Source organism: Emydura macquarii, unplaced genomic scaffold (genome assembly GCF_026122565.2).
Source record: "Emydura macquarii macquarii isolate MOO-44397 ecotype Brisbane River unplaced genomic scaffold, CSIRO-AGI_Emac_v2 contig_2897, whole genome shotgun sequence".
Lineage (NCBI taxonomy): Eukaryota > Metazoa > Chordata > Testudines > Chelidae > Emydura > Emydura macquarii.
The window spans coordinates 11,145,792-11,389,642 of record NW_027133034.1 but is presented as its reverse complement, the minus strand read 5'-3'; the positions used below and the strand labels follow the sequence as shown (position 1 = coordinate 11,389,642).

The following is a 243,851-nucleotide window of genomic DNA, read 5'->3' as shown; positions in this document are numbered from 1 at the left end:
AGCCTGAGCTGTTGAGCCATATTCACAGTGGTATGTAAAGACTGTGTAAGTTACACATAGTAACATGGATGCAAGGGAGTTTAAACAGGTTATAAGTTATATATATAACAATAATATATTATAGTTATATATATATATATATATATATATATATATATATACACACACACACACATATATATATTATGTTATAGTTATAGTTATATTATAAATTATATAACATATATGTGGAAGGACTGCAAGAAATGGCAATACACCAGGAAAAGCTGCTAATAGGAGGTTGTACAAAGCTGTAAGTTAAAGGACCTCTCTCTATACATGGTCTGGCTATGCTAGTTGTTTGTAAGTTACCCTTTGGTAACTTAGTAGTTACCAAGATTAATGGTAGTTAATAGGAGATTAATAGTGGTTTTGAGATATGGAAAAGCCTTTACTAGAGTCTCAGGCTTGGGTTACACTTAAAAAGTTTGCTGGTATAGGTACGTCAGTCAGGAGTGTGGAAAAATATCACAGACTTAACTGACATAGCTTTGCCAGCAAAACCCTAGAGTAGATGCAGTTATACTGGCAAAAAAATCCATTTGCCAGTATAAGTTGTCTCTCCAGGGATGGTGGCAATGGGGTTTATGGTATAGCTCTATAGCTAAGCATATCTGTACTTGCAAACCCTTTTCAGTGAGAATGACAAGGCTGAAGATGGTTCATCAGTAATTTACCTGTGACACAATTCTATAGCTCAACTCATATCTCCAGGCAGAAGACTACCATGCACTACCCCACTGTGTCACCTGTGGAGGAAACTGGGTTAAACATCTTACATTATACACAACGTTAAGCTTCCAAGCTCTATGTTTGTGGGTAATACAGAACTTCATAAAAAATAAATCTATATTGCAAAGATAGAGAAAAAAGTACAAACATTTACATATTTTTAAAGTCCTGGAGCTTTCTAATTCACCCAATGATGCAAAGTGGATTTAGAAAAACTGCTCTCATTAACAAAAAGGAAAGTCAACTAGTGTTTGTTTCCTCCTGCTTGCCAATTAGAGGATAATAAATAAGATTGGGATTCTTTTTCTTGATGATGACTTGTACTTTCTGTTTTATTCTCTAGTATGCAAACAAAAAGGAGACAAAAGGAAAAGTTGCTTTGCTTGTTGTTTTTCAAAAGAAAAGCAGAACTAATGTATTTCATTGAAGCTGCAATTAAAACCAAAATCCCCTTCCCAGAGTGCTGGTATTTTAAGGCATGATCTTGCAAGGTGCTGAAAGCCCTCAGCTCCCATTGAAATCAAACTGAAGGTCCCCAGAATCTCATAGGAGAAGCACAGCTCCTTGTAGGATTAAGCCTTTAAATACATTTTTTTTCATCAACTTGAGTGCAACCAGGAAATAAAAAGTGAAAAGGATTCAATAGGCAACAGTTTATTTGTTAAAAAAATCCTTTAAAATTTTACTAAGTCTTAAAGGTTAAGGAAAAAATAATACTATTAATATATATACATACAGTATATATGTATATATACACATATATTGTAACATTAAAATTACATGCTTTTCAGAACAAAAGAACGAGTCATGTTCCCTCACATCAATTTTAAATTTCTCATCGCAAGAAACTGTGTTTCCTATTTTTAAAACCTTCAAGTACAAGAAATAAGCAACTAGGATTTAAAAGTGGAAAACCATTTGTTATGCACAAATGACAACTGACAGCTCTACAATGATTATTCTGCCGCACTGAACATTTTATGCATGTCTTGGCGAAATCTACAACTCTGAAGTTTTACCTGAGATGTGTGGAAATAATGAAGCATGACGGTAGGCTTAATAGAATTTTTCACATTATGGTTCGATTGAAATAAAAGATGAGTAAGTATTACGCATTTATATACACAGTAACAACACGAGAACTCTTTGTAAAATAATTAATTTCTCTTTACCAAATGTCTTAAAACTGCAGGTAAAACAAAAAAGCAAGCACCACTTGCAATGATCAGCATGCAGACAGTGAAACAGAGGTAGCATTTTCTTATAACTTCAGCAGGATCACTCAATTCAACCACACTATCTTCTCCAAAAGGCACTCACTTTTTTTCCATTTATAAATAATATGGTGTTAAATTCCAGCAAATTGACCGTAAATGTTGTTGTTTTTCCCCCCCTACAAATGTAAAAAAGTTAAGCGAAGGACATTGTGGAAAGACAAAACAGGGCATAAGAATTTTGGATCAATGTGCAACTTTTTTTCCCTTTTAGGAAAACTGAATTTCTTTTAAAAAAACAGTTATAGTACATCACCCAAAAGTTAGACTTCCCAGTTAAAATGGCAATATTAAGCAGCACATTGTATATAAGAACAGAACTGTAAAACACCAGAAGTACACCAGCCTTTTAATAGCTAAAATAAAAAGCAACAGTTCACAGTTAAAAGTAGAAAGGTTATTCACATAAAAGGTGGTGATAGGGAGGATAAAGACCCTTCAATAGAGAAGCTTATAAATTAATGTTTAGAAACTCATATTGTACCTTTTACACTTTCTGCAGTTTGAAAAGATACTGTCCATGCAAAACTTCTGTTCTTACCGTGACACTACTGAGCTAATTGAATTATAAGATGTCCCACTGTTACAACTTGGAGCATAGGCCTCTTGGCCATTAGCATCTAAATTTATTTTGAATACAGAAGATGCCTTCAATAAAAAGTCTGCTGCATCTCTGCGGCCTAATTCCCTCAGTTTAGACATTAGGATACCTACAGTGCTCTCAGGGACATTGCTCCATTCCTGCAAAAGGGCATGGACTGGGCTTGGGAGAAAATCATTTTGAGTTCCATTGTTTGTATTGTATTTTGCAACAAGATCAGGAAGGCCCAGGTTCATAGCCAGAAGGCACCAGTCCTTGCCCATGGGATCAGGTGGATCCAAAAGTCGACCTAGTTTCCTCTTTGTAAGAAGATTCAGATCCGAAGCATGAATATCCATTCCAAGACTTCCCTGTGAGTAGACATCCAGACATCCAAAACACAATATACTGCTAAAGCTTTCTTTATAACCACCCATGGTGTTAGTCAATGATGTCTCCTTTTGGCTTTGTGCCCGGAAAAAGTCTCTAGGCTGGTAGACCATTATTGGTTCATGATGTTCCCTCAGCTGCTGAGGGCTCAGGTAATGTTTTACAGTCAGCAAGCCTGGTAATGTTGTGGCCATTAAATTATCAATGGTGCTACATACAGAATCCAGAAGCAAGCAGCACTTGATCTTCTCTGTTTCCAGTCCTCTAACTTGAACCTCAATACCCTGACCATGGTTGACCAGCAACACTAAAAGCTCAGCCCCGCGATTCACAATCTTTGATCCATTTACCCAGAGACGTATATCTGCATCTCCCTCTGCATTTTGTTGGTGAATCCACCTACAAAGATTCACTTGAACTTTATGGAAAATTCCACAAGGGAATGGGGTAAGGTGTTCCACAGGAACAATTCTAACACCACCATAAATCAGAACCTCATCTTCCTCATCTGTCCAAGACCTGTGAAGATTGTCAGTTTTGATCAATGCCGGAATATCCACCATTGCTCCACTGCTAAGATCTCTAGCGCAGATATCCATGGCATCCAAAATCTGTATCAGTTCTTCCACATCACTGTCTGATACCAGGCGCTGGATGTCCTCTACAGTATACCGACCTCTGTAATGATGTAGGGCTTTAGGGTTCTCCACTGACAGGATTTTTCCAAGGACATTAGAACAGAGCCAACGAGGATCCAGAAGCACAACATCTTGGACAGTTTCACTCTGCATGATGTTTATCTGCTCAGAAAGAGGAAAGTTACAAATTATATTTTGTGAAGTACAAGTCAATAGTAGAGCTGCTCTTATGGCCTGTTGACTCACCCGTCACACAATTGAATCACTGACTGTGGAAAGATAACAGTGCATTTGATTCCTCTCATATTCGCAAAACAAAAACAGGATCCGGCTCTTGACTTGTTTTATTGACAAAGCCATCTGAGCACAGGGGGAAACATGGCTCACTGAGATTTTTCAAGCTATTTTAACTGAAATCGTCTGCACTGACAACAATTTTCAGTGGACACACAGAAAATATTGTAGTCTAAATGCAGTTTTTCCTCATTTGCCCTGATAGCAGCTGAAAATGGAACAGCATTTTTGGCACTGTTTCATAGCTTCTCACATTCGACTCATAAGCCACCAAATGTATAAGAGTCATGTTAATTCACCAGATGTCACACCAAAAGTTGCATACCTGCACCTATCTGCATTACTCATTTGATAAGATTACATTGAATTTAATGTTTGCAGACAACAAAAATCTACAGAGAACGGAGAACAGAAAATATAGGCTAGGAGGCATAACTGAAATGAGTAGAAAATGACATGACAAGAAAGGAAAGCATCACAGGCCTCCTTAACAGCTATGCAACTTTGAGCAACTGAATGCTTTGCCATATCACTACATGTTATAATGATATAGCTTCAGCAAAGTAAGCCTCTGAGTAATTGTATTAGCTATTATCTTATTTTAAGGTCAGCATTTTACTTCATCCCTTTCCTGAATATTTATTTTATTTGCTTCTATCATGAATATAATCGAAGAATTTTTCCTCTTTTAAAGAAAAAAATGTTCAGTGAAACAAATACACAGGAGTCATAAAACAACAAAGGTAACTGAAGTCTGTATTGTACTGAGTATGTTGTCTTGGAATGGGAGGTTGAAGAAAGAACAATTAAGGAATTTTGCTGAGGACACAGCAAGATTCTGTCAAAACAGAATCTTCTGAACTACCACCTGGAAATCTCAGGTTTAAAAAGTTAAATATTTGGTTGTGTAACATTTTCCTGTTGCTTATTCATTTACTTAAACAACAATCTTATCTAGAAATAATCTTCTGATTCAGATTTCTCATTTCAGAAACAAAATCTGATAGTGCAGTCTGTGCTTCACTCTGCTGTTGTGAGAGTTGGCCCATCATTTTTTATATTACAACCCCCTTTTATTCTAGGAGTATCTGTCTGTACACATTTGGCATAGATGACTTCAGAGAATGCTTTTCTTTCATCAAATCCGAAATTAATTTATTCAACCATTTAAACTCACATTTCTGACTGAAATTGCACTAAGGGTTTATCCACACATGGGGGTTATTCTAGAATTAGATATGGTGTGAGTTTAAACTGCAATAGCAATTCCGGAATAGCTCCCTTTGCGGACACTCTTATTTCATAATAAGAGTGCCTTTTTCTTATCTAGCTGAATCCACTTCGGCTTTCTAGACTAGGACAGTCGGTTAATTTTTCTTTTTTCTCCTCCACAAGATTTCCATTCGTGCCCCACCTGCCCCTGCCTCCAAGAAGCTTGATGCATTTTCCATTTAGCATCTCGATCCTGAAAACCACTCCCAGTTGTTCATACACTTGTTAGCTGGTTAGGATTTTCTTCATTTTTTCGCTGAATTAAAGAAAAAAGTAATTTAAAAAGTGCACAGTCTAAACTCTGTTCCAGATGGGTGAAACCCAGTTGGACACTGCATAGAATCAACAATCTGAGTTTATGTTAAAGCCAGAATGTAAGTAAAGTCACTACATAGTTATGCAGGTTGAATAAAAATTACTTACTTCTCCTATGCTGTGCAACTGCTGGGCTATATGCCGTAGATCATCTTCACTTGCTAATGGATTAAGCTGATCCTGTACGTCATAGACAAACTGCTGCAATGACATCAGCTGGTTGGGTCCATTCATTTTTCTCCAAGAAGGGAGGGTGGAGATAATTTTCTCACACAGGTGAGTAATAGGTGGACAAATCTAACAAAAGTACAATGGACGTCAATTTGTAGTTCTACATCTACTGTGCTGATAAAACTAGAATTACGTTTTTTTTAGAAAAAGAGCTACTGTCAAAGACTTGTGTGTTCTGCAGCTGCAGAATTTGCCACAGAATCCACCCTGGATGAAAAACTGTACTCCAGAATCTAAATTTTCATTTAAAAACCAATTTCTAGCCACCATAGTTACAAAGACAATCTTAATGTGAACCAATTCAGTGCTGTCTCACCTAATTGGCGCACAATCTGAAATAATGGTTTTGAGTGGTGCCAATTGCCCCATTCACCTGGGCATTAACTCTGAAACCAAAAAAAATGTTTAAAATATCAACAGTTAATTCTTTCACTCCTGATCATTTTAGCAGAAACTCATTTTTTAAATATCAAGGAAGTTGTTGCAGAATTCCGAACCTGTTGCATCAGACTGCCACAGAAACTGATACGGCCACATCTATACTACAGGGATTATAAACAGAATCGTTACGGTGCCATAGCTATGCCGGCATAATCCTGAAGCACAGAGGCAGCTTACACCGACAGAAAGGATTTTCCGTCGCTGTAGCATCATCATCTTCGCCAGCATTCTTCTGTCAACCTAGCTGCGTCTACCCCAAGGGCTAGTCCAGCATAGCTATAGTTCTCAGGGTGGTAGATTTTTCATATCCCTGAGTGCTATAGTTATATTGACCTAAATTTTAAGAACAGACTAGGTCTCTCTAAGGTAACACTGCTGTTTCTTTCAGATCTGTTAAGTAATCATTTTGGCATCTTGTAAATTGTATTAACTTCTCTCACACCCTGCCCAAAAAATCACCAATATAGTGTTAGATTCACTGATTGTCCCTTTTAAATACAGGAGAAGATTTATGGTAGATCTTCATCTGTCTCCTATGACTCTTCTCGGGGTCTTCATTCAGGCCACAAGCTTTTCATAAATAGCTGTTGGCCCACTATAATTGAAAATTGTCCAGCTGTCCTAGCTGTGATATCACACAGACTACCGTATTAGTCACTACACATCATCAATCATTACATGAACAAGCATACAAGCTTTATGGTTCACTACTTTGAATTGGTGGATCAGGATCTCTTGGCTCTCATGGAATGCACGTTAGCAGCAGTAGGAGCTGCGAATCCAGATCTACACTGAGGATATTTATGATTATTTTCCCTTTGGTTAAGCTGAACTGGTGCTAGCACTACGGGGAATCTGGCAACTAGACCTTTTTCATCACCAGGTCTGTTAAGTCTGCTGTACGCAAATCTAAATGATGCAGTGGTAAAATAGGTCCAGCCTCCAGAGACTTGCCTACTTTATAGCTCCCACCAGAGCTAACACTAGTTCAACTGAACTGGTGTTAGCAACATTGGGAATTCTTTAGCAAAATCCTCTGTGCAGACAAAGACAGACTTATTTCAGGGATAAGAGGCTGTGAAGCTGTTTTGTAATTGAATTGCAAGCTTTACAGACATTATCAAATAAGAAAGCCTGGCACTGAGCTGTTAGGACTGAGGTAATGTAAAGACCGTGAAGCTTATCAGAAACCTGCGGTTAATAAAGAAATGTAACCATTAAAAAGCCAATAAATAGGAGGGTTACAGAACTTTAATGATTATAATAAACCCCTGTCTGTTCAATGCTGGACTTGGTCCAAAGTACCTTTTAAAGCCACACATAAGGTAGAAAAAGGCATTTCAATGGGGATACTGTCAAATTAAAATATTTAACAAACAAAGTATCCTTCAACTTACAATACCCACCTCTGATCATATAAACCAAAGATATAACTTATTCTCTATTTATACTGCTTGTTGACTTTTTGCATTTCTCTCACCGACAATAAGAACAGAATCAATAGTTTCTAGCCAATTAGACTATCTGATTCAAATGAACTGATAATTTTGCAATGTTTGGGTTGAAACACAACAGGGGCATATTTTAAAAAAAGAAAAAGCATTTCCATTGGAATTTTAAAAAGTCATGAAGATACTTTTATTAACCTTAGCTTTTATAAAAACTGATTTTTATAACTGTATTTTCAGCCTAGTTTGACCTAATAGTGTCCCTTTGAGAGGAGGGGGGAAAAAAAAGCCTTTCTTCCTGTTCCCTTCAAACCAGAGTGTCTGCAGGTTCATCATCAACTGAAAGTGCCTCTGAACTAGCCATCAGGTAGTGTTCAAATAAAGAAAACTGCACCTGTTCTCCCTGAACTCCATGATGTACCAGCCTCTTATGCCCAAGAAACAAGAGGCCTGCAATACCTGCCCCACCCAAGTTTCCTTCAAAATCAGAGTTTCACCTGGAGCTAACTCAGCATAGGCTTTTAGTGCACTACTCACAGAAATGATCTGGCTTCTTAATTCTTGTAGGTGATTTCGAAGAAGCTTCATATCTTTAGAGCCAGATGCTCCGGCATCCAAAACAAATAACTTGTCCAAAATGTGAAGATCATTTCCAAACCTAAGAGAGAAACAGACAGTATTTATTTATTAATTTCTAATCCCAAACCAAATTTTATTTAAATTTACCCAACTGTAAATTTATTTGAAATTGTGTAACAATTTTTTCTTAGTTTTAAAGGGAATCATGAAAAATGGAAAGAACAAGAATAGTAAAAAGTTAAATACTGGACATGATGCATCATATTAAAAGCAAAAATTAGTATATTAGTAACTAATATTTTATTCAAGATAAACAGAGTGGTTGACAGTAAAAATGACTTTCATGTAAGCACCGGAAAAGAGGGCTACACATATATTATACAAAAGGAATTACAGCAGAGTCAAGAGATAGCAAGTAGACATACTGTCTATATGTACTGCTGTGGGTTACAGCAAGTTCTGTGATTTGTTTTTAACGAGTTCAGCCCACTTGATTCTTATCTGAAATAATTCAGTTATTGAACTAATGCAAAACAATAGCTTTTTTTAATTTTGGCCAGTTTAAAATTATTGAGAAATCACATTTATATTTGTTTTTACAAGCATAGCAATGAGATATATTTATTGACTGAAACTCCAAGGATTATACATAGATATCTTCAGTTCAATTTCAGTTCAATCTTTAGTTCAATCAGGAAATTGCCCTAATACAATAATATTAGAAATCTGGAGGATATAGCCCTCAACTAATTCTCCTTACATCCTTTTCCTAACAATAGACCCTACTCAGAAGATCTGAATAGTTCCCCATGCCATGGTATTACTGTGAATTGTGTGTAGTTTGTCTTGAAAGATTAGTTTGTGACAATAGCTAATTCTGAAAATCAGTGGTATTCTCTCTGCAATTCACAGTGGTTGGCTCTGCAATTCACAGAGGCTGTTAGGACTTTCCAACATCTAGAGACACTTGTTGGTTCATTTTCTTTTTCATCAATATTGCCATGCAGCTCTTTAGAAAATTGTGTATACAATATATCTGTTTGATTTATTTTTGTATTCTAGATTATCTTAATCAGAATTTAAAGAAAAGGATGAAACTCCATTGTGTCTAGGTTTAAAGCATTGAATAATGAAGTCATCCATTTTTCTAAGATTGCTATAATACTTAAACATTAAGTTGTGAGGCCACCTACTGGTTCTGGTCATTAGGGCCTAGCCTAGCCTAATGTCAGGTAGGTGCAGCTGACTGAGAAAAGGCATCTTGTTCATGTTAAAATCATCAAGTATTTTCCACTTTGGCACATAGCTATATTGGCTAGACCATTTTCAATATAAAGCAGCAACCAAAGCAAAGCACTGGATTTTCTTTGCTCACCTATAGATCAATGAACGTTTTGTAAATAGTATTAAACACCTCAAATCAACAGCCATCTTTGGCGTTTCCACTTTTTAATAAATTTACCTTAATTCAAATACTGAATTTATATTTTAAAAAAATACACTGCTCCTCTTCTCACCTGTTTCTGATTTCTTTCAGCAACGACATGTCTTTGTCATATCCAAATTCTCCTCCAGCAGGGCGAGGAAGGTTCACAATATCTGCATGGGTGGCCACCAGGACAACATGCAATGGATTTTTCAGCCTTCCACCAAATGCTTCATGAGAAGGAAAAATACACACCCAGAGAAACAATTTAAGAAAAAATGCTCTTACTGTACCATTAAGGCAGAGATGAATTTTATGTTCCTGACACACTGGTCGCTTGTGAGAGTACACTTGTCAACTTAAAAACACAATCTACACACGTGTGTCTGTCATTTAAGAACTGTTTTGTTGATGTGATTTTATCTATAGCCATAAAAGATGGATGGCTTGCCCTTTCAAAATAAATGTTAGAAATACTGATACTATATGGCTTCATTTATGTTTTTTAACATGATAAATATCACTAACAACACTAACAATTCAGCTACAAACTATAAAACCGTTTTGGGAATGACACTTAAATCAGTAATAGTAATTTCTTGCACAGATTCTTGATAATTCTTTGGATGGTCTTTAGTACTACAGGATGCAAGTTAGATGATTGTAAGCAGAACACAAATGATCTACAACATTCATACTGTGGTATGAATGCAATTGTACAGTACTTACACAAACAATGAACTCTCATTTAGGTGAGAGTTAAGTAGGAAAGCCTGGGAGATACCATGAAAAAGAATGAGAAAAAGAGAAAGATACAAATGGCACATGAATGAGGTGATAGTACGGAACACACATTTATACAGCCTGTTCTCCAATACATATCCCAAAAAGAATAGTCTATTGGCCAAGTTTTACAAAAAGTTGGGTCAAATACTAGCATCTTCACGTCATCCTCATCCTGGCAAAGCCTCAATTAACTTCAACAGTTTTGCCTGAGTGAAGACTGAATAAAGTCTCCAGAATTTGATCCGTTATCCGTAAGCCACACAAAAATACACTTTTATATGTCTAGTGATACAAAATTAGTGTCCAGTGACATGTGAAGCAATGTACTATAATGCAGCAAGCACTCTCTTTTCTGGCTTTTTCTGAAGGACCAATTGGCTAGGAAACTATTCCAAAGCCTTAAGATTTCTGCTAATACACACTATTACATTTTGTTAGGATAGTTGAAGGATTTCTTATCAACTGATTAGCAGCAAGTTGAACTACTTCGTTAGTTACTATAGTTTAACTAACATGACTATTTAAATATAGATAATCATTTTGCAAGAATTGACAGTTCAGTTCTATTAATTCAAATTCAGAGTCCAGCAACTGTAGAAATATTAAAGTAATGATTTAAGCTTCAGTATTAATTTTCTGAAAACTCCTGAGCCTCTTATCTTCATTACACAACTATTTGCACACCAGCAGGATCTGGACATTGCTTATTTTTAACTCAAAATGAAAATGAAAGGCATATATGGTAGGCCTGTACTGCGTTCATAAATAAGGAATATAGAATATCGCTTGGGCTCTAAGATAATGCATTTAATATTAGCCAGAATATCAGGAGGACATAGGGAGTTTTCAGCTCTAAATGAATATTTTGATATGCCTGCCTGGTGATTACATAGTGATTTTATCACTTAAATGGGTTTTCTTTTTCCATACATGTCTAATCAGATCCACTGGCTTGAACAGTTCTGATTGATGAAGCCAAGACAGATCCCTGGGCTTGGTTCTTCCATCAAACTGTCAGGGTATGTGGATGAATGCTCCATTGCAATAAAAAGCTAAATAAATTGGTATAAATCAAGATATGTTTTAAAAATATAGTGATTAAGTCAATTGGTTTGACTTACAAGTAATTCCAAGCAGCATAATCAGCTAAAGTATTAAACCAGAGATCTCATTTAAAAACAGAACAAAGCCTTAGCAGATGTCAAGCAAAATTTACTACAAATATTGGGCTCCGTCCACATCAATGCTCAAAAGGAGTTAAGCTCATTTAAAATCTAAATATAATTCCACATAGACAGGTTTGAGCAGCACATGCAGAAGGTCAACACAGTTTTAAAACACAATTCTAACATGATTTAGACCCATCCACACTGGCCAACCCAGCAAGTTGCTGGAAACCAATTTAGCTGGGGTTGGATTTAAGCTTAATTTACGCAATGTTTCCAAACTTGGTTCAAAGACCCAGTGCACTTGGAGCTTATATGTAGATAGACAGCAAACAAGAATTTCAAAGAACTACTTTGACATGAAAACTTCAGTCTAATGGGCTAGGGGGAAATTCAGGAAACAAACATGGTTCTCCACACTATTTCAATATCACCTAAACCTAAGCTGAGAGAGAGAAATTCACTTCTGTACAGAACTTTGCTTAAAGCTGACTTCAGTAAGAAACAGAAAGATGAACACACAACAGGACTCAACAAAGTTACAGTGACACACAAAGAGCTTTTTTCTTTCATCCACTGAAGGCATATAGAAGACACACAGTGTGGCATACCTATGGGTTCCTCAACTGGGACCAATGATTTCAGGAAATTAAGCCAAAAGGTCACTTGGTTTAACTGGATTTCATAAGGTTCTTCGAGACTGAAAAGCACGATGTGAATTGCGGTGGGATCATTTACAGCAAAATAATCATAACAGCAGAAATATACAGGATTCCCAGAGAATTCCCACACGCTGAAATCGCCAATTCCTGCAAAAGGGGACAGATTGAGAAACAGGTCAAAATTATTTAGAGAGTTCCGTTCCTTTAATAATGGAGGCAAAGTTTTTCCAAAGCCAACAACCGGAAGCCAAAAAAAGTGTTCAGGAGTCATAGACACTATGCATTACAGATTAAATGAACCCTCGCTTTGTATAGAAATGATGGATATTAAACCCTTCAGAAAACAAAATAGAGCACCAAACAGCATTAGAGAAATAACAGCTCCTGTTCGCTCTCTTGCCCCTGAAAATGCAACTAATCATTTCTCCGATTACTTCTTTGTGATGTACGCTATCTGGTGTCAAAAAACATACGATAAAAAGTTATTCAGAAAACAGTCCATTTTGGTACATAAAATTGAAACGGTTACCAAATCAAAGTTGGCTTTAAGAATTACATCTTGCTGCTAATTACCAGTTAAGAACACCAGCAGTGCTCTGCTGTTTTCTGACATCTATTTTTGCTGTAGATAAAAGAAGCGTTTGCTTCTTACACAGTCTTCTGTTGATCTGGCTGAAAGCATCTGCACTTGTACCATCTTTATTTAGTGGTAATTTTATAAGGTAATAAAATGATTTTATAAATACTCTAGAAAAAAATTTAAAAATTTGAAACATCAAAACAATATGAATCTTTATAATGGAATAGTTTCTACTGACAGTCTACAACACAGCTTTAATACATTTGAGAAACTAAATCTGTTACATGATTGTGCTGAAATAATAATTTTGGACAAACAACAAGTGTTAACTACATGCCAAGTTGCTCACCACGCATGGCAAATGTTTTACAATATATGTGTTTGTTTGTATGTATGTTGTTTGTATGTTCCCTCACCCAAGAGAAAAAAGCTTAAGCCCCAAATGACCCTGGAACAACTGATATAGTATGTAAAACATTATCCCTGTTCTGAATTTCACTTGAGGGAGAATCAGGTCATCTACAATAGGACAAGACGATGAATAAAAATAGTTTCATGTGTAAAGTCTTTGTGGCAAGGACCAGTCTATAACTATGTGCCCATAAAGCATCATGAACACCTAAGACAACATACAAGTAATAAAAGTTCACTCGTGGTCCAAGAACTTTTTTTTTTTTTTTTAAACCATTCGGCACAAGAGTACCTATAAATGATACATAAACCAGTCAAATGTATATGGTGCCTTTATAATGTATTTAACTTCACAGGGCTTTATGTAGGTTAAATCTCTACTTTAAAAAGACTGAACTACTGGATGTAGTTCAGGATAAGGCTTAAAGTGGATTTCAAATTCAAATATTTAAAACAAGTAAAGCCACTGTCAGGCACACAGAATTCACATACATTAATTCAATTAATTCATTACCATTCAAGTAAGCATTCTGAATGTCGATACCCTTCGTAGACTGGTCATCTGCAGAGCAGTGAGAATGGTGAGACGGTGAAACGAATACTTCTAGCATCCCTTTGGTCAGGCCTGGCTCAAACATCATGCTTCGACTTCTCACGCTAACGTTTTCACAGCCAGGGTAAAGATTTGTAATGCTCACTGAAACTGGGTCATGAAAAAGAAGATTACAAGCCATGAAGAGTTTATAAACTGATCATTTAAAAATAATGTGCTGGGCATAAAATTTGATTTTAAAATGTCTGTTCTTCAAACAGAGGCACCCAAGATTCAGAACCAGAAAATACCTCTCACTAGAGCTGTAGTTTAGAATACCCTCACTTGGCAAAATGGCTCTTTCTGAGATATCTAATTAGGCATAAAAGGCCTTAAAAGAAAAGAAGAGGATGATAGAGGCAGAAAGAGGAGAGAAAAGGAAAAGGAAGTTCCACAGAAGTGTATGAAAGAAAGCACATAGGGAAGTGGGAATAAGGAAGACAGAAAGGAAGAGAACAGGGGTGAAGTATCATGTGTCTGATTAAAATAATTCAATAGATCTTCCCCAGTTTCTCCCTCTCTGCTGAGATTTCCCCCCAAATTAGAGAGGCATGTTCAGGTTTCAATAACTGTTAGACTATTTCTAATGTGCTTGGTCTCAAGAATACCCACAGGCTGGGCAGGTACTTTCATTTCTATATTACCCAGTGATAAAGTAATGATGTGCTAGATGTAAGGTTGAGTAGTACGAAAGGGCAAATTCTAGGTTCCCCTTATAGTGCTGTTGGCCCCTAAAAGACACACAGGTGGGGTCAAAATCATGGAAATAGCAGAACACTGTTTGTGAAAGAGAGAGTTCATCCATTAGAGCGTGTCTACACACAAAAGTTGTATTGCTTTAATTTGGCATAATTGAAGCACTACAACTCCCTCATGTGGACATATTTATAGCTGTATAAATATATATATGCTTTATATTTATACAGCTATTCCTGTTCAGGGAGTGGAATAAGCTATACCTGTATAACTTTTATATCAATATAACTGCATCTACAGTAGGGATTGTATGGATGCAACTATTTTGATTAAAAAAACCAATCCCCTCCCTTACTGATATAGTTATATTGGTACAAAATCTCTGTGTAAACCAGACCTAAGTTAGATTCTCAAAGATCAGCCCAGAAAGAGAAATGCAATCACAGAGTAGACTTTATTATCAGTCAGCCCCCTCTAGTAGACAAAGCAAAGAATTCTTCATCCCTCCACCAGATACTGAAGTTACCATTATGATATAGAGATTTTAATATGGAAACAAGGTGTGTGTGTGTGTGTGTGTGTGTGTGTGTGTGTGTGTGTGTGTGAGAGAGAGAGAGAGAGAGAGAGAGAGAGAAAACGCAGCTGTATAAATATCACTATACATCTGCTACTTATATATAGTTAGATTTTCATACTGTTCCATGTAAATGCTTGATAAATACAAGCTTTTAATGAGCTACATAAGAAATGCATAATCAGGTGTACATTATATATGTACATTATGCATTATGCATAATCAGGTGTACATTATAGTGTTATACTACTTTTAAGCGTCCATCTGTTCATGAGGCTTTTTTCCTACCTAAAATATTAGCAGTAATAACAATGTACATTTATATAATGCTTTTCAAAACAAACCAACCAACCAAACAGTCCTGTCCTCTCTCCCCCCCCCCCCCCCCCCAAAAAAAATCCACCCAAAACAAAACAACCCAGGAATCTAAAAGTGTTTAAAAACTGAGCATAGATTAAAATGAAACTATGTTAGCACGATATTTTAGTTTTAAATTTCGTGTCTAAGTCAGGAAATTCATATTTATGTTTTTTACAATAATAAGCTTGCTTCTTTTTGTATACAGTATTATGTACTGCTATAAGTGGTGCTCATCTAATGACTCACACAATGTGTGTATGTATATATATTATGCGCGCACACGCACACAGAGAATTAGACATCAAAGGGCAGCACTTAATGAATTAAGTGACCATAATGTAATTAAATTTAACATTCTTGTAGGGGGGGAAATATTAAAGAAACCATTTAACTTCAAAAAGTTGAACGACACAAAAATGAGGAAGCTAGTTAAACAGAAATTAAAAGGAACAATCACAAGAGTGAAATGCCTGCAAGTTGCATGGAAACTATTTTAAAACACCAAAATAGAGGCCCAAACTAAATGTATACACCAAATAAAAAAAACCAAACAAACAAACAAACAAAACCCGAGTAAGATGACCAAAAAATGCCACCATGGCTAAACAGCAGAGTAAAAGAGGTGATTAAAAGCAGAAAGACATCCTTTAAAATCTGGAAGTCAAATCCTACTGAGGAAAATTGAAAGGAGCATGGACTCTGGCAGATGACAGAACAAGGAGCAACGGTCTCAAGTTGCAGGGCGGGAGGTCTAGGTTGGACATTAGGAAAAAGTTTTTTACTAGGAGGGTGGTGAAGCACTGGAATGGGTTACCTAGGGAGGTGGTGGAATCTCCATCCTTAGAGGTTTTTAAGCTGAGGCTTGACAAAGCCCTGGTTGGGATAATATAGCTGAGGTTAGTCCTGCTTTGAGCAGGGGGTTGGACTAGATGACCTCCTGAGGTCCCTTCCAACTCTAATATTCTATGATTCTAAGTGAAGTGTAAGAGTATAATTAGGCAGGCCAAAAAGGAATTTGAAGAGCAACTAGCAAAAGACATAAAAACTAACAGCAAAATTGTTTTTTAAGTATATGAGAAACAGGAAGCCTGCTAAATAACCAGTGGGGCCACTGGATGATCTAGATGTTAAAGGAGCACATAAGGAAGATAAGGCCATTGTGGAGAAACTAAATTAATTATTTGCATTGGTCTTTGCGGCTGAGGATGTGAGGGAGATCCCCAACCTGAGCCATTCTTTTTAGATGACAAATCTTAGGAACTGTCCCAGATTGAAGTGTCATTAGATGAGATTTTGGAACAAACTGAACAGTAATAAGTCACCAGGAGCAGATGGTGTTCACCCAAGAGTTCTGAAGAAACTCAAATATGAAATTAAAGAACTACTAATTGTGATAGGTAACCTACTGCTTAAATCAGCCTCGGTATCATATGACTGAAGGATAGCTAATGTAACATCTATTTTTCAAACAAAAGTCTCAAGAGGCAATACTGGCAATTACATGCCAGTAAACCTAATTTCAGTTCCAGGCAAACTGGTTGAAACTATAGTAAAGAACAGAATTATCAGATAAATGGATGAACACGATATGTTGGGGAAGAATCAACACAGCTTTTGTAAAGGGAAATCTACTAGAACTCTTTGAGGGGGTCAACAAACATGTGGACAAAGGTGATCCATTTGATATCGTATACTTGGACTTCAGAAAGCTTTTAACAAAGTCCCACACCAAGGCTCTTAAGAAAAGTAAGCAGTAACTCTTTAAAAGACAGGAAACAAAGAGTAAGAATAAATCGTCAATTTTCACAATGGAGAGAGGTAAATAGCAGGATCCCCCAAAGATCTGTACTGGGACCAGTGCTGTTCAACATATTCATAAATGATCTGGAAAAGCGGGTGAACAGTGAGGTGGCAAAGTTTTTAGACAATACAAAATTACTCAAGACAGTTAAGTCCAAACTCTGACTGGGTAGAGTTACAAAGGGATCTCACAAAACTGGGTCTCTGGGCAACAAAATGGTAGATGAAATTCAGTGTTGAGAAATGCAAAGTAATGCATATTGGAAAACATTCCAACTATACATACACAATAACAGAGTCTCAATTAGCTGTTATCACTCAAGAAAGAGATCTTGGAGTCATTGTGTATAGTTCTCTGAAAACATCCACTCGGTATACTGCAGCAGTAAAAAAAAAAAAAGTGCTAATGCTAACAGACTGTTAAGGAACCATTAGGAAGGAGATAAATGATAAGATAGAAAATATCATAATGCCACTATATTAATCCATAGTATGCCCACACCTTGAATTCTGTATGCAGTTCTGCTCACCCCATCTCAAAAAAGGTATATTAGAATTGGAAAAAGTACAGAGAAGGTCAACAAAATGATTGCGGTATGCAACGGCTTCCATATGAGGAGAATTTAAAAAAGACTAGGACTGTTTAGCTTAGAAAAGAGATGACTAAGGGGTGACATGATAGAGGTCTATAAAATCACGAATCGTGTGAGTGAAGTGTTACTCAACCCTTCTCATAACACAAAAACTAGGGGGTCATTCAATTAAATTAACAGGCGATAGGTTTAAAACAAACAAAGAAGTACTTCTCAACACAATGCACAGTCAACTTGTGGAACTTGTTCCCAGTAGATATTGTGAAAGCCGAAAGCGTAACTGGGTTCAAAAACGAATTAGATAAGTTCCTGTAGGATAGGACAATTGATGGCTATTAAACAAGACGGTCAGGGATGCAACGCCATGCTTTGTGTGTCCCTTAACTGCTGACTGCCAGAAGCTGGGATTTGACAAGAGGGGATGGATAACTCGATAATTGCCCTGTTCTGTTCATTCCCTCTGAAGCACCATGCACTGTCCATTGTCAGAAGATAGGATACTGGGCTAGATGAACCACTGGGATGGCCATCTAGCTAGATGGTCTGACCCAGTATGGCCATTTTTACTTATAGCAATACTGTGTACATAATACCGTATATAAAATGAAGCAATTTCTTCCAGAACTGAAGTGGTTAATAATTTTTTTTCCCCTTGCTTCATGGGACTGAGTTTTTGTATGCATAATCTGTGGTGATATGTACAAAAAAAATCTAGCCCTGTATCCCCTCCTTCTTATGCTAGCTTCAGTAGATATGTGCCGTGTTTCTTGACAGATAGTTTAACTTCCTGGTGCAAGGGCCTATAAATTGAGGTTAATGGAACAGAAAATTTCTCATCTATTTCAACTCTACTCTCATTAAGTAATTCCTGTGTAATATGTGAAAGCCTCCGTCAGTGATTCATTGATCGTTCATATATTGTATCTTTGTGCCAGAAACCTTTTGGCCTGTTCTTTCACCAGAGTTTTATTCTCCTTCCTATCCTCTGCATAAACTGACTGAAGGTGAAGCATCAATGAAAGCTGTTACTATATAACTTTTCCTAACATGATCAGGTATTTCCTAACAATTATGATCAGTGATAAACATGTAAGTATGAGTGGTTCTTTTTAATAAAACCATAAAAACAAAGTTTATCTAATAACTAAAATAACATTCTTTTACAGCAACTTTCATTTAAGGACCTAAAAAAGCTTTCAACCCCAACAACCCCCTCCCTCCCTGACACCTCTGTTTTAGACAAGAGATATAAATGGATTAATTCACTTATTACTTTAGTACAGCCACATCTAGGGTAGAATGAAAAAGCAGTTGCTGAATATCACACAAACAGTTTAGGACTGGAAGTAGCGATTATCATATTCTAATTAAAATGCTTTTTGGACAGAGATGACTAATTATATTTTGCCTACATTGGAATTTGGTCAAGATACGGATGTAACACCTTTACATTTACAAAAAAGTTCCAGAATACTTGTGACAAGTGGTCAGGTCCTCTGCTTTCCATCTCATCTGAAAGCTCATATGATAACAAAAGTTTCTCTGGCTCATCTTATATCTTTCACACCCACTGTTTCATCCTCCTGTCCAGGCACCAAGAATAAAAACCATTTCCCTTCTTTGGTTTCCTACAGACACATTCTCCTTATCTTTACTTTTAGAAATCAAGGCAACAGTGCTTCACACAAGGTTCTAAGGATTAAAATAAAAGTAATTATTCTCTTACTTCAAATGCTATAAAATCAGAAGTCTTAAAGTGATACCTGATGGTTTGGTAGACAAGGGTGAAGGTGGAAATCTGGTTGAGTTTGTGGAGGAAAGCCTTGGTCTCCGTCTTCTAAAAAAGCTCCTTATTAGACCACACTTGAGAGACTCCACAAGAGTCGTTTTCCCAGATCCCGAGTGTCCAAACAGCTTAAGTTTTATTCGTGGCTGTGGGTTTTGAGTAGGTCTGAGTTGTTGGATAAAAAGTCCTCTATGTGTATCCTAGAATTGAACACAATACAGAAATTAGATCCATTACCAGGCAGAAAAATATCTCAATAAAGGAGGCTAAAAGCTGCATTTTCAGTTTAAACACAGTTTGAAAACACATTGGATACATTGTCCAAAACAAAGTGTATGAAAGGGGTTTAGCAGTGTGCCTCTATGTTCCGGATCAATTTATTTGCTGTCCTTAAAATGGACATAAATAGAAGAGATCCAACATACTTGTTCAGCACCAACTTCAGCTGTTCTAGAACAAGCAGAATTATTTTTGAGCATTATTGAAAAATACAAACTTGCAATAATTTAATTAAAATAAAATTGGGTGAAAGGCACTTGAAAGTTTTTATTTATGTCACATAATTCTGATAGCATTGTTAATAGAGATCAACAGTGAAAAGAACTGTGTTACTTTCTGGAGAGAGAAGCAAGTTTTAAAGTACCGCATTCTGTTGAAACTTCATTACCCACATTCTTTTTTTTTTTTTTTTTTTTTTTTTTTTTTTTTTTTTTTTTTTTTTTTTTTTTTTTTTTTTTTTGGGGGGGGGGGGGGGGCAAAGAAAGATATAAAATACATATTCACTTTGTTATACAGATAGGGGGCAGTAGGAGGCAAAGAAAAAGAGAAATATGAAACACTGCACTTTGTTCCTGCTGCATCAAAATAAATCCCAGGAACTGGCAGTAAAATGTGGTTTAGCTATTACATGAAGAGAGGAAATGAAAAAAAACGAGGCCGTCAACCAGGATTTACAAGTCAGGGTTGAAACTGAGAAATCTGGGATTTCTTCAATTTAACAGCCCTAGGACTGTTCAGAGGAGAACAGATTCTAATAAACACTGATTATGTCTGTAGTTTTTGATACAACATCACAGCAATTGAATGATTTTGCCCCAAAGATTGAGAGGAGGGGTGGAGGGGAAACCAAGAACCACAGGCCATATCTCTCCTACAGGGACTGTAGTGCCACAGCTACGGCACTATAGCTATGCCGGCATAATCCTGCAGTGTAGTCAGCCTATAGCGATGAAAGGTTTTTCCCATCGCAGTAGGAACACCACCTCCCCAAGCAATGGAAGCATTCTTCCTTCGACCTATCTCCCCCTACACCAGGATTTAGGCTGGCATAGCTATGTCGTTCAAGAGTGGATTTTCACACGTGAGTACCGGAGCGATGTTGACCTAAATTTTATATGTAAACTAGCAGTGTAGATGTTCCTACTCAGGCTGGAGTTCAGATTCTGAAACCTGGAGACGGGAATGGGTTTCAGAGCCTAAACTCCAGCTTGAGAGGAAACATCTACATTGCTAGTTTTAGTGCTGTTGCACAAACATGAGTCTGCAGAACAGGTCTCAGACCTGCTGCCACAGGAATTTCTATTTTTTCCCCCTTCAGGATAAAGCCAGTGTCATTGATCCTTCACCCACAAGGCTCGGTAGCAGTACTGACACCTGCATAGACTCTTTATGTATGTATATTTGCAATACAATACAATTGTGTGTATGAGCTATATGTAAAACAGACACACAATATTGAAACATTTTGTGGTTACAGCCATCATAGTTACTTTAGCACAATATTTCTCCATCATAGTTTTAAGCTTGTTTTTGTTTCCCTTTCTCCACCTTCAATCAACTTTTTTCTGTGCTTCTACTGTGCACCTTGGAGAACCTTTTCTTATATAATGTTTAGTTTGTTACCTCCCAAATTATTTGCTATACATTTAAGTATTATTTCTCCAAGACTGTTCTTATCTCTCCCTTCTTTTACTTTTCTCTCATTTTGCATTTCCTCTTTCAGTATCTTGATTTCTTTCCTGTACCCCCGACTCCAAATCCTCTCAAATCCAATTTATTCTCATTCTTTTCTTCCCCTTCCAAGATATGATTGAGTTTAGCAGGATTCAGAAAACAACTGGAGCTTTACACAGGTAATGAAACCATCCACAACAACTTTGGAAAGGATCTAAATCCTCATGTTTCAGGGTATTGGTCAACCTCTAACATACATGGTTTATTTAGGAAAATCTTTGTGCTTTACGCTAGTTATTACTTAATTGCCTATTTTGGGGTTTCTGTTACAAAGCAGCTGGTACTGGCTGCTATCAAAAGCAGGATACTGGACCATTAATCTGATCTAGGATGGCATTCCTATATTAATATCTATATGGAGATATAGATGTCTCCTTAATTAATAAGATAATTTTATATCTATTTATTTACTGAGGGGTTTTGTAATACTGGGTTTTGCTTTTTGACTAATGCTTTTGATGCAGGTCTTATTTTCTCACAATTTGTGTTCAAAATACTATCCTCAAACTTTAAAACACCAATAACTTCAGTCAACTCTTCCCCCTACTCACCCCCGCACAAAAAACCCCACCTTCATGCATCCAAATAGATACCCATGCATTCCCACCTTTTTGAGCCTGGCAAGAAGACTGGCGACATGTTCATGCTGCTCTGCTCTAGCGAGGTCTTCTGCTGTTTTTCCATCCTGTTAAAGACAAATTATTAAGTGCAATCACTTCCTTTTGTCTGCAATCAAAAACCATGTGCAGTGTAGCTCCCTTTTTCTCAAGGCAGTAACAGTATAACTGCTGTCTGAAGCAAATGGATTAGAAAAAACAGCTAGGATTACCCCTGAAACTGCAATCCACCTAGTCTGTTTAATCATGCAAAAAAGGATATGATAAAATATAGAAGAGCAGCCTCGCTTTTGCAAAGTGGTATCTTGACAATACAGTAACAGGATGCTTTGGATTCAGAGGCTTAGAGCAATGCCAGTACTCCCCTCGAAATGATCATTCTTCCCTTCCCAGTTAAATAAACACAATGTTAGTGGATGCTAGGAATATCTATATACACTACATATTACATACCACATACAATTCTAACACTTTTAAAAGGCCACCAGAAGGATATGCATCAGTGTATTTATTATCATGTAAAGCGGGTAAATTATGTTTATTAACATGTAAGTGGTGACAATGGTGAATTAGCTACTGGACCTAGGTTTTCAAAAAAAAAAAAAAAAAAAAATTGTATGGCTTGCGATTTAAATAGCTTCAGCAAGTTTTAAAGGAGAAGCAAAGCTGTCTTCAGCATTCTGCTCTGGACACTTAATTACCCATGTTTCATAGGTCAACAGTTTAACATGAACTGAGTTCTAAGAAAAATTACTTCCTTTACTCTCTTATGCTTTGGTGCTGTGTTTGATGGCAAAACAATTTTTTATTTATGATTCGATTTAACTTGTCTTTTCTTTTTTTAAAAACGAAAGACAATAACTTTGCTGTGTTTAGAAAAATTGCTGGTAAATTACATCTTCTTCTGGTGGTTCACTCTTTGTTACCATCACATCCAATTTTTCATGCCAAATCTCCATTGTCATAAGTAGCACCTAGGCTGATTAAGAAGTTATGGCTTTCACATTCTTAAATCTAAAATAAAGTTCATTCTATATGTGCATTTTATGATTAAAGACTTCTTCTTTGTTGAAATAAAATGTTCTCGTCTATGAAAAGTCAAGGTCTGCTAACAGGAGACATTTTCAGGCTCCCATAAAATTCAGTTTGAATACCACAACTCTAATAACTTCAGACAAGCTTGTTAGAGATTCAGGAATTGCAATGTATCACTAGCAGGAAAGAGCAGGAATTGAAATTGACAGTAAATGCATAAATTTAAATTACCATTTTCTTTGTAAATCTCTTCCTCAGTTGCTTAGTTAGCTTCTACTTTATCTAAACAAATATTTGAATTTCTAATACTTTCATTTTCCTCTGTCAGCTTTTTTCTCTAGGGAAACCTACTTTCTCTCTTCTGACCATGCTACACCCTTCCATCTGCTGTTTTGGGTTTTACATTCCTGTTTGAGAAAAAAAGCTGGTGTAATGGTTAGGGTGCTTCTGGGATTCAGGAGACCTGGGTTCAACTCCTGGCTTTGCCACAGATTTCTGGACTTTGGGAAAATCATGTCTTCTGTGCCTCTGCTCTCCAACTATGTAATGGGGAAAATAGCAGGGATGCTGTGAGGATAACAGCATTAAAGATTAGGAGGTGCTCAAATACTCTGGTAACGGGGGCATATAAATAGCTTAGACAGATAATTAATCCATTAGCCAATCCACACAACACCTCTGTGAGTAATTCTCTTGCTTTTATACCTGGGCAAACTGAGGCAGCAAAGTCGAGTGATTTTCACAAGTGTTTTATGGATGGAAGCGATGCATAAGCAACCCAGTACCTCAGCCAGCCTCCCCTTTGCTCTGGAAAACACTTATGCATGTGGACTGAAAACCTAGGAGCCATGGAAGGATCATAATGTTGTTGAATCAGTGTGACTGGGACTCAGAGGGACTGCACAGGGACGCAGCAAGCTTTTTTGCTCCACAGAGCCAAGCTAAAGTAGCCCTCACAACCCAAGTCATCTGTGCAACCCACATCAGGGACTGTGGAGAGGTGGCTGCTATAAACCACATTAATGGTGACAGAGCCACACCCAGCCCAAATGACTGGAGTTTGAAACTCACAATTTAGCCCTCTCCAGCATTTGGGGCAGTGTGTTTAGAGATGCTATGTACAGTATAAAGTTGCACTGTGATTTATCAAAACATAAAATAAAACCAATGGAAAATATTATAAGGTAACCATAAAAAGAGAAAATAAGAAATTAAACCTTGTGCAAACAATCCATGAGAGCGTTTGGGGGGGATTTGTGACTTTTAACTCAGAGATAATAAATTGTCTTAAATTCTGGTCACTTCACTTCAAAACTACAATTTAAACAACTGTGAACTATGAAGAGGATCATGTCAGCAGAAAAGGATTATTATGAGCAACTGAAGTTTAATTAGCAGAGAATATGCTGTTTGTGGGGTAGGTATCACCGGCTGAAGGAGGCATCTAATTCCATGAAGGGAAATATACTGGACAGCATTACTCTTCCCTTATGTCAAATGCTATGAACACAAAGAAGCTGCAAAATTTTCTGGATGCCAAATACAGCATGTATTTGTATATTTGTAGCATGGTATTTGAAAATATACACATGCAGCTGAAACAGAATGATTTTTGATAAATGGCTTTTCTACTCAAGATAACTTTACACATGCTTTACAAAGTAGTGAGCTAGATACTGGAAGAGCAGTGGCTAAGCAAAATTGGCACTCAAAAAAGGCCTCATTTTCCTAAGTGTGAAAAAGTATTTAATAAGTGCATGAAGATTATGCACAATTACTTCAAAGTTTGATGCAAACTGGGTAATTGTACATGCAAACAACTAGTTACATGTTTGCACGTACAGTGATTCAAATTAAACACTTTCGGCATTTTAAATTTGGTACAATTCCAGAAGATACCAGATGTGATGGCACAATGAGATGCCAAACTGCACGTGTGTATGCAGCACACTATTATTTTTGAATATCAGAACAGGTTGCATGTTCCAGGAGCACAAATAGTTTTCTCAAACCACTAAAAATATTTATACACTCAAATTTCAAAATTAAATAAAAAGTTCTAATTTGCAAAAAATTACCATGCTCCAGTCCAAAGTTAGAGTTTTAGGTATTAATGAACCCTGAAAAATGATACACAGAAAAGAAGTGAGGAAAAGAATTTAACAGAAAGGTTCAAAGAGAACCATCATTAGGACCTTCCACATCAGCTTAACATCAGACTCCAGTAAACTTAAAAAAATTGGAAACTTCATTAAATCACCATGTACTAACTCACTCTCTCCCACTTCCCTCTTTCCACCAACACGCTAATTGCCCTTATATCTGTGCATAAACAGGAGAAAGTCCTGTTTAATCAGCCTGCTTTTCCTGAGAGATTTAGGTCTGGTCTACATTAGGATTTTACATCCACACCCCTGAAATATGTAGCTATAACCGACCTAACCCCTGGCATAGATGGGGCAAGGTCAATGGAAGAATCCTTCTGTTGACCTAGCTACCACCTCGTGGGGAGGTGCATTAACCTACCATCAGTGTAGAAAGTGTCTACACTGAAGTGCTACAGCAGCACCACTGTACTGTTTTAAGAACAGACATACCTTTCATGTCATCACAATTCACTTTGTCATTACTTTCAAAGAGATCTAAACTAAAATTGGAAAAAGGAATTCCTCTTCTGGAATAAGCATATACTGCCCACACAGATAGTTATACCACTGTAACGACAACGGTATAGTTCCATTGGTAATTTTCCACATATAGATAAACTTTTTGTCACATCACAATCATTTCTATGGTGTTTAATGGTGATGTTACAAATACTGAATCAAGTACATCAGAAAATAGTAGAATGAGGATAAGCTGAAAGGAAACAGCTTTAGTTTATGCATTTATTTTGGTAATTAGAAATAATGAAACAAGGAAAAACAAGGGAAACTGGAAACTTAAAATGTAGTCAATTAAAAAAAATGTAATTTATTTTCAGGTACTAATTATACGTCTGAAATGCCAAATTTTGTGGTTTTACAACTGCATTCACCCTTTCTCTCTCTTTTTTTTTTTTAAATGTTTCTCTCTCCCATGTCACTTTGTGAAAGACCCCTACAAACTGGAGGTACCAAGAAGCTAGATGAATATAGAGGGAAACAGTGAAACTCAACTACCACACCAATTGTTCTCACATTCACAAAACAAACAAGCAGATACATTTTTTGTTTAATCTCATTTATCATAAACTGAGGTGTAATTTCTATAGAGGGGAGCTTTGAAAAAATATTGGGCTCTGGGCTACACACGAATTATGACTTGACTTTCACCAATATGGACTTCAACAGGAGTTTTGCCTGAATAAGACGTGCTGGATAGGGCACATGATATTTTAGGATGATCCAGCTATATTTCTTTTGCAGATGAATATTTGTTTGTTAAATATATGGGCAATGGTGTGTGTGATACCCCTGTTGTTCTTCATAACTCCCTTGGATATGCTAATCAAGGGAACACTTCTCAACTCTTCTGAGAATGAAAAATACCTTAGGTGATGCTGATGAAAGCAGTGGTGCAGATCAACATGACCGACAGTAATTGCTTTACAAGTACACCTGAATGCTAATTCACCCATTCACTCACCCATACATGCATGCCATGAAGTATTATTTTGAAGTATTAAGATGAAACCCTTTTGAAAAATAATATCTTTAAAAGATTTAAAAATGTGTTTATACAGATATATGACTTGCAGGGAAAATGGCTAACTTGTGCTTAATGGATAGAACAGCACAAGTAACTCTCAGTTAAGGTTCTGTGAAATGGATAAGATTCTGTACCTTAATTTGTTTAAAATTTATTATTTACTAGGTCAGGCTGCATTTGTGCATGGGCCACTGAGATTATTTGTCAAGTGAGAGTGATGTATTGTAGTGTAACAAAAAATATTACTGTTCCAAAACACAATTGTAATAGACCATCACTTTTTGTTTGTAAATTGTTTTAAATTGTTTCCTATTGCCATAAGTAAAACAAGCAAGCAACATAGCATTTGTCATACTTACAGAGGTTAAAGCTTCTACGTTGGCACCAGTGAGACAGAGGTACCTGACAACATCAAGGATTCCATTATTTGCTGCCAGATGTAAAGGTGTTCGTCCATACTGAGGGGGAGAAGAATTAGGTTAACTTTCTGTTGATGATGCGCAGAGAGCCTGACTTTCAGGCATGTTTATTCTGTGCTAGAGAGATACCACCTGGCTACTGTAAACATGCACCTACACAATTAAGAACTGGAAAAAAAATCAGGATAATTTGATTAATTGTATACACTATGTTTAAAAATTAAGCACAACTAATTTAACGTCTGATTTAATCAAAAATAAGATTTGAATATAGGACACTTAATTAAATAAGTTAGATCAACAACATTTATGTGAAATGCCCCCAAATTTTCAGTCATGAGTGAGGATTTCTCTCTGACTCCCAGGAACGTTACATGGGAGTCTGCAACATTGGCTCTGTAAGCTTGGCAGCTGTGGATTCTCCTCTACAGCCACATGTTGATGAAAGTGAACATAAGAGGAGAGGAGTTAAGGGAATGCCTGCTCTGCAAGCCCAAAAGATCATTGCTCCCTGACAGCACCAATGATAGGAAACATCTACAGGCAAGAACATCACGGCCTAGGGTAACATAGTACTTATAAACTTGCAAGAGAGCAGGGTACACTGAAGAGTATTATGAACCAAAACTTCTCCGAAAACACTAAAAGGACTAGGGCAGAGGAAATCAGGAAAGAGTTTGAAAACTGGAAAACAAATGGACAATGTAAGGATATGGAAGTAAAAGAGTCTTGATAGTAATTTAGGATCTAGACTGTACAGGGATTATGTTTAAAAATATGAAAGATATAGAAAGATGGGATTTACTAATAAGAGTGGTACCATCCTGCTGTCAGGAGGCCGGTGACCACTGAATAAATAATTGTCATCCTGACCAAGACACTGTGCCAGCTTGTCTTCTGTCATCTTTACCTTCTATAGTATTAAATTATTATTTTCTAAGGCTGTCACATGTCTTAGTTGTTCCTGAATCTCTCCCACTAATACAACGCTCCTCATATTATCCACTTCCTGCCTCTTTTTTGTTCACATCAATAGACCTGTTTTTGCAACATTCTCTGTATCTCCTCTCTACATCTACTCAGGTGTCATCGTCTTTCTCCCTTCTATAATCTCTCTTCTGTACCCTAAATGCTTCTTCTCACAAGTAAACATTTTCAAATGCTCTTTTATTGTAGTAATAGGATCCCAGGATATGACTTTCAAAGTCTCCAACATAATAAAAAATATTAACTGGAAAGATCCACCCTCCCTGGCAAATAAATGTATATGAAGCTCTATGGCACATGCCAGCAAGACATCATCTTGCATTTATTCTTGTAGATGTCATTTGTGGACACAAGATAAAAGCTTCATTAAGTTAAATGGTTCACATGGAAGGGCTTGTTTTCAAGATAATGGCACTATCTCCATATCTTTTGTGAAGAGAGCTCTTCTCTTCCAAACACCCAGAATCCAAAATCCATTCCACTTGCACAGTCTACTACAGCCTTAAAAAATAACAAGACAAAAATCCTTATCCATATTCGGAAGGCTTCCTGGTCCATTTAATTTTAGGTGTTTATTCCCCCCTGCTCTCTCCATACACACTCACTACTCTGAGGTCAGGCCACTGAGCCCAACTAAAAATTCTCAGTCATGAAAAGAGGTGTTAATCCCGCTTTTGGCTGCATTAACTCACCTTCAGAAAAATGTGTTGTCAACCATGGATTTGCATTTAACTGCCCAATCAGTCACGCTTAAGCTAACACAAGGGGGTAGAGAGCTCATTATAATAAGTTTTCCACTTGGCAGCTGCTGATCTTTAGATTTAAAAGATATTGATTGCACTGGGCCAGACTTTTAAGCTAAAAATCCACAACCTTCCACAGCTTTCTGTAGCACAGAAGATCACAGAGCTTTTGTAATGAATGGAAACATTAATTAGTAATATATTGTATTACAAGAATACTTTTATATTTTTCTAAAAAGAACTAGAACACCTTTTAAAATAAATGAATCACAAACAGCAGCACAAAGACCCCCTACAATTAACGGTTTTAAAAACTTAGTGGCACATAAAAACTGCATGATATTGCAGTATTCTTCCACCTCCGCATAATTAAACATTCAAAGCGAAATACTGAGCACTAGCCACACAGCATGTCAGCAAAGTCTAATGGCTGACATTAAAGTTATTCAAACTAGTAATATTAAAAATTCCTGAAGCAGCTTACTATAATTTAATGATCCTAGGCAGAAAGCTAAAATGTTAAACCTGTTAAGAATTACAGTTGGTTTTCATACATCCCATTCAGCTCTATCACAATAAGAGAGGCCAACAAAGCACTAATAACTTGACTATCTGAGACACAGGCTATTAAATGTCACATCAGAAAGGGTTTTCTACAATTTTATGAAAATTTTTCACCTCTTAATTAATTAGCAATAAACCTCTAATTAACACTAGAATAAACGTTGTTTGAAGGGGCATAATTAATTAACCAGTTCTGTGATTAAGTGTAGTTCCTACATGATACAAAGTTGGTGAAAGGGTATAGTATTTGGTCTAAGGTCCTCAACTCTGGACAACACTACTAAGTTCAATAACATTTTTATTATCTGCTTTAAAGTATCACTGATGTTTAACTTTCTAAAAATTGGTTTAAAACATGAATGTCACATGAATCCACTACCAGAGCACTTGTCTTTAATTGGTGGTGGAATCTGCAGTTGATTTATATCACTTAATAGCTGTAAATGAGGATCTTTCCTCACAATTCAAAAGTATTTTTAATATATAGAAGTACTTGTTATTGGTTCTATAATTATTATTAATCATGTTTATTAATTTAATACTTCTTTAGACTATCAATAGCGTATGACGTACACAGCACTCTATCCATTTCCTGTTGCCTAAATATCACCTTCATGAAGTAAACCATACTACCAGACAAGCACATTGGCATGTATATTAACATTAGAAAAGACAGAAAAGTTTACCGATGCAATCAATTCACTTTGGCTCCTTCCTCATAGATCTTCAATTAGATCTCAACTGCTCTAAAGTTAACCTCAGCCCTGAATTTTTAAGTTCTTTAAAGATGTTGCCTATTTGCACTTTGAAAAAAAAAAAAAAAAAAAGATTTTTGTACAATAATGGTTATAAATTAAGAGAAGCTCAGCCACCCAAGGATGTAAGATATTTAACAGAGAAATTCTAGACCAGTATTGTTTTTTGTTTACCTTATTTGTAACATCCAAATTACAACTTGCTTCACAGAGTGCCATCACAATGGGAACATTCCCATCTTTGCAGGCCACATGCAGAGGGGTGTTACCATGTCTGTCTTGGAAATCTACAAAACATCCCTGACTGATGAGAGTTTTAACTACTTCCATTTGACATCTTCTCACTGCAAGATGCAGGGCTATATGTCCGTCCTGAAATCACAAGACTCCAGGTCAGTCACATTTAAAAAAACCCAAAACATTATGAAGTGATTAACACAAATTCAAGTGATTTCAATAGATATGTGGTAATTTCACGGTGGTAGTATATATCTTCCTGCCTTATGGATAAGCCATAACAATTTTCTTCTCCTGGCACATGTCTCTGTCAGGACAAATCAACAGTTTTCCATTAAAGTGGTTAAGACAAACTAGCACAAGTATTTATTGCCAGAAGGTGGCCAATGTAGAAGTCACACCATCTGCTTAGAGAATGGTAGCTTCAGAGTGGTGTAGCATTTTCTGTATCTGACACAACTTGGGAGTTGGAGAGTGGCGGGACTGAAAAGTGATTCCATATAATTCTCTTATAAGCAAAATGTCTTTGCTGCATTCAGCAGACCTTTGTGATCAGCACTGTTTAAATGCAATAGAAACTCCAGAAATAATAGCATATTGGTCATGGTGGTTATTACTAATATAAACAATGACACTCAAGGTTCCTTCAATAGCAAATGTGAGAGGAAAAAAATAGTGATTCAGAATTAGTGCTATTTTAAAAAAGTTGTAGTTTAGACTGTTGAAAAACAGATGATTATACTCTTTATTTGATATGCAGGTATTGAAGGCAAGTGATAAATCCATTGCATTTCTTCCTTTAAAAATGAATAGCTTGTTGCCAATTACAAGAGTCAATATACCAGTTATTTTCTGTATAAAAAATGTGTGTCAGCCATGAAGTGTGATGAACAAATAAACAGATTGCATTCATGTAATACCACCTTCTTCAGACATAATAATGGAATGGTTATTTACAATTCAAATGAACAAATCAGTCAGCAACTCTTAGAAGTGGCCATCAATTTTCTCTTTATAATCCATTAGAGAGCTTATGTTTTAAAAAAAAATAATGGCTTGAAGTATTCAAATGAAGCATTTGAAGGAAAGTAATTTAGAGGTATAAATAGTACTGTATCACTCATGTCCTCTGCATATAATTCCTGACTAAATGTGACTCATTCACCCATAACTAACCTTGTCTGTTGCATCAAGGTCAGCTCCATGTTCTGCCAAGCATTCCACAATATCATGGTAACCTCTAGCTGATGCTGTCAGTAGTGGAGTTTCCCCTTCTTTGTTTTTAATGTTCACATTACAACCTGCCTCACAAAGTGCTTTGGCAACAGAGTAATAGCCATGCCAAGAAGCACAGTGCAAAGGAGTTTCTTCTTCCTAGCAATATTGACAAGTCAAAATAAAAAACAGTTGAAATTATGTGTTAGCAGTGATCATTCCCCAGTTTGTACTGTAAGACCAGAAGAAGGTGAAAGAAAAGAAAGCTGTGTATTAAATTAGGTTCTATAAAATGATTTAGCAGTACTGTAATTTATTAAGCTAACTTTCTCAAACGGGGTGTAATTCACCCTGCCACATTCAATGATTGTGATAACTCAGTAACTTCTCTTAATCATCTGGATTCTAGAAGCACAGATTTCTCAGTACAAAACATAACAGTAATACCTGACTCGCCTGCAAATACTGGTACCGTTGTCTTGCTGTTTCCATGCAACTGAAGCTAATTATTTATCTAGGTTCTCTCATTCGAAAACATGTCCTCATTCATATGGAACTATTTCACTTATTTAAGGATTAGTCAAGTGATTGTACCAAAAGACTTGGAATCAGAACTCCAGTATTCAATTTCCAGCTCTGATACTGACTTGTAGAAGGCAAATCACTAAGGTTAATACATTTAAAGTATACCTAAATGACTTAGAAGCATAAGCTGTATTTTCAAAAAAGCAATTAAAGAACCTAAGACATGTATTAAAAATGTTTATCCTTAAGCTTTCTGTGCCAAAGCTGTGAATAAGGTTTATCAGAGACATCCAAACATTCTACAAAAGATGCTGTTCTAAGTGCAATGGGCTGTAACAGCAGCAAAGCAGTTAAGATTAAAAGGGAAGAAGGGTCCTTCTGTCAAAAAACAAGAGCAATGAGACTGTAGGTTGTAACCTCTTCGCCCCTCCACTGAGCTGTAAGGGAAAGGACTTGGCAGATACTCAAAGCTCATACTAGAGCAATCTTGCTCAGTAGAGAGGACTCAAGCTTTCCATGGCAACTGGAGGAGTAACAGTCAGTCAGCTGAAGCCTTTACATACATGTGTAAGAGGCTGGCCTCAGCTGACAGACTGAGAAAGGATTGGCTTGGGGTTTTTTTAAATGGTTTTCTTGCCACTTACACCTGCTGCCCTGCTTCTACAGCTGCCCAAGTCAGTTCCAGATTCTCCAACTGCAGACAGCATTTTGAAAGACTTGCAACAGTCTGTAGGAAGAAGAATTCCCAAGGACTGACAGACACTGGAGCTTGGAAATTATTTGTGTTTTTTTGGATGATATGTTTCCCTTTTTCTCCTCCCTCCCACAATCGACTCCAGTTAATAGCTGAAGCAACATGTTATATCGATATATACGAAGGAGTTTATCACTTTGGCTCATCATTTTTATCAGTCAATTTTAGAAGGATCTGCTCCATAGTTGATGCAATAGCTAGTCTAGGTGCTAGCTGAACCCAGCAAGGTTGCGCACAACCTGCACTTCTGCTGTGTAAGCAGTGGTGCAGTTCTCTCTATCCTTAAGCTTCTGTTATTCATTTCAAGATACCTTGGTGTTCTATAAGGATAAAGATAGCTTTCTCATGCACATAGTTTGTGAACAGTCTCCGTTTATTAGGAGGTAATAAACCAAAGTCATTTCAATTTCAAACATGCCAGGGGGCTGTAAGGCAAGACCAGGAGTTATGGCTACTTATGCTGAATGAACTCAGCAGTAAGAGGAAGAAGAGCTGATACTACCCACCTTGTCTTGAAAATTGGGATTGGACCCCAGGGTGCAGAGATATTGAACCACATCTACATGGCCATACCGAGCTGCCACATGGAGTGCTGTCTCTCCAGACTGCAAATATAGAGCAAGCACATTGAAGTGTTATTTCATACGTCACACTCCCATGAACGGAACACTAGCGCTCTGTAAGCTCCACTGGCTGCCTGTGAGTTTCTAACATTTAATATCCTAGATGGTTTTTGGCCCAATTACCTGGGAGACCACCTCTTCCCGTGCCATGCTGCCACAACTGCCGTCAGTGGAGACATTCAAGCTATGGCTATCGTGTTATAAATGGGGGCAGCAAATGGCAGTATGTGTTATCTGTGAAGGCCTTCCTTTCCTGGCCTTTATTTCCCCACTCCGTTTGCCATAGGCCCTATTGGTCAACATTTGGGACATGCTCTAGGATCCATCTTTTCTCCCAGGTACTTAAGGAGGGGTGTGTGTCTGAGGAGACACAATTTTTCTTGGGTTGCTGCAGGTAGGGAGTGCTGTAATTATCTGAAGCTTGATGAGAAGCTTCTTATGTTGTCAAATGAAACGAAAAAGATAGTACAAGGTTTAAAAATGTTGTAAAGGCTCCTGGAGCATAAACCAGAATTTTTATTCAGAAATTAACATCTTCCATAAATCAAAATAAATAGGTTATTTAGGCCAGGCATACACTAGAAAAGGCTTGGCCAACACAAACCTGATATGGCTTATACAGCCAAAGTTTTTGCCAGTACAGCTTGTAACAGTTCTCTGAGCAAAATTAGCTATACTGGCAAAAACACTTTTATGCTGGTATAACTGTCTATACAAGGACTTTTGTTGGCATAAAAATGTTAAAAAAAATAAAATCACATCCCTAACTGAACTTACTATAATAGCAAAAATTTCTAGTATAGACTTGGCCTTAGTGACACTAGTGGAGATAAGGTAACTTTTTATTAGCTATGAAGTACACTAAGCTTTGCTACATTCAACTTCAAGACAAAATTATTTTCATTCAGGATAAATGAAAACAGAATCCTGACCTTATGTTGGACATCAATATGGGATCCTCTTTATGAGAAATGGAAGCATTTTCATTAAGGAGAGTGGAAAGTGCATATATATACTTACCACATGCATATGCATGGTTTATTTTCCCAGTAAAAAGAAAATCCCGACAAGATTACAAAACTATTTACAAGCTATATTGTCGTCACTTGACTTACAAAGGTTAGCCTTTGATACAGAGCATAGCCGAGGACTACTTCCTCATCAACTAGATCTGTCTCACTGATAAAGGATTTATCTAGGTACTCAGGGATCTAGGAAGTAGGCCTGCCCAGGCTAGAGCTCGGTTTGTGAGAGATAGGCCTTCCCCAGCTAGGGTTAGGGTTGTAGGAGGTAGGACTCTCCAGGCTAAGGTTAGAGTTGAAGGAGGTTAGTTTCCCTGCCATAGGGTTAGTGTTCTAGAAAAGAGGTCTCCGGAGGCTAAGGTCAGGGTTCTAGGAGGTAGGTATCCACACGTTAGGGTTAAAGTTCTAAGAGATAGGGTTGGGGTTCTAGAACTAAGTACTCTGCAGGGTAGGTTTATTTTCCAGGAAGTACATGTCACCAAGATAGGGTTAGGGCTGCAGGGTGTGGGCCTCCCCGGGCAAGGGTTAGAGCTGCAGAGGGGTTGCCCTTCGGGTTAAGGTAAGTTTCTAGGCGTTAGCTCTCCCGCAGCTAGGGTTAGGGTTGTAGGAGGCAATCTAGCTAGCATGGCTAAAAGAAACAGTAAGCTGCCATGTCACATCCTAAAATACAGTTAATTGTTTATAAAAACATGTTCTCAGCATTTAAATTGAGAATGAAAAGGTTTTTTTCCTTACCTTATCCTTAACATCCAACGGGCATTTACTCTCACAAAGAAATTTCAGAGTTTGTACATGACCATGTCGAGAAGCCCAGTAGACTGCATTAGATCCAGCCTGCTCAAAATATTTTATTATAAAAGTAATTAATAAAAACATCACATTTCAGGGTATTAACTAGGATATAATTGTGTGTGCACGCACACGAGCGCACACAGAGAAATATGTGCTGAACAGCAGTAGTCTCATCCACAGCCAAAATAAACCAATGAAACAATAAGACCAAAAAAACCTCTACAAGCTTTACAGACAAGCCAGACTACAGCTTTCATCCAATCCTTGACATTTTGTTACTTCATGTCAGTAGAACAAGAGGGGGAAGAGGGGAAGGAACCACCGAACACCACTTCATGGAGAAAATATTTTTCCAAATATTTTAAGTCAATAGTCATTTTAACAAGTTAGTGGCTCAGCCAATTTACATTATTTGAGCCAAAGCCACCACGTAACACTTTTAAAAAAAGTATAAATGTTTCTCACAGAGTATCCCCATTGCAGCCTTTGAATTTTAATAAGGATGACAGCTCATCAGTACATTTATCATTCTGTAATGATTTGTTAAAAGCACTCTGGCTAATTTGGTGTAAGATAAATATGAGACTAGTATGATGATGACACTTTCTAAAAGTACAAACAACCTTTTAAGATTAATAGTTGATAATTTTAAGATTAATAGTTAAGATTTTAAGATTAATAGTTAATAATCTGAAATAAAATCCACTAATATGAGAGGAAACTAACTAGTACCAACTTGAGCTGTTAACAAAAGGAGAAAAATTATTTTTGCCTTTACCTTTCAGCCATAGCAGAGACTGAATAACTGTATTAGCTAATAGATTTTTTTCTTTATTTCCATAAAAGATCTGGCATGACCAGCTTGTCTCCTGCTAAAATGTACTGGAACTAAAGAGCACTTAAATAATTAATTATGACAAAACAGAATCCTGACCTTATCCTGAATATCAATACGGGATCCTCGCTTTATGAGTAACTGAAGCATCTGAATGTTTCCACAGCCAGCAGCAATTAGCAGCGGAGGTGTTCCATGCTGAATACAAAGAATAGAAACAAGAACAATAATTACTTTTGAAAGACTTGGAGGTGGAGGGTGGATAGTGCTGAAATGGCAACTTGGACTTACAAATTTACAGAGGAACTTGCTGCACACTGATTTTTTGTATTATTGAGAGAAAGTCACATTTAGATTAATGATCTACAGGAAACAGTCTAAACACATGGGTCAGAGTTTTCAAATTAGGGTATCTAAAATTAGGCTCCAAATCTGTATTTTTGCACCTAAATAAACAGCTTCATTTTCAAATCAGTTTGGCACCTGAAGTTCTCTTATTTAGGCTCCTAAATAAGGATTTAGAAGTCTGAATCTAAGCACTCTAGTTTAAAAGTGCTGGCCACAATATTTTAGAAACGTGTGCCATCATCCTCCCTCCTTGATCTGGCAATTTCATGCCACTGCATTTCAAAAACAGAATACAGAGAGAAATGATTTTCAAGATTTTTTGGTAATGAAATCATGTAAAAATCATTCCATCTAAAAAAAACAGCTGAACAGTACAGCTCATCTAACACTACCTCTCTCATATTTTCAGTTTCCTCTTTCTGTAGCCTGGTCTAATCACATTTTTTTTAATAGTCTTACAAAGCCAATTTTGGCCAATGAACTACCCAAACATACGTAGTTTTTAAAATGCTATTCAAAGGGGAGGGACTGATGCCCAGAAGCTGGGATTCAAATGGAACATTTTAAATGCAGGTATCCTAACCTGCCCTAAGAAGCAGTTCCTAGCAAAAACAAAAGTTGATTCCAAGAATAATATGTGCTAGGAAAGCATCTGCTCCAACTGTGTACTGGAAACATGAATGCAAGTAAATATATTACATTATATGGCTGTTAAAATACACAGTTCCAAAAGTTTTCTTGTTTCAATTTATTCTGATGTGTACTAAGCCATCTTTAATATTGCCCCCAATCCCACAATCCTTTACTATAGTCTTAAATAAATCAATCAAGTTATTAGTTGGATTTCACCCCCCCACACAAATCCTTTTGCATGTTCCTGACTAATATATGCTCCCTCACCTTCAAACACATCTCCTCCATCCCAACACACACATTAATGCCACTGGTAGCCAGGCTGTCTCCTTCCCCATCCACACCACACCAAGGATACATGATACATGTCCCGCCCTGCCCCTCCCCACTTTGTAGGACCATAAACATATAGGACTGGAAGGGACCTTGAGTCCCTGAGGCAGGACTAAATATTATACAGACCATCCTTGACAGATGTTTATCTAACTTGTTCTTAAAAGCCTCCACAACCTCCCTAGGTAATTTGTTCCAGTGCTTTACCTTTACAGTGCTACCTTTACAGTTATGCAGTTTTTCCTAACGTTTAACCTAAATCTCCCTTGCTGCAATTTAAACCCATTATTTCTTGTCCTGTCTTTAGCAGTTAAGGAGAACTATTTATCACTCTCCTCTTTATAACAACTTATTATGTACTTGAAGACTTATGTCCTCCCCACCATCTTCTCTTCTCCACACTAAACAACCTAATTTTTTCAGTCTTTTTTCCCCCCATAGGTCATGTTTTCTAGACCTATAAACATTTTTGTTGCTCTTCTTTGGACTTTCTCCAATTTGTCCACAGCTTTCCAGAAGCATGGTGCCCAGAACTGGACACAGTACCCCCAGTGATGCCTTATCAGTGCTAAGTAGAGTGGGAGAATTACTTCTTGTGTCTTGCTGGCTCATTCCTATAATACATCCTAGAATGAAGTTCAATTTTTGCAACAGTACTACACAGTTGCAAAACAGCATTAAATGGTATTTTTTGCAACAATATTATATTGTTGACTGATATTTAGTTTGTGATTTATTATAACCCCTAGTTCCTTTTCTATAGCACTGCTTCTCAGGCAGCAGTCACTTATTCCTTCCTAAGTATTTTGCATTTGTCCTTATATAATTTTATCCTATTTAATTCTGACCATTTCTCCAGTTCCTCAAGATCATTTTGAATTCTAATCCTGTCCATCAAAACGCTTGCAACTCCTCCCAGTTTGCAAACTTTTAAGTGTACTCCCCATTCCATTATCCAAATAATTTATGAAGATACTGAATAGAACCAGGACAGACTTCTGCAGGACCCCACTCGATATTGCACTTCTAATTCAATTGGGAACGGATAACTATTCTCTGAGTACAGCACTCCAACCAGTTGTGCACCCACCTTATAGTAGGTTATATTTTTCTAGTTTGTTTATGAAAAGGTCATGCGATACAGTATCAAAAGTTTTATTAGAGTCAAGCTATATCACATTTATTGCTTCCTTCCTATCCACAAGGCTTGTTACCATGTTAAAGAAGGATATTACATTTGTTTGACATGGTTTGTTCCTGACAAATCCATGTTCACTTATTTTTTACCTTATTTTCTTCTAGGAGCTTACAAATTGATTGAGTGATTGATCATTTGGTCCATTATTTTTCTGGATATCTAAGTTAAGATAACCGGTCTAAAATTCCTTGGGTTGTCCTTATTCCCCTTTTCATAGATAGGTGCTATATTTGCCCTTTTCCAGTTCTCTGGTATCTCTTCTGTCCTCTATAAATTCTCAGAGACAATCACTTGGCTCAGAAAGCTCTTGAGCCAGTTTCCTTAAGTATTCTAGGATGTGTTTCATCAGGCCCTACTGCGTTTAAGACATCTAGCTTATCTAAGTAATTCTTAACTTGTTCTTTTCCTATTTTAGTCTCAGCCCATTTACACTGATGTTCACTATGTTAGTAGTCTAATCACGCCTAACTTTTTTGGTGAAAACTGAAACAAAAAGGACATTTAACACTTTGGCCATTGCTGTGTTTACTCAAGGAGGGAAAGAAATCAGCCTACCCTGTCTTTGGTCTTCCTCTTGCGCCTCATGTATTTGTAAAATATTTTCTTGTTACGCTTTATGTCCCTAGCTAGTTTAATCTCATTTTGTGCCTTGGCCTTTCTAATTTTATCCCTGCATGTTTGTGGGTTGTTTTTTTTTTTTTTTTAATTCCATCCCCTGCAATTTGACCTAGCTTCCACTTTTTGTATGATTCTTATTTTGCATTCCAGGTCATTGAAGATCTCTTGGTTAAGCCAGTGTGGACTCTTATTATACGCCTATCTTTCCTACACATTGCAGCACTTGCTCTGGCCAAAGCACACATGCCTGCTGGAAAGGTACAGCAGGAGCCCTTCTCCCATCTTGTAGCCCATTGCATTCACAAAGTGCAGCTCCTGCAGATGTTCTGGGCACATCCTGCACACAGGTTCATGCACACCTACATGTTCTCTTGGAGATGTTTGCAATCCATGCAAACACTGCAAGGGAGGGTTCTGATTGGAAGATGAAGTAAACAACTCTCCTTTCCCTGAATCCAGCCTTCACCTCCCCAATTTCCATCATAATTTAAAATATTTGTGGATATATTTAATTGTAAATTTTAGGGATTTTTCTTTTTATTATCAAAACGTAAGTTTTGTGCTGATTTCAAGCGATAGTACTACTTTACTTTTCAGAGGCCTAGGAAAAATATTATAGCCTCCATATTCAGACAATTGGAGAAGAATGAACAATTAACCCCGAACATAACTTTCCCTAGGGCAGCTTAAAAGCGATTTGACTGTTAGTCTTATTACAAGTATCACATTTCTGTTTTATAGCCACATGACTCACTATAACAAGCAGATATCTTGCCCCCCTACTCGTTCCAGAAGAGCCACACCATACCTTGTTGGGTTGATTGACATCATAATTAGTCAGAGATCCCAGAAGATGCTGTAGTCCAGGAACATTGTCATCGTTGATGGCATGAATGATGGCTTTCATCACAAACGAATCTTCCTCATCCTCATAGTTAACAAGGAAAGACAAAAAACCATTAGCTTTTAACACAATAATAGAAGTGGAAAAAAAAAAAAACCCCAAAAAACCAGCACCTGTCAGGATAAGGAATGAAAATTACATTTCCAAGGCACTGTACAGCCATTTAGCTGCAAGATTGGAAATCTTGTTAACAAAAGTCATGCTGCTAAAATGTCAGACCTGGAGAATCTACCCTAATAAGATGTGCATTTTTCCCCACATATGCACACTTTATTCACTGCAGGAAATTCCAAGGAAGTCTTTTTCTCCCACATTGTTTCCTTACTGGGATTTTCTGTGTATCATCTAAATGGAGAGTTGTATAAAGTAAAGCTGAAGACAGATGCACAGCGTGTGATAGGAAATTGTTTAAAAAAAAAAAAAAAAAAAAAGCAACTAAGCAACAATATAAGATGCGGGAACAAACCTTGTACTTCCCAGGGATGATCTGTGTTCCCATGAGGAAGTCAGCAAAAAGTTACAGAAAAGAAAATCATGATGCTTAATTTTTGAACCACTATAATGCTCCTTATCCTGAGTTTATTAATGTTTTAAACAACACTGGCACTAGCCTGCAATCTTCCTTCCTACTAAAAAGTTAGTGTGACATACCTTAAATGCTGATTTCAGTGTTAAAAAGTTCAGTGATAGGAGCAGGAGAAGGAGTAAGAGAACAAATAGCACAAAAGTAGACTTAGGATAGGAAAGTGGAAGTCAGAACATGACTTGCACATGAGGGGCCACTGGGAGGATAAAATGGAGAACAAAAATCTCTGCAGAATTTTTGGTGTTTAAGACTATTAATGCTCAGAAAAAAAATAAGTTTACTCCATTCTAATATATTAATGTTTAAGCTTAGCTGATCACAGGATATTTCCTAAAGACAGCATTAAAACCTGAAGAGCAAGCTAAAATCAGAAAGGTTCTGGGTTTACAAGCTTATAACTATAGCTCTCCAGGGCTTAAACCCAAAAGGCATACATCTGCCTAAACTGAAAGGAAGATTATTCGGCACAGGGTTTAGTGTACTCTCTGGGCCCATCCTGCAAGGTCAGTGGCAGTGGAGGGTGCTCAACATCTCTCGAGTAGGTCTACTCTGAAAACAGGAGGTGTGACTGCAGCTTGTGCAGACGTACCAGAGCTAGCTTTGATCTAGCTAGCTAGTTCAAGTAACAATAGCACGATAGCTGCAGCAACAAGGGTGGTGGCTTGGGCTAGCTTCCTGAGTAGAACCCTGCCTAGGACTCTGGGTACCTACTTGAGTAGCTAGCCTGTGCCCCCACAACTACACTGCTATTGTCATCCAAGCTACCTTTAATCTAGCTAGATCAAAGATAGCTCAGGTATGTTTACATGTGCTGCAACGACACCTCTTGATTTCAGTGTAGACATACCCAGACTTACGCTTTGGAGACACTTGGATCCTTGCAGATTGACCTTTATGTCTTTAGACAATCCCTATCACATTCAAACAGAGTATAAAAATTGATTTTACCATAACTTCATTAAAAATGCCATCCTGTCTGCATTTCACTTACTGACACTGCTGCCAACCATGAAATTTGTGTGTAACTAAAAATTTGACCTTTCTGAATCATCCTGTTCTTCCTGACTAATTGAGAAGGTCAAGCACACCAGTCCAGGGAGAGATGGTGAGGCACAGTTGCTAGGGTGATGAATCAGAATGTTGCAAACACTGGATTAGGGCATCATAAGCATGTTTGTTTGTATTTCTATATCTGTTTGTTTCTGTCATCTTGAACTCCTTCAACAGTTATATGGACACACTGCCGATATGGAGCTGCTAGCTACATCTGAAGATGGAGTGCAGGAATCAGGTACTGCGGCAAAACACAAGGCGGTTCCTAACAATGTTAGCTTTTTTGACTGCTGCTGCACACTGAGTGGATGTGTTCAGAGAACTATCCATAATGACCCCAAGATCTTTCTTGAGTGGTAACAGCTAATTTCGACTCCATAATTTTATATGTATAGTTGGGATTATGTTTTCCAACATGCATTACTTTGCATTTATCAACACTGAATTTCATCTGCCATTTTGTTGCTCTGTCAGCCAGTTTTGAGAGATCCCTTGTAACTCTTTGCAGTCAGCTCTGGACTTAACTACACTGAGTAATTTGTAACATATGGAAATTTTGCCACCTCATTGTTTACCCCCCTCTTCCACATCATTTATGAATATGTTGAACAGCACAGGTCCCAGTACAGATTCTTGTGCAACCCTGTTATTTACCTCTCTCTAATGTGAAAACTCACCATTTATTCTACCCTGTTTCCTATCTTTTCACCATTTACTGAACCATAAGAGGCCCTCTTACTCCACAACTACTTGGTTTGCTTAAGAGCCTTTGGTGAGAGACCTTGCCAAAGGTTTTCTGAAAAATCCAAGTACGCTGTATCGATTGGATTATATTTATCCATATGCTTGTTGACTCCCCAAAAGAACTCTAGTAGATTGATGAGGCGTGATTTCCTTTTAGAGAGCCATGTTGACTCTTCCCCTATATATCATGTTTATCTGCGTGTCTGATAATTCTGTCTTTACTATAGTTTCAATCAATTTGCCTGATACTGAAGTTGGGTTTACCAGTCTGTAATTGCTATGACTGCCTCTGGATCCTTTTAAAAAAATTGGCATTACATTAGCTATCCTTCAGTCATCTGGTACAGAGGCTGATTTAAGCGATCGATTACAAAACACTTAGTAGTTCTGGAAGTTTTTATGTCTATATAACTTTCTTATATCCAGGAGGTCAGATTATGGTCTCTTCAGGGCTTAAAAATTTATCAAATCTATTGATTTAGTTGGTATTGGTCTTACTTTGAGCAAAAAGTTGGAGTAAATGATCTCCTGAGGTCCTCTCCAGCCCTAATCTTCTATAATTCTATGATCAATATATGAAATTTCATTGATTCAATGGATTTGCATGTGCACACTGATGAATTTTGGGAACGATCGAGGAGGAATTAAGAATGTACATTGCCTCTAACATAACAGCAGACAGCAGAGTTCTGTGCGGAGCGCGGGGGGATTCCTCATGGGTTATCTTACAGTGAGCCATGGGGAGACTAAATATGATCCAAGGGAGCATGGAAGATGAGAATTAACATACTAGTCCCACCAGTCTAATATCCTCTTTCTGGCAGTAACTAGTATTAGATAAAAGAGCAAGAGTTCTGTGGCACCTTATTTATTTATTTAACACATTTATTTGGGCATAAGCTTTTGTGGGCAGAAACCCACTTCGTCAGATACATGAAGTGAAAACTTCAGTTTGGTAGGTATATATACATATGCAAGGATGGCTGAGTTGCATCACAGTGAGGAGGGCAAGTGTTAACAAGGTTAAGACAATCAGGGTGGATGAGGTCATTCACAACAGTTGATGAGAAGGAGTGAATGTCAAAAGAGGGAACATTATTTTTTGTAGTGGGCTAGCCCAATCTCTATTCAGACCTAGTCTGACAGTGTTAAGTTTGCATATGAGCTCCAGCTCAGCAGTTTCGGGCTGGAGTTTGTTTTTGAAGTTTTTTTTTTTGTTGAAGTATGGCAACTTTCAAGTCTGTTGCTGAGTGCTCAGGGAGATTGAAGTGCTCGCCTACTAGTTTTTGAATGTTACCATTCCTGATGTCTGATTTGTGTCCATTTATTCTTTTTCGTAGAGACAGTCCAGTTTGGCCAATGTATATGGCAGAGGGGCATTATTGGCACATGATGGCATATATCACATTAGTAGATGTGCAGGTGAACGAGCTCCTGATGGTGTGGCTGATGTGGTTAGGACCTATGATGGTGTCACTACAGTCAATGTGCGGGCAAAGCTGGCAATGGGGTTGGTTGCAGGAATAGGTTCCTGAGTTAGTGTTTCTGTTATATGGTGTACAGTTGCTGGGGAGTATTTACTTCAGGTTGGGGGGCTGTCTGTAAGCGAGGACTGGCCTGCCACCCAGGGTTTGTGAGAGCAAGGGATCGTCTTCCAGGGCAGGTTGTAGATCCTTGATGATGTGTTGGAGAGGTTTTAGATGGGGGCTGAAGGTGATGGCCAGTGGCGTTCTGTTGTCCTCCTTGTTGGATCTGTCCTGTAGCAGGGGTACTTCTGGGTCCTATCTGGCTCTGTCAATCCATTTCTTCACTTTCCTAGGTGGGTACTGTAGTTTTAAGAATGCCTGATAGAGATCCTGTAGGTGTTTGTCTCTGTCTAAGGGATTGGAGCAAATGAGATTGTATCTTAGGGCTTGGCTGTAGACAATTGATTGTGTGGTGTGTCTTGAGTGGAAGCTGGAGGCATGTAGGTAAGTATAGTGGTCGGTGGGTTTTCGGTATAAGGTGGTGTTTATGTGGCCATCATTTATTTGCACTGTAGTGTCCCAGAAGTGGATTTCTTGTGTGGACTGGTCCAGGCTAAGGTTTTTGGTGGGGTGAAAATTGTTGAAATCCCAGTGGAATTCTTCAAGAGACTCTTTTCCATGGGTCCAGATGATGAAAATGTCATCAATGTAGCGTAGGTAAAGGAGGGGCGCTTTGGTACGAGAGTTGAGGAAGCGGTGTTCTAAGTCAGCCGTGAAAACGTTGGCATACTGTGGAGCCATGTGGGTATCCACAGCTGTGTGATTGACTAGTATTAGATATTTCACAGAAGAAGGTGCCAGAAACTTTCAAGATTGGACTGTCTTACTGTGCAGTTACACCCTGCCTAGCCCCATTATGCTAACTTCAGTTGAGGCCTCTTGGCCCTATCACTATCACTAATTAATAATGCAAGAACTGGTGCACACAAGTTTTGGGGTTTTTTTTTATACCCGTCAATTAACAGCTGTGCTACGTCTTGAAGCTCATGAGTATGTGTATCGTACATTTTTCCATTCTATTTGCTGTAACACATACATGGCATTCCACAACTGTATTACTACAAGGGACAATTCCTTCTGACACCTGGAAAACCTCATGAACCCTACAGATGTCTGTGATTTCCTGACTGAGAGATACAGCTCTCCTAAGGCATGCTAAGCAATTGTGCCTTTACTGCTGTGAGCCCTACGGCGTGCAACTCCTTAACACCCATCTCAATTCAGCTTTCCCCCACTTTTACATCTGAATGCTGCCTCAACTTCAGAGTTGTAGAGTAGGCTGCGGAAGATGTTGTGACGCGTTCGAGATAGTGATGCAGTAGGTCTGGTCAGGACCGTCTGAGTAGTAAATAGGTTATGTAACCTGTTTTGCAATTTGTTATCTAATTGTGTTTTGTGCCAAGGAAAGTGAAAGTGTTAGCCAAGCCACCTGCTGTAAATAAGCCAATCCCTGCTAGTCCATAGAGAAAATATGTTATGCTGTATAAAAGCTTGAAATGCAAGCTACGCCATGAGACCCTGCCATGAACTCACCCTGGAGGGTCTGGCATTCCCCTGCAGCCGCTTCACAGAGCCCTAGGGTCTCCCTCTGCTGTTTGGAGCGTAAAGCGTATTAAAGAGAAGTGTACCTAATTGGAGTGGGCGTGTTTTTATTCCTTACCTGGTATCCAAAACCTGCAGGCAGCAGTGCCTGGCATAACAAGAGTCTACTTATTTAAATTTGGCTACTGCTTGCTAATAGTCATTACCTCTCCCTCACATGTTCTTCTGTGACATTTGCACTGTAGCACCACACCTGATTTTTTTAAATTTGTTTTAAATATTCTAAGTTTTTTTTTGCTAAAAATGATGTTTTATATTGTACCCTGTACAGTACCCTGAGCAACTCCGATGCATTGAGCATTTGCAAGTTATATTATAATTACTATGGTACTAAAGTTTCTCATAAATCAAACTACAATGATATCATTAATTAATTTCAACCTCAAGTTATTGGGCTCAGTGCAGAAATTAGTGAATATAATTCTATAGCCTATTATGCAGGAGGTCAGACTAAATGATCATAATAGACCTTCTGGCCTTAAACTTTATGAATCTATTTCTTGCCATATAAGAAACAAACAATCTACTCTATATATTTTAAAATATTTCAATATTCATCTTATACATCAGAAGATGTTAAAGTCTGGAAGTATTATTTAATGCATTCTACCAATAAAAACATATGCTTACCAGGGTATCATCACTCCTAGCAACACTCATGTTACTTCTGGACAAGAAGGATCTTGATAATCTTTGGCACAATGAAATTAAGCGTACAGATTGCTTTTTAAAAAATAAGAAAAGAAAAGCTATAAGTAAAAATATTGACTAGAACACTTGTGATACGAAGATTTTTTTTTTAAAGTAAACATGTTAACACAGTACAGGAAATGTGTGGTTTTAAACACGTTAAAGTAAAAAGAATTTTTGAAAAAAATCAAATTTTTCACTGTTTATGCTGTTTACTCCTTGAGTTTCACTCTGTATTGGTAGTAAAAATAGACTAGTCAGTTGCAGTGGAACACTAATGGGTGGCAAACACTGGATTTAAACATTTTTCTATGCAAATGAACAAAAAGTTACTTTTCCAAAATTCCCCTTTCCCAAGCCCTACATTTCATGAAAATATTTCTATGAATAGGGTTTCATATTTTAAAATGTGCACACATACACATAATCTAATTTGGGCCTAAATTATCTGACAGTTTACCTTTAAATGTTACATTATACAAAAGGATGAAAATGTCTATACACTGCTTCTTCTTGGATACCAGAAAAGATTGACATTTCTCATGCAATTTAAGCTTTACAAGCAGTTGATCCCACCTAAACTAGATACTGACAAAAACACTGGCAAACACTGTTTTACTGGCAAAAAGATTTTTGAGGTGAGATATTTAGTATGTTTTTTTTCTAATGCTTAAGCCACAGAAAAAAAATCTTATTTCTTGATCTCTATTCCAAACTTCTTTTTTATATTAATGCATCCCATTGCTGGCTCTCAGTTAACTCTGGCTGTTCATGGATTTCTTATGCTATGTCCCTTCCTTCCTTTGCTTCAGTGCAGGTCTCTCAGTACATGTGGTGAAGGAGAGAAGTTCTCTCCTTCCCTGATTTTACTAATTACACCCCTAATTACATGCTCTCTGCCAACTCCACACCCAGTTTTGATCCACAAGCTAGGCACATATAAGTCTTTCAGGGTGTAAAACATTAGATTGTAAACTCTTTGGGGCAGGAACCAAGTTTTGCTTCTCTCCCACCCGCACTTTTGATCAACTCCAGTTGTTTCATTTTCATATTTTAGACTAGCTTCGTTGCATATTTACACTGCCTTGCACATTTATAACATTGACATGACATTAGAGTCATAAAAACACATACCATCAAATACACATTTCAAATTATAAAAACATGCACTCCCTTGTTCTTTGACTGTCTTGATAATATATAAAAAAGCTTATATAAAATGAACACAGCTCAATGCACAATAATAATTTAAGTATTCATACGCTCAGCTCTGTAATGAATAGAATTTCTCTATAGCTTTTTTACACTACATCTCCACAACCATAGTACCTGAGTGTCTACAAATGTACTCCAAGTGAACACAAGAGGTTTCTCCTTCTGCTTCCCTCATTCAGTAAAGACTTCGATTTATTACTAAAATATATTTTCTATTATTAATGAAGTTTCAGACTGTAAACTTTATTTGAGCAAAAAAGCAATAAAATTAACAATATTTCACATGTTTATTCTGAGAAGAGAATGCCATCATATTCATCATCAGCTTTGCAAAGACTTGCTGAATAACTTACTTTCCATTTTCTTCGTGCTGCAAACTTTTTGAATTTCTCCATATTTACTGCAGATGCTTTTCTGCTAAGTGCTTGTTGAGTATCTTTAGGCTATGAGGAAAAAGGCACAAAAAGACATTTTGAAGTATTTTCCAAGTATGCCACTGCTTTCACAAAATCAATTTCCTGCTGTACAATTCTAACTCCCAAGTATACAATTATTTGAGGTTGCAAAGATAGTACAGTGCACTGTAGTAAAGCATGCAGAAAGGCACCATTCTAATATGCAAGATCTAGCAGAGTGTGCAGTCAGAATCCATGAGGAACGCAGTAGGCATTCCAGAAAGCCACATCTGAAGAAATTTCATGTGTTCCAAAGAGTTAGGTCTCTATGAACATTTATCATCCCTCTTTTTTCCTTAAACTGTAGTTTAAAAAAAGCAAACCCAAAACCAAACAAACCGAAATCTAAGTTCCAACTCACTGTGTCATAAAGACAGTTTATGAAGACAGTACTGATTAGAGGCATAGACACAAACAATTGTACCACCATATTCATAGCAGAGAGGAACTGAATTGTCAACTCTAAACATATAAGTATCAGTATAGTTAACTATTTCACTGCTGACTGCCTTAGCAGATATATCCAGCTAATGAGCTTAGTCAGAATGGTTGACTGCTCTTTTCATTTGAAAGGTTTTTCCAGAGTAATAAGGTTGCAAGTGTCAAAAGAAATTTTAATGTTTTGTAAACTTTTTTTTTTTTGTCCTTAACCTAGGGCTTCTGTCTCTCAGGCAGAGAGACTCTACACATTTTGCTGTACCAGTGAAGAGATGTTTGTTTCCTGGCTGATTATAAATGAGCCCAGGTTCTGTGCTGCTTTTGGTATAATCAGCTTAGTATCCAACATCTCCCATCTCATTTCACTAGTTTACAAGTTAAGTCCAAGTTGCAGCTGTGATGGGCTCTACTGCTGCATGTCACCAGTCAGGGCTTATCTATAGGATGATATAATGTGCAGCAAGCTGGTCTGTGGATCTAGAGCACTCTTGCAGGCAGTGCACTGACCGACCAAGTGGACCCTAATGCTGTGAACTGGAAGTTTCATAGGGCACCTTTGGTCAAAGTGTATGGCAGAACTTTTAGTGTTTGACAGCTGGGTCCACCTAGCCATTTAGCGTGCAGCAGGCTGGTGTGCTGTAGATTTACACTCGTGCTAGCCACTCCATATAGACAAGCCCTCAGAGCTAACACTGAGCACCACCCCTCAGATGAGTGCACTCTTGTGTTACGTGATTGGGCATGCTCTGTGATTTGGAAGGCCCCAAAAGCCAATGTACAATCTTTGCTTAACAGGAAGGTGCAGCTGGAGGCTAATATGAATCAGGAGTGCTGGATTTATTTATTTTTTTAAAACGGGGCAAATGGTGGCAGGAGGACAAGGTATCTAGAAAATCAGGGTGTTCAGGCTATCAAACTGACTTCTTCTCTTGTGCCAGGAGCTGGAGGTTTCAGACTAGCCTACATAAGAAAACTTGAAGTAGAGTAACTAAATCACTTAAATAAGCACAATCTAAGTTTGTACACATACTACTGAAGCGTGTGTACATTTAGAATTCATACTAGTATAACTAAACTGATTTAATTACTCTAGCTAGAACAGGGAGAAATTTTTCAGCAAAAGCTTTTTTCACTGAAAAAAATGCAGATTTGGGTTGACAATCATTTTGCAAATTCATATAGATTTTGGCTGTTTTGGTCAAAACTCCCCGCCTCCACTCCCAAGAGATGTCAAAATGAAATGTTTCGGTTTTCTGGGTTATAAGTCATAAGGAGATTTAAGTGCTGCTCACAGAACAGTGGTGGTATAGAGGAGGCCTCTTATACTCAATATCCCATGGTTGGAACACTCACCCAATATGTGGGAGATTTAGGTTTGAATCCCCACTCTGGAGCAACCACCTGGGAAGGGTGAAACCTGAATTCAAGTCCCTGTACCAGAACAGGGATCCAAACCCGCATCTTCCACATCCCAGGTGAGTGCCCTAGGTATAAGAGGGGTACCACCACTACCGTCCTTTTGTGAATCTAGGCCTTTATTTCCAAATTTCCTTTGATTTATTAAATAAAAGGGTTCAAATGCCCAAAATGGAAACAAAATGTTTCGTTTCAGGATGAACAAAAGTTTTGTTCAATTCCAAACTTTTTTTTTTGAACTGCCAGCAACCTGAAGAAAAAAAAAAGGTTATTCGCACAGCTTTAACTTTAGTGCAAAAAATCGATACTAGTCCAACTGCTTAAGTATAGTTATACTCTGAAGAGACTTTGTGCAAACATCTCAGAGAGCTCCATGATCTTGTCTCAATGATTTCTGGATGAAAGAAAAGTTCTGCAATCCAGAATATGTTCTCAGTGACATTTCTACTACTCCACTGCCTTTACTAGATTTGCCCTCCTTAGCTCTGTCATCATTTAGTCTCACTTAAATAGGGATTTGAGAAGAAGGCAAAGCAGAGGGGGAAACGGAATTTGATTCAGAAAATATATATTTTTGGTACACTGTTTCCTGAACATTATGCTTCTCCCCGCCCAAGCTTGACTGTCATCTGAATAATGGGCTACGGTGCTTGCCCATCACTACTACGTAGGGAATATACCTTAATTAAGTCCATAGCCAATACGCAGCAGCCTTCAATTTGCAAAACTAAACAGCAACATGCTTTCTAGTTTTCATGAAGTAGTTGAAAAAACACAAGTATAAATACAACAGAATGATAAACAAAAGAGCACAACTGAGAGAAAAAAAGTGAATTCCTTACACACTAACCTTAATCCAAGGGTGCTGCAAGCTGTCTAGAATTGTCATTCTCTTCCTTTAAATGGGAGAAAAAGAATACTCCAATTACTTAGTTGATTCTAATAGATATTTAATTAATGAACACCTAAACACAGAATGCAAATTAAATTACTATATATAATTCAGGATACCACAACAAACACACAGGAAGAGAAGTAACTCACTTTGGATCCTTAACCAGAAGTCTTCTTATAAAATCTTTAGCTAGGGCACTGGTATTACTGAAGAATTCTTCCTCAAACTCATAATTCACAGCAGATACGTTTGCTAATGTTTCTTGTTTTGTTTCTCCAAGAAATGGTGATGCACCACTTAGGCTGTTAAAATTAAGATTGGACACATTACATATTACATGCTACATTCCATTTCATCCCTGCAAGATCTGATGAAAAAGTGCAAAAAAAGAGGCTTTCTGCTTTTAGAGTTCAGACATATCTTAAAGATGACTTGATCTTACAAAGACAAAAGCTTTGATTTAACTTCAGAGATTTAAGATTAAAGTCACTTCGAAACACTGCCTAATCATCTAAACAAGGCTTCCATCCCACTATCTCAGCACTGACTCTTAGCTATTCTCTTAACAACTATGTTAAAACTTTTTTGATAATTCAACTTGAATTAGGTGAAAATCATGCATAATCAGTAAAGATTAGTTATGTAGTCATATGCTATATATCTTATTGACATAAAAATAAACCACATAACTGAAAGTCAAGAGGACTGAATCAGAATACAAGGTTATAAAAAAATAAAATGTTCCCAAATAAAGATTTATGGATTTTGATACTTACAGAATGTAAGTTATTACCCCGATGCTCCTGGAGAAAGAGAGGGAAAGAGTCAGAACAGTAGTATAATATAGGATAATGACAACTACCATCTCAAAATGGTTCAACTAACTTACCACATATCTGCCTCAAGACCAAGAGGTTCGTAGTTTACTATTTCAGGAGCTAAGAGAGAATAAACAGCATGTGAAATACGTAAAAGCAAGCAAAGAGCAGTTTTATTTAATTCTGACACCTTAAAAACACTGATTTATAATGTGCAATAGAAATATAAGAGAAAATCTTTTACAATGATACAACCAAGTTACTGCTGAGGAATATGGTATACTTTACAAAATCTAAAAATGTTATTTACTACATCCATATTCTGTAAATCATAGCTAAATTCAGACATACCATACACAGTTTCATAGGCTAAAGGCAAAGAATATATAAGGCATAACCTGTACTCACCAACAAACTCTGGTGTTCCAAAGATATTTTTAAACTCATTTCCAAAATCAATTTTGTGTGCTAAGCCAAAGTCAATAATTTTGATACGAGGCTTTAGTACATGTCTATCCAGCAGCATTATGTTTTCAGGCTTTTAAAATAAAAAGAATAATTTTAGAATATATATGTACAGGCTACTAGCACAAAATAGTGCCCTAATCCACAGAGATATCCCCTATTTAGGAAGGCACTTAAGTATGTGTTTCATTCTCTTTGTCTTGTCTTGAAAATATACATGCTCCCTAGAGAAACCACGTTAGCTAAAACATGCTAACCATGTTAAAATCTTAAGGTGAAATCCTGGCTCCACTGAAGTCAATGACAAAATGCTCACTGATTTCTGTGCTGACACGATTTCACCTGTAGTATAGGCACCACAGATGGAGGTTAAAAAAAAGTGTTAGCTGGTTGAGGTGAACTTTAGCTTTCTCTAGGGTTTACCTGGGACAGCTAATATGTTAAAACTGCAACTTTCTTTAATAGACTGGGATTTTAACAGTATTACCTAGCACATGTTAAAAATTCACCTTTGTTTCCATAGTGTAGACATAACCATTGACTTCAGAAGGACTTTAGCACCTCTTTAAATACCTTCCCTGAATTCAGATGCCTTCCTGATTTGGGGCCAATATACCTCCATAACCCAAAACCAAGAAGAAATATCAAAATGCTCAAGCCATGATGGCTATGAAAAGAGCAAACTAGTAAAAAGATATTCAAAAGAATTAAAAATATTAACGGAGCTTTGATGTGCAAAATTACATAGACATTTCTCACATAATATTACATTTCTCTTTTCACTGACAAATTGATACAAATTCATTTGAAACTGTCCTTTCATTTTTTGAAAATTGCTAGCTGCTTCACAACCATCCCAGAGAGTAAACAACTTTGTTGTCTTGTTTCAGTTTAAGGTAATGCAGGTCTTTTGTGTGAGAGCATGAAATGTATGGAATGGAAAAACAGACAGAAGAATTATCCAATTCAGAGTGCTGCATCAAAATTTTTTGTCTGAAACTTTTTTTTGGGGGGGCAAAAATGCAAATTTGACAACACCAAAATGTTAACTTTTATCTGTCCAACATACCTTAAGATCAAAGTGGGCAATTTGCAGAGAGTGGAGATAATAAACACCATTAAGGATTTGTTTGAGAAATTCTGTGGCCTCCTCCTCAGTCAGAGATTCCTTTTCAGCTAAAAAATCAAAGAGCTCCCCACCTGCAACACTGAGAGAACAGGGGCAGGTGTTATTGACAAGAACACTTTAATTTACTGATTTTTGTAGCTTAATTGTTCTCACAGCCATCTTTTAAAGCATCCAGAGCTCTTAATGCCATTCATACAAAAACAGAAATGACAGTTTGCATAATTCAATACCTACAAAATGAGTAAGACTTTTTTCCTCCCTCGGGGACCAGCATTTCAAAGGAGTACAGTGGATGGTTTTAACAAGAACTGTGCGGTCATATATTTTAAATTAAAATACCCCATACATTTGTATGCATCTTCACAGGTATTAAAATTCAATTTTAAGTTAAACGAATATAAATGAGCACAGATAACTGCTGGAATAGATAGGAAACTAAAATATATTTTAGCAAATGCTAGCAGCAAAATGCTATGGAGAACAATAGAGGATATTTAGGATTAGAAGGTATCGAGATCAGGGTTTACTCAAACCATAGTTAGCAGCAGCCCCACCATGCTTTATTTGTGCCCAGAGCATTCCAACTCCTTGAAAACACATTCCAATCTCTGATTCAAACTAGTACCTTGGTCATTCATATTAAAACTGCACCCAAAACATGCCAAGCACTTTCTACAAACAGAAGAAGATAGAGTCACTGCTCTCAAGGGCATACCATCTGAAGGTGTGTGGGCAGAAAGACGACAAAGGTCAGAAGGGTTGTGTAGGAAGCAGCAGCAAGATCTGGACACAGTCTGAATTTGAGGGCAGAGGGAAAGTAAGGAGCTGAAGATGATTCCCTTGTCATTTGAAGTAGGAGCCTAATCAGCAGGGATTATGGTAATGTGCTCAGTGATTGAGAACGGGGAGAAGGACTTGAATTCTGATTTCTTCTTACTAATGTATCTGAATACCATTTTAAAAACATTTCCAAACTTCTTGCAGTTTTGGAGATTCAAATTGAAACCACTGGTTGATTTGGTCACCTCTTGCTGATCTTAAAAATCATGTCATTAACTAGAAATATACTGGAACCCTCAAAAGTTCATTTTTCATTCCTTCATATTGGGATTTTCAACAACAGTCCAAAATTCAAAATTACAGCTTAAGGACATTTTTTGGAGCTGCACAGAATCATTGGTATTGAATCTGCCCACTAGCAAGATTTTAAAATTTGATCAAGATTTGATGTTTTCATAATTAAAAATAAGATTAATATGTAACAATGGCTTTATAATCGGTGCAAGTTTTTGAAAATATTATTTGACTTGCTCTATTAGGTCTGTTTTTCATCACACAACTTTCAGCATTATACTTTGTATGAAATTTGCATTATATTTTAATGAGTCTTACTGCTTGCATCAAGATGGGTGGAAAATAAGGGTTTTTTTAAGAGACATTTTCTTCCCAATAACCATTATTATAATCAAGAATAAAGATAATAATGATGAAATACAAAAATTAGAGACTGTGGGAAGGAGATCAGTTTTAACTCCCTTTGTTAGTACAGTACAGTAGAACTTCAGCGATATGAATACCAACTAGTCAACTGCACACCTCATTTGGAACCGGAAGTACGCAATCAGGCAGCAGAAGAGACCAAACCAAAACCAAAATATAATACCGTACTATGTTAAACATAAACTACTAAAAAATAAAGGGAAAGCAACATTTTTCTTCTACGTAGTGAAGTTTCAAAGCTATATTAAGTCAATCTCCATTCCTGAGATGTTCGTAACTGAAGTTCTACTGTAATATAAAAATGAAATACCTACAAATTAAACATGCCTCATTATTTTGCCAGACATCAGTTGAGAAGACCTTACAAGCATCTGTACACACACATACATACACTCTGTCATCCAATATTTCAGAGAGATCTCCAAGCTATGGTCCATAGTCCACCACCACAGCTCTTTCCTGTGGTCCATGGAAAGGTGGTTGGTCACATGCAGCTGACTTTCCTCCTCATCTCCAGTTACTGATTTGTACGAAGAGACAGCTAAAAACAGATAAACTTATTTCCCAATATTACTTGTCAGTGTGAGTGTTTGCTTAATATCCCTCTAGCAAGCACAGCAATGAGGATCCCTCAGAGCTAGACCACATCTTTAGAGAGAAAAAGAGTTTAAGAACCCCTGGGCTGTTTTCACATAACTTCTTTAGCTCATGTCTACACTGTAACTGGGACGGTGATTTCCAGTAGGGGAAGACAGACATGTGTAAGTTCTGTTTGAGGTAGTACGCTAAAACAGCAGTGTGTCTGCAGCAGACTGGGCTTGAGCTAGCCGTCTGAGTACAATCTGACCCTGACCCCCTGGGCACATACTCAGGTGGCTAGCCTGAGCCGCTGCATGTGCTGCTGCAGTCACACTGCTATTTTTAGTGTGCTAGCTTGAGCACAGCTAGCACGTGTTTGTCTCCTCAAGCACAGAAGCACCCTCCCAGCTGTAATGGAGATGCACTCATAGTCTTCTGTCACAAAAATCAGGGAAATGTTCAGGAGAACACTAACGACTTCCACCAATGTTCGCTTGCAATGGAATTCCTCTTGGTCTCCTCTACAGTCTCAGCTTATTCCCCCTGACAACACAAGATAAACAAGCCTCTTTTACATAGTCACATACTTCCTACTTATTTCAACGGATATTTTAATGATACCTACATCTGCATAAAACTTACTGTTGTTCCTATAAAAGGCTATGAAACTGATCCATTTCCCAGTTTCATTTAGGCTGATAGGTAACATAAGATGCCAACCCTTAAGTGTACTTCTCTTCAAGATTCCAGATATTTACAGGCGTTATTACGAGAGCTGGGAGAAGCTGGAAAACTGTAAAATTTCACGGCAAAACTTTTCTCCAGTGTACAATTTCACACACCCAAAATTTAGACTGTGTGAAATTTCAGGAGACTGGGTTTTCTTTAGGGGACTGTGGTATGAAAAAAGCCACACTTACCAGAAATGTTATTGTGAATTGTTAATGGCAGAAGGTAGCCACAGTTATGGTGCTGGGCTCTTCCTGGAGAGGTAGCATGGTTTAGTTGATTGAGGAGAGGACTGGAAAGCAGGAACTGCTGAGTGCTAGTCCCACCTATCTGCCAAAGACTAACTTTAGCAATATTTTTTACGTAATTAATTCAGTAAACCTCTCACCATCCACATGAGTTAAAAATTGTCCCCAATTTTAGATACAAATCTGGAAACTACGGCCTACAGAGGTTAAAGACCAGATTTTTAAAGGTATCTAGGTGCTTACAGATAGGTGCCTAATGGAAATTTCTAAAGTTCCTAAGTGCCTGACCCTCACTGAAATAGATAACCCAGGCACCATGGCACTTAAAAAAATCCCACTAAGTCCCTATCTGCATCTCTAAGTGCATTAACCCCTTTACAAAACTGGCCCTAAATGATTTAGCCAGCCCAGTGACAAGGTAGTGTCAGAATAAGGATTAAATCCCAGGCTGCCAGAGTCATGGTAACAGGGCTGGCTAGCCGTACTTCTGACCGCTCTCTGGTCTCTCTGAGTACACGCTCAGGTTCATCTTCACAGCTGTTGTTCAGAGTTGGTTCTTAGCCTCCTGGAAATGTTTACTAGGAAGTTACTCATCTAAAGTCATTGTGTGGCCTTTCTGCTAGCTTCCTAATAGCCTTGTTATTACACTAACTCAGAAAATGCATAAAGTGCATTCCAAAACCCCAATATAGCTCAATATTCTCAATAACCAGGTCTCTTACATACTCAAATTACAGATCAACCCCACATCCTTCACAGCTTGACTCCCAGTTCCATGCCTAATTCATTAGACCTGGGTGCCCAAACCATGGTCCATACACGGACTACCAGCCTGCTTCAACACAATATACTAACGGCTGATTCATTAGCATTTAGAAGTTGTAAACTGAAAATACTATACATAGAAACAACTTAGCTAAATACATAAACACTATACATACGAAACAAACTGAACTTAAAATATAAATCAATACAGGTAACTTTAAATCTTATTAAAATACGTAAAATCTGTTTGGCTCACACAAGATTGTGCTAAGGTTTATGTGGCCCTCCTGTGTAATAAAGTTGGGCATCACTGCACTGGACCACAACGTCCCCTAGATTACGCACAATCTGCATCTCATTCATCCTATCAGTAAATTCTGAATTCCAGTACTGTCTTTGAGCCATACATTAATAGCTCATGAGGCATATATGTGTAGGAACTGTAATGATATGCTAAACAAGTCAAGTACATTCTACCAGCCTGTGCTCAACTTTAAAGGTGAAACTAAACAGTGTCAAAATTCCCATTGCAGTTCTTCAGCACACGTTCCCAAACACTTAAGTACGTGCTTAACTTCAACCATGTGAGGCACCACAATAAAGTCAGGAGGCAAAGGGCAACAGAGCATGCCATCATCTAAAACTGACCTCCCCACTTTCTCTTCCAGATTCCTTACACATCAAGCTGGTTGATTTTAGCTTCATTACGATGCACAAGCTATTATGCACCATGTTGAGCTGAAGCCAGCTGATGTGACTTAGGGAACTGAAAGATAAATAAAAAGGGTTTGCATAAGGTTGCAATGTGATGAATGTCCCTATCAACCTCATTAAACTGGACCACTCAGCACATTTTGCTCAACCAGATGGAATTTTGAGATTTTATTTTTAGTTAACCTTTAAGAAAGAAGAATTGCTGTAAGTATCCACAGGGGTTCATGAAGCTAGTGCTCAGCAATGTGACAGTAACCAGTGACTAGATAAAATTGCTCTCCTGAAGGTAGTACAGAAACAGATCATATATTTATCAGGCACTGTATTTGTTTTTTTACACTGACTCTCAGGGGTTCTGTACATAGTATTTTCACAATGCCTGAATCTATTCTGTTCATTTTCTATTTTTCTCCAGCTGCTGATTGAAGTTACTAGGCAAATTCAGAGTTGCTCATTTGTGAATTAACAACTCTGATTAGCAGAGTAAGAGTGACTGCTATCCAGAGACTTTACCCAATGACAATTCAGATTAACAAGGTGACTAAATTAAATTCAAGTCACATTTAAATTCCATTACTGTTAAAATACACTACACAATCTTCTCACCTTTATAGTTACCCTAACAGAATGACCTTCCTTGAAGCACTATACCTTTCCTCATTTCTATATAAAACCTTTCAGTTTACACATAAAAATACAAGAATATGCAGAGAATATTATGAAAGCAGAAAGCATTATGCTCAGTTATGTATTTGTATGCATTCCTGTAATGCAGTGTTTTTTGTTTTCATATTATACTATATCCAAGCATCACATCATTTTTAAAGTAACCCTGCATTCTAGAATGTTTTGTATAACCACTTTCACATGTTCATAGCAAAGTCAACATCTGCTTCTTCCTTCATGTTTCCAGGTATAGCTGCATGCTTCTGCACAATTTGTGTGAATAAACTTAGTTAACAGTAACTGGGCTATTATAAAAGACATATTTCTATAAACATTTATTGGTAAAAGCACTGCTTGACCTTCCAATAGAATATTCAAAGTGAACTGTACAGATGTGTTTACTTCAGATATGTTCTCCCTGTGGGAAAGGCATTGTATTACACCTCTGGAGAAGAAATAACTCTGGACAATATTTTTGCAAGTTATCAAGCCCCTTTAACAATAATATGGGACTAATCACTAGCTCCCACAGGATATCATTATGAATCCTAAACATGAAGCATGGAAGCAATTAGCTTTCAAAAGTGGCATCATCTCCTAATGTCTAAGTCATGTGGCCATGCTGCTAATATCCAAAATTAATGACATGATAATTAAAAGAATCATCTGAGGATTTTTGGTATGATGAAAAACAGAACATATTTGAAGAAACTTTAATTTTAAGTATAGTAGGTTTAAAAACAATCAAAGCTGCTTAGAATTGGAGATGAGGAGTGAAGAAGGAAAGTTAGGAAAAATTCTAAAGTTGGTTGGGGCATTTTTTCAGGAGACTAAATTTGATAATTTATCTGGAATCATTATCAATCAGGAGATACGTCAGTGTTAGAAAAGGAGTTCTGACCCAACAGTTCCCTTTAGTTTGTTCCATAAGCCTATCTGAGTGCATAAAATATTTCCCCTAGGCTGTCTATTGTTGGAGAAGTCTCATGTAACTCCTTGCTTGATTTAGAATGGAAATCTTCATTTCAGAACTAGGACAAAATATCTCTATCTGTTTTATTGTATGTGTAGATACATATTGTAGGACAAAATTAGCCAAACTTGCTTAATCGCTTTGTAAGCTGACCACAAGAACAATAGGAGCAATACCACTTTATAATTGAATTGCTGAGTTACTTAACAAAAAAAAATGAATTCCCATGTTGTTTCTTCAAAATATTGATCAGGCTGTAACCTTTTCACTTTCTGTCCATCACTAATCTCTGGTCTCATCAAAGGAAGAGGCTTTTTTTTCTTGACAGCCATAAAACTCAAGAAGTTTGCTCTGAAATAGTCCATGTGGGAACCTAGACATACATGCTAGAAGTTTGCTACTTAACAGTAACTACTTATACAAACACCCAGGTTCCAAAAACACACCTAAACTGCACACCTGTATTTATCAATGGTGGTGGTCACACTCCCTCAGATCAGGTGTGCTGATATAAATGGAGGTCAACAATTCCTGATGCTTTCCACAATCTACCAGTATTAATTCGCAATAGGTATACTGCAAAATTTCTCCAGGGACAGGAGCTTCTGTTCACCACTATCATCTTAATTCTCTCAAAGTTAGGTACAAAGCTACTCCAGAGCAACTACTTACATCTCTGCTAGGGCCCACAGATGCCTTAACAAAAACTTCATAGTGAAATGATCAAAGGCAGCTGACAGTTAAAGTGACCACATTGACTTTTTTCTAATTCATCTAAGACCAGTACCATGAGGTTGTCTAACTGATGAACCAGATGAGCTAGGTGAACTTCAGGCTGCTATCTGTAAATTAATTCCTTACCTCTCATGATTAGTAAAATGAAACAGGATTATAATGCGTCCACTATTAGTTGAGACTGTTAGCTCCTCAAGTAAGCAGTTAGTAAAACCATCAGCATTCCTGAACAAGGTATTTTTGATTCTGCCCTTTTTGGGATAAGTAACTGAAATAATGGTAAGGAGGCGACAACTTTCTCTCAGTTCAAGAGGGAGAGTTTTATATGAAATCAGAAATGTATGTATACATAAAAATAGTAGCGCTATCATCAAAAAGTCTAAAAACTCAACTTCTGGGTCCCCAACTTTTCAAATTTCAGTTATCCAAATGCAGATGTCCCACAGAAGGCTACTGTAAGCAACTGCTTCTTTCTCTCATCTTTAAAATAAATGTTCACACTTCAGATTTCTCATTTCATCCTATTCAAGTTTGAAATTTGCTATAAAAAGTTCTTAAGAAAAACTTAAAATTTTTATCTTGGAAACCACCTACGATATGTTCTTCCCAGCATGAGGGGGGGAAAATATTTCTGCCGGAAAAAAAGGAAAGAATGCATTATTTTATCCATAACTTTGTAGTGAAAAAGTCCTTGCTCCAAAGAGTTTGCAGTCTAAATGGAGAAGGACAATGCAATCACAGTTGGGCTATATTTAATAAATTGCCCATACATTTCTCTCTCTAGAAAATACTTACGTTCATGATAATGCTGTATTTTATTTAATCTTTAGCTGACATACAACTGCAATGAGGGGATGGAATGCTGGAATTAGCCCCTCTACAGTCAAATGCCCATATTAAAGAACTAGCTGATGAACAGTGCACAAGAAATATTTTAAAGGGTGCATTCCTATTTCTAAAGGAGCTTGCATGCAATATTGCAATCCATTAGTGGAACCAAGAGATGAAAAACAAAGGTAACAGGTATCAGAAAAGCCTTCTTGAGAATGTATGTTAACAGTCATTGACAGCAACTAAAAAGATGTCTGTACTGACATGCCTCCAGTGGATACCTAAGAATAAAAATCAGAAATACTGACTGGTTGAAGTGCAGTGACAGGGGACAAGAATATTTGCTTACTAATTTGAATTAGTATTCCAGCTACTAAGAGCTACTAAGAGCTAAACAAAAAACTCTGCAGAAGTTATGGGCAGTGTTTGGTGGCCTCTTTTTCGATTCAGAATGATCTCTTTGAAAAGTAAAAACAGAAGATCACTTTAAAAAAAACGTTGGCATCAAATGTAGCTTTACCATGTCAATACAGACATTAAATAGCTTTTGTAAGATTAGACCTGATATACAGAACTCTGACTCATCCCACAGCAATAGCTGAACATCTGTGTGAAAGGAGAATGGTCTCTGGAAGGTGAATTTAGATGCAGAGAGAAAACAGTCAAACTGCCTACAAATGGATAAAAAGCTACTTTCTGATGGATAGAGACGGGACAGAAAGCAGGTTCTTTGATAACAGCCATTTCAGTTTTGTTACTGGACCAGTTGTTTAAGCATAAAGAATTTTAAAGAAGTTATGTCCCTAAGAATACGAATATCAGAACATTAAAGATTCACTTACACATACTCCTGTTTATCCAAAAAATTTTCAGATAACAAGGTGTTCAGATAAATAGATGCATTAACACAGGGCTACAGGGGGGACTCTAACTGCCTCTACTCACAGTTGCAGAGCCTCCTGCTTTTGGAGCCGGCACTGCACTGATCTGCACCTCCAGTGCTCCTTTTGCTATGTTGCTATCTGAACTGCTATGCTGAACTGACTTATCCTTTGTCTTTGTGTTCTGTGACTTAGTCCTCCGGCCAAGACACTTTTCCAGTCTTGTCCTATTCCAGGTATCATAGTAAACAAAAAGATCCTCTGCCTCTTTGTAGGGCTATGTCAAAAATCATAAACTTGGCCCTCAGTTTTCACGCAGGACTTCTCCCACAAAAGCTTATGTCCTTCCCCAGAACTTCCCTCACAAAAGCCTGTCTTGCTCTCTGTGATTCTCTCTTTGCAGGAGAGTCCTGCCTTCTCTGAAGTCTCTCCCCACAACAGAGTTCCCCCGGGAACTTCACAAACCTTCAGTATCTAATGGCTCATCATTGGGAGAAGGAAAACCAACTCCATTTTACATACACACTTGGGAGCTTTAGGTCTTGCAGTAGGCTGAACATTTAAACTCTGAGTTTTAACAAATGAATCTGTCAAAATATTAGCAATTACTAGGCAGAGGTTGTCATACAAAGTTGTCATACATTGCAAAGGGCATAAAATATAATGATATGGAAGTGAGTGGCCTTAGTTAATGCTAAAGTCCTTTTGTTAAATATGTTGTTCAGACATGTGAGAAGAGGACTTTAGCATGAATTAACACTGTTCACTGTCATACTGGGCACATTTTTATACTCCAGTTTGACTTTCAACCTTGGCACCAAGTAACACTATTTCCCTGCACATAGCTTTAAGCCACTGGTTCCCAACCTTTCGGGCTCAGGACTCGTTCATACATATTGTACTGTTGTGACCCAGTAAATAGGCTGGGGAGGGGATCAGAAGCATCCAGGAGGTCGAGACCCTGGAGGGAAGGTAACAGAGTCCATCCTGCGCTTATCACAGTGATGGCTCCTGTAACATGGGGCTGATTGGGCTCAGATCCCCAACTCTGGGTGTTGGGATCTGGAGTACGGGGTTGCAGCGGTGTTCAGATTTGGCCCTGGCCCCGATTAGGAGTCGGGGGGCCAAATTTGGAAGAATGGTGTTGCAACCTGGTACATGGAGTTGCAGCATCACTCATTCAAATTTGGCCTGGTTGCCTCCCCACCATCGTGGACAAGTGGGCTGGGCCAAATCTGAGTGGCGCTGTGACCCCATACACCAGGTGACAACTCCCAGAGCAGGGAGCCAAGCCCAGTCAGCCCCAGGGAACCAGAGCTGCAGAAGCCACCACAAGACCCTTTGAAACATCCCTGGGACCCATTTTTGTGTCATGACCCAGATGTTACAATACCTAGAGGAAGTGATGAATGACATCACTGGAAATAACTTAAGAACAAGTCAGAAAAAATAAGTCAACAGTGCATTCACTCTACCGATGCAGCATTTAAAGGGTTCTGGAAGAAGGGATGGACTGGTAGACCTTCCAATGTTTATTATAAATCTTCAAGAAGTTATATGATGCAGAATATTTGTAGAAATAAAGAGCTTACATTTTCTCACTTTCCTCCTCCTTAATTATCAGTGCAGTGTAGACAGGCAGCATAAATGAAAGCAGCTAAGATGATAAGTATCATACAGATAAGCAGAGGCATGATATGAAGGACAGCTACAGATATGTTTCAACAAGTTGACTAGAATTTATAGTATGTCTAAATCACAAGAAAGTCCATGGGAATTCTGATTTTCTCTAACTTTGCTTCTTTCCTCAATCCCTATTTTTAACTTGCATGTAGGTTAATAATGGGGGGAGGGGGGAAGCATTGCAGACACACAGTATCCTAAAGTACAAAAATTGAAAGCTGTCCCTTTTTCTCTTCTTTCATAAGTAAAAACTAGTAAGCAGAGAACACAATCAACACAGAACGGGGGGGAAAAAAAAACAAAAAACAAAAAAACCCAGAGTGAGATAACAGCCAAGGACAAAACAGATCCTGAGCCAAGATTCTGGTGCCAGTTTCAAATTATGAGTGGTTCCTGGAATTTCCACTACTATTTCTCCAGGGATAACCCAAATTTCAGCCTTTAAGCCTTTGAAACATAAGTGGAGGATTGGTGTACACGACCTCAATTAAACCTGTTTGTAATATTATCAACTTTAAAATGTCATAGCCTTGTTTTTAATAATAATTAGCATGAAACGGAATGTTGCATATAACCACCCACTTTCTAATGCTTCAGTAAAGCAAGAAGTGCTCAAAATACACACACAGATAAATACAGGTTCTATGCAGTGCTTCATGGGCGTGACCTAGATCTTCACATGTCCCATTTTAGCTCTGGCTTCTTGTTCACAGTAAATGGTGATTCTAAACTGAGTCTGATCAATCCCGTAGCAGCACAGGCCACCTAAAGTATACAAAGAACATGCTCTTCTCTGCCAACAAGCACTTTTGGGGCCTTCCCTTAAAAGTGGTCTCTGTGTTTATCCTCTAAACCGGAAACCTCCAAAGGAATTTTAAGAATTGAATGGAACTATCCAAAACCATTCCTTACAAATGTATTTTGCCCCCACCTTTTAATAGTAACCTTGCATGCAAGGTAAGAAGCATACCAAACACAAATGCAGGAATATAAAAGCTCAGTTTTTATACATAGCAACATACAATGGGCAAATTCTGTTCTTTGTTACACAGATGTAAAAATGTGTTCAATAGTGTTACTCTGAATTTACACCAAGATAATGCAGAACAAAATTTGGCTCACTATAATAATTATGAATCAAATCACCATATATGTTCCTCTTCCCCCTCAATTCCCTCATTTTACACTCAGAGCAGATATAACTGGAGATATGCTGCTGAATGTTACCTTTGGATATTACCATAATCAGTGACTAAAGTAGCAAGTGGAAAGACCTATGCTGGATCTTTTGAAATGTGACTCTACCTTTGGCTTCTGGGTAGTCTATTTCATTCAGCAGGTTAGAGTTACAACTCAAAGAGCTCTCAGAACACCCAAGACTCGCCTGCATTTATATAGGAAGTTAATTAAGTCATTACCACTCTGAAGGAAAGCCCCTACTTCCCAAATATAAAAACAATCTACACCATGACCCAAGCCCCCCAAGAGCTACTTACAGTTCTAGAATAAGAATGACATCAGTTTTGTTTTCATAAACATCATGCAGTGTGATCACATTGGGGTGCTGAATCTCCTTCAGTATGTTAACTTCTCGTTCAATATCTTCTCTACTCACTCCCCGCCGGCTAGATTTTGTTCTCCGTTTCTTGATGAATTTTGCAGCATACTGTAGACCAGTGCTCTTCTCACGACATTTTTTCACTACAGCAAATTGCCCACTAAAAGAAGCAGGAAGAGAGGGGGGGAAAATCTGATTTTAGGAGTTGTAAATTAGGGACAGTTTATATTAACTACTGCTGGAGGAAACTGTGGCTTTAAACTAATAAATCAGTTAAAATGCATCATTGCTTTTTTGCACAATCCAGTACAACACATGAATAAAGCTACAGATGGTAAGAAAGAAGGTATTAAAATACTTCTAACCTCTCATATACAGATTCACTTCAGTTTGAGATACATTTCTCTAAAGGCAATAGATTCATTGTCCACAGTGGCAAAAAATTAGAGCTGTGACAGATAACTGCATAATCCTGAGATTATCACTGAAAAATAAGTACTGCTGTCTAGGTTTCTCCTTTCTCTAAAATAACTGTGTTTCATTATTTCCCCCCAGATAAATAACCTTTAATTTCTTTCAAGTAGAATCCAATTACATCAATACTCACTTATGCTTGCCCTGCATATTTTGTTTTAAATGAAGGATGGTTTGGCTTCAGGTAGCTTGGCTTTATTTCTTTTTTTGAAAAGCAGAGAACACAGAGCAATGTAAACACACATCTTGATATTATATCACCTAGTCTACTAGAAACATTTTCAATAGGAAAAATAATAACTTGGTATTCAGGAATACAAGACCATGACAAACACTTAAAAATTAGAAAGAATACTGATTTATAGGATGTGTGAATAAAATAAAGTTGTTGACCCAGTGTCTTCTTGTTGGGTTACAAGGCTATTGTTAGACCTTAAAACACACAGTGATTCAAGGCAAAACACCTTGATTATGTTTTTTTTAAAAAGCATACCATCTTGATGAGAATTCTCTGGATGACTGTTCATGTTACTATATTGAGAATTTACAGAATTACAATGATAGCAATTAGAAACAGGAAAATCCTTTGAAGCCAGATAGTCCACCCCCTACAGGTTTGTTCTCTAAAGTACATTTTCTAGTAAAAAATAAACTAAATCAGGGCATACAGTAGATAGATGTATAAAGGGTATTTCAACCTGGTTTAAAACAATTATGGCACTTTGCCTCAACTAAAGAATATTTACTTTTCAAATTTAAATTAACTAAAAACCCCATCTACTGGATATAAAGATACCTGAAAAAACAAACTTTAAATGTATATATTGCTTCTGTATGAAAGAGAGAATCATGTCTGATAAAATCTTTATTAACTAAGTGGCTAAAGATTCCACAGCCATAATTTAGCAGTTTCTTTTAGAAAAAAAATTAACATACGATTCATACCAAAAGTGTTTATTGACAGGTAGTTGGGAAAAAAAATGGATTTAGATAAGGAAGTATAAATTTTTCTATTTTATAATCTGCATCTGAGTCCCACCAAGTTTTATAATTTTATGCAACATATTTACCTCCTTCTGAAAAAAATCATATCATGGTGTATAAATTTTTTTTAAAAAGTGCTTGGCCTTAAAATCCATTTTAAAATGCAGACAATGTAATTTTGACAGTTTATTTTTTAAAAAGGAAACCCCTTATAGTTCTGTATTCTCAGCAGATAATGGACCAGATCCTCAGCTGTGACCGAGGAGCATACAGGACAGGTACAGAACACAAGTGCAAAGATTCCCTTTTTTCCTTTCCAACATAGGGGCCACTCTGTACCAGACTGATTACTAGTACAAACTAGAGCAGCTTGAAGACTGCTTTAAACTCTGCTAGCTGACAACGATCCGAAAGGGCTGTGTCCTAGCCCTCTTTTCCAAGTCACTTCCACTACACAGGGAAGCTGCACAGGTAGCTTACAGCCACTGTAACACATCTCCTTATCATGCGGGGAGATTCTCTAGGGTCAGATCTTCTAGCTTTAGGATCAACTTTGCACGAATGAAGAAGTGATAAGTGACTGGAGCATGGCCTTGGATTGGCATGATAGTGGTCTGAGCTCCTATACACAAGAGCAGAAGTCTAATTTCTGGTCTTTTTCTCCTTCTGTTGGATGGGATTGGAGAAGCCATGAGATTCTCCACATACCTGCACAAAGACTATGGAATTCAGCTATACTTGAAAAAGCAGTCTGCTACTTTGGAACCTGTCATCACCAAATGACAGAGCCAGCCAATCATCATTGCTCTGAAACATCAGTAGGAAAAGAGATGTGTCATTTCAAGTAGTGGAACGCCTGAATGAGCTGAAGTCATCAAGAGGCAAGTTGTTTTCACACGCTCTTGGCTGATTTGCATTCTATGACTTGACTGAGAATGCACAGACTGCTGGGTTCTGCTGATGTGCAAAATGACAACCAATCTCCACCCAGGATTTTCTTGTTCCCTCCTGCTTCTCCAGCTGGATTCCTTCGAGTCTGAAACCCTACTGTATTGCCCTAACTACTGTAGTAAGACAGTATCTTGTGAAGTCTAGCAGGATGGGAGTCTACAGTGTTGAAAGCAAGTTATCCGGTAAATGGTGACATCATCATTTGTTTTTCTATGGTTAGGTCTGCACCAGCACTGAGATTAGGTTCTGAATCACATGCAGCACCCTCTGGCACTGTCTACAATAGTAAACATATATCGTATTAGAACATGTGATCACACAACATAAAACAAGGTCTCCATTAGCATGGACAAAAACCCCTGATCTAACCACAAGCAGCTGATGCAATGTTAAGCATGCTATCCCTTCTCTACATTGAGGATTTAACCATGTTCTACCACGGGTTCTACCACTATGTAATTTCCCAGCACTTAAAAAGCCTGTGAGAAAAAACAGCCTACGGAGGTAGAACAAAAGACTCAAGGCAAAACTTGAAAAGTAAGCTTGAAGGTGAGGAAAAGAGGGGAACAGAAACCACTGATCTCTTCACCCATTCCTTCCAAAGGAGTGCTTGGCCGTGGAAGCCCTGATCTAAGACACAGCAATAAAGATGAGATGCTGGAACTGTAGAAACATTTCCCTGCACAATCAGGACTATATTTAACCTTATGCAAACTTTTTCCTTTATTTAAAAGGAAAAAACAAAAACAAAAAAAGCAAAATGTCACATGTACGTAATTACCTGTCTTCTATTACCAACCTTTTAATCCATCACATAATAAACTTTCAGCACAAATTTGCAGTTGTATAGGTATTCTTAAATGTCAAACAGCTGAAAGATTGTTGTTATTTACAACACCTATAATGTTCTAAGTGCTTTACAGCCCAAAGGAGTTTTACAGTCCACTTTGTATGTGTGTGAAAAAAGCTACCATTACCTCCAACTGTACATTCTTCTTTGGGATGTGAAAGCCCCCCTGACAGCAAACAATTAAGCAACTATTACACAGTGTAGGGAACTAAATATATCAGTCACAATTTTACACCAAGAAACTAAGGGCTAACCATATACACACACATGCATGCACACATGCACCATGATACTTACTCCAACCACTGCTTAATTTAGATAGTAAACCAGATCCAACATGATTATTAATTAATCCAACATTAATAGAGGCCGGTCTTGAAAAATCAACATCGTTTTAGTATGAGGATATACAATGTATTCTAAAATCCAATCAATTGTGAACTTCACTGCCCTGGGGTCACACAGACCAAAAGCCTCGTCCCACCTCCTTTTAAAACCCAGTGTAGTTTTGAAAAGCCTCTTCCAGATTGCCTACCTTGGCAAGCACACTTTGCAGCTCTCACTTTACATGCCCAACCAACCATGCTGGCTACACATTCCAGACACACTCCCACCTGGAGTAGACAGAAGTTATTGGATCTCCTGGGCCTGTGGGGAGAAGACACTGTGCAAGCACAGCTACTGACTAGCTGTAGGAACATGGACATCTACAAGCAGATTGCATGGGGAATGCAGGAGAAGAGGTATGACAGGAGCAGTGCCATGTGAAAGCAAAGGAACTGTGGCAGGCGTACCAGAAGGCCAGGGAAGCCAATCGTTGATCTGGTGCAGAGCTGCCTCTTTTACAAAGAGCTGCACGCCATACTTGGTGAAAACCCCACCACCACCCCACACACCACTGTGGATACCTCTGAAGAGCCCAAGTCACGTGCCTGTGTCATGAAAAGCAAGGATGAGGAGGAGGAGGGGATATGCTGGGAGAGTGTCCAGCTATGCCACAAGCCAGGACCTGTTTGAGATTCCACCACAGTCTAGTCAGTTCTGGCAGCTGAGCACAGGTGAGCCCAATCGTGAGGGGACCTAGCATAAGTATGTGAATACATTTCCCATTACTATGTTTAAATGTACAAATCATGTCCAGCCCCAACATAGGACACAGGTACTGACTTTTCATTAATTTATATGTCCTCGAAGAGGTAGCAGTACAACAAAGAGAAGTAGTGCTGTTATCGGCTTTTCATTCCCCTGTAGAATTAGTTGGAGGGGGCCATGCAAAGCAGTTTATGTACACAAGGATCACAGGGTCCCTTAACTCCTCCCAAGAGATCTCAATGAATCTTGCATGGATATGCTACAATCCAATCCCGAAGGCTTCTAGGTATGGCTACCTTATTTCTTCTTCCACAGTAGGACTTTTCCCCATGCTTGTCTTCAATGACTTTGACATGCACCATTGCAGTAAACAGGGTAGTGACATGCAGCCATGGGATGCCAACAGCATCTGTACTCCCCGTGCCTTTGTTACTCTCCGAAGCAAGGTATCAGGTACAATTACCACTGATTTTAACAGTGCCAGTGTTCAGTGTCATTGCTCTACACTCTCACCAATGGAAACGGGCTGAAATTGTATCGTTTCATGCAATCAAACAATTCCCTCCTCATTCTCCTGCCCCCACTTGTCCTTGCTGGGCCCCGCCCCACTTGCTGGGGATGGGGATGGAGAGCTGTGCTGTGCACTTCAAAGCTGAAGAGTCAATAAGTATGTTTTGTTTAAAAATTCAGGGGAGCATGAGAAGAGAGCTGTGAAACTTAACTTTTGTCTTCCATTAGAACTACACTGACCATGATGGTTTTACCAGTAGCTGCTGCATTGCTCCCCTCTCCTCCCTCCATACCCATGGAATGCCCGGTGTGATGAGGAGGAGAAAGAAGAGGACATGGGAGGATATGGTAAATGAGATACTGCAAGCCAGTGCTGCATCAGACCATGAACAGAAGGCTGGGAGATACAGTTTGGAGAGGGAAAGAACGGACAGGAGAAAGGCATAGGATTCAGAGAGGGAGATGCACCAGGACATAAAGGAGCTTGTCCAGCAGCAAGCAAACACTGCAGATTCTCACTGACCCACAAGTTCAACTATCGTGGGCTTGCCTCCATTTCCAGGCAATAGAGAACTACATTCAGCAGCCCCCTACACCATCAATATTCCACATGGCATCAGGAGCCTCATCCATATGCTTACCACTCCATACTGGGTGACTGTAAGGAGAACCACAGCTTCACTGACCTATGAAAGCCATGGTTGCTGTATGTATAGCAAGTGTCACCGGAGATCCAGCAACGCTTTCATAATCAGATAAAAGTAGCCCTTTCTGTTGATTTACTGTGTGTGAAAGTGGGCTGGTGCCAAAAATAGTAATACACATGCTGTCTATCAACTCACTGCAGTGTGGGAACCCCACTGCTGCAAATCCATCCACTATGTCCTGCACGTTACTGAAAATCACAGTCCTATAGAGCAGAAGACCTCCATACTTTCATGACAACGGCCCCCAGTGTGGATTTTCCAACTCCACAAGGATTACCCACTGACAGGCAGCAATCTGGAATTGCAAGCTTCCACAGAATGAGCGCTAATTGCTTCTCAACTGTCCCTCCACTGGGTGGCTGGGACAAACCTGGCACACAGATCCAGGAACGTGGCCTTGCACATTTGAAAGTTTTGCAGCCACTGCTCGTTGTCCCTCATTGCTAATTTCTCAGGCCCAGAAGTGGCGCTCCACCATCTGCAGTTGCTCTGGGAACATCGCCACCAACAACCTTTAACTGGTTTGCCCACAGCAATCTGACTTGCAAGAAATTGTCACGTCTCCAGCCGCTGTAGTTCTTCCTGTCACTCTGCAAATACCAGAGGATCATTTATCCTGTGTTTGCTCATGACAGTAGTACAGACCTAGTCAGACTCTGTGATTCTGTCAGAGATGGTGGGCAGCATGAAGTGCCATACAGGCTTCTGAGATTTTAAAAAAAGGTGTGAAAATTATGGGATATGGATGGCATTATCGGATGGAGAAAGTTGCATGATGAGAATTTGATCCCTAGCTCCCTATCACCCCCACATGACTCATTCGTGGCCCACCATGTGTTGCCAAAAGACAGTACGCCACACAACGGTGAGTCTATAGTCTACCTATAGTGCACCACACTGTGTATCGACACAAACACTCCTAGTGACTACGTGAAGCACCCATGCAAGGAGACAAGTATGCATGTTCATGAGTGATACGCTAACTGCAGCAGCTTTATGCTAATGTAACTTGCGTCAACCAAAATTTGTAGAGTAGACATGGCCTAAGTAGTATTAAAAACATGCCTTTTTCCACATTCTACTCCACATTTTAGCTACCCTCTAGGGTGATTTCCCAGCCAACATGTTAGAGCACAAAGCTGACCTATTGGGGACAAGTGATGGGAGTCCAAGTAAGAGAAGTAATTTTGTTTTAAATATATGGCACAGTTTTTGCAGAGTTTTTATTTCTTCATAACCCAAAGGTTATTTTATTCTAGGTCTCTATATTCCAAAGAGACTACTTAACTCTATTGTAAGGTGTTCCAAAACTACAGCAAGTAGTTTAAAAACAAACATCATTTACTTGACTCCTTATCTAGATTGGTTCCAACCATGCGCTAGTGGAGTTCTATGGTTGCACAATTCTCCAGCACAGTTCTCAGAGTCTGGGGTGTCTGAAATGAATAAAGTAAAAAAAGTTCTACTTATGTGCTGAATAGTTTTTTTACTCTTGATGTGTGTGGCATTCAGTACGTAACCCACAACTAATTGTTTGTTATTAAATACTATACATGCAGATCACCTTTAAGCCATAATCAAAGGGCTATTTCATGGCTGTGATCTCAAAGCCATGCCATTTTACTTCCCCCCTCTTTTTAAAGTGCAGGGGGAAAAAACCAATCAAATGCTATTTTACTAAATATTAACTACTAGGACCGTGGCATGCAAACTAAAGTCAGTTTTATGATGACTGGCTCAGTTTTTCCCATGATTTTCCTCTCATTACTCCCTTTGTTCTTACTGTGGCATATGTTCACTGTTTTTTATAAAGTAGCAAGCCACAAAAACGTTGTGTCTTTTTTTTGTTGTTGTTTACAGTGAGATCACACGAATTAGTGTCATTTTAGAGACAGCTAACTTGAAATAAGGGGTAAATCACAGAAACATACACACAATATTCTACTGAAAATATAACTAGTTTATATCACTTTTTTTACGCAGGGCAAGATCAAGTTAGACAGTGAAATATGATGACTGGCTGGTGTTGAGAACAAATACTTTCCTTAATAACAGTAATTTGGTTTTGTGATCTTGTAACTCCTATTGAACCAGTGGTTAATTACTGCTCTAAATCCGCTCTTTTCAGGGCACTTGGCATCGTGCCTCCAATGCTGCTATGTACACCGATTTTTAAAAAAACCTGGTTCTGACCAAACAGTTATCCTAACTGAAAACCAAATCATTTGTTTCAGATTTTCCACCCCTTAAAAGTCATAAGCTGCCACTTACAATGCAGTATGCAAAAATGATATGATAAAGTGACAGACAATTGATACTAAAGCACTCTAGATCCCAGTGCATGGTTTTTGGCTTCACTTCTTTAGCATGCTCACAAAACAACCACTAATTAGCAGAAAGACAGTTGCAACTGCTGTCATGGACATTTTAGAACCATAACCAAAAAATCCAATTGCCTAACAAGAAGATACCACAGCTGAAGACATGCCTTTTCAAAAGAACTATCAGAATCATAGTGATTAAAAATGGATGAGACTTATTAGCTGTTCTAACCCGTCCCCCTGCCAGGGCAGGATTGTTCCCTACAATGTATTTTCTAATGCTTTGTCCAGACTAGTTTTAAGATGCCTCGAAGGGTAGGGCTTCATTACTTCACTTGGAAGATGCAATCTCATAAGACTTAACATACTCCCACACCTTGAATACTGAGTGTAGTTCTGCTTGCCCCAACACAAAAAATATACATTAGAATTGGAAAAGGTACAGACAAGGGCAACAAAAATGATTAGGGGGGTGGAACAGCTTCCATATGAAGAAAAATTAAAAAGACTTGGACTTTTTAACTTGGAAAAGAGACAGTGGGGGTGGGGGATATGAAAGAGATTAATAAAATAATGAATGGTGTGGAGAAAGTGAATAAGGAAGTGTTATTTACTTCTTTACATAACACAAGAACCAGGGATCAGCCAGTGAAATTAATAGGCGGCTGGTTTAAAACAGACACAAAGAAGTACTTCTTCATGCAGGGCACAGTCAGTCTGTGGAACTCGTTGTTGGGGGATGTCATGAGGGCCAAAACTATAACTGAGTTCAAAAAAGAATTACAGAAGTTCCGATAGGATAGGTCCATCAATGGCTATTATCCAAGATGGTCAGGGATGCAACACCCATGCTCTGGGTATCCCTAAACCTCTGACTGCCAGAAGCTAGGAGAGGATGACAGGGGATGGATCACTCAATAACTGCCCTTTTCTGTTCATTCCCTGTGAAGATTCTGGCACTGGCCACTGTCAGAAGACAGGATGCTGGGCTAGATGGATCATTGGTCTGACCCAGCCTGGCTGTTCTTATCTTGCTGTCAAGAACTTTAACTGATATGTTGTCTTACATTTCTTTCCCTGGGGAAAATGAAATTCAGCAAAGGGGGTGGAAGTGAGTCCATCTGGGTTGGACTGCGAGGGAAATTGCATTCTGCCCACAAACCCAGGCAAGCTCTCCAACAAGACACTCAAGGCTGAGGTTGGGTGAGTGGGAGGGGTGCAGGAGACACAAGACCTATCTGGGAATTAGAATGACACATTATGGAGTCAAATCATTAGTTGAAATAATTAAAATTAAGTTTAGAATTTTTCCTCAGAAAAGCTCTGCACTAGGGAGGATTTGTAGAGCTACTTGCTGCTCTAGGAGTGCAGGAGTGCAGGGAAAAAAACACCCCTAAATGGAACTACACGGGACCCTGGTCTGGTTCAGGACCCAAGCTGCAAGTAGGCTCAAGTACTACTGTAGTGGATCTGTGGACCTTAGTACAACAATATTTTTCCAATATTTGCTATGTTGATTATTTTAACTTCTGTCTTCTTGAGAACACAGAATCTTGGGGCCAGAGTCTGTATTTAATTATGCTCCCATAATCCATAGTAAATTCACAGGGGTTTCCCTGGATTTTCAATAGTGTAGCTGAAATTATCTGGCTCTGTAAAATTTCAAACGTTTCATGACGTGTAAGCACATAAAACCTTCAAGTTTGAGAAGTTAAGTGCTGTGCAATTAGCATCACACTCTTGAATACTTTTGGAGCATACTGTTTCCCTATGCAGAAAGTTTCCATACTGAGAGGATGTGGTTTTTTAAAATACTAGATAGCAGATCTATGCAAAAAATGGTTCACTGCTTCTTAATGTAATTAAATTAAAGCAGTTATCTGCCAATCATCCAGCAGAACAAATATGCTAAAATGTTGCTAAACAGCCCTCTTTATTTCATATTTCTGTCCCTAAATGAATCTCTTTGGTCTAAAACATACAGAAACCCAAGTCTCTTCTTCAGAATTTTATCTTATGTCACTCTATTGAGCATAAACTCTAACACATATTTCTTCAAATATATCTGACATTTGCAATTGTGTCTGCTCTATCAACTTGAAAGTTCCCTGGACTTTGTAGGAAAGGAGATACATGGGAGAGGTGAAAGAGCAAGAAGGTTGGAAGGAGAAAGCCCTGGGATAAGGACGTTAGTTCTATTGTTCCATGATAAGTAAAGGAACCAAGCCACCTACAGCTGTGATAAAAATCTCACTGCCAGTTAGCTCCATTAATCACAACTATCATCATCCATTCTGGCTTCTTGGCATGAAAGATGTCAGGGTTTCCACAGACATTTAGAGCCATAAAGTTCTGGTTGGGTGTTAGAATTCTGGAAAACATAAGTCTTTTCAAAAGACAGACAGGGTTTCTCCAGAAATTGCAAATCCATCCCCTGCCCCCAAATAAAACAGGGTATCCTTCATTTACAGTGCAGCAATAGTACCAACGGGGTTATATCAATAATGCCATTCTCCTGCTTTATAGTAAGGCTCATGCACTGTTATTTTTACGGTTGTGCTTTGCATACATTGTTGGGCTATCACATGCATTCATGTCTTGCTAAATACACAGTATATTGTGTGAGGAACACAAGAGAAACCCTTTCTTGTGTATATGTTGTGACAGATATAGCAATTTCCGGCAATACTTAATTGGATCGCCAAAAGATGAAGTATCTTTGGAATCCATTGTATTAAGTGCAAAGGTTATGTATTACTGTGGGCCTGGATGATCATAGGACTATACTGAACAATGTGGCAGACAAGAATGAACTTTTGGGACAACATGTGTGAAGTGGATTTCCTGGGAAATATTTAGGGGAGATGAATGCAAATTTGTGTGCCTTCTCGTGCCGCCAGTTAGGCAAAAACCCAGCCCTCTGAAGCTACACCCTGAGGAGAGGGTGATTGTCTCCTGATTACTTGTTCTCAGGGTTACAAGATCAAAGACCCAAACTGCATAAAGGAGGAACTCACAGATTTACAGGTGTGCTTGTTCTGAGCTCACAACTATTATGAATTTGTAACCACAGACAAACCCCCTTGATAGGGCTTGAAGGACTGCTCACCTACCAGAAGCCTAGTTGGAGTTGGGGACAATTTCTGGTAAGCTTATTAGCATGTGTGTAGGTTCTTTTATTGTTTTTAATATTTTTTTCTGAAATGCTTTTCACCTTAAGAATAAATGGGCTTGCTTAGAAAGGGCTGTGTGGTAACTTCTAACTGTGGGCAATTATGCTGCTTATAGCCTCTGAGAAAGCAAAGCTCAAGCAGTGTGACTTGTTGGGGAACTCACAGTGTAGGCAGGGAACTCTGCAGCCTGGAAAAATCCTGTTTGAGAGGGAGAAAGATGCGACTCACGAGCCAAGAGAGGTGACGGCTGAGGATTCAGGAACCTAGAGTGGGTGCTCTTACTGGACTGTGAATGAGAAATACAGGTGCAGTTGCCCTGAAGTGTGACACATGTCATTTGCATTAATTTAGCTGTGGAGTCATTTACACAAATTCCCACCCTCACCCCATCTAGGTAGAAACAAGATGAGCCACTATCAGTATGGTTAGGGAGGATAAACAATAATGAATCGAGTACTAACTTGCCATGAGCATTAACTGATGGCAATGAAGTTTCAGATACTCAGTACCATATTCAAACTTCTCCTTGGCTGCCACCTTGATATGGTGGAGAAGCTTGCGTGTACTAAAGACGCTAAGAGTGATGCCGTCAGGAGTCCTGTACTCCTGGTAAGGTCACCCATGCGATAAGGTCGAAGGCATGGTACCAGACAAAACGCAGCCCAACAAAGACCTTAACGGCAGAGAAGACGGATGAAACAAGATCACCTCAATGACTGTGAAGGCGGATGAAGACTGCAACTCCAGTCATCTCAGACTTGCTTGTCACCAGACACAGGTGCCTCTTCCCCCAAGACCTGTGTGGCTGCTGGTGTGCAATGGCTCCCCGACATTAAACTACTCACACGCAGGCTTCTTTCACAGGAAGAACCTTTTCTCCACTCTCACCCATAAAAGTGCTATGGGTAATGGGTGAGTGGCGATGGGGACAGCTAAAGTGGTCACTAGGAGTCCCTAGTCACAGACCCACATGCAGGCGGTGACCGCAATATGGTTGTCACATACTCCTGGATTGGGATAGGGAAACATTTTCAGGAGCAGCAGTCATGACTGAGCAGGCCTTTTTAGGAACCCATCTGCTCACTCCATAGGGGGAAGGTGCTAGAAAAGATGACCTAAACATAGGCTATCATACCCAACTGGATAACCGCATCCAGAGGGATCACTCTCAATGCAGTTAAAAACCAAAAATGTTTCTTGCAACTTGGAAGGTCCATATTCTATTAGACAATTCAAAAGCGAAAGACCAAATGCAGAACAGCAATTATTGCTCAAGAACTCTCAAGATATAACATCGACATCGCTGCTCTCAGCAAGACAGGATGTGCAGACAAAGGCCACTTGAGGGAAGAGAGCGGCGGCTAACTTTCTTCTGGAAAGGCAAACGACAGGCAAATATACGGTGTTGGCTTTGTAATCAAGAACCATTTAGTCAACCAGCTGACTGAGCTCTCCCCCCCACTCTGACATCAACAAATACCTTATAACCCTCCACATCTAACCGGTCAATAAGTCATTTGCCACCATCATCAGTGCATATGCACCAACGCTTGATGGCAAAGAGGAACGAAAGAATCCTTCTATCTTGACAGAATTCTGTCACCCATCCAAAAAAACAGACAAGATAATCTTCTGAAGGGACTTTAACGCAAGAGTTGGCTGAGACTCTAATATATGGAGTGGCACCACGAGGAATGAAGGAGTGGCAGGACCAACTCTAATGGCATCCTTCTACTCGGAAAATGTGCAGAGCATAGCCTTGTGACCCCAAACACAATCTTCTGACAAAACAACAAGTATAAAACACTTTGGCAACACTCCTGTTCAAAAGAATGGCACCTCTTGGACTATGTCATCATAAGAACACAGGATCTAAGAGATGTCCAAATCACCCATGTCATGAGAGAAGCCAATGATTTCTGGACTGACAACTACCTGGTGAGCTCAGTCATGTCCATCAGGATTGCACCAAAACATAGAAAGCAATCCAAAGCACTCAGACAGCAATACAACATCCAAAGACTTCAATCCTTAGTGCATCAAGAGAACTTCCAAGCACACCTCAGTGGAAAACTGACCATATACACATCTGGAAACGACAACATGAGTGTTGAAGAAGACTGGGAAGCCCTAAAACAGACCATTCACGAGGCTTGTGAGAAACCCATCAGCCTTGCTACCCACCACCACCTGGACTGGTTTGATAACACTGAGATCACAGTCTCTTGGACCAGAAGAAAAAAGATGTGACTGGCAAAATCATCCATCATCCAGTCAGAAGCAGAGCTCTTTCCATCAGCTCAAAACTGAGGATCTGAGAAATCGAAAACGAATGGTGGGAGGACAACGCAAAAGAAATCCAAGCATTTGCTGACAGACACTATATGCAGAGCTTTTTCTGTGAGACAAAGACCCTATATGGACCAAGCTCATGTAGTCTCACACCGCTGAGATCTGAAGAGGGTAGTAAGTACCCTTTTTAAAGACAATGATTCCATCAAAGAGCGCTGAAAGGAACACTACCAAAAGCTTCTAAATCAAGAATTGACTGTGACTGATGACACCATCGACTCCATCCCACAGCACCCAGTCTGGGAAACTCTTGCCAACCCACCAACACTTGAAGAGGTCCGTAAAGCATTTAAGCAAATGAAGAAAAACAAAGCATCAGCCCTGATGGCATACCTACTGAAGTACTGAAAGTTGGGGGTGAAACGCTGACAAACAAGCTCCATTTGCTATTCCTTATAATCTGGTGCACTGAAGAAATCCCCGCTGCCTTACGCAACGCTAACATTATCACTATTTTTAAAAAAGGAGATAATTGCCACAGTCGGCTCCATCCAGGCATTGCCCTCCTCTCCATTGCTGGGAAGATCCTTGCTAGAATCTTATTGAATCGTCTGCTCCCTCCTGTAGAGGAAGTACTCCCAGAGTCCCAATGTGGCTTCAGATCATCATGAGGGACCACTGACATGATTTTCGCAGCTAGGCAGATCCAGGAAAAATGTTAACACACCACCAGGAGCTGTATTTGGTCTTAATCGATCTGACCAAAGCCTTCGACTCAGCCAGCTGTGAGGCTCTGTGGAAAAACATGTCAAAGTTGGGCTGCCCAAGCAAATTTACCACCACTGTAAGACTCCTCCACAACTGGATAATTGCCTCCATCTTGTTCAGTGGCTCTACCTCTGAGCCCTTTGCCATCCAAACTGACGTAAAGCAAGTTTGTGTACTGGCACCCACTCTCTTCTCCATTTTCCTAGCAGCTATGAAAATGCCAATCCAAGACTGATTGTCACAGGGCCTTGGCATCCAATATCGGATTGATGGCAACCTCTTCAACCTCTCTCGCCTGCATGCCAGAATTAAAGTAACATCGGCAACAATAACCGAACTCCAGTATGAAAATGAATGTGCTGTAGTTGCACACTCAGAAGGAGGATCTACAAACTGCTCTCAATTGCTTCTCTGAAGCTTACAAAAAACCTAAGACTAACCCTGAACATTGGCAAAACAAAAGTTCTCCACCAGCCTGCTCCTGATCAATCATCAGACCCAACAAGGAAGATCTATATTGACAGAGAGGAACTGGAAAATATAGAATACTTTGCCTATCTTGGCAGCCATCTCTCACAGAGGGGAAACACAGATGTTGAGATTCAGCACAGAATTCACTGTGCCAGTCTTGCCTTTGGCAGACTGCCTTGCTGGGTGTTCAACAATCATGACATCAGAACACACAACAGACTTTTAGTTTACAAAGCGGTGGTAATCCCAACTCACCTGTTTGGCTGAGAGACTTGGGTGACTGAAAAACCTGGAACGCCAGCACCACACTTTCTCTGGAAGATCCTCAACATAAAGTGGGAGAATCACTGCACAAATGTCAGTGTCCTCAGGGAGGCCAACAACTTCAGTGCTGCGGCCCTGATTATCCAAAACCAGCTGCAAAACCTTGGTTGCAGAAAAACATCAGAAAAGGACAGACAGCGGTCATGCAGCAACAGTGGCCAAACCCTGCCTTCCAATACCACCTGCAATATGTGCCAATGAGTCTCAAGGATTGAACTCCTTAGTCACCAACGGACCCATATAAAATAAATACCTGTGAAACAGATCATCCTCATCTATCAAGGAATTGCCAACGACCATATTCAAAAGACTAAAAACCACACCTCTGTCCCAGAATTGTTTAAAATTATTATTTATTTTAAGTTAGTCCCTTCTAACCGAGAAGCAGCTTTACTACTAATAGCATTTGCCTGTAATGGGAAAAAACCTATGCAAACCTCGATAGAAAGGGTAAATCAGGAGGCGCGATATCAGGACTTGCTGTGTTGTCAGAAGACCACTTTACTCTTTATCTATGCTCATGTGTGCAAATAAATCCTTTTCCAGAGGACATTTCAGGGGAAAACCCAACATTATTAAATGAAAACTGATCATGTTTTAAAACTCTGTAAGCAACTAAAATATGACTGGACATGGAATTAACCCAATACAAGAATGATAATTTCATTTTGTTCAACTCTGAGGCAATTGCAAAAAGTGCTTGTACAGTCCTTAGCATTTTTGAGCTTGCACACGCTCTCTCTCTTCCTCGCTAATGTTTGATTGATTGGCACAGTCATCAAGAGAATGTCAATAGGCATTTTTCAATTTCAACTCCTCAGTTTATCAGAGATTTTTGAAAGGAGATGGTAAACAAACTTAAGAGGAATACTTTCGGACACCAGGATCTGCAAGATGTTGGACTGTATCTTGTGTAGCAAGGACCAATTTTTTTTTTTATTTGTACTCACTGATGGTTCAGCCAAAACATCATAGTCATCAGTGCAAGAACTGGGTTCACATTTCAAGTGCTGAATTAGATGGCGCATATCATGGGGATGACATAGTTCCATTCTGAATCCATGGTTAGAGAGTATATTTGAACAATCTGCAGCCACTCCAAACAGCAGTGCCCACAGTGGTTGCAAAACATTCATTTGTCTACTCTGTGAACTACAGCAATAATGCCTATTCACTAGGAAAGATAAGAGTAGCAAAGGAGCTGCAAGCATCTGAATACAGGGAGAAAAAAATTAGGGTTGCACGTATACACTTGCTTCAGCAACACACCCATCCATAGGATGACAATGGCTAACAAAGCTTCTCTCCATATCATGGCTGAAATAAGTGAGGGAGAGGCAGGGGAGAGGAGATACAAAGAAAAATGAGTGTTAAACATGATATTGTATTTTTTACTCAAGTTCCAGGATAGCAATTATTTCTTTACAATTTACTTAAAATAATAGTTCAATACTACAATTATGAGCGGCATCATGAAACCCTGAAAGACACTAATAGAAATTGACTTTGATATATCATTAGTATAGAAAGTGGTGTGAAGGTGTGTATACAAAAAGCAATAATATATGCTAATGTATCATTCTGAGTGGGGGTGTGGGGTAGGGGCTGTGAAAGTGCCACAGACACTGTTTGACTAAATCCAGTCCTATCTCTTCATTAATAATCTAGAAGAACAAGTAAACAGAGATTTAATTAAATTTGAACACTGTACTAAATTGGAAGGAGTTGCAAGTACCAGTAAAGCCTGAGAAATAATACATATTATCTAGAGATTTTAGAAATATATACAGGAACCACAATTAGATTTAATCTGAAAAATACAATCTAATACATTGGGAGGGGGGCGGGCAGGGTAATCAGAAAAGCAGGCATCAGTGGGAAATAATTTCTTGGAAAAGCAGCAAGGCTAATAAAAGACCCAAGGGCAGGTGGAAAGGAAAATTAGCTGACAGCTTGCAGTGCAAGGCTGTAGCAACACAAATCAAAACGCAAAGATGCAATTTTGGGTTGCAGGCAGAGACAAGAATTTAACAGCATCTTAAAACTGGGATTATGAACTTTTCAGGTATCTTATTTTGTGTGCGTGCACACACAGGACTAGTTACTAAAAGAAGAAAGCCCTGACCCAATAATTTTCACCTTCTTTCTATTGTATGAGGCAAAATAGCATTTTTTTTCCCCCCAAGTACTTTTTGTTTTCAGGAATGTTCTGAATAAACTCCAGACTATTATCAGATTATCTACAATATTTCTGTTATTCTGTTATAGAAATTTACCAAATATTTCATTTAAAATGACGAGTTAATTGTCTTTAAAATACCTGACAGAGAATTTATGCCTTTCAAACTAAAAGGTTTAACCAAATAATAGGTATTTTTGGTTTTGTTCTATTTCCTAGATTCTCTTTTAGAGAGATGTTCATCTTCCACTTCCTTTCCATTTTAAACAAGAGTTATCTAGAATTCTCCATCTTGCTCCTACTTGAAATACTTAAATGGTTTTTAATCTGAAAACAAAGAAAGTCAATCCTAGCTTCCAGACTCACAATTACAACTTCCGGTAATGTTCAACTTGATTTTGTTACACAGCCAGTATATTTGACAGAATACTTTAAGAACAAAAAACATTCCTTACAGATTTACATATAAGAAAGAAGAAAACAGAAGACAATAGGCAGAGTGACTGAGAACACTGTAAGAGCATCTATAGGCTAAATGACCTGCTGGCTTAAGCAGATGCAACTCAAGCTGATGAGATTCAAAACTGTGGGATTGGTAGCTTTTTCTTAGCCTATGATTTTCTCCTACACTTAATGAGGTCAGAGTTTTTTTTGTTTTGTTATAAAAGTATTATATTGTGTGTTTCAATGAAATATTTATAATTCCTCATGCAAACTCCCAGTAGCCAGTTTAGAGCAGTACTCCTCGTGCATGTCAAGCTGGGCAGAAGGCTTTTGTAGGTCTACTTTCTGTGATTTCATTAGGTGCTACAGAATCTCTGTAGATGTTTATTGAGCTTGCTTAAAGGTGATTTTTCAATCTCTTATTTTCATATTTTCCCAGAAACCTAGAGAAGCCTATGGGAGGACATAATAGCATACAAAACTCTTTGTTAGAGAAAGACAGGAAGAGAATGTATAACAGTTTTCTATGGCATGTCATTAAGATAGAGGTGGTGTATATGTAGTTTTCCAAAAAGTCTTTAAATTGGGTTTTACTGTATGTGCAAACATTTCAAGAAGACACACGTGAGATTCTGGAGAACAGTAAAGAGAGAAACAGGAATGGAACAGATGTTTTCCAGTCACTCTGCCCCTATCAAATCTTTTCTATATTTTCTTTTCTTATACGTAAGTCTGTAAGTAATGCTTTTTGTTTTTAATGTTGACAGTCAGGGTCTGGAAAATGGAGCACCGGAATCCCAAACAACAAGCAATACAACTAACTGACTGTATACAATATTATTGTACTATGGAAATGTGTCAGGTAAAGCATTGTCTAAAAAACTGGTTACATGCTGGTCATGAACATTATTGCATGATGTATGTGTGCTGGAAATATGTTCTTAAAATGTGTTTTGGAGGCAGTATATAAATCAAATCAGCCCTAGACAAAGAAATGTAGGTTTATCTGTATGACTGGCTTGATTACAGGCAGAGGACAATGTATATTTTTAAATAAAGCAATCAAGCTGACAAGCAGAAACTTAGTGAGTACACCAGTGGACAGAGTTTGCACCCCCAGGAAGTCTTCTGGCTCTTGAGGCAAAGACAACGAGAAACATAAGGGAGCAAAAAGAAATTCTAGTTATCCATTACTTAACGAATGAAGGGGACAGAATCCTCTGATTCTATGAACATTGGATCCCCCTGTCAGGAAGGGTAGGATATACTGTAACTGAGAAATCTGTTTAGGCAAAGATATAACTTGTTATAGTTACATTTTAGGCACTAGAAAGTGTGTTATTTTTATTTTGTTTGTAACCATTTTCTGTTTCTGTCATCTCTGCTTAGTATTATTTAAATCTCTGCTCTTTGTTAATAAACTTATTCTTAGTTTTACTATGAGTCAGATCAGTGCTGTTACACTGAATTAAAATGTGAGTCCTCAACTGACCTAACAGCCCGGTGTGTACTGGAGGCGTCAAACAATTTCTGTGAGCATCCAGTGAGAGGGACATCTCTGGGGAACTCCCAAACTGGGGTTTGCTGTTACCTGCAAGGTAAGGTTCAGATTGGCAGAGTCTCGAGAAGTGCGCGGAGGAGGCTGACAGACTTGTGTGGCAGGAAGCTTAAACCACAGTTTAACCTCCAGCAAAGCTTTCCCTTGCTGAGGCAGAGGGGTAGCAGTGGCTTGTGGCTCGGGTGTCTTGAGGAGAGTGTCACAAATGTATTCTATCAAGTATACTGGCTGCGTAACAAAGCCAAGTTGAACTCTGCTGGCACATTTATGTTTAGAATTGTTTCCAAGGAGGTGACTAGTGCTGCCAAACTCCAGTGTATCAAAGGTTATGCATGTATAGATTCAAATCAAGATCATATTCCATTGAACAACAAAAGAACATTGAACTTAGCCACATGGAATAATAAGCACAAATAGATTCAGTTCAGGAGACAGGTTGGCTCAGGGGATTAGTAATGGGATCCATAAATGAAGCTAAACCTACACTTTATGTTTATTATAATGTGACCACATGTTAAAATAAAATCTGAATTAGTTCTCAGTCTTCACAATGTAAAAAATAGAGCCTGATCACTTTCATGGGGTTTACGTATTCTATCCACAGGAGTAAAATGAAGATTCCCCAGTATAGCTCCTACAATACAAGTTAAATGTTGTTGAAATATGCATGCACACACACACCTACATGTACTTTTTGCCAGTCTGAACAACACTCATTAGTTAGTTCTGCCCATTATGCAAAAGGGAAAGAACAATAATGTGAATGCAAATTACCACTGCATATGTGCAATGACTAAAGAAAGGTTCATATTCAAAAACATTAAATTCCTAAGAAACTGAAGTTTCAGGTGAACATGCCTTATGTGGAATGAGAGAATGAGTTTAAGAAATTAACTTATCTGAGCAAACCCCCTTCTTACTCTGATTTACTAGCAAAATATGTATACTACACATGTAAGCCATATACATATATCTTGATATGCTATTATTTTTATTTTACACACACCCTCATGACAAATATTTGGTATAGTCTAGTTTTTGAGAGCAAGAACCAGATGACCTTTTCTTTTAAAAGGTTATTTCTCATAAAAAAAAGTGCACCACAGTAATAAAAACTCAAGAAGTGGAAAAACCTGTAACAGTTGCAGATTGCTGGCCTTCTTTGCCTGAAGGTTAACCACAGCACTTGCCAACCATGGCTACTATGTAACAAAATTAAGAGTATAGTTCTCTTCCTTTTATGTGAGGCAGAACCCTCTAACTTTTCCCTTTGAGAAAAGTTTTGTTCCAGATCACAGCTCAAGATTCGATACTGCAGAGTCCAGAAGCAAAATGTGTTCAGATTGGATAAGACAAGATCTCTCCTGTAAAGTTACAAATATGTCTATTTTACACTGAAGTTATTAGCCTCAGAGTATGGTCTGAACTTCAGAAACTTCACTGTTCAAAACAGGAAAACTATAATGAAAACAAATTTGAAAGTTCTTAGCAGGATTTTGTTTAAGATGGAGGCTATTTATAACTTCCCTATGTTGTCCACCATACTTGATTTTTTGCTAAATCTGACTGAACTGTAATTTACTTCACAACGTTTTGAATGAATGTAATTTTTGTGCATTTTAGATATTTGAATAACAATTGTTTAATGACGACATTTATCTTCTACATAAGAAAAAGTAATCAAGAAAGTTTATATTTTCCAGAGTAAAGGAAAAATTTAAGAGATTATACAACCAAATATTTAACACACTTTTCATGCTTCTGGCTTAATGTAAACAATTTAATGAAAAACTAACAACTGAATAGATAGCACTAAACTCAAGCATATTTTATTCAAATATTTGGAGGACCAGAGGTTAGGCTGATGATAATGAAGAAAAAAAAATACTGAGTTATAACATAGTAGGACAATTTGCACACACCAAATATAATAGACATTGAAGTTCTTAGTTCAGCAAGGATTTAATTGTTTAAATTGAACCATTTCAAACAGTAGCTCAACAGGCCACATGAAAGGCTTACAAGGCCATTCATCATTTCAAAATTAAATTTAAAAGTTCAGATTATGAAATGCACATAGAGGATTTTAAATAGAGGCACCTACAGAAATCCAAACGAGCACAAGATAACTCAATATCAACTGAAAGATTCCAACTCAATCCCACTCCTCCCGCAAAGACACCTCCTCTGGAAAATGTGGTTTGGTTTGGTTTGGTTTTTTTAAGTGCCTTGCAGCATGGCATGAAGTCAATGCACTCAGTCTATTGGATCTACAGAGCACCATATAACCAGCCATCAAACATTTACTGTTAGCAGTATAAGCATTTCTCATGAGCTCATCATTATGGTATTCAGGTACCCATCACATTACTAAAGAAAAAAAACCAGTTTTGTAAGGAAATAATGCCCTCTGCTCTCTATTCTTTACTAGATAGGTTTACTTCAGAGGAATCAAAGCCAGTTTAGACCTTCTATGAAAATGAGGCCAAAGAAGCACCATTACTCATTTGTGAGGCAAAGATTTGCTCAAAGAAAGAAATCTTGCATTGGGCTCCCAACATAGCTTGATTCAAACTCAACTTTATCTCCAAGCAGTAGCAAATCCTGTCGTCTAGGCCCCTTGGAGAGAACGTCAGGGCCACGTGATTTCAAAACCAGACTACACAAGCTAATGTATCCTTGAAAGGTATGGATGTGGTGGGATTCAGAGACAGACCGTTACTGAGATTGTGGGTCCCAACTGAATGCTAAGGACCTTGAAACAGACAGTCCCAGATCTCTAAATCACATAGATGGCAGAATGTGTGTGTGAGATGTGTTTTTGCTGGCCTGCACTACCCACAACTTGAGTAGCTTTGCTCACCTTTTATGAATAAGTTTTGTTAGGACTAAAATTGGAACCTGTGCATTTATATATTTTGTTATCTAGTTCTACAGTTAGTGTCTCACCTACATTTCACCTAGGGTGACCAGATATCCTGACTTTATAGGGACAGTTCCAATATTCAGAGCTTTGTCTTATATGGGCACCAATTACCCTCCACCCCCATCCCGATTTTTCACACTTGCAATCTAGTCACTGTTTTCACCCCATTTTTTTCTTCTGTAAGTGAGGCAACCAGTTTCATATATTTATGTTTAATTTAAGGGAAACATTACTTAAACATCAACATCTGCTGTGATCAGCCAAACTAAATTTATTTCAGACAAAATTTAACTGAATAAAACAGCTGCATGTAAAAACAAAAATAAAAACAATGATTGCTTCATATTCATAAAGTTGCACAAAATTTTAGAATTTTACATAAAGCGTTATATTATTACATGATATACAATTATATGTATTATAGACGTAATTACTTTAGAAGATTAAGACATTCAGACTAACTTCTTCAGCTAATTCTCTGGGCAATATTTTTCTTCTTTAGACACTGATTTAATGTGATAGTTCCATGCCGAATTTGAAGAATGCTGGGAATTACAGCCACCTGTCAACTGTGTCAAAACACAGCAATACAAGTAGTCTTGTTAATAACAATACTACATTGTATAAAATGTTGTATTGCTATGGAATGGGTTCAAGAAAAACAATAATTCAGCTGCATGGCTGATGGGTTATCCCACCTCCTTGCTCAAAGGGATGGCAGAGGTCAACAAGACTGAAAGAAATGTTACGGCATTAGGCCTTAAACATTTTTTACACCTCCTCCACCTCTTATTTTTTTCACCTCCTTCTGCCCCCTGCTCTGCAGATGAGTCCCAGGAGATGCCTTTCCATAGCTTGGGGGGGGGGGGGGGGAAGGGGAAGAACAAATCAGGAACCAGCTAAGAAAAAGAGACTATTCATTTGAAATAATCTCAGCTCTGACATTAATTTGCTGTGTGACCTTGGCTAAGTCACTTCACGTCTCTGTATCCCCTCCCACCAATTTCTGGTTCGTCTATTTAAACCATAATCTGTTCTAGGCAGGTACCACCTCTTCCTGTGCAGATAAGTGTGACTCCAGTCTTGTACTCATGGCCTGCTGGTGCTTCTAACACACCAATGAACAATTAAGGAAAGAAAAAAAAAAGAAGATGCTAGAAGAGCCAACTGGAAATTAGGCAGATTTTGGACTGGTTTTAAGTCGAAACAAGAGAGTCATCAGCCACCCTAGAAGTGCCATATTAATAGAGGTTGTCTTGAATGCATGTTCATTTAGATGGTAAGTGTGGAGAACATGGGAGGCTTCTGTATTGATTTTATACATTTATATATTATATGTTTTAGGATCTCTCTCTGTGGGTTTGAAGCATTTGTTGCTTGTTAAGGGTTAAGTCAGACTTACTTATCTTTAGGTTGCAGGAAACAAGTTGATGACTGTCGACATCCTTAGCGACTTAGTACTCAGACAGACAACACAAGGAATCCACTGCTGGAAGACTAGTTCTGAACTTAACCAGTTAAGACCATGTTCAGGATCCCAGATCAGACAAAAGAACTTTGCTCATAATCTCAGACAGATAGAAGCACTGTCTGTAGAGATGCACGCTGAACCTCAGACTCAGGAGGGGTTACTGTACAAATGTATCCCACCTAAACAATTGGTGAAATACATGTGTTTAGGTTTTTGTTACTTATAACCCTTTTCTCTCTGCTTGTGGCATTCCTATGGATAAATACATCATTCTGTTTTCAACATGCTGCTCTCCATCACTCCATTTACCAGCTGATCACAGCCCCCAGAGCAGATTCTGCAGCAGGAGCCAAACCTATTTTGACATGCTAGAAGTAATATGGTTGGGAAACAAGTAGCGTTGTAACTCGGTGATCCAGTCAAAAAGGGGTGAATGGTAGATTTCCACTCTCAATGCCGATGTGGGCCAGTCACTTGAAAGGGTGCCCTCAGAAAGACTGAGGGAGGTCAGATGTACAACAGTAGGCTCTTTGAGCCAGGAAGCTTATCTTTTATATCTGTACTCTAAGGTAAGCACATTGTTTTTTAAAAAACAAAGTGTAACAGATGAATATGAGCAACAGAAAACTAGTATTCTGAGCAGATTGTTGCTTTTCTCTTCATCTTTGTTCAAGTGCTGTTTTTTAAGACTTTTCAGGACAGAGAACCTGGATTATAAAAACTATACATTTATATATCATGCTCATTCTCTCCATCCCTGGCCTTCCTCTCTCATTAGTCTTCCATAAAGGCTTATCTTAAATTCTTTTTGTTGTTTCTCATCCACTGAAATCAATTGACTTTTCACTCTTGACCACTTCTCACACTCCCTCCCTTCTGTGAGCTCCACAGTCTCCACCTTCAACTTCATCCTTTTCTCAAGAAACCTTTGGCTTAACCCTCACATCTGCTTCTTTGGACTGTGCATCTGGGCCAGGGTACCTCCCTAGACAAAGTCCAGAAACCACACCGCTGCAAATTCATTCTTCCCTCTATCAGCTCTACTTTGTTCCTTGTTACTCCTCCCTGATTGATGAACACATGTTCACAACTTTAAGTACTTAATGTTGAAAAGTTCCAGAGGGATACCTGGGTTAGTCTGTATATAGCAAAAACGACGAGAGTCCTGTAGCACTTTAAAGACTAACAAATTTAATTTCTGCAGGCGTAAGCTTTCGTGGGCTGGAACCCACTTCGTCAGATGTAAGGAATAGAAATCAGACCGCAAGTATATATATACATATCCATTGCTAAGGAACAACAATGGGGAAGAAGTTGAGGCCTATACATAACCATTGATTAGAAGGTGATAATATGTGAACAATGACAATTACTTCTTGTAATGAGATAATCATTCCAAGTCCCTATTTAGACCCAGTTTGATTGTGTCAAGTTTGCAGATCAGCAGTTTCTCTTTGAAGTTTGTTTTTGAAGTTTTTTGTAGAAGTATGGCAACTTTCAAATCATTTACAGAGTGTCCTGGGAGATTGAAGTGCTCTCCTACTGGTTTATGGATGTTTCTCTTTTTTATGTCTGATTTGTGTCCATTTATTCTTTTGCATAGTGACAGTCCGATTTGGCCAATGCACATGGCAGAAGGGCATTGCTGACACATGATGGCATATATTACATTAGTAGATGTGCAGGTGAATGAGCTCTTTATGGTGTAGCTGATGCGATTAGGACCTGTGATGGTGTCACTAGAGTCGATGTGTGGGCAGAGCTGGCAACGGGGTTTGTTGCAGGGGTATGTTCCTGGGTTAGTGTTCTTGTATGGTTGATGGTGAGTATTTGTCTCAGGTTGGGGGGCTGTCTGTAAGCAAGGATAGGTCTGCCTCCCACAGCTTGAGCGAGTGAAGTATCATTTGCTAGGATAGGTTGTAAATCCTTAATGAATAGTTACTGAGTGACCTATACATTTTGATCCTGGATAATCAGAGCATTATCCAGTCATGCACCCCTAAACAGTATATTTTATTTAAAAAGAAAGCCCCACCAAAGTGTAGAGAGAAGTTAGGTGACTAGTAAAATTAAACAGAAAAATTATCCTTGTGACTATGGGTATTATGAGCTAAGTTGGTTCATCACTTGTACAAGTTAAAAGCATGGACTGAAACAAAGCATTTGTTCTGGAAGAGAGTAGTTAGTCTTAATTAATATTTAGTTTTTACTATTAAAAAGGACAAAGGCTACACTTACTCCAAGCGTTAAACATACACAACACAAATGTTGTAGATGCTGTTATGTGCCTTGTATACAGACAGCTGAAGAAAGGACCTGAAATAAATGTTGAAAAACAATTAAATTTAACCTAACTGCTGAGTGGCAGATGGGTGACCACATGATGCAACGTCAATCTGCGGTATTGGCAAAAGGATTAATCTACAGGGGCTGCTGCATAGCTATCGTTGATAGAAGCTCTCTCTGTTCTCTTTTTCACATCCTCCTCCTGCTTTCTGTTCTTTGTGCAGCAGGATTTTGGCCAGCATTTCTGTGACTTTTACGTTATCCATCTGTCTCTGTGCCAAGTTCAGCCCTCTTTGAGTTCAATAAGAATCTTCCTCCATTTAAAATAGTGACAAAGTACAACTGTCAAGTTCACACATTTGCCAATGAATTTCCAGGAATTCTGTGTTTGAGACTACATATGGTTCTCCAGGTTTCTCTAACTGAATTCCAATTCTGTTCTCCAGAAAATGTTAACATCATTTAGGAATTTATTTTTTATTATTATTGTTTTAAGAATGCTAGTAAGAGTAGCTAGCGTTTGCCCCCAACTGAACTGGGGCATAACCTATCCTGAAACACAGGTATTCAACTTTGTATGGATCAAGTCTAGTTTACTCTTTACCATTTTGGAAATGCATATGTGAAGAGAGCGAGACGTTACAGTATTCCTTCCTAACACACCAACAGAGCAGGTTTGACTGTCTGCGAAAGAAAGGCAAAAATGACACAGGTTTCTGGAATTCTTCAGACTGATTGGATCTGTTCCCTCTTTCACCCACATATGCCCACTTAGTCTATGCAACTATCTTCACAGAAGCCTGAAATAGCACTAGTTCAAGCTTTGACACCTACTAAGCCAATCACAATTTTATTCTTTGAAATAGCTTCTCTCCTCTACTATGGGCACTGAAACCTGCCTACCCCAATAGACACCGGAAAGCTGTCGGAAGAGAGCTACCATTCTGCAGCCAGAACTCAATCACCTGATGCTATCATTCTTACTCAGGCAAAGATTCTCATTGAAACCGATGAATAAGAGACTGGCCTAAAGGAAACAGAAAGATCATTGCTCTTTATCAGGCAACTCAATCATGGCAGTCGTAACATTCGGCTTAATGGTACTTATTAGTACATGGTACTATGTCAGTAATAAAAACTAGTAAAACTGCAAAAAACATACATTCCAGCATACACTGCCAGAGCAAGCTATTATTCCTGATTAAAGAGACAATATTTGTTCCTTTGTGAGGACGTAAAAGTGTGGTACTGCTGCTTTTACAGACTTTCCAGAGATGTCACACTGGGAGTATGGCTAGGATGAATACCAATGTGGGGCAGGGCTAAAAGTGAATTATTACTTGAAGGAGTAGCCAATATACTGCAGAATAAGAATGATGTGACTGGACATACTGCCAATAAAGGTCACTTTGGGATTAGACAGGGGAAAAATGGTCTGTTTTTTGGAACTCATGAATCTAAAAATAGTGAGAATAACCATTAGTGAATCCTGAAAAAACTCAAATCCAGATTAACTGCTGAAGACAAGAAATGCATTAGCTTCTTTTTTTAGAGCTTGATTTTTTACAAATTTTTTTATCCCTGAATTATTTCTTTAAGAACCTCAGTCTCCCTTCTCATTGGCAGTTGAGAGACTTTCTGGATCCTGAACTGTTCAACTGAATTCTACTGTATCTGCTTTCCTTTGCAGAGACCTCTTACAAAACTACCTTCATTTCCTCTTGCACGTCTTTTAACATGTTTTCTGCCTGGGGGCACTTACCTTGTTCCTTTTATCCCTAAAAAGCCAATAATGCATATTCAGTTGTCAAAAGTGCAGTCAAAGCTACAACATTCTGCCATTAGCATCCTGTTATCTTTATTATTAAAATGGGACTAACACCCCACTATCGTTATTATTGAGAATAACTTACTGTTTAAAGTACTTTAAAACATCTGTTATTGAAGTCCATATGCTTAGACTGTCCTGAAAATTGGGGTGACTCATGGGGCTTTGGGGTAGGCATAGTGGTTCAGATCTGACATCCTCTGAGCAAGAGGTTCCCAAGATTAAGTCCCCATGACATCAATATTTTACAAATCTTATAACTTTTTTGCACAAACTTCAGCTTTGATCCTTCCCAAACTAATATTTTCCTCTCAGGATTAAACTCAGGTAGTGTCTGGCACTCACTGCCAAGCAATACTGAAAAAAGATAGGTATCTACTACATGGCTCAAGCCAACTAAACAAGCAAGAAAATGTCATTATATACAATGCATATAAGCAGCAGACCTCAGGGTCTGTTGCAAGTTTTCAGGCAGCCTGATAAGTGGGTGGCTCAAGATGACATGCTATGACAACTACATGTTTTCTGAGTCTGACCGCTCTTCTTAATGGCATTCTGAGAATGAGTGTTGTGGACATTCTTTGCATTCTGCTGGGGCTCTTTCTGAAAGTTTTACCCTGAAAGCAAAAATTTCTGATTTAAGAATTCACATTTTTAAATGCAGTTAGGCGTTGCTGTGCTCAATGTTGTAACACCCAAATGATTTAGGAACCTAAATCTCATTGTCAAAATGATTGTAGGTACTCAGGAGCCAAAACTATCAACTGTCAATAGGATTTTGGCTCCTAACTGCCTACATCACTTTTGACGATGAGGTTTTCAGCTGCTAAATCAGCTAATCATTGCAAAGCCAAGTGCAGCAATGCCTACAAACCTTTAAAAAATCTGGGCCTAAGAGCGGATATTACCTCTCTCACTGTGAAACCTGACCATTTATTCCTACCCTTTGTTTATCATCTTTCAACCAGTTATTGATCCAGGAGAGGACCTTCTCTCTCATCTCCTGACAGCTTACTTTGCTTAAGAGCATTTGGTGTGGGACTTTGTCAAAGACTTTCTGAAAATCCAAGTATTCTTTATCAACTGGATTATCTTTGTCCACATGCTTGTTATACCCTCAAAGAATTCTAATATGTTATCAAAGGAAATCATGCCTCACCAAAGGCCAAGTTGACTCTTCCCCACCATATCATGCTCATCAATGAGTCTGATAATTCTGTTCTTTACAATAGTTTCAACCAATTTGTCTGGTACTGAAGTTAGGCTTACCGGCCTGTAATTGCCAGGATTGCCTCTGAACTCTTTAAAAAAAAAAAATAAAAAAAAAATCAGTGTTACGTTAGTTATCTTCCACTTACTCAATGCAGAAGCTGATTTAAGCAATAGGTTATGTACTACAGTTAGTAGTTCTCCAATTTCATATTTGAGTTCCTTCAGAACTCTTAAGTGAATACCATCTGGTCGTGGTGCCTTCTCAGTGTTTAATGTATCCTTCAACTTAAATGTTTCTCCCAACTTGACTCTCATCCATACACAAACATCTCTAGTTTGAGTGTGGTGGTGCTTTAACCTTGAGCTAGTTAGCCCGTCAGGGATATAGATTGAAGATCAAGTACTGCTGATATTTGAGCTATTATTTGCCATGTGGATGCAACTAGAGGCCACTTGAGAGCTCACAGACCCATCAATGCCTTCCCAAAATTCACCCATGGCCTTTTTTGTATCTACTTACCCATTCCCTGGTTCCAGCCCATAAATTACCTCCAAAAGGTATAAATGGCCTGCTTTGGTGTTTGTTGCCAGGAGAAGATACAATTCCTGAAGAACATGTATTGTCAGGCAAAAGACCACAACTACCAATCTAATAACCCATTCTAGAACATTCCCATTCTATGAGGAAATATACTTGGGGTGCTGTTCAGCACCCAATCTGGAGCCCATGTACAGATTGTCTTAAAAGTAGTTTAGAGGTTTGAATTAGGTGCTATGATAGTATATCCTGAAGGCAGGCAACTGACTGTCTCCAAAGCAGACTTATCAGTCACAATTACTACTTGTATGGTAATGGCACTAGAAGGCCCAGATCAGGATTGGGGACCCCACTGCACTGGAATCTCTGCAACGTTAATGACAATCCCTACCTCAAAGCATTTACAATCTAAGGCCCCAAACTTGCTATTACTCTGCATAGACTTCAGTGGGGCTTTGTGCAGAAATACTGATAGAAGCACAAGTTCACCACTCTATTAGAGAGCAACTCCGGATATTAGGTTCTTACAAGAGCAGTTCTGGAGCTTTCAGTCACCCCTACATCATGAATACTTTATAATCTTTTGTCACTATGCAGGATTTGTTGTTCTAAAGCAGCCACCTCTTGAAACTTTTAATATTCCTCCACAGTGCATACAGAAGTGCAAAGTGTCTCTGACTGACAGCAAATTTTAACATAAAAGCTGATAATTTAGCCTATAGCTCAGTGTCTGTCTTATGCTATGAGTTTTTGCATGTATTAATTCAAGACTTTTCTTAATAACTCATCATAAAACCATTTCTAAAATACCACAGACGGGAGAAGTGCAGAAAAGGGAAGAAGTAGTCAGCTGATGCAATTGAGTTTTAAGTTCCAAAAACAATGCTGCACAACTGAACCACACTGTTTATTTCAACACTTCACAGTGATGTTAAAGAGAAAGGGTAGGTGCTTAGAGATAAGGACACCTACAGTTGAGATGAAATGGATTCATTGTGACATGAAATGACAACTATGTAAGACCTCTGCAGTGCAGTACAGAGATCCAACTGTCTATCGGGATGAGTCAGTTCAACTTACAGTAGACTGCTTTATGCTGTATTATGTTTAAAGGAGCATCTCTGTTATGGTCAACCCAGACCTGGTCTACACTAAAAAGCTGACCCACCTCCGTTGTTCAGGGATATGAGCGGTGTAGTTAAGCCAACTTAGCTCCTGGTGCAGACAGAACTAGATCAATGGAAAAATTTTTCCATCAACCTAACTACCGCCTCTTGGAAAGGTGGAGAACCTATGCTGATGGGAGAGCTCCTCCCTGTTGGCACTGGTAGTGTCTACATTGAAGCACTACAGCAGCACAGTTGCAGCTAGTATTTCAAATGTAGATAACCCCTGAGTAAAAGGGATAACATAGTTATAGTTAACATAACAATAAAAAAACCATGGCTCTTTTCTCTATTAAGTGTATCTCCTTTTCAGATCTACCTATCAAGTTTCTTACCATAGAATCTAAGCTCCCTTTTTCTCCATATGGCCAATGGAAGCAACGTACCAAATTTCAGTAGTTTAGCCATGCTAAAAGAGAGGAAGGCCCAAACTAGAACTCAAAATCAGAATGTCCCTGAACCAAGAAGAGTGGTAATGGCTTAAAACCTATATCTAAAACCCAGCACCTGTTGATATGTAGACAGTATATGAATATTAAGTAGGGGCAAAACAGAAATCAATAGGAAGTGCACACTGAAAGATGATTAAACAAAGTGGTAGAAAGAAGGATGGAACATTGTTCTATACACAATGTGTTTTCAGTGTGTGGCTCTTCTCATTATACAGTCCTTCCCAAGTATTATTTCTTCATATGCCTCAAGGTAACATTAATATGGAAGTTATCTTAAAGGTGTATAATTTAGACCTGCATGTACTGAAAAAGAATTCTGGTGCAACAGTAAGTCTGTATAGTATAGTAAAAAATGCTACCCATAATTCCTAATATCGTCTATGCTCTGTCAAGGATCCTGATATACTATACACTTATAAGGACATCCAGACCTCAATTAGTCAGTGTAAAAATTGATTACATTCAACAAAGAACAGGCAAAATGCACAATACTCATAAATCTCAGCATAGACATCTACAGCTGTATAAAGTGGATGGAATAGTGAAGATAGTCATCATAAACAGGAAGACCGTGATGCAGATATGTTTTCATTACCTGCCAAGTTTTTAGTATGAGTTCATCCCTTGTAAAGTTAGCAATACTTTCCTACAGAGCAGAGATAGAGAGCATGAATAATTAGATAGCTGTTTTTAAAAAAATAAAACTACCTGTCAACAAGAAAAAAGAGTTTGACAGGAATCAAAATGCTGCTCACACTTTCTAGCACTCAATCAATGCTTGGGGGAAAAAAAAAAGTCTTATTTTTCTGAGGACCAATCAAGCATATGCTAATCACTAAAAAATTATTTGGGGACATAAACAGGAAAGTACTTTAAGGAAATCACTAGTTTTTGCTTGTCAGCAGCAAGTACAATTATTCAGTGTAATATTTTCTGAACATAATAAGCCACTACAGCTGAATATGAAAGAGGAAGATAACATTTGGGGTATATCCAAGTAGATGTCTTTCACCACAAACACAGGATATCTTGTCCAAAAATTCTATTATGTTTTTGCCATGCTCCGCTGCTTTTAACTACAGAAAAGTAAGATTATTTTTATGTTTTCAGATACAAAAGTGACTAATTTAAACTGATTTAGCTCTAGTGGGTGTACTTCATCATTTTGGGAACTGATCAGAAAGCACTAGAATTTGATTTTTATAATTGAGACCATGGCAGTAAATGGATTACCTAGAATGAAAAATAATCCTTATGTTGAGTTAATGGAGACATAGAAAGCAAAAGAGTTCAGAGACCTTTCCCCGCTTTGTCTCACCCATGTCAGATTACTTCCTTCCTGCATTTTGTAATAAATCAAACAAGATACAGAGCTGAAAACTCACACTTTATTAACCCATGACTACAGTAATAGCACCTATTGATAGCTTTGTTCTAACAGCTATCACATTATACATGAACAAGCTAACAGCACATTTCAGCTTCATTAGTCACACAATCTAGGATTTCATATAAAACTGTGTAAGAAGAAAAATTGAAAACGTTGCAGAGTCAATCACTCAAAAAAGATAGGAAATACCAAAAATTAAGGTTGCCCATGTAACCCTAATTCTGCTCTTGTGCATTTTTAAAGTCTTTAATTACATAATCACCTGTAATTGTTATACTTTTCATTGGTATTTAGTTTTTCCCGCCCATGCATTTTTAAAAAAAGCAGGTAGTGTAAGTACTGTGGGTGCTACTTTACTACACAAGTATTTCAGCAAGGAAGGTTTATATTAATAATAGCGAGGTTGCATTAGAGATCAGTCTTCTGGATCTTGAAAAAAAAATATATTTAAATTGCTGCTTTATTAAATCCAGATACAGAACACCCTGCTGCAGTCTCATCTCTGTGAAGTTAGATTAATTCCCCTCTCCAGTTCAAAAATCCCCTTGAAATACCCTTCCTCCTCCCACCCCCAAAAAATGCAAAGATCCTTTCATGCCCTGTAGTCCTAAGAGAAAACCTCTTAACAACGCAATAACTGTAAAACCCCTAAGAGAACACACAGTGAACTGATCTTTAGAGACATCCCAGAAGATATGCATTATTGCTACTTGTTATGCTTTTCTCCATTAAAGGTTTACTGTAATTCTCTTATCAGCATCTCATTTTTCCTGTTAAATACAGCAATACTACTTCATAATAGCAAAAGAAAATCAAAATAACCAACCATTATGTAAAAATAAGTGAATTTGCCGATCATAGTTTCATTTGCATATCTAAGACAATTAACATTTCTGGAAACAATAATTTAAATATTGATACAGTAATCCATTGAAGTGTGTCCTTTTACAGTAATCGTCCAAAGTTCATAGTTGCTGTGTGATCACCTTGTGTAGTGAGATAACAGCAGTCCACCACCTCCCAAAGAAAACAGCTGCATCATCATCATCAGCTTCATAAAACTAAAAATACCCAACAGTCTATTACTAATTATTTGTTAAACATCAAAATGAGCTTGGCACTCTACAAGATGCAAATTTCATGACAGTTCCTGTCCCAAAAAAGATTTTATAATCTAGGTGCTGGACAAAGATGAGACAGATCAGGAGACCTAGAGGAAAGAGTCACTTTAGGTTAAAAATATTTAAGAGACTTTCCATCCCCCACAAACTACCTTTTATAGTTTGTGAGCCTCATAGATCAAATAGGCCTTTAGGAAGGTTGTGAATAAGGAGGGTGGTGCACTTCCACAGTAAGCTACAGGAATGAGGAAAGAAGAAAGTAGTGGAGAATAGGAGATGAATGGGATATTGAGGACTAATATAGCTGGTGAAGTACAAAGGGAGAGGACAAACATGAAGAGAGAAAACATCCAAAATGTAAACCAGGATGGAATTGTGCAGGGTTGTTGAACGCATATTTGAGCAGTTTAAACTTGATACACAGGGCAAGGGGAAATTAGTGGAATAATGTGATCTGACAAACAGTTGAGAAAAAAATCACTGGCTGGATTGGAGAGGAGTGCTATGCATATCAGGGACGCCTGAGAGGTCATCAGAGTTATCTCAAAATGGAAGATGACAAGAGCCCTCTATCCACCCATATTAGGAGTCTCCAGGCCATACATCATTTGGCCACTGGTTCAGTTTTTAATGACAGCTTCTTATACTCATCCTATTATGTCATGCCTTTTCCATTGAAAAGGCATCAGGGTCGGTCAGGGGAGAGTAACAGGAAATCTAATGCAGTAAAGCGTATCAGCAAAAGATGTCAAATTTGCTTAGCGACATGGTTTGGAGTTTACAATGAATACAACACAGAGGAGCTGCTGCCCTTACCTTATAGATAAGACAAGTAGCAGCACTTCAGGCACCACCTGTCACCCACCGCTCCATTCCATTTACTTCCATCATGATGGTTAGAAAATGACATGCTTCCTCCCCCGATAAATGGTTGCATTAAATTCTTATTTTTAAAGGTATGAAAACACAGAAAATCTCAGCAACTCAGAAACGTATTATAATCAGATCTCCTGGAAAAAGTGAGATTCAGCCCTTGCTGCTTGTGAATGAGATGTTACATTTCTGTTATAAAAAATGTTACGTGTGAGGCAGGAATCAGTAGTGCAATGCTAACAATGCCTTGTGTTAGAGAAAGTGAAAACAAATACTGTTAAATGTACTTTACCACATAGTGAGACAGAGGGCAGCTGTGTTTGAAAGCATGCTATAATGGCTATAGTTAATCCTTGTTAACCACATAAAAAATGGTAGTTGGCCCAGAGGTAGAAGCCACATTCAACTCCTTCTGTGAAAATGACTTATTACAGTAGAATCCAAAATATACGAAGTAAAACAAACTGATTTATGGGAGAGGGAGCGGGGTATAAACAACCAAGTAATCCATACAATTAACATGAATCTTATAAAGAGCACTTTAGTTCTCTCCCCACTCTCGCACTCCCCATCTTGTTAGCTGCATTTTTTTTGCAGTCAATATATACAAAGACACACAGCACACACACACATTCACGACCCAGCTGCACCTTTACCTGGCCATTAATGGTTGGTAAGGTACTTGTGAGCATCTCAGTAGAGTGGGTCTCCAGGAGGAGTATGAAAGATGAGAAGGTAATGGCTTTAGACGACAGTCTTAGCTAGATTTCATATAGACAGCGTCCCTTTAATACACTGCTCTTTGGGTATTTGGGTTCAAGATTAAGCAAAAGGTGGTGGTAATGCAACCTTTGTTGAACATTACATTTGGGCTCTGCCAGAGGAGTGTGCATGTTGAAAAGAGAAAGAAGAGTTGAACGAGGTTTAACCCCTTCACCGCCACCTTTATTCTTCCTTGATGTTTCAAAACAAACAAACAAAAAAATTATGTTGGCAGTTGAGCTGTGCAGCAGCCAAGGACTTTAATCTTATCAGATGCTCCCTTCACAGCCATTCTTTTTGCTACAGCTCTTAAAAATGAATTACAAATTCAGTACAGAAGAGTTTATGGAGTTTAACTGCCTGAATAACTGACCACTCATTTCAGTGATCTGCTAAGCAGTTGCTCCCAAAAGAAAAACAGACGATAAGAAGAAGACCCTTTGCAATACTTAACCTGACAAGGATGGAGCTCTCAACCTTTTATCCCAAAATTAAACAAGAAACACACCATGTAAACCTGGCATTAATAGCCTAATTTTTCAGAGGGGTTGAGCATTCAGATTCCACTGAATTCATTTTCAAAAGTCAGAAGAGAGTTGGCTTTACGATACACACATAACTTAAGCAAGGACATTTCAAGATCAGGATGTGTAGGGTTAGCCTTAACTTCCTTCTGTTGTGCCTGCTAATTCAGACTATGAAATGTAGATGCATTGGGGGGAAAAAAATATGAAGAAAAATTTACCTACTGCACAGGCACAGTATTTATTTTGTTTAAATGCAAAACTATTGATAACTTAGAAGCACTCCACCCGAAACAAGCAGTATTTGAAAAATTAACCTGTTGCACACAACAAAAATTCAGCAATTTAAAAATTATATATATATATTTTATATCTAGCACACATCTAAGACATTTGAAACTGAAAAAACCTCAGTGTTTTCCCCTTTTAAAGAGTAATAAAAAATCAAATCCATTTAAAAAAAGTTATAGCCAACTATTAAATAATTGCCACAGCATAAAAAGGAACATAAATAGTTCATTAATAATTTATCTTAGCAGCTTGCATTCTAATTTTCTGTGAGACGAGATTTGAAATGACAGTCAGAACACCTTCCTTCCTTCTTCCCTTCCCACACAAAAAATGGGGTTGACAAACAAAGCCCAACCCCCAAGGCTACAGCTGTACTAACAGGTGCCACCATGATACAGCTTTAAACTCTGCAGGGGTTGCTTGGTAGTTTAAAAAAAAATGTCTGCTGTGGATTCTAGGAAAAAGTCTGTGGCTTCCCATTTATTTATTTATTTCATAAGCCTGCCACCAGTAGGAGCAGTTAATGATCTTTCTTGCTGCAATTTATTCTTCACAACTCTAATAATCCTTGGAAGTGTCACATTTAAAGAATGCTATTATAGTAATGAATGGATTTGCATAACGCCAATCTATTTTGTAAACCAACTGAAAAACAAACCCTCACTTAATGGGGCTTGTGTCTGGCACAGATATCTAAATTTTACACAACTTTACACAGCAAATTATTTCAATGTGCCTCTCAAAACAGTCAGAAAAAAAGAATACTTAATTTTATTTACACTAATGCTACTAATATGCAGTTCAAAATTTAATTAGATGATCCTCAGCCATTTCCATAGTTTGACTGCTCATTCATTGCAACAAAAAACACAAGCTCCAATACACGTGGAATCTGCTTCAAATAAGTCTTTGACTTTACATATATTTTTAAAGACAGGTACGAAAAACTCCTTATCCATCAGTCGGAGGGTTAAATGGAAACTAATATCACTGCTGATCATACATGAGTCAGTGTATCTAAAGCCTTTGAAGGGAGAAGTGCACCCCAGCTTCTCCATTTACAAACCTGTGTGTTTGTACAGAATAAGACCCTGCTTATATAGTTATTATTGCCCATTAATTCTTCCCTCCCCCACATACTACCAGAGGGGTTTTTAAACAAAACGGCCAATAGTTTTCAGCGATGCTTGCCATCATCTCCCCCTCACTCTGGGGTCACTCTCCCTCTGCTTTAATGTTGATTCTCCTAGTTTCACAGACAAGATTGAACAGCTAGAAGAGACGCAGGGGTCCACCAATAGATGCAGCTTTCCATTTACCTCCCTCCTTCCTAATCTGAAACTATTCACTACTACACTTAAGCCTTGCACTAGGTTTTTTGTTGCTTGTTTTTATTTTTAAATAAGCATTTTATAGCATTTCATAGCAGACACCATCTTTCCTCTTCTTATACTAAAGTTTTTTAAAAGATATTGTATTGAAACTCCACCAAGAACTTTACTGTGACCACAAAGGAAAAAGAAGTAGATGCTCATCATTTACTGAGTCACTGATCCATGGTTTTTACAAACTGCCCTGTGGCATAAAGACAAAGACATACTGCCAGAGAGGTAAGTGTTGACAATGGCATTCCCAGCAATCGAAACAGAAAGAGAGGGGTCTAACACTCAACTCTTAATAGAGAGTAGCTTCACATGGATCTCCCATCAATGTAGTCTTTCAATAGACTGTAGCATCTTTCAATAGACCATGTCTTGTTAAAGAAATGATGACCAGAGGCTTAACTAACAGTATACAGGATCTTTTCATGATCAAATTCTGCTAAACAATTAGGACAAACCCTGATCTTTAAAATTAGTTGAAGATAGATGAAGGCCAAGGAATAAGATGTGTGCACCAGGATGGGGAAAAGTGGAAAAAGGGATATATTTTCATACTCAAACTAAATCCTTTGCCATCACACTGGAGCTCTCACATTCACTGCCACTGTTGTTTTAGTTTTAAATTGCATTTTGTTTAGTGCATTAATCTGAGATAAGTAGTTCTGATAAATATACAGTATGTTCTGTTAACAATAGAAAAATATACTTAATGCAAAAGAGTTCCTTTCAACAGAGACTCACTAAAGGGATATAGCTCTGATGTAAGATTTTCTACTTGTTTTTTTCCCCTGTAATACATATCTGAGCGCACAAGGTACGTTAGGTCAAATGCAACATATTCTGGAAGCAGATGTTGCAAGAAAGGTACAGTGATACAGCTGGTAACATCCCAAGAGCTCTGATGATGTCCCTTTATAAGCACATAAGTCAGAGCAAAAAGACAAAAACAAAGGGATACAGTCAACTTGATTTTTTGAAGCCAATTAATTTAAATAAAAATGAGTTTGATAGAGCATCCTTTGCCCCCAGATCTTTTTTTTTTTTTTAAATCAGGTTTTCTGCTCCCCTTCAGCGGCTTACAAATGTCTTTCCATCAGGATAGAGTGGGTGGGCCTAAGAGATACACCAATGCACACCCTTTCCTTCCTTCCACACACCTGCCTGCCTTGCTTTCAGTTTCAGATCTGCTGCTGCAACTACAAATAGAGTGCTCTCTTGCAGAGGCTGGGGAACACTAGGCATGAGTACTGTCACCATACCAGTATATGAGAGGGGAAATACAAGTGACCATCAACACCACAGTGGAACTAGCTATACACGAAGTGCTGTCAAATGCAGTGTACAGTAAACAGAGGCAATTTTTTCACCCTCTAATCTCGGTGTTACTTGCAACAGCAGGCACAACATTTTCAGACATATGATTTTTCAAGTTGGTGCATGCATGTCTCTTTAAAAGCACATATATCATATCTTAGAAAAGAGGAAAGTCAAAATACAATATATTGCTGCTGGAAGGATTAACCAATTTTGTTAAATTTCCTTATTGTTATTAAAAAGGGATTTATTTTGCTGTGCAATCATTCTTCTACCTTCATCTAAGATAAGAGGCAATGTGTGATTAAATATTTTATCAATTATTGACCAGCAAATCTTTCCCACTGAGGTCCAGGAAAAACTGCAGTTAATGTACCACAAACGAAGGGCTGTTATTTATCCTCTCAAACCTGCCAATGTGCAAGAGATCAGGGCCACTGGGTTTCCTCCTTCTTGTCCTTCCAGAACTTATCTGAATTACTAGCTGCTATTATTACTTCATACATGTATGTCAAAAAGTCACTGTGCCATAAAACTTAATAAGCATCTGATAAATGTAAAACAAAGTCTTCTGAAATTTTAATTGCAATGGAAATGGGGGAAGAAAAGAAGAATGTATCAGAACTCTATTTTATAAGTGAATTTATCAAATACATGGTATGTGGACGTCAGGGAGAAGAAAGCGGACACAGGAGATGAAGTCTACAGGATATATCAGTAGAACAAGTCTGTATACACACATAGCTCTGGGCTACAGTAAACAAACTGAACCAGACTACTTCTGTTAGTTGCATAAGCAAGTAAAAGGAATATATGACCCCCTATAAATTAAATAGCCATTTAACTATACTGCAGACTGTCAAGGTTGCAAGACACTTTCTTTTACAATGTTATCACATTTCTCCTCTTTCTGAAAACACTGAGGTCCAAATGTTTACAAACTCATATGCTCCATGTAAATGTTTTCATTGGATGCATTGAAGTATTTTCAGCAGTGGATGGACGCATTAACAAGCCTGTAGACACACTACCACAAAAAAGATTTCAGAGTAGAACAGGTGCTCTTGTGTGAGAGTCTGTGTGAGAACTCCACTTTATTTTTGCAAGCTGTATATCTTGAAGATACATTCTCCCAGTTGATCACATTCCAGATAGCTTTTAGATAGTCAGGTCTAACATTTTTATACTGAAGATAATAAGCATGCTCTCATACATCAATTCCTAGCAGAGGAATAAGGCCTGTTGTTCCTTGCAGAGGGTCCTGACTGTAACAAGCAGTGACCTACAGGCGCCCTTGGGGTGGGGAGGGGGAGGAACCGCACATGAAGCGTATCTGACTCGGATCAGAAGATACAACCAGGAACTTGTGGTGAAGATTTGTTACACCCTTTTTAAGTTGTTTTGTTTGTGGAGAAGTGAAACAATGGCACAGTAAGTATTGCTGTCTCTAACTTCATAAAAAAAAGAATACTTGAGGAATCTCCCCCCAAAATTCACTTTTATAGCCATGAATCCTGAAGTGGATTAGTTTTGGAATGGCTGTTTGATCCATGACCTGAGGAGGAGGATTCTATTTAGGGCACCAGGTCACTTACTGTTTAACTCTCTCACTACCCACTACTTCAGGACTATGGGCAGCTTTACTTTTCTTCAAATCACCCTCCCCCCGCCTTTTTTTTTTAAAACAAACCAAAAAAAAAAAAAAAAAACCCACACCAGCCTGGGATCTACTGGGTGGTTAGAAAGTAATAAATATACTTGAAGTGCTTATATAGAACTTTTGTGCAATTTTGGGGTTTCCTCATTTCATGGGGACAGACACCAAGAACACAAGTGCAGTTTATACCAGTTCTGAATTTTATTTCTGTTGCACAATAATGCTGCCAGGACACTCCATTAAAAACTGCAATAATTTGGTTAGATGAGTCTCTTTAAGATTAATCTCTAAGAAACGTTTATGTCAATCTTCAGTAGCTCTGGAAATGAATGAATACTTATGACAGGGCTTGAATCATTTACCAGTCACTTATTAGCCAGAGGACTAGATCTGCCAGCCAGAGGTGGATGTAAAAAATAGGTATGCAGGGGTTTGTGTGCTTACTGCTCAGAGCTTTCCTAAACCTTAGCACAGTGAAACTGATTAGATATCTGCTATTCACAACCTTGTGGGCAGCAGTGAATACTATGTCTTGTTAGTTCTGCAAATAGTGCAAAATGATGAGCCACAGTAAAAGTTTATACAGAGCAGACAATGATGGCTTAGGCCCATTTATTCTCTATGGAAAACTTCCCTCTTGCTAAGTAATCAGTCTGTAAGTGTATTTTTTCCAGTCCCTGACTTACGATGCTAAATGCAAGAACTGACCAACCAACACAATTTACTATACAATAGCCCATAAATAACCCACTGCAAGAAACAGTAAATGTTTTGCTCTCAGTTTTAAACTTTCTCTGAGGAAATAACTATTGAATATTTACAGGGTAGGTAGTCTGATATTTTATGTTATTTTTGCTGTATATGTGTACACCTTATTTTTGTTTTATGTGATTTATCCCTAAACTGTATTAACGAAGTTTAAACATTACTCTTACCAATTATTGGATGTATTTACTTTACAATATTTATAGATATTTTGTTCTTCGTTTAAACAAATCACTTGGATGGGATATAAAAATTGCAAACAAGCATAGTCGATGTGTCACAAATTCCATACTGAATGTCTACTAAATTAGCAACTTCTCCACATAAGTTATGTACTTATGAGCTGTTAATTACAGCCAATTAATTGTCTGATTCTTTCACTCATTAGGCCTTTATTTACAGAATGCTCATTGACTGAGAAGCATGTCCAGTTTGGGATATTTTGGTTTATCCTTAATTACACTCTCCAACCCCCATATGAAGGAATCCTTTTCTAGCTATCCTCCAGCTGCTTTAAACTGAAAAACATACTCAGACTGTTCAGTCATGGCTCTGAGTACCCACATTCAGGCTTTATCTGCCATTTCAGGGTACTTCTTTTATAGGATCTCTAATGGGCTACAACATTCACACAATTCACTTAGACAGCACAGCAGGCAGGCATGGTAGCTTTGGCCAGGAAGTAACACCAACTTACTCATCATTGGCAGAAAAAGCAATGTGAAGACTACACTTCTCAAGGGTTTAGGAATGAGGAAGAAAAACATAATTTTTATACCTGCTGTTTTGGAATGGTGTAAATACTCTGCAAACACAGTAACAACTAGTGCACTACATGCATAAAGAAAGATAATGATTCAGCTCCCTGTACTTCCACCTGGTATGATGCATGAAGAGCAGCCCAGAGAAAAGCCCAGAAAGCAGCAAGAGAAGATTGTGGTCCCTTGGTGTGCTTTCTCTCCTTCCTGGGAGCCTACAGAAAGCTTCATTCCTCCCGCATAGCAAGTCTGTATGGATGACCTAACTCCCAGGGAGGGATGAAATGCAAGACATGTCTAGGAATATATTTGAATACTATGGGAATTAAGGCTCTGGAAAGCAGTATTAACTCCACTCCAACTGTCCACAAGCACAGGTATAAAAAGGTGAGGAGGGGATGTGATGCAGTGGTGATTTAGCAGCTACATATCTCTGGGCCTCCAGCAGCTGTCATGCTGCTCAAATGAAGTATTTTTGACAAGCATTAACAATCGCTATTTTTAAAAAATGGTTTCAATCTTAGAATTTGGTTTTAGAATCCATCACCATAGCAATTAGAAAAAAACAAACACCAAGAACTCATCTTCGAGGATAAATCTGCATGAAGTCAACCACTACAACTTCACTAAATCTGGTGAAATAACATAGCCATAACTGATGTCAAAACACAATGGGAAGCTCGAGTCCCCGGCAGCGGGACTGAAGCACATAACTTAGCTTTGCGGGGCCCCTTATGGCGTGGGGCCCCAGGCAGTTGCCCTGCCTGCCATCCCCTAATGCTGGCTCTGCACTTGCAACCCTTCTAAGTCCATCCTGTGACCCCATTGGGGGCTGCAACCCCCAGATTGAGAAACACTGATCTAGATGATTTGATGTATTGCCCGAAAGACCTCTGGTTGAGAACCTCTGATTTACAGTATATTTTCTAAGTTAAAGTCTAAGTTAGCAATTCTTGTTGCTCTCACAAACTGAATACTATGGTCTGAAGCAAACATTTTCCTTCTGAGGTCTTTCTCTTGCAAACAGTTTTTCATTGAGTTCAGTGCCTCTACGTGAGTCACGTTATTCACAGGCTTAAGCGTTTCAGGTCCGAGCCCTTAGATCGTAAGGTCTTCAGGGCAAGGACTGCACCCTCCTACATGTTTGAACAATATTTAGCACACAGTAGAAAGTATTTATTTAGATTTAAACAATAAACATCCACACAAGAGCTCAGTATGCCAACATTTTTATGACTGACCTAGAACAACGCTTCCTCGACACTCGTCCCCAAGCACCTCTCCTTTATCTACGCTACATTGATGACATTTTCATCATCTAAACCCATGGGAAAGAGTCCCTTGAAGAATTCCACCGGGATTTCAATAATTTCCACCCCACCATCAATCTCATCCTGGACCAGTCCACACAAGAAATCCACTTCCTGAACACTACAATACAAATAAAGGATGGTCACATTAATACCCCCCTATGCCGAAAACCAACTGACCGCAATATATACCTTCATGCCTCCAACTTCCACCCTGGACACATTACATGATTCATTGTCTATAGCCAAGCCTTAAGATACAACCGGATTTGCTCTGATCCATCAGACAGAGACAAACACCTACAGGATCTCCATAAAACATTCTTAAAACTACAATACCCACCTGGAGAGGTGAAGAAAAAATTGACAGAGTCAGACGGGTACCCAGAAATCACCTACTATAGGACAGACCCAACAAAGAAAACAACAGAACACCACTGACCATCACCTACAGCCCCCAACTAAAATCTCTCCAGCACATCATTAAGGATCTACAACCTATCCTAGCAGATGATCCCTCACTCACTCAAGCTTTGGGAAGCAGGCCTATCCTTGCTTACAAACAGCCCCCCAACCTGAAGCAAATATTCACCAGCAACCTTACACCATACAAGAAGAACACTAACCCAGGAACCTATCCCTGCAACAAACCCCGTTGCCAGCTCTGCCCTTGACTCTAGTGACACCATCACAGGTCCTAACCACATCAGCCACTCCATAAGGAGCTCATTCACCTGCACATCTATTAATGTAATATATGCCATCATGTGCCAGCAATGCCCCTCTGCCATGTACATTGGCCAAATCGGACTGTCACTACACAAAAGAATAAATGGACACAAATCAGACATAAAAAATAGAAACATCCATAAACCAGTAGGAGAGCACTTCAATCTCCCAGGACACTCTGTGAATGATTTGAAAGTTGCCACACTTCTACAAAAAATCTTCAAAAACAGACTTCAAAGAGAAACTGCTGAGCTTGAACTGGTCTGCAAACTTGACACAATCAAACTGGGTCTAAATAGGGACTTGGAATGGTTCTCTCATTACAAGAAGTAATTGTCACTGTTCACACATTCTCACCTCCTAATCAATGATTATGAATAGGCCTCAACTACTTCCCCATTGTTGTTCCTTAGCCTTGGATATGTATATATATATACTTGCGATCTGATTTCTATTCCTTACATCTGACGAAGTGGGTTCCAGCCCATGAAAGCTTACGCCTGCAGAAATTAAATTTGTTAGTCTTTAAAGTGCTACAGGACTCTTGTTGTTTTTGCTGTATACAGACAAACACGGTTACCCCTCTGGAACAAGAGCTCTGGACACCTTAACAATTAATTAGGCTCACAATCACATAATGTTGACCAATAGAGAAAAAAAAATCATACACAGGTAACAAGTTAATTCAACCAGCCAACAAAATAAAAACAAAGTCAGCCCATCGGCTGTGATGGTATCAGAGGTGCTCTTTGTTGAGGAACAGCACCCTCATTCTTCCCATGCAGTCTCTATTGGTGGTGGGGTGCAGGGTCAGGCTCACAATAAAACTTGCGCTGCAAGGACCAAATTCTGCTCACTTTATTCACGTCAGTAGGCCCAGGGAAATCAATGGATCTACTTGCACAATGAAGGTAAGTAAGAGAATAAAAAATGCTTCAAAATTGTAATATTTGTATTTCTTCTGCCATTCTCTTCTTAGCCCCCACTTATAAACAGATGCTGGTTAAGTAAAAGCTAATTTATTGCACCATATGGCAATCTCATAATCTAATCCTGATTGCAATTTGAGAGAGTTTCCTTATAACTGTTTCCAGTTTTTACTTCCCCCACAAAAGAACTGCCTGAATTCACACCCCTCCCTGGTAACATACACAGTTTTTGCAAGCTTGCTTGAATGCCTAACCAAGCCAGAAAAAATCTGTTCACTATGTGCTGCATAAGCAAAAGAAATTACATCCTTGAGCATCTGCAAGGAGAGATACGGATCCTTGAAAACACAAATTAATGAAAGTGCCAGTGCGTTACTAACACACCAGTTCCAGCACGGATTGTACTTCATGGAGCCAAACCAAGAAAAATATTTCAAAGACATTGTTACCCACTTCCTGAAAAAAGTTTACATTTGCAAAGGTTCACACATTTAAATTGAAGGCGCAGAATAAACAGCATGCTGTGGTTTTAATTACACTGCATCAACAAGACCAATAAAGCAGATATTTTTCTCCTGTGAGAAATAACGGCTTGGTGCTGTTTAGTTTATTTCCAAAAACCATCTGTACCTCTTGTGCCTTTCACATTGCTACATATCAACTGTAAGGCAATAGATTATCAACCAGTAGTACTGTATGTTGACAGCCTAATTCAGATATCAACCGTTCACATCCACTACACAGTTTATTATACACTTGTGAAGAAGAATGCATTTCAAGACATATATTTGAGGGATGGGGAAGGAAACACACAAACAACTCTTTCCATTCCCCTTTCCCTTCCCACCAGACTTTCAGAGATTTCCTCCCCACTCCAACCCCCAAAGCTACAGGGTTCAACTGATGGCAGGAGGAGCAGGTCTTTCACTTGCTCAGCCACAAAAGATGGGCACAACATAGAGTAGTTTAACATTTCTTCTGGGTGGTGGACACCTCAGGAGGTTGATTACATGAACGATATTTGTATACAAAGCATTTAAAAGGTTCTAGGCTGTAACTTGAGTTTAGAACCTTCAGACTTGCTAAAGAAAAGCCAAAACATCTAAAATTAACATCTCTTTCATTGCTAACATATTTTTAGACTTTTTTCTTAGGCCCCCACGCGGTTCCCAGATATCACTCAATTTATAGCAATACAACAGTAACAGCAAGCAACTGAGAGTTGTATTGCTACAAGAATTATCCCATAGAAAGAGAGAATTCCATTGATGCTTAGGTTATGTAAGCATCTTAGTAGTGCTTGCAAGACTTTTTCCCCTATTACTTGCACATATAGAGAGATATTCTGTGACTTCTGGATTTAACAATTTTGGTCATGCAGAAAATTTAAGGTTGGTACATACTTCTGTATCACCTTTAATATGTAACCAGAGAGAGGCTACAAGTGTAATTTCTCATAGCTAAAAATTTAAGACTTTATATGTATTGTTGTCTTGTAGCCTTCCAACATCATCTCTCACATTTCTCCTTTTTATGTCAAAATTAAGTTAGTGTTTTTTCAAACTGCTTTTTAATCTAGATCATAGTTACATGATAAATAAATATTTTTAAAAAATCCCTCTGACACAACAATTTCAAGCTGGTATTATTACTATGCAATTAAGATAAGCCTGACCGCTTTGAAAGGGAGATGCAAATTTCTCAAAGGAATATCAGCTGTTACAAATTTCTAGAGAGAAAATAAATGGCACTGCTTACACAGTTTAAGTACATCAGCCTATTATGAAGAGTTCAAGTTGCCAGTTCTCAAAACCATCTCTGAAGCTCAAACTCTATTTGCTACCAAAATCTGTTAAAATATCTTTCTACCATGTTCCTAATATGAGACTGCAATATAGTTACTATAAGCAGCTACTCAGGAGATGGACATCCTTTGCAATTTTAGAGAGAGGAATATTTTTGAAGATTTGCACAAAGTATCTATCACTTTAAAAAGGAGATATTTGCCTAATTGCAACAGGCAAATTAAAAATCACAGCAGAAATTAGTTTTCACGCTCTCTCCAGAAGGACTATTTGTTCATGTCACTGAATACACAGATGTAAAGTAGTGTCCTAGTGTGCAAACACAAACACCATGATAAACAGACAAGTAACTGTTCTTCCTTTCATCCTGTGGCAGACTGATCATAAGGCTATATATAAACGTCACAATTGCAACTCCTCATTTCATGAACCAATGAGCACATACAGCCTGATTTTCACACACGCCGAGCAACCACCACTCCAACTGATGTCACTGAGAGTGCAGACACTCAGCACATACATGAACCCCTACTTTCTTGGGAGTTTTAAATCTAAAATATTTCTTTTTTCTGACCAACAAAAATCTTTGTGTATTAAATTATTAGTACAATACACAGGGCCCAGGCATAATTTTTTCGAGCCCAGTGCAAACTTGTAAAATGGGCCCCCTCCCACACACGTAATGGGGGCTGCAGCCTGGGCCAGGCCCCCCAGGACCTCCGTGCCCCAGTAAAGTGTACCCTTTTCCCCCCTCCCATGTGGGGGCCCTGATGATACACTGTTGTTTTTCTCCATTCTTTTTCCCCTTAAGTGTTAACACAAGGCAGTTAACTTTTTTTAAAGTATATTTTATTTTCCTTACATTGTGACCCATTTCCTAGTAGACACATATCAGGTACCTGTCATTTTATATCTTTATTTCTACTACTTCTAAAAATATTTGCTTTATTTAAAAAAAAAGATTAGGATAAAAGCCTCCATGCACAAGAAAGTTCATGTTTGACAACTATAAAGTCTTATGAAATACATTTTATTTACATTATTTGGTCAGGTTTTTTTTTAACATATTGCAATGCCAATGCAATTTCTCTCTCTAACCTCGAAAAATAAGTGACATTGTAACAACCTTTGCTTTTTTGGTCAATTCACAAAAAGTAAAACAAGTTGCAGAAAAAGTCATTATAGGACAATGCACCAAATCACACTCAATTTAGGTGAATAGGGATGTGGCTGTAACTGTAGTCTTGTTTTGGTGAATTGTCACTATAATTAATTAAGCAACACCTCTGATATTGAAACAACTTCCATCAACAAAGGCAACCTAATCTTTATGAAGAAATGCATTTTGATGAGTACATCAAGTTGGAATATTCAAGTTTGATCAACAGTTCTAAAATAAATCTCACAGTAAGCATGTTATAATTTGGCAAACTCATACATCAACAAAAAGCCTTGAATCTGGATAAAAGTAAAGGCATTGCAGAAGAGTATTTAAAATGTGTGGTCACACTGCTTGCAACTACAGGAAGAATTAAAATGAACAAAAAAGCTTCAGTAAATTTGTTGCTCTTTCACAATAATCTCCATCCCGGCCAGAACTGAATCTGCATCAGCCTTATGAAATTTCATAGTTAGATTACTGAATACTGGGTTGCTTATTCATTATACAGATGTCATGAGCAATCTTTCTTACTTTAGATTTGTATTAGAGAAAATTTTGCAATAACTGAGAGAAGAGTTTTTTTTAATAGAAGCTTCTGATAAAAATAAAATTTGTTCTGAACGTCTCCCAAGATGGGTGTGTGTGTGTGTGTGTGTGTACATGTACACAACACTTCGGATAAGAACAAATCATGTACAGCTTAGACAATTTTAGGTGATCCCATAAATATAATTTATTCTCATTTTTTTCTCAGAATAAAAATACACTAGTAGGATGATGAAGCGTGTTTACTATTCTTGGGTATAGGCACGGTGGTCAGTAGTAAACAAACTAAAGTGTTTCTTCAGTCAAGGCATACTGCTATTCCTTATGTTAGCTTACAGCATCGATGGATTTTATTACAAGCCAAAATAGTTTTAAATTGAACCTAATAAAGGAGGTTTATTTTTTAATACTTCTGACATCAATAACCATATGATAAAAAGGAAGAATCAAAGTATTTTACAAGTAAAAGTAGAACACTGAAAGAGACCTTAATTTGAAACTCATTCAATGTACCTGAGGGCATCTTTACAGAGTCTTCTCAAAAGGTAGAGACACTTTATGATCCATAGAAAAAAGCACACCATATTGCACCTGAGCTATTAAGATCAGTGCATTCATTCACCTATCTTGTTTGTGACTGCCACACAGACTATTTCTAAATAAGAAATAAAGGGAGAAACAAGGTGGCTTTGCAAGACTAAAGCCTCCAGCACTGCAAACCCCAAGCGTTAAAAAACTGAGTCAGGCCCCAATCAGATTGGTTTAAAATAATACATTTGGGGTTATTCCAGTTTGCCTTCTGGTTTTTTAGCTTTTAGGATTTACATTTACAAGCTGCTATTTGCAATCAAGAGAGCTGGAAGCTTATTTTAAAAAAAAGGAAAGAAGAAAAAAGGGAAAAAAAGGAAAGCGGAGTTCTCACATAACTTCAGACATCAGTGTTTTAAGCTTACTCACAAACTATTTAGAGACTTATGATTAAAAAGATAGAAGAGTTGGCAACACTAAGCAATAGTACAGATCTAGATCTCTAGGAGGTCATGGTGTGGACAAGGTATTGGAAAATTGATTTTTGTTTTGGCCCATCTAAATAATAAATGTATTTTCTTATTAAACAAAAAGTGCTGTAATGCTTTTATACCCTCTGCCACAAAACATTCTAGTCTATTTTGAACACAAGTATGTTTTTATGTAAACAAATACAGCTGAAGTTTTTGCATATAACTACTAACTCCTGATGGTGTTCCCTCAATAAGCCCTGTCTATTGCACTTATTAAAGCCCTGTCTATTGCATTTATTTTATGTTACTCTCTTAAGTTTAGTTATTAAAAATGTAAGCCCCAAATTCTTGAAGTATGAACGCTAGACTGAATGCTAAGGGATCATTTACATACAGAAAAATTAGCAGTAGAATGCAATACATAGTTGAAAAGAAGACAAAAATGGTAGCCTGAGGTTTAAAATGGACAATGCCCAGTTTATGATCTTGTAAATAAATTTGAGTACCTAATTAGTAGCATCTTAACTGCATTTTAATAACCTCCCACCCACCCCCCCTTTTTTTTTAACTAGTTATGCAATTAACATTTTGTATTTCTCTCTGCTTGAACAATAATAAAATCAGTCAGTTTCACTTTTATACATTCAAGTACTATGTTTGGTTTCCAAGTACTGTAAGAAAAGTTGTTGTTTTTTTTTCCTTAAAAAATTATAATTTCCCTGGGAATTAAAAAAAGTCCTAATAATATTCTCTTGGTATTAAATTTTGTACAAAAGTCTATATTTGGGACCAGATTTTATGCTGACAGTTTCCCTTTAAAGTAAATGCAAGAGGAACTGCATATTTACCTGGACTATAAAACTTCCCTTAATTGGCAGTTAGACCTTGTTTTCTTTCTGAAAAACCTTTATAACAAGAACTTGACAGAAATCTAGAGCGCCATAGGTTTTATTGTGGTGTTTAACATTTACTGTGAGTATGTAAATTCCAGTTCGTGAAGGCCAAATTATAAATTAAACTAATCCACAATATATCAATTGAATTAATGTCTTATTTTAATTTTTCCTAGTCCCAATGGTTACAGCTCAGTGCCAGAATACTTCACGTGTTCTTGGCAAAAACCACAGAAATCAAGTCAAGTGACTTAATTCAGGCCACACACAATAAATTTCAGACCACATGCACTTAACCTATCATAAGCACATGGTTTAGCCTCTCATAACAGAATATTTTTATGCCTTTTTACATAAAAAGGCTATTTCTATTAACTTAACATGGTCAAGTTTTCCTCCACATAAACGAATGGAACAGATTTTCTCTTTTTTTAATACACGCTTCTAGATATATGGGGGGGGAAAAAACTTGCTACAGAGAACTTTATGCAAAAATTGAATTCATGTTTCTGCTGCCTATCCAATATAGTAAGGCAGGGGTTCTCAAACTTTTTTTGTTGGTCCCCCTGAGAAAATATTTTGAGCTGTGACAACACTTCCCCCCAAAAAATGATAGCGAATTACTGTACATATTCACAGGAGCACTAACAGAAGCATGATCATTATCCTTGCGGTCAAAAGCGCTAAAAGCCTTTCAAAAAGTGTAAAGCAACATTTTTCAGGAATAAAAAACATTGGACATTTAAGAAATATGTTTTCTGAAAAAACAACAGATAACGGGATACAATTTGGGGAGCTGGAAACCTTTTCCAGTGACTGTGGCAATAATCATAACGTTGTCCAAGGATTGTCCATAGTTGTATATAAAGCCACAATCAAGTATCTGGACTCTTCATGCGAGGGGTGTTGCTGTTTTGAAGCACACAATTTTTTCAATCATGGCTCCAGGAAACTGAGGTAGATCCTTAAATCATCCTCCACACTCAGTTTTCATTTTTGAAATATTAACAAATATCCAGGATTTGGTATTGCTACTATTACTTCTGCACTTCTTTTTATTTGGGAACTAGAAACATGGTAATCCTAGAAACGGAAAGCTTATCACAATATTTTTTGTGATCTCATGATCCCCTACAATAGCCTTGAGACCTCCTTTTGGGTTGGCATCCCCAGTTGAGAAACACTACAGTAATGTTTTAAACTAGATAAAATGATCTAGCTGTAAGTAACCTTAAAAGGAGTCCACTGTATTTTCTGTCAAAGAACTATTTTATCAATAAGAAAAAGGCTGATGTTAGGAACATAAGAACTGCCAGACTGGATCAGATCCAAAGTCTATTTAGTCCAGTAGCCAGTCTCTGGCAGTGGCTGCATCAGATGCTTCTGACAAGAAAGGTACATCCCAAAGTAAGCAGCTGTGGGATCATCTGCCTCGCAGATTAGGTCTCACCTGATCTCTAATAGTTAGAGATTGGTTTAAGCCCTGAACCATGAGAGTGAATATACTTTTCAAAATGTTGTTAGCACTACCTATTATGGTATAACTGTGGATATTTTTGCTATCCCATATTTGTGCATACACAGTACATATAGACATATACACACTGACATACACAGGTTACGTTACGCCCCTTGCAAAATTTACATTTATTGTCAAAATATTAGCAATTTATAATATTTATTCCAAATTCACTGGGCCATTAATGATAAACTTGTTTTTAAAAAACAATCCCACAGCTCACAAAAGACAAAAGACAAAACACAAAACACACTACTCACTTCATTTAACATTAAGTTGAAGGTTCTTAAAAGCCAAAGAACACTACAAACACTAGCCAATGGCTTGGGTTTTCTATTGCAAAGCTGTGGCCAAAGCCGAACATTTAGAAGTATTAAACTCACAGGCTTTCTACAGTGTTAAACCTACAGCTCTTAACTACCCTAAGTGTCTTGATCTGATTTCTCACTTGGAACAGAATAATTAAATACATATGCCTTGAATCTTCATTAAACTGAGAACAGCTAAAATAATTAGATGGATTCTCCTCTCTCTAGATGTAGAGTACTATTTTGGTTTTAATAAAACAATTAAAGATCACAACACAGATACACAGATTTTCTAAAATGCAAAATGGATTTCTCTTGTACAAATAACATATTGCAATTTAAGTTACCTGTTTGATTAATGTAAGCCAAAGCACAATACAAAATTATTTGAGATCCCTGTTTAAAATCTCAGACATATATACATAAATTGTTAAACAAACATATAAATATTAAGTTAATATATTAATTAGCAATTATCAAATTTTAATTTCCTATTAGTTTGAATTATTTAAGACAGCAACATGTAACTGTTTAAAATCACAATCCTTATTTGAATTATGCCTTCCAGCACACACTGCTACCAAAGAAAATAAGATTGCAAAACATGACAACCTATAGGAACAAGGAATTAAAGCTGCATGCATTTGCTAAACCTAGGCCAATACAATTTGCTTCAGTCCATAATAAAGAATTTCTATATAACATGGTAGTACTACCATTACCATTCAGAGTCTCTGATTCCATACTGTATGATCACCTCATTTTACTGTATTCATAGTCAGGGTATGTCTATCTTACAGCTACTAAGTACAGGCTCTAGAGCTGTGCCATTGTAGCACCATAGTGTAGACACTTCCTACATCAATCAAAGGGGGTTTTCCATCCTTGTAGGTAATCCACCTCTCGGAGAGGTAGGAGCTAGCTCTTCCATTGATCTAGCCATGTCTATACAATACAGTTAGATCAACCTAAGGTGCAAAATGTTTCACAGCCCTGAGTGACATAACCAAGTCAATTTAATTTTTAAGTGTAGACCAAGCCTCACACAAAAGCTCCCCCAATATTACAATACTATTAATAGGATTATTAATCACTAGATGTTTTTTCACAATTTATGATGCTTATCGGCCACAGGGATAGCCATCCACAAACACACTGCATATTCTTTCAGCACCTACTGTACCTGCCAAGTTCTTCTCCAGTCTCATAGTAATCATCCAGGTTCTCTTGCCTGAAGACAGTCATGATAGCTGTCACCCTTCAGAAAAACCCAACCGACTTCAGCTCTTTTTCCTTCCAGCTCATCACCACATCTCCGTAGCACCCAGTGACACTTCATGCACTGCTGTGCGCCCTGGAGAGAGAAGAGTTAGGCGAACGCCTGCTGCGTGGGGTTATGCATTTTACATACGCAAACTGACAGCAGCAAATCTCCCAGCTAAGGCTACAGAGAATCCCCCAGGAGATTCCCGGGATCAATCAATCGCAAAGCGCGCGTGGCCCCTGGCTAGTTAACACTGCCCTCAATCCCTCGCTCTGCTCCGCGCAAAGGAGAAAGGGGCCAAGCCCCGCTCCCTGCCCTGCTCTCCCCCTTCTCCTCCCCCGAGTGCGGCGCCGAAGAATGAAATACAAGCGGGGCGGACCGCGCCTCCTCACCGGCTCTCAGCGGCGGACACCCGGGGAGGAGAAAGAGGAACGGCGCAGGCAGCCTCCTCAGAGCTGCCCCTCCGCTTCTCCCCGCTCCTCCCCTCCCTTGCTCTGCCCGCCTCTCCAGTCCTCCAGCGGCGCCCAGCTGCTCTCCGGCAGGCAGGCACTTCCCCGCCGCACGGCCGCCACATTCCCGAGTGACTCCCCCTCCGTTTCCCGGCCAACTAGGACGTGCTGCCAGGCGGAGCCGCCGGGGCTACCGCGCCTCCACACGCACCAGGCTAGCAGCGGCGATGGGCAAACCCGCCCAGGCGCCAGGGACGCCGGGCATCCCCGCGCGCCTCCAACGCACCTGATTCCCAGGCGGCGGCGGCGAGCCGCTCCTTGCGTCTAGCGGCAGGAGCCTCAGCCTCCCCCGCCGCCCACCAGGCAGGAAGCCCCCCTCCCCGCCAGTCTTGTTGCGGCAGGGGGAGGGGAGGCGGCTGCAGAGCCAGCAGCGCCCGGAGAGAATCCGCCCGCGCCGCGCCCCACCCCGCGCGCCACTCACTGCTGCTGCCTGCCGGGGACTCGCTCGGCCGCCGCCGCCGCCGCAAGCAGGACCTGGGCGGGGGGAGGGACGCGGCGCCGACCTCCCCGCTGCCCGGCCGGCCTTCGCTGGAGCCAAGCCGCGCCGCGCGCAAGGGAGCAGCGCAGGGCTGGGGGAGCGGGGGCTCCGGAGCGCGGCCAATGGGAAACCACCCGCAGCCGCCAGCCTCCCCCCCTTCCACCGCTTCCTCCTCCTCCTCCTTCTGGCCGCGGCCTGCCCCGGCCGTGGGGCGGGACTGCTGCAAGCTCACAGGTGCGCGCAAGCCAAGGTGCGAGAGGCGCCGGCGCTGCGGGCCTGACTGCCAGCTCGCGGTGACTTAGGCCCCGGGGGTCTCGGACTGGAAGAGCCGGGCCCTGAGGGAAGCAACAGCGCATCAGTGCAGGGTCCCTTGCGGCGGAGCCCGCTGCTGGGATGCGATGGGGTGGGAGCAAGAAATCCCGGGGCGAGTGAAGCGAGGGTTGTCGCTCGCTCTCTCCGTATCACTCAGGGGGGGGGCTGGCCTTCGGGACCAACTTCTGTGGGGCTGGGGCAGGTGCAGAAACCCCAGGGAGAAGTTCCTGTTCCCTCTAGCGCCATGGGCGAGAATAATCCTCTCCCGCATCCACCTGCCCTCCTCACAACCTGCCCCGAGTCCCAGCTTGTAAGGGACTGCCCATTGCGGAGTGACTGGAGTGGCAGGGCAGGTGGTTGACCCTGCAAAGAGCCGGGTTCTGAGCAGCCCTTGCATGGTTACAACAATGAGGGAGGGGAGGACCTAAGGAGGCTCCCCTCCTCCCATCCCCTCCTTTGCATTTTCCACACAATGGCTAGACAAAACTGCAGCCCATCAGCAAGGATTGCTCACCATCTGCTGACCCTGCAAAAGTTATCACCCCCAAAGGAGCTGGTGATGATGCAGAACCATGCAGGATTCCCAACTGCACCACCCCACTGAATGGGCCTGGTGCACCCAACTAAGGGCAGTCTGTGCCATCTATTAGTACACATCCTCCAGGCACAAAGAGCAGCCCCAGAAGAGTTTCCTGAGGCACAATCTCTGCTCGTACTGGCAGCAGTGGTGTGACTATAGTAGGATGACCAGATGTCCCAATTTTATAGGAACAGTCCTGATATTCGGGTGTTGTCTTATATAGACCCTCCACCCCCGTTCTGATTTTTCACACTGGCTATCTGGTAACCCTATTCTGCAGCACCCTTTCTGCAGGGCTGTGTGCAAAATGCACAATCCAATGCATGCAGTAGTAATACTCATACGGTATCTGGCACAAAGTGGAACACACAATGTCCACCCTAAGAAGCCTCTATTGCATTCACCAATTTCAAAGGTAAGTATTATTGTGACTCAGAGAGGCGTGGATGTCTGCTGAAAGTATGTTACAATTAGGGAACAGTAACGTACAGTTTTTTTCCTGAAATTATTTAATTGGGTTTCTAGGGCATCAGACATTATATTTGATTTTCCTCAATTTCTTCCCTATTTGCACACATCATTGCCAAGTCTTCTTGTTTGGAAATTTTGGTGTCAGTTTTTCAGTAGTAAATTGGCATGGCATCATGCCAGGCAAGAAGTTTACCTACGGTTGAAACTTTTGAGTCAAATTCTTCAATACTAGTTGTTAGCATTTCCTGCACAATCCAGTATAACCCCCAGGGAACATGACCCTGAGTAACAAAACAGCTTTTAACTTCCGTCTGAACTATCAGATCTCTCAGAAAAAGAAGTGCTCATCAAAGGTGAAGAAAAGTTCAGCACAGTCGTGCCTGTACACATACTTAATTTAGCACTTGAGGCAACATGGCCTATTTGTGCTATAGTTGGGTGCTGAAAGTAGGAGACCTGGATTCCAACTTTACCCCTGAGTCACTGTGACTTTGGATAAATATTTAAACCAGTGGTTCCCACTCTTTTTGGTTCAAGTGGCACAAATATCGTTTTTACAACTCTGAAGGGCCACCAGTCTATCAACTCATAAAAAATGTATGGACGCATACACCATTAATCACTACATATTTAAAGTAAACATTTTGATGCCACCATGCTCATTTTTACATTCACTACTTTACACCTACAAATTACAAGCAGTATGTCACACACACTCACGGACAAAGCACTAGTGTAGATAGATGAGCGACTGTCACTGCACACTGAAGCACATGGCCTGGCAGCTAAGTCATGATGAGTGACCTGCCAAGTGCAGGCTAAACCAGATAGAGTCCTGTCCCTCCTCAAGCATGGTGGGTCCTGGCTGCTCTGCCAGCAATCCGCCCCTCCCCCCCCAAACCACCACACACACACACACACACATACTGCAGCCAAACAGGAGTTCAGCAAGGATGCTGCCTCCTCACTGATCTCCTGTCCCCTGGCTGCAGCAGGGAAACCGCACGTGTCATGTAGCCCTGTGCGCTCCCCCTGGGTCCTAGGCCTCTTCTGCAGTCTGGGGGACGGAAAATCAGTACTCCCCTCCCTCTGACTCCAGCAGGGACCCCAACTATGGACCCAGGCAGAGCACTTTGCCGTGTTCCCTGCTACAGCCAGGGGGAGGGGAACGCTGATCTCCCCTCTGTTTGGCTGCAGCAAGGAGCCTGAACCCATTTTGTAGCCCCACGGCAACGTGCTTTGCCTGGGTCCTTCTGCAGCAGGTGGGTCACTTTGAAAGACCCTGTAGGCCACAGATTGGGAACCACAGATTTAAACTCTGTGCCACCACTGACCTCATCTGCAAAATGGAGATAATACAATTGAACAGATCTTTGAATTTCAAATCATACAGGCCGTTGTCAGAGGGTGGAAGTATGTGGACTTTCCAGACAGAAGAGAGCTCAGAAATGTATACTGGATTCCTAGTTCATTTGTAGCCACATGTGAAGGAGCACAATGCTGCACTTAAATCTTCAGCACAACATCTACGGCTTTCATCTCTCTGTAATGAATGTTCAAACTCATAACTTCTATGTTTTGCTGCACCTTATTTTTCATGGATTCCATGATTTAGTTACATACAATCAAACTTTTAAAAAGTTTATTACAGTTTTAGAAATATTCTCTATGCTTAAAATGGGGAATACCATTAGAACCAGCAATATCTCTAGAACTGGAATGTACTTTTAAAGCACACCCAACCGACTACTCTAATTTTTTCATATGTTTCTGCTCCTTCTGTACTTTTTTCACAGCAGAGGAATGTGGTTTTTACCTAATAGATAGCATTTTTCACTATTTCTATGTGTTTTGTATGCATTATTGCTGGTGCTAATGCTGAAGCTCCATTTTTATTAAAAAACCCAATCTTTTGTACATGTTATTGTGACCCAGGGACCTCTTGATGCTAAGTGGCAGAGAGCATGGGGTGCATAAGGGCACAGGGATCCCCTTGGTCTGGTATCTACATACTTGTTCGCCAAAGAGTGTCGTGTAAAGTGTCTGAAAGCCTGTGCCTACGTCAACCTCATCCTCATAATCTTTGCAAAATGTACGTACAGATAAGATGTAAGGAATTATGTATATATCCTGAAAACTATGTTCTTAAGGTGTGTGATTTAGGATTGGTCACCTGAAGATACTAAGCAAGTTTTTTGCAGGACAGGAGACACTAATCTACCTGTCTGGCTATATGAAAATTCAGTATTGTATGATTCACAATGGACACCCACTAACGAGAGATTGTGAAATCTTCAAGAGAGGAAATTTACAGGAAGAAGTAAACCAGCAGGAGGGATTTCTGTTGCAAGTGAGGACAATGGATTTTTGAACATACATACAGGGACTCACCTTGCATCCTTCACCGAGGTGGCGAGCTGCTCTCGGACCTGTCTTATGAACAGAGAATCACAACTAGTCTAGCTCTTTGATGCTGGCAGAGAAACTTTGGGCAAGTTAATTGTTGTGAGACGGGAATGTCTTGTGAGTTAAGTTTAGGCTCCAGAAAGTGTATTACCATTTTAACTGCAATTTTTTACATTTGTTTTCTCTAACTCTACTTGTTTCTTCTCAAATCTCTTTTTGTTAAATAAACTTGTTTTTACTGTAAACATATGTAAGTGCTATGCGCTAAGTGGAAGTGGAAGAGACTCAGCTGACAGGATTTATTCCGGAGGGCTCTTTGCATGCAGAATGGCAAATAAGTCCCTGAATAAATGTACAGCCAGAGATCTGCCTCTGGTAGAGGTGTAGATTCAAACCAATTTCACTGCTGAAACATAACCAATAACCATTATCTGTCTCTCTGTGTCTGTTTGTCTGTCTAGGTTATCATATGACCCAATCACCATAACACTGAAGTGCCCATTGATTTCAGTGAGGTCAGGATTGGACTGCACATGTAATTTGTCAGAAATACACATTTAAAATGATTATCCAAGGTTAATTGATCCAATAATTACTATACTGGCTGGTTTTACTTCACAAATGATTTAATATCATATTGAGTGAAATTCTGGTCCCAGCAAAGTCAATAAGAATAATCCCATTAACTTCGGTGGGGCCAGAATGTCACACCAGTGTATATTTTTTGTTTATTCCATTACAACTGAAGTAGTACTATATGTGGGCCTGATTATCCTCTCATTTACACAGGCGTAAATCTGAAATAATTATAGTGAAATCAATGTGTAAAACTGGTGTAAGAGGAGATGCTGGCCCCATGACTGTAACAATAGATATGTCTGTAATAATATATATGTTTATCTGAAGGTGTACTCCACTATTGATTTGTATCTGCCTTCTGACCACATCAAGTGGTTCAGAAATTTACTTGGTAGAAGGAAGGATTAGTATTCTTTTTTTTAATTAAAAAATATTATAGAGAATTCAATCTCAGTGAAAGTCTCTGTATTTCCTGGAATTATTGGTGACATAAAAGTTCTATTATCTCTGCCAGTAAGGTGATTTATAGCCCTCTTCAGTAACACTTGTGCACAATTTACACACCCAGTTCTACATAAAATAATAGGTAAATAGACATATCCATTTTACTGTTGCAGAATAAATCTCTTCAAGCTTACCCTCCTGATTTTCTGTCATGTCTTCCTTAATTATGATGGTAAATGATATTAATTTCTTATTAATTACTCTAAAGATTATTAGTTGTGCTATTTTTTCTCGTTAGTGCTTTTTACTATAAAACATCATTCAACATTTTTCACGGAGTGGCATTTACCATCAACATGACCATAAAAATTATTTTCCCATTATTTATATTCCCCCTTTATTTTCTCAAGGCCTGATCCTACTCTGATTGAAATCAACAAATCATTAACTTCAGGGGGAATTAGATCAGGCTCTTCATTCTGATTCAGAGACTTTTCATGACTGTTTAATTTACTTTTTAAGAAATGACCATAGTGCTTCTCAAAGGTGCTAGAATGAAGTTGTCCATCTGTCCATGCAACATGTACAGCATTGGCAAATTTGACTTGAATGGGCTGCTTCTAACATTCAGAAACTCATTTATCTTCCACATCCATTCAAACCATGACATTTCTGCTGAGACAAGGATTCCAGTTGTGCTGATGGCTTTGGTGATCAGGACATCTCTGACTAGACATCAGCCCATTTCATATAGGCCAGAGAAGGAAAAATGAAGCTGCTGACAAAGAGAAGATCTGGACCTTCAGAACACAGATCTTTTATTGTAGCTGTGCTAAATCTTTTCACTGGAGTTGGACTCATAAATTTGGCAGGCTGGAAAATCCAGCCCCCAGTATGTTAATCAATAATCAACATAAAATGCTGGTAAAAAAAAGCATTTGGTTGTTTCACTGAGATGGCTACAAATAAGGCAAGACAATGGGAAATGGCCAGCTTTAGACTTTTATAAACTTTGCACAAATCTTTAAATTTATCTTTTTATTTATCTCACCTACCATCTGTCAGCTATGTCATAATTAGTTCTATTAAAGTAAGCAGTAAGATGTGACCTCTCAAGATTATGTCAATTCCTCATACTTAAGAATGTAGCTCAGTGCCCTGAAGAAGCCACAGCTAGTTCAGAATGTAGCAGCTTACCTACTTACCAGTACAGGTTACTGGGTACACATCACAGCTCTGAGCACTCGCTCCATTGAGGCCCCTATTCAGCAGGATAATTAAGCATGTGCCTAAGGCTAAGTATGTGAAGAGTCTTATTGAAGTCTGTGGGACTACTTATGTGTTTAAAATTAGGCATGTACGCAAGTGCATTGCTGAATTAGGGCCTGCACACAGAGTCCAATTCCAGGTTGCTGAACTGATTTTCAAAAGCCTGCATGACATTGGCCCTACTTACCCAGGGATCGCCACTCCTTCTATGATGACCTCACAACACAGCTTTGATCCACTGAAAAAATGAAGCTCTCAACAAATGGGAAGATTCGTATCTGCAGGAGACAGATCTTTCATTGGAGCTGGACTAAGATTATAAAACTCACTCTCAGATTAAATGAGATCAATCACCACAAACTAATTACATTCAGAACTCAATGCAAAGCCCATATTTTTTATTTAGTTTTCCTGTAATAAACTTCCCAAACACATCAGCACCTCATATATTTATTATATTTATTTATCTCAAATGAAAGCAAGTCAAAAAATTTTGTCAGAACACTTTTAGAAATTGAAACATTTTGATGACATTTTCAATAATGTCAAAATGTTTTACTTTGATAAGGTAAACATGTTTCATTTAGATTTTTATATTATATTAAAAATATTTTAATAGTGTATTGTATTTATATATATTCCATATCATGTTTCATGTTTCAACATTATCAAAATGAAACATATTTACCTTATTTAAATTAAATGTTGTGATATTGTCAACAAGTGATTCTACATGAACAAAATTAAATAGTTCAATATTTCAAAATTGAAATTTTTTAGAATTTCCATTCTGCAGTAAATGTCACATTAGACTTTTTGTTCTAATGAGAAATGAAAACAATTGTTTCCAAGAATTTCCAGTGCAATCAACCAACAAAATCCAAACCCTGTCCCCCAAATCTACTAGCACCGCTGGGAGAGAGAAATATTTTTGTGTTAACTTCTGGTGGTACTCAGATACCATGGAGATCTATGGCCTTATAAAATCCTAGCTCAAATGACAGATAATAATTAAATACTGTGGGCCAGATTGTTAGTTGATGCAAATTTGTGTAGCTCTGCTGACTTCATGTGAGCTGACTTATTAGTAGATGATACAGCATTGGATTCCTGAACCACTGTGATGTTTTGGTACCAACAGAATGTTTGTTTTAATGTATTTTGAGAGCACCATTTGGAACCAGATCATCAGTTGGTGTAAGATCAGTTCCTGGTGCACTGAAATCAGTGGAACTCTGCTGATTTACACAACTGAGGATCTGGCCCAGTATGTTAGAAACAAGTTGAGACAAAAATGTGCACTATAAAATACCAAAGAGTCCTTGATTGCTTGTGTGAATCTGGACTCAAACACTTTGATTCTTTACAAGAAAACACTGGGCAAGCTTTTCTGAGTAAAACCAAACAAAATATACTTTAAGCCTACATAACAAAGAGGAAACCAAGAGTATTTTATATAAACCCTGGTAGTTTTCATGGTTTTCTATAAAGATCAACATTTTGTTTCATTTTTATTCCTGTCTGATTATTGACAAACCAACAGGATCTAGAGGAAAATGGAAGGTCCTATTTGGGTAAGGAATGCCTACTACCAAGTGTTTGTACAACATCTAGTACAATAGGGCCCCAACCTAGGCATTATGGTATACCGTATTTCCCCATGTATAAGATGCTCTTAATTTTGGGGCCCGAAATTTGAAAAAACATGTATTATGGTAAAAAAATCTACAACCACTGTATAAGACGCACCCAGTTTTTAGACCCCAAATTTTTCGGAAAAAGGTGCGTCTTATACATGGGGAAATACGGTAAATTAATTATTATTATTAACAATAATAATTAATCATTTACCATCATACAATAATATGCTTTACACAGGCTGTTCATATAATATGCCCTAGAACTCTAGCTCAGCTCTACTAATGCATTGTTCAGAAAGGCAACCAGCTTAATATTATCTGAAACATACCCTGCCATGGAAACAAGTTCACTCAGATCAGTGTTCTTCCCCGGGTAATACATGACAGCATGAATTTGCACTTTTCTATCTCTGTGCCTCTTCTTTTTACACGTCTAAGCAAGGGGCATGGGGCGAAGGAAAACTCTACAGCTTAATAAAAAAAATGCAGTTATCACCATTTTGCAGTTAAGATAATAAGAGTGATTGTATTTATAGCGTGTCTATTATTCAAGTGTCCCAAAGTGTTTTGCAAACATCAGTTAATTTAATTACACCTCACTATACCTCTGTGAGGTTGTACATAAGAATTATTTTGGGAGCAAGTGTGTTTGCAGATGGTGTGTGATAGCATCATTCACTCAAAGGGGTTATAACATAAGCCCTTATCATGCAAAGGGATCCATCCATGCAGACCCATACCCCTGCAGAGTCCCACTGAAGTCAGAAGGCCTCCATGTGTCCAAGTTGGGACCAAAGTTAGCCCAATCTCTCACAATATCTCCCCTGGTTTCGTGAGCCTTCCTGTCTCTCCAGGAAGGAACCATCCTGTAACATGACAGCATCCCTAGCAAGTTTGGTGGAACCTGGGTTTGGATCACTGGCAACTCAAATGGGTCAAATTCCATTTAGATAATGTGATAATAGCACAATGGTCACTATACCATCTTTGAAAATAGATGTTGGCTGTTATTTAATATACCCCTTTTACAGCTGTAGAAACTAAACTTTAGACAGGATAAGGGCCTAGTTCTGAAAAGACACACATAAAGAGCTTTCCTCCCATGAGTAATTTCATTGAGTTTAATGGAACTACTCATGTGACTTAAATTACTCATATGCAGAAGTGTTTGCAGCATTAGTTTGACTTGAAAGTCACACTACAAGTCAGTGGTTAGGGCAAGAAAGAAAGTGACTCTCAGTTCCTTGCTCTAGCCGCTAGATGAGACTACAAACATCAGCTCTGTGAGTCAGGGTGCCTGGCTGATGACCATGTACCCCCAGAGCTTTCCTGAACAAAAATCTGGCTTTAGGATAATTTATGTTTCCAGCAGTTGTCCTAAATCCTGAGTATCTCTGTAATCCTGGTGTGACTGACACCCTTTTCTGACTTTGGTTCCACATTAAATAACTTTGGATTATGATTATTTTATTTATTTATTTGTATTACCAACATCACATAGCCTACCTTAACAGAACATTCACCAAGGGAAGCCTGAAAGCCATAAATGGCACTACTGTACTTAGTAACTGTCTCCACGGTGATGCTTGAATGTGCATATCTCAGTTTTCATGACAGATTAGCTCACCCATAAAACATGATTTGATGAGTGTTAAATAGAAAAGAGATCCAGTAAGCTACATTTGAAGAGAAAAATAGTGAGTGGTGATTTTGCCCTATTAATGCGTGATACAGTCATGCTGCTGAAGGCATCTAAAATATTGTCCTATTTTCAAAGTACTGAGGCGCTAAGGATAGCACTTTGAAAATCATGGTATGTGACCAAGTATTCAGCAACCAGGCATCCTATCTAGCAATTCAGGAAATGTTCAAAGATGCGCACTGTGCAGCTGTTAGCTAAATGCTTCTTATATGGAAATAATTGACATATCTAGAAACTCCTGTTTGACTGTTTTTTGCAATATTTGCTCATTGTACTTTTGGGCACTTTCTAAAGAAAACACCCCTAAATATGTCATCTAGAGGTACAGGAGATACTGTAATCATGTTTGGCATACTTCATTCACATATATTCCTCTTGCCTGCATACACAGAGCAAATAAAATATTTGTGGCATGATTTCTCAAAAGGGAGACATGAAGTTTGCTCTCACTTCTGTTTGCGTGTAATTCTTTATCCTGTTACTGCAATAGCACACCCAAACCAGATAGTGTATTTGTACATACAGATGGATAGGTAGGTGCCTAGCTAACTATTTGAATGTAAATTGATGGACTTAGCCAGCACAAATGCATGTGAAAAATATTTGTTCAAGAGGACATCTGCTGTTTAAAATGCACTTTATTTTGGATGATTATGAGATGCTGCGTATTTCTCAGTAGAATGGACTTTAGTCTCTGCTGCATGCTAGCTTCTCTGCAGTGCTCTGGTGGAAGAAAGTAGTCAGGACTGGCCAGCTGAGAATTCCCTGGGTATGTGAGAGCTGTCAGCGGGTGCACAGCTGGCATACCAGGCTTCTGCAACCCACACGCTCACTCTCAAATAAAAGCTTGGGTGGGCTGTATCAGGGGCCTGGCTGTTGTATGTTGAGCTCTGGTTATCCCCACCTGGCACACAGTCCCTTTGGCATCATTGCCAGATGTCTTAGGTTAAAGTGGCCTAGAGACTGCTTCAGCTAACCTGTGGCAGGCTCAGATTGCTCTCAGAATCAGGGAGCCACAACAGGTTCCCTGATAGTTCCTCCCTGCTTAGCCAAAAGAAATGGTGCAGCAAAGAATCTGGGCAAATATGTCCATTTCAAAACACATCTTCACATAATTTATCATTGTGTCATATAAGCAAGTACTTTATAGAGTCATCTGATAGATAATCCATTATTATGTTTCAGAGATTCAAATAGTTGTTTTGTTCCTGTGAAATTTCTGAAACAGAATAGCTGTTGTGTATCTATGGACTGTGCAATAGAATAGCTGCTGTGTACCTATGTACCCAACTGCCAGTATAGGATTTTACATTTTGTAAGGCCTTCCCTTCTCCAAACACCCCAGAGGCTTGTCAAGCTAAAGATATGTGTCTGACAAGTGTCATTCCTGCTGTCATTTACTGTCATAAAAAATATGTTTTCTTAGTCAGTGGTTGTCTAAAGTTGCTCACTGGAATGGAAATTGCCTACACAAAACTTTAGCCAAGATTTTAAAAAATAGATCTCTCTAAGAACTGGGGGTCTGAGGTAAGCACCAGTTCCTCATTGCCAGTAGGGTCCCCAATAGGGTTGCCACCAAGAAGTACTAAAAGGTTAAGCCCTGCAGGAAATCCCACCCTCAGGGACATGAGTGATTTTGAGTCCCTGATTGGCTGATACTCCCCATATAAACCAGGAGGCCATTTCTGGACATTGTCTGAGCAACATTGTTTGCTGGTGAGCTTTTGCGCTAGATTCTGGCTTGCTGCTCTTCACTGTGACTCATCTGGATCCCAGACTCTTGGCTCATCTCTCAACCCTGATCTTCATTTAGTGTCTTTGGCTTAGGACTGTTGCTGACCCTGGTGCAAGACCCTGGCCTGACCTAAATCCCAATTCTTTCCTCACATGCTTAATGTGGCAAAGGACTCTGACTTGTGGTTTTGGCTTGGCCTGGCCCAGAACTGATCTTTGACTCTTCAACCCTGATATTGAGCAGCTCATCCTATGCTCACAGGCTACCCACAACCCAGCACTGATAGATCCCTAAAGTTATGCGTCTAGGGCTTGATCCTGCAATGGATGGACTAAGTACTCTTGAGCCCATTTCAATAAAGCGCTACCCTCATAATTAATTTAAACACGTGCTTATGTGCTTTGCTGGACTGGGACCAGAGTGCTCAGCACTTTGCAGGATTCAGACCCTAAATTTTTACTTAGGTTCCTAAATAAGTGGGTTGGTTTGCAAAACTGCTGAGCACCCAGTAGCTCTTATAGACTTCAGTTCATGAGGAGTAGGCAGAGTCATGGCCACCTATTGACACCAGAGATGACGAGCTGCACTGAGGGTAGCATGATGCAAGGTAATCTTTTTCTTAAAACATAATTGTATTATTTCTGAAAGAGTAGGCTGGGAGATTCTGGATACACTCATTCTCAATATTTTTTGTTTCCTTTTAGAGTATTAAAATAGAAAATGAGTACCTTTTTTTGCTATTCTCAGCGTAAAGGTATAGGCACACATTTTCTGATAATTACAGCCATGATACATTATTTACATGAATATTGTTTAAATAGATTCCACTACATCCATAAAAAATTACTTAATGGACATTGGAAAGATCAAAACAGCTTGTTAGCTTTAAATATTGCTAAATTAAAAAAGACGTGCATTAATATTGATCTGTCTTGTACCTGGAACTCTGTTTAATAGCTAATTTAAACTGACAAGCAATGGGAAGCAGATCTATGCAATGACTCATATCTCTTGACTTTAAGATGTTGTGTGTTTGCAAAAGATCTAATACATAATACTGTATGCCAGTGCTAGTGTGGAATGAAGTAATATAGTTTATCCAAGTATAGACATTTATTTTTCATTAGCTGAGCAATTTCTGTTACAAAAAACAAGAGCATAATATAAATAAAGGTTTAGAGGCAGTACAAGATGTATTCAAAGTTGGTCAGGACATGTAAAAAAGCAACAATGATGATCTACCAAAGAATATATATTATATAAATAACATTCTTATTATTAATTAAATAGTACAAGTGTTTTGGCCAATTAATGAAGAGATAAGAAACTTTCAATAATATGACATATTAGAAAAATATTTTGAACCAGATCTTCAGGTGGTGTAAATCAGTGTACACCCCCATTTAAATGGCTGAGGATCTGACCCTTTATATTTTATATATCTATATAAATAAATAAAATACAAAGAATCTGTTTAACTGAAGTACTTGTCTTGATTCTCAGAGGACAGAAATGTGCTCAGTGTGCTGTGACTATCACCAGAATTCATATAATCATTCAAGGTCCCATTCTGCTTCCACCTCTTCCCCCACACCGAGTAGCACCTTATTCCAAGAGTAGTCCCCTTAAAATCAATGGGACCAAGCACAGAGTAAGGTACTGCTCATTGTGAGAAAAGCTGTCAGAACTGTGTACTAAAGAAGTATCACTACAGCTAGCTATATAGAGGCTCATAATTCATGCTGAAAAGGTAGCTTTATAAATAATTTCAAAATAAAAGAGGCATGTACTTTTTTTTGCTAATGCAATTATTTTGAATTAAACTACAATCTGTTATAACATGCAGTGTGTGGGAGATATTCTGCTCAGCCTGTGGATTTCAAAATTACAACAGATATCAAGTTGCTGTGGTGCAAGGGTGAGGTGGGCACACTGTGTTAATGTAATAGCATTTCATCTCAGGGGGCCAAGGTTCAACTTCGAATCTGAAATTGCTTTGGCAGTGTCAATCTAATATAGATGTTTGTTCCCTCCCCATCACCAAATCACTGCACAGTCTGATACAACTGACACTGGCTGTCAGTATGTACTCAGAAAAGATACAATTATAGGACTCTGGATAGAAGTACTTCCATGGATATTTTTGAGGCCATTGGGCAGGAGACATTTTGCACCATGTACCAGTCTCTCTCTCTAAACAATTCAAGAATTCACTTTTTCCTTCCCCCCTCCAATCACCATTCTACATCTTACCTCTTCCAAAACAATTTAAGGATGTTAGGGTATAAGAAGCTACCCTGGGAGGGGAGAGGGGGGGAGGGATTGTGGGTTATTGACAGTATGAAGGAAGAGTGGGTGGTGATTGCACATTGCAGAAATGTGAAAGAAAGCCAGTATGGTATAATTTCACCCTGGGAATCTATTGCTATGGCAACAAAGAACAGATTTTTTGAAAAATAAGGTTCAATATAAAAGTATCATAATAGCAGAGAGATGGTTTTATAAAGTCTCTCCTCATTTAGCTTATATTTTATTTATTTAAATATTTACTTGAATGTTTATTGACCCAAATTTTCAAAAAATAAGAAATCGTTGCCAAAGCACATATCTTTAAAAAAATAACAGCTCTTCCTTTTTAATTATATTTATTTGGTGTGACGAAACATCAAGAAAGTGCTTCTAATATCCTCAATGTATGTATTATAAGACAATAAATTCTACTTGGAGTTACTGTAGAATTGAATTACTATGGAGTTACTCCAGATTTACACTGATGTAATGGAGAGCAGAATTTTGCTAAAATATTTCTATGTGCCATTTATAAAGAAGTAAGGAAAAAATGTATAAGTAATAACACTTCTGTTCTTTAAAGAGAACAAAGCCATGTGTAAATAGCATTTAGAGAGATGCTGTGCTTGCAACGTTTCATTTTTAGCACTATAGTGGGTAGAGCTGTGGGGATATGCAGAGGGAGCAGGGGTGATGGGGAAGGAGCAGTCATCTACATTTTCTGCACAAGGGGGAGGAAAGATTTAAGATCTGCAGTAAAATCAAATGAAGAAACAATAATCATCCCTCTGAAATCCAGAGGTCAAATAAATGTATGGTCTATTCTAGATAATTAGCCACACCTCTCTACCCCTCTGGTTTCCACTGGATTTTTAGGTATAGGAGTGAAGGCTCATTACTTAAAACACCTTCCATAACCCAAAGTTGTGAATTGTCAGTATAGAGTTGACAGTTGCATAGACCAGATTGATCAATTATCAGTCCCAAACTCTAACCCTCTGATTTTTTCAAATTATCACCCTATCACCTTTTTTATACTTCCCTTCTTACCCCAAGACTCTTCTTTTAAAAAGTTTTCAGTGTGGTAATATTTTCATTGATCAAATCATGAAGTTACCACATCTTGCTGATTAGTGTGACGGGTGGTGGGAGGTGGTAAAGATTTCAGGATCGGTATGTGGTGAAAAATTAGAAAATCAGTGGTTGCCTCAGGGAGTAGAAAGGAGCCAGAAGAACGTAAGATTTAAACAATAGGAAACAAAACAAAACAGGAGGGTGGCAAATTCTGAAACAGTGCACACATTCCATACATCTTGATGTCCCTCAAATGGAAAAGGGTGTAAAACGAGAAAAAGAAAGGAACACACAGAGGCAGATCTTGAGCTGGTGTTAATTGTCATATTCCACTGACTTCAGCAAGGATCTGTTCCAGAGAACCAGGGAGGGGAAGAGGAAGCCTCAAGAGCCAGTAGGAGAAGATAACCACTTTCCACAAAGAGCCAGAAACAAAGGGAGAACCACTTTAAAGCACATAAATAAATATCATGTACATGATACACAAGTGTGTAATGTTCATTCTGTTAGTCAATTGTTTTAGGCCATAGGTTTTAAAGTTATTTCTTTCACTTCATCCACCTCTCCAATCATTAAATAATTATGATTTTGTTGTTTAACCTTCCCTCTCAGTGGGTAATGAGCACAAAGGTAAATCTGATGCACATGCTATTTCCAATAGCACTAACATACTCACATGCTCCAAGCTCTGCTAGCTCCAGAATTTTTTAAGTTATATTTTCTTTTTAAGATCACATCAGGGTAATTAAACGACAAATTCCATTTAATGGGAGGAGACAAGAGGCTTTGAGAGAGCAATTTCAATTAAAATAGGGTCATTGAAGGTGGATAAGGGATTATAAGGCATAACTAGGGAAAAGAATAGACATTTTAAAAAATATAATCCAAAATTTTGTGTTTAAAGACATAAATGAGTACAGACTGTGATAGTTAATAGGAAAAGTGAAATATTCTTAATTAATATGCTATACTTTATGTACACTACAATTGCCCAAACTAGGTAAGAAAGGCCCTGATTTTGTATTCACGCCTTCATGAAGACCGACGGACTTCAGCAGTGCTCCATGTGGGGTTATTGTTCCACCTCAGTGCTGTTAACTGCAGGACTGGGGCCTAAGTGTGTAAGGGGAGAGATCGGTTTATGGTAGCTCCCATAATTTTTTCCGGGTGGCAGAGCACGTGGCTGATGGAAGGATTTGTGGTAGAATCTTCTTTTAATTTTGTGCAAGTGACTGTTTAGGCAGCTAATCAGCCATCAACGTGTGCTATAAGGACTGTGCTTTTAAAACATTTGAGGTGCAATCCTGACCCCACTGGAGTCCATAAAGGTTTTGCTATTGACTTCAATAGAGCCAGGATTTTACCTTGGGTCTTTAAAAATCAATTAAAAATAAATAAAGGGAGTGGGGTTGATTGTCTTGTGTAATTAAACTTCATGCATGCAGGAAGCAAAACTTTATTAGCAACTAGCGCACAAATCTGTAACTAACTCCCACAATAGCTGAAACTTCAGTACTTTGAGAGCAAAATGCAAACTTCTTGGCTTTGACCAACTTTCCCACACCAACAGTACAGTAAAACACACACACACACACACACACACACACACACACACACACACTAAATTTCAATCCCTGCTTGCTTCCCATGGCAGGGAAGAGGGAAAGAGAGAGAAAGATGTGTGTACACATAATGTTGGGACATGTTAATGTACCATGGTGATGGGCACCATGTGAGAACCTACTGTAGGCAGAAAGATAAAGGAGAAAGAGTATTGTATTTTACAGTCACATATTTGCATTTGCATTAATACTATTTCAATTCCACACAGGCACAATTAATTGGTGCTCCTACTTAACTACACTTGAAGATTTTTTTCCTACTTAACTATACTTGAAGATTTCTTGGGACTAATCTTTTTTTTGTAATATAACCCAGCCCTCAGGCCTGGGCTACATTTATATATATCATTTTTCACAAATGGAAGGTAGCATATTGTCATGTTCCAGACACAGATCTTGCTAGAGAGAATCATTGTTCTTGCTAATGTGAACTTTTCTGTACTTTCCAAAAGCCTCTGGGAACTTCCATACAATTGATAAATAACTTATACATTTAGAAAAGAAAGCCAACATGCCCAGAGCAAGGAGCAGAAAATTAAATAAAATATCCTTGCCTGCCCACATACCTACAATTCACATGGCAACAAAAACACAAACAAACCAAACTCAAAATTACAATGACAAACAAACAGTGATAACTAAGAGAGACCTGTAGACTTGCTTAAAGGAACGGCAGGGATGACTATCCAGGAAGAGGGAATTCCAAAAGCATCTCTACCTCAGCCACAGCCACACAACTATAAGGGATTAAAGCCTCCACTCTGGAGAGAAGGCACCTTGAAAGCCTAATGAGTCATCTTATGGCTGGTGAAAAGTTGATAATTACATTTTTTCCACTGAGCTGCATCAGTTTCTATGCATGTGGAATTGGAGTGCCAGATTCTCAGCCCTCCTCTGTCCTCTTTTATACTATTCTGGGGGTGTAAAAGGGATGGAAAACTGCCAAGCTGGGTTCAATGGTTAGCTGGAACATTCCCTTGCACAGGGGAATCTCTGGGTGGCATAAAGCTGGTGCAGACAGCTCTATGCCACCCACTCCATATCCTTGCTGACAAACAAACTTGAGCCCTAACTTTGCATGCAATGGTCCTCTGGGTGTGAGAAAGGGTCAGAATGAGCAATACCTGGAGCACTTTGAGCTATAGCAACCATGAGCTGGCAGAACGGTCCCTAAGGGACTGTTGCAGCTGATAAGAAGTCAGAGCAGCAAAGCAGCTGGTCTAGTTTCTTCCTGGGGCCAAAGTAGCCCCTATATCTTTCCCACCACGTTTGTTTCCTTTTGGGTCTTGTGTCTAACACAACTCAGCCACACCCCAGGATCTGGTTTACTAGCTATGTGGTGGAGGTAACTCTCTTCTGGACAAAATCCTTAGATTACAAATAAATAATTTACAGAAGGTCTAAATTTTTTTAAAATGAAGCCTAAAATGTATATACAAATAATGGGACTGTATGCAAATTGGGTTATTGTGCATGTAAATGGCACGTGAATAGTGATTTGTGTGGGCAGCTGTCGTGAATGCACATGCAAAGGTAGGTGTACAGTTGCAAATGCTTTTTCGCCCTCGTTCTTTTGTACTCTTCAATATATATGCCTTGTGTTTTTGTTTGTCAAAATGTCACTAAAATAAAGCTCTTGTCAAACTCTTCCCTTATGGAAAAGTCCTATAGGATTTAATAGGTATGAATAGGATTTTATAGGGTTTTGCAGAAATTACTCTAAAGAGCATTTATTTTTCTGGAGATTTTTCAATAATCTTATGGGTTTTGTAGGAGGGATACAAATCTCTATTAAGGCAACCTCAAGTGTCTTAGATACTGGCAAATGCTTTTTTATGTCCATTTTTTTTCAAGAAAAGTTTTCTAATTTCTGTATGGCAGACACTCAGGATGAAATCTGGGCCCCACTGAAGTCAGAGCTTTGCCATTATATTTAGTGAGGCCAGGATTTCACTCGGTTCTCACCTCACCCTGTTTGCATTGCTATTGGAGCTCGAAAGCAACATGGCTTTCTGTTTGCATGGGCAATAACTTCACATTGATTATTTTTTCCTAGTATTTTTTTTAAGCAATCACTAGTGGCCACATTCTTTCTTGGTGTAACTCTATTGAAAACAGTGGTGTTATACTAGCAATTAATATAGCACTTGATGATCTATAAATCTCTGTTCTTAAAGATGGGTGTTTATTGAAAATATCTTTCCTATATGTTTGAGAACACTGTGGAGTATTCCCCAGGTCTGCTGCTAGCCCAGTTGCATTTTCTTAACTTCTAATGCAAATACATATACAAGAAAGGATACTTTATGTAAAATAAGCAATGTTTACTGTGATTGGTGTTCTGCTGTATGACAGAGTATAAACAAATCACATCAAAAGCTACTTAAGGTATAAAAAGGTGACCTACCACTGTGTTGTACATAGTAGAAAGGAAAGGTGAAAATAGTCATTTTAAATATCCTATCATACGGTGAATCTTTCTCTGTATTGTATCCATGTAGATCACAGTAGATGGGGCAATGAAACCTATCACCTTTACAGTTTTCTCTTTCAGAACCTTCCTTTTAGAATTTAATAGTGAGGAAACCATAGAAATAATTTAAAAAACCTATATATTTTATAGAGAATTATATCCCCGCTATAACACTCTGCAGGTTGTTTTAAGCATTCCAGGGAAAGATAATCATGCTGTATTAAATTCTATAGGAATTTACCATGAGGGTTCCTTTTAAACTAATAGCACCTGAAGAAGCAGGCCCAAAGGCATTTACAATCCATTTGTTGATCTATTAAACTTTATCTGCCTTACATACCTGTCATTCCTTTGAGGCATACAGTTCAGGCCAAAATCTGCTCTCAGCTATACCAGTGTAAATAGAATAACTCACTTACTTTAATGGAGTTACTCTAGTTTTATACAGATAAAAATGAGAAGAGAATGTGGTTCCTCATTCTTAATATTTTCTGCAAAGAAATGCCCTTTACTTGGATGGAAGAAACATTCTGAAATCTAATAAATCCTGGCATCATAAAAACATTGCTGCAATATTATGTACAGTTAAGAAGCTGACAAATCAATTGATTATTAGATTGCTATTTGTGCTTAATACATCATATTAGATAACTACTGAATCATTTCTGTCTGCAATATGAAAGCTTATCGTATGCTCAAGTCTGGAGTTCCTGTCAGTGACAATGGTTTTACTATATTCAGGTACCATAGGAACACCTGTTAATCAATATACGTGTTCTTCCTCAGCTGGTTTATTTTAAAAAATATAATCTTGTTAATTTAGGGCCTGATTCTGTCACCCTTAGTCAGAGTGAGCAGAACCTGGCTACCGAAGTAATCCCACTGATTTTAGTTTGAATAATGATGGCAGAATTGGATCCTTATATTGTAAGCTTTTCAGGGCAGAGACTGTCCCTGTTTTGTATGTGGTCAAGCAAAATGATCATTTAAAAAATATCATTTTTATTTTTTAAATAATGAAAATTTTGTTTTTAACTAGCAAAGAAAATTAGAGGGGTTTGAGTAAAAAAAATAAAAAACAAATGAACACCTTCCCAAATGTATTTAGTTTTAAAAAATAAGATACAATCCACTAACGGCTAGATTCTGCCACCATTACTCACAATAAGCAGTACCCTACTCTGTGACTAGCCCTACTGATTGCACTCAGTGGTCCCTGGGCTCAGCTGTGAGAAAAGGTTGGATCAGGAGAAAGTAAATTACTAGAGTCCTTGCCAGGGTGCAATTTACTTTTGCCTTTGTATGTGGCCAGCTACTCTAGCCAGTGAGTAGAGGGATGAGACCAAGGCTTCATCCATGCTCTCTGCCCATCTCTGTTTGCTGCCCTTCCCACTGTTTGCAACAGGCGTATCTGGAGATCAGAGTCTGGACTCTATACTGGACTCAGGATCTAGGTAGGTGAACAAAGGGGTTGGGAAAGGGTCATTACCACCCTGCCCAGATGAATAAGAAAAAGACACAGGGTAGCCCAGTTTGAATGAGGATGACAGAATTTGACCCTAAATAAAAACTGAAAAATCAATGCAGTTAAAAAAAAAAAAAAAAAAAAAAATCACCCACAATGACCAAGAAATTAAGCCTAATTTGCAATTCTTGTTTAGAGTTATTGCTCCTGTTTGGCCTCTGGTACTTCTGTATCAGGGAAACTGCTTTCATTAATGGTCTTCCTAAAAGAAAGATAATCTAGTACACTGCCAGGTGCTGAACAGGAGGGCTGAAAAAGATAAACAAGGGAGGGAAAGAATGAGTCATCACCGTGACTAAGCAGAATGGGACTAGCTAGTCATAAATTTCTGCTAATCTCATTTTCTCTCCTGTCATTGGCATTGACTCCCTCATATGCTGAAAAATGGTATATAACCTGTTGCAAAGCTTGAAAGCCATTGTAGCTAGATTACACCAGCCGGCAAGGAAAGAGCATCCATGAAGCTAGAGAAGGTCCTGTGTAAAACTGTTAAACACTTTTTTTCATCTTTTATAAAATAAAATAATATGGACAAATGACTGTCCTGAACTCTATATTTAACATCTAATACAATTTTATAAGCCAATGGAGCCTTTTTTACTTAAGTTACTGAGTCTGATATATGGCAATGCAGATACTCTTGCTATTAAGCAAAAATACAAAGTTGGTGCTAATTTCATAGTTTATAATCTGATCGGACAGGAGGTACTGTAAACAGCAGACAAATATCCTCAAAGATATTTATACCCAATCCCCAAAAGAGGAGTATTTTTGGGATAGCTGGTAACTTGAACATTTGCAGCGATCATACATGATGAAGCTTCTTGACAATCATTTAAATTTGGTAAAGAAGAGTATTGAGCTAAAGCACAAGTATTCAGGACTGAAATATAGAGATTAAGATCAGACAAACGATGGCTTTAGGTGAAAAATATTTCAGATAAAAAGTACAGCATTCTGAAAAGAAATGTAAATAGATCCTGTTGGAGCTCTGAGAATCACTCTCTTCTGTATGGTGGCATAGATGCACTATGTGTGTGAGAGCCTTATTTAATTCAGGGCTTTGAGGCTGGTTAGTTCCCACTGAGGAGGTAAAAATTAGCACTGCACCTGATTCAGAATAAAACACACCCCTCACAGCTGACACATTCCTTTGTGGTATCAACAGAGGTTTCAAGGATTGAAATGGCACACAGATCAAACTATTTTCTCTGTCTTAGGAGTGATACTTCCAACTCTGCTTTATTCTTTTCCTCTTTTCTTCTGTTTCATCTCTCTCCCTTCTACATTCTTCTCTCTTTCCTTTCTTCCCATATCTATTCAATTTGTGCTGTCTTCTATCCTTTCTTGTTCCCACTCTCTTTCCCTTCTGCTAGTTCAATCCATGCACATGCCTTCCAGGCTCAAGTGGCTTAGTTAGCTTTAGTGCCATCTGCAGTGGAGAAGGCAGCACTGCATCTGGACATAGCTCTTTGCCTTCATTGGGCCAGATCCTCAGTTTGCATAAATGAGCATAGCTCTATTGAAACCTGCAAGATCAAGGCTATCAGAATCTGGCCCATAATGGCTGCAATGGCTTGGAATTTTGAGTGGTCGAATGGACAGAGTACACTACTCACCATTTTTTTCAGCAGACATGGGAAGGGAATCACAGTCAGACAGAGAGAAAGCACCACTGCTCAGTCTGGTTTCTTTATGGAAGTCATGAGAGTGTGTGTTAACTGCACATTACTGTTTCTCTTCTGCTCTTCCAGTCATCATATCCAGAAGACAGTGATGAACTCCTGATCTTCTATTTCTTCTATTAGCAGGGCTTATTAGAGTGACCTTATTCTTCTTAGCAGCAGCAACCACTTGACCTTCCCTTTTCTCTAGAAATTTAACAGTCATTCTGAAGCTGAAATCAGTTTACAGCGCTGGCAAACTTATTTGCCTTTTGTGAGTCCTGTATCCTTGAGGGCACCTTGTAACAGCTGTTCCATTTTGAACCAAATGTGTCCCTATTGCAGACACAGGAACACCATTGCCAACAGATAACGGAAAATCATATAAACCAACAAAATGAAGATGATAATGTTGGTGATATCAAGTTCTCCATTCACATGCATCATTTGCTGAGTGGGCAGCATTGGAAAGATGTGCAGTGTTCCAATGTGGAAAAAGTATGTGACATCAGGGAAGAGGGTAAGAAAACAAATGTACTGAAGGAGACAAATCTCCTGTGTAGGGCATGCATTTCTGACTATGACTTTGTCTTGCAAGAATCTGCTGTCTCAAACATAGTTTTAAAATATATTGAAAGAAACTGGATGTTGGTCCAACTTCTCTACATAATCAAAACACTGCAGTGTGCCCTAACCTAGACCCAAACATCTATTTAGAGCTTATTGTCTCACATAATATCAAGAAGAAAAGATATGGCTGATCTATGACATCTAATATGTGTATGCAGTGTAGTTGTAGCCATGTCGGTCCCAGAGATAAGGTGGGCGAGGTAATATCTTTTATTGGATCAACTTCTGTGTGGCTCTAAAGCCTGTCTCTCTCACCAACAGAAGTTGGTCCAATAAAAGCTAATATATGACATTTACAATACGCATACTGCAACCATTTTACAGCCTCCACAGTATGACCCAGATTGAGGCTGGCTGTTCTGAGGATGCACATGGGTGCATGTAGATGTAGGAAGGACAAAGGACCTCTTCCCCTTCTGGTGTTCCTGTGCAACAGCATAAGAACCATTTCCACCAAACACCCCAAAAAGAGAGGCTCAAGAAGGAGGCAAGACTACATTCACCCAAAGGGGAAGTATGCTGAACCTTCTGAAAGAGACATACTGTTCCTGTGTGCCAGGGAGCTAAGGAAGATATCCTCCCTGTGAACACAGGGTTCTGACTTAAAGGCATGATTGTACCCTATGTAAAAAAAAAAAAAAAAAAAAAAAAAAGTGGACTATATGTGAATATTGCAATCTCAATCTCCAGTTCCTTCCATTTGCTCCTTCATTATGGCTGCCAGATCTTCTGTGAAAAGTGCACTTAATAGCTGCAGTAAGAGATATGTGTTATCCTGTTTTACCAGAGTTATATAGGAAGAGTTCACCGGCTCACACTCAACAAAAAAGGCATTCATATCCATATTGAGAGGATGAGGAAGATGCTCTTGCTGACCACTAGATCCCCATGTAGAACCACATTTCTCAGCCTTTTCCATATGGGAACTTCCTGGGAGCCCCCTCCTATTTAGCACAATAAGAAGGGCAGGATGGCTGTAACCTCATGATTCCTGTTCATGGCCCTTCAATAGTTCTGATTGCTAGGTTGAGAACCCCTCATCAACATGCCTATAGTTAGACTCAAAATACCATATGCAGAATAGGCCTTTTTATTTATTTTTTCTTCAGAATGCTAAGAAATCAAGTGAATTGAGAGGAGCTGGAACTGAAAGGAGCTCTGCTATGGAGTACAGCTCCCTCAGCATGGCACACATGTGCCTTCACTTGCTCATCTTGAACTAAGATCCATGCTTTATTGCATTTTATTTCACTCACTCCTATGCACAATTCTGACTGAAGACCAATTTGGCTTCCACATAAGGTAAATTATGATAGATTACACAGTTCTTTTGTCCCAGCAAGAGAGTTTATCCCTTGCAGAGGAAGCTGCATTTCAGGGCTGATAAAGGAGCCTCTGACTAGTGCCTTTTTCTTTAACTGGTGATTCACTCTGCTTTTTCTCCCTCTGAAAGATAACCTTAGTTGTTGTATATGGGACACACAACTTACAACTGCTGAGCTATTCGCTAGCAGTGAGAGAGATGTGAATTTTTATTGACTGGGAAGTTCTCATGTTCTGTTGTCTTACTGAGGTGTTTGAACTTTAGTATATTGCCAAGGACCGTTTTGTGCCCTTCTGTGTTGGTAAGCATGCAAGTGGATGAGAAGCTCAAGAAAATATTTGATACAATGGCTGCACAGTTGTTAGAAAGGATTAAATACTAACTGTGTATCTCAAATTTCAGAGGGAGTAGGAGGAAGGCCAAAAACAGCCTATAAGACAAAGGACATGGAGGCATATGGCAGAGTCATGGACTTGCTGCTAGGGAGTTGGAGAGAAAGGGAAAGAGTTAAACCAATGTATTTGCTACCTGTGGGACCATTTGTTGGTTACTTTCTGTCCAAGCTCCACAGGTACCAGGAACAAGACCGTTAGAGGACCCCCTTATGCACCAGAGCTTCTAGCATAGCTCTAGATAAGGGAAATCCAAAGAGACAATCACCTTAAGAGAATGTTGATGTGCTATTATATTATATATATAAATATATAATATAATATATAAATATGATATGCTCTTTTCTGATGGGAGTATATGTCACAGAGTGGCTGTTTCTGAATCCCTCCTAATTAGTAGGCTGTCTCCTACACATGTAATTAGCATGGGGTGAGAAGCCTGATAGCAGCTATGTATCAGTAAGGGTAACTGATCAGTAATAGTATCAGTAACAGATAGTTGCCTGCAAGGGAGGGGAAGATGGGGTCAAACTACAAATAATTTTATGAGGAACTAGGTGTTAATGGAAAATGTCTGCTTTATTTATTTGAGAGGTTTATTCAGTCGCCTGTTTATATCAGAGTTTTACTGGATGTTCATAGACTCAAACTGTAAGGTCAGAAGGGACCATTATGATAATCTAGTTTGACCTCCTGCACAACACAGACCACAGAACCTTACACACCCACTCCTGTAATAGACCCCTAACCTATGACTGAGTTACTGAAGTTCTCAAATCATGGTTTGAAAACTTCAAGGTTCAGAGAATCCACCAGCAAGTGATCCATGCCCCAAGCTGCAGTGGAATGCAAAAACAAACCCTCGGCCTCTGCCAATCTGCCCTGTGGCAAAATTCCTTCCTGAATCCAAATATGGTGATCAACTAAAACCTGAGCATGTGGGCAAGACTCACCAGCCAGACACCTGGAAAGATTTCTCTGTAGTAACTCAGAATCCATCCCATCTAACATCCCATCTCAGGCCACTGGGCATATTTACCGCTAGTAGTCAAAGATCAGTTAATTGCCAAATTAGGCTGTCCCTCATACCATCCCCTCCATAAACTTATCACGCTCAGTCTTGAATCCTTCTAGGTTTTTTGCCCCCACAGGTTCTAGAACAGCCTTCTAAGGGAATCAAACTCCTCTGATGGTTAGACACCTTTGTCTAATTTCAAGTCTAAATTTCCTGATGACCAGTTTTTATTCATTTGTTCTTGTGTCCACAGTGGTGCTGAACTTAAATAACTCCTCTCCCTCCCTGGTATTTATCCCTCTGATGTATTTATAGAGAGCAATCAAACTGGAACACGTGCAGAGAAGGGCTACTAGGATGATCCAAGGAATAAAGGACTGCCTTATGAGAAGAGATTCAAAGAGCTTGGCTTTTTTAACCTAACCAAAAGAAGGCTGATGGGAGACATGATTATATACAAAGATGTTTTTGCTAAAAATAGGAAATGATGAGTGCAAAATAGACTGAGTTTATAGATTGTTTGTCACACTTTGGGTGTCCCAAAGCTTTTACACAGCAAGGGTTATAAATAGCTAAGAGGCAAAGCTCATTGCAAAAGCAGATGGCTTTTGCACACTGTGGGAGTTAGCTTCTGTGCCACCATGTTGTCTTACTGTTGAAATTCAGCTAACAGGTGGATCCTTAGAAACTGATGAATAAAGCTTCCTATACGTTCTTGAGTTTTGCATAAATTCTAGCTGACGCCACGTGATCAGTCTGTCCGTTATACATTGTGGAGCTGGCCCATGGAGCATGGGGAGGAGTCATTAGATGTATGGTAGGTTTTTCTCTCTTTAAATATAGGGGTATTGTTGAAAAGTTATTGTTTCTAGGACCTTGCATAAAAATGTGCGACTCCTCAGCTGAGTCATCTTGATGTCAAGAGCATGAATTCTGCATAGAAATGCAAAGATATTTATGTTTTAGATCACATGTATAAAACAGCCTAAGGCACGTGGGAGACAAAGACAGAGGGCTTTCAGACAAAAACCCTATGTAGACAAGTGGATTTACTGCTGTCTCACTGGGTTGCTGGGTATGGCATCGCAGGCTATCCTTCTCTAGCACCCACTTCTGATGGACCAACACAGTGCCAGAATGACTTTCTTCTTGTGAGTTGACACTCCAACCAGGTCACATTTTAGTTTCACCCCTTCTGGGGTAACAGAAAGTCCAACAATGTCCTTACATCTGGTCCTCAGCCCCCACCTCTTCATTTAGAGCTTTCATTTATGCTTATTTCCTTCTCAGGGGCTTCATACCACCTTCCCTAATGGCTGGTAAAGGAAGCCAGGTCCTCCCACTACAGTAGGTTCCAGTCCAGGGTCTCTATAACCAGCTGACAAGGTCTGCTCTGTCAGACTTCTTCTTACTGGAGCCTTTTAAGGCCTTCTTCCTACAGACTCTCTAGGTTCACCCTTGTTTTTGGGCCAGGAGGCACAGGGTTCACCCATGGAATTCTCCAATAAATTTCCAACCAAAAGCCCAAAAGCCCTCCGTGGGCTAAGATCTTTCATCCCTCTTCAGTTTTCCCTACTCTGTTCCTCAGCTGAACATCTCCCAGGACTCTCTCCCCGGAAGTCCAGATCCTACCCTTTTATTGGGGCTCACCACCAAAGCTTGCTACATCTCAGTGACTGCTCCATGTTTTTCCAGGCCACTGGCAGCTTTTCAGGAGAGAATGCGAGGATCAGCTCCCCTGCAGAGCTTCCCTCCTGCCTCTGCTGATCTCTCCACTCCCTAATATCAACAGAGCGACTGCAATATTATTATTTTCCTCTCCCCTTGCAGTCCCTCTTCAACTCTGGGCTTCCTCTTTTTATACTAACCATCCAGCTCCTCCCCCAGTTTGGATTCATCTTTAATGGGGCTTGGCCCACCCTCCAGCTGCCTTAATGGAGCTCTTCAGCTCCAGTTAACTCTTTCATTACTTGTGTGGGTATATACTCCATCATACTTAGGCATAACTAAGATCCAGAGAAAGCTTTAGCTGAGATGTATGTTTTCTTGTCATTTATTTAGCCATAAAGGAAATTTGAGGGAGTTGGGTAAGTTGCACCTTATAGTGGACAGCCTTTGGACCAGTTCTGATTCACCTGTTTACCTTGATCTGCAAATGAATTCAATGCAATTGAAGTCAATGGTATTGCTTGTGTATGAGACGCTATTTAACACAAGTAAAAGTATTGGAATCTGGTTTGCTGGTAGTAGCAGGGTGGGAATGCCATCTGCTTACAATTATTTTATGTAATTATTTTATATTCCAAATGGTACATTTTTCTCCCCCACCGATCTTCCCATACCACTTACTTGATCAACTTCCTCCCAGCTCTATAGTCTTATAGGGCTTCCTGGTTCTATGTTTTCCATACATTAAGAGGAAAAATTGGGTTTTCAATCTAGATGACTGACATCACATTAAAGAAAACAAGGAACAAAGAAAAGGGGACAGGGAGGGAAACCTAGACACCATCAGATTTATTCCTTACCCTCTTTTCTTTGCTTTTCATGGCTGTGAACACTTATACAATGAAAATGTGAGGAGGTTAACTGATTAGTATGCTGCACAAAGAGGCCTCTGCATTGCTGGAACATGCATCCTAATTCTATGGTATTCCGTGATATGAAGACGGAAGGCAAAACATGGATTCTCTGAGACAAATCCCTAACAAGACTGTTTTAAAGGTCCAGATGCAGAAAGATCACATGACATGTTTGCAGTAGTTAAGTGTCACCCAGCAGAAATTTGCTGTAATGTCTATAATCCGAAACTGTTTCCCATATTTGCCATTTGAACAGATTGTTCAAATCTATGTGTTGATTGATTAAAAAGAAAACTGCTATGAATTTTGATCTTCATGAGGGTAAGGGACATAACATATATTAGAAGTCGGCAGCGAGTGAACTGTTATTTTGTAAGTTCCCATCCATCCCCCTCTTCTGCCCTCCTCCACCATCCCCACTGCAGCTCCCTCCTCCCCTTTAAAAATACCCTTTCTATTCTAAGCTCAGGTCACAAGTCATGATGTGGTATGCAAGAACTTTTGATATATACAAGTGAGGAGGACTATAATCTGACCATCAAACTCATTTTCACTTGTGGCGTAAGGCAAGATTTGAACTCAGGTTTCCAGCGGGAGAAAGCAAAAGTATTAAAACCCATTTTGTTCTCTAGAATTTTTTTACATTACAATTTGCAACACATTTCAGGGATGAATTTCCATAATTATGTTCAGTAACCTAGAGCCAATACCACAACATCTGATAGTAAATCTGTACTTTCTTTGATAAAAGAAAACCCTACTGTGATTGTACAAGTCTGAAAAAATGTAAACACTATGCTGAATGTGTTTCTTTTATGTAGACAGGTAGAAATAAACTGCTTACTTACCAGTTTCTAAGATCCTTTGACATATAACAGCAGCACTTTTAGGAACAAAATTGTTCAGAAAAATTCTCTGTGTGGGCTTTTTCAGTAACTTGGTGAATAGATGAAAGCAGACTTTTTTCCGCAAATTCCTACACAGTTGATAACTTAAGGCAAAACTCTGCCAATAAATCTACAAAGTAAGTAAAAAGTCACTTAAGGTCTACTGTGGAAAGCTTGCTCTTCGTGTTTCAACCATACTCCCAACATGTGCTCTCATGTTTCAAGTGATGGAACCCCTGCCCCCCAAAAAACTAGTAGTTAGTTCAAAAAGGAGTCGGAGCAGACTAGAGACAATGATGATATGGTGGGTTTTTTGCAGGGGGAGAGAGATTGGGAAATATTGTCCAAATTTGTAGAATAATCTTCCAGATTATGTCTCTTAATCAATTTAAAATATGTTCAAAAATACTGTTCTTAGTTAGGAAAACGATCATCATAAAGCTAAGCAATGAAAAAACAAGGGCACCCATTCAGTCCTTGGCAGATAGAATAAAACAATTTGAACAAACAAAACACTTTCATGTAGCCCAAGACGTGTGTTGCAGGATATTGAATTATGTATTTTGGAAGTTTAGAGATGTAAACTTTGGCCCCAGCTGGTTGTGCATGTTTGTGAGAGGGTGGAGGTTATGTTAACCTGCTAGCACTAGAGAGCTACTGAAAATCATAGGTTAAATTAAAAAATCTCCAACAGTGGAATTTGAGTATTTTCTTATTCATGGCTACAGTATTCTAATATGCAGTATCTTTAGTAGTTAACTTTGAATGAGAAACTACAGGCTTCATTTTAAACCATTACACTCTATCAAGAGAATGGATTGGTTTTGTTTATGTCCTGTTATGCTATAATTTCAAAACTGAATTATTTATTTGAACAATTGAAAGCAAGCTTTTGGGAATTGAGATTGGAGTTCAAAATAAAACTAAAGAAGTTACTTAAAATCAAAGCTCTTGAATTGAAATAGGTACAATACTTAGGTCCAGAGATAAAGGGGGAAGGATTAATAGATGTAGAAGTGCTTTGAGATCCTTAGATGAAAAGTGCTCTATATATGCATCTTGTTTAGTTCTCCTTTAGAATATTGGAAATTCTTTACAACTAACAAATCTTTCAGTACTCAGCACTGAGGCACTGATTCAGTAAAGCACATGCATAACTTGAAGTCAAAGAATGTTAAGCACATGCTTGAATTCTTTGCTGAATGGGGGCCACATTAAATTGGATATGGAAGAAATACAGTGCTCATTTGTTATATAAAGGCAATGAAGGGAGATGAAGTCTCAGAGGTGAGCCCCTGGCAATATTTTTGCCTGATCAATACATAGTGGGGCCAGGCTTGCCCCAGAAGAACAAGATGCCAAATATGGTGGATACCTAGGTACACAAAAGAGGCATAAGCCGTACCTACAGAGGCTATGTTTCTGCAGCACTTTGGCCATTAGGGAAGCACTTCTGTTGCAGCAATGTTATTAGAACCTAGTTGTGGTTAAGGTGGCTCCAGAAATCCCCCCGGAGGCAGGAAGGAGATGATGTATCCTAGTCTATCCATCTCCCCCAGCCCAAAAGAATCCCCTTTGCATTACACCCACTCCCCAGGCAGAGAAAAACACTCTTTCCCTAGATCTGCACCAACTTTCTGCTCAATTTGTCTCTATAGTTATTCCTAATAAATGGAACCAGCTGCCCCTACTTCCATCCCATGACCACCTGAAGGAACTACTCTTTTGGGTCCTACTCATTTGGCAGGCAGTGCTCACTTGCATAAAAGAATAGAGATATGAAGGGAACTCTGACCCGTAAGGGCCCTGTCACAGGGTGCTCCCTCAGCTACCCAGCATACCACACTGTCTCACCTGTTTTTGTCAACTCAGGGTCATAAACACTGCCTGGCTGTTTTCCTTCCACCACATGTATCTTTCATCCTTTACTCTTTTACACACAGAACAGGCTACTTGTAGCAGACATTTTCCATACAACCTCCCTCCTCACCACAACTCACCTTCTGGATTTCCCCCTGACTTCCTGTTGCCTCTACTTATATCCTGCCAGTTTCATCATTAGCCCAGTCATTATCACCCATCTGCTCATAATCCCTCAACAGAAAGTGTTTAATGGCTCACAAATGAGCCTACAGCACATCAGTGATCAGGATGCTACTGCTAGCACTCTGTCACAGTCCTCTTTTGGGCACCAAAGTGTTTGTACCACTCATCACAGTCTCAGACCTTTTCTCCCTAAGTGGATGCATAGCAGAGGGAAATCATGCCAAATTTTCCTGGCATTTTGGCTCCCATTCATTGGTGTCTCTGCAGGTGGAAGTTATCTGGCCCCATGTAATTTAGTTTGGCTGTTACCATAATGCACTAGATGTACTATTACACTTCTGTGCACAACCCTGCAATTTAGAATTGTAGGCTCATCAATTTCTATCTGAGAAATTGCTTGATTCTATTGGTGTCTGTGATATTCACTCCCTAAACTGTCCTCCCATTCCTATGGTTTGGAGCATTAATATCAAATGAACTGTGTAAAAGCTGTTTTTTGAGTACAATAGATTGGGACTCTCAGAATTCATTCCCATTTAGATAATTGATATTCCTTCTTCTGAGTTAATTATTCATCCTTTTTAGGAGGGATATTTGAATAAGAATGAATGCTACAGCCAGGAACTTCCCCTGCATTGTATCTATTCTCATGTATTATGGACTGTACACTGGCTGTCAATATTCCAAAATGAATTAAGTACTTTGATTTAGGCATTTGATTATCTTAATAGTAACAAAGAGTATCTGACCTACTATTCAAGCATACTTTAATCTATGTGCAATCCACTCAGAAGATGATTGACACCTAAATTCTCAACTGAGTGCCACAAAGGTTATAACTTTTCAAAAATGAATGGTAGGGATATTTTAAATAAGCTAAGAACACCATTATTTGATATTTGGCAATAGTGTTTGATGTTTGTTAAATATGTATCAGGGCACTGGAGCTCATTTAGAGCTGTTTGTATTTCTCTCTCACTTTTAAAATATGCATGACATTTTAATTTCTTCACCTTGAAATCTATTTCCTGTACAATAATCCAAGGAGAGCCATTTATTTTAAGGTGCAAAATTAATGTGCACAGAGATGGGTTTACTGTTTCTTCCTCTCACAGAAGTTATTTAATTCAGGAGCTGAGTTAATTCTTTATGGAAGCTTAAAAAAGAAAAAAAAAAAAAAAGAAAAAAAGAAAAAGAAATGTCAACTGCTGTGTTAGACACCACTTGCTCAGCATTGCAGTTGTTAAATATTACATTCTATTTCATTAGACACATTGAACATTCATATCACTTGTCCTCTTTACCTCAAGATAGTCCTTATTTTATCCATTGTTATTTCATGGTCTGCAATACTTAGGGTGTACTTATGTTAACTGGATGATTTTTCTCTTTCTGTCCTTGTCTTCATAATATGAGATGGAGGAGCTTTTCGGCAATGGGGCCAATACTTTGGAAAAAAAGACCCGTGGGACAATTAAGAAATTGGTGCTAGAATTAGCATTAACACCATCTTCCATGGTTTTAGGGCCTTGGCATATCTGGATCTGCAGTGGTACATCTAATTCCACCCCCAGAAAATGTCTGGAAAGCTTATTTTGTCTGCAAACTGGCATTTACATATATTGAGCAAAAGCACAGATTTTTAAAAAATTACATCAAGTAGTATATGGGGTTTCCAAAGTAGATGTAGTTTTTCATTGTCTCTATGCGAGCCCATGTGCTGGAACCCTAAGCTAACAGACATACACTCCTACAGTGTTAGAAGTATCAGGGATAGGTGGTCTGCAATGCCCTCCCGTCTGATTCTGAGGATTCAGTGACTTTAGGGGTCTGGCATGGAGAGCTCATTCATCCATCTACAGAAACTCTCTTTATTGTATTCCCTGTCCTTCATTAGCAGCCAAAACCTAAAGGCTTTGTTTGGTTCCATTACTACCATTTGATTCTTTAACGGATGTTTCCTAGAACGCACAATATTTATCAGCAGACTGAGATAACAACTTAGTTCAGGGTCAGTCTTGCACTGGGACTGGGAGCAGGGGTGTGGACTTACCGTGCCAATTCTCTCAAAGACAGCAGAGCAAACCAGCTGTCAGCTCCCAAAGAACTGGGGAGAAGTTGGCAGCTGGCCTCTCCAAAAGTATTGGAGGGTTTCAATCCATGAGGCCTTCCAAGTCTGATGCAGAGGGGGAAACGGAAGGGTCAGTTGTACTGGAGCCCTGAGTTCAGGGCTCCCCCAAAACATTTGTAACATCAATGTAAATAAAGTGAAATGGGCAGTGAACATGATGTAGTGGGCTGCAAATTTCTCTTGAACTGCATCTCTCCTGGAAAGATTCTGGGAGGACAGGGTCCCATGATCCAAGATGGACTGGCCCCAGCCTAGAACTTTGATCCAGGTTCTACCAAAAGTGAACCTTTTGATGAGCTAAGCTGAGTTCTGAGTTTGTAATGAAACCATGAACTGGACCTCCTCCAGCTGGATTAGAATTTCATCATGAAAGGCTTGCAGGGTTCTCCTCCTGAGTTCTAGTCCCATCTTTTCCTCTTGATATTATTGTACATAGGCACAGATCATTACCAACCGCAAGAGGAATGATGTACCAGTTATTTGGCTCTATTTCATAAAGTATAGAAATCAAAACCTAAGATGCACAAAAAACAGTAACAGAGAAGGAGAAACACATTGTCAACCATCACCTTGCATTTCACATGTTTGTAATAATTCTGTCCTAATGACATCCACACCTCAGGCAGCCCTTCTGGAAATGCATCATTTTACAAGGCGAAAGACAAAAAGCAGAAGCAGAGGTGGCAGAGGCTCCAAAAAACAGAAGGAGTCCCCAACACCATCTTGACATGCATGCCTGAAGGCTTGCCAGGCACATTGCAGAGTACTTTCCATAATAGTTCAGCAGGGTCAATGGCAACAGTAACTGAGGCTGTTCCTGGTAACCACTGGAGCTAAGATGAAGGGCCTGGCACACTTTTACATTCTTGCTTTCATTTGTACAATAATTGCTTGTCTAAATCACATATTTGTGTAAGTACAGTGTACTTGTTACTCTATTCTTTGGCTAGATACTTGCTTTGATTACTGTTTTCATACTGTTTATGGAGTTGAAGTCGACTTGCTTACATGTTGTTGAATCATTTTCTTTAAGAAGTTTTATTCTGCATATCATTATAGCCACAAGCCACTATTCATGTTGCAATTCATTGTTTATTAAATAGAGACCAGGACAAAGAGGTGGCTGATGTGTATGTCAGAGTGGCTATAACACAAGAGGCTTAAGATCAAAAGCATTTTCTTCTTAAACAATAAAATTCCAGAACCAGAAGAAAGCCATGAAGCCCATTTATCTTCATCTTTAATCTTCCTGCTCGATCTGACACCCTCCAAGGCATTGCTTTTCTGCTGAACATACCCTTCCACACTGTTAGCATCCAAGCAACACTCATTTTTCATAAACAATGAATATCAGATTGGTGTATTTTGCCATTTGCATCTTTAGCTTTCTATGTTTTGCATTTCATAGACCTCTTTCTCAGTGGAATCTCTTTGGGGCAGAGCTGTGACTTCATGTCACTTTATACAATGGGCTCTCATCCTGATTGAGACCACAGGGCACTATCTTAATGATAAAGAAATCCTTTCAGGGCCATCTTACCTGATCCTCCTCCGCTTAGATCACCAAGAAGGGCTCTACAGACCACTGGTAAGCATAGACCACAAGAAGACTTTAACCAACATGCATACATTTCTTGGAAGGCTTATATCCCTGTTGTAGTTTACAGCACTGTCTACATCACCACTCAGTTTGATCCCTGATATCTTTTACTTGTGGTTTTCTTGTGGCCATGAGCTGCCTAGAATAATCCTTGTTTTGGTACTTTGGAGCAAACATGAAAATAAATTAAATTGTATTAAACTTTGACCCATTTGCTGATGGTTTGTTCAGCTGCCTTTGTATCACTGTGGATTATGGTGGCTCTTTTAAAAGTACTGGTATGTATACATTGTGAAGCCACTGCTGAACTTTTTTGTCTCCTGCACTTCATATGTTAGGCAGTAGTGATATGGTAAAAATTGTCATTAATCCATAGCCAAGAAAGGAATTTATATTTCTCAACCTTTTTTAGCTCTGTAGTCTCCTATCCTCTCCTATCCTCTCGTGAATTTGTTTAGCAAATAAGCAGTAGAGCAGCTACTGTATTTTAAAAAAACAAACGTGAGAGAAGCTGTCAGGGAGAACCATACCTGTACTACCAGTCATTTGTGCCAGCTAAATGTTAAGGCTTTGTTCAGACCATTTTTTGCAGCTGGAAAAAGGCACAGTAGCTGATTCACATGTTACTATGATATATATATTTCAAATATTGAACACACAAAACATTCCAGTCTTCAGGCACCTTACTGCAAATTTTCTGAAATACAATACAAAAGGATCTTTTGTTTACTTAAATTTATGATGGCTTGTTATACTAGAGTTCAGAGAAGGTTCAAAACGTGCTTGTATACTGCTCCTGGAAATGGAAAGTCAGGAATACAACTGAAAATAATGGGTATTTTTTAACTATCTATCAGAATTTTTTCCCCTTACAGATATGCTAAACTACTCATCTGTGGCAGTTTCCTTATTAGAAAATGATGACATTCCAGGGTGCAATCCAGACTAGTGAGGGGCTCTATCACCACTTGCTCTACAACCTGGGTGCCTCACAATGATTTGCTGCTGTAGCTCCCACCAGGCCCAGTCACAAACAGTCAAACCGTGTGCAGGTCACACCCTGTCTGTGTATAGCTACAGCCCTGGTCCAGCAGCTCTAACCCCACAGCCTGTCAGCAAACACTAGGCACACTCCAGCTTCCAGCAGCCTGGTTACTACTTGCAGGGTGACCCCGACATACTCCCAGTCCCACATTTTCCCCCTAAAAACATGTGTTTTGCACTGTCCAGCCCTCTTCTGGGCAGTCCAGATATATGAGGTCCATTGCCCCCCTACAACAGCCTGTTACCTGAAATGGAGTTACCCAAACAATTCACAACACTGGATTAGTTTTAATTAAAGAATAAAACAAGTTGATTTACTTACAAAGAGGGAGGCTTGCAGTGAGTACAAGTAATGAAGCATTAAAATCAGAAACGGTCACAAGAAATATAAAGATAAACTGCTTTCTTAGGGCTGGTCTGCACTTCAAACTTACAGCAACAGCTGTGCCGCTGTAAGAGCACTTGGGTAGCCACATTAGGTCGACAGAGGGCTCTCCCACCGACATAATAAAACCACCTAAACGAGCGGCGGTGGCTATGTTGGCGGGAAAGTGTCTCGCTCGAGCACCTATGCTGGCAAAACTTGTCAGTCAGGGGGTGTTTTTTCACACCCTTGAGCGACAAAAGTTTTTCTGGCATAAGTGCTAGTGTAGGCAAGGCCTAAACTAGACTTGGTCTGAGGTGAAGTTCTTACCAGAGATTTCCAGTAACGTTTGCTGACTAGGTTTCAGATCAGGATCTTCTCCCACAGTCCAATGGTTGTTTCTTTTTTCTTCTTAGGTGGAAAACAGAGAACTTGGGGTGTTTTTGCTCCTCACTTCTACAGTTCAGTCATCCTTTGAAAATCATTTTCCTGGCAGTGATCCCTAGATAAAGTTCTTGCCAGCTGAGAGCAAAGGGACATGGAGTCTGATGGGGAGAGGTTTCATGTTGTTGTTTGCTAAGATGAAGATCTGTTTGTTCCTGTCCTGCTTCCTTGTCAAAGAATGGCCACTTGATAGGTCATGGCCGATTAGCTTTGACGGCACTTAGGTAGAGGCATCAACTTATCCTTTGACTTTGAGAAACAGGTTTACCACTCCCCAGACTTGGCTGGTAAACACACTTCAGTCTTATGTTCATAACTTTACATAGAATGTTGCTACATACATTTCACCATGATATTATTGACTAGAAGTTATTAATTTTCAAACGATACTTTACAAGGCATATTTTGTACAAAGATTATTACAATGCTGTGTAGGGTGTGAACATAGGGGTGCACTCCATAACAAAAATACAGAGATCTTCTTCAGTTCACAAAATATAGGCAAAAATGTATAATATATCAGGAGGGTAGTGGAATGCACAAAGGAATGTCGAGGAATGTACATAGCACTGGGAATCAGGAATGTCTGACTCTGCCATTGAATCACTGTGTGACCTACAACAAGTCACAGAGTGCTGTATTTTCAATATTTGCATATTTATGAGAATGATTTGCATGCATGGTTATTCCAGTTTTCAGCACAATGGTCAATTAGAGTGTGCAGTTATTGTGCTTATACCTCCAATCATAGTAATTGCCTGAGCAAACTAGGTGTACAAATGCATATGTGCAGTACTGAAAATCAGACTCCTAATCACTTTGCCTCTTAGCAGAGGGTTTTAATCCTAGCCAACCCATTCTTTAATGGAAACAATAAAACTCAATTACTTACCTCAAAAGCGTGATGTAAGGGTTAATGAATGAATGTTTGCACAGCATTTAGAAGATGTGAAGTGCTGTGCATGTGCCAAGTGGCCATCTTTTTGTTTCATGTTGTACTGATTCCCCTTGTGTGTCCAAAAGGCAGAACCATAATGGGAATGGACTGCTGACATGTCTAGGGGACATATTGTTGCTGTTATTTGTAATGGTTGTTGATGTTATGTTAGTAATTTTTTAATCCATTAGAGTATTGGAGGGGACCAGATCCTCTGGGTAGATATTTCTAGACAGGCCTGTTCGCCTCAGTAAATCAATCATTTTGAATAACTGCTCCATTCTTACACTCAGGGTATTTCTTAGTTCCTTTTTACTCTTGGTGTGGTATTAGGTGATGTGCCTTTTTGGGCTGAGCTCCCCAGATAAGACTCTGGGTGAGGCGATGTGAGGCTCTTGCGGTTGTTATGCACGACCAGTTGGAACCAGACACAGAATAAAGCAGAGCTCTTACACTGTAAAGCACCTTAAGCATAGGGTGACCAGATAGCAAGTGTGAAAAATCAGGATGGGGGTGGGGGGTAATAGGCACCCATATAAATAAAAGCCCTGAATATCGGGACTGACCCTATAAAATTGGGACAGCCAGTCACCCTATTTAAGCATTGGGTGATCACTGAACACAGGGCTGGTACCATGTGGTAGTAAGTGATCACTCCAAGCCAAGGAATCTGATAGAGGTTTGATTCATTTGTTGTCTAAACTAATCAGCCTTGCTTCTGCCACAACCTCTTTAAGGTATAATTCCCCATAGACACATCCAGCTGGCGATATTCAGCTCATTTGATAACTGCTGTCCTTTTTCTATGGTGCTGCAGGATCTTGGGGTTCCCAGATTTTGTAACACAAACAAACAAACAAACGTACGAATGAAATCAGCTATGGATCTACCACACTGCATCCTTCCCTTGGGCTTATTTAGCAAGTCAGCTATGCCTTACAGCATCTGATTTGTTATTCAGAGTGACAGAGAGAGAATTCTACCGAGGCAAGAGCATCAAAAAGCATTTTTTTAAACTATTCTCTTGACATTTAATTGACAATTAATATGTATTACATTGCTCAGGGTTGCCCGGGGAGACACCATTGTAGACACCTAAGTCATTTGCTTTTCTAGATCTTGGCATCTGACAAGGTCGTATGGTCCAGAGCATACTCTCAGACATGTTTACTTCTCTTGAAAAAATTGTTTATGGTCTCTGATTTCTAAGCTACAATATTTTTTTCTGGCTTCTTTCTGAAACATGATGTTTGTTTACTTCTTGGAAAGAGTCTGCTTCTTTTCAGGAAAAAAAATCGAAATGTCAAGATACATTTTTTAGAAGCACTTCAAGGCGACTGGAAATCCCCACTATAGCCTGATCTAAATGCACAGCACAGATATTTCAAAAGCTCAGATGCTTTCTAAGAATATGTGAATATTTTACCTCTGATGATACTACTGTAAGTGGATTTCTCTCTGCATTGATTATTGTTGAGTTCCAGCAATTACAGTAGGGAAAGAAATGTTTTGTCTGAAAACTTCTGGTAACCTTGAAATACAAACCTTGCATAAAAGCCAGTTGGTGAGGGTTACAGAAATTGCTTAGCAAGGCACGTTTAAAAGCCAGCTACTGATTTATCTTGACAAATGGAATTTCTGAACCTTTTTCTGCTTGCACCTGGGCAGTGTTGCTTGGGAATGCTTTCCATAGGCATTACTGTATCCCATACTTTATAGGGGTCACTGCAGGGGCAAAGATGTCATCTTTTTCATGGAACATTAAGCAGAGTCCCTTTTGCTATTTCTGGTGGCTTTCCAGGTAGAAGTTAATGATCCCAAGACACTTTTGAAAAGGAGTAGGGGGTAATCACAGTGTCCTGGCCCTAAGTATCACAACTAGTCTCTACTTACATCTAAGCAGACCATCACCTGTGAGCTGGCAAATTTCCAGGGATTGGATATGATCACTCATGGTGCTGTGGCAGGGAAGAAGGTTGGCTTTTAGCAACAAGAAAGTGGGGAGTAAGTCTTATGGTAATCTACCTCCTTTCATACCTGAACCACCTCCTTTCCCTTTTGACAGGACTTGGTTCCCAATTTAAGTACCTTGTATTTATTTGTAGTGTTCCTGGGTGCATTTCCAGCAGAACAAGTATCTCTAACCCATTACTCTGTACAGTGCTTCGAGCTGTTATATGCATTCAAAGAACAATCTCCAGTTAAGCCTTCCTGAGTATGATTCCATCTGACTCTTTCATCTGTTATTCAATAACAGTAATAGCATTCTGTTGTGTATCATATCTCCTACATCTAAAATACAGAGGTTTTCCCATACTACATAAACACATCAGGAAGTAATGTGGGTTTCAGCAATGTTGTAGGAGGAAAACACGTTCCAATAAACATTCTTGTATATCGGTAGGGTCAAAAATCCTGTCTGACTCATACTAAGTAGCCTCGTTCAAATCAATGAGATTACTTGCATCAGATAACTGGATTTAGCCCTTAATACTTATTGGTGTCAGTTTCCTAGGTGCTTTTCAACAATTAATAGAGAAAGGGTAAAGAACGACATGAGGGCAGGTGCATGATAGTGCAATGAGAAGGTAGTGAGCTGGATATGGGAGCTGTTCCAGTCTTCACAAGTTTCTATGGTACTACAGCTGTACTGAACAAGGCCTTACTTAAACTGCAGATGTGAGTTGGGGATTACTTCTTCCCTGAGGAAAACCTGGTTTTAATGTTGTATACATCTGCAATGACTTCTGTATCGTGTCTACACCTTCAGCTTGTGGCCGTGTGTTGCCCTTCAAGTTGCTGCTACCACATAAAAGGGCAATCCATAATTGTTGGTTGTTTTTGATTTTGCTGCATTAGACTGCCCCAGTGTACATATCAGTATTCTGAGAGGTTATGGTTAGGTTTTCCTGTGGTCTCACCTTGTTAGCAGGTGTTGGAACCCAGCTGCAACAGGTGTAGCTTGTAAATTCCATTTTGGCTATAAAAGTAATGCAAGGCTGGGGGCTGAACTGTCCTAAAGGATGAACCCTAGGCATAGCCAAAGCTGGACAGGAGGCTTGACTGGAGTTATGTTGTTATTTATATTGTGGTAGCACTTTGGAGTCCCAATCCCATTGTGTTAGGTGCTGTACAAACACAGAACAAAAAGGCTGTCTTTGACCCAAAGAGTTTACAGTCTTGCTTTATTTTCAGTTCCTTTGTAAATAAGCCAAAGCCTAGGGACGTGGTGAGTTGTGACCCTATTTCGTATGTACTGATTGTGATTCAGAGCAAGGTTAGAATGACACCTGCTCAAAGGAAGGAATAGAAATCTGCCTCTGCTCATTTAAAATAAAATAAAAATTCAGCTATGACTATGTTATTTATGTTCTACTAAAGGGATTTGTGTAGCAGCTATCCTGCCTCAGTATGGAGAATGGACTAGATGACCTCTTTGAGATGCCTTCTAGCCCTACATTTCCATAACACTCTGTGTTATATTTTCTGCTTAAACAGAGAACTTAACAACTATTTTCAGTCTATATTACTATTTCAGGATAAGGAAAAAAACAAAGGAAGAACAAATATAAAGACTCCATGAAAAAGAGAGAGCAAGAGCAGTGACTCACTGTGTAACATTCTATTCATGAACTGAGACACAAAAAGGCAACTGCGGCTGCCCGAAGGACAGGGTCTCTTCTGCACATAAAGGTTCAGTACTAGAGCTAGTCAAAAAAAAAAAAAAAAAAAAAAAAAAAAATGGGGAGTTTCTGCAGTTGTTTTTCAGTGGAGAGCAAATGGAAAACCTAAAATCTGAAAATTTCAACTGAAAACAAAGCAAAATTTCAGATTTTGGTTTTGTACTGAAAAGATGAAAAATTTTGAGGAAAGCAGACACTTCCAGGTAAAATGGTTGCTTAGTCAAAAATTCAATTTTCTGTTGAAAGAAACTTTCAGTGGAAAATTTTCAATGAGTCCGATTCAGTACGCGCATACCAGATTAACAATCTCTTCAGTTAGATAGCTTCTTACAGCACTTTTTAGAAACTGAATGTACTTAGTTTCTTTGTGGCATTATAAATATCAGCAGACATAGCCTAAGTAGCATCTTAAAATACCTTATGCTTCACATCACAATGAGAACATATAGTATGCCTTCTTGGCTCATCATGTTGGTAAACTAGGAAAGGAAAAATATTTTAAAACAATTTGTAATTTGTAATATAGGTTTTACATTATAACCAGGGTGGTCACTCACGATTTGGTTTTGCATAATTAAAAAAAAAGACCATCAAAATTGGTTCAGGTCTAGGTCCTATTTTATCTAAATCCCAAATGTTCAGATAAATTGTTCATATGTTTAATCCATTTCTCATGTGCTCCCTTTGACTTGTGTACTCTGATATAGTACACTGTCACCTGCTGGTTTGTTTATACACTTACTGTAAATTGCATAATTTGTGAAAGCTGTTGTCCTTCTAGGTAAATAAAAGTGGCTATATGAAAAAAGATGCAGTAGAGCTATATTTCTGTCAAATGAAACATAATTTTAGCATGTAGTGTGTAGTTTAAAAAAAGGAGAGGAATGAGCGGGAAATGCTAAAGTTGCAAGTGCTCAACTGACAATAATGTCTTAAGTATTTATAAGCTTATTGCTGGTCCTAGGTATTAATAGCCGTACAATCTCTAGGTTGCTCAGGTAAGACTATTGTGAGTACAGTAACAATAAAGAGTCCTTTCTTTCCTGTGCGGTTGACTCTTTGTCTTTTGTGAGAAAGAAACTGTGCCAATAGCACCATTCTTTTATTTTGCATGTGGTGGGTCTCATATTAGATTTACTGCAGAATTCCACAGCTGCCACTGTCTGCACGATCTGGTGTAACCATTAGCTGGCACCGAGCACCATGGAACTTCGGATACCATTTTTGAACGGTCATGAATAAATTTGTTTACAAACTGAAAATGTGAAGTGCAAAGGGAAAGCAACAGAGCACAGGATTACAGTACATTGCTAGGTGATGCCCAGCAGTAGCATACTGTAAAACAGTGACAAGATACTGATGATAAAAGCCAAGATTTATATCATCATAAGGTATGCATCTCTTAGATAAAATGCAAGATTCCAGGAGGAGCACCCAGACTGGTGGCGGTTGCGTAAGCTAAACCTTTGAGGAAAGCTAAATTTTACCCAAGGAACAGTTGGAAGTAATGCCATGATCATGTAGCACTGGACACTAGCATCCTTGGTTACAATGACTGCTCAGCATCTCTCACCCTTTCTTCATCATCAGCCCATCCACTTAGTCAGACATATAGGCTAACATTTTCAAAAGTCATATCTAGACATCTAAATGAGTGGCCTGATCTCTAAGGTAATAGGTAATAGGTAATAGGTAAGTGAGACCAGCCACTTGTCTATTGCAGAGTATGTCTGTTTTCTTAACACTAAGCAAAGAAACCTGACTAGAACCTACGTTTTTCTGTTTGAACCTCTCTCCACTTATTTCTCTGATTTGGAAATTAAAGTGATACTGTCATAGTCAAAACGTGACCTCCTCCTTGCCTTGGCCCGTGCTCTTATAACTGTTTGGAAAGCTCATATAATTCTTCTTCCTTTAAAAATGCTTTTCTGGAGAAAAGAGAATTAAAAGGAAGCCATAGATCTACAAATCTTCAGGCCAGAAGGGAACATTTTGATCATCTAGTCTGACCTCCTCCTTCCTATATTTAAACTAAAGAATATCTTTCAGGACATCCTGCCTTGAAAATAAATTCTATTATGTGTAATGCTAAAAAAACAGTCCAGTGTACCAGGAACAGGAGTTGAACCTTCACCCTGAAGCACAGATCTCTACCATTTGAGATAACAGTCTAATTTGTGAACAACTTGTGCGCAAAGAACTTTCTGATTCTTACATGAAGGCTACTATAAAATAATGCCAAATAGTATTGCCACTATTATTTTATTATTACAGTGAATCCTGTGAGAGATCGCCCTTATTAGGCAACCTACACTTTTAAAGATTACCACAAAGTATCTATCCAGAAATTTATGCAGTATACTTCTGTTCTGCTTTCATTAGAGAACTGTGATGACCTGTGGTTTGTATCCACACAGCTGGCTGCACTGTGCAATTTGATGTACCTTTTTTATTAAAGGATAAAATAATTACAGTTTCCACAGCCACTGAACTGATCCTTATTTTAAGTGGTTCAAATTCTCGAGGGCTTACAGTTGTATTTGTGGTTCTCTCTTTGAATAATGAACATCATATTTCTTTTGAGGAGGGGCACATTAAACTCTATCCAATTCATTGTATTACTTAGAAGTGTTTAAATTCAAGCAATTGCTACAAGGTAAGGGGAAACATGAAAAAGGTCAAAATCCTGTCACAGAATCTATCGTTATGAAACGATAGTGACAACAATACAAATATAGGCGCTATAAAAACATTGCCTCAGCTGCCATCCTCAGTGACCATATTTCCCAAAGGGAAAATGGGATACTATGTGGGGCTGGCCCGAACTGCTGGCCCAAGCCCCCCCTCCCAGTGTGGGGCTGGCCCAAGCCCTGCACCCACCCTCCCACCACACAGGGCTGGCGTTTCTGCTTGCCCGAGCCTGCCTGTCTCCTGCCCAAGCCCTGCCTCCCCTCCCTGCGCAGGGCTGGCATTGCTGCTCCCCTCCACGCCTGGCACTTGTCAAAAAAGTGGCAAGAGCAAACGGGACAAATGCCCACTTTTGACAAAAAAATCAGGACGGGTGGGACAGGACTTAAATAAGGGACCATCCCAGACAAAACGGGATGTATTGTCACTCTATCCTCAGCTGATGAACATTGGCACAGATAGAGTCAATGGAGCTGTGCTGATTTATACCAGCAGAGGACTTGGCCCTTTGATCTTTTCATCTGTTGCCTCCTACTTTGTGGAGGCTGCTTTAAGGTATACAGAGTTGTTCCCAGAGGAAAGCATTTGGGATACCAGCACTAGAGTGCAGCATCTGTGCTTGTGACCTGTTCTTCTATAGGTCACACAAGGGGGAGGAGAATAGGCTGTACTCCCTCTGACAACCCTGTGCAGCCGTGGAAGGGCAGGTCACAACCCATTCTTTAGGGGGATATGATTAACTTGGTATTTGTCTAGTACAGGGTATGTACTGGGAATACTGCATATAATGCCTGCCAAATAATGCCATAGATTAGATGGCAAAATTGGGAAGCTTTTATGGCTGACAACAGTAATATGTCATCAGCTGTGTTCAATTTTGGTAAATATCTGGGGTAGCTGTAAGATCTCAGATCCTTAGTATCCCCAGGGATTTTCCTAACACAAACAAACAAAAATATAAAACGATACCCTACCGTGACATTGCTGTAAACAGATAAGCAGTGACTTATGGGCTTAGCTTTATTAGTATCTTTTCCCAAACAGCATCTTTATAAGCTCATTTGCATTCACTAATTATTTTCCTCTTCCTTGACTGTGGTTGGAAGTTATGCAGATCAGACTGAAATAGACACTGAATTTCATCAAATGCTAATTAACTCACCTAGGGCCTATTCTTGGTTCTGTTGAAGTCCACAGGAGTTTTGCAACTGCTTTCTAAGGGAGCAGGATTAGACCAATCATCTGCATGTAAATGGCTGCGTAGAGAAGACACATGTCACTGGTGTGGAGTATAATTTATTTGATAATCTTTTTTAATCAACTATTCACCAGAATTGTCTCTGCAAACTTCCAGCTGGATGACATTTTCTAACAATGCAAGAGGGTCCATATGCCTCTGCTCCTTCAGGAGCTCATGTAACATTACTGTGCATCCAGTGATTTTCCACACCATCTAATTTTTATCTATTAAAAGGAGCTGGTATTCCACAGCTGCAATACTTTCTGCACCAGGAGTTGGGAGAAATAATTTAAAAAAGGACAGATCTTTTTCTGCATTCAGGGCTTGATCCAATGCCCAGTGAAATTCCATTGCTTTAATGGTACAGGACCAGGTTTTGACTTCTCACTACTTCTGAAAGACGATCCTCTCAAGAGAAAGAACAGAGAGTAAGAAAAAGCTCTTGGTCTAATTCTTCGTTGCCTTGAAGCTTGTGTAGTTATATACACCAGTGCAAACGGAGTGTAAATTGTTACCATGCTGCTTTAGTAGAGTTTTACACCCCTAGGAACATAAAACTTGCCAAATTTGATCAGACCTGTGATCTAACTAATCTGGTATCTTGCCTCTGACAGTGGCCAGTGCCAGATGCTTCATAGAAAGGAGTAAGAACCCCATGGTAGGCAGATGTGGAACCATCTTCCCTGCACATTAGGTTTCATCATTGTCTCTAATAGAGATTGGCTTAAGACCTGAAGCATATCTTCTTCTCTAGACCTTTCATTATTTTATATACTTTTATTATATTATATATTATATTATATAACTCCTTTTTGTCTCTTTTCTAGGTTCACAGTCCCAACCTTTTCAATCGCTCTTCACATAGATGTTTTTCCAGCCCTTGATTTTTCCCGTTGCTCTTCTCTGAACCCTCATCTAACTCAGTAATATCCTTTTTCTGATGGGGTGACTAGCATTTCACACAATGTGACCACTGAGGCTGCACCATTGCTTTATATAAAGGCAGTATAATATTCTCTCTGTTATTCTCCATCACTTTCCTTATGCATTCCAACATTTTCTTTGATTTTTTTTTTGACCACAGCTGCACAATGAGCATTTTGAATACACTTTGCACTAAATGACTGCACAGGGTGCGGAGTAGTGCAGCATCTGATCCAATGTCTTCTTACTCAACTGAAAAAGAGCAGCAAACTATAATAGGGAAGCTTTACAGAAGCAGGAAGCAAGATTCACTGATGTGGAACATCATACTGCAGTTACTTAGATGGCTAAGGGCACTTGTAGATTAGTTTTGAAATCCCATCAATTCACTGAAACAAAAGTGATGTGAACTCAGTACAAAATTCATGTATGTTCAGTAGGCCTTTAAAATCACTGAGAGAGCTGGAAGGTTGAAGAAATTATCTAGGACTGAAATTGTCCTAGGCTGATATAAATGCAGTAGTCATCGCAAGGTTAAAAAATATCAGCATTATTGGAAGATTGTACTGCATTTTTCTCTGCATGGGAATTGTTTATGTGGGGGACTTGAAAATCCAGGAGGTTCCCATCACAGAGTTGGTCTGCATTGTACCTACGGTCGATCATGGGAGAATTCTCCCTTTCTCAAAATAAGCAGCTTGCCTCATACCTGTGTGAGTTCAAGAGCGACACAGAAGCACGGCTATCTGCACGAGGATATGTAACTCCGCTAAGGTTTTTGGCTTCTCTCTGCAGCCTCTGGTCATAGAGATGCATGGCTCATGATAGTAAATTGACATTAATTGGCTGAGTCAGCATAATTTACCCACAAACGTTTCTTAAATTTGGAGTAAAAATAAATAGCTGTGCTGGAAGACGTAAAGGCCGCCATCAAACTGACTGCTGTTGTTTGTTTCTGCTGCAGTTAGGGAAACAGGACTTAGTGTACATTCTTTGTAAACAAACAGTTTACACTAAAGAATATACCTGACTCATATCGTTCATTTCTCCTCCGAATGGAAACAACCCAGCAGGGCTGCAAATCCTAGCTAACTGCGTGGGCCAAGGGATAAAAATCTTAACGTGTATTTGAGGTCGATGCTGTCTCCCCAGCTGTCCCCCAGCTCTGCCCAAGCCCTTTGCCACGCACAGAATCTGAACTTGTGAAACCTATCAGGAGAGGCTGTGGGGGAAGGGAGGAACATGCAATGGAGTTGGATGTCTGCACTTCGTTGCCCTTCTGGCTGTGATCACTGGTTCCTGCTATCCTCGGCACATGGACAGTAGTTTTGAGATTTACACTTCAAATTGTCAGCTCGTTGCAGTCCCAACTGTCACTTTTAACTGTCTCTAAAGTACCATGCATGCCCATAGCACGGTGTAAATAATAACAGTATTGAATGGCTTTGTGTGGGTCTGCATGTTTGATAGAAAAGTGAGAAGGCATTCATTAGAGGTATTATGCTAGCCCAGACCACTGCATTTGAATGAAGCTGTTGGGTTGCGGTAATTTAGATTTACATGTGTTAAAAACAGGGGTTGAAGTGATATGTCAATCTGTTAGCACAATGTTTAATTTAGCTTCCTCCCTAGCAAGGTTGCCTGGAAACAGGAGAATAGTTCAAGAAATTGCTCTGTGAAAATGTGGCACGCCTTGGAAGATCATTAGGCCCCCCTCATGACTGCTATTTCTATTCCTCTAAAAAGATTTAGGTTCTTTGACACAAAAACAACTTACAGTACGTTTAAATCCACTTTGGGTTATTAGAGACCTTATAAGCAGGCTTTTGTTCAGCACACAATGCTCTAACACTACCACAATTACAATATCTCTCCCACTGCCCATAACAGGTTCACTATAAGCCACAACTTCTCTAGCAAAATACAGCTTCAGTACTAGGCTGAGTGCTTGATAGCTACGTAGGGGCCCAGAGAAGAAGGAATCCTCACCCACAGGCCATGGAATGGTAGCAAAACTACTCAACGGTGCCACTTGTCCCTCACACACTATTCTTGTGTTGGGGGAACGTGGCAGGAGTTGTATCTATTATTTGACCCTGGTCTACGTGTGCGGTGCCTCCTTTCCATGTATATTGGCACAGAGGGAGACCTTATGAAACATGGACTCTCTCTCTGCTGCGGGGGCTCTTTGCACCTGCAAAGGGGTTGCAGGATTTCTCCTCATGTGCAGAACTTTCTAAGGTCTTTGATTTCTTGGTTCTGGATTCCTTAAAGCAATAGGCTCCCATTCAGCAAGGTAATAAAGCATATGCATAACTCTGAGTCCCTTTGAAGTCTGTGGGACCACTCATGTGCTTGAAGTTTGGGATGTGCTTAAATTCTTTGCTGAACTGGTGCTGTGATTAAGCAGGCCAACTGTATCTTGGCCAAGGTTTTGCAAAGCTCTATGTGAAGTAGAATATTCAGGGCTCCATGTGGTTCTCACCTGTAACCAACACTTCCCCCAGTCTCCATGTTCCCACAGCAACTCCCTTTCCCAGCCACCAGGTAAGCACTATGGCTGCTGGAGCATGGTCAAGCTGGGTGGCATGCCAAGAGTGCAACAAGAAGAGATAGTAGGAGCAGGTCTCTGGTGTCAGTTACACGCTATTAGCCTGAACTGCAGATTAGATGCAGAAGCAGCAGAGAGGCAGAACAGGGAGGAGATGCTGAGTAGAGAGGGGTGAATGCTATGTAATGAATAATTTATCTGATGAATTTTCATCTCTTTTTACTGTTCACATATTGTCTGTCAGCAACTCATGATCTTGCATTTATTTCTTGTGGAAAATTATTTTCAGGATAATTTCTGCAAATAACATTTTCATAATCAGTGTGTTGTGACTATTCAGTATGTGAAATACTGGGTGTGTTGGTTACTTTTGCTTAGACACACGGGATATGTTTTTGTTTCCGAATTAGATGAACATGATTCTTTAAGGGCCTGCTCCTGCTCCCATTGAATCCAATGACAAAATCTCCATTGACGTGAATGGTGTAGAATCATGAGCAGGGTCAGGTGTGAATATTTGTGTTTATGAATTTAACATTCTTCTCTACAAATATTCTCCAATAGTCACCTGAAATTCACTGTCTCCATGATCATTCCAGTCTGCAGTTTTGTTCACTAGAATTATTTGAGGAAAGTGAATACAGGAGAGCAAAGTCAATGCAAATTAACATGAACTTTTGAATGGTTAATTATTTTGCATTATTTACACAGATCTATTGTTGAGAAATCTGGCTATCTTGTCATTAGTGTCTTGTTTGCTTTTCAAATTCAGTATTTAGCGTATGTATGTAAGTCAGCTAATAGCCAATTTGGTATTTGTGAAATTTCCTGCAAATTAAAACAGTTAACAGTTAACAGTTAAAACTCTTTTAATTAAAACTTTAAAAATATAGATAGGCACAAAACTAAACTCAGATCTCTGCACCTGAGAACGTTGGAGAAGTTAGGATCCAGGTCAGTATTTTGCATTTTGGGCTCATCTCTATTTAAAAGTAGAGTAAGAAATAAATGATATTTTTATGTATGTTTAAAAAGTGAACTAGTCTCCATCTATCCCCCTGACGCTTTTTCCGATTCATCTGGTCCATGAAATCCCTATATAGAGAAATTTCTTGCGCTGAGCTTGTAGGACAGCAGTTGCTTGTGTAAAAATCTCTCTGATGTGTAAAGCAGGGATTAGCTTGTGTTTGAGAGTAGAATAAGTTGCCCATTGCAGGTCCAAAAGAGAACCCACAGAAATCCATATTCATTTACACTGCATATAAATGAGGTTTCTTCTTTGTATGATCATTTACATGCAGATGAAAACAATGATAAAATGTATGGGTCAGTTTGTGCTCTGTTGCTCCAGTTTATCTCGAGAATAACAATTGAACTCAAAGAAGGATTCACATGGGCAGCAGAATTTGGCACAAAATGAGAAAATCAACAGCTGATGAAACGCAACCACTTCTGTCTGATTTGCAAACCTATAACTACAGCTAAAGAGAATAAAAATAATTACAAAATGCAATTACAGTAAGCCTAAATTGAGGCTGTTTGACAGCCAATACAAATTTTGAAAAAGTCGTGTATCCCTGAAGATTTACCCAAAGATAATAGTGTGCTGATTGCCTTTGTGAGCAATGAGTGCTGCAGTAATGTGTGATTGTTATAAGCAGAGGAATCCCATAATAGGAAATAAACTGATGTGAACAATGAAGCAAAGCCTATGAAGGATGATGTAAGTTCAGATATAGGAAAGTTCTAGGAAATGGCCAGGATATGTGCTCAGCAGGGAAGCTATGGCACCTCCAGGGTAATCTAATGAGATGAAAATCTTGTTTTTATGACCATTCAGGGGCACTGCAGGTATATGTAGGGTATACAATTAGACTTGGATGAACTATGGTTTTAAATTGAGTTTGGATCATAACATGAGTGAAAGGCCCAAAGCATGTGACCAAAAAGAATGAGATCATGAGAAAGAGGAATTGTTTGTGTTAAACCTGTAATGACCCTGGACATACCAGTGTTTTCTCATTTAAGATTTGGGTTGAGGTAATAGAAATAAAGAAACCATGGTTAATTGGGCACCAGGTGCAGTAAACAATTGGCTTGTTTAGTTTATTATAAAGAAATGCATAGTTCTTTCTTGAGAAAGAAATATGGCAAAATGAGATAAGAAGGAGAAAGGGGCCCAGCTATGAATCTTGTCTTCATCGATTCAGCCCTAAAATTTTCTCAGGTAACTTTAGCTAAGGTCCAATAACCAGCATCTCTTGTTTGGTATAATGTATAAAAAAGCAAAGTTTTCTAGGGTTTTTTTTGTCAGAGCTTTTCCTCACCCCTCTAGAGTCACACTATGATGGGAAGGTACCTCCTAGGCCTGATCCTATTGTGAGTATTTTGGCCAGTACTTCTAACTGTGATGCCTTTGGGTATAGAATATAGGTGTATATGATTATGTTTGTACATTAGGTGAAGTAATCACGAACTGGCCTTTGAATTCAGAAATGATCTGGAAATAGGGGTAACAGTGAGGTGGCAAAGTTTGCAGTTGACACAAAATTACTCAAGTTGGTAAAGTCCAAAGCAGACTGTGAAACATTACAAAGGGATCTCACCAATCTGGGTGACAGGGCAACAAAATGGCAGATGAAATTCAATATTGATAAATGCAAAGTAATGCACATTGGAAAACAGAATCCCAACTATACATACAAAATGATGGGGTCTAAATTAGCTGTTACCACTCAAGAAAGAGATCTTGGCGTCACTGTGGATAGTTCTCTGAAAACATCTGCTCAATGTGCAGCTGCAGTCAAAAAAGCTAACAGAATGTTAAGAACCATTTGTAAAAGGATAGATAATAAGACAGTAAATATCCTAATGCCACTATTTAAAGCCATGGTATGCCCACACCTTAAATACTGCATGTAGTTCTGGTTGTCCCATCTCAAAAAAGATGCATTAGAAATGGAAAAGGCACAGAGAAAGGCAACAACAATTATTAGAGATATGGAACAGTTTCCATATGAGGAGAGATTAAAAAGACTGGGACTGTTCAGATTAGAAAAGAGACAACAAAAGTGGGATTTGATAGAGGTCTATAAAATTGTGAATGGTGTGGAGAAAGTGAATAAAGAAGTATTATTTACCCCTTCACATAACACAGGAACCATGGGTCACCCAGTGAAATTAATAGGCAGCAGGTTTAAAACAAACAAAAGGAAGTACTTCACACAACTCACAGTCAACCTCTGGAACTCATTGCCAGGTGATGTTGTGAAGGCAAAAAGTAAAAATGGGTTCAAAAAAGAATTAGATAAGTTCCAGGAGAATAGGTCCATCAATGGCTATTAGCCCAAATGGTCAGGGATGCAATTCCATGCTCTGGGTGTCCCTAGCCAGATGCTGGGAGTGGATAACAAGGGATGGATCATTCGATAATTGTCCTGTTCTGTTTATTCCCTCTGAAGCACCTGATATTGGCACTCCCAGAAGACAGGATACTGGGCTAGATGGACCATTGGTCTGACTCAATCTGGCCATTCTTATGGTCTTAATTATTAAAGGAATGCTTGTATGGAAACTGAGTTGTGGTAAACACTTAAAAAATTTAGTATGAAAATAATTTCCAACATACATGATAACATTGCATACATACATCCCGACCCACACAGAGCCTGCTTTACAGAAGGGTCTCAGCCTGGCCTCCATTTGAAAACACACTAGTGCCCTATCTGTTGCAAACACAGCTGAAAGAGTCTAATATTGTCAGCAGACCACTCATCCAAATGAATTTGGTTTATCAATGACCGGTGTAGGAATTCATACATCTAGGTGTGCATAGGCACAAGGGGAGGGGAAAAATCTGCAAGCATTGCATGGGCAACACAAATGGACTAACTGGAGAGCAGTATGGGCAAGATTCACAATGAAGTGAAAAAGCAGCCCATAAAGCAAACATGATCAGGGGATGGAATGGCTTACATATGAGGCGAGATTAAAAAGTTTTGAGTTGGTCAGCTTAGTAAAGAGATGACTGAAGGGGGAATATGGTAGATGTCTATAAAATCATGAATGATGTGGAAAATGTGCCCAGAGAAGTGTTATTTACCTTTTCACACACACACACACACAAAAAAAAAAAACACCAAAAAACCCCCAGGGGTCATCCAATGAAATTAATAGATAGCAGTTTTAACACAAACAACAGAAAGTACTTTTCCACATAACTCACAACTAACCTGTGGAATTTGTTGCCATGAGATGCTGTGATAGCCAAAAGTATAAATGGTTAAAAAAAGAACTGGGTAAGTTCATGGAGGATAGGTCCATCAATGACTACTAGTCAAGATGGTCAAGAATGCAACTCCATTCGTGGGGTAACCCTAAACCTCTGCCCATCAGAAGCTGGGAGTTGAAGACAGGGGTGGATCACTCCTGGATTGCTCTTTTCTGAATACGCACCCTGAAGTTCTGGTACAGACCACTATCCAAGACAGGATACTGGGCAAGATGGACCAAGGTTTCATCCATTATGGCTGTTCTTATGTTCTAGTTATTTTGAGTCATGCTAAGAGTTTTAACTAGGAATGAGAGCGTGTAATTAAGTAAGGGAATATTTTAGCTGATTAACAGGAAAACATTCCTGAGAGAGGTCTATCAAGCTGTGAAATGAAGCCCAAGGATAGTGCTAGAAGCCCCATCACTTGCGATATTTAAAACTAGCCTGGAGAAAATATTAAAACCGTGTACAGTTGTAACAGTTTGTACAGGATACAATCCTGAATTTGCAGAGAGACAGATGGCCTATGAGAAGGTATGCATAGAAAAGACCTATGATTCTATACAGTAAATCACAATCTCAACCATATACATATCATTCAGTATTCTATTTCAATAAGAAGTGTTACGTTTTAGTTCTTTATTTTACTAGAATGCCTGTATTGGGTGTAAGCAATATGATAATACAATCAGGATATGCAGACAGTAGAATCTGGACTAGAATACTTGATATTACCTCACCCACCTTCTCTCTCTCTAATATCCTAGGACCCCCATGGATACAACACTGCATGGAATATTTGATGTCACTCATTTAAGGACCTCCAGATGGCAGTGTAATCCTTCTCTATCACACCAGTTAAATGTAATTGATTTGCTGGCTGCAACACTGCAAGCCTTGTTGCATAATATGTATGATCCCGTGTACAACTAGTGCTCTCTAGCACGTTCTGAAGCTTTTCTGTATTGTACATTATTTCAGAGGGCATTACCTAGCTGTCTAAGCGGCCTGGTTTGCAATATCTAGACTCCCTAGAGCTGCAGATTCATACCCTTGGGGAGTCAGTATAATCCTTCATCCATATAATGTAGGTAGGTATTTTGAGTCCTGTATAGATTCATGTGTGGGCTTTTTGGGATAAAACCTTAATATCTGAGGTCCTGTCTACTTATTATGGACACTAATGATTCTATGACATTTTTTGAAATGGTCTTGTTCCATTATCTATTGCCAAATTTTCACCTCTCTTGACTGCCAGTGTGCTTTGTACCAGTAGTCCATTTCAGCCCAGGGGCAGGTGTGTTTCAGTGGTAAAGCAGTGGGGACAATGTGTGGGGACAAATTCTGTGGTCTTTACTTACCTGGGTAGATCTTGCTCTACCATGAAAGTAGCCCCATTGAAGTAATTGAGACCACTTATATGGGTAAGGACTACATGAAGGAGTAAGTTCTGCAGAATTATGCCCATAGTTTGAAAACACTTTGGGATCTTTTGGAATGAAGGATCACAAATGCAAAATATTTTATTACTATTAATTATTTTTTAAATTATTATTATTAATATTTAAGCAACTCAGATGCATCATTTGGTTTTTAGAAAAGTCTTGGTTTATATTCAGGTTCAGAATTGTTATTGCTTATTTTATTTAATATTTTGCACCAAGATATTCAGTATTGGATAAGACAAATGGATAAAGACAGCTCCTGCCATGGCAGCATGAAGTCTAAAATGTAGAATTATGGAGGCACAAGGACACTATGATTTATACAAGGTAACATAATAAACCTATGACGTAGCTGGGATTTGAGCCCAGGAATCCTTTGCTCTAAACCACAAGTGCCTCCTGTTGTAGCAATCATGGGTTCCACACAATGTCAGAAACACTTTTAGAACTTCAAAGAGATGTGATAGGCATTTTTATTACAAAAGTAGGTGTGATTGAAAGGATATTGTCTTGCTGAAATGTAAATCAAACTATACAACGTGTCAGTAATATGTATTTAATTGACCTAGCACCATCATGGTGATAACTGACTGCATGGTTATCTTTGTTTTATTATGTTCCAACTTTCTCTTCCCCTCAACCCCAGCCAAATTATAGATTCTGGTTTCACATGCATCTCAGTCAAGGATATAAACGTCCTCTGCTCAGTAATGCATTCTCTCCAAGCCAACAGAGGTCCAATCTATTCTAGTTAGGACATGGCATTCAGGGCTTTTCCTTGGTTCCGCAACTCAACAGTATCAGGATAAGCTTTACAATTTAGCTTATTGCAAAAATAAATAAATAGGCAGGGAGGCAAGCACTAGTCATAAATATGGGCCTGGTCTAGAGATCAGTCAAGTCAGTGACATCTATTGATTTCACTGTGCCTGGGATCAGGCCCTATGCAGCTAGGAATTGTGAAACTTAAGCAACGTTTGTAACTGGTTTCTATGTTTTATTAATAATTTTCGGTACATTATTAGAACATAAATTGATCTATACATTAATTAAACATCCCAAACTTCCTGATGCAAAAAAGCTGGTATTTTTAAGTTATTGGCAATAGTGACAATCTATAAAAAGGGGAATAAGGACAACCCAGGAAATTACAGACCAGTCATCTTAACTTCAGTATGCAGAAAGATAATGGAGCAAATAATTACGCAATCAATTTCCAAATACCTAGAAGATAGTAAGATGGTAAGTAACAGGCAGCATGGATTTGTCAAGAACAGATTGTGTCAAACCAACCTAATAGCTTTCTTTGACAGGGTAATATCCCTTGTGGATGGGGGGAAGCGGTAGATGTGGTACATCTTGACGTTAGTAAGGCTTTTGTTGCTCTCTTGCATGACCATCTCATAAACAAACTACAGAAATACAACCTAGATGGAGCTATTATAAGATGGGTGCATAACTGGATGGAAAATCATTGCTAGAGAGTAATTATCAGTGGTTTACAGTCAAGCTGGAAGGTCCTTTCAAGTGGGGTCCTGCAGAGATCAGTTCTGGGTCTGTTTCTGTTCAATATCTTCATCAGTGATTTAGATAATGGCATAGAGAGTACACTTATAAAGTTTGCAGATGATACCAAGCTGGGAGGGGTTGCAAGTGCTTTGGAGGATAGGATTAAAATTCAAAATGATCTGGACAAACTGGAGAAATGGTCTGAAGTAAATAGGATGAAATTCAATAAGGACAAATGTGACGTACTCCACTTAGGAAGGAACAATCTGCTGCACACATACAAAATGGGAAATGACTCCCTAGGAAAGAGTACTGCAGAAAGGGATCTGGGGGTCATAGTGGATCACAAGCTAAATATGAGTCAACATTGTAACACTATTGTGAAAAAAGCAAACATCATTCTGGGATGTATTTGCAGGAGTATTGCAAGCAAGACACGAGCAGTAATTCTTCCATTCTATTCCATGCTGATGAGGCCTCAATTGGAGTATCGTGCTGAGTTTCAGGAAAGATGTGGACAAATTGGAGAAAGTCCAGACAAAAGAATAAAAAATTATTAAAGATCTAGAAAACATGACCTATGAGAGAAGTTTGAAAAAACTGGGTTTGTTTAGTTTGGAGAAGAGAAGACTGAGGGAAGGGGGGGACGTGATAACAGTTTTCCGGTACATAAAAGGTTGTTACAAGGAGGAGGGAGAAAAAATGTTCCTGTTAACCTCTGAGGATAGGAAGAGAGGAAATGGGCTTAAACTGCAGCAAGGGCGGTTTAGGTTGGACATTAGAAAAACTTCCTAACTGTCAGGATAGTTAAGCATTGGAATAAATTGCCTCGGGAGGTGTTGGAACCTCCGTCACTGGAGATTTTAAAGAGCAGATTAGACAACACTTATTAAGGATGGTCAGATAATGCTTGGTCCCTTGAGTGAAGGGGACTGGACTAGATGACCTTGCGAGTTCCCTTCCCGTTCTATGATTCTGTTTTGTAATTATATTGTATTTCATTACTTTCCAGATAGGGTTTGTTTTTCATTGCTTTTTGTTTTCTTTTTCAAGTGTGTGCAGAAAGAAAGTTGTCAATATTTGCCCACTCACATTCCTCAGTGGCACTGAATATATTGTTTGTATAAGAATTAGATCAAATAGGAACCTTGGTGAAGCTGTCCAAGCTATATATAGTTCTTCCACAAGGAAGAAGCTGATTCATGTCCAAAGCAGGGAATTTTTTGGTTGTCAAACCTTACATATTACTTTGCTCAGAAGATGGGTTTATGGGAAGAATCGTACACATTTTGTTATGCTGTCAAGGGATGATGGACTAATCATCAAGGGATGATTGGGATAAAATAGGAAACAACATGAACCTTCATCCAAAATTTGAATGAATTGAGAACCAAATCCTTTTTTTCATTACCTCCTCCCTTCCCCTGCCATTTTCTCACACCTCTGATCTTCTGGAAGAGGAAGTTACAGAGCCAAAATATTATCAAATGTTCTTACAGTATTTTCATGGCTTTAACTCTATTTTTGTCCTGAATGTGTATACATTTCCTCTCAAATGATGTTTCAAATTAAGGGGATTCAACAATTTGTAGGGAGAGTTTATATTATTATTAGTTGTCTTGTACTAGAGCCTAAAAACCCAATTGCTAGGCACTGCACGTACACATAGTGAGAGTAAAACTCTGCCTCAAAGAACTTACAGTCAAAATAGGCAAGACAGACACAGGATGGGAGAAAGGAAATATCATTAAAGCAATTTGTTTCTATTTTTCTTATCTGTCCATCTCTCTCTCCTGACCTCTCCTCTGGTTTTATTTGTATCCACTCCTTTTGTCTGCTCTCACTTCTCATGTTGTTCCCTCTCCTTGCTTCTCCCCATGCCCAAGTGCCCTTTCCCTGTTACTTTCCTTTCTTTGTGTGTCCTCTGCCTTGTCCAATGAGGGTGGTCTTTGTGCTCAGCCAGCCTGGGGTCAGTTCTACCTACTCAATTGGCCAGTGTGGGTTTACAAAAGAACCTGCTGGATTTTACTAAAACCAAAACAACGATCTTTGTCTAAAAGACTGGATGCTGGGGAAGGTCTTGAAAATGGAGACATCTCTGGTTTTCAGGGACATCTGGCTATGGCAAGTGCTCCCTAATATCATTGTTGCTCTCCTTGTACATTCTCTGTTTCCCACTGTTCCTCTTCTCTCTCTGAGTATTACCTGTCCTCTCTTCCCTAGATGCCTTCTCCAATGCAGCTATTAGGATGGCCTTTCTATGACAACAGAGGATACTGGTCCATGCTGCTCCTTGCCCTCTAATAACCAGCTGCACAGTGATTCTCTCTCTTCCTGCAGGTTGTGTCAGGGTGCGGGGAAAGAGGGGAAGGTGAGTGCTGAACCCATCTCTTCCTTGGACTTGATCTTGAGCTAAGTGAAGGAGGAAGAGAGTGTCACACTATACATGGTAAGTCCCCCCTGATTAAGGGCTAGATTCTGCCTAGTCCTTACCTGCCAGTGAAGGCTGAGAGGGAATAGCATAGGGCACAACACACATAAGGACCAGGAAGAGCAGCCTGTTCAGGAGACTGAACAGACTGCTCTCTGTCTGCTCCAACAAGGGATGCACAAGGAAAGTGGATGGGGCCAGTGCTCTGTCACTCCTCTCTGTTGACTGGCCTCATAGCAGAGACATAGCAACACCACGCAAAGAGGTGTAGCAGCAGGCATGCTGCTCCTGTGTGCCTGGGACCTCCTGAGGCAAGATATCTCTCAATGTTCCCCTCTGAAGACAAGTTGCTTTGCACTGCCCCATGTGCAGCCATGGGCCTAAGAGGCACAACTGAGTCCTTAATCTGGAACCAGACTTTCATATAAATAAATGATACGGCAGCTGCAGGTTTACACAACACACATTTTATTCAGTTATTATTCTGCAGGGATACAAACGTACACATGACTACTGCCATCTCCTCATTGTTCAAGTACACAGTAAAGGTGGCGTAGTTCTTCTGTGGGAATCCACCCAGTATGTCAGTACACAACACCACACTCCTTTCATATGGAATTGCCACTTGGACTTAGCTGTCGTAGGAGAGTGGGAAGCAGGACTTGATGTTCACATCCCACAGAGTTCCCTCAAGCTAAGTACTGAAGCCCCAAGTCAAAACTGAGTCTAGCAGCTCACTGCCAGGCAGAAATCTACCTGGGGGACAGTCAGTCAGCAGGGAAGATTTTAAAGCTGCTCATTTCCCAAAGGTTCATATCCAATTTAAAGCCCTGATTTCTGGCCTGACCAGACACAGGTAAAAAGCATTTCTTTCTAGTCCAGTTTTGCAGACACAAGAAGTTCAGTAAAGGGTTGAAACAAGCATTTGAAATTCTGTGTTTTTCTTCAGACCTTTGATACTCATGTGAGTTACGTATGTGAACTAAGGGAAGAACATGTGCATTGAATGAACCACATGTGAACTGAGTGAACCAAATTATAGTCTCAGTTATACTGGTGTAAATCTGGAGTACTACCTTCACTTCAAGTGGCTCTGGATTTACACTATCATAATTGAGAATTGGATACAACCCATTTATTCTAATTTAATAAGGTGAAGTATGGTTGCTTATTCACCTCTTTCCTTTAATTTCAGCACAGTTGATCTGAACTTGGGCAAGCAGCCCTTTACTGCGTTCTCTTTCTTCCAGAGTGGGCTAATATTGCAACGCCATCACTCTCTAAATCCACACGGTGGTGCTACTAGCATATTCTGGGTGTGTCACAGTAGGATGCAGATGTTTCTCCAGTCTATTTAACTTAGCTGAACTATTGTTCAGGTGGCATAAGGACAGTACTTTAAAAAACCAAACCAAACCAAAACCATTTAAAACAAGCTTATTTTTTAACCACTCAGTGTCTCTGAACAATAAGGGCTCATTTGCGGTTGTGTGTTTATGTATCTGTGTTTGGAATTCTGTGTATCAAGATGGGTTTGTCAACTACAGTGGTTGTTTTGGTGTTGCTCTTTTTATATAGTTTTCAGTGTTCCTAAATTTGGGCACAGATCTCCTGGAGATTGATGGCCTATCTTGGCCACTGAGCACAAATAGCATGGGCAACAGCAGGTCAAGCCTCTCCAGCCCCGTGCTGTCTTCTCTTATACAGTGCTTCAAGCCTAACCCTTTAGGGACAAAATAGTAGTTCAGTTTCTGTGCCCAGGAATCCTTGTCCTCCCTGCTGATACTGCCAACAAGGGATTCCCAATGGTAATGGAGATGTTTTGGGTGTGTGGATCACAAAATGAAAGAAGTTAGAGAAGGAAAAGCTCTATTGATCATCCAGTAAATCTCTCTGTTGTAATTATCCCCTGAAAAATGTGTTCTCAATTTTGCCCAGTTTGAAATGTCTAGTCTTATTTTAATGAGATGGATTCTCTGAGGCCATTTTACAGGTTACATTTACACCCACTTTAAAGACTCTTTACAGAGCCTAACTAGTTCCTTTTCATCCGTGGATTTGTAGACTGTATCATACCCTTATCTTGATCATTAGTTAGCCAGCAAGAATCAAGCTCTTTTAAACTTTCCTAATAAGTCAGTCCCTTCTGGCTCCAGTTGCTCTTCTCTGAAATATCTCTGATTAGTCAATTCTGGTTCTTTGATTGACATGCCAAGGTCAGGAAAATAATTTTTATTTCCCCAAAAATGGGTTACTGGAGCATTCTAAATGGAGCAATCAAATTTCCATGTTCAACATGTAAGGCAGGATTCCAGACAGGATGGACTAGTGGTTTGAACTGGTATGGTCAATCCTATATGTAATTTCATGAGACTCTTGCATCATGCTTTCCTAGTATTCCACCCATTGCTCTTCTAACACCCTAGATTTATAATGGTCAACAAACCTTTTATAAAATATAATCTGAAGTGAATGTGCAATGTAGAAATGTATTTCATGCGGGAATATTGCCTGTGATTCTTTGATAATGAATGGGAAATCAGATGTACATGGATGCTAGGAGTGTAATTCCAGTTACCTTATTGTCCTCAAAAGCTTCTACACACAAAGTGTAAAAAGAAGTCAGTGTACCTGGCATGAAAGAGAAATAGATTATGCCCATTATAGAAATCAAGAATAACTTCTCCAGAGAGAGGTTGTTTTGCTGTACAAATGATATCAGAAACACCTTGGGTTACCTCTACACGAGAGCAAATTATGGGTTAAAAATGCCCAAGGCACAACTAAAAATCTGATGAAGAGAAGAGAGAACACTGCCAATGGAATTCCTTGTTAATATGAAAGATGGATCTTGTGATTTCTTTCTCTGTATTTGGCACATCTAGCGTTTACCTCTCCGATACTCTAGCTTTGTCATTTTCTCTTTCTCTATTTTAACTTAGTTTTAATATTCAATCTTTTCTCCAGTTCCTGGCTATTTTATTTGTGTTGAAAAGTAGGTTTCACAGGTTTCATTAAATTATACATTTCACAAATTACACCAATTGTAAAATGTAACATGTATAAATTAAAAAACAAGACATTACACAGTTGTTATTTTGAACAGTAGTTTTTGTTGTCTTTTTCATAGATTTATAGATTCCGTGGCCAAAAGGGACCATTGTGATCATCTAGTCTGATCTCCTGTATAACACAAGCCACATGGCATAGAACTTCCCCAAACTAATTCCTATTTGAACTGGAGCACATCTTGATTTTAAAATGTCCAATGATGGTGACTCAACCACAGCCTTTGGTAAATTGTTCCTGATTAACAATCCTCACTATTAAAGATTTTGCTTTATTCTGAGTCTGAATTTGTCTAGCTTCAGCTTCCAGCCATTGGACCCTGTTATACTTTTGTCTGCTAGACTGAAGAGACCATGATCAAATATTTGTTCCCCATGTAGATACTTATAAACTGTATAATCAAGTCATCCCTTAACCTTCTCTTTATCAAACTAAATAGATTGAACTCCTTGAGTCTACCCCTATAAGGTATGTGTTCTAATACTTTAATCATTCTCGTGTCTCTTCTCTGAAACCTTTCCAATTTATCAACATCCTTTTTGAATTGTGGACTCCAGAATTGGACACAGTATTCCAGCAGCAGTAGCACCAAATAAAGAGGCAAAATAACCTCCCTGCACCTATGAAAGATTTTCCGATTTATGCATCCAAGGATCACATTAGTCCTTTTAGCCACAATGTTACACTGGGAACTCACATTGAGTTGATTATCCGCCATGATCCTCAAATCTTTTTCAGAGTCACTGCTTCCCAGAATGAAGTCCCCCATCTTATAAGTAATGCCTATATTCTTTGTTACTAGATGTACACTTACATTTAGCCACATGAAAACACTTATTGTTTGCTTTCACCTAGTTTGACAAGTGATCCCGATTGCTCCGGATAAGTGACCTGTCTTTTTAATTACCACTCCCTCCAATTTTTGTGTCATCTGCAAACTTTATTTGTGATGATTTTATGTTTTCTTCTAGGTCATTTATAAAAATGTTAAATAGTGTTGGGCCAAGAACCGATCTCCTTGGGACCCCACTAGAAACACACCCTCTCAATGATGATTCTCCCTTTATAATCACATTTTGAGACCTATCAGTTAGCCAGCTTTAAATCCATTTAATATGTGATGTTAATTTTGTATCATTCTAATTTTTTAATCAAAATGTTATGCGATACCAAGTCAAATGCCTTACAGAAGTCTCAATATATTACATCAACATTACCTTTATCAACCAAACTTGTAATCTCATCAAAAAAAGATATCAAGTTAGTTTGATAGGATCTATTTTCCATAAACTTATGTTGATTAACATTAATTATATTATCCTGCTTTAATTGTTTATTAATAGAGTCCCATATCACCTGCTCCACTATCTTGCTTGTGATTGATGTCAGGCTGACAGGCCTATAATTACCTGGATCATCCCATTTTCCCTTTATAAATATTGACACAACATTAGCTTAATTATAGGTGCACAACATTAGTTTCATTGTAGGTGGAGCTGTTCATGCTGCCTTTAGTTAAGCTTGCCTTACACATTTCATTAGAAAACCTTGTTTTCAGTTTCTTATAACTTTGCCAAAGTTTAACTCTTTGGGTGGAACTTTTCCATGCTGAGCCTCAGGCTGATTTTTTTCTTTTTCAAGTTTAAGCTAATGGTCTAGACATTTCTGAGAATGAATTTAGGGAAAAATAAGTTTCTTTTATCCATGTTAAAAACAGTCTTACTACCATTTTGTTGAGAAGATATAATGCCTGCATGCTTTGGTGCAAGGGTTTATAGTCTGGCAAAACAATTGCCCTGGTGTCCAGGATGTGGCTTTTGCTGACCCCATGACATTTTGCCCAAATTTGGCCAAATTATAAGACTCTGTGAAATCTCAATTTGCATATTGACTTGTTAGAGTTTGGCAGCTAAATTCTCCAAAGCTCCTGTCTGCAGTGAGTATTGTCTATTCCTTAACAGCTTCTACATGTGGACAGGACTACACATGCACCAGTCCCCTAGAGTTACTGAGTATGCTCCATCCCAGGATGGCAGAGGCTAAGCAGCATTTTCTTTGCAATTGCTCCTCTTTGTTCTTGGGCCACTGTAGTGCAAAGCACCAGAACTGAGGGAGACTGTGTCTCAGTGCTGCTTCTGCAAGAGCCCAGGCAGCATGGAGGAGGAGGAGCAGTCTGACTGGAATGCAGGGGGTTGAAGAGGAAGAAGACCAGAGAGGCAGGGCAAAGGTATGTGCGGGCGTGGGGGAGGGGGCCAGAGAGTGGGAAGGAGCAAATTAGGAGGGGGACAGGAGCGGAGGGGAGTGGGTAGGAGAGGAGCAGAGGGGGAGAATGCAGGAGCCAGGAGGTTGAAGGTAGATATGAGCAAAGGGAGTGGGGTGTGGATAGAAACCAAGTGGGGACAAAGACAGGCTGTGGGCACAGGGGCAAAATGATCTATAACCATTACAGTACATGCCTTTTCAGAACCTGGAGTTGAACTTAGAAGTTTTGAGTCTCTGCATTCCTCTGCTGTCAGCAAATAGCTATGAACCCCATTGGCAAAATGTGTTTCTCAACCCCCACTAGTGGCTGGTCACAACCTACTACTGCTGCCAGTTATTCAATTGTTTCAAGTGGCAGAGATCTGTGCTGTGTATCTGAAGGTCTGAACCCAGTTGATGACCCAAGTTGGGTGGTCAATATGGATCCACATGACTGAATTTCTGTTTTGTCAGTTTGTGGTACAAATAGTATGTGATCATGTAATTAAAGATGGTGTCATAATGTATATACACAAAAGAGCTGAACTGAAGTTGCACAGGCAGTTTTGATTCTGGCATTTCCTAACCTTTGAGTGCTTGACTTTTCAATCTTAATAATGTTCTTTTAACATAGGTGTTTGGATATAATAGGTCATAGGCCTCATATGAAGAAAAAACACAAATAGGAGAAAAATCACATGCATCCGGTGGAAGAAATCGACCAGACCTCAGAATTTACTGCTCAGAGGTTAAAATACAGTTCCTGACTATGATTTTTCTTTGATTGCTTGTATATTTTTTTTTCAATTTTAGTTTACTTGAGGTACTTCAAAGTGAACTGCAAAGGTTTTGCTGAAAGTTTAGTTATTTATAAGATTCCAAACGCAAAAAGGTATATGGCTGTTGTTTAAGTGACAACAGGATGCTTGGCACAGAACAAAACATAGACATGGGACCAACTTCTCCACTGGCAGTACTCTACTGATTTCAGAGAATAAGTCAAATGGCCAAATATATCCAACTTTTTTTCTTTCCCTGCTTGTCTTTTAAAAATGGAATTTGGCCTTGCTGTGTCTCTAGCCTTGTGAAGCTCTGAAACATACTGGCATTAGCCCTGCACAGTGGAGGTGAGGCGTGCTGTGTGTAAATGTGCAACGTAAAAAGTGATGAACAGGATAGGGAAGTCTATGGAAATGTTAATTATTATTATTATTATTATTTATTTGGGTCACCCATAGTCCAAATGTTATGGATTACATTATGTACAGGATTTTAACTATGGCAAACAGCACTGGAAAAAGACATAATTCTTGTCTTTTAAAAACATTCTCACCTTCCAATCCCTAATTCCTAGAACCATTTAGAGTATCTTTGAATCCATTCAGCAATTAGGTTTTGTGATTAGTGAACTGCTACATTTATATTTGCACCATTACTGTTGCTATTCATACTAAGTTCGAGAGAGTTTGCCTCTCTGGGGTGCATGACTTAGAACTCAGCATCCCCTTTCTGGGGGAAAAGCACCTCAGAGTCTCTCTTTCTCTACCTAGAACACTGTGGCATATGAGTGTGATAGATACATTTCTTTTGGAAACAGGATCTTAGACAGTTTTAGACAGTGCCCGCCAAGACAAATCGTCCTGGAAAGGACGGGGGTAGAAATCAGCCAAGTAAATAGTTGATCACAATTTGTTATTTCCTCTTGGAGTCCATTAGTTAGTTAAATATCAACACATTTGTTTTGTAACTTTGTCTACATGTTCTGTAACTTTTTGTCAGGAAAAAAAAGCAATCTAAATTATGTTCAGCATTGATCAGATAAAGAGAACATGACTTGTTATGTGTCAGGCTAGATTCAGTTTTGATACTGCAGGGCAGTGTATACTGCATTTCCCTGTGCCTACCTGGACCCTCTATGCCCTGGGCATGGGGGATGTTCACCACATAGAAAGGCAGGTAGTCTTGCTATCACTAGCCTTTCCTCAAGGTTTTCTTCTGAGGCAGAGGAAGCGGGTTTGAGTTCCAATGGGAGCTCCATAGGGACCTGCTAATGGAGGATGAGAGAGACACTGATTTAAGAGATCTTCTGACCATATACCTGTCCAGATCAGTGTCATTTACTCTTGGCATAGGGAGAAATAGCTCCTGCCCCAAGGAACTTAGAGCCTAAACAAACAGATACCATTCTGACCCCTAATGCATTGGTTGACCTGACAACAAACTTATCCCACATGGATGCAGGATTTCTTTTTAGAAGAATATATGGGGAAACACTTTTTGGTTAAAGCAAGTGGACTGTGTGGAAGAATTGGGTTTTGAGAATACTGGCATGCTGATAGGGAAGGGAGTTCAATGCATGAGTGGCATAGAAAAAGTGACAAAGGAGCAAGAGAAGTGCTCTGAAGGGCAGTTAGGGTGAAGGGCATGGTATAGTGAAGGGAGAAGAATGCAGAGTGAAGATGCAATCAGCAGCAGGGCTGTGTAGAGTTTTTTGTAGTGTAAATTAATATGCTCTTCTGGTCACTGGACTCTCACCTTCTCCTTGCCAGGATTTGTGTGTGGGCTCTTTCAATGTCTGTCAGTTGCTATACTTCATTAGTGACTCTTACGGGACTAACATTAACACCTGTTTGTGCTTATTTCCTGTCACTGTTTGGTCTCCCAGCTGGTACAATTACAATATACCCAATGTGTTGTGCGTTTGTCAGCAACGCTCTCTCTTTCAATTAAATACCATTCATATTTCTTAGAATTGGCTACCATTTCATAGCCCTGCAGAATGTATGTTCTAAATTAAAAGCAGCAATTGCAGTCAAAACTTAACGCCACGAGTAACCATTAAAATCACTGAAAATCTGAGTATTAGTCCTTTGCCTTCTAGTTTATTTTGTAGTACTAGCAGGTAGAATGCAAGAGAAATAACATCTTAAACAAAATCTAAAGGAAAGCTTTAGAATGAATCTGGTCGGTCCAGTGCAATAGGAGAGAATGTCCTCAAGTGGGCCAGAGAGTATTATTTTATGATAAAGGAAAAATGAATAATCAAGGCAATATTTATTGAAGCCTAGGTGGCTATTGACTGATGTACTGAAACTGCAATTAAGCTAATACATAAAACAGTGCTTCTAGCTTCCATCTCGGCTAAAGCTGTCTATTTGAAATATGCATATAGAACAAAGACTGAAATGTAATTCTTAATTCATCTGATTTAAGTTTGTTTTTTTGTTCTGGGACCCACTTTGAGAAATACCCCGTAATATTCCTGGCCTAAAATGCAGCATCATTTAGAGATAGGGAAAGGTGCGGCCTATTTGTCTGAGCACAAGCCTGGCATATAAAGACTTTTGACTTCTAATCCACATTCAGAAATAAATTCCCTTTGTGGCTTTGGGCAGATATTTTAGAGAGGTGTTAAGAGGATTATTTAGTTATTATTTGTGGAACACTTTGAAAATGCAGCCATTAACAGACAGTGTCTTGTTTTGTGTGTGTTTGTCTTGTGTAACTTCAACTCTGAGTCTTCAAAGGCAGGGAATGTGGCTTATTTTTGTTTGTAAAGCACCATGTAAATTTATGGTACTATGTACCTGATTTTTAGTGAGACTAACAAAATGAAAAGCACTGAATTAGAGACAAATATTATGACAAATTTGACAGTGTGGTTAGAAAAGTTACTAAAATTAATCTTTGGGAATTTCTAGTCCTACAGCCAAGGGCCTAAAAGATAAATTAAGAATACCTCTAGTAATTCATACAACAGTTGCCCTTCACAATCCGTTATTACTTCAGTTGCTACATTCTGGATAGCAAAAGTCAAGAAAGTGTAACCATGCCAACAATGGATATGTAATCACATTATTTCAGTTCAGATGATGTTTGGGATTCAGCCTCTGACTAACATGAGTGGACTACTGACAGAAATGATGTCTGGTGAAGCATTTAGCTCTTTATCCCACACAGGCAAAAATCAAAAACTAGATTAAACCTCTGTGTGTGTGTGTGTCTGGGCCCTGCTTACTCAGGCATAAGGGGCTCACTTAATGCTGCATAAACAGACTCTTAATCTGTCCCACAAAACGTAAGGAAGACTCAGTCTGGTAAGAAAGGGGATCAGAGAGTATCTGGGGTGAGATTCAGGGCAATCTGTGAGATGAGGACAAGAACTGGATTAGAAAAAAAGCGTATTTTAGTGGTGTGTGTGTGCCTGTGTGTATGGGTGGGGTAGGAGGAAGATCACTAGAGAGGTTGTGTCCTTCTCCTAGTTGTCATGGTGGAGAGGGATCTTTGGCACAATGAGACCCAGATTTCACCTCTGGGTGATAGATCCATTGTACATGCACAATGACTCACCAACATCATCTCCCAGTATCCAGGTGAGCTGGAGTTAAGTACAACACTCTGGGCAGCATCAGGCAATACTTCACGATACTGGTGGAGGGTTTTTTAGTAGGTTATGTTTAGATTTTTGTGGCTGTAGAATTTGGCTGGGCTGCACATCTCCAATTGGCTCCACACCACAAATGCACTTAGGGCTAAGGACTTGTTCCTAAGCCTTGTCAGTCTTATCTCAGCCCCATGCTTTTGTGAATTTTTAGAAAAAGAAAACCCTTCTTCCATCAAGTGTGAAACCAGCTTTCTTTTTTGTAAGTTTACATGTAAGGATAAACCCACAAAGCCTCCGTGCCTGGGCTGAGTCCTGTGCATGCACTTGCAAGTGCCTGATGCCTGACAGGAGTCAAATATTGACACTCATACAGTGCTTAATTTGTGCTAGAGCTTGCCAGGGCTGAGCCCTGGCACCTCTAGGCTTGGCAGTTCATAGCCCCGACTCCCCTGAGCTTGCCGCATCAGTTATGAAAGTAAAAAAATTGCTTGAGCCTCGGCACCTCTTTCATTACAAATTAAGCACTGCACTTGTGTGCATCCTGCTGAACATGTGTGTGCAGGTTTTAGAATTTTTGGAGTGTGCACATAAATGTTTACACCTGCCAAGAGTGGAGTCATTTATGTACGCATGCAATTTTGTGTACACACAAAGAGGGCTTGGTACAGGCCCTCTGGAAAATATACACCTTAACACTGAGATTGATCAAGCCAATTTCACAAATGTTTACATCTGTTTCAAAGGGGGAGTTCTGATGTTTATATATAAAGTATGGAAAACTGGTTTTTAATCATCCCATGCTAAATCTTGTGGGCTACTGGATGGGTAATTGAACCAGGGACAAGATTTATCACAAGAAAGAACTAAATAGATGAGTTTTCCTTCTGTCAAACTTATTGCTACTTTGGTTCTCCTTGATATCTTGGAAGCTATTTTGATTTGTCTTTCTGCCTGTGAGTCAAACAACATTGTATCCAAGTACTGACAGGCTGAAACCAGAATATGGACATGCCCAGTGGACCTGGGTCAGAAATTTGAAACTGATGTTTATTTCTGCATTGGTGATATATAGAAGATTGACTACAACAACAACAACCAGAACATTTTGGAAATTGTATGTCTACACAACAACTAGATACCCGTGGCTGGCCTGGACCAGTCAACTTGGGCTCAGGCTTTGGGACTGTTTCATTGCTGTGTAGACTTTTGAGCTGGAGCTGGAGCCTAGTCTCTGGGACCTTCCCACCTTGCAGGGTCCTAGATCCTGGCTCCAGCCTGCGCCCAGACGTCTACACAGCAATGAAACAATGAAACAGCCCTGTAGCCTGAGCTCCCTGAGCCCGAGTTGGCTGGTACAGGCCAGCTGTGGGTGTCTAGTTATCGTGTAGACATACCCTAAGAATCTTAGAGACATTGTTGGCATCAACATTATAATTCTCTAGCAATGACTGGGCACCGAATCTGCTCAGTGGATAAGTTAAAAGCTACTTTTTTGTAACTTGCAGCCCTGCAAACTCAGCCCCAGAGCTGAAAATCATGCTATCTTCTTTCTGCCTCTAACATCATTGCCATTCATAAAATTTCAGGAACTGGAAATCCGAGGAGAATTCTGCTGTTGACAGGTGATGCAGAATGGAGTCCAGCTCACTCTCCCATAGTTGTAATGGGCTTGCAATGGTGATGGAGTAAAAATGTATGTGTGTATTAACAAGACAACAGCTGTGACAAGGATACATATGGAATTCATGCATACGAATGTGTATAGTTAAAATTGCTTTTCTGTTTATGACAATATTTAGGGCTCAGAAGATCTGGCACAAAACATTTTGCACAAGTCTATTTAGTGTTTATGTACTCATCTAGTTCTAGCCAAAAGAATCTGTCATCTTCTTGGGGAAAAGGGTAACAAACCTGATAAAGGCTCAGAATTGAAGGCATGGGGGCTTGAGTAGTGTCTCCAACTCATTCTTTTGCAGAGGATAGGTAGTGCTAGAGAACTGTATGGGAATCCATCCCTTCCCCAAATCTTTCTGTAGATAGTTGAATGACAAATAACTCACATATGTGCCAGATGTGTATAGCTGTATGTGTGCCATTGCCAACCTCATCACAGAGCATTCCGGAGTTACTTATATTCGGATGGGCTTGTGAGTAGAGATGGGTAATCTTGGGTGGATGGAGAGTCTTGAGGAGGGCATTGGTAGGAGGCAGACAGGTCTCTAAATCCCTTTGTTTTTAATTGCTGCTGCCTGTGTTCACTTCCTTACTCCACTCAATACAGTTTTGTATCATCAGCAAATTGGACTGCTTTGACTATACTGTTATTTCTAGTTTTAATGATGACTTTGTAGTCTGACTGATGTGAATAATATTTTCAGCATGGCCCTATGCCACAGATGATCATCAAAACAGATTTCCTTGAAAATAAATATATATATTTTCCTAGGCTTGACTCTATTACCAAATTTCCAGTCTCAAATGCATGAAGAAGATTAATTAGGCAGGAGGCTGGTGCTTTAGGGAGAAGAAACTCTATTTGTGGCAATCCCTGGGATTCAGGGTTAGGATTCACCCATCAGTGACATGGGTGAACATAGCTAGACTTCATACTGTCTGCAGGAGAATCAGTATTACTCTCCTTTAGCCTCAGGCTGTAGTAATTTGCACCTGCTATCTGTTGTGGATTGGGATTTAGAAAGTCTGGTCTAGTGGGCAGAGCAGTCATCCAGGTTGGGGAAGAAAGGCAAGGGTCAGCATCAGAGTCAACTGCCAATTACCAGAGCCAGGGATCAAGCTAGAGTCACAGTCAGGAATCAAAGCTAGGTTAGATACCAACTGCCAGAGCCAAGGGTCAAGCCAGAGTTAATTAGAAGACAGAGATCAGGGTCAGAGACAGAACTGGTAACTAATGGTGGAAGCGAGGTACGGGCAGGGACTGGAGGAGAGGCAAGGAACAAGCACAGAGCAAGAACACAGTAGCAAAGGCAGGGGTGAGCCAGGAGCAGAGCAGGAATCAGAACCAGGTTGGTGCAGGAAGCAGGCACAGACAGGGTCCAATGCAACCACAACAAGAAGTAATGTTGTTGGTCAGACAATTTCCTGTCTTCTTCTGGCTTAAATAGCATGGTTAGACCAATTGTTGGAGCCCGGGCAATCTGCCAATCAGGACTTCCGTGGGTGGTGCCTTGGATGAGGTGGTAGTCCAACTAGCTTTATCAGCCCACCAGGTTTCAGCAAACATTGGGTGCTGGATAGGATACAGCAGCTATGTGGGAACTCCCAAGCCTGGGTTCAAGATCTGGGATATCATGCTATCTTCATGGTTTTTTAAGGCAAGATCACCATGAGTACGGAGCGGTACCTAATTGCACTGGCCCAGCAGGAGCCCAGGAAGCAGAACTATGCTTCTCCCATAGAGTCCAATTTTGTCTAAACTTTCTATACACACAAAAAGAGTTCTTCTCTAGCACAATGAGAACACATGGGAAATTTCAGACTTATTGGCTGAGACAGGAATTAGATTTGTCAAAAATTGAGCTTATAAAGTATAGTTAGGATCACTGCCTTAACTATGGAGAGGCTAATGTCTCTCCATAACAGACCAATCACTAGCTTTTCAGTGCCAACATTCCAAAAGGTTTGAATAAAAGAGGAACAGATCTGTTTAACAGACACATCTTCTGTGTTCCAAAACCAAGTAAAACAATGAGGCCCTTTCAAATTAATGTGTGCTCCAGGAACAAATCAGTTAAAAGAATAATTTTTTTGTGTGTCTGAGAGAAAAGGTAATAAAGATTTCCAGTATATTTTGCTTTGGAGGACCACTGGAAGGCAAACACCTCCCTTGTGCTTTTAACTATACCTTTGGGTATCATTTGTTACTTTGTAAATACACGTTTTTCACCTGATGTTGAACAGCTGACGTGCCTCTTGCTTTTGTCCTTCCTAGTCTAAAAGAGATATGGAGAACTATGGTACGTATAACTCTTCAGCTGTCCACAATTAATTTAATAAGTTCCACACTGGTATTTGTTTTGCTCTGCCAGTTTTTGACTTCTCTATTAAAAATCTAGGGTAAACAGCTGTTTGACAGTTATGAATGGAGCTTCTGCTTTGCTGAATGACATTAAATTTGTGCAAAATTATTTTTTGGAGTGGGGAACAATCTTTCACTAAATGCAAAAGGTCAGACCCTCAGCTGGGTAAATTGTCATAACCCCATTTGGAGCTATTACAATTCACATTATTTGATGATCTACTCCATAATATTCTGATTGTGGTAAGAGTATTCGTATAAGAATGTCTGCTCCTGCAACTTAATTTTGAATTTATCTGGGATTCTGAACATTATACCTTTTATGATGAGGACATGCTATATTGCCTTGTTAATATTTTGAGGTACTTGCTAAACAGTGCTTTGGCTGTTTTATTTTCTCTGACATTTCACTTTATTCCTTTCCAGTATTCTAATTTCCTCCTTCATTGATTGTTGGCTCTGATAGTCATGGAAATTTTTCTCCTCCCTTCAGCTTTTCCTGTCTCTTTTTCAAAGTCCTTGTTTGCCATTCTGTTTTAGCATTTTTGTTTTATTCCCAGTGTGTATTGCTTCCTGTTGTTTTGAAAGCTTTTTATTATGTTTAATTTGTTAGCCAATTCTGTCCATTTTTGGGGGGATTTATATTACCCTGGGTATTATTTTGGAATAATATTTAATCTGCACATTCAGCATGGTTTTTTAAACATCTTGTTTCCTCTGTAGGTAGGGCATCTCTCACTGTTACAGAATATGCTAGCTATATATAGTTAGTCATCAGTTTCTTTCAGGTCAGCCTTCATGAACTTGTACATTTTTGTTTGACATTAACTAATTCAGTTTCAAGTTCATGCCAGAAACATTTATATTATGATCACACTATCCTTGCATATTTATCACCTATTTACTATTAAAAATTAGGCGTTCTTGTTCTCCTGTTTCCAGTGGGTGGATGTTGGGAATCAGTCTGATCTACTGAGCGCTGATCCTCTCCTGCCTTTTGTCAAAATAAGAACGATAGATGCAGAACTCACTGGGTGAGGTTCTTTGTCCTGTATTACACAGGAAGTCAGATCAGATGATCATAATGGTACTTTCTGGCCTTAACATCTATGATTTAAGCACCCATTTTGCACAGATGTATATGGCTACACAGTCTGAAATAGAGAACTGGGACTGGGACCGCTATGTGCTTTGTGGGAGGTTATTTGGACCTGATTTGACCTGCTCACACCATTTTTCAGCAGTGATTGTGTCCTCCTGGGTGCCAACACCATTCTTTGTGCAGAATACATTTTCTTCCTTTATATTACCTACTAAATTTGATTAAATGCCTACTTAAAATAAATAGATATATTTTAAAAAATTATAAAGAAATGGATCTTTGAGATCTGTAGAATTAGAAGAATGGCAATTGACTTCAATGGGAGCAAAGTTAGGTCTACACTATGAGCTTTTGAAAACCTCACCCTTAAAATGATTTTTGCAAGCATTTTCGTGATTGGATAGTGGTAGTTTATAAATATGCTGCCAAACCTATAACAGAAGACATTGGTCCAAATCCTCTGCTGCTGTAAATGGATGCAGCTGCATTAATTGCAATGGGGTTTCAACAAGTTACATGAGCAGGGAATTTGGCCAACATTCTCAAAATTCAGAGTACCAAGATTTGGAAGTTATTTAAAAAGTATATCTGTGTTGTCTGGAAGATACTCTGCAAAGCTACATTCAAAGTCCTCATGAATCATAAGAGAGAGAGAGAGAAAACAAAAAAGTCCTCAGAACAGAGTATATGTTTGCTGACTTAAACCAGAACTACATGATACAAAGCAGCTTCAGCTTGTAGGGTTTTGTGCAAACATTTTGTGCCAGTTTAACTGCAGGCAACTCTGAGCTGCTTAGTTTTGCTTCATTTTCCCCTTTAAACATCTTTGGCAGGGAGCTGGTTATTCTTTGCTAGTCATTTGCTACTAGTGAAAATTAGAGCAGAGCATTTCAAAACTGCAGGTTGAAAACCTGCCTCCACTGAAGTCAATGGAAAAACACCCATAGACTTCAATGGGGCCAGGAAACCTGACATTATGGGTGGATTAATATTTTTAGGGATAGATTTTTGCATGTCCTTCACAGTGTGATAAGAACTCCAGGCCTCCCCCTCGCCTTTGTGGAGTCTACCTCGATCTTACCTTCATGGGTGAGATTGTCACCACTGCTCTTGCCCCTTTACACTATGAACACCATAAAAGGACCCAAAGAACCTTGTATCGAGCCAGAGGAGAATTCCCTTGGTGTTGCCATGGCTCCTGAGGACTTCCTCACAGGGGGCGATGGGAAGGGCGTGCTGGGGAAGGGCGACAGAATGCAGAGCTATGGAAATTTTGGGCAGTGTTTGGCCCTTAAGGCAGCCTGGGGAGGCTGCCATACCTTAGATTTAAATTTTAAGTGTAGATGAGGTCTATCTGGCTACGTTGTTCAAGGGGTGTGAAAAATTGACACCTGGGATGCTGTAGTTAAGCTGACCTAACTTCTGGCGTGAATGTGGCTAAATCAATGGAAGAATTATTCCGTCAACCTAGCTACCACCACTTGGGGAAGTGGATTAACTACCTTGACGGAAGGGTTTTTTTGATGGCATAGGTGTAGCACCACAGCTGTGCTGCTGTAGTGCCCATAGCATAGACATGGCCTTAGACAGGCCCCCAAGGCTGTCTCATTTACACTTGGGGGGGCAGGGGGCCTCTTAGAGGCACAACTCAGAATCACGCCCCTCCTCCCCCCCTCCAGTGAGGAAGAGCAAGGGATGCTGCATATCTGATTACTCCCCCTGGAGCTGGTGGGCAGGGAATGGTTGAGGAATGGGCAGAGCTTTGGGATCGTTTGCTCTCCTCCCCCTGTCCCCAACCTCACATGCTGGCCAGTACTGCAGTATATTACCATCCTCTGGGAGCAAGAAAATCTTCCCCCTTCCATGGGTGCAACTGGGAGAGACACCTAGCTCATAGAACAAAGTCAGTAAAGGAATTCCACTCACACGGTTTGCTGTGAACCCCGTGACTTGATGTAACATGGGACACAGGGCTTGCTCCTGACACTGCGATCCTTTGGATGCATGGGATCCATTCCCCGTTCCCCACATTCTTCTGTCAGCATCATGGACTAAAAGCAAGGCTGTCCTGTCAAACTAAAATTAAAATGGGAGTCCTCTTTAATTTCTCAAATGGAAAACTCCCAGCCAAGAGAGGAAGATTGGCAGTTATATTCCTAGTTGATGAAATATTTCATTTACCAGATTATCTTTGTTCTCTGAGATCTGTAATCATTAATGAAATCTATCTCTTCTGTTTCTACTGTACCCTGACCTGCAGGTTGCATAATTGCTATCTAGAAGGCAGGAGTCAACAGAACTGATGATCATGCGATGTTTACATACTTTTCTTATCACCTTACTTATTATTTTACTTCCTTATCTTGGATGTTCATGGCACATGTTAGGTATTTGACCTCTCTACTGGCTCTTCATGTTCTCTTTAGCTGATAACTTCATCTTAATTTCTAAATTTTGCTTAGTATAGGAGGATGCTTTTCCAGTTCACGTCCTCTTGGTCAGTCCCAGATTATATTCTGTACAAATTCCCATTTTCTGCAGGAAAGCACAAGTTTGTAATTATAATAATCAGATGTTTCCTGTAACGAGGGTCCTATCTTTATGTTCATATGATATCAATACATTACCTGGCTTTTTCCCCAAATACAGAACAGAAATACTTATTGAACACTTCTGCATTTTCTACATTATTACTGACAATTCTACTATTTCCATCTAGTAATGGACCAATATCATTGTTAGGATTTCTTTTGTTCCTAATATAGTTAAAACACCCTTCTTCTTATTGTTCTTAACATTGTTGACCAAAGATTTCTCCTTGCATCCTTTCATTTCCCTTATCAGTTTTCTACAATTCCTACCTTCTAATTTGTATTAATTGCTATCAAATTTCCCTTTCTTCCATTTGTTATATATATATATTTTATTGTAGAATATTTATATTTTACTTTGCACAGAAGATACAGAAGAAATGTATCTGGATATAGATGTTTGGTTGAATGTTCTTGCTTTTCTTATTAGGCTGTCCTTTCCCTGTGAATTTCATGGGGATCATCCTCTAGGAAAGATTCTTACAAAGTGTAATAAAATAGAATAAACTTTTTAGACTCTCCACATCTTCATCCTTTACTGTTTTTCTTTTTACATTTTCTTCCCCTTCCAGATATATTTTAGACCTAAGATGGCAACCAGACTGCTAACTCATGAGGTTCATTATTTCCTCTAAATGACTACATGACTACCGATAAGGAGACAGAACCAGCAGGGAGCTCCAGTTGTGCAGAAGGGATTATACTTTGGGAGACCTTGCATACTGATTTCCGATATGATTAATCAGGTGAAATGAACAGAGCTTTGTAGTGTGAAGAAATCTGTTTTGAAAGAAGGTCTGGTTTTGTTACTGACAGATAAGAAGGCAGGGATTTTTTTTTCTTTTCCAGTTGCAGAGGTCTTGAGTTTTAAACAATTATCCCAAAAGGGAGAAATACATTTTAGTAATACTAAGGCTTAACTTAGACCGACAAAAACAGTGAAATCAGAATTAGGGCTTCTGATGAGTTCAGCCTTACTTCCTGCTGGGTCTGGCTACTAGTGGTACATTAGCAAGTGTTAGTGCCTGGCACAGCCTGGAGTTCAAGGTTGTTGTGTTCCAGTAAAAATGCAGTCTATGCCTTTGTGCTTCTCTATGGTGTGATAGCAAACCTCAAGGTGTCTGTGCATCCATCCCAATAGTATGAGCCACTGGTAGGGATGGTGACAATTTATCCATAGAAAGGAGGTGTTATGTTAGCTGACGTATCTAGCACACAGCAGCAGCAGCAGCGATGTGTGGGTTATTGCAGAGATGCACCTTGATGCCTAGCTTCATAGACAGAAAGGTACCATAAAAAACTTCTCCTTGATCCAGTACTCGGGGGATGGCAGACACTATAAGCTGCCAGTGTGTACTTCATTAACGTAGAATCAGCTCATCTTTGCACAAAAAGCAACTCTGTGGATTTTGCATAGAAGCAGTTTTTGCAAGTGAACAATAACTGCTTTTCTGAGTGAGACAACCTAGTTCTTTTTGGGACATGCTTTAGATCAGAGTTTTTCAGCCCGGGGTACGTGTAGCCCTAGGGATACTTCAGAGTACCGCAGGGGATACGCAACAGGATCGGGCGGCTGCAGCCCACCTCCTGGCTGAGTGCCGGACTGGGCAGGAGGTGGGCAGTCACCTACTGAGGGGGCCTCCAGGTGCCGGCCTGCGGGGGGGCGTTGGGTCATGACATACAGCAGGGACGGAGGGCGCAGGAGGCTCCCAGCCAGGGGGTGAGGCCACCCTGTCTGAGCCAGTGCTGGGCTGGAGCAGGGCAGCGGGTAAGTGCAGGAGTGGAGGGTGGTGGAGCCTGGCCAGAGGTGGGGGGCACCCAAATGCAGGCTTGGCCCCTAGGTGCCGGAGACCCAGGGTATGCCACTGGAGCCGGGCAAGGGGCCCACACAGTGTGCTTTGCCCCGGGCACCATACCCCCCTAGGGATGGCCCTGCGCAAGAAGACTCAGAAGTGCAAAAGTAAAAAAAAATAAAATAGAAAACCGTCTTAAATGTATTCTCTACAACACAAACACAATAATTATCAGGGACTGTGAAACCAGCCAATACAGTGCAGAATATATGTGCATCCAAAGTTGTAATTAAGAGCTTTAAGAACTACTGTTTGGAATTCTGCTCTAACGTAATAGTGTCAATTCTGTTGTGATGTAACTTATGTATTAAACACACAAAGAAAATGTGTTAATTTTAGGCCATTATGCCTTTTATTGCAACCGTGTGACATCAGGTAGCGTGAAAACCATGAAAGGGTACTTCAGGTGAAACCTTGAGACCGTAGGGGTACAGTTTCTAAAAAAGGCTGAAAACCCCCTGCTTTAGATGAAGGAACTACAGTATCACTATTTATAATTAGTTGGTAAAGGGTCAATAGATAGGTGGTTCAATAAATAGTGAATTAATTGTTTTAGATTGTTATAGAGTCAGTTCAACAGGTCAACAAGTGAGTTAAAAGCCTGGGTTAAAAGCAAATATGATACTTTCTACTGATGTGTTTATAACCATCGGTAACTCATATTATTCATGTTTGTAACATGCTTATAACATCCATTAATTATGTATCAATCCATTGATAATAAACATTCATAATTGGAACTTTAATATAGTTTTCTGTTTTTGTTTTCTACAAAGTATATTATTTCTTCTGAATGGAGATCATAAATGACAGAGCTGCAGTTCAATGGAGGACAGAAATGCTTTAAATCAAATCAGGCATAAAGCTGACCACACAATAGCAATAAAATTATTATTCAACTTAAAAAAGAAAAAGGACAACCCATGGCTATACAGTTCAGACTGCCAACACCCAAATGTGGGATGCAATTTGTGACAAAGACTCAAACTAAGGGATACAAAATACTATTCCCACAAGGGAGTTAAGATGCTGTGGGATTCCTCCCTTCAGTGTAATTACACTTTCTATAACCTCAGTTTCAAGATTCTTCATTTCTCATGTTAGTTATTTTCAACAGTAAAAGTGAAAGGAAACAAAATTTTTATGGAAATTCAGGAACTTTGGGAACAAAATGAGGGACCTGACATGAAAAAGAAGGATGTTGAGGGGTATGGTACCCTTCCACAGACAACACAGGTTTCACTCAGTTAGCCAGCATTCATTATAACAGATATTGTCACATGAAAATCACTGTGTACACAGATGTTTAATCACTCAGATACTTCAGTACTGAGGGTCATATAAGCAGAGCTGAGTGAATAACTGATTTTTTTGATTTGATGACTGAACCAAATAAATAAATAAATAAATAAATGCTGATTCTGATGGTTTCAACAGAAACTGAGTTTTTTGTTTTTTCTTGCCAAAATGAAAAATAATAATAAATCCTAACTTCTGTTGAAATCAGAATGACTACGTGCCTAAGTACCTTTGATGATCAGGCCCATTATTTTTACTTTTCAAAAAGGGGGTGTGTGGATTGAGGCACAAAGTCGGTCAGTTAGAGAGCTGGGTATAGAAGAACCCATGCCTTCTTATTCCCAGTCTAATGCCCATCCTGCTACCTAGCCATATTTTAATAGGACAGTTTATCAGAGTCCTTTTTGAGCCCCAGTCAGAAACACTGATAGGATGCCCCTTCTGTATAGCACCCCATTGGTAACTCCTGAAACAAATAAAACATTTAGGACACAGTTCTGCTTTCAGACCAGCACAGCGGAGACAGGTGCAATATTGCTGATATCAGTGGGACTCGAGGGAGAGCAAAATGTCAGTCAAGATAAGCTGTGTGACTCAGAGAGCAACATTTTGCTTTTGTGAAGTACTCTTTGTGATTTTATTTATACTTCTAAGTCACAGTGGCATAGGCTATCCCACTGGTAAAAATCCCATATAACTACAGGCTTATTGTTAAACTCATGTAAATTGTTTCCTTCATTTGCAGTTCTGAAACTTAGGTACTTATAACAATCAATAACTACCTGAAAAGACAGATTAGTGGCCAAAATATTTTGTTTGCTTCTTGTGAGCCAAAAATCAAAACAAAACAAAACAAAAAACAAGAAACCCACACACAAAAACCTTGGACTTGACCCAGTTTAATTTTAAAACAGAGAAAGCTTCACATTCCGCCAACCTGGTTATTTAATTATATTCTGAAAATAACCCAACATGTTCAGCCATAGCATGAGCTGAACAATTTCACTGTAAAATACGAGATCTGTTGAAAATACTTGTTCCCTCCCCCCACCCCGCAAAAAAAGTATGAGAATGAAAAGCTTCACCTTTACTTTCTTTTGCTCTCTTGTAACTTTAAAAGAATGAAACCATTTTTATTTTAAATTTGTAAAAACCCCATTTGCCAGGCCAGAGACCAGAGCACATCTTCATGGCTTATAACCCTTTGCAAATACTCATGTTATGCTCAACTGACACAGTGTGAGCTGGTGCAACTGTAATTGCAAGATATTTTAAATGAGATTTCCTAAAAGAGAGGTAGATGGGAAAGAAGAGGCCACCTTCCGTCTTTCCAGTGGGAGCTATTTTCTTTGAGATAAGAGGAGCATAGAAAATGAAATTGATTCATAGTTTTTTATAAATATTTATGTGGTGTATTTTTGTTTAAATTCAGTAGCGCTATAGAAGTATAAATCAATTCCTATGCACCTGCTAAGAAGCTGTTTGGTTTTATTTTTAATATTGCTTTATACTTTAGGAAAACTTTTACTGCTTTTTTGGATTTGGATCTATAGAAATAATTTTATTGCTGGATTCAATAGACTTGATCTTTCAAGGGTTTTATTTTAGTGCTGTTAAAGTGCAAATTCATAAGCAATATTTTGTGTTTATGAAAGTCAATCAAATTTGTTTAACTACTGGAAATACCTCTCCTGAGGACTGCATTTGCCTTTCTTCATGGCTGCATCCACACTGGTGATTCATAATCGTCTTGTGATCAGCTAATACACCCAGGTCTTTCTCCTCTGCTGTTTCTTCCAGCTGATGAGCCACAGCTTATAACAGGAAAAAATCACTAATCAGAAATATTAAATAAGATTGGTTCCAAGACCAATCCTTGAGGAACTTTCCCCAGCTCAGTAGTTTCTCTGTTTCTCTGTAAGCACAACCTATTTTCTTTTCCTTATAGCCTCATAGCCTTATCCACCTTAGAATTCTTGTACTAGTCTCCATATTCTCCAGTTTAAGTAATAATTTCCTGTGTGGCACTGTATCAAATGCTTGTCTGAAGTCCAGATAGACTAGATCTACCTCATTTCCCTTGTCTTGTAAATCAGGTATCTCATCAAAGAAAGCTATCAGGTCAGTCTGGCACAAGGTTAGCATGAAAGACAGTGCTCTTTGAGAAAATAGTAATGAGTGACCATTTGGCTGCACTTGTTATTCATCATCAAAAAGTGAAACACGCTGCCTTCATGGCATGTAAGACAAAACATGTGCATGGAACTGTATACACAGAGCACAGAAAATGTTTAGGGAGAAAAGCAACATTTCAATATCTGACACTCAAACATTGCGATAACCCAAAAGAGAACATGTTTTCACATTCACATATGACCAATATTATCCTTTGATGCCACTGTTTCATGCTTCTCCTTGAAATAATAGATTGAGAGAAGAGTCATCTAAATGACAACATTTTAAGTGAGACAGAAGAAAAGCAGCATCACAATCCAACTACAGTAATTTGCAAATGAATCCCCTTCCCTCACTATAGGAATTTCTGCAGTCCCAGGACTACAACTATTGTAAATAAACAACCTCCACAATAAGATTTTCAAACCACTACTAGGATTGTAGTGAGAAACTGAGCCTTCATTTAGCCATATTCTCAGACTCGGACAACTCCTGAAATATCTGGTGAACAAAGAGGACCATCCTACAAATATAACAGGAAATATCTCCCACCACTACAAGGAAATTGCATTGACACCAAATAGGCTAAGAGGACAGATAAAATTGGGTGAACCCAATGTCTCCTACTATTTAGTTGCATCACAGGAATTGTTAGGAAGAACTACAGATAAAGGGGGGTGGTGGTCACCTTCAGCAAAGTGAGTAGAGGAGAGCTAGATCAGTAGATCTGTGCAGGAATGGAAGCGGGGAGCAGTAGTTCTGCTGTCCCCCTGCCTTTGATTTTATGGAGGCCTACCTGCCCCATTTCACAGTGGGTCTGCAATCTGGGGGTCAGGAGACTTTGAGATCAGGAAGGAAGAGAAGGAACTGAAGAGCAGCCACTCTCTCTAGTATGATCCCTCCGTAGCCTAGGGATATTTGAGGGTGAGTATGAATAAGTGTCTTTCCCATACATTTTTTCCTAGACCCCTCCTTACTCAAACAGCCATTCTGCTTTCCAGTATGTGTAGGCTAAAGTTAGGTGCCCCACCTGCTGCAATGAGTCAACAGGAATCCAGCAGCATTTCTCTTCAGGATTCTGACATTTATGAACAGGGTGGGTCAACAAAACAACCCTGCCACCCTGCCTAAGAGAGTTAGTGCTATTCCAAACAGCACTACATTTCACACAGCCTTTTGCTGGCTTATGTTGCGTGGCAATGAGGACAGGCAACCAATGGCAACATGGTTCTTTTGTGTAAGGGACTGCTCAGTGCAACAAAAACAACATTTTACTTATAGGATTGCAGGCTAGGGAACTTGTTGCTTTATTCAACTGCACAACAATTCACAGCAAACTGAGTGTACAGGCAAGGGGTGGGAGGGAACTCCCACTGTCAAACAGGAAGTAGGAAAGGTGGAGCCTGGCTCGATCCCCATATACTTTGGGTGACCCCGTTAACCCTGGCCATTGTGACCACTTTACTACACTTCTTCCAGAAGTTGTGCTATTGGTTGGAGGAAGGCTTGTAGCTTAACATGAAGGACTAGGCCTCCTTGTGGAGGCTCCAGAATTCACAGAGTTGGAAGCAGCATTCCCCATGGGTACATGGATTTTATAAGCCCATTCATCCTACATTCCTCACAAAGCTACTTCCTCTGAGGGGAGAATTAGGGGACAAGTCAGTGAACTTAAAGGCTCAGACTGTCCTCTTTTCCCATTGATTTTCCTGTGTGAGGATGCAATCTGATCAAATTTCATAGCATTTAAAAATTATCTTCAATGTGGATCCCAAGTCAATCCTGCCATGGCAGTTGGAAGCTCTTGGGTAGGATTTGCATCTGAGGGCAAACACTGCAGGGAAGCTAGGTAGAAACCATATAGAAGAGCAATGTTCTTGTTTTGGGAGCTCAATTTCTTGTTCTCATAGCAAAACACAAAAATTTAAAGCTCTTTTGTCCTGAGTTTGGGTTCTCCATACTATCATTCAGAAGAGCCTTGTTTTCTTCCCATTGACGTTAGCTCAACTCACCCCAGGCCAATAAGCTTGGTGTATTCAGAGAAATATTCTGGACTCTTTTTTTTTTAATAAAAAAAAAAGATCTTGCTGACCAGATGGTTTTGTCTATGTTCTCCCAGCTCTAGTAATGTTACAGTGTAGAAAGCTGCAATGAGGAAAGTGATTAGCCATTAAGTTTTAATAATATATGGAGCTGGAGTCTGAGCTTTGCAAATGTATGAGATTGTAACAGAGTCTGCTAAAATAATCCCTGCCAAACAAAACATCAGGAGAGATTTATTTTCCTAGTACCAGTCTCACCTCAGCATTTGATAGGGAACATATTTTAGTTATCCTGTCTTCTCTTTTGCTTGTGCCAGACAAATAAAGAGGGCATCTCAACCTAGGTAACCATCAATAAACTGCCCTGTTATGCGAGGGTTGCCTGACAAGCTGTTGGCTGCTATCATTTATACAGTTCTCTTGGTATGTTCAGAAAGGTCTTTGCTCATTTGTTTCAGCACTTTTATAGGAGCTCCAAGCTGGGGCCTGCATTTTTTAGTGGTAAGCTCACAAAGCTGGATTCCCCCTGGGCTCACAAAACTTGCCCACATTCATATTTTACATGAGCTGCTCAGTACAGATGATTCTTCTGGTGTTTATTTTTCTTTATTTGAAATAATTTGTATATGCCTCTGAGGGGACCTTGCCTGTAATGGCTGCTGGCTGTCGTGTTTAGACAGGTACCCTCAGCTTCTCTCTCATGGTCCAGTCTCACCCCATCCATCATCCTTTAGTGACGAGGCCAGAGGTTGCCACTGAGTGGGCACCCAAACACACATTCAGGGAGGTCTAATTGTTTTGTTTTTTAAAACAAAAAACCCTGTCCTTGCGGCTAACTATTTTTATGCCTCATCCTCCCTGTTAAAGTGGCCCCCTCTCTGGGGGAAATAAGGACCCAAAAAGTCAATGGTCAATTCAGAAGTTTCAGACTGTATTGAAAATGCTGGAATTGGACTCTAAGTGTGCTGCAGGGATGCTCTGCACAACTGTGCCACTGTGGTTTCCCTTACACATGTGTGCATGCGTGTGTGTCTAGGTGGGGGGTGAATATAAATGACAAAGGTGTCTGTGCAAGTGAGACAAGAAGCTTGGATCCAGATTTATGCTGCATAGCTGCCCCTTTCTGCCTAAAAGACTGAACTGAAGCTCTTCATCCAAATACTTCCAAACTTTGGGGAAGTTCGAAGGTGGATTTGGATCAAGATTTTGCAGCTCAGCATCAACTCTCATAGGAACAATGTTCCGTCAGATAAGTTCTTTGAATAGCTGAATACCCTTAGTGCTTTCGAATTTGCTGAAAACTCAAAGCAGACCCAAAATGAACTTTTTTTGAGGTTCAAGTAATGTGGTTAAATTGCAAAGCAGGAAATATCCAGTATATTGTGAAAGAGCCTCATGAGATTCATGAAAGGCTTCAGTTTTGCAGACCCAAGAGGTTCAATTAGTTCATATATTCTGAACAAACATGCAGAGTTTGGGGGTGCTTAGCTGATCTAACCAAACTTCTGATTTTTGGAAGTTTGATCATCATTATTATCAGCTATTACAAAGGTAAAAATCTTGAGCACTCATTAGATTGATCCTTTTCAGTTACCAGAACAGTGTGGTGGACATCCACAGTCTCCTGGCCCATGTTACAGGTGGCCAGATGTGTATGAACTGATGATGCTTATCCTTCCCCCTAATCCAGGAAAAAATGAGGGAATAACTCATAAACTTTCTGGGGAATGAAACATGGAAATGAATCTAATGCAATATAAAATGCATTTAAACCTTCATTCAATCTACATGTAACTCAAAAACAAAACATTAAATAGATTCTAGTGCATGTGATCCAGATTACAGCTTGCACACCTCACAGAATCTGCTAACTGCTCTGGAGATGCAGCCATTCACATGCCTTACTGTCACAGATTCTATGGTATGGGCACATGAGTGCTCCTCATTGATCAAAACCTTTATTTATCCAGCATCAGTTATTTTCAGTCTAAAACTTACCCAGCACTTTCTGGTAAGGAGCATACCTTGAGGAAAGCTCTGAAATGGCTTGTTAGTGGGACTCTGGATATGGCGATGAGAATAATGCAGGAATGGAAACCCCATATTTTAATTGAGCTGCATCCTTAATAAATTATTCTTTTTTGTTCCAATCCACCATGTAATGATGACTTTGCAAAAATCCACCATTTGTTTAATCCCTCTTGGCAAGTATGACAGTGTGTGATGGGATGTCGCTTACACACAAATGGAAGGAGATGGGGTTGGGGAGAATGTGGACTTTATATGTGCTATAATATTTGAGCCAAAGCTATATTTGAACAAAAGCCTTGTCTGTGAGTTTACAAACATGCAATTAAGGCTTTTGTAGTTATCGACATCCATTTTCTTCCCTTCTAATTTTATGGTCAAAAGCATTACTGTTGTTTTTAGACTTTCATTATAACTGTAGCAGCCACAGAAAGAACCAAATGTTGTTTGTTTGTTTATTTGGGAAACAAATTATGCCCCTCTGCAACCTTTACTGTGTAATTTATTTTGGGTGTGCAGTTTACAAGAATGTGAGCACTGGTCTAGGCTCCCCCCCTACACGTCTGGCTCCCCCGGAATTAAAAGATGAAGCAGCAGAATTCACATGCAAGTCGCTATAATTTTAGTGTAATAGTTGCAGTTCATTATAATTGCCCAAAATCAGAGATAATTTGATATAACAGAGACTTCTATTTGTGTCTGTGCTCAGGGCCCCTAATGAATAAAATATGGATGTCAGAATTAAAAGGTATAGAATTACTATTACATACTCTGAGTACCGTTGAGTGCAATTCAATAAAATTATAGATCTGTCCCCATTTATCGCTTGCGGTCCATTTTGTTTAACAAATGCAGTAGTCAATGTCTGCTTACATTTGACTATGTAGGGAACTGAAGTAGGACATTTTTGAAATGCACCACTTAATGTCTTCATTTGGTTTCTGTGTGTTTGCATGCTGGTTTATATATATACTTTTTTGGTTCCACAGAATAGTTGCCATTCGATAGGTTAGCCACAGTTGCCAGTGCAATATCTTTATAGTTTCTACTTACAGCTGCAGTTGCCCCAACCCGAGCCATCTGAGAAACCTTCCCTTTGCCCTCCAAATGTACAGGGTTTGGAAATCTGCCCAAAGTCCTGAACAACAGACATAACACAAGGCCATGCAAAGCCTATGGCTGGCCCTGAAAACTTCATGAACTGGTATTTTCCAGCAAATGAAAACTACCCAACTTCCCCGCCTAATTAATTTGCACATTGTAAAATGTAAGCAGCTATATAATTGAGCTGAGTTGATTTTAAAAATATCACCCATGCCAGAGCCTCAGCCACATATATTGGCATCATGTGAGGTCAATAGGGCTATGTTAATTTATACCAGCTGAGGATCTAAACCTGAATCTTATTCTGCCAAATAAGTATTTTCTGTCTGGTCCCATAATTGGCCATTGCTCCTAAAATCTGGTTCTTCAGTATCATTACAGAACTTCATCCTCCTCCTTCCTTATTCTGACACTAATATAATATCTCTTATTGTATCAGATTTATCACTCATTTGTTCTGTGTACAGTCCATTGGCTAATCAACCAAATACCTCATAGTAGTTTAGTCATATGAACATCTCTCAACTAACAAAAAAAGGGCTTAATTTTATTTAATTACCAAAGGCATATCAATGTCATGCCTCTCTCACAGAAACTCCTGCCACTTCCTCTGGGCAAAGGAGCTATTTTTCTAGGCAGCAGAGGTATGGGTCTATTAGAACCTCCAGGAGGCTTTCCAGGAGCATAAATTTAGTGCCATGCTGGAGCATGCACAATGCCTCCACCTGGGGAAATAGTCTTCAGACCCTGAGTGCAGGCTTTAGTTCCCTCAGGACAGCTTACTTATGCTATGAGAGGAATGCTCACAATCCAAGACACTAAAACATCCACAGCTGGAGATCAAGAACACAGAAGATACACAGCCCACACTGAACTGCTCCATTTATACTAACAAGGGTAGGAAAACTGAAGTAGGAAATGGTAGAAAAAGGCAGGACAAACTAATGCCAAAAACAGACTAATACTATTAAAAACCCCACAAATACACCAGACCACTGAGCAGTGCCACCAGATGGCTCCTTCTCATACAAGGCTAACTCCCAACAGCCATTATGGGATAGAAAATAAGTATTTGAAATGATCGACATTTTTCAAACATATCGTTTTCGTTTTTTAGAAAAGGGTCTTTTTTCAACAACAAACAATTCTTGAAAAACTATTGCCTCGTTTTTTTTTGCTTTCTCATAACATTTTAAACAACATTTTAAATCACAAACGTTCGTGAAATGCTTATAGAAACATTCAATTTACTAAAACCCCTTTTTGGTAAACGACAAGTTCAATAACCACTTCAATAACAGTTTGATAATACTTTCAGTAAAAATGTTGCTAAGATTGAAGAAAATGGGTGCATTTTGAACTCTGCATAAAGGAAACAACTTTACCATTTTGAATATTGTAACGAAATTAAAAAACAATGTCAGTCAGCCCTAATATGTATACTGAGAAGGCAACAGAAAAAAGAATTCGGTCATGAGTCTGCAAGTGTGACTGGCTTGTACATAGTGTGGCCTGGTGGTATACAGAACTCCAATGATCATTGTCCCTCAAGCTTCCCTCTTTCTCTGTATCCCACTCCTTCACTATACAGTTTTTGCATAGACCCTCCCCCAGAATACCTCCTGTTTGGCTTCCTACATTATATTTAAAGAACTAGCAATGAATCACATGCATAAGTCCATCTCTATTCAGCAAAACGGTCAGGCACTTTACGTCAATGTGAAGTATCTGCTTAAGCACAAGGGATAAATTGCTGAACAGGGATCTAAGGCACAGAATCTCTTGCTTTGTGTGGTAAATATATTGTAATGAGTCACTCACGGAAAAGCATCAAATGTTGTTAATAAGCCTACAGATCTGAAATGGTAAAAACAGTATTACACTGGAGTACACTTTGCCTACAGCACATTGCTAGGTCCAAAAATTAGGTGTCATCTGTATTGTATTCATGACGGACCAGTTTCAAAGGGAAGAGTTAACATGCAAGAAGAATTTACTCATAAGAATAGTTTGCTAAAAATGCTCTTTCATCTTTTGGCATATTAAACTGAAGGATGATTAATACAACCTGGAATGAGGACACATATTTAGCAATTTGTGGTAATACACACAGCATACAAGTATGTGAAAGAAAACCCAACAAATCTGAGATAAATATATTGCTTAAGGAAGTTAATTTCTCTTCAACCAACTATCCCAACCCCTGGACTCCCCAAAGGGACTACTCTGTTACCTATATAATGAACAACAGCAACTTTTAAAGTGGTTTTATGCAGATGGAGATGACCTGGCTTGATTTTTGTTTGTTTTTCTTGCGGGGAGGGAGACAGTCTAGTAACACTAGACACTGGGAGGGGTGGGGGACAGAATTTCAAAAGTTACTCTTGCATGAGCAGCCATTTGCAAGGCCAAAATCCACACTGACATACATAGATGCACATTTCTGTACCCAGTATCTATGTAGTCAATCAACTGATGTATGTGGGCAAATAGAGCTGTCGTGAAATAAATGGGGGCAGCTGCACATACCAGATACACAAGAGCAAATTTTTTGGCCCCTTTGAAAATATATCCTTACAACCCTCAGTAGTTCCTGCTCCATGAATCATCAAAATTCCAGTTTATTTTGAAAACAGCATAAAATATAACAAACAAAACTTACTCTATTATATTTTCAGCATGGCTTGGCTTTCAAGGTATAATGTCTTCCACAGAGCCGAACATATAAACACAGAGCTAAATCCTACAGTCTTTATTAAGGACCTAAATTCCTCTTCTAGTGGGAAAACCTGTGGGAGAGGGGCCAAAGGGAGGTTTTTCTTCCTGGAGATTGTTCCATCGGGGTGGAGATATGAATGATGTTGCCCCCTCCTCAACCCTGGAACAGGCTGCAAGGCTGACCCACAACCCCTGTGAATTACAAGGTATTAATGGGAGGCCACGATCATCTGCATGATGGCACTGGGCCTCCACACAAAGTGCTGTGCCAATGGTAGCCCCTTATCCCCAATTCCTGGCAGTGGGGGTGTAATGGAGATGCACTGCCAGGGCTCCTGCAGCCAGCAGATGCACCAGAGGCTCCTCTGAAAGAGAGATCCATATTGCAGATGGGGCCAGCAAAAAGATAGCACTGCCACAGGCTGGGTTGAGTTTCTGCTTTTATTCCACAGAACAGCAGTGTGGGGATGTCATATGTACCCAGTGGCCTGGCCCTGCTCTCCTGGCCCATCCTTTCCCTCTGCATGGATTCCTTGTTCTGAACAGGGATTGAGGGACGCTGCTTCGAAAGGTTTCAGGGGACATTTGGCTAATTAAGGACTATGGGGTTGGGTTTACAGTTTAAACAAATTCTATTAAATAAGCGTGCAATAGAGGTGTGTGCGTGCATGTGTGTGTGTGTGTGTGTATGAGCATTGGCATCCCACTCATGTTGTTATTGTGGTCCAGATCCTCTGCTGGTGTAAAGCCCCATTGCTCCATTGACCTCAATGAAGCTACACTGATTTACACCAGCTGAGGATCCAACCCATCTTTCAAACCTGCAGCCCAGTTATAGCGACTGAGAATAAAGTAATTTTGCCACACACATAGCAATAGGAGTGCATGATATAGTGGATACACAGGTAGCCTGACTTCTAACATGCTGTGGAATGCAATGCTTGGTAACTACCTCAGGTCTTAGGAGGAGGACCAAAAAGATATGCAAAGGTTATTTCCCATGAGCACCAAATAGGGATTTCTTGTCCTTTGTCTCTTGTCCATGTTTAGGTTACACTTGTTCTCAGTGAAAGTGCTGAAATTACTCCAGAAGGTTTTGTTTTCAAGTCTGTCTTTGCTGAAGAAAGACGGCAGAGCAGGTCAGCTGAGCTTTATCATGCCCTTCAACGGGGTTTGTAATAGGGTGGGGAGGGACGTGTCATTTATTCAAATAACACAGTTTTTTATCCACACTTTTTGACATTTGTTTGGCAGTACTGCAGGAAAATAAACCACCACGTGACCAGAAAGCTTTTTAACGGCTATATTGTACCTTAGTGCTAATCCTATCCACTTATATTAAAGACAAGCAGGAGACGCTGGCTGATTCAGTCAGAAAACTCACAGGAGGAAATCCTGAGTGTAGCATTCGTATTATTTTTCCTTTTCAGTGGGAGCAAACAGTTGTCAGAATAAATGAGTTGCTGATTAAATTAAAAGAGGCTGTACTAACAGTAACCTTTGCGGAGGAGTCTGGAATGTGGAGCAAAGCACAGTACGGGAATCAAACCTCTACTTTTCTCTCTCTATTTCAATCCCAGCTTACCTATCACTGCTCACCGTTCTGTCCCACCTCAGTTTGCCCACTGTTGGTGCAAGCACCTTCTCCCCTGCAGATCCTGCCATCTGGAACAGCCTTTGTCACTAACTCTCTCATCTGAAAATAGGGTGTGTTAGGGGTAGGATGGAATACACAGCATTCTGCTGATTCTGGGCCAGCAGAGCCACTGCAGCCCCCTATGCTGCTCTAACCTATGCTGGGAGTAGATTCAACCCCCTGTCCATTTTTGGATTGGGGAAGCAGGAAGATGGCTTAAAACCACTTGGTCCCATTCCCTCAGCCCTCTGCTCTAAATGCAATCTCATCCTAGTTGAGAATCCAGCCCATAATCTGTAAAGGTTTTTGGGATGCAGTGTGAATAGAAGCCCAATATGAAACGCACAGAAACTGTCCCTTCCCCAGGTAGGTGTCTGTGACTGCTTACTAACTCTCCCTGGCCTCTTACAGGAACTTTTTCCCCAGGGAAAACAGCCCTGGTATGGCTATTGTATGTCTTTCTCCTCCAGGTGGTAGTCAGTACCCTTAACTCCTGTTTTGGTTTCCCCCTTACTTACTCCTGAGGATACTATACATTCCACTACAGTTTGGAGAACAAAATTGGACTGTATTTGCTCTTTGGAGCTATTGACATCCATTTTGCTACTCCATAGATGTGGGTGGCATTCATAATGTATAAGACCTACCTCACTTCTTTGTGTACATATCAGTCTGTCCTCCCTACTTTGTGAATGTATAAAGAGCCACTGGTTGATCAGTACTAGCAGCACTAGGAGTTTGGTGGGAACACAGCAGATTTCTGAAGAATCCCAGACTTCAGTTTCAATGGAGCAGCACGCAGACTTGTGAGATCTAGTTTTGGGTTCTGTCTGTCCTCTTTTTTATACTTTGTGGTGTTCAATGTTATGTTTACATGGAATGGAAACCACTGAAAGAAATTTCAAAGAGAAATCTGCATTTACTTCACACGGGCTTTGGTTTTCCACCCTGTTACACCAGTGTGACTATAGAGAATTAGCCCCACTGCTTCTCGGAGAGAGGAATTTCAAAGAATTTACAGGGGAAAAATCCTTTCAGCTGTCATTGCTTTGTGAAATTGGAGCTGTGTAAATAAATGTTTGTTAGAAATGGCTTCTGTGGTAACCAGGAGCCAGGATTTGACCCATAGCGGAGAATGGAGCCCAAACTATAGCTTCAGATTCAGAGGAACAGCTAGAATAATAGTGTTCCCCATTCAAATTATATATAGAAAATGTCTTCTTGACAAGTCCAGCTGATCACGTTCAGAGCAAATGCAACATTTCCCAGCTATCCCTCTGCACAGCCAAAACCAGCTGAACCCGAGCAAGAACCTGGTGGAATGAGGGAACAACCTTGAAGACCAAGCAACAACTATCGCCTGGCCCTTCTTCTACCCGCAGATTGTCAGCATGATCTGCAGCCTCCTCCCGGCTGCTGGATTCACAGCTACCAACAAGCAGTTAAAACAAAACAAAAAAATCCCTCAAAACTTTCCTCCCTTTATGACTTATCAGAAGACTATGACCCATCTTGTCCAGCACAGACCTAGCCACCACGACTCATGTGTGCAGGCTAGACTAGTGCAATGCATTATCCCTACAAATGAACAGGTCAGCATGCAAAATGCTTCGGTTAGTCAAGGATGCTGCTGCTCTTCTCAGCAACACCATTTGCCAAGAGCACATCACCCTGGTGTGCTTCTCACTACACTAGCTCCTCATGAACTACTATTTCAAAATCAAGGTCTCAATGTTAATCTGCAAGGACCTCAATGGACTTGGTCCAAGATACCACAGAGAGTCTCTCTTATTGTGACAGTGATCTCCCATGACAGCTGCTTTCCTCAGGAACGACGAAGCTGTCAACCTCAGTGGTGAAGCTTATACAGGAGCAGTGAGAGACAGGGCTTTCTTGACAACAAGGTCGGGGTTCTGGGACTCCTTATAGAGCATGTTAGAATGGCCACACCATTCACAGCCTTTGGAACCAGGCCTGAAACTCACAAATCGAACTTAGTATTCTCACAGACACAACTGAAAACAGTGAAGATGGCAGAAGGAAGAGGAAATGCAAGAGGTAGAAGCTAAAAGGGAGAGAGAGGAAGAAAGGAAATTTAAAGTGCTGTCTACCTCAGAGAAGGGGGGAAGAAAGTTGGACAATTATGCCAAGGTTTTAAAAAGAAGTACCTAGATTTAGGCTCCTAGTCTGTATTTAGGCACCTAAATAAGTGGTCGGTTTGTCAAAAGTGCTGAGTACCCAGCAGTTCTGAATGACGTCATCTACCCAAAGCTTAACCTGGGGCACATGTCTTTGAAGAGCTTGACCTTATACCATTGGCCTACTGCACTTTGAGTTATTGATCTTGGAAGGCAGTCAGACACTATGATGATGAATACATATATAAGAATATATAAGAATTATATATAATATAATATATATTCTTAAAATATAAGAATCTATTTGATTTCAATGGTTCCAGGATTTCAGCACAGGAAGCAAAATACTTACATGCTGGACTTGCTGCTTTTTTAATAACTAGTACTTAAAAAGTTGGGCTATTGCATATTAGAGTTAAATGGAAATACACTACAGACATTGCTTAAATAAATGAGAATCTGAGTGTATTCTTGTGTTGTATGCCTAGACCTAAGGAAATATAATTCATGTGAAGGGCTTTTATTAATAATGTGGATTTAATTTGGATGTGAGAACAATAAAGGAAAACATTTTGACTAAAAATCACAACACATCTAAAAGTTTTGCATTGTAATATCTTGAAAGAAAACAGAAAAGTGAAATATTATCACAGGGAAAAGGTTTGTGGCAAATCAGGAAGAATTATACAAAATCTCCCTCAGACACACAGGGCTGCTTCATTTCCATAATACGGAAAAACAAACACCCAAATGCTTCAGGGCAGGAACTGTCTCTTACTCCGTTTGTACATCACTTAGCACATGGGGGCCCTGATCTCCAGCCCATAGATGTTATCATAACTCCAATAGTAAATAATAATACGAATAAATTCAAAACCCCAGGGACTGATTCTGCATCCCTTACTCATGTGAATACTGCCATTAAACTCTGATTGAGGGAGTTTACCTGCTGTCTGTTGACAAAATAGGCATCTGGCTGGACTCCCAGATAATCAGGTAGCAATTATGGCCAGGCCTGCTGTTTTTCATCTACTTATGGCTAAGGGGTTGCAACTAATCCTTTTTGATGCAGACCTTGCAACTATCACCAGCAGATTAGACTACTGCAGTACACACTTTGTGAGGCTAAATCTTGGATTTATCTAGAAACTGATACTGGGCAGAATTTTGCAGCCTGCTTTTTTACAGGGCACATCTTGCCAGGAATTGATGAAACCAGTGCTTTTGGATCTTCACTGGCTACTTATTAATTAGGAGGTAGAATTTAAAGTTGGACCTACTTCCGTGAAAAAAGATGTATCCCTCTGTCATAATGCCAGAGCGGAGATGAGAGGCTATTTCTGAACTGGAGCCTCACTGGGATAAGAGAGAGGGGGCAGCTGGAAGGGCATACTCTCTGTGGGGGTCCCTCAGCTTAGGAACTTCTTCCTGCCCGTGGCTAACAAGACCCCAAATTTATTGATATTCAGGGCATGCTGGAAGGCCTATTTGTTTGTCCTATCTGTGAGGAAATGCAAAACTCTAGGAGGAGATCCTAATAATAATAATTATTAATAATTTTTCTGCTACGTTATTATTGGTTGAAGTGGAAGTGAGGCTGCAGGAGTGGTCTATTTCCTATCCGATTAAGACTGGTCAGGGAGTGCCTAAGGTAAAGGGTAGGTGCTCCTTATTTTAGTGGATGGGGGGTGAGTCTAAATAAACAAGTACGTTTGTTGCAGAGCAGCAATGCCCCCTCTTGTAAACACATCCATTTTCTTCCTAGGATCTTCTTAAGTGCCCAGGCCCTTTCTGACCTTCTTCCTCAACCTCAGTCGGACTATGGTAAATAAATGACACTATGAGTCTAAAAGGAGAGCGTGCACCAACTTTCATACTATGTTATAGACCTTCCTTAGAAACTGATGATCTGAAGTTGATCTGGGTGAAGTGTCTGTCTCTTCTCTGATAGCAAATGGTAATGGTAATAAAAAAAGATCCAGTGTACGAGGCCTGTACACTGTTGCAGCACAGAAGCATGGCCGTCCTGAGTCCTGCTGAGGCCCCCATTTCCAAAGTAAATGGAATCAGTTACTTTTCCAAAAGTCAAAGCTCCCAAATGCGGAGGGAAAGCTGTTTCCTGCTTCTACTCTTTTCAGCTCCCAGCCTTTCTCTTTTTGTTTTTTAAATTAATTTTTGGCGGTAACATAACACCTGGAATCCTGCCATTTACTGTTTTAAAAACTTCTCTTGAAAAGGAAGCGAGAGAGGTAAGGGGAGTGTAAAAACCTAGTGGAGCTGATCTCCAGCATATGTAATGAACACCTTTTTTTAAAAAGTACCCTCAGGTTTATTTTGCGTTGACTTCACTTTCGGTCAGGGCCCAGGGGAGAAAGGAAAGGAGATCTTTAAGCAGGGATTATTGGACATTTCAAGGTAATGACAGGGCAGCCTGAGAAAACTAAAGTATGGGGTTTCCTTAAAATGTGGCTGCTAAGGTAACAGGATCATTTCATGAATTTTTAAAGCAGGAAATGTTGCTTACAGTAAAAAAAGGAAGACACCTCCCCTCCCCCGCACCGAAACACAGTTACAGTAAAGCAGAAGAAAATCCTTCTCGTTTTGCTAGTCTTTAAGGTGCTACAGGACTCTTGTTGTTTTTGCTGTATACAGACTAACATGGCTACCCCTCTGGAACGTCTCGTTTTGGGCACAAGCCCTCAGGGCTTCACAGCAGATTTGAGGGGCTGGGGCAAACTCTGAAACTGAGTTCCCCCCACCCATCCAAAGAAATTAAGGATGCAGAACACAGAGGAAAGGCCCCACGGAGAGGGGGGAGGTGTTGGAGAGGGAGCACACCCCCGCACTCGCCCCACAGTGGGGATTCCTGGCTCCGGCTCCCCTCTCTGGGATTAGAGACTTGGGGCACAGACTCACAGTACCACTCAGGTTTGGCCCGGCCACTATCAAACCCAAGCGGCACCGTAACCCTGCGCATGAGGGGCCCTTTCAAACAGGCGGCCTGAGGCAAACAGCCACCCCTCCCCAGGCTGCCCTGCAAGTCCTGTGCAGGGGGCAGAGTGTACTCGCCCTGCCCCAGAAGCAGATGAGGAACCAGACGGTGACGCAAGGAGTCACCGTCTGGTTCATATTTTCCCCCTTGCTAGTAAATGTGCCAGCCTGGCACCTGTGGCAGGTTCCTTTTCCTCTCTGCACTGGCTGAGCTGGGGTGCCCCAGTACATTGGGGGAGCGTGGGGGAGCCTTGCTGTGCCCGATACCCATTTCCTCAACCACTTGCTCACCATTTGGGTAAAAGTGGAGGCTGCTCCCTAGCCAACCCCCATTTTGCTGCCTGTGACCACAGGTAGCTCACACATGGAACAAGGGGATGACTTATTCCTTTGTCTGGGCACAGAGCTTGAGTTACAATGTCTTGCTTTGTATTTATTTCTTTAATTAACTACAGAACTACATACAAAGCAAATAATATGTATATATACAGACCCCGTCTCCCCCTCTTTCTGTTCCTTGTAGTCCGTTGCTTGTCATGTTGGATTGTAAGGTCTTGGAGGCAGGGTCTGTGTCTGCCACTGTGCCTGTACGTCACGTAGCACAATGGGTGCTATCGTAATAGACACATGAAATAATAACAGTACCAGTGTTCGCTCACTACGCCTACTTTACGTGAGAGGCAGGCAGTACTTCCCCACATTGTATGTCATCCGCTATCCTGTCCTGCCGCTTTCCTCTCTGCAGGCACGGGATGAGAGCTGGGTCTTGCCAGCAGCCTGCAGTGCCTTGTTTTTCTTTGTACAACTCACAACATCTCCTCCCCTAAAAACAAATCCCTCACAATTAATAATGATGGACATGGGCTTCCTCTTTATTATTTCCTGTCCTAATTGGTTTGTTTGGCATTTCCCCAGTTGATTTCTGCTGAACTCTGCTGGGCTGGCCAGCTTCCATGTGCTTTGAGAGGAAATACACAGTTTACCCTCGTGTAACACTGAGTAACAAGATATGTGCCCTGTAGCCTATATTTCAGGAGGCAGGAAAAAACACTAGACTATAAATGATTCTTGTGTAAAGGATATGGATGTTCTTTGTCTCAAGTATAGTGCACCCTGTACATCCTGATATCCTGAAGCAGGATGTCTTAAAGGGACACTGTCAACTAGTTTTTGCCCAGTACCAAGTTATTCTTTTTGAAAGCACACATATGCAAAAGAAAAGAAAATATGATAACTTCTGACATGACCATGTTTTCTTTAACGCTTTTAGCTGGCCACAGTTTCTTTAAATGTAAATATTCCCCTGCGGTGTTGAAAAACCCAATCAACGATATGGTAGTTTCGCATGAAAATGACAAAATGAAACTGATGAGAAACAAAAGTGAAATTGTTCTATTGCACTGTACAAAGAGAGTGAAATAAAGAGCCTAAAGGTACAGTATAAATTATGAAACGTAAAGGCACTTTAAAATAGCTTGTGTGTTTAAATAATCAAAGCTGTTACTGGTAACGCAGGTAAAAACATTTTTTAAAAGTTGTGTTTTTCTTTCTTGGATGAAGTGCTCATGAAATGTGCCAAATTGACGTCCTGGAGGCTTGAAGCTCTCATTAACTGCAGAACAAATACAGCCTAGGTAGCAGTGCAAGCTTCCCTGGACAGACTTACCAATGTGTTAGCTCAGGTGTGGCTACATCTGGGTGACAGAAATATTTCCTGGCCTTTTCAGTGTGCCACTAGTGGTGGAGGATTATGTGGAGTGGACACCTGTCCGCTCTATCCACTGAGTCCATCAATTAATTTTACGTAGCACACTGACTGACTGACAGAAAATAACAGCTTCCAGTCACTCCCAAACTTGGCTGGATTGATGGAACTGAGCCAGTGACCTAGAGGTGAAAGTTCCATATCTCCTTACTAATCCCGCAAGTCACACCTTACCCTGTAAATTCACAGCATTTGTTAAATGACTGTCTACGTCCACAGCCGCTCAGATAATGTTCCAGGTTTTGTGGGTTGCACACTATTGTTAAGCACTGTCATTACTTTTTCACTGTTTGTTTTTTTACATATGCAGACCACACCATATCTCTGAGGACATTTTTTAGATTCCCAGCATTGCTGTGTGATCTCTTGGGCACCCAGGCATCTCACATAACCTTTTGTCTCTTTGACCATACAATGTTAATCATCTCTTTCTGTATGTCAGAGGGAAAATATGAAACAACTTTATTTTCTATTTAAAGTAATTGATGGTTTTAGCAATTGGTCTAAGGAATGCTTTGCTGTTGATCTAGAGGACTGTTGAATAATCTCATTGAACTTTTACCACTTGAAATGTGTTTATTTCTTTTACACGTAAATACATGTGTCATTTACATTTCCAAGTAATAAGATGAAAAAAGGTGTGAGTGTTTTAAAAAGATATTAGTAAATAAGCAGTGTTATTGAAATACAATTTGAGAAATATTATTGTCATCAATAATAATAATTTATGTTGTGATAGCACCTAATGCCCAATCAGGCCGCCACTGTGTTAGGTGCTATAAATACATTAAATAAAAAGACAATATATGCTCTAAGGGGCTGATAACTAAAGCAGAATAATGGAATGGTAAATGAACTGCCAACTTTTTATGGGTATCTTACTTGAATGGTATTTCAGGAAGTAACATCCACAAATTCAGTACTCTGGTAAGGTCACAACACTGAATAATCCAGCATTTTAGTAATTTGTAATATTGCTTTGTGGTTGGTTTCATGGGAAGACATCATATAACTAGAGTCTATTAGTCAGGATAAGAAGTCCAATACCTTGGCCGTACCTGGAGGTCTTTGAACATTGTTATACTGGGAGACATCCTTTTCCTTTTGAAACAGCATATGTCACTAGAGAAGAGAACACTTTTGATTAAGGTTCCCAAATGTGTATTTAAATTAAATGTAATAAGGCAGCAACTGTATGGTAATCAAATATTTGATTGTTAAAGGTGTTTATTAAAGTATATGTAAGTATGCTGTTACTAAAATTATAGATTTATCTAAAATATCTAATCTTATCTTAAAAACGTACATATTTATTACATCCTGATAATCCTCAACTGGTGTAAAGCGGCATAATTCCTTTGAAGTCACCAGAGCTATGTCAATATACACCAGTTAAGATAAGTCTCTATGTTTTTAATAATTAGTATTGGACAGAGATTTGCCTTATGACATCTCTAAAATGGTGGATTTAAAAAGATTGCTATTGTAAATAGTTTAAATACCTTTATTACAAAAAATAGGGTTATTTAGTAGTTAGTATGTAAAATAAATGTATTTTTTCTGTTTATTTTAACATAATATCATGGCAAATAAATCTTGATAAACACCTATGGATTTTTAACAATTATTCCTTATTTGGTAACCTTATTTTAAAACGTAACTGAAAAGAGTATGATATGTGAATGAAATGATAGCATTGCATCTCCTGTCTGATGTTGTGCTTTTAAAAATTTGCAGATGAGAGAGCTGTACAAAAAGTGCTTTGTTGGAATGGGCCCTAAGTCAGAAGTCTCTCCAATGAAATCAATGGAATTACAGCAAAAACAACGAGAGTTCTGTGGCACTTTAAAGACTAACAAATTTAATATTTGCAGATATAAGCTTGCTGGCACATGATGTCATATATAACATTAGTAGATATGCAGGTGAATGAGCCCCTTATGGTGTGATTCATGTGGTTAGGACCAGTGATGATGTCATTAGAGACAATGTGTGGGCAGAGCTGACAACGGGGTTTGTTGCAGGGATAGATTCCTGGGTAGGATTTTTTGTAAGGTGTATGGTTGCCGGTGAGTATTTGCTTCAGGTTGGGGGGCTGTCTGTAAGCCAGGATGGGTCTGCCGCCCACTGCCTGAGCGAGAGATGGATCATCTGGTAGGATAGGTTGTAGATCTTTAATGATGTGCTGGAGAGATTTAGCTGGGGACTGTAGGTGATGGCCAGTGGTGTTCTGTTGTTTTCTTTGTTGGGTCTGTCCTGTAGTAGGTGACTTCTGGGTACCTGTCTGGCTCTGTCAATTTGTTTCTTTACTTCTCCAGGTGGGTATTGTAGTTTTAGGAATGTTTCATAGAGATCCTGTAGGTGTTTGTCTCTGTCTAAGGGATCAGAGCAAATCTGGTTGTATCTTAAGGCCTGGCTGTAGACAATGGATCGTGTAACGTGTCCAGGGTGGAAGCTGGAGGCATGAAGATATGCATTGCAGTCAGTTGGTTTTCGGTATAGGGTGGTATGAATGTGCCCATCCTTTATTTTTATTGTAGTGTCCAGGAGGTGGATTTCTTGTGTGGATTGGTCCAGGCTGAGGTTGATAGTGGGATGGAAATTATTAAAATCCCCGTGGAAATCTTTGAGGGACTCTTTCCCATGGGTCCAGATGATGAAAATGTCATCAATGTAGTGTAGGTAAAGAAGAGGTGTTAGGGGACGAGTTTTGAGGCAGCGTTGTTGGAGGTCAGCCATAAAAATGTTGGCATACTGTGGGCCATGCGGGTGCCCATAGCTATGCCACTGACTTGGAGGTATAGATTGGCTCCAAATCTGAAGTAGTTGTGGGTCAGGACAAAGCCACAAAGTTCAACTGTGAGGTGTGACATATGATCATCTGGGAGAGTGTTTTTGATGGCTTGAAGTCCATATTTATGTGGAATGTTAGTGTAGAGCGTTTCTACATCCATAGTGGCTAGGATGGTATTTTCTGGGAATTTCTGGGAATAATATTAAATTTGTTAGTCTTTAAAGTGCCAGTTGTTTTTGCTGTATACAGACTAACACAGCTACCCCTCTGGAACTATTCTAAATGGAATTACACTTGACTTTCATCAGGTCTGGGCCAACAGATGTAGTTAAGATACCACTTGTGTAAGATTACCACTGCAATGCAGTCGTCTAAAATTGGGCTGTTTGTAGATAGATAAACTTTAATACTTATTTCTCCTGTGGGTTGAAAATAGATTTATTTGGGTTTGATTCCTTCCAGCAGATAGTTTAGTTGGGACCAGAATAGACAATGGATCAGAAACTTAAGAATATGCTTAAAATTAATGGTGTTCAAATACTGCAGAACACAAACCTTTGTTTGATTTCTGAACAGCTACATAATTTGACCATGTTTATGCCCTTTGCTTATTCTCTATTTATAAACTTTCATTTAATGGATTTTGTACATTCTCATATTTGGAGAATGGCTGGGTTTTGGTCTAAGTCCGTTCTCACAAAAAAGCAAAGGAATTCATGTGCCTAAAGAATATTCACTATTCCCTTGTTTAAAATGTTTCATTCATCCAACCAGGGAGCAGAAATAATAATGAACTTAAAAAAATTCTAATGCTGAAGAGACATCTCTTTTAGACGGCAATGATGGGGCAGGTTAGCATTGCACCTGTACAGCAGAGGGATAGAGGAATGGTTTTAGGAAATTACTAAACAAAATCCAGCAACCAAATTATCTACTAACTACCAAGTTTTGTACCTTTTAATAGTTTGATTTTATGTTGTCTGTCTGTTACTGTTTGCCTGCCTTCTTTATTTAGATTGTAAAATCTTGGGGACAGGGACATATTCTGTACAGTGCCTAGCACATTGAGTACTGCTCTCATAGGTATATGGCTAATGCAAAACAAGAAGGAAGGCATTCTGACTTTATGATCTTAAAATTAGATGTTACATTCCACCAGAAAAACAAATGACCTAAATTGGTGCAGATTCATTCTATATCTCCTTCCACAAGTTATTATTTTATTAAACAAATCTTTCCATTTGCAACAGTGGAGAGAACTTATTTTAAAAAAAGGAGAGGGTCACAGTGATGTAATGAACATCTCCATCAGGGCATGAAAATATATTTTAACTCAATCTCATTGTTAAGTTCATTTTTGCCACAGACTGGAAATTTAAGCTGTCCTGACATGTCCAGATGTTCTTAAAATTTTAGTTTTTCCAGACATTACTCAATCCTGACATTGGAGAAGGAGTATTTATCTTTAGTTCTCAGTCTTCAGTGTATTTACACAGAATTCAGACTCCCTTAGCCATACTCATGTCAGGTTGTTCAAAATAAAAATACATATTTGTTTTACAAGCCGGTTTGACTGGTGGATTTTATTCAAGAAAGAACTTAAAATCTGATATAAATGCAAGTGATTTGTGCTTACTTGAGTTGGAATTGGGGCTGTTAGTAGAATCTTAGATCAGCATTATATTAATGTATTCCTTTTTAACCACTGGATGAATATAATCATACAGTTCCTGGTACTTATCACTACATTTGTAAGAAATTACTTTTTATGCTGTTATATGGGAATTCATTAGAAATTTTTGCAGATTGTTTTGATGTTACCAGAGGTAAATTTGTGATCTTTTTCTTTTGCTATGTGTCATGTACCCTTTGGGTCAAATTCATAGGTGATGCGTAAGACACCTTTATACTAATTTAGACTTTCTCACACTCCAACCTTGTTTTCACTAGGAAAAAAAGTGTGTTTTTGCAATGCACTAGCTAACACATAATAACAAATGCAAAATAAAATCATAGCAGAGACAAGGCAATTATAGATTTAACACATGGTAGCAGGTTGAGGTAAACCCTAAGCTTCTTCCTAGCTGCTAAAATGCAGCTTCAGACTCCTTGATCTCTATTTAGAATCCCTTTAGCCTACGTACACTTTTTTATCAATGTGTATGAGTGTAAAGAAGTCTTAGGATATGTCTTACCTGCCAAAAAAGGTGTGTTTTTACCGTGAGATATCTAACTCAAATTAGCTAACTTACTGTGAAATGCTAGTGGAGACAAGGCACAGGCAGTTTATAACCTCAGTGTTGTTTTTAATCACACATAATTTTTACCTCAGGGCAGCTGGTTGAGGTAATCCCCAGACAGGGAGCGCAGAGTTGCCTTCAACTAGCTACACCGAGGCAAAAATTACATGTGATAAAAACTATATTGAGGTTAGTTACACTACCTGTGCCTGGTCTTCATTCTCTATAGAATCACACCTTTTTTGGCAGTGATGCTGAAGTTGGTGTATTTTGGACAAGGGATTTTACAAGGTGAAATGTGTGTCCTGAAGTCTTTCAGGGTTTTAATCTTATTCTTGACATATTTATCCCCAGTCATTCAAGACTCAGAAACAGTCAGTTTCCCTGATATTGATTTCACCTTCTCTTCCACAGAAGACAGGGATTTTTGAAAAACATCAAATTGGACATACAAAGGCGAAGTAATTTCATTTCCGGAATTGCCTTTCTCGCCCTTTGTACTCTATAGAACAAAATGGTGCTGGTGCCCCCTGAGTTACTCCAGTCTTTGTGTTTTGAACGAATCAGCCCGCCCAGGTTTAGTTGTATTTTTCTTCATTTTCTTTTTGCAACCACTACCTGCGAAGACAGAGAGATCTTTTTGCTCCCTTAGTAAAATAAAATCTTTGAATTTTTGCAAGAAATCAGGAGAATTTTGCTCCCCAAAGTCTAGCTGCTGTGCTACACATGCTCTAGGCATATCTATCATAAACCATCTGCTGTGCTGTAGATTGAGAAAAATCCATTCACTCTATTCAGTGATGATTGCAGACACCATATAGTGTGGCCTAGAGTACAGAACGTCAAATGTGGATTTAGGAGAATTGGGTTCTCTTCCCCGCATTGCTTCTGGCCTGTTGGATGGCCTTTGGTAAGTCACTTCATCTCTGTCTGTGCCTCAGTTTTCCAGCTGCAAAATGGGAATAATGATATTTGTTGCATGTTGAGATATACTGAAAATAAAAAGTGGTCTATAAAATCTAGATATTACTAGAAAAATAGCCACATGACTAGAAACCTCATGAGTACAGTTCTATAGCCTGCCAGCTGGGACAGACTCTCTTTCTCAATGGCATGGAGAATGCTTTTTTAATCCTAACCTGGCAGCCTTCCCCCCTCTTCTTTAATTTCCGTTCAGGTTCTGTTTGTCTGCACATCCATTATTGTACAGCCTCCACACTAGCTGAGAACCTGCCCCTGAGCAGTGAGGTTTTATGGATCTATGAGGGACCAGGAGTAGGACCAGCAAGATGACCAGGAGTAGGAGGGGTGCAGAAAGCAGAACTGTCTATATAAACTATAAAACTATTGTGAACATGAGAGATTTTGCTTTGTTTTAGTTTGGCTTTTGTTACTGTAACTCCTTTTCATTCACTGTTTTTTTCCCACAAGTCAGCACTGCTGGTGCCAGTAATCGTCCCTGTGAAATGCTTCTGATTACAGTTGGCGTCAGCAAATACACTGTCTGCAGTCTCTGTGTTGCGTTTCCAAAAATGTGTTAGCATGGATGGAGGACTAATGTGTCAAAAATGCGTGGTCTGAATACTGGTCTGAAATACAAAAGACAGTTGTGACCTACTATTTCACTCAGCTCAACAAAGGCTGTTAGCAGCAAAGCATTGAATCCCTTTCTTCCACTGTGTATGCTGTATTTCACTTTAAAATATGTCTTTTATTAATATGGGATAAAAAGATTGCATGGATCAATTAGCTTAAACTGAAGGAAGGGTTTCCACTAGTGCATCACTAGATGCTTTCACTGTCAGCTCTATGAATGGTAACAAAGGAGAGTGTGACATTCACCACTGTTTATTATTTGCATTGCAATAGCATTCAAAGATCCTAAGTGAGAATTGGCTCCTTATTGTGCTAGGTGCTGTACAAACACAATCCCTACCCTGAAGAGTTTATAATCTAACCAAAGACATGATAAGTGAGCATAACTCAGGAAGGAAAGTTATTCTTGTGGCTAAATCACAGGACTGGTGATCAGGAGACTCCGATTCTATTCCCAGTTCTACCACAGACTCTCTTTGTCTCTTATTGACAACTCTCAAAGACACGACACTAAGCTGATTCAGGATGGCAAATCCCAATAAACAATGGGAAGGAGGACATGGGGTAACAAAAATAAACTCACAAGGTTAAATAGCTATTGCAAAACTTGATAATTACTAATCATCCGAAGGGATTTTAAAAATATAAGAAAATTAAGCTCAGCTACCCCTGACCGCCATAAAACCTAAGCATCACGGATTGGCTGATCTTGTAGGCATCACAGAAGCAGTAGGTCTTGAAGGATTTGAACAAGGAGAGAATAATTGCCTTATGGAGTATTTCCAAGTATTCTATGCATAGAAGAATGGAAGAAAGTGTAGAGAACCTTTGTGGGAGAAACCAGGGGCAAGCGCAAGTGAGGGCAAACAGGGGCATGGTCCCCCAATAATTGGTGGGGGCACAGAGTGATCTCCTCCGGCCCCCGGGCTGTGGGGAGAGAGCTGGCCCTGGAGCTGCAGCTCCAACCTGTCTGCTTGGGAAATTGAACTGACTAGGAGCCAAGCCCTGAATTTTTGATACCTTCATTACTCTATATAATAATACTCAACTCCTATGTCATACTTTATCCATAGATTTCAAAGCACTTTGCAGATGAAGAAAAGTGCCGTTATCCCCATTATACAATAGGGAGATAGGCAAGGCAAGGTGACGTGACTTGCCCCAGGTCACAGAAGTGGGAATTAGAATCTAGGTCTCCTGTCACCCGGGTCAGAACAAGGTAATGCCTTGCAGCAATGGTAGCACAAAGGCCCAGCTGTTGCAAAATTTACTCCCAAGGACCAGCCCCAATTGAAGCACAGTATAATGTTATTTTGGGATCAAGGGTCAGCACCTGCTCACCAGGCTGGTGGTATTCGAGGAAGGCACTGCACTCAGGGGCAGTCAGTGTCCTGAGTTGCTGTCAAGCAACCTCTCTGGCTGACTAAGGGTTAGTGTTAACAGGCTCTAGAAAAAATTGTGCCCAGCCCTTCTTGGAATCACAAAATGGCTTTTCTGAGGGGAAAAAGTGGAAAATAGAGGTGAGAGTATCTAGACCCTCTACCCTTTACCCCACCCTCTAACACCACCACCCTTTATCCCACGCTTCAAATGTCTTAGAATGTAAACTCTTTGGGGTAGAGATCATGTCTATTTCTGTTTTCATATCAAGCCTCCCACAAGGGACTACTGTTTTGACTGGGTTATTTGGGAACTGCCATAATATAAAGACTAACTAATCAAAACCAATGATCAGAGGAGTGGCAATTCCTGTGCATATGCTTACAGTCCATATACAATAATACAGAGCCCAGCAATGCTCCAGCTGTAGATATGGGTGAAGCAGATATAGTACTTTGTTCAATTTAATCTTGCTCAGTCACTAATCCTTCTGCTACACTCACGATTGTGTATGTAGCTAGAGATCATTATTATGATCTTATATTCCATGTGCTCTACCTTTATATTTCTAGCAGACTACTAGCTACAGAAGCAGCTACCATTTTGTGAGGCAGAGCTGAGGCAGCCTGCTATAGAGACAAACATTGTGCTCCTTATTTGTTCAGTGTTGTTTGGTTCATTAGTCAGCATTTAATCATTCAGACTAAAATAATGCAGTTGGCATTGGAGCGTTGGATACATAACGCTCGCCAAATCTCTGTTTTCCAAGTTTCTTCAGGTACGTTCACTTCTCATTTGTGCATATACAACTCACATTGGCTTCAATAAGAAAGAGGGGAAGTTTGGGCCCTTGTTCAATACTCAGTATGCTGCTGGCAGTGACTTTTAAACATTTTCTTCAAGTGTTCTATCTTTTGCTTGTTTAGTTATTTGCCACAAATGCCATCAAATACTAATACAACTTGGAACAGGACAGCAGAACATTAACTGCAATCTGTACCCCTGTACTATACTGGACAGGACCTTCAGAAGTGTGTGGGGAACAATATCATGCCCTAAGCATCTGACTAATGCAGTCCCTAGACATCACATCTAATATACATTTCAAGCCTCTTTCTCTCCCCTCCTCATCTTCTTGTGTTTACATTTATCCCAGGTGGAATGATGTGACACTTTGTCTGCCAGTAGCGTAACAGCTGCGGATGGAATACAATAACAGGAACATGGGATATGCACCAGGATGGGATATGGAAACAGGAAAAAGAGGGTACTCCCATTTCCCACCACTCCTTCCACATCCTTAGGATGAATTTTAAAAAGGAACCACAACCGTCCTACTCTCCCCCTCCCTGAACTCAGTTAACATCCCTGGAAATTCAGAAGACCTGATTCTGATCTCCCTTAAGCTGTCTGATCTCCTGTAATGGCATACAGACCCAGAAGAAGGCACCCTGAATATATTATTAATCATTTATTATTTTATTCTTTTTATCCTATACTTTTATGGACCAAAACATACCCCGTACACATGGTAGTCATCATTATTGTTTATGTACACTTGCTTCTAAAGCCTCAACTCAGATCAAGGCCCCATCATGCTAGGCACTGTATTTACACATAGTATGATACAGTCCCTGCCCTAAAGAGCTTACAATTTAAATAAGTAAGACAGGCACAAAGGGGAGACAGGAACCATCATTATCTCTTTTTTACAGTTTGGGAATTGAGGCACAGGGAGATTAAGTGACTTGCCCAAGGCTATACAAGAAGTATGTGGCAGAGAAAATAATTTAACTCAGCTGCCTGAGTCCTAGGCAAGTGCTTGCACCACAAGAGCATCCTTCCTTTCACTGTATGATCACTTCTTGTTTTTTTTCCTGTTCCAGGGGTTCTGTCAAATCAGTTAAGTATCAATGTGTGTAGGTCTCAGCGCTTCTGATACCACAGCTGAGATACGATGGCAGGGCAGCGTGGGGGAGAGGAAAATGATACTGAGAATGGGGGAGTGGAGGGATAGGAGGGGGAGCAAGGGGAACTATTGAGACTTAAGGGGCAGCTGGCCCCAGGCTGGGGAGGGGTGTTCTGGTAGTTCCTTCTGCTGTTCCCATGGCAGTTTCTGGGTAGCTGGTGCCCAATGGCCTCTGTTTCCTGCCACCCCCCCAGTGGCTGGTGTCCTGTATGATAGTGCCTTTCTGCCCTGTTCCATTTCCCACTGCCCCGATGGTTGGTGCATACGCTCTGGCCCCGCCCCTGGGTTGAGTGTCTCCACCAAGCCCCCTGGTGGTAGGAAGGTTAGGCTGGGAACCTGACCTGCTCCTCAGCAGCTGGACTGATGTCAAGCATCGAGATGGGTTGCTCCAACCCCTCCTTCGGGTCCCACGACTGTCTCTACGCCATGCCCCCCCATGCATGTGTGTGTGGGGGGGGGGGGGGAGGGGATATAGCCAGGTCCCAGTCCCAGTCTAACCTCATGAGAGTAGTGGGATGGAAAAGATCAGGGAAGTGGGCAGAAACACAGATCTGCCCTCCCCCGTATTTCCATTATAAGGGCACTTCCACCTCCCCCCCGCATCCAACTTGCCCCCACGCTCCCGATTCCACAGCCCCTGGATAAGATAATACCTCAGAGACAGATCAGAGGTTGGTGTCCTATAAATGATGAGCCCCAACAGCTTTGGTTTTCCATGTGGCTGCATGTTTCAAGTGCCTCATGGCCAATAGCTTGTAACTAATGTTTGTTTTAAATTCTTTGTTTTAGAAACTATGAAATACTCTTGATGCCAGTCATCTATATTTTTCCTGCCCTAGTCATTTGCCCGTATCTGACAAAAATTAATTTGCCCAGTAGCAGCAACTGGAATGATTATCACTGAGGAAGTATTTAAGACATCCAGTTGCTTTTGGTAGAGTAAACCCTCAGAGACATGAATAAGTAAAAGACAGTTTCATGGCAGATGTTTATATATACACTCGCAAATATACACACACTCTCCCTCTCTGATTTCTTGACACATGGAGAGAAGCAACATGTGCAGCACCCTTCATATCATACGTCAGTTTCAAACATAGCCCAAATCATCCATGGAAATGGCAGCAATTATGGTAAGCTGAAACCAAACAAACTGCAGCAACCTAATAGTTTCAATGGCAGAAAAAACCAACACCATCCAGCTGCATGAGCTGATAGGAAGACAAGCCTCAAAGCAGCTTATGGTTTACTGGCTGTCATCAGCTGGAAGCTCTGCTGCTTAATATAATGAATATCAGTGTTTGCACTGATGCAAGTGACCCAGAACACTTCGGGGGGATATTTTTACTCTGCACATAGGGAAGTGGGAACTGTGGTTTGAAGACATTCACATTGCACGTGTTGTCTCCACAGAGTGGAGATAAAGCACAGTGCAAATAAGGGTTGTATTTCACGGATGGGTACAATATGAAAGTGTATAAAACAGGAAGGAAAGATGTTTAGATGGTCATAGTGCACGGCCATTATAATTACCCAAGTGATTTCTGAGTCTTCCTCTGTGTCTACCCTTCTGGACTTGTCTTATTGTTAGCATAAAAATGGCAGAAGGAAAAGTGCATTTTTGCTCACTTTGCCCCTTCCTTCCTACAGGCTCTGGGACTTCATATAGATTCACTGATTATAAGGCCAGAAGAGATCACTGTGATCATCTAGTCTGACCTGTAGAATACAGGCCAGAAAACTTCTCTGAATTAATTCCTGTTTCAGCTACAGCATATCCTCTGGAAAAATATTCAAGCTTGATTTAAAAGTACCCAGTGATAGAGAATCCACCACAACCCCTGGTAAATTGTTCTAGTGATTAATTACCCACACTGTTAAAAATCTGCACCTTGTTTCTAGTCTGAATTTGTCTAGCTCCAACTTCCAACCATTAGATTTTGCTATAACTTTATCTGCTGTCTTAAAGAGGCATTTGTTATTAAATTTCTGTCCTTCTTGTAGGTACTTTTAGACTGTGATCAAATAACCCTTTAATCTTCTCTTTGTTAAGAAAAACAGATTGAATCTATAGGCTACCCCTGGGAGGCGGTGGCAGGCAGGCAGGCAGTCACTAGTGAGCTTGATCTGAATCTGCCTCTGCTGCTCTTGCCCCTGACTGAATCTTTCTTTGGTAGGGAGCTGTCAAGCGGAGGCCTTTTACTGACCATTTCCCAGGACTCTTGTCCCAAATGGTTAGAGAAAGGGGAAGAAAAACCCTTAGGAGCCCACTGGTCTCATTGGCCAGGTCTGAAAGGAGCTAGCTGGCTTGCTTTCTCCCTCCTCTTGCAGCTTCTATTCCATGCTGTGTCTAATTTTTGAGTAATTTCACAGAATCATATTACCTCATGCCACGCTTCTGCTGAAATCACCCTTCTAGGTTGCTCTAACTTTACATAGTTGCCCCAGATACCCCCCAAAAAGCCCTGCTTTGAGGAAAAAAAAAACCTGCTGACTTCCCTTCACCCTACCCTCTGCCAGGTGCTGCAGTCAGGACAGTCGGCACCAAACTGAGGCTCCTTCAGAATCCCCACTTACACTGGCAAAGAAAAGGGAGAAGAAAGAGCTGATAGTTAGTGGCTTGGAGAAAGGCTTTCTTACTTTACTTTTGACCCCCACTCCCCCAGTAACACTACATTTTAATTTAAAAAAAGCACCTCTTGGGAAATTTGGAAAGTGAATCACTTTCTATTGACCCCCCCCCTTACTCATCTTCCCTTCTCCCGTGTCAGTTGAGATGAAATTTAAGAGAAATAAATTGGTGTTTTGGAACAAATATCTCTGTGAAGGAACTCAGCAGCAGCACTGCATGGAATGAAGCCAAAGCCGTACTTAGGGATCATAAAAGTGGAATTGAAGCATAGATACCACTGTGGACCAGATTCTCCACTGCCTTGCCATTTGTGATATCATTTACACCTGTGCAAAATGGCTGTTACCGGACAGAGGCTGAAGAGTGACATTTAAGAGCCCTGTGGTCGGAGTCAGGTCCTGCCTCCAGGAGGTTGGAGAGGTTGCATAGCAACCCTGCCCCATGTTCACCCCACAGCTGCTCCTATCTCATGGGGCTGGCATGGCTCTCTGCTCCAGGCCATTGGTTCTTACCGAAGTATGCAGCTGGGATCTTCCCCCTGTGGCACCCCAGTCCTTTCCTAGACCTGGCACCTCTGGATCACCTGCCCTGAGCTGGGCTGTGATAGGACATAAAGTGGGGTTGGGTCATGGGGGAAAATAGCAAATAGAGTAATGGCTTCTGACAGTACAAAGAAATGCTGAGTTTTGCTGACACACTATTAGGAGGATTTTGATTTTTTTTCTTCCTGCGGTAACCTCAAAAGCATTATAACGCCGTTAAAATGTTTCCCACGCTTATCTAGTGGTAACATTAGAGCTGAAGAGAATGAGAGCCCGAAGCCCTCTTTTAGTCCACAAGCCACAGCAGGAGCAGCTGCAATTAAAGGCAGTCCATAGTCCTCCAGCTCGCTTCTTCTAGCCTGACCATTCTCGGTTGTTTGTTTTAAAAACATATCTAGTCTCTGTTCTCTTCAGTCGTACCTCTCGACTAAGCAGGCCTGTGCATGTGCTGCCAAAGTGGTGGTGGTTAATTTGAGGAGGACCACAGATCCTTGGCAAATGGGCTGGGACAGCACTTGCCAAACCATCAGCAGCTGAGCTAGGATCGAGGTGAGGTTTCCTCCCTGTGGTCAGCAAGAATCCAGTTTGCACCGCGTTCCTGAGCTGACCAATCTGCGGAGCTACTCGGTCTGGTAATTTAGCATCAAACATTTAAACATGAAACTAAGGGCATGAAGACGTGAAATTCCCCTGAACTCCCAGTTTCTCTAGGGGATTTGCCTATATCTCCACACTGAAGTCCTCAGCTTTCCCAGTAGGTGATTTTTATTACATCCAATCACAATGAAACTGTTATGTTCCCCTGGGCAATTGTAAATGGAGTGTGTAAAGAATTATCTATATTTGCTTCATCTTGTTAAATCCATCCTCTCAAATACAGGAATTCCTTCCCAGGAGAGACCCCACTGTGTTCCCCAGGCATCCCTGCAGGCAGAGATAAAGAGAGAACTGGGAGAACTGTGGGCAGTCAGGAAGGGTAAACAAAACAGAAGGACTTGAAATCCTTTCCAGGGTTCAAAGAGACCTAGTGTCACAAGAGCATCCGACTGCTTCTTTTTCCAGGCTCTTCCACTGGATCTGCCAAATGGACAAGGAGCGGTGTTCTTTCGCAGTGTTACATCATGTTACAAGAGGCAAAGAACTAGGCAGGGGAACCAGTGCATCAAGCCTGGAACATTTTATAAAAAGAGATCCAGCCTTCTGAAAACCACTGAACAGCCAAAAATATATATACTAATTTTCCCGAGTAGAAAGACTGGGACAATGCATTTTAAGTTCTTGTGCTGAAGTACAATTTTTATTCTTGTAAAATAAAATGTTACCGTACTTATGAAAAACTCACATATATGCCAAGTCTTCCTGCTTTGGAATTCATTTGAATGCCTTTTTTGACATCCTCGTTGAAGAACGAGTCTTTATTGTTCTGTATTTCAATGAGTTATTTACCCCCTTACTCGGATTTTACTGAAATCTCATGTGTGTACAATAATTGTCACCATCTGGCAGGTGTTTTGTGGGTCAAACATTTGCCTTTCTTGCCACCAAGGATCAATAGTGGTTTAGGCATGGTTTCTGCTAGGATGTTTGTTTGTTTTTTTTATTAGCTTGATCACTTTTTATTATGAAAGTCAACAGAAGTTAACAATAGGAGCCAAGTGATAAAGAATAAATAAATGTTTAGCCTTTGGATTCTGCATGTACACGCATACAAGGGCCAAATTTTCAAACTTGTAGTACTGGTAGGCACATAAAGCTGTAATTAGACCCCAAATAGGCACATAGAAATATAAATACCCATTTTAGATTCCTAAAAATATGTTAAGGCACGTCATCTTAGGTCTCCATGTTAGCAAACAGAAATTTTTGATCAGCTCATGTACAAATACAAAACAATAACAACAAATTGGAAGCATCTTTGTGAATAAAATGAGATTGGTTCCCTATTATTTGTAGGGGCTTAGTGATCATAAGGATTTGGACAACTGCTGGGTAAAAATGTTTGTGAATTCCAAAAGTTTAATGAGCTTTAACAGGAATAATTATTCATAAAATTCATACTAGAAGCATGTTACTTGTTATTTGCTGCTTTCTGTTTATGGTTTCCCCTGTTTAAAAGTTTCAGTCATCCAATGAGGAGGCAGAAACAATACCATGTAATGTAGGTGACTAACCACATTGTGAACAACAGTCACCAGATGAAACAAACATTTTGCAAATAGCCCATCGCATGAAAATGATTTCTTCAAACTATTTAGTGCACACAAACAAGTAACAAAGTCAGAGAAAAACAGGCCTGGTTTCTGAATGGCTTGCTTAACCACAAGAGGTGCTAAGTGCCAGAATTGTAAAGGTCTTTCAGGGCTTAAGGATGTAGCTAATCATCAAGGGGGAGTAAGGTGTTTAGGCACTTTTGAAAATCTCACTGGATACCTAATCAATGTCTTTAGTGCACGCACACACACTTCATTTGGGCTCTAATTCAGGGAGTATGTGCCTGATTTTAAGCCCGAGAGTGATCTCACTGAGCTGGCTTTAAGTTGGATGTGTGATCAAACACCTTGCTGAATCACAGCATTGGCTTGCAATCAATTAAAAAAAAAAAAAAAAAGCCAGCATTCTGAATGTTCATAAGGAAAACTGAAAATCCTGACGAAATATACCAATAAAAATAAAACAAAAAATGTTTTCTAGCTGTTTAAAAATTGCCAGGACTCCATCAGCGTTAGTCACTGCAGCAAGAATTTTCATGTTAAGAGTTAACAGAAAAGTATTTGCACCAGTTTTTGTTAAAATAGTGCAGTGCTGCTGAGTGCTCATCTCATTTCTTTTCTATCTTGTTGCAGGGAGCCCATTAAGATGAGAGAGACAAAGTAGTTATAGATGAAAAAGAACCACTACAACATCAAATCCATCTCCTGCAAAGGAAGCATAGAGATCCCTGAGAGAGGGTATATTGAATATTAAACTGATATTATGGATAACAGTTTCAAAAGCATTCAAGTGACTTAGGTGCCTAAGTCCCACAGAAAGTCAATGGAACTTAAGCATCTAAGCCACATAGGTGCTTCTGAAAACATTACTCCATATCTGATTTTAAATTTTGTTGGAAAGACAGCAGTGTACTCCACTGTCACCCAATGGTTGTCAGATCTGCTTGAGTCTCCATCATGTGGATCTGGACAATTGAACAAAACTGATTACAGTCAAAACTTTTACAGGACTACAATTCTCTCCATCCTTTCAGAAATGCTTGGAGCTATCTCACTTTTCACACCTCATTTTCTATTCTAATCCATCTCAGAATCTAAGTGTCTGTTCATTTGAAAAATCCAGGAAATATCTTTTAAAGAAAGTTTTTATAAAGAAAAAGGAAATTAAACTGTTATACAAAGCTGCTAAAGTAATATTAAGAGTAAACCCATAAACCTCAGGAAATTCAGTCTAGGCATCTCTGGTTCACACTCCATCCTTAACACATACCCCTTTGAATAATCTGGGTATTGTAGCATCCTCGCCTACACTTTGCTCAGAGCTCTGCAGTTACAGAGAAAATGGGGCTGAATTAAGAGTAACTTGTTTGTGGGGATGGGGAGCAGAGAATTTGTGTTCCTTTTTCCTTCTCAAGGCCTGGAAGATGTCTTTGGTGTTTTGTTTTAGTTTTTTAGGGAAAAGGATTTTTATGTTATTTTAAAAATATGAGAAAAAACAAATCTTGTCTTCCTGTTTTTACTGGAGGACAATTTGAAGAGCAAACTAACAGGCTGTGACAGAGTGACGTAGGTATACCGACCCCCCCCCGCCCGTGTAAACAGTGCTATGTCGGTGGGAGAAGCTACTGCCTCTCGGGGATATGGATTAACTATGCTCCAGCAGCATAGGAGCATTGTACCTGCACCAGTGCCGCAAGCCATTAAGCTGAAATGAGCAAAACCAAAATTTGTGTGTGACCAAAGTCTGAGCCTTCAGTTGAAAGGGTGGAATCTTTTATAAAGAAAACTTTTCCCTCAAATCTTGTTGGCTAGGAGTTCATGCTAAACAGGTATTAACAACAACAAACAAAAGCCAAATAGTTATAAATAGGGGTTATCAACACACTGATATGCACTGGTTTACTGAAATTAGGTTGAAGGCAGTGTGGACACTCTGATTTGTGTTTAACAGTGGCTTATTTTGGTTTAGCTTAAACTCGTTCATAATGGTTGTAGGATATGTCTGCATTACAGAGATTATACTGGCCAAGTGCCATAGTGTAGATACAACCTATCTCAATAGTCGGGATTTTTCTGTCAGTGTAGGAACACCACCTCCCTGAATAAAGTTAGCTATGTTGATGGAAGCTGTCTTCAAATTGATACAGCTGTGTCTACACTGAGGGTTATGTTGGCATAACTATGTTGGTCAGGAGTGTGGTTTGTTGACACCTTGACTACAACTTTTCATTGTAGACCAGGCCTTACACTGACCTGAAATTTACCTGTTATAAACAAACAAACAAAGCCCCAAACCTTTTGCCTCTTTCAGATGTCCTTTATAATATTATGTCATAAAGAAGCAAACCACCAAAATAGGAACTGAATACATTTATTTTCATTCATAGGTAAACTAACAATGGATTCATTCTGAATGTCACTGATTTAAGGTAGATTTCATGTCATGGATTTAAGGATGCTATGTTAATCTCTGTGTGGGTTTTATGTGTGTATTTCTGGTTACATTTTTTTATTATATGAAATCTTTTTTCTCCAACAGAAATAGGGCATTTCCAAAAACAGTCGTCCCAGGAGAGCCATGTTCTTTTTCTGCTGAATCTATGAAAATCACAAGGCTGCATTCGTGCAATTTTCCCCCGACTCCATGCCAACATTGTCCAGTGTAATTGCTAGAGGGTCAGGCTACAGATTGGAGGCATATTTACAGCACTCCAACATCTGGAATGCATTCCCTGCTAGAGTGGACCATCAACATAATAGGCAGACAGGATTCAATAATGTCTCTCCTGTTTCAGCGTTAGCTGTCTCAGATGGCCAGATAATGAGAGCACAACAGTGAGTGAAAGTGTTTATGTGTTTATGTGACCACAGGTATGTCCTTTTTTTGTGGTGGATTTCTAATTTATGGTGTATATTCTGGCAGACAATAAGAGGGGATGTTGTGATGAAGAAGCAGGGATGTGACAGAAGAGGGGGAATGCACTGAGTGGTCATGGAATGTGATGATAATTTCCTTTCTAGAGTTCAGCAACTCTGTAGCAGCAAAGCTTCATCTGTTTTCATTAGTGCATATCATAACTATCTGCTAGGGAGTCAACTTTAACCTCCAACATGTTTACGAGAATAAAATGTGTTGACTAACACCACTGGCCAAGCTTATGCTTGTTTTCTTTTTAAATTAAGTTTTGAATAAGAGCAGCAGCCCCTGAATTAACGCTCTGAACAGTGTGAATCATTACGTCAATTTAAAATCCACACATCACCATAACCCATAGTCCAGGTTTAGACAAATATCTGTGTTTACCTCGCTTTACCCTTCCCATTGACAAAAACAATGACTGGAGGCATCTTCATAGTGATAGCTGGAGTCCTGCAGAACTGCGTAATGAGCAAACTATAGACCCCCAAAACAACAGGGGAAACGTTTCTATAGCAATTCCTCCAGGAAAGGGAGAACCTCGGTAGATGCCTTCTATATGTCATCACTTGATAGTGACTAGTCTTGAGGGCAATAGTAGCAAAGTATTAACTACAAGACAGAATGAAATGATGGTGGTTGTAATACAGTGCTTCAAGGTTTAGTCACCGCAGGCCCAATTTTTCTCTCTCTTAGATACATACACACCCCATATTACCATAGTATCTGAATACCTCATAATCTTTAATGTATTTATCTCACAGTAGCCCTGCAAGATATTACCCCAATTGTAGACCTGGGGCACAGAGAGACAACAATTTGCTCAAGGTCACACAGGAAGTCTGTGGGCAGGGAACTGACCCCGGGGTCTCCCAAGTCTGAGGTGAGTACCCAATCTGCTGGGCAATCCTTTTTCTCATTCTAGAACTGCTGAACACTAGCAGCACACACTGACTTCCAGTTGAATTGTGGGTGCTTAGTGCTTTTAAAAATCAAGCAAATTTGCCCTTGGCTCCACAGATGCAATAGACACATGAGACATAATTGGGTCTCATGGTCAAAATTCTTTCCTCAGGTACAGCTATTGAGGATAGAAGGGAGAATTTGTTTTCCTTACACATCTTATTTTGGCATATTTAAAAATCGATATTCCAGTTTCTCTGAAACAGAATATGTGTGCAATGCTGGCTTTTGAATGCATGATATGTCTGAATACATGTAGCAAGTTGCTGATGTCTTTTGGTGAACTATTTCTTGATTTTTTTGCAGGCAATAATGCAGATTACAACTGGTCATATGCGGTTGTTTCTGTGATCAGAAATATAGAAATGTGAGTGTGTTTGTGAATAAAAGACTAATTTGAGAATACTCTATGTATCTGCTTTAAATATCCCTCTATCTTTGAGTTTTAGCATCAGTTACTTTCCTTCTGACCAGGGAAAATTGTGACTACTGAGCTTAGAGTGAAAGATTTCCTAACCCTGCATTATCAGGCATTAAAAAGACCTATAGTCCAGATTCATTATTTTCTATTCCTTCTCAACTTACACTATACATAAATAATAGAAAAAAGTTCTCCCTCCAAAAAACATCCTGGCATGAAACATGCATAACTTTCCCAAGTGTACAAGATTAATACCAGATAATAATTGCTAAAAGAAATACTTTAAATGTCATATAAATTCTGTTAATTGGCAGTAGGTATTGGAAAATGGTTCTTATCTGCCTAATGTATCTAATACTGCAGAATTCTTCATGAATAGGTCAAAACGTACATCTTACTATAACATAATTAAAACCATTCAAGACACTGAAATATATGGTCATTTTTATTTAGGCCCATTCCAACTCCTATTAAACTCAATCACAGGACTTCAGTTGAGTGATGGATCAAGCTCTTAAAACCTTGGATCCTGCAAGATTTGTTTGTAAGTAAGCCAAATCCAAACAATCACAGCTATTTTGTACTTTGGATGTAGTCACTTTAGTTTCCCCCCAATTATTTTGAGTTCAAATGCTCTGACTTCCAGGCTTGTGCAGGTGAAGTGGGGAGTGATTACTGGGGAGACAATGAAAACAGATGGATTTAGTGAGATTTCATATGATCTGGAAGCAGCAAGGAGATCAGCATGAAGGAATTGGACAGAGAGAAAGGAAAGGGAACTAGAAAGGAAAATGGAGCATGGATGGTTGCTGTTCTTAATAACTAATAATAACCATGTGTCTAATCCAAGAGCTTGTCTACACAGTGAGGTAATGTGCACAGCAGGAGAATGATTTCTGAAGAGCGCTGTTCTGCACATTAATTGGTCCATGTAGACCCTGCTGGTGCTCACTAAAGGTTCCCTAGTGCACTTTAACATAGTACACAACATTACGTTAAAGTGCACTAGGGAACCGTTAGTGCATACCAGCAGGGTCTACATGGACCAATTAACGTGCAACATATTAGTGAGCTTTAGAAATCACCCTGTAGTGTGCATTACCCCACTGTGTAGACAAGCCTTAAGGATGTGTCTACACTGCAGTCAAAGGTGTGACTGCAGTGTGTGTAGACATACCCAGGCTAGCTTTAATCTAGCTAGCACGAATACCCATAGTGGGGAAGATGTGGCACCATGGTCTTCAGCACAGGCTAGTCATTCAAGTAGGTACCTAAGGTCTCAGGTGGGCCCGGTCTAAACCCATGCAGTCACTGCTATTGGTACTCCTGCTAGCTAGAATAAAGCTAGCTCAGGTACATCTACATGAGCTACAGTCACACACTGTGATTGCGGTGTAGACAGATCCCGTCATGCAGTATTAAATAAACCATTGTGTGCCGAAGTGAACCTCTGTACAAGGAACAATCACTAATGTACCAGAATTAGCTACTGACTATTAAAGAGCTCTCTTGTATAGATCATTTTTTAAAAAAAGCTACATTAGAAGAACATTACTTAGTTTACAATGTTTAAGGTAGGAAATGCCCAGTTATCCATGAGACTCTATTTCTGCCCCTGTAGTGCATCCCACCAGTGCACTGAATGAGTTACGGGTCCTGTGGAAAAGATAGTATGTGATCATGTAATTAAAGACTATATCACAATGCATAGGTGTAGGAGGGGTGAAGGAAGGTTGCATTGGCAGCTTTAAATCCAGCATTTTCTAATTTTTGAGTGTTTGACTTTACAACTTAAATTACATTCTTTTAATGTAGGTGCTTTTTAAAACGTAATTGCCTAGGGTTGGTTTTTTTTTTTAAGGAAAAAGGTAAAAACAAATTCTGTTATGAACAACTGCTCCATCACGCAGCATCAGCGGTTCAGATGGAATCCTGAACCTTCAGCACTGCAGAATAATATCTACTACCGAGTGCAGGACTCCACACATTAGCAGGCACCAGGCTTTTGTCCCAGAAGCGGGGAAATAGGCTGGTGGGGCCAGTTCCTTGGTCTGGTGGGTTAGTCAGGCAGGAGCCTGATCCAGCTCTCTCTCTTCTTCTCTTCCAGAGATGGAGGGATTTCCTGCTGCATGCGGTGTGCCCAGAGGGAGGGTTGGGCTGCTGGGGCCATGTGTTTTGTCTGGGAGGTCATCAGGGGAGAGCAGCCCAGTTCTCAACCCCCTAGAACTTTTGTTCTCACTACAGTTGCTCAGGCAGCTCCTACTTAGGCATTCTCAGCACAGTGTCCATTGGTGCTGCTTTGGTGGTAGTGGTGTGGGCTGGCTGGATAAGCACAGAGTAGGGTAGTTTAGGACTTTAAGTATGAAGGAAAATTCTTCACATGTGAATCTGATACAAAGGTAGAGGAATGTGGAAAGCTTCCATGAAGAGCTTAGTAAAGCTGGTTGGAAAATGCGAAACAAAATATTTCAAAATTTTTGTTGAAGAATATTGTTGACCATAAATCATGTTTGCTGAAAAAAAAGTGGGTTTTGGTGAGCAAAAAATGTCCCTAACATTTTCAAAAATGGTTTTCAGACAAATTTTGATCAAAATGTATTAAAAAGTTGCAGAAAATTTAGCAAAAATGGAAAATATTGATATGTTGATAATTTTTTCTGCAAAGTTTAATTTATGATGAAAGACTCTACCTATGATTGAACTCCACCTACAAGCACATAGTCGCTACTCTGCCTAGCTGTGTTGATGAAACAAGAGCCAGTAGGATAAGCAGAGAGTGAGTGTGAATGCTGAAAGCCTTTGACAGATGCCAGACCATTGTGGAATGGCTGGATTTGTGATATGTTGCTTGAGGTGTAGACATGTGAAAAGAAGCTGAAATTCTGAGGTGAAGGACACTAAGAAGGTAGATTCACAGCCTGTTTCCTAGGCACATGGTAGAGTTGTGCAAAAAAGGGAGGACTAAGAGGTATGTCTGCCTGATTCAGGGCACCACATCAACCAGTGCAACTGAGATACTTGCAACTTTACATCCATACCGGGAAAAAACATTGTATATTATATCAATTCAGTTGGACCTGAACTGAAGGCTCATCCTAAACATTTCAAGCAACTGATCAAACTAATATTTGCAAAAGTAACAGGATAGCTGTGGTGTGCATTGTACAAGCAGTGCCAACTCAGCGTGTACCTATCCAAGCATTTGTTGCAACACCTTTTGGCCTACTACAAGAGGCCCTTAAAATTCAGCAGCTGTCTCAATATATTTTCATACAGCTGTCTTCCAGCCTGTTCTCCTATGCTCATTTGCTCTGTCTAACGTGTACAGCAGTGGCTGGTGAAAGAACATTTAAAGACAGAAAAAAGAAGTAGTTTGTAGTGTGAAACCAAGCATTTATTCAAGCTATTGTGAATGAATGTACTGAGCCAAAGAAGTTTAAAAGAGAATTAGATGAGGTTTAACTCTGAACCTCTAGGCAGAAAGAGCTAGTCTGACAAACATATTACATGTAATTCATTGAAAAAACAAAGATTTAGTGTCAGAATAGTACTGATGGAAATGCTTGGTTTACAGAAGGACATATTTTTGCTTCCATAATCCTCTCCTTCAAGTTTGACAGCAACCACAGAGCTCCATTATGGAATTAAAATTAATTCACAATTTTCAGTTTTAGTATGAAGCCAGCAAATTTCTCTGAAATCCCTTTGGGCAGGAAGAGATTACTTTCTAAAGGAAACGTTGCAGATTTAAGGAAGTGTTGTGCATTCTGATGCATCTTCATCCTGTAAGGCTTGAGGTTGTTTTCAGCTAACAAGTTGTAGGTCGAAACTCATTTAAATGGCTAACGAGCATACCTGATCCTCAGTGACAATGGCTAGTGTAAGCATCCGGTGGCTCAGGAAGCCAGATGTCCTCTTAGTGATTCTAATTCCAATGAGAACAGCACATTTGCTTTTAGAATTTCTGTCTCACCTGCCACCTATCTGTAAGGACCATCCCCCTTCTTCCTCCACCCTATCCTCGCCCCGAGCGTAGTCCTAGGATCCTTGATGTAAGTAAAGTGATTAAAGTGTCTCTGCATGTATGTAACGACCATTATCACTGTTGTTCTCTCCGGATGGGACAATGTCTGTATTTGTAAGGGACTAGATAAAAAATTAAAAATGTACCATGTAATCGATAAGAAAACATATATAATTGACCACTGTAACACCATGAAGTTGAAACTGATTTATAAGACTTCCCGGTATCATGAATAAACCTCTTCAGTATTGTCTGGGCTTCCTGATTCTTGGAGAAAGAATCCTTCATGCTTTACAATTTGGCACAGCGAGCAGGGTGCGACGGGGATCCTCGGAGTGCTTCCCACGACCAAGGACAGAGGTGAGTACCTTTTATACTTACCACCTCTGGCGCGCACGTTGGTCTGGGATTCCCTGAGATACCCCTTCACACCCTTTTTTTATAAAATGAACCACGCATAAGGCACATAGACAAGAGGACTGAACAGGGATTGTGTTTTGGGGTTGTAGTTTTGGCCACGTTTTCAGGGTGCAGACATCGCTTCAGTGAAGGCTGCATTGCCAGGGTTTTCGGGGTGCAGGGATCGCTCCGGCAAAGGCTGCAATGCCAAGTACCGCGCACCAGAATGTGCTTCAGTAGTGCTGAGTACAAGGGTGTGCTTGGCTGATTCCCCAGAAACACCATTTAAGTGGGTTTTAGGAAGCTGGGTGACAATGTCATATGAATTGCCCCAGGGTGCATCAATGATGCCCTCAATGGGAGGAAAAATCATTGAATTTCTAAGAGAAAAGCATGCAAACGTTCAGGAGATTATGGTAAATGATGAATGGACTGGTGTAAGTGTAAAAGACAGCTTGTTGTGGTGGTCTGGTCAAACAAAAGGAAAGCTAGAGAAAGGAGTTGTGATCCTTTACTGTGAATATGAAAGAAAGGTAAAAAAGTTAGAGGAACTTAAAAACTTTCACATCGGTGCAGAGGCAAAAGGCAGATCTGAACCATAAATTAAATGAACTCCAAGCGGAGAACAGTGCTTTAAAGGTTAAAATCATATTGCTGCTATCATGCAACAGGAGGATCACACCAATTTTGGTTCAGACAATGATAATGAAAATAACCAAAAGGAAATTAATTGGAAACAGCTCACGAAACAAATATAAAAATAGACAGGGCAGGGAGGTAACAGAACAGCTCAGTATACTTATAAGTATACTCCTCTCAGTACAGAGGAAATGAGGGGCTTATTAAAGGATCTCCCAGATCTAAAGCCCAAAGACCCAAACTTGATATTTGGGGGAAAAAAAAAAATCGAGTTGTTACGACATATATGTTACATCCTAGGGATCTCCATATCCTGAGTAAAGCTAAATGCCTTGACCTTTCATGGGTCAAGGCCCTTTTAAAGGAACATCAAAATGGCAATTGGGCCTCTGTTAAGTTTAAATCAGAAGTTGATATGACCCATGCTTGCACTGATTTTAAAAAAGCCATTCAAAATGCCCTGGGCCATGGAGTCAGTAATTGGGGACTGATAGTGAGCTGCGTGCAAGGCAAGGATAAGCCCCCTGCCAAGTACTGTAAGCAAAAATGGAAAGTGTATTCAAGTAATGTAGGCATCTCAGACCCCAAAAAGACCGATTAGACATTCTTAAAAATGTTAAAGAAATGTTTCAGCTTCCATCTGCAAACTGCCCTTAATTTGGGAGTAAATCCAGGCTCCGATTATGAATCTAGCTACCTATGGGCTTCTGAATGTGAAGCTAGACAAGCCAAAGATAAGAAAGAAAAACCTGCCCGCATTTCTGTGGTAACAGCAAAAAGTAAAATAACTTGTCATAACTGTGCGGGTGTTGGGCATACCCAGAAAATCTGTAGGCGGAAAGCCCAAAACCCTAGTCAGGAACAGGACCACAGCCAATTGTTCCCCCACAGTACTCTGCCTTTTCAATCCGGTCCTGGCCCCGCTCCTACCTCCCCTTCCCCCCCCCCCCATTTTGCCATGTTTTATCTGTGGGGGGACTGGACACTGGGCAGCTGGATGTCCGTTTTCCTTACTGACCTCCTCCTCCCCATTACTAAACAATACATTACTATTTCAGGGGTAGGAGGCACACGCATCACTGCCTACAGGAGCCACCTCATTCTTACAGAATCCAATCTATTTTTCTGGACTCAATCTTTTTATGTAGCTCCAAATGCTGAGGGAACTATTTTGGGTATGGATGCCCTCCGCAATCTTGCAGCTACACTTAATCTTGCAGAGCACAGTTACATTTACTGATTATCTCATGCACACTCATACCATTCCCCTTCACAGCAATAAGTCTCTTTCTTCTATTGCCACTGCTAAATCTGTGACTCTGACCTGGAATACCTCTAACCCTTTTCAAGAATTATGTTCCAGGTTTCCTTTCGTCTGGGCTGAGGACAAGTTATCTTGCGGCTTGGTGCCTGCTCATCTCTGCCCACCCATCCAGTTTACCGGTCAACTTCCCCCACCTACCAAACAATATCCTTTCAAGCCTGAGGCCTTAAATGCGGTAGGTGACATTATTCATTCTTTACACCAACGAAGCATACTTGTTCCCTGTTTCCCCCCCATCAACTCTCCTATCTGGCCAGTTAAAAAACCTGATGGCTCCTGGCGCGTTACCATCGACTACCGCACTGTTAATCAATACGCAGATAAACTTGCCTCCATTGTAGCTGACCCATCAGTTGCCCTTTCGGGCCCTGATCATTCTTATTGCATCTTTACTGTGTTAAACATTGCAAATGGCTTTTGGAGCCTCCCCGTGCATCCAAAGTCACAACACTGGTTTGCGTTTACCTTTGGCCTCACCCAGTTCAGCCTGACTCGTTTGCCCCAAGGACATCATAATTCTCCCACCCTCTTTCACCAGGTTATGGCAAAAGTCCTCTCTTCAATAAACTGGGCTTCTGCCAATTCTACTTGTTTGCAATATGTTCATAAGTTATTGCTTGCTTCCTCCACTGTCTCAGAGCACTTACATGCCCTTCAAATGCTGCTTCAGGCCTTAGTCAATGCAGGCTTAAAGGCCAACCCTCAGAAATCTCAGATAGCTCTACCTACGGTTCAATGTCTGGGTTACACGGTCTCCCAGGACTCCAAAGTCCTCACTTCAGCCCCGCAGCCGACAACAGTTCAGGAATTAGGTAAATTAATGGGCCTCCTTAACTTTTGTAGACAATATATCCCATCTTTTTCCACCTTAGCACAACCCCTCAATGACCTTCTTAAAGGGGCCCAAGCCTCCTCGGACCCCATCTCTTGGTCACCAGAGCATGACTACTGCTTAATGCAGCTTAAAACAGCCCTCCTTTCAGCTCCATTCGAGCGCAGAACCCAGGTACAAGATGGC

The 243,851-nt window shown here is 39.4% G+C and overlaps 1 protein-coding gene across 1 annotated transcript; it reads right to left on the bottom strand.

The window, feature by feature from the left end:
- Positions 1 to 1,409: 1,409 nt before the first annotated feature.
- On the bottom strand, positions 1,410 to 150,292 carry DAPK1 (death associated protein kinase 1). The gene is made up of 31 exons (XM_067569332.1): positions 150,156 to 150,292; positions 148,263 to 148,431; positions 127,717 to 127,857; positions 125,935 to 126,025; positions 123,441 to 123,478; positions 119,630 to 120,021; positions 118,619 to 118,789; positions 65,358 to 65,579; positions 53,498 to 53,636; positions 52,372 to 52,501; positions 52,035 to 52,083; positions 51,922 to 51,948; positions 51,295 to 51,447; positions 51,101 to 51,146; positions 48,295 to 48,384; positions 46,667 to 46,759; positions 40,430 to 40,549; positions 36,591 to 36,689; positions 35,600 to 35,698; positions 33,726 to 33,824; positions 31,902 to 32,099; positions 30,663 to 30,860; positions 27,380 to 27,478; positions 22,286 to 22,363; positions 19,643 to 19,865; positions 13,779 to 13,967; positions 12,223 to 12,420; positions 9,751 to 9,889; positions 8,192 to 8,312; positions 5,643 to 5,831; positions 1,410 to 3,815 (listed from the first exon to the last, which is right to left on the bottom strand). The coding sequence occupies exons 7-31, from the start codon at positions 118,678 to 118,680 to the stop codon at positions 2,583 to 2,585; spliced, it is 4,293 nt and encodes a 1,430-aa protein (XP_067425433.1). The 5' UTR covers positions 118,681 to 118,789; positions 119,630 to 120,021; positions 123,441 to 123,478; positions 125,935 to 126,025; positions 127,717 to 127,857; positions 148,263 to 148,431; positions 150,156 to 150,292; the 3' UTR covers positions 1,410 to 2,582.
- Between the last annotated feature and the right edge of the window lie 93,559 nt (positions 150,293 to 243,851).

Coding starts and splice junctions, on each gene's coding strand:
- DAPK1 (XM_067569332.1), bottom strand. CDS start 118,680: ATGACTGTCTTCAGGCAAGAGAACCTGGATGATTACTATGAGACTGGA. Junction 30,861..31,901: donor ACCTTGATGCAACAGACAAG/GTTAGTTATGGG, acceptor TTGTGATTTCAG/GACGGACATATAGCCCTGCA. Junction 3,816..5,642: donor AGTTGCACAGCATAGGAGAA/GTAAGTAATTTT, acceptor CTTTCTGAGCAG/ATAAACATCATGCAGAGTGA.